This window comes from Callithrix jacchus, chromosome 21 (genome assembly GCF_049354715.1).
Source record: "Callithrix jacchus isolate 240 chromosome 21, calJac240_pri, whole genome shotgun sequence".
NCBI lineage: Eukaryota > Metazoa > Chordata > Mammalia > Primates > Cebidae > Callithrix > Callithrix jacchus.
In genome coordinates, this window is record NC_133522.1 from 47,090,024 (window position 1) to 47,368,319 (window position 278,296).

A 278,296-nucleotide genomic window follows, 5' to 3' on the forward strand; every position below is an offset into this window, starting at 1 on the left:
GTTTTTGCAGTGGCTGGTACTGGTTGTTCCTTTCCATGTTTAGTGCTTCCTTCAGGGGCTCTTGTAAGGCAGGCCTGGTGGTGACAAAGTTTCTCAGCAGTTGCATGCCTGTAAAGGATTTTATTTCTCCTTCACTTTTGAAGCTTAGTTTGGCTGGATATGAAATTCTGGGTTGAGAATTCCTTTTTTTTTTTTTTTTTAAGGATGTTGAATATTGGCCCCACTCTTTTCTGGCTTATAGGGTTTCTGCAGACAGATCTGCTGTGAGTCTGATGGGCTTCCCTTTGTGGGTAACCCGACCTTTTTCTCTGCCATTAGCATTTTTTCCTTCACTTCAACCCTAGTGAATCTGAGGATTACATGCCTTGGGGGTTGCTCTTCTCAAGGAATGTCTCTGTGGTGTTCTCTGTATTTCCTGAATTTGAATGTTGGCCTGCTTTTCTAGGTTGGGAAAGTTCTCCTGGATAATATCCTGAAGAGTGTTTTCCGACCTGGTTTCATTCTCCCTGTCACATTCAGGTATACCAATCAGACATAGATTTCATCTTTTCACATTATCTCATATTTCTTGGAGGCTTTGTTCATTTCTTTTCACTCTTTTTTCTCTAATCTTGCCTTCTCATTATCTTTCATTGAGTTGCTCTTCAATCTCTGATAGCCTTTCTTCCATTTGATCAAATTAGCCATTGAAACTTGTGTATGTTTCATGAAGTTCTCATGCTGTGTTTTTCAGCTCCATCAAGTCATTTATGTTCTTCTCTATGCTGGTTATTCTAGCTAGCATAACCTTTTTCAAGGTTCTTAGCTTCCTTGCATTGGGTTAGAAGATATTTCTTTAGCTCAGAGAAGTTTATTATTCCCCACTTTCTGAAGCCTGCTTCCATCAATTTGTCAAACCCATTCTCCATCCGGTTTTGTTCCCTTGCTGGTGAGGAATTTTGATCCTTTGGAGGAGAAGAGGTATTCTGGTTTTTGGCAATTTCAGCCTTTCTGTGCTGGTTTCTTCCCATCTTCCTGGATTTATCTACCTTTGGTCTTTGAAGTTGACTTTTGGATGGGGTCTCTGAACAAATGTCCTTTTTGTTGATGTTGAAGCTATTTCTTTCTGTTTTTTAGTTTGCCTTCTAACAGGGCAGCCCTTTGCTGCAGGTCTGCTGGAGTTTGCTGGATGTCCACTCCAGACCCTGCTTGCCTAGGAATCACACATCGGGGCTGCAGAACAGCAAAGACTGCTGCCTGTTCCTTGCTCTAGTAGCTTCGTTCTGCTACTAGAGGGCACCTGCCAGATGTCAGCCAGAGCCCTCCTCTCTCCTGTATGAGGTGCCTCCCAGTCAGGATAGACAGGGGTCAGGGAGCCACTTGAGGAGGCAGTCTGTCCCTTGTCAGAGCTCAAGTGCTGTGCTGGGAGATCCATTGCTCCCATCAGAGCTGCTGGGCAGGGACATTTAAGTCTGCTGAAGTGGAACACACAACCGTCCCTTTTCCCAGTTGCTCTGTCTCAGGAAGATGGGGGCTTTGTTTATAAGTCCCTGATGGGCTGCTGCATTTTTTCAGAGATGCCCTGCCCAGCTTGAAAGGAGTCTACTCACAGTCCACCTGCAGAGAGGCCTTGCTGAGCTCCTGTGGGCACCGCCCAGTTGCCTTGTAAATTTCCTGGCAACTTTGTTTACACAGGCAAGGTTAAAACTGCCTACCTGAGCCTCAGGAATCGTAGACGCCCTCCCCCACTGAGCTCAAACATTCCAGGTCGAGCTCAGACTGCTGTGCTGGCTGTGAGAATTTCAAGCCAGTGGGTCTTAGTTTTCCAGTCTTTGAGGGGGTGGGACCTGCCAAGCCAGATCACTTGGCTCCCTGGCTTCAGCCCCCTTTTTTTCAGGGGAATGAGTGGTCCTGTCTCCTGAGCATTCCAGGCACCACTAGGGTATGAGAGAAAAAGAAAAAAAAACTGCTACTGCTAAAACAGGCACTCAGTTTTGTGCTGGAAACCCAGGGCACTAGTGTTGTAGGCACCAGAGGGAATCTCCCAGTCTGCAGGTTGTGAAGACCATGGGAAAACACAGTATCTGAGCCCAAGTGTCAGGAAAAGTCCCTAATAGCTTCCCTTTGCTAGGAGAGCGAGTTCTCCAGCCCCTTGTGCTGCCAGGGCGAGGGGATGCCACACCCTGCTTCGGTGTTGCCCTCCTTGGGCTACACCCACTGTCAAGCCAGTCCCAGTGAGATGAACCTGGTACCTCGGTTGGAAACGTGGAGATCACCTGCCTTCTGGCTTGCTCTCGCTGGGAACTGCAGACCGGATCAGTTCCTATTCAGCCATTTCTAATCCTGAACAACTTTCTTTAAATTCTCCTGTTGAGATCTGTTTTGGAGTTTCACTAAATTTATAAATGAATTTAGAGAGAATTCACATCTTCACAATACTGAGCCTTCTAATTCAAAAGAATGGTATACCTCCATGTTTAAGTCATTATATGTCCCTCAGTAGAGTTTATTTTATGTGGCTCCAGCCTATTTCTTGAAACCTTAATTCCCGAGGATCTGGAATGTCCTGTTGTCATGAATGGGAGGTGTCCTTACATATTAGGCGTATGTTAGCTGTGTGACCTTAGCTAATTACTTAACCTCTCCTGCTTCAATTTCTCGGCTGTGAAATGGGATGAACATAAGTACTGCATCACAGTCTTGGTATACTAATTAGCTGAGCTAATTTGGTAAAATACTTGTGTTTGTCATATAGACACATCACGTGTAATGGTTAATTTTTTAAAAAATAGAGAGATTATAATTGGCAATTTTTTTTTCCAGTTTGTTATGTCTTTTGACTTTGCCTGTGTTTGGTTTTTTGTTTTGGCTTTTGAAAAACCTGTATGCATATACACATCCCAATTTGCTAAACATGTTTTAATCAGGACAATGAATTTGGGTCCACTGGAAAGGGCTGCCCAACTCCAAGTTTCTAAAGGAACCCTTTCCTGTTTTCTTTTAGTATATTTACAACTTGATTTTTGACACTTTAATCTGTTTAGAATATATGCTCATGCAAGATGTGAGGTACGATTTTATTCAACTGTTGGATTGTTTACCCTGTTGGATGGTTTACCCTGTTGTCATTAAGTAATTCATCCTTTCTGTTGGTTTGACATGAAACTTTATCACACACTTAATTGTTGTGTGTGTTTGGGCTTCTTTGTTGACTTTCTTTTCCCACTTCTCTTCCACGTGTCTGTCAGTCACTTACCGGTACTATGCTGTTTATAGTTTAAAAGTTAATATAAGCCATCTTAGCTACTTCATTTGTAGTACTCTTCTATTTCAAAATGTTCATGAATATTTTAATTTTTTCATATGAGCATTTAAATCAGCTGTTATAATGCTCCCCTAACAAATGTTTGTTGTAATTTTATTGGGATCACATACATTTATAATTTAACTTAGGGAGACTCAACATCTTTCTGATGTTGAATTATCCTGTCTAAAAAGGGGAAGTGTGTTTCCATTTGTTAGTTTTTCCCTTTATGTTTCTTAAGAGCATTTTAAAGTTTTCTTGATTGCTGTCTTGCCAATTTCTTGTTAAATTTATCTGTAGGTATTGATCTTTTTGGTTATTATTGCAAATGAGGCCTTTTCTTCCATGAAACCTCCTAACTGGTTGTTGTTTGTAAATATGAAAACTGGTCATTTCTATATATTAATTCTTATTATGCTTTCTTAGCAAATTATTTTGTTTGAGATTTTTCAGGTGTTTTGGCGTGTCCAGTTATACAATTGCATCATGTGCAAATACCCACCATATTTCTTCATTCTGCCTAATTTTAAGCCCATATTTTCTTTCTCCTGTCTAGTTATGTTGCCCAGCACCTCTAGCATTGTGTTTAATAGTAACGGGCATTTTTATTTCATTCCTAGCTTTTTAAACTGATGCAAGTGGCTGAGAGATATATAACTTACTATGTTGAGGAAATGTCCATTTATTTCTATTTCATTGAGGAAATGTCCATTTATTTCTATTTCATTGAGGAAATATCCATTTATTTCTATTTCATTGAGGAAATATCCATGTATTTCTATTTTATTGAGGAAATATCCATTTATTTCTATTTCATTGAGGAAATATCCATTTATTTCTATTTCATTGAGGAAATATCCATGTATTTCTATTTTATTGAGGAAATATCCATTTATTTCTATTTCATTGAGGAAATATCCATTTATTTCTATTTCATTGAGGAAATATCCATGTATTTCTATTTTATTGAGGAAATACCCATTTATTTCTATTTTGTTGAGGAAATACCCATTTATTTCTATTTTGTTGAGGAAATATCCATTTATTTCTATTTTATTGAGGAAATACCCATTTATTTCTATTTTGTTGAGGAAATATCCATTTATTTCTATTTTACTGAGGAAATATCCATTTATTTCTATTTTATTGAGGAAATGTCCATTTATTTCTATTTTGTTGAGGAAATACCCATTTATTTCTATTTTGTTGAGGAAATATCCATTTATTTCTATTTTATTGAGGAAATATCCATTTATTTCTATTTTACTGAGGAAATATCCATTTATTTCTATTTTGTTGAGGAAATATCCATTTATTTCTATTTTGTTGAGGAAATATCCATTTATTTCTATTTTGTTGAGGAAATATCCATTTATTTCTATTTTATTGAGGAAATATCCATTTATTTCTATTTTGTTGAGGAAATATCCATTTATTTCTATTTTGTTGAGAATTTTATTAAAAAGTTTACAATTTTGTTAGATGTCTTTCATCATCTATGGAGGATATATGATTTATTGACTAGATTTAAGAACATGGTGAATTATATTATTAGATATCCTAATATTGAATCGTGTGCATTTCTAGAATAACTTCTGTTTTGTCATGATGTCTTTAAATGTGTTTTGGATTATGTTTTATTTAGCATTTTTCTAACTATAATTGCAAATTTAGTTGGTCTGTAGTTTTTTTCTGTTGGTGTATGTCGAGTGTTGCTGTTTACTTCATAGAAATAATTTGGATGTTTATCCTTTTTTCTAGGCTCTAGATATGGAATTATCTAGTCTTTAAAAATGTGGCAGAATTCCCTTCAGAAAATCTCTGGTCCTGATGTTATTTTGAGAGGCAGTGCCTTGATGAGTTTTTCTGTCTTCTATGGAAATAAATGTGTTCATATTTTTTATCTCTACTATATCAGTTTTGATAAACTATATTTTCTTATAAAATCATTCATCTAAGTTTCCAAATTATATGAAAAGTTAAGCAGAACAGTGTTATGGTTTTTAAAATTTCTCCTGCTTTATAGTTGTTTTCCCTTATTTCCTATTTGTATATTTTTATGCACAGACATACAAACCCACACAAACTCTCTCAAATCCTTAGCTCATGACTTATCTATTTCATTAAGATTTTTTTCCAAAGGTTTAATTGATTAGTTCTACTGCTAAATTAATTAGTATTTACCGCTCTTATTAATTTGTTTTGTTTTTATTACTTTTGCCTTGTTTAGTTTTGATTGGTAATTCACTTGTTTTCATTCTGTTACATTGGCACAAGCATTTATGGCCATAAATATTCCTGTACGCACTGATGCAATTGTTTTTCCAATATTCTGACATGTCTTTATTTTCTAAAATGTCTACATTTCTTTAATGCTTATTTTCTTTTCACGAAAGAGAAGTTTAAGAGACACTTTTGAGATTTTTTGGTGGAAGTTGCTTTTTGTTTTCTGGTAATTTCCACTTGGGTTGCCCTGTGGTTGTAGGTGTGGTGTATAACAGCCGCCCCTAACCTTTTTGTCACTTGAGGCTGGTTCAGTGGAAGACAGTTTTTCCACGGGTGGAGGGTGGGGGATAGTTTTGAGAAGAGACTGTCCCACCTCCAATCATCAGGTGTTAGAGTCTCATAAGGAGTGTGTAATCCAGAGCCCTCACATGCGCAGTTCAGAATAGGGGTTGGGCTCCTATGAGAATCTAGTGCCGCCTCCGCTGATCTGACGGGAGGCGGAGCTCAGGCAGTGATGTTCCCTTGCTCACCTCGGGCTGTTAGGAACCAGGCTGCTCACCTCCTCCTGTGCAGCCTGGTTCCTAACACGCTGCAGACGGGTACCAGTTCTTGGCCCAGGGGTTGGGGACCTCTGGTCTATAGCATGTCCAGGTTGTGGAACTTGAGATTTTCTTTGTGGCTTAGCACAGGCCAATTTGCATGTTCTATGGGGTGCTTGAAAAGAAGGTGAATTCTTGCCTTGATGGTAGAGAATGTGAGCTCTATCCATGGATGCTCTTCTGTATGTCGCTAGCTTTGCCATAGCTTTACTCTTTCGTGTGATCTGACCTGGATGGAGAGAACTGACGCCTACTATCAACGTGTTTTCATCTGTTTCCGTTGCACTCAGCTAATCTCTGTTATGAATATTGCTGCTGTATTGCTTTGTTCTTACCTATTATATTACATGTTATAGACTTAGGAATCTCTCATTTTAAAAAAATAAAGCAAAATACTCCTCCTTGAAACATTTAATGCCTTTGGTGTGAACTCCTCCTTGACGGGTATGAAGGCCCCAGGCCTCTCAGTTGTTCTCAGTGATGTCCTAGGAAGTATCCATCCCTTTCTTTCTTTTCCTGTTCATTCCCCACTCACTGTGGAATGATGCTCCGGCTATTCACAGGAGGCTCCATTGGGGCAGAGGGTGTAGGTGGCCTTCCAGGTTCCACCCAACCTTCCAGGCGTCACAATGCCAATAGTCTCCGTGTCTCTGTGGCCAAGGGGACAGACTGTCTTCTGGGAACCCGGAGCACATGCATGTACGGCTGCAGAGCCTGACTCTTCTGACTCAGTGTTCACCAACTTGCTGCCCTGCAGCCCCGCTTGCCTGCATTTTCATTTCCACCGCGAGAAGGAGGAATATGGCTTCCTGGCGAGCTCCTCACTAGGGAATGTTTTTGGTGCCTTCGAGGCTGGGTGCTGCCGGACCCTCTGACCACTGGCACCCCTGTCTCCTTGTCCCCTTCCTGCGCCCTCCCCCCCGCCCCAGGATTGCAAAGCCTGCACATCCTTTGTGCTCTGTGCCTCCCTCTGTCTCCGAATTTCACTGAAAGTGCAGCTTTAGGGGATTTGTGGTTCATTTTGTTTCATCTCATTTTTCTTGTTGTTCCTTGGGGATTTCCAAAAGAAAAGAGAAGCTGCTAACTTATATATGATGTTTACACTGGAAGTTTTATTAGATGCATTTTGCCCTTCAGTATTTATTATATGCTTTTTGTATCATTTTAAGTGTTTTTTTTAAACTACAGAAATGTTTTAGTTTGGTTATTTAAGTGCTTTTAACTTTTTATTGAGACTCGGATAATACAGACACATTCACAGCTATGTTACTCAATGTGCAAAAAAACAAGTTATGTTTATTGCTGTATCATTCAAGATGGAAAAAAATTGAAGGGATCTAAATGTCTAACAGTAAGGAGATCGAGCAATTGTTACACACCCTTAGGGTGGAATATTCAGCAGCCACTAAAAAATAGATTTTAGCCATTTTAAGTTCAGGAAATCATATTATTAAAAGAAAAACTAATATAAAATGTCTATGCAGTGTGATGCACAATTTTAAATGGACACTTCCCATACACGCACACACACACACAGAGAGAGAGAGAGAGAGAGGACCAAAAACCAGAAATAAATGTACCAACAAGTTAAAGAAGTGAGCTTTAAAAAAGTCACAAGTGGGCCGGGCGCGGTGGCTCACGCTTGTAATCCCAGCACTTTGGGAGGCCAAGGTGGGTGGATCACGAGGTCAAGAGATCGAGACCATCCTGGTCAACATGGTGAAACCCCGTCTCTACTAAAAATATAAAAAATTAGCTGGGCATGGTGGCGCGTGCCTGTAATCCCAGCTACTCAGGAGGCTGAGGCAGGAGAATTGCCTGAGCCCAGGAGGCGGAGGTTGCGGTGAGCCGAGATTGCGCCATTGCACTCCAGCCTGGGTAACAAGAGCGAAACTCCATCTCAAAAAAAAAAAATCACAACTGATGTAAAATATTATTTTAAAAAGTCTGTATTTCCTAAAAGTATATTATTTTTCCAGTCAAAATATAAATCAGCCTATTGTCATCTTCCTGTCCCCATATTTGATCCTGTTCCCTGTCTTGGTGGATGGTGCCCCAGCTCCCACAGCCTGGGCTGGAAGCTTGAGTCATTATTGCCTCCTCCCTTACCTTCGCTACCCACACCTGACTGGTCAGGAATCCTTCTGGTTCTGCCCCCTAAACAGCTCCAGTCTTTGCCCCCTCACCAGGATTGTTCTAATGATCTGTCTGCTGACTCCTGAGTTGGTTATTTTGTTATTTATCTCCCAGCCTCCATCCTCTCCCACCTTGACACCACTTCCCATGGGCTGTGCCAGTACCAGCCTAAACACTTCCCATGGCTCCCTGCATTCTACAGGGGAGTATCTGAATTCAGCCACTCAAGGCCAGCCCCAGTCTGACTCAAATCTACTTCTCCCACCACATGCCTGCTGCACGCCAGTCTCTAGGTATTCTGAATTCTAGCACTGAACCTGGAGTCAAGAATGATCATCAAATTCTGTCAGCACTGGCCACACAACAGACTCTGAGCAACCAGCACAAATCTGGCCATGCCAGCTGCCGTGCGTGGCCGAATCTTCCCTGCCTAGAACTTAACAGGTGCTCAACAGACGTGGCTTGAACGCATGAGGCATGGAGGGAAGTGGTTCAGTCTGACCCCCCTTTCCAGACAGAACAAGTGTTAAGCCATGCCAAGAAAATGATGATGGACCAGCTTAGAGTTGTTAAAGAGTAGAGACCCCAGATTCTTGCATGGCTGATGCACAGCAGGCGAGCCCTACAATTGGGGCTTAGCCCAGGAGGGTTCTCGGCTTCACCCAGGAAAGAACTCAAGGGTGAGCTGGTGGTGTTAGGCAATGGCTTTTACTGAAGTGTCTGTGCACAGCAGCAGCAGAAGTGCTGCCCCTTGCAGAGCAGGGCCACCCAGTAGGCAGTGCGCCCAGAGGAGCAGCCCAGAGGCACTTCTGCGGTCATGTTTAGACCCCCTTTTAATTATATGCAAATTAAAAAGTGAATCATGCAAAAATTTCTAGAAATAGGGTGGTAACTTCCTGGTCATTGGGTCATGGCCATGGAAAGGGGTGGCAGCTTTCAGGTGTTGCTATGGCAATGGCAAGCTGACATGGCACTGGTGGGTGTATCTTAAGGAGAGGGCTTTTGTCTTTTCCCTGTTTCAGCTAGTCCTTAATCTAGCCCTTCATCTTGGTTTGGCGCTCAAGCCCCACCTTCAAGACCCACCTCCTACCTCACAGCCACTATCGCAGTTCCACTTCATGTTCTGACTGAGCAGTGTTAGGCCAGGGCACGCTCCTATGTTGTCTCCATATTGTCTTTGCACCTTCTCTTTTCCCTTTCATCCTTTCAGCGGCTTCACTGGGCAGCTAGAACAGAGAGTATCATGTGTCGTAGAAAACAGAGGCTCTGTCACTCAGTGCTTTGCTGGGGACCTTTCCAGTCAGGATGTCCAAATCGGTCACCTGACTTGTACGAATCTTATTGCTTGTCAAATCTTTGGTGATTTCAGGGGCATCTGCTTATTTCAGCTGTAAGATTAATTCTTTATTCTGTATTCACCGACTTTGTGCACTGTTGCTTCATTTCTTTGGCCCGTTTTTAATACGCTGTTTCGAGTCTGAGTCACTGTGCTCCAGTCTGAGTCGCTGTGTTCCTGTCTGAGTCGCTGTGTTCCGAGTCTGAGCCGCCGGGTTCCGAGGTGGAGTCACCGGGTTCCAAGGCGGAGTCGCCGTGTTCCATGGTGGACGTGTTCCAGATCTGACATGCTGTGTTCCAGGTCTGACATGCTGTGTTCCAAGTCTGACGTGCCGTGTTCCAGGTCTGACGTGCCGTGTTCCAGGTCTGACGTGCCGTGTTCCAGGTCTGACGTGCCGTGTTCCAGGTCTGACGTGCCGTGTTCCAGGTCTGACGTGCCGTGTTCCAGGTCTGACATGCTGTGTTCCAGGTCTGACATGCTGTGTTCCAAGTCTGACATGCTGTGTTCCAGGTCTGACGTGCCGTGTTCCAGGGCTGACCCGCTGGGTTCCACGTCTGAGTCGCCGGGTTCCAAGTCTGAGTCGCCGTGTCTGACTTGCCTGTTCCAGGGCTGACGTGCTGTGTTCCCTGGTGGACGTGCCGTGTTCCAGGGCTGACGTGCCGTGTTCCATGGTGGACGTGCCATGTTCCAGGTCTGACCCGCCGGGTTCCAGGTCTGAGTCGCCGGGTTCCAGGTCTAAGTCACCGGGTTCCGTGTCTGACTTGCCGTGTTCCAGGTCTGACGTGCCGTGTTCCAGGTCTGACCCGCAGGGTTCCAGGTCTGAGTCGCCGGGTTCCGTGTCTGACTTGCCTTGTTCCAGGGCTGACGTGCCGTGTTCCAGGGCTGACCCGCCGGGTTCCAGGTCTGAGTTGCCGGGTTCCGTGTCTGACGTGCCGTGTTCCAGGGCTGACGTGCCGTGTTCCCTGGTGGATGTGCCGTGTTCCAGGTCTGACGTGCCGTGTTCCATGGCGGACATGCCGTGTTCCCTGGTGGACGTGCCGTGTTCCATGGCGGACGTGCCGTGTTCCAGGGCTGACGTGCCATGTTCCCTGGTGGACGTGCTGTGTTCCAGGGCTGACGTGCCGTGTTCCATGGTGGACGTGCCGTGTTCCAGGTCTGACCCGCCGGATTCCAGGTCTGAGTCGCCGGGTTCCGTGTCTGACTTGCCGTGTTCCAGGTCTGACCCACTGGGTTCCAAGTCTGAGTCGCCAGGTTCCAAGTCTGAGTTACTGTGTTCCTTCTGCGAACTTTTATACATTAAGGGCATCCCTGTTTTCATTGGTCGGCTGAACTGTGTGTGGGGAAGGAGGAAACATTCAAATAGAAATTTGCGACTTGGCTCCGAACACTAAGCTACCCGCTGAAACAAGAGCCACGTTCTCTCCTGTGAGACTTTGAATCAGTGCCTTCTTTACGGATTGCATTGTCATTCACTTGAAACTTTCGGCATCAGTACACAGAGGAAAAAGAAGATAAAATGCTGAAATGCACGAGAGTCGGGAAACTGAAGTCCTAGTCTTGTTGACATGCTTCGGAAGAAGACGAGGGGCTAGAGCAATGGTCTGTCTGTAACTTCTCTCTCGGTTCTTGCTCGTGGACACTTTCCTCTACTGGCCCTGAATTCTCTCTTGCCTTTAAATCTCTTTAGATTTTCCCTGCACAGAATTCTCTAGGTCAGGGCTTCTCAGATTTGAAAGTGTATGTGAGTCACAGGAGATCTTCTTAAAAATGCACATTCTGATTCTGTAGGTCTGGGGTGGGCCTTCCTGACACGTTCTGGGGTGATGCTGCTGGTCCACGGGCACCCTGACCAAGATCTGGGTCACACTTCCTTCCCTAGCCCCACCTTCACTAAACTCTCTACCTGGTTACTGCCACTCATCCTTCAGGCCCCAGCCAGGCCTCACCTCCCCCTGGAAGCCCTCCTGGTCCTCCTGAGGTGGGATAAAAATCCCCACCCTAGTGATATTGATTAGTTTGGCCTATCTCTGAGCCTGCTGTTGAACAGGGTTCCACCAGGGGGCTGCACTGTGCCTGGCTTCTGATAGATACTCAGTGACTCTTTTCTGGATCAATGAATGAATGATTTCTTGCATGTTTTGTTATGTGCTTTCTACAGTCTCATTAAAATATTTTCAGTCCCCAGACAGTAAAAATGTAAAATGTGCTTGTGTGTGTGTGTTTGTGCATGCATGTGTGTGAAGATCCATTTCTGTACCATACACTCAGCAAAGACATACTGATTTCATTCTTGTGATTCTCCCCATCAATTCACCTGTGCCTTCCAGCCCCTCCGCTAAACTCCCACTCCCCACCCTTCCACCTGCACTTAGCAAGGAAGAGCTCCAGGAGGAGGAAGAGCCTACCTCCATTTGTACCCTTCCCCTGTGCAGAGGTGACCTCAGGTGACTCCTCTCCAGATTCCTGACATGTGCAGCCTTCCTTCAGTTGTCAATAGGCATTTGTTTCTCTCATTTTTTGAAACCAGCTCCAGTGCTGAGTCCCAGGCTTGCTCTTCCTGAGGCTTCTGTGAAGCAGCCGTCTACCAGGTATGAGAGGGGGCCACTCTGAAGATTTCTTCCCTGTAAGATGGGAATGCTAACACCCACCTTGCCAAGGTAGCCCAGGTGTGCATGGCTCAGATAATAGTTTTGCTCACCTTTCTGTCCCTGCATGTAGCACATTGCCTGGCAGATAGTAGGTACTCAGCAAGTATTCTTTCACTGAATATGTGGATGAAGGCATTCGGTAAGCTGAACTCTTAGAAGAAATCAAAGGCATTAATATAATACCTTTGAGAGAAGAGAATGAATCCAATCTATAGAACTGTCTCCCATGTGTAGAAAAAATGAGCTATTCCTCATGGTTCTTTACAAGTAGCTTTTTAAAAACGCAATGACTCAAGTTGTCAGAGGAAGAGGAAGAAGGAAGAGGTAGTTTCTCCCATCGTCATTAAATAAACCTGACTCTTATCAACCTATTTGCTCATTCATTTATTCTGTCAGTTCCCAAATATTTGTGGAATGCTGGTGTACTCCAGACCTTGTCCTCAACCTTGAGGGTGCAGCTGGGAACCAAAAACCCTGTCCTCATGGAACGTGAATTGAGCAGAGAAGGGGGGGGTCACACTCCAGGTAATAAATAAGTTAACAAGCGAATGGCTAAAATAATGGCAGGTGCCACAGGTGCTATGGAGGATGGAAAAAAGGCAGAGAAAGAGGAGAGTGATAGGAGGGAGAGGTGCTAATTTAGAGAAATGCCCCCATGCCCACCAGCCCATCCCACCCGTTATGGTTCCTTTCCACAGCATCCCTCGCAGCCTGCTCTTTTATGACTTTCCTGTCCTCAAGACTAACTTTGGTAGTGGCAGTCCGGCAGCCATCCTCTGCACAAACATCTGGGGGAGGTTGGAAACTCCAGGAACAGGTCTTTCAAAAGCCAAAGTGGATGCCAGTAGGCAGGCTTGCCCTCTGCCCCACCAGCCCTGCAGTGGGTATGGTGCCAGGCTGTGCCCTGCAGGCTGGGACGCACTTCGGAGTCCCCTCCTCACTCACGCTTCTGTGGTAACCCTTATCCCACCAAGAGGCAACCCTTGTTCATATACCAGGAAGCAAGAGTCTGGCAGGAATGCCATTTGGGAGGTGTCTAGAAGGGCGAGGTGCTTGAGAAGCACATTGTCTCCATAACAGCAGCCTGCTTACTCACCCTGCTCCCTGATTAGGATGTCGTTAAGGTCTCCTTTCATTCTGCTCTCCCCACCTCCACCCATTCTACTCAGCAAGGCCCACCTCTCACCTGCCTGCCTTGAACAAGCTCTGCTCCCTTGAACCAAATCACCATCAGCGTCTTCCTGTCTGGGAGGTTGGAATGCCCTTTCCAGGGTCCTTTTCACCTTGACATTCTGTTACTCTGATCTTATATATTTTTTTAAGATTCAGATGGTCAATTGCTCTTTTAATAAGTTAACCCTGTAAATAAGAATTTCCAGGAGGAAAAAAGTACCTGTGACCTGGCAGTCCTTCTCAAGCTTTTGCACATAAATCACAGAGGATCTTGACAAAATGAGGATTCCGAAGCGGGGAGGCGTTCTGCGGTTCTAACAAGCTCCCAGGGCTGCCGGTCTGGGGATTATACCTTGAGTTTCAGGAGTCCGCGTTGCCTCTCTCCTTTCATCCTTTATTATTAAACTCAGTGCTTCTTAACCAAGGGCAATTTTGCCTCCTAGGGAGACACTGTAGGTGGTCACAGCTGAGGCATTGCCACTGGCCATCTAGTGGACAGACACCAGGAATCTGCTCAGCCTCCTATCATGCGCAGGACAGACAACCACAGCAAAGAAGCATCCAGCCCAAAATATCGACAGTGCCAGGCTGAGGAATCCTACATACTAACTCAGCAGGTCTAATTCTGTCTATACAGTAGAGTCCCCTAGAGTTCTTTCAAGAAATAGAAACGCCCAGGGCCCCTCCTGGACAATGATGTTAGAATCTCTGGGGGTGGCACCTTTGTTCTGTGTTCTTTAGATGTTCCCCGTGATTCCAATGTGCAAACCCAGCTGAGACCCAGTGGCCTCAAGCATCATTGACTCCAATGGAGGACATTGTGAGCTGTGTAACAGGGTTGGTGTGTGTGGACTTTATATGCCCACATGACTGCAGAGCATTCACTCTGCTAACAGCAGCTGCCAGGATGTGGAGCAGCCTGAGGACAAAGAGCTGAGTCTGCTCAGTCAGGACCTGGGGAATCTGAGGCCTTTCCCTGTGTGCATGATGGTTCCCTGATGCAAAGGACAGGGCCAAGGGCCTCATGTGTCCCCCTTTCCCGGAGACCCACTGTACCTTACGGTAATCACTCTTGGTGTCAAGCAGCATGAAGACTACAGGATATTTTTTCATTTTATCTTTATTAAAACTATGAAGGTGGACAGTTAATCATCATCTCCATCATCTGATCATACAGATGAGAAAAGTCAGAGTCAGAAGAAATAGGTGAACTAGCCAGAAAAGTAGCAAAGCTGAGATTACAACCAGAATTTACAAATTCAAGGCAAAAGAGGCCACAGCCATTATAGAAAACAGTGTGGAGGTGTCTCAATAATTGACAAGTAGAACTACCATATGATTGCTGGCAATCCCACTAATGGATATACATCCAGAGGAGAAGAAACTAGTCCCCTAAAGAGACAGCTGCTCTCCCATGTCCACTGAAGCATAGTCACAGTAGCCAAGACTTGCAATCATCCTGTGTTCATTGACAGATGAATGGCTAAGAAAATGTAGTATATATAGGCCAGGCACAGTGGCTCATGCCTGTAATCCCAGCACTTTGGGAGGCCTAGGTGGGTGGATCACAAGGTCAGGAGATCGAGACCATCCTGGCAAACATGGTGAAACTCCATTTCTACCAAAAATACAAAAATTAGCTGGGTGTGGTGGCACATGCCTGTGATCCCAGCTACTCTGGAGGCTGAGGCAGGAGAATCATTTGAACCAGCAAGTTGGAGATTGCAGTGAGCCGAGATTGCGCCACTGTACTCCAGCCTGGTGACACTCAAGCCTGTAATCCCAGCACTTTGGGAGGCCGAGGCAGGTGGATCACGAGGTCAACAGATCGAGACCATCCTGGTCAACATGGTGAAACCCCGTCTCTACTAAAAATTACAAAAAATTAGCTGGGCATGGTGGCACGTGCCTGTAATCCCAGCTACTCAGGAGGCTGAGGCAGGAGAATTGCCTGAACCCAGGAGGCGGAGGTTGCGGTGAGCCAAGATCGTGCCATTGCACACCAGCCTGGGTAACAAGAGCGAAACTCCGTCTCAAAAAAAAAAAAAAAGACTCTACCTCAAAAAGAAAGAAAGAAGAAAGACAGAGAGAGAGAGAGAGAGAGGAAGAGGAAGAAGAAGAAAAGAAGAAGGAAGAGAAGAAGAAAGGGAGGGAGGGAGTGGGGAAGGAAGGAAGGAAGGAAGGAAAGAAAGAAAGAAAATGTAATATATGTACACAGTGGAATACTAGTCAGCATTTTCAAAAGGAAATCCTGAACCTAGAGGTCATATGGCAAGTGAAATAAGCCAGGCACAGAAGGACACACTCCACCTGATCTCACTGATACGTGGAATCTAAAAATCTTAAACTCATGGAAGCAGAGAGCGGAACAGTGGTTACTAGAGGCTGGGCATGTAATTGGGGGATGTTGGTCAAAGGACACAAAATTTCAGTTAGGAGGATGAAAATAGTAAGCATGAGAGGTCACACATCTGATAATTAACTCAATTTAGCCATTTCACAATGGGTGCGTGTTTCGAAACACCCATGTTGCACACCACAAATGTACAATTTCTATTCATCAATAACACCTTAGCAAAGCTGGGGAAAAAATTAAATGAGGTCCTCAGTTTATTCCGTTGCTTTCTGTAGAATTCATTTGTTCGTGTATTCATCCATTCACTCGAAATGCGTTGAAAGTCTGCTGTGTGCTGCTTTTTCTAGCTCCTACATTGAGTCAAGTTCACCTGGCCATTGCCCTCCATCCCACCTCCTTCCAATATCTTACCCAGGCAGATGAATAAATGAACAAGCAGTTACTTTAGACCTGTTACTTTGGGGACTCTCTCTTATAACCACAGCAGCCCAGGGATGGTTGCTATACCCATGGGGCAGGAGGAGAGCTGCTACAGCTGCAGTTTCTCCTGGGCAGTGAGGCTTCCAGCCAGGGCCAGCTTGGTGATCTGGAACTGATCTGCATGTGCCATTGCTAGATGCCCCACCTTGCTGGCCTGAAATTGTGGTGCAGCAGCGTCCTGTCTGCTCCCCTCTCCAGGCAGAGCTGCAGGCATTTGGAGCACTCATTCCCCTGGTTCAACAGCCTGGGCAGAGATCCTGGTGCAGAGCATCCCTCACTGCTCCATGCCCCAGCAGATCTTCAGACATTTAGAGCACCTGGTTAGCTGGTTCAGTAGTCTGAGTCACTACCACTTCTGGGCAGAGATCCTGGTGCAGAGCATCCCTCACTGCTCCATGCCCCAGCAGATCTTCAGACATTTAGAGCACCTGGTTAGCTGGTTCAGTAGTCTGAGTCACCCTACCACTTCTGGGCAGAGATCCTGGTGCAGAGATGCCCTCTCTGCTCCATGCCGAGGCATATCTCCTGGAGCACCCACTATCCTGGATTGAAATTTAGGCCATCGCTTATTCCTTTACAGAGAAACTGGAGCCTGGGTAGTTTCCCAGTCCCACACTTAAGCATACCTCTGGGCATTTGGTGGCTGCCCACTGGATTCTTCATCAGTACTGGTGCCTGTGCCTGCCACTGGGGCCCTGTAGGCAGACCTGCCTGTGGAGGAAAAGTTAAATATTAAATTTGAACTCAACTGAACGTGGACACAAACAATGGTCACCAAGTCCCGAAACAGGTTGTGTGACTCCTTGATGCATTCATCCAGCACTGTTTGGACAAATCTCTATTTCAATCTATTCCTATACGTGAGTTATTGAAAAAAAACAGACAATTCCAAAACCAAGTTGACCTTTCAGTGTTCCTTGATCCCAGTCACAAAGGGCCCTCGTGACTGGGCCTCATGCCAAATAACATGCTACAAAAAGAGCTGGGGTCCCAGGCTACACTGAAGCTGACAAGACCTCTCCTCGTCCATGTGTGGATGGGTGGCCGACTCTGGAGCCCAGGCTGTAGCTTCCTAGTCTGGTGATGATTCCTCCATAGTCTGCTACGTGTGTGTGTGTGTGTGTGTGTGTGTGTGTGTGTGTGTCTGTCCTCTCCTTTTCCCATTGTGATTTGCCTCTCCTCGTCCGTGCGTGGATGGGTGGCCGATTCTGGAGCCCAGGCTGTTGCTTCCTGGTCTGGTGTTGATTCCTCCATAGTCTGCTACGTGTGTGTGTGTGTGTGTGTGTGTGTGTGTGTGTGTGTGTCTGTCCTCTCCTTTTCCCATTGTGATTTGCCTCTCCTCGTCTGTGCGTGGATGGGTGGCCGACTCTGGAGCCCAGGCTGTTGCTTCCTGGTCTGGTGATGATTCCTCCATAGTCTGCTACGTGTGTGTGTGTGTGTGTGTCTGTCCTCTCCTTTTCCATTGTGATTTGCCTCTCCTCGTCTGTGCGTGGATGGGTGGCCGACTCTGGAGCCCAGGCTGTTGCTTCCTGGTCTGGTGATGATTCCTCTATAGTCTGCTACGTGTGTGTGTGTGTGTGTGTCTGTCCTCTCCTTTTCCCACTGTGATTTGCCTCTGCTCATCTGTGCATGAATGGGTGGCAGACTCTGGAGCCCAGGTTGTTGCTTCCTGGTCTAGTGATGAATCTTCCATTGCCTGGTGAGTGTGTATGTGTATATGTATTCACAGTATATATATTTACAAATATATATATGAGCTTATGACACCTGTATTAACATATACTTGGGATAAAGGCTCTTTACCCTTAAAGGTATAGTGTGTGTGTGTCTTTTCTTTGTGCATTTCACACACAGAACACTGCCCAGTCTGGCCCTGCCCTTTGTGGCTTCTGCCCCTCTAGGGCTGAACAGGGAGTTCAGACCACTATAATTTCCATGAATCAGCCCACTGCCTGAGGCAACAGAGAGCTTCTGCCAGTAAATAAATATTATGTATATGCCCAGCCACACTGGCTGCCGCTGGCTCTTGCATGTAACTGCCATCTGTGGACTTGCAGGCAGAACTCCACAAACCAATATAAAACCTGCTGACAGAGGTATAAAAGACCCTACCCAATGTTCTCTGCAGCCACTCGCCATCATGGGGGGTGGGGAAGAAAAAAAATGATACAGGAAAAGAAAGAAAAAAAATCCTATCTGAATAAAAATAATTACAAAAATTACAAGTGCCAGCATCTCCAGATGAGAAGAAACCAGTGAAAGAATTCTGGCGCTGTGAAAAATCTGATCACAGCAACATCACCAAGGGGTTATACTAGTTCTTCAGCAATGGTCGCTAACCAGAATGGAAACTCAGAAGTGACAGATAAAGAATTCAAAGCATGAATTGCCAGGAAGCTCGATGAAAGCCAAGACAAGACTGAAAATCAACAAAAAGGAAACTCTAAAGCAATTCAGGAAATGAAGGAAGAGATAAATATCTTAAAAAGAAATCAGCCACAGCCTCTGGAATGGAAAAACTCAAAGAATTTCAAAATACAATTGAAAGCTTTATCAACAGACTGGACCAAGCAGAAGAAAGAATTTCTGAGCTTGAAGGCTGGTCTTTTGAACCAATCTAGTCAGACAAAAACAAAGAAAAAAATATTTTTTTTTAAAAAAATGGACAGAGTCTTTAAGAAATACGAGATTATGGCTGGATGTGGTGGCTCATGCCTATAATCCCAGCACTTTGGGAGGCCAAGGCAGGTGGATCACCTGAGGTCAGGAGTTCGAGACCAGTCTGGCCAACATGGTGAAACCCCATCTCTACAAAACTTAGCCAGGTGTGGTGGTGGGCATCTGTAATCCTAGCTACTTGGGAGGTGAAGACAGGAGAATCCCTTGAATCTGGGAGGCAGAGGCTGCAGTGAACCAAAATTGCACCACTGCACTCCAGCCTGGGCAATGAAGAGTGAAAGTTCATCTAAAAAAAAAAAAAGATTATGTAAAGTGACCGAATGCACAAATTATTGGCATTCCTCAGGGAGAAGGAGAAAAAGTAAGCAACCTGGAAAATATCTTTGAGGGAATAATTCAAGAAAACCTCCTCAATCTTCCCAGGAAGATAGACATTCAAATATAAGAAATCCAGAGAACACTGTGAGACACTATAGAAAACAAACATCACCAAGGCATCACCAGACTGTTCAAGATCAATGCTAAAGAAAAAATTTTAAAGTCAGCTAGAGAAAAAGGGCAGCTAATATACAAAGGAAATGCCATCAGGCCAGCAACTGATCTCTTAGCAGAAATCTTACAATCAAGGAGAGATTGGGGCCCTGTTTTCAGCATTCTTAAAAAAAGAAATTCCAACCAACAATTTGGTATCCCACCAAACTAACCTTTGTAAGTGAAAGGGAAATAAAATATTTTTCAGACAAGAAAGGACTGAGGGTGTTTGTTACCACTAGACTAGCCTTAGAAGAGATCCTTAAGGGAGTTCTAAACAGAGAAGCAGAAAAATGATACCTGCTACCACAAAACACATGTTAGTACACAGCCTGCAGACCCTATGCAGCAACTACACAATAGAAACTACAAAGCAAACAGTTAACAACTTCACAATAGAGTCAAAACATAATAACATAGCAATATTAACCTCAAATACAAATGGCCTGAACACCCCCATTTAAAATGCACAGAAGGGCAAGCTGGATTTTTTAAATAGAGCCAATTATCTGCTGTCTTCAAGATACCCATCTCACACATAATGGCACCCATAGGCTCAAAGTCCTGGAGAGAAATCAACCATGCAAACAGAAAACACAAAAGAGCAGGAAGCGCTATTTTTATATCAGATAAAACAAACTTTTTTTTTTTTTTTTTTTTTTTTGAGACAGAGTCTTGCTGTCACCAGGCTAGAGTGCGGTGGCACAATCTCGGCTCACTGCAACCTCCGCCTCCTGGATTCAAGCTATTCTTCCACCTCAGCCTCCAGAGTAGCTGGGACCACAGGCACGTGCCATCATGCCCAGCTAATTTTTTTGTATTTTTAGTAGAGATGGGGTTTCACCATGTTGGCCAAGATGGTCTCTATCTCTTGACCTGGTGACCCACCCGCCTCGACCTCCCAAAGTGCTGGGATTACAGGTGTGAGCCACCATGCCTGACCAGGTAAAACAAACTTTACACCAACAGTAGAAAAGGGCAAAGGGGCCATCACATAATGATAAAGGGTTCAATTCAACAAAAAGACTAAACTGTCCTAAATATATACACACCCACTATTAGAGCACCCAGATTCATAAAGCAAGTACTTCTAGACCTATGGAAAACTTAAACAGCCACACAATAATAGTAAGGTACTTCAACACCCTTCTAACTACAATAGACAGATCGCTGAGGGAGAAAACCAGCAAAGACATTCTGCACTTAAACGTGACACTTGACCAATTGGCCCTAACATCATACTCTGCCCATCGACTAGAGAATATACATTCTTCTCATCTACACATGGAACATAGTCCAAGAAATTTTGTAATGTTGTCTCTGTTTCATTTATTTCAAAGATTTTGAAAATTTCTGCCTTGATTTTATTGACATCCAGAATGGGGTTTCCTAGGTTTTCCTCTAGGATTACTATTGTCTGAGGTCTAACATTTAAATCTTAAATCCATCTTTAGGCCATCTCTTATTCCTATACACAGAAATTGGAGCCAGGGTAGTTTGATTTTATTGATGTCCAGAATGGGGCTTCCTAGGTTTTCCTCTAGGATTGCTTGATTTTGTTTTTGCCTTCACATATGTATTTGAATGTTCATTGCAGCCCTATTCACAATAGCAAAGACAGAATTCACCTACGTGCTCATCACTGTTGGCCTGGATAAAGAAAATATTGTACATATAGATGATGGAATACTACATAGCCATAAAAAAGAATGAAATAGGCCAGGCACGGTGGCTCACGCCTGTAATCCCAGCACTTTGGGAGGCCGAGGCGGGTGGATCATGAGGTCAAGAGATTGAGACCATCCTGGTCAACATGGTGAAACCCTGTCTCTACTAAAAATACAGAAAATTAGCTGGGCATGGTGGTGCATGCCTGTAATCCCAGCTACTCGGGAGGCTGAGGCAGGAGAATTGCCTGAACCCAGGAGGCGGAGGTTGCGGTGAGCCGAGATCACGCCATTGCACTCCAGCCTGGGTAACAAGAGCGAAACTCCATCTCAAAAAAAAAAAAAAAAAGAATGAAATAATGTCCTTTTCAGCAACATGGATGCAGCTGGAGGCCATTATCCTAAGCAAATTAATCCAGGAACAGAAACCAAATATTGCATATTCTCACTTATATGTAGGAGCCAAACACTGGGTACTCATGGACATAAAGATGGTAACAACAGACACTGGAGACTACTAGAAGGGGGAGGGAAGGCAGGGGAAAAGGGTTAAAAAACTAATTGTCGGGCACTATGCTCAGTACCTGAGTGGTGGTATCATTCACACCTCAAGCCTCTGCATCACCCAATATACCTATGTAACAAGCCTGCACATGTACCCGCTGAGCCTAAAGTAAAGGTGGAAAAAACCCTGGAAATCTTGTTTTGTTTCCTCTTTGAAAAGATGACAAGCATTTTTATTGAGTAGGTTTTAGAAATTTTCTTGCCCTCTTTTTAAAAAGTGTGTAAAAGTGTGTGTGTGTGTGTGTGTGTATGTGATCACGCTGCTACTCCTTGCTTGGCTTCTTCAGAAAGAAAAAGGCATCTTTTGGCTCCATCTAAAAGGGATATTTCCATTGGAAGAACAAAACAAGGCAGGTTCATTGGCACAATTGTTGTAAGGTAACACAACCGAGGAGTTTTGGATTTGCATTACTAATTGGGTATTTGGGGTTTTGTTCTGCACAACAAGATGGAGAACAAACTATGAGAAGAGAATGAGTTTAGTGTTTTTATTTCTCTCAGAAAACCGCTTTTCTCCAGCCAAGTCCTGTGGTGACTGAATAACCCTATACTTTACTTGTCAGTGTTGATGGCCAGGATAATTTGAGGTTTGGCTTCAACGACTCTTTTTGATTCTTGTGATCTGAACTCAAATTCCAATTATTAGTAGGATCCAAGAGCATTGTTGTGTGTAACAAATGTTGTGTAAAAGAATGTTAGCTTATTATGACTCCCAGTCGAATCCAGTTTGAGGTCCTTGAAGACCAGACCTTCCAAAAGAGGACTTTGTATATAACACATAGGTATGGAAGCATCCACTCTGAGGAGCCATTGCAGCAAATCATTTCACTTGAGATTCTGTTTCCTCACTGCAAAACAAGGGCTTGAAGAGCAGACAGCATATAGGGCCTTCTTCCAGCACTGAGGGTTATGTTGTTCTAGATTTCTGTTATCACTGTAATGGAGGGGGGAAAAATGCCCCAAAGGACCTAAAGGAAGCCTAGACATTTTACCAGTTCTGCATTTCAGCAGGCGTTTATTGAACACATACAGGCATATCTGGGAGATATTCCTGATACCCTGAGATATCCAGTAGATATGCCTGATAGGGAATATTTTTTTCATATGTTCGTTGGTCATTTATATGTCTTCCTTAAAGAAGTGTCTGTTCATGTCTTTTGCCCATTTTTTTTAAACGGAGTTTTGCCCAGGTGCAGTAGCTCACACCTGTAATCCCAGCACTTTGAAAGGCTGAGGCGGGTGGATCACAAGGTCGGGAGTTCAAGACCAGCCCAACCAATAGGAATCCCATCTCTACTAAAAATACAAAAATTAGCTGAGCGTGCCTGTAGTCCCAGCTACTCAGGAGGCTGAGGCAGGAGAATTGAACCCTGAAGGCAGAGGTTGTAGTGAGCTGAGATCATGCCACTACACTTCAGCCTGAGCAACAGAGCAAGACTCCATCTCAAAAATAAATAAATAAATGGAGTTAAATTTCAGACTGCTGCAGTAAAGCAAATAACAAAAACAAAAAGGTTGTTTATGTTATATTTATACTCTACTGTGGTTTATTAAATGGACGATAGCATTATGTCTGGAAAAGTAATGCTAACAATCACGTGTCTTCAGTCATATCATCATTTTGCTGCTGGAAGTTCTTGCTTCAATACTGATGGCTGCTAACTAATCAGGGTGGCGGTTGTTGAAGGTTGGGGTGGGTTTGACAATTTCTAAAAATAGACAACAATAATGTTTGACTCTTCCTTTCAGAAAAATATTTCTCTGTAGCATGCAACATTGTTTGTTGGCATTTGACCCCCAGTACAAAGTCTTTCAAAATCGGAGACAATCCTCTCAAACCCTGCTCTTGCTGTAGTAACTAAGTTTATATAGTACTCTGCACCCTTTGCTGTCATTTCATCAGTGTTCACAGCATCTTCACAAGGAGTAAATTCCATCTCAGGAAACTACTTCCTTTGCTCATCCGTAAGAAATAACTCCTCGTCTGATCCAATTTTCTCATGAGACTGCAGCCATTTAGTCACATCTTCAGGCTCCATTTCTAATTCTAATTATCTTGCTGTTTCCACCACATCTTAACTTCCCACACTGGGATCTTAAACCTCTCAAAGTCATCCATGAGGATTGGAATGAACGTCTCCCAAATTCTTCTTAATGTTGGTATTTTAACCACGTTTCATGAATCATGGATGTTCTTAATGCCATCTTGAATGGTGAATCCTTTTCAGAAGATTTTCAATTGACTTTTCCCATATCCACCAGAGGAACCCCTCTCTATGGCAAATATGGCCTTTTGAGATGTATTTCTTACAATATAAGACTTGAAAGTCAAAATTACTCTTTTATTCATGGGCTGCAAAATGCATGTTATCTTAACAGGCATAAAAATATTAATCTCTTTCTACATCTCCATCAGAGCTTTAAGGCGACCAAATGCATTGTCAGTGAGTAGTAATAGTTTGAAAGGAATCTTTTTTTCCGGAGCAATAGGTCTCAACAGTGGGCTTGAAATATTCAGTAAACCATGTGCTATTAAGAGATATGCTGTCATTCGGGCTTTATTGTTCCACTTACAGAGCACAGGCAGAACAGATTTGGCATAATTCTCAAGGACCTTAGGATTTTTTGAATGATAAATAATTATTAGATGTAAGGTCACCAGCTGCATTAACCCCTAACAAGAAAGTCAGCCTGTCTTTGAAACTTTGAAGATTGTCATAGACTTCTCTCTAGCTATGAAAGTCCTGAAAGGCATATTCTTCTAATATAAAGCTGTTTCATTTACAATGAAAATCTGTTGCTTAATGTAGCCATCTTCACCAATGATCTTAGCTAGATCTTCTGGATAACTCGCTGCAGCTTCTCCATCAGGACTTGCTGCTCTACTTTGCACTTTTATGGTATAGAAATGGCTTCTTTTCTTAACCCTCATGAATCAACCTCTGCTAGCTTTTAACTTTTCTTCTGCAGCTCCCTCACCTGTCTCAAATCTTCATAAAATTGAAAAGAGTTAGTACCTTGCTCTGGATTAGACTTTGGCTTTTAAGGGAATGTTGCAGCTGCTTTGATCTTCTGTACATACCCCTCAGACTTTCCCTATGTCAGCAATAATGCCATTTCAGTTTCTTATTCTTATGTTTATTGGAGTAGCACTTTTAATTTCCTCCAAGAACCTTTCCTTTGCATTTACAGCTTGGCTGTTTGGCACAAGAGCCTAACTTTCAGCCTTTCTTGACACCCGTTCCTCACTAAACTCAATCATTTCTAGCTTTCAATTTAAAGTGAAAGATGTTATAACTCTTTCACTTGAACACTTAGAGGGCACTGCAGGGCTACTGATTGCCCTAATTATGATAGTATTGTGTCTCAAGGAATAGGGAGGCCCAAGGAGAGGGAGAGAGGTGGCACAGTAGTCAGAACACTGGCAACATTAATTGATCAGGTTTGCCACCTTATATACATGTGGTGGTTTCGTGACACCACAAAACAACTAGTAACGTCAAAGATCACTGATCACAGATCACCCTAACAGACAGAATCATAATGAAAAGTTTGAAATGTTGAGCGAATTACCAAAATGATGGCACAGAAAAAGCAAGTGAGCACGTGGTGCTGGAAAAATGGCATTCCTAGACTTGCCATATGCAGGCTTGAACAAACGTGAACTGCAAAGAGCCAATCCTTCAGGATGGCTCCCAAGTGACTAATGGGCCTAAATTGAAAACAGAGCCAAGCAGCCATTCGTGACTAGGAGCTACACATGTACTCTGAGTTCCTGGAAAACTGGCATGCTTTTATCTTTGGGATTGTTAGCGCTCACCTGAACCAACCAATCATAGCTCCCCTCCTTGGCCAATCAGGGCTCATTTGTATTAACCAAACAGAGTTCAGCCATATTGGCCAATCAGGATTCAGCTGTATTAACCAATCAGAACTAAATACATTTCAAGCTTTTATTTGCATAAACAGACCTGATTAGGAACTTGGGCAGGCACTTTTGCTATAAAACTTGGGCCTTTGCTCAGTTCTCTGGAAGGCACCTTCATTTTTACACTGGTGGTGGCCTTTCCCTAGTTTGCAAATTTTTCACTGGAATAAAGTCTCTTTTCTCCAATTTGTTTTTTTCCGAGAACCTGTACACACAGGCACAAACCTTCAGTTTGTAAAAACTACATCTGTAAAGCACAATAAATGGAAAGAAAGATTTTTAAAAAATGTGCCCGTATTTAATTCCTGAGTGTGGATAAAGAGAAATAAACATAGATCCTCATCTCCTGGAATCTACAGGCCAACAGATGCAGCTGGCACCTAAAGGAGTCTCCACGCCCACTTTGTGAGGAGTACATGAAAGTATTTTGGGGGTCATAGATAGGAGACAATGCTTGAAGCGTTTTCACAGAAACATTTTAACGTGGAAATTCATTTCACGGGACTTCAGGAAGAATGTAATGCTCCCAGGAACCCAGCAGGGAGACCCAGGAGTTGCACCAGGGACCAGAAGAGCGGGCAGAAGTCAGCAGACTGGACCTCGTGTGTGTGGGGGGGTGGGGAAGGAGTGGGGGGGAGTGGGGGGGCACAGCCAGAAAGGGGAGATGGACCCGAGGGGGGAACACATGGCAGGGGAGGGGAGCAGCAGGGAAAGGAAGATGGACACGAGGGGACACACCGCAGAAGAGGGGCGTGGTGGGAAAGGGGGATGGACAAGAGGCGGGGACACACCGCAGGAAAGGGGTGCGGTGGGAAAGGCGAGATGCACCCAGGGTCTGAAAGCTGGAGAGGCAGGTGTGTAGACCCGATCCACTTCCTCGGTCGCGTCCTCTGGCGGGAACTTCAGCGTAGACTCGACACGCGTCTGAGCTGCTCCCTTGACCCACCGCGCCTGCGCGGGCGTCTGACGCGGCTCGGAGGTCATGGAGGGGACGCGGTGGCGCCTGCTTCTCCTGGCGCGCGAAGGCAGGAGCCCGAGCCTGGGTGAGAGGACCCGGGGCGGGACACGGAGCTCGCGTGGGGGGGGGGGAAGGCTGGGCGGGGCGGGGCGCGGCCGCCCGCAGCTGGGACGCTCAGCGTCGCCCCGGAAGGACCCAACGTTGCCTGACGGCGGTTTCCCACGTGCTCATGCGCCTCGCCCTGGGGCTGCCCGTGCGGTGTCGGACACCCCGCAACTCCCCTCTAATTCTCAGCCCCTGGGAGACCCGAGCCTGGCGCCCCTCTGCACCCATTCCCAGACAGGATGGGGCTACCTGGGCATGGACGCCGGGCCCTGGCCCAGGGCACCCTGGCTTGTCTCCGCCTGTGGGAAGCTGGCTGGGCACTCGGGAGCCCCGGACCTCACGCGGAGATGAGGGATGGCGTTCCCAGCAGAGGATTGCAGAACCTGAGACAGAGCATGGGCGACGCCCGGGGGTGGGGTCCTCCTGCTTGTCCCTGGAAACGTTTGGAGGCTTGGAGGCTTTCATTTGGGGCCGGTTGGAAGGTTCCCTGGGGGCAGCTAGAGGACATCTGGAAAGAAATGACAGTGGGTATGGAGACCAGCTGGGTGAATGCTGTGGTCAACCAACAAGGTCAGGGGCTGCTGGGGTGGAGGAGCAGAATGTGAGATCCAAGAAGGAAGTGCCTTCGAAGCAAGGAAGCACACAGGTCCACGGAGATGGGAACTGAAAGGATGACGTGTGGAGCCTTGTGACCCCGAAGCACGTTTTCCTCCTTTATTTGACCTGTATCGTTTCATTGCTGCAACAACGCAGAAAGGCAATGTGTGCAAAATCATGAGTTTCCAGGCTTGAGCCTCCTCATCTCCTGGAAGCACACTCCAGGCAGGTAGAGGTCTGCGAGTGAGAGGGGAGTGACGTTTTCAAGCACTTTACAGGGAGATAGAAAAGGAAGTGCGGTTGATGCGGGTTCCATGCAGAGGTATGGGCAGTATGCCCCTGGCTTGAGGAGTGAGGACATGGGCATCGGTAAAGGGTAAGAGCAGTCCCATGAACGCCAGCCCAAACTACCAACACATGGCCACTCAGTCCCACTTAGGAATCACATGGAGTTCAAAAAATATGTTCTGTTTTCTTCCGTTTAGCAGTTTGGACTACTGCATACCTATACTGCTATGAGTTTTTGTTTGTTTTGCCTTCTTTCCCAAAGGATTTGCGCTTAAGAAAAAAAAACTGTTTTCCTTGGAATACCGGCATGTTTGGAGATATGGCAGATTTGGTTCCAAACCATTGCAATAAAGCCGATATCACAATAAAGTGTGTCATACAAACATTCTGGTTTCCCAGTGCATATAAAAGTAGTGTCTACACTACATTAAGTGTGCAATAGCATTATGTCCAAAAAACAATGTGCATACCTTCATTTAAAAATACTATATTGCTAAAAAAAAAGCCATCGTTTATCTGAGACTTCAGAGAATCATAATCTTTTTGCTTGTAGACAGTCTCGCCTCAGTGTGGATGGCTGCTGACTGATCAGGGTGGTGTTTGCTGAAGATTAGAATGGCTGTGGCAATTTGTTTTATTTTACTTTAGATGTATACTATATCCAGCATTTCTCCCCATGTTGTCCCTCCCCACCCCCCACTGTCCCTCCCCTACCCCCCCAACTGCCCCCAGTGTGTGATGCTCTTCTCCCTGAGTCCACGTGTTCTCATTGTTCAACACCCACCTATGAGTGAGAACATGCAGTGTTTGGTTTTCTGTTCTTGTGTCAGTTTGCTGAGAATGATGGCTTCCAGATTCATCCAAGTCTCCATAAAGGACATGAACTCATCGTTTTTTATGGCTGCATAGTATTCCATGGTGTATATGTACCACATTTTCCTTTTCTAGTCTATCATTGATGGGCATTTGGGTTGGTTCCAGGTCTTTGCTATTGTACACAGGGCTGCAATGAACATACCTGTGCATGTGTCTTGATAGTAGAAAGATTTATAGTTCTTTGGGTATATACTGAGTAATGGGATTGCTGGGTCAAATGGAATTTCTATTTCTAGATCCTTGAGAAATCGCCACACTGTCTTCCACAATGGTTGAACTAATTTACACTCCCAGCAACTGTGAAGTGTTCCTTTTTCTCCACAACCTGTCCAGCATCTGTTGTCTCCAGATTTTTACATGATTGCCATTCTAACTGGCATGAGATGGTATCTCAATGTGATTTTGATTTGCATTTCTCTAATGACCAGTGATGATGAGCATTTTTTCATGTTTGTTGGCCTTATATATGTCTTCTTTTGAAAAGTGTCTGTTCATATCCTTGGCCCACTTTTGAATGGGGTTGTTTGTTTTAGTTCTTTGTAAATTCTGGATATTTACCCTTTGTCAGATGGGTAGATTGCAAAAATTTTTTTCACATTCTGTTGGTAGCTGGTTCGCTCTAATGATTGTTTCTTTTGCTATATAGAAGCTCCAAATATTAATAGATCTCATTTGTCTATCTTGGTTTCTGTTGCCATTGCTTTTGGTGTTTTAGTCATGAAGTCCTTGCCTATGCTTATGTCCTGGATGGTTTTGCCTATGTTTTCTTCTAGTGTTTTTGTGGTGCTAGGTTTTATGTTTAAATCTTTAATCCATCTGGAGTTAATTTTAGTGTAAGGTGACAGGAAGGGATCCAGTTTCTGCTTTCTACACATTGCTAGCCAGTTTTCCCAACACCATTTATTAAACATGGAGTCCTTTCCCCATTGTCAGGTTTGTCAAAGATCAGATGGTTGTAGATGTGTGGTGTTGTTTCTGGAGCCTCTGTTCTGTTCCATTGGTCTATGTCTCTGTTTTGGTACCAGTACCATGCTGTTTTGATTACTGTGGTCTTGTAGTATAGTTTGAAGTCCAGAAGTGTGATGCCTCTGGCTTTGTTCTTTTTGCTTAGGATTGTCTTGGCTATGTGGGCTCTCTTGTGATAACATATGAAGTTTAAAGTGTTTTTTCCCCAGTTATGTGAAGAAGGTTATTGGTAGCTTGATGGGGATAGCATTGAATCTATAGATTACTTTTGACAGTATGTCCATTTTCACAATATTAATTCTTCCTAACCATGAGCATGGAATGTTTTTCCATCTGTTTGTGTCCTCCTTATTTTGTTGAGCAGTGGTTTGTAGTTCTCTTTGAAGAGGTCCTTTACATCCTTTGTTAGTTGTATTCCTAGGTATTTTATTCTCTTTTTAGCAATTGTGAATGCTAGTTTGCTCTTGATTTGGCTCTCTGTTTGTCTGTTATTGGTATATAGGAATGCTTGTGATTTCTGCACATTGATTTTGTATCCTGAGACTTTGCTGAAGTTGCTTATCAGTTTGAGAAGATTTTGGGCTGAGATGATGGGGTCTTTTAGATATACAATCATATCATCTGCAAATAGAAACAGTTGGACTTCCTCCTTTCCTATTTGAATACCCTTTATTTCTTTTCCTTGCCTGATTGCTCTGGCTAGAACTTCCACTTGAATAGGAGTGGTGAGAGAGGGCATCCTTGTCTAGTGCCTGATTTCAAAGGGAATTCTTCCAGCTTTTGCCCATTCAGTATGATATTGGCTGTAAATGTTTGTCATAAATGGCTTTTATCATTTTATGATACATTCCATTGCTACCTAGTTTATTGAGAGTTTTTAGCATGAAGGGGTGTTGAATTTTGTCAAAGGCCTTCTCTGCATCTATTGAGATAATCATGTGGTTTTTGTCTTTGGTTCCGTTTATGTGATGGATTATGTTTATGGATTTGCATATGTTGAACCAGCCTTGCATCCCTGGGATGAAGCCTACTTGATTGTGATGGTTAAGCTTTTTGATGTGCTGTTGCAATCAGTTTGCCAGTATTTTATTGAAGATTTTTGCATCGATGTTCATCATGGATATTGGCCTGAAGTTGAGTCTCTGCCGGGTTTTGGTATCAGGATGATGTTGGTCTCACAAAATGAGTTAGGGAGGATTTCCTCCTATTGTATTGTATGATGCAGTTTTAGAAGGAATGGAACCAGCTCCTCTTTGTATATCTGGTAGAATTCAGCTGTGAACCCGTCTAGACCTGGATTTTTTTTTGGTTAGTAGGCTATTGATTGCTGCCTCTACTTCAGCCCTTGTTATTGGTCTATTCAGGGTTTCAACTTCCTCCTGGTTTAGTCTTAGTAGAGTACAAGTGTCCAGGAATTTATCCATTTCTTCCTGGTTTACTGGTTTCTGTGAGTAGAGCTGTTTGTAGTAATCTCTGTGGTAGTTTGTATTTCTGTGGGATCAGTAGTGATATCCCCTTTATTGTTTTTTATTGCATCTATTTGATTCTTCTCTTTCTTTTCTTTTTTATTAGTCTGGCTAGTGGTCTATTTTCTTGATCTTTTCAAAAAATCAGCTCCTGGATTTATTGATTTTTTGAAGAGTTTTTTGTGTCTCTATGTCATTCAGATCTGCTTTGATCTTAGTTATTTCTTGTCTTCTGCTGGCTTTTGAGTTTTATTTGATCTTTCTCCTTTAGCTCTTTCAATTTTGATGATAGGGTATCAATTTTAAATCTTTCCTTGTTTCTAATGTGGGCATTTATTGCTATAAATTTCTCTCTCGACACTGCTTTAAAGGTGTTCCAGAGTTTCTGGTCAGTTGTGTCTTCATTCTGATTGATTTCAAAGAACATCTTTATTTCTGCCTTCATTTCATTGTTTGTTCAGTCGACACTCAGAAGCAAGTTGTTCAGTTTCCAAGTGTTTGTACGAGTTTGAGTGTGTTTCTTAATCCTGAGGTCTAGTCTGATTGTGCTTTGATGGACTGTTGTTATTTCCATTCTTTTTCATTTGCTGAGGAGCGATTTGCTTCCAATGATGTGGTCAATTTGGTGCTGAGAAAAATGTATGTTCTGTGGATTTGGGGAGAAGTGTTCTGTATATATCTGTTAGGTCCACTTGGTCCAGCTTTGCATTCAAGTCCTGGATGTCCTTGTTAATTTTCTGTCTCACTGATTTGTCTAATATTGACAGTGAAGTGTTGAAGTCTCCCACTATTATCGTGTGGGAGTCTAAACCTTGTTTGAGGTTGTTAAGAATTTGCTTTATGTATCTGGGTGCTCCTGTGTTGGGTGTGTATATATTGAGGAGCATTAGCTCTTGTTGGATTGATCCTTTTACCATTATGTAGTGTCCTTCTTTGTCTCTTTTGATCTTTGTTGAAGTGTGTTTTATCAGAGACTAGGATTGCAACCCCTGCTTTTTTTTTTTTTTTTTGCTCTCCATTTGCTTGGTAAATCTTCCATCCCTTTATTTTGAGTCTATGTGTATCTTTGTATGTGAGATGGGTTTCCTGAATACAGCACACCAATGGGTCTTGAATTTTTATCCAGTTTGCCAGTCTGTGTCTTTTGATTGGGGCATCTAGGCCTTTTACATTCAATGTTAATATTGTTATACGTGAATTTGATCCTGCCATTTTGTTACTGGCTGGCTTTGTTTCTCATTAGTTGACTCATTTTCTTCATTGCATTTTTGATCTTTGCCAACCAATTTGCTTTTGCAGTGGCTGGTACTTGTTCCTTTCTGTGCTTAGTGTTTCTTTCAGGAGCTCTTGTAGGGCAGGTCTGGTGGTGATGAAATCTCTCAATAATTGCTTATCCATAAAGGATTTTATTTCTCCTTCACTTACGAAGCTTAGTTTGGTTGGATATGAAATTCTGGGTTGAAAGTTCTTTTCTTTAAGGATGTGGAATATTGGCCCTCATTCTCTTCTGTCTTACAGCATTTCTGCCGAGAGATCTGCTGTGAGTCTGATTGGCTTCCCTTTGTGGGTAACCTGACCTTTGTCTCTGACTTCCCTTAGCATTTTTTCCTTCATTTCAACCCTGGTGAACCTGATGATTATGTGCCTTGGGGTTGCTCTTCTTGAGGAATATCTTTGTGGAGTTCTCTGTATTTCTTGAATTTGAATGTTGGACTGCCTTGCTAGGCTTGGGAAGTTCTCCTGGATAATATTCTGGAGTGTGTTTTCCAGCTTGGATTCATTCTTTCTGAGATATTCAGGTACACCAGTCAAGCACAGACTAGGTCTTTTCATATAATTCCATATTTCTTAGAGATTTTGTTCACTTCTTTTCACTCCTTTTTCTCTTGTCTTGCCTTCTCTTTTTATTTCATTGAGTTGATCTTCAATCTCTGATATCCTTTCTTCTGCTTGATCTATTCAGCTATTAAAACCTGCATTTGCTCCACAAAGTTCTCATGCTGTGTTTTTTCAATTCCATCAAGTTGTTTATGTTCTTCTCTAAGCTGGTTATTCTAGTTAGCATTTCATCTAATCTTTTATCAAGATTTTTGATTTCTTTGCATTGAGTTAGAACGTGTTCCTTTAGCTCAGAAAAGTTTGACATTATCCACCTTCTGAAGCCTGTTTCTGTCAATTTGTCACAGTCTTTCTTAGTCATGTTGTGTTCTGTGTTGTTGAGGAGTTGTGATCCCTTGAAGGAGAAGAGGTATTCTGGTTTTTGATGGTTTCATCTTTTTTGTGCTGTTTTTTTTCCCATCTCTGTGGGTTTACCTGGCTGTGTTGTCAGGGAGCTGCTTGATGAAGTTGCTTGTCGGCCTCTGGAGGCCTACTGGGTTTCTAGAGACTCCTTCAGGTTACTAGGGAAGCTTCCTGTGTCTTTTTTGTTTATACTGGAGATTAGGCTCTCCGCTTCAGCTGACCTGTAGGTGCTGCTGGGTGGTCAAGAATGCTGTCCTGTTGCTACGTGGGCTTCCTGTGGTGTTTGTTAAAACATGAAGCCTAGTCCCACCTCTCTAATGGTGGATTGTGCCCTTCCTCTACTGGGCTTGATCATTCAGGGTTCAGCTCAGACTGTGGCACTGGTTGCACAACCCACTAGAGTCAGAGCCTCAGCCCCCTGGAGTTTGTGTGGGAGGGTAGGGACCCACCCAGCCGCACCAGCCATCTCCCTCTTTCAGCTTCCTCACTCTCTGGTCATGGAGTAGGGGCCTACCGAGCTGCTCCATCCGTCCTCCTGCTTACAGCTCCCCATCTCTCTGGGAGTGATAGCTTGGTCCACAGGCTCTCCTGGCCAGCTTTTGGGCTTATGCATTTGTTTAGGTCTGTGCACCAATCCGGGACACCATCCTGGATTATTATTCAACTCCGCACTTGTAATTCCTGGCACTTGACTGGCAAAGATCCCCTGTTCTGTGTATTGCTGAGGCTTTGGGGGAAGTGCTGTAACTGGACTGGAGCACCAGAAGGGGAGCCTCCGACTCGTCAGTCAGATGCACTTTCTGGGCGAAGCAGCACCCCTCCCCACCTCACTCTGCCTTGCTTGGGCTTTGCTCCCCATGGAACCAGACCCACTGAAATGCCCCTGGTACCTTGGTTGGAGCTAGGAGATCTCTGGTTTTCTGCGTCTCTCTCGCTGGGTGTTGTGCACCAGAGTTGTGTCTATTTGGCCATCTTGGAGAGTCACTGGCAATTTCTTAAAAGAAGACAACAATGAAGTTTGCCAACTCGACCAAAGGTTTCTCTGCAGCATGCAATGCTGTTTGATAGCATTTGACTCAGAGTGCACGTTCTTTCAAACCTGAAGTCAGTCCTCTCAAACTCTGCCACTCCTCTATCAACGAAGTTTATGTAGCATTCTCAGTGCTCCGTGGTCATTTCGACAGTGTTCACAGCATCTTCACCAGGAGTAGATTCCGTCTCAAGAACACACCCATTTCGCTCAGTCATAAGAAGCAACTCCTCATCTGTTCAAATATTTTCATGAGATTGCAGAAATTCAGTCACATCCTCAGGCTCCATTTCTAAAGCTAGTTCTCTTGTTATTTCCATCACATCTGCTGTAACTGTGTAACTGAAGTGACACTGAAGCCTTGAAGCCATTAAACTTATCCATGAGGGTTGCAATCGATTTCTTCCAAACTCCTCTTAATGTTTTATTTTTACCTTCTCCCGTGAATCACACATGTTCTTAATGATGGCTTGAATGCAGAATTCTTTCCAGAAGATTTTCAATTGACTTTGCCGAGATCCATCAGATGAATCACCCTTTTTTGGTAGCTTGTACCTTTACAAATGTATTTCTTAAAATATAAGACTTGAAAGTCAAAATTACTCTTTGATCCAAGGGCTGCAGAGTGGATGTTGTGTTAGCAGATATGGAAACAACATTAATTTCCTTGTACATCTCCGTCAGAGCTGTTGGGTGACCAGGTGCATTGTATTAATAAATGAACTAATATATTCAAAGGAATCTTTTTCTTAGCTGTAGATCTCAACCGTGGGCTTGAAATATTCAGTAGACCATGCTGTAAACAGATGTGCTGCCATCTAGGCTTTGTTTTTCCATTTCTGGAGCACAGACTGTAGGTTTAGGGTACTTCTGTTTTAATTTTTATAGATTTAGGTGGTACAAGTGCAGTTGTGTTACCTGGATATTATATTGCATAGTGGGGAAGCCTGGACTTTTAGTGTATTCATCATCTGAATAGTATACATTGTATGCAATAGGTAGTATTTCATCCCTCACCCTCTTCCTCCTTCCCATTTGACACACTTCTTAAGGGCCCTAGGGTTTTTGGAAAAGTGAGCATTGGCATCAGCTTAAAGCGACCAGCTACCTTAGCCCCTAACAAAAGAGTTAGCCTGTCTTCAAAGCTTTGAACCAGTCATGGACTTCTCTCTAGCTATGGAAGTCCCAGATGGCATCTTCTTCCAATATAGGACTGTTTTGTCTACACTGAAAATTTGTTAGCATGGCACCTTTATCAATGATCTTAGCTAGATCTTCTGGAAGACTTTCTACAGCTTCTGCATCAGCACTTGCTGCTTTATGTTTCACTTTTATCTTGTAGAGATGGCTTCCTTTCTTTTGCCTCATAAACCAACCTCTCCCAGCTCCCAACTTTTCTTCTGCAGCTTCCTTACCTCTCAGCCTTCACAGAATTGAAGAAACTTAGTAACGTGCTCTGGATTAGGCTTTGGCTTGAGGGAATGCCGTGGTTCGTTTGATCTTCCACCCAGTGCAATGAAACTTTCTCCATATCAATAACAGGGCTATTTCACTTTCTTATCATTTATGTTTTCACTGGGCGGCACTTTTCATATCCTTTAAAAACTTTCCTTTGAATTTATATCTTAGCTAACTGTTTGGGACTGTTAAGAGGCCCGGCTCCTGGCCTCTGCTGGCTTTTAATATGCCTTCCTTACTAAGCTTAAGTATTTCTAGCTTTTGATTTAAAGAGAAATATGTGTGACTCTCACTAGAATGATTAGAGGCCATTGTAGTGTTGTTAATTGGTCTAATTCAATATCGTTGTATTCAGGGAACAGAGAGGCTCAAGGAGAGGGAGAGAGATGGTGAACAGCTGGTTAGTGGAGCGGCCAAAGGGTGCACAACGTGTGTGGATGAAATCCACTGTCTGATGATGCTGAAAAGGTCTGAAATATTGCCAGAATTACCAAAATGTGCCAGAGACAGGAAGTAAGCATGTGTTGTTGGAAAAAATGGTGCCGACAGACTTCCTGGAGGCAGGGTTTCCAGGAGCCTTCAATTTGTAAAAGATGCAATATCTGCAAATGAAGTAAAGCGACGTGAGCCTGTATTTCAGGATGTGTCTATAGTTCTTCTTCTTTTTTTTATAATCACTTCCATAACTTCTTCCTAAATCGGCACTGAAATTCAGCCAGTTTTTCTCTTGATTTCTTATGATGGTGAGAGATAAAATGACCCATTAATATAACAACCATAGTGACCATTTGTGGGGTGCCTCATTTGCATCCAGGATCATTCAAGGTATCTTCCCTCCATTTGCTCACTTAATCCCCACAAACACCCTATGAGATGGGTGTCACTGTCCCTGTTGTGTAGATGAAGAAGCCAGGCTCAGAGGGGTTAAATGGCATGCCCCAAACCACCCAGCCACTGAGGGCAAAAGTAGAGGTTCTAGGTTGGGCTCACCCAACTTCCATGCTCTTCCTCCACACAATCTGTGCAGCTGCCACCAGCAGAAATGGCTTCATCAAGAGTGGAAAGCAGCAGCAAGGGCAACAAGTTTGGATGCCAGTCTTTTGATTGTTAGTTTTTGTTTTTCACACATCTTGCAGTCAAGGTGAGGTGCAAATAAATGGTAAAATGGCTATCAGGTCACAGGAGAGTTGGGACAAGGAGGAAGAGAAGTGGCAGAAGGATCACAGACTCTGGGAGGTCAGCAGAAGACTGTGCATCTTCCCTTGCCTTTGACCTGGTGACCTCCCAGTTTGGATTCATCTTCACAAGAAGAGGCATGGGACATGTTACTGGGACCAAGAAGACTCTGACATAGGGTCTCAACTTAGAGACCCAGGCTCAAGCTGAGTGGCCTTGGGCTACTCACAGACTCCGTGCACTTCAGTTGCATAACTAGTAAAAGAAAGGGTGGCCAGGGATTTCCACACTGCTCAAGGGAGAGCACACAGCATCATCCACCCTCAGGACTAGCTAGTTAGATGATCCTGTAAACTGTAGTACTGAATTATATTCTATGTTTGGTCAAAACCTCTTTTCCCCTGGACTCTACCTGGAGTCTCCTGTTCTGACAAATGGACAATAATGGCTTCAGCCTTTCCTTGGAGCTGTTTTCTTACTTCTGTGTCACTCAAGTTCATGACAGTTGGGTGCTTTTCCTTCCCACCGTGGGTCATCATGTGCCAGGGTCTCTTCCTTTCCAGGCTTGGAAGTTTCCGCCTTTTCCTGTCCTCTCATGCTGGCCACAAGCATCACGATGATGCAGAAAACCCTTAAGGGACATGTGGATCTGTAGGATATACACATCTCCTGTCTCCGTTGCAGATGAAACCATCTAAAACTTTGGATTCTTCCCAAAACCTGCAATGTATGCTTCAGGGTGCACTGCTGCAGCTAAGAGGGCGAACCCACACCTTTCCAAATGAGAGCCATGGATTTTCTATGCAGACACATCTGGCACCTTCAGGAGACTCTCAGGGGAAACAGTCTGCAAGAAGCAGCTTGACCGGCAGAACCAACAAGACCAGTTTAGAAGCTTGGATGCACTGCCCTGGACACTTGATGTCACCCCAGTGTGAGGTACCATCAAGCTTGGGAACTTGACCCTTGCATTAATACCTGGTCCACCCAGGTTGTTCACCAGAATAAAAGGGGAACAACCCAAAAAGGTGGCCCTCCCTTTTTCAAGAGAGCTCAGTTTACCTCTGCCTGCCTCTTCTGGCCCCATTCAGACTCAGAAATTTTTATCTAGGCTAAGTCTGGGCCTCTGCTGAGCCAGAATTCACAGGTGTCTGGGTTTCTCATCCTTCCAACCTGGTGCTTCAGGGAAGCGACTGACAGGTTTATAATTCAGGAAGGAGGGTGGGAGTTACCACCCAAAGTCAGCATTGCTCAGCCTCAGCATCTTCCTTTCCTCTCGGTCCTCTTGCTGCAGGGGAAGCCTGTGGTCTCTCCACTGTCCTGCTGTCATCACCCGGCTCTCCATGGCTGTGTTCACAATGAGCCTCACCCCAGCCTGGCCCCACATCACCGGTGCCTCTTTGTGGCACCACGTGACCATGCATCCTCTCGTGGCTGTGCACAAGAGCCCGTGGAATCACTGGCTGTCCTCTGTTCCTTTGTGGATTTTCCACTCTTAGAGCTCCCATCTGCAGGTTGGTCCTCCCTAAGGATCTTGTGAGCTGCTGCCTCATTATCTGGATCTTTGCACTAGAACATGAATGGCACAAGTCCCACATCTGTGTCACTTTTGCTCACTGATGCATCTCTGAAGCTTACACATTGCCTGAGATCTAGTATATGCTTCATCTACATCTGGCTGATTGAATTGAATTGAACTCAGACCTCTACTTCCACTGAGGTGCTCTGTCTGGATTTCTGGCCCTTCCAAAATGAGCACGCCCTTCTCCCAGGTTGGAAGGGCTCTGAAGAGTCAGCCCTGCACTGTCCTTTGGCATTCCCGGGGCGCTAGCTGGGACACAGAGAGCCTCTTGCTTTCCACATAGTTGGTCAGCTGGCCCTAATTCTGGATAATGTCACCCCTGGTTCAGCAAGCCTGGCTGCTCCCAGCCCTGCAGGTGAAGGGTGGCTGCATAAGTAATGACATGTGTAAGCACCTGCTCGCATGTTTCATGTGCTATTCTATTTAGTCTCAACAGTTCCTAAAAGGATATTATTTTCCCCAGTTCACATGGGTTTTTTTTTTTAATCTGAGTTTAAAAAGTATTAAATACATTATTCCAAATCTGTTCGTTTGGTGTGGAACTGTGATTGACACCCAAGTCTGACTCTAAACCTGGGTTATTTGTCCCTTTAGTTTCTAATGTGTCTGCTGGTGTTTTGGCCAGGCAGTCTAAAGCAGTGGTTCTCAAATGTTTTGCTCTCAGGACCCCTTTATACACTTAAAAGTGACAGAGGAGCCCAAAGAGCTTTTGTTTATGAAGGTTCTGGCTACTGATGTTTACTGCATTCCAAATTAAAAGTGAGGGACAACATGACGAAACCCCGTCTCTACAAAAAAAAGAAATGCAAAATTTAGTTGGGCATGTGGTGGCACACACCTGTGATTCCTGCTGCTCAGGAGGCTGAGGTGGGAGGATCACATTGAGCCAGGGAGGTTGAGGCTGCATTGAGCTACGATCATGCTACTGTGCTCCAGCCTGGGCAACAGGATGAGACCTGTTTACAACTTTGTCTTAAAAAAGAAAAAGTTAAAAGTGAAAAATTTTTAATTTATTAATTCACTTAGAAATAAAAACGATACAACCATTGCATGTTAAATATTTTTATGAAGAATAGTTTTAGCTTCCAAAACAAGGTATCTAGTGAGAATGACATTTTTTACATTTTTGAAAGTCTCTTTAATGTCCTTAACTGAAGACAGCTCCTTCCGCATTCGATCTGTTGCAATATACTGTTTTCATTGTACGTGTGGAGAAAACCTAGTTTCACACAGATACGTAGTTGGAACAGTGAGGAGTATCTTAATACCTTTTTCAGATAATTGTATTAGTCCGTTTTCACACTGCTGATGAAGACATACCCGAGACTGGGCAATTTACAAAAGAAAGAGATTCATTGGACTTTACAGTCCACACGACTGGGGAGGCCTCACAATCATGGAAGAAGGCAAGGAGGAGCAGGTCACATGTTACGTACATGGCAGCAGGCAAAGAGAGAGCTTGTGCAGAGAGACTCCCGTTTTAAAAACCATCAGATCTCATGAGAACAGCACAGGAAAGACCCGTCCTCATGATTCAGTCATCTTTCACCAGGTCCCTCCCACAGCAGGTAAGAATGATGGGAGCTACGAGTTGACATTTGGGTGGAGACACAGCCAAACCATGTCATCGTGGATATTATGATTTGATACTGTACCAAAATTTGATGTGTGATAGTTTACACTGTTATGTTAAAATTCATTGCTCTATCTGGCACTTGGAATGACTTTTGCCTCTAATGATTGTGTATGTGTATATAATTCTGTAAATGATTCTTATACAGCCATCATTTGGAAAATGCTGGTTCACTGTCACACAGACCTTCCCAGTGCACAGCAGAAAGCTCCACTATTGCATCTGAGAGGATGAGAACACAAAGTGCAGCTAATGTCTTTGTATTAAACTTTGACCTTGCAAACTCCCTCCAGGGTCTCATGGATCCCAGGAGTCCCTGAGCTGCACCTTGAGACCTGCTGGGCTGTAGTATAAATTGAATGATCACTGAATGCAAAGCCCTATGAGAGGATACAAAAGAAATAAAACATTAAGGCCAGTATCTTGACATTTAAAAAGAAAAGCACGCACGGTTCGGTATGTGAGTCTGAGAAAAGGCAAATGAAGACATGAACATGTAAGTTACGAAGCAGAAAAAGCCATTCTGGGTCTCACCATGTGTGTGAGAGTGTATGTGTGTGTGTGATGTCTACATCTAACTGTGCTATGTCTACATTGCAATGACACAATGTTCCCAAGCCACAGAGGCACATTGTGCCAGCCTCTCATGAGCTGAGGGGTGGCTGGAGGGTTTGGAATGACCAGAGGCTTGTGTTGGCCAGTGGAAATGGGGCAGAGAAGCAGCAAGGCTTAGGGGAGGCCTTCAAGGAAGGGCAGGACAGAGTGTAGTGGGGAAGTGCAGACCCCCCCTGCTGGGACCGCAGATTGTTCTTTCCAACGCTGCTGAAGGAGGTGAGGACAGCCTGAAGTGTGCTCAGCAAATCAGAGCTGAAAGCAGACTTCCCGAGGCCACTCAAGCCCTGAAATCACACATGACCATGTTGACTAGACAGAGCTGTGAATGTACCTTCAAGGGACAATGGCCTGCAGGGGTCCACTCCCCTGACTGGCTCTGTCATCTTGAAACATTTGTTTTTTCTTTTTTAGATAACATGTTTTATTGAAGTGTAATTTATAGGTAGTAAAATACACAAATCTTAGATGTATATAGCTCTATAACTTGTTACATGTGATTCTAGAATATTTACCCAGATAAAGACAAAGAACCTTGTGTTGCTCCAGAAAGTTTCCCTTGCTCCTCCTTAGTCAACACCACTCTGCCCCTGCGCTCAGGGGAAGCCGCTGTTGTGACTGTGTCCGCAGGTGAATTCGATCCGCCTTGAACCTCATCACACAGTGTGTGCTGCTTTTAGAGTCATCGTGTTGTTAGCTTTGTCAGTGGGGCATTCTTTTTTGGTTGCTGAGTTGCATTCCACATAAATACACCAAAATGTGTTCCTCCATTTTCCTGGATGGAATGTTGAGTTTTATACGGTTTATGGCTATAATCATATGTGGAAACTGTGGACAGAGGGTATGTAGTTTGTTCTCTAGGATCTAGCTTCCATGTACTGAATTGTATCTACCACCACCAAAACAAAAACATTCATATGTTGAAACCGTAACCTACCAATTAGATGGCTTTGGGGTGGCTGGAGAGAGCGCCTTTGGGAGGTCATTAGGCTCAGATGAGGTCTTGAGGGTGGGCCCTCGAAATAGGATTCGAGCCCTTCTAAGAAGAAACACCAGAGCCATCACTTCCTCTCTGTTTCTCCCCCATGTGAAGACGCAGTCAGAAGACAGTGAGAAGTCTGCAAGCCAGGGAAAGACACACACCAGGAAGTGAATCAGCCGGTACCTTGGCCTTTCCAGCCTCCAGAACCGTGAGAAAGAAATGTCTGCTGTTTAAGTCCCCAAGTGTTGGTGTTTGTTACAGCAAACAGACTAAGTGTTGCCTAAGCAGACTAAGACACCAGGGCAGGTGCTCCGTAAACATTTGTTAATTTTTAATCGATGTCTATTTCAAGAGGCAATGTCAACCTCGAATGGCAATCTAGAGAGAAAATATACAATGAAAATCTTTTTAAAAGCAGTAGTTCTGGCTGTTTTGTTTTAAAGTTCACATTGTCAGTAAATTACTGACACATGTCCTGAAATGACTAAAATTTCATATTGTCAGTAAATTACACGTGTCCTGAAATGACTAAAATTTCATATTGTCAGTAATTTACTAATAATATGAATTTAGTAATTTCAGGACACATGTAATTTAAGTAATTTAAGGAAATATGACACACAATGGTCCATTGGGCAAAGGACTTAAGTGGACATTTCTCCAAAGATGACATGTAAATAGCAAACAAGAATGTGAAAAGATACCCAGCACTGCTAGCCATTCGGACAGTGCAAACCAAAACCACAATGAGATATCACTTCATACCCATCAGGAAAGCTGCCATGAAGAAAAAACGCAAACACAGAAAACAACACGCATTGGCAAGGACGTGTAGAGACTGCAGCCCTGCACACTGTGAGTGGGATTGTCGAACTGTGCAGCTATGGAGAACAGTGCAGTGGTTCCTCAAAAACTTAAGAATAGCATTACCACAGGATCCAGTAATTCCACTTCTGAGTATGTATCTAAAAGAATTGAAAGCAGGATCCATGAGAGAGATTTGCTTCCCCGTGTTCATAGCAGTATTATTCATAGTAGGTAAGAGGCAGAAGAAACCCAAGTGTCCATGGATGGATGAATGGATAAATGAAATGTGGTACAACGGAGTTTTATTCAGCCTTAAAAAGACAAGAAATGTTGACACACGCAATAGCATGGATGCACCTTGAGGACATGATGCTAAGTGAAATAAACCAGTCACAAAAAGACAAATACTGTATGATTCCGCTTATATAAAGTATCTAGAGTGCTGAGATTAGTAGAAAAAGTAGACTGGTGTTTCCAGGGGCGGGGGAGGGATAAATGGTGACTTGCGCAGTGGATACAGGATTTCTGTTTTGCAGATCAATAGTGTGAGGGCATTTGACTCCGTTGAACTGTACGCTTCAAGGTGGCGAAGATGTAATTCTGTGTTATGCATTTTTTAACCACAATTTCTAAAAAATCAAAATGAACTCCGAGGTAAAAATCCCACCTCTGAAATCAGGTGCACTAAAGATGGCAGTAAGTTGGCAGTCAGTTCATTCATTTAAAGGAATTGTTAGAACTAGCTGCAGAGTGGCTTCTTAGTATTTTTGCAGAGTACCTCTGAGTGCTCAAATGGGCCGCCCGCACCCAGGCCCAGCGCTGGCATGGTTCTTGAGTCATTAGGAAGGATTCCTTACTGTGGAGAGACCCCTGTCTTCTGGTCCCTCTGGTTTGAGGAGACTGCAGGTGGGGGCGAACTGGAGGAATAAAGCCACACTGTCCACAGGACGTGTGTCCCTAGATCTTCCCAGGTGCAAAGACTGTGGTGGAGGGAGAATCATGGCCAAGACTGCCAGGGTAACCCACAGGGTAGATGGATATCCCTGGGAAGGCAGGGCACCTTGAGCTTCTTGAGAGAGGAGCAGCAGGAGCAGAGTGGAGCTACCAAGAACCAGCCGGACCCTGGGGTGGGGACTGGGTCTTTTGCAGACCCTGCTTCCCTGGAGCTCTCTTCTGTAAAAGTGAACAACTGCCCTCAGAGTTTTAACTTGTCCTTGGTAGCCTGAGGCCACTGTGACTATCCTGGGTCGAAAGTGCTATGAGAAGCGGCTGGGTGTTTGCAGTGAAGGTAGCCACGGATGGGGGAGAAAGGAGCCATTCCTGTTTGGGGATCCTGCTGTCCACACACCTGCCTGGCCTCTGAAGTTACCTGGTCATCACATCATGTAAAGGAGGACCTGCAGACCTGTGCTGTGGCCAGAGGGACTGGGCATGGCCCTCCCTTCACTTTCCCAGAATGAATTCATCATCCTGGAAGTCAAAAGCGAAAGCAAGAGGTGGGGCGCCTGCTGGGCTGGGCTGGGCTGGGAAACAGCGAGCCTGGAGCTACAGTTCTGGCGGAAGCCAAGAAGACCGATGGCCTCAGACAGTGGACGGGGACTGCGAACTCGGACCGGGCTGGGCATCCGCTGTGTCGTTGGAAAGGCTTGAGTCATGCTTCCTCTTGTGAGACATTAAATTGGAGCCTAGGGAGCGAAGCATCAAGTGGCGCCGTTTCCTCCCTTCAGAGCCAACCCTGCTGGGCATCTCGGGTCAGATCAGCCCTGGGAACGCCTCCCCACTCCGCCCGCCACCTCGGAGCTCCGGGGCTCAGCCCCGCGCACCTGCCCCACCGACGCCTGCCCCGCGCACCTGCCCCACCCACGCCTGCCCCGCGCACCTGCCGGGTCCACACCTGCCATTTGTCCAACTGGCCACACACCCAGCAGTCCCGCCCCTGCCCGACCCGACCGGTACCCGCCCCTTGCCTTCCTGACCCCCGGGCTCCGCGGCAGTTGCCCGGGAGCTGCAGCCAGGGCCGGGAGGGGAGCAGCACCTGGAAGATGCGCCAGGTGGCCGGCGGTGAGTGCGCCCCCGCCTCGAGGCTGGGGTAGGGGCCGGGAAGGGGGGGGCAGCGGCGTCCTCTGGCCCTGCCTGGGACTCGCCACGCTGAGCAAAAGGGCGAGGGCTGGCGCCTGGCGCCTGGGCTGGCCTTAGATCTGGGATCAGGAATGGGGGATCGATTCCAGAGGTGGCGAACGGCTGGCGTTTCCAGCAGGGTTCCCAGACCCATTTCCCCGCTCTCGCCCGGCCTGTTCCTGCCGCCGCAGCACGAGTGCATGGGATGGGCGAGGATCCGGGAATGTGACACTGTGACATTTTACCTGGAAAGTATGTTAGGGGGAGCGCAGGCACAGCCCGCACCCCACTCAGGCTCCCCAAGCGGCTTCTTCCCTGACCTCATGCACCAGAGAGGGGCTGGCTGCTGCCAGTTGGTAAGGCTGTTTTTATTTTTTCCATTTTTCAAATGACTTGACACTGTAGACAATTTGGAACAATAGGAAAAAGGAAAGGAGAAACCTATTATTTTGACCAGTCGCCGCATTTCTGCAGCCTGTCTTAGCTGCACCTCTGTCCGCTGTCATTTTCCTGTCACCGGCTGTCTCGGGTCCTGGTGTCCACTGCCCTGGTCTCTGTCACACATCCCCTTTCTAATTGGTTTTGTGGGTCTCCTCCTATAATCTGAAAAATATGGATTCCTGCTGGAGGGTGGAAGTCTGGCTGTGTAAAATGTAAGGTTCAAAAGTGAGAAGTTCTATGGGCCTCTTCCATAGATCACTTCCTGGTCCGAGATCCCAGGTCCTCTGTGGCGAGGGTGTTGGACTAAAGCATCGCATTCCTGCCAACACCAGCATTCAGGCGGCGATCACGCTCCAGCACGTTCTAAGCGCTCTCTTTTCTGCACCATTCCCGAATGTGGGAAAGCCGCATTTTAAGATTTTTGCCTTGTGTAAAATATTCATATTTTCCTTAAGAACTATTTATGAATGCCAGTGTTTTTGATAACTTGTGTGGATTGTAGGAGAGAGATGTATCCCCTCCCTTAGGTCACTGACTTTCATTATAGCTGTTCTGGAAGAGTGTTTTCCATGATTTCTGTATGGTATAATTATTATTTCCTGGCCACTTATGGACAGTATTGAATATTAGATTGCGTTCCCTCAGCCAGGATGATTTCACATCCGGATCTCATTCACTCATGAGCTGTGGGGTCCTTTTATAGGAAGCTTCGAGATGACACCAGGTTTGTATTTATCCAGGCATGTGTGATTGTGGAGAAGCTGCCCACAGAACTCAGAGATGCGTCACTTCTGATTTTATAGCTAAAGATCTGGAGACATCCTTGGAGCGGGCCTTGTCCTGGACGCTTCTGTCCAGTGTTGGGTGTGTCCCAGGCAGATGTTCTCAGGAGGGACATTGGGACGAAATGGAAGTAGGAGCAAGTCGAGCTGCCACCATGCCTTCACCTGCAGGGCCTGGCAGCGGGCGTCCTAGTGCCTCGAAATGGACATTGGCAGGTGGACCGTAAGCTGCACACCTGCTGTGGTATTTCGGAGTGGCCCTTCCTATCCCTTCTGCCAAAAAGGCTCAGTGAACAGCATAGCGATGATGGGACACTGAGGCCAGCAGAGCCTGGGATCCCAAATGCAGAGTCCCAAAATATGGACCATCCACCCTCAGCTCTCCTGGCCTTTCAAGTGTAAGAGGCGTGGGTGTGGCCTTCATGGTGAGGTGATCTGAATACATGTTGGCAAGGCAGCGGTGACAGCAGCTTCCCTGTCCTCGTTCAGGTCGAAGGAAATTCCCTCAATAGAAGTGTGTTCTAGGACCTGAGATTACTCTGCGTAGGTGCCCTTGGATTGGAGGGAGGGAGAAAGCCCTTAGGTCCTCCTACCTGTAACCTAGTGTCATATCCATTTGGTTTCAGGATTACTTCCTTTCTGGCGCCTTTTAAATGTGTATTGTTTACAGGCAGAGACTTGCTCTCTAGCCCAGACTGGAGTGCCACGATGTGATCATAGCTCACTGCAGCCTTGAATACCTAGGTTCGAGGAATCCTCCTGCCTTAGCCTCCTGAGTAGCTGGGAGTACAGGCACATGCCACCATGCCCAGCTAATTAAAAAAAAAAGTTTTGTAAAGATGGGGTCTTGCTGTGTTGCCTAGGCTGGTCTTGAACTCCTGGCCTCCTCAGCTTTCCAAAATGCTGAGATAACGGGTGTGAGCCATTGCACCCAGCTTCTGGCTCTTAAGTGAAGCAGCCAGGATACTGAGACCCCTGTGGATCTGAGAGTGAGATTGGCTGAGACACATGCACATGCACTCACACACACGCACACGCGCACATGCACACACATGCATGCACAGGCAGACACATTGGAGGTGAGTCTCTTAGGAGAAAGTTCATTCACTGGCTCCCCTCCTGTGTAAGAATGGCCTTTTCTCTAACACTCATCCTGTCTGCTGGGCAGCAAGCACGGTGGAGGACATTTCTATGAGCTGATGATGACTTTATTACCTTACGAGGAAAGGCAAGATCCTGGTTACAGAATCACAGAAGTGTTCTGGACTCTGTTTACTTCCTCCCCCGCCTCTGAAGCTGCCAGGTCTCCTCCCACTGGGGCAGACCCACCTGGGGCTCCAGGAGTCATCTTAGTGGAGGCCCTGGGCACCCAAGCTTTATTCTTCCCAAGTGTGTCCCAGGTTAGGCACTAATTCTTCCTGGCTGCCCAGTGTCTGAGCCTCTGTCTTGACAGGCTGCTTTGGCTCCTGCCCATCCTGCTTTCACCCCCAGGGACTGAGCTCTGGTTGCTGACAACCAGCCCACAGAGAGTCTGTGCCACAGCTCTCCCAGTGCTGTGTTGAGGCTGAATTGTGCCTCCCCACCACACCCCATTTATATGTTGCAGTCCTAACCTCAGCCCAGTACCTCAGAGTGCGACTGGATCTGGAGATCAGGTCGTTAAAGAGGGATTTCAGGTATAATGAGGTCATTGGGGGTGAGCCACGATCCAATCTGACTGGTGTCCTTATAAGAAGAGGAGATGAGGACACAGACACATGGAGACCCTCTGAGGACACGGAGAAGATGCCATCTGCAAGCCAAGGAGAGAGGTTCAGAGGAATCTTGATCTTAGACTTTCAGCCTCCAGAATCTTGAGAAAATAGATTTCAATTTTTTTTTGGTAAGAGGTGGGGTCTCACTGTCTTCCAGGCTGGAGTACAATATTGCAATTGTAGTTCATGGCAGCCTCAAAGCTCTGGGCTCAGGCAATCCTCCTGCCTCAATCTCCTGAGTAGTTGGGACTACAGTTCTGCACCACCACACCTGACTATTCTTTTTAAAATTTTCTGTAGGCACGGGGTCTCATTATGTTGCCCAGGCTGGTCTCAAACTCTGGAGATCAAGCCACCTTGATCCCCCCACCTTGGCCTCCCAGAGTGCTGGGATTACAGGCGTGAGCCACTGAGCCCAGCCTGAGCTTCTGTTGTTGACGCCACTTTGTGTTAGTTTGTCGCAGCAGCCGGAGGAAATGATGCCTGCCTGGATTTTGTCTGTCACCTCCTGGCTCCTACCGTCCCTCTGGTGGCTGGGATACTTCCGTGACTTTGTGCGAGACCCGAGCACAGGCTGCCGGTCCAGCTCACCACCCATCTTCTGAAGATGCGCCAAGTCCAGTGCCAGTGGCTGGATCTGCCTCCCACCCTGGAAGTGGTTCCAGCTAGAAGCTCATGGCTTCTCCCAGTCAGCTGCATGCTGGAAACCAGACGGTCCCCAGCCTGGAGGTCATTGGCTGCACCCCTCACCCAAAGCACAGATACTCTCTAGGAGTCCTGAAAAGTGTCCCAGAACGGAGCTCACTGCCTCACTAGAAGGGCCTGGCATGGGTCACCCTTCTTCTAATAAAGACACTTGGCTTATTTATTCTCCATTTTCTTCTCTGTCATGTCCACCTGTTTGTTTTTGTTCAGCTGGGGACACAGTTACCTCTTCCTTCATGTAGCTGCTTGTTACACATTCAAAAGATAGATAATGTTCCTTTTCAGCCTTCTCCAAGCTAAGCAGCACCTTGTAGCTCAGGATCTCAGGTGTGATGTGTTGTCTGGAAGAGCCTCTGAGCGTTCTCTGCGTAGCCAGTTTTCCTCTTCAAACACAACACTTGGATGAAATAGTCCAGCTGCGACCCACACGCCCAGGACACGGGACTGCCGTTGCCTTTGAACATGTTCTGTGGCTGTTGTAGCCCTCTCTGCACTCCGTGTTCATCCAACAGAATTTTCTGGAATATCAGCACCACCCGGCATCCCAGGCACGCTGCCTGGCTCTGGAGGGAGGTGTCTGTATGGGCCCTGTGGCAGGACCGTGTGGGGGAGAGCATCCTCTAGGCAGAGACCACTCCTGCAGAGGAGTGAGCCTGGGAGGGCGGAAAAGTACCCGCAAGTGGCTGGGCACAGCCAGTGGCGCAGCTGCAGGAGAGGGGCCTGCAAGCCCGCACCTGTCTCATTTTGTTTTCTGTGGCGGGTTTATCTGCTTTGAGATGCCCCCCCAGCCCTAGAAGCTACACTGATCACACTGCTGCAGGCCTCTCCCCAGAGGAAACCACCTGCACCTACTAGTCTAACAATCTTAGCAGTTTGCAAATTTGAAATTTTTAAATGGTGTTGAAATATGCCCTTGAAAAAGCAGAACCAAACCAAACCCCAAGGCGACCCAGAAGCATCTCGTTCCATCCCCGTGGCTCCCTCTGCCGAAGCACTGGACCTACAAACACAAGCACACGTTGCCTTGCCACAGCATAGCCCGCGCATGGGCCCTGGACAGCTGCGCTCCTGAGAAGGGAAGGGCGATCTCTAGGTGCTAGAAGCAAAGCTGAGATCCAGAGCTGCACACCGGGTGGGTGGAGGGGTGGGGCCCATTGTCAGGCCCTTCAGGCTTGACCATTCCCTTCTCTTCCTTTTCTTTTTTCTCCTTTCCGGATTTCCCCATTCACTCCCTTCCTTCTTTTATCCCTTTCTCTCTCCCTCCCTCCCTCTTTCCTTCCTTCCTTCTTCTCTTCTTCTTAGGACTATACCTATTAGCACGTATTTAAGTGCATTGGGCACATCCCCCAGGACCCATCCTGTTCGGGACCCATGGTCACCCCTGCATGGTAGCTATTTGGGTAAGCAACCTGCTCCATGAGTTCTCATCTATGCTATATTTAGGGAGCAAAATCTGAAAGCCTTGGCCCTGGGCTCCCTGTGGAAAGACGGAACACTGTCTCCCAGGCCTCTTGTGACCCAAGAGAAGGCCAATACCTTTTCCTTGAGAATCTTGCTACTTAGGTAAGATATTGTTACCAGTTCACCAGAAAGGTATCTCCAGGGACTTCTGTCATTGGGGACCTTGGATGGCCCAGCAGGCACATCCATGATGACAGAACAGGTTTGGGGACTTTTCCCGGTGTTGCCTGGCCAGGCGTTGATCCAGCAGGAATCCGCTGCATGCTTGCTGGGCGTCAGCTACCATTCCCACTGCTGCTGATGTGGAAATAAACAAAACAGACAGAGCCTCACCCACTGAAGGTTTCAGTGTAATTGCAGGATTGTGTTTCACAAAGGGAATGAGCTGCTTTTGTTTCTTCAGGTCCCCGTTGGGCATGCTGGTTCACAAGGCGCTTGATTAGCTGTTTTGACATTCATGTTTGAGGAAGCTCTTAAGACCCAAACCAACAGCAAATACAGCCTGCCCTTGAAAGCATTCCTGTCTTGTTTATATTCGCTGATACTGTCTAATTAAAGGCCCTGACACCGCCTCTGACCCTGGGAGCCTCCTGCCCAGGAGCCCTGTGCCCATAGCGCAGTCCCCTGACACTGGGCTGGAATGAAAGGCCACAGCGGGGTCAGGAGAGCCAGGAGCTGGGGTCCACCAAGTCACCCACAGCAGCTGCCTGTTGTCCCCTCTGCAGGTGCCCTCAAGGTCGTGCTCCTGGTCTTCGCCTGCTTGTGTGCCTGGTATTCTGGGTACCTACTCGCAGAGCTCATCCCGGATGCGCCCCTGTCCAGTGCTGCCTATAGCATCCGCAACATTGGGGAGAGACCTGTCCTCAAAGGTGAGTGCCAGGCTTGGGACAGACGGCTGCCTTCATGGCTTGTGTACAGAGGGAGGAGCGGTGGGTCCTGCCCCAGCTGGGGGCTGGGGGGCCCTGACGGCTTTATATCAGGAAGGAGGAGGACAGAAGCATTTTGCTCTTACTCACTTAGGTCCCACGCCATTCCAAGGCGCGTACCACTGCTGACCCCCCTGTGAGGCGAGAACAGTGTGGCTTCTGGTTACCAGCACAAACCTGCAGCCTGACCTTGAACTGTGCTCTTTCGGCCCAGATCTTGGCCTCCTCCCACGGGAAGCACAGGAGGGTCCAGGTTCTGAGCTCCAGAGTCATTTTAAGGTTTCTATCAGACTGAACAGCGTTTGGAAAGTCTTCTGTAAAGTCTTGGGAAGCAAAAGCGAGTAATTGAATAGATGGGAAAGAAGCATCAGACATTGTATGTTGGTGAACAAGTGCCCTCAACCATCAGCTTAGGAAAGACCCAGCTCTCTGTAGAGCGGCCACTTTCTGTCCTTCCCTGCACTCAAGGCGGGTTTTTCAAGAGCCTGCTGTGTGCTGGGCACATCCAGGAGCTGAGGAGAGAGGGAGGACAAGCATACAAGGTCCCTGCCCCTTTGGCACTGAGCCTCTAGTGAGGGGAGGTGACAGCTTAACACATGAACAAATGTGATTTGAGAGAGGGTGGGCTGGGAAAGCCTCTGAGAAGGGGGTGACAGTGAGAAGCGATGTCAGTGAAGTGGGGGTGAGCTGCACTGGGTTCGGATGGCTGTGTGAGAAGGGGTGACAGTGACCTCAGTGAAGCGGGGAGTGAGCTGCACGGGTTCTGAGGGCTGTGTGAGAAGGGGTGACAGTGACCTCAGTGAAGCGGGGAGTGAGCCTCGCAGGTTCTGAGGGCTTTGTGCCACTTTGGTTGGGGGCATCTCGGCTTAGTCCGCCCAGGTTACTCTAAGAGAATACCATAGACTGGGGGGGCTTATAAACAAATTTGTATCTCACAGTGTTGGAGGCTGGAAAGTTCCAGATCAAAGCACCTGCAGATTTTGTGACTGGCGGGGACCTGCATTCTGGCTCGTAGATGGCTCCTTCTGGTAAAGGAGTTCTCTGGAGCTCCTTTCATAAGGGCACACTCCCATTCCTGAAGGCTTTACCTCCCAAAGGCCCCACCATCACACTGGGAGTTAGGTTCCAACATAGGAATTTCGGGGGGACACGTTCAGTCCATGGTACATGGATTGCACATTGGAGGCCCAGAGACAGATCTGTCATGCAGACAAGATTTGTCTAAAAGCAAAACAAAATATAGACAAATATTTTAAAATCAAGAGATTTCACATAAAACTCCCTGTTTATAGCATCTTTGAAACAGTAGAAACGTTGGTGCCCCGGGCCCTCATTTCTGCAAGGCCGCCATCAGCCGCAGCTGGGCAGGCTGTGGTTACACAGGGCCCAGAGTCTGGCCAAGACGAAAGGCATTCATCCAGTGGCCCAGGTCTAAAGTTGCAGGAACAGGGAAGGAACAAGGAAAACCAAGGTCCATATGCTTTATACCTAGAAAGATTATCTACAAATCACACTGATCACTGTCCTCTTTACTTCCTGGCTTCAATCTTATTTTACAATGCACATTCCAGGAAAGACTGAATTACTGCAGAAGGGTATGCCTACTGTCAAAGTCCATTTATGTGTAAATTCAGCAGGTACTTATTAATAACCTCTCTCTGGGCCACGGTTGGCCTCTGGGTTCTATAATCCAGCTTTCTGGCAAGCTGGAGACATTTGTTGCCATGCCCATGATGCCCTTGACCTCCATCATTCCCTGGAGATGAAGGATCGAGAGTCCTTGGATCCACATGGGAGCTCAGTCAATGCCAAGGTACCCCCACCTGAAAAATAAGAACTTGCCAACCTTCTTCTCAACAGCAAGCACCAGGATAGAGCTCCCGGCATCCACTTGCCGCTCTGAGCCCTTTATCATGTCACTGAACAATCACAGTAGCCCCGAACATCGCTGCTTACCTCCTGGAGAAACTGAGACACCAAGAACTTCACCAGCTCAGCCAAGGTCATAGGGAGTGAGACCCCCTGAATCTCAGGGCCTTACTGCCGTGCCACAACTGTAGTGTCTCTCCCCGGGGGCTTCAGGCTTTCCTTTATCCGTGTGCATCCTGTGTTGTCCACCTGCTTACCTGTCCTTCCCTAAGCGCAGCTGCAGAGGGCCTTTGGTCATGGTGTTGGACCCCATCCTCTGTACCCTTGCAGGTGTGCAGTCTCCTTGTGTTCACGCCATGGAGGTTGCCCCTCCCTCCCGTCATTTCTACGTGAGCTGAAGCTGAGCTCATCGGTGGGTCTCACTGAATCGGATTTCCTTTCTGGACACGGCTTCTTCTCCTCCTCATGCAATCCCTGCAGTTGCTGGAAATCTGTCTGAGCGCCAGCTGCCCCTGCTCGGGCCTCTGTCAGTGTTTCTCTAGTCCTCTTATTACTAGAGGGTTGAGGCTCACACTGGGTTCATCTGCAGTGTGAAAGACTGTGCTCACCCAGCAGGGCTCGGAGCCCTGGCTCTACCTGTCCCCAGAGAAGCCAAGGTCTGGCTCCTTCTCATCCTGCGGGGTCCAGCTGCCCAGATCCCCCGCCTCCTTTCCTCCCAACTCTGTCTTTCTTCCCCCTTCCGCATTTTCCTCTTAGCCTTTGGACGAGGATCCAGTTGAAGTGTTTATCACGCCCAGCAGGGCCTCCGTGGTTTTACACACTGATTCCCTTTTACTCCCACTTCCGACTCCAGTCGCCCACACCCCTGAGGTGTTTCGGGGTGCCTTCCTGTTTGAATACCTGACTGCAGAACGGGCTGCTGTGTTTTGTGGGCTTGCCCTTCACTGTCATGTTGTAGACTCCATTCTAGTTCTTCTTTCTCCTTCAGGACCAAGGCTTGGAGGCCTGTCTTGCCATGGAGACCTCTCCTCCAGGGCCATGCACATAGCATTCTGCCTAGGCAGGGCCTGCCCATTGCCCTCTTTGTACACTTGGGGTCTGGCTGGGCCGGCCTCCGGCTCACCTCCTGGCTGTTCTGCTGCAGGGAGCATCCCTGAGGGTGTCCTGATAGACCTGGCTGACATTTCCTTTGGGATATATCTACTCAGGTGTGGAACTATCTGGCCCACACGTGTCCAGAAGAAGCCGTGTCCAGAAAGGAAGCTGGGGACATTATGCCAATGAAGCCCTTAATTTGACTGAGCCAAACCCGAGGCTTTCCTCCCACACATGGTGCTCGGGGCTCCCTCACCCCCACATTCGCCTGCACGCTTCAGGACCCAGCCTTCTGGATTGACCCATCCTGAGAGGTGCTCCGGGCACCTGACTGTGCCAACAGGCAGCTCTCAGGTTACTAATGAGTGTGGGAACACCAGGCTGAGCCTGAGGCTACTATTTCATTCTGACAGGCAGGGGAAGAATCAGTAACAGCTTAGGAGAAAAACCCAAGCTCGTTAGAACCCTGGCGGGTGCACACCTGATGCAGAGTGCTGACACCGGGGGGTCTGTTCGAGAGGGTGCTGAGCCCTTCCCACGGCAGCCAGGGACCAAGGCTGCTCCGGGCAAGCTGTGACCATGTAGCACCTTTACAAAGCCTCTGTCCCCATGTCCCTCTTCTGTAAATTGCAAATTTGCACCTTGCTGGCTTTTTTATTGGGTTGTTCTCTTTCCCTACTTGACTTGCAGGGAGTTTCTTATCTATATTGAGTAATTAATGCCTTCTTTGTACATGGCACATATCATCGTCTGGAAAGATCTTCTTTGACTGTCCAGGCATGATGGCTCACGCCTGTAATCCCAGCACTTTGGGAGGCCGAGGCAGGTGGATCGCTTGATGTCAGTTGTTCAAGACCAGCCTGGCCAACATGGTGAAACCGTGTCTCTACCAAAAATGCAAAAATTAGCCCAGCGTGGGAGCATGCACCTATAGTCCCAGATACTTGGAATGTTGAGACAGGAGAATTGCTTGAACCCAGGATGCAGAGGTTGCAGGGAGCTGAGATCACGCCCCTGCACTCCAGCCTGGGTGACAGAGCGAGACTCTGGCTCAAAAAGATCTTTTTGGACTTTACTTTCTGCCCCTCTTCTTGTGTGTAAGTTATTCTATTCACTGCCCTACCTGTAGAATCTAGGCCAGTTTCTGGTGTTTAATAAAGTTTGTGAATGAGTAAAGGAGTGAATCTAGTGTAGACCCATGTATACCCCACACACAGCTCACAGCCGCAGGCTGCACAGGTGAGCTTCTGGGGAGAGCCACCAGAAACAGCACCTGTTGACTTTGTCTTGCATATACTTAGGACTTAGGGAGGGTCATCCCTGGCTCAGAAAGTCTTGTAAAACAGAACTAAACCAAACACATCAGCTGTGTTCAGTCAGCTGCCTGGACTCTTGACCAAGATGAAATGAACCGACAACTTTTAACTGATATGGTTGAGGTAGCACTGAACTTCGAGTCAGGAAAAGTAATGTTTAATGCTAATCTTGCCATTATCTAGCTGTTAACATCTTGGAGTTGTTCCTTATCTGTCAGTGAGGGTGCACAGCAGATGCCACCTATACCTAACGCTCCCTCTACCTCCTATGGTGCCATGTCCTCCGAAATATCGCTCTCCTTAGTAAAACCCAGGATTACCCTGGAAACACGTTGTGTATGATTCGCTGCTAAAGGCATGTAGGAGCAATGCTATTCTTATTTGGTGGCAAAGGCTTAAAGTTTAATAAAGGTGACACATTTAATAAATGGCCACCAACCCAGAGCGGGAGGAGTTCAGCAGCTTTGACAGTGGCTTCCCTTAGCCAAATGCACACCCAGTAATTCTGCCTTCACTGTACTCAGAGGCTCGTAATAAATAATTAGCACTGATTAGCAGAGAAACACTCTTTCACGCCTTCTGCTCTTTGGTTTTTGCAGACTGGACTTTTAATCTCCTGTAGAACAATGTGGTCATTGAAATGGGTGAAATGCTTCATGCCAACAGCCACCTTCGTTCTTGGCCTGGTCTGTACTGACAGGATCGTATTTCAGGACTCAATATTTCTAGTGACTTTGCATGGATCTTGTACCCTCTAGAATAATCTTCCTCATTTATGGGAGAAAAAATGAGATCATAGTTCCCAAATCAGGAAGTATTTTTAAAAGACAGATTCCTGGACCCCAGTCTGGGAAATTCAAAGCTTCGCAGGTCCAGGGCAGAAGCCAAGAACCTGCATTTATTTTAATTTGTTTTAGACTTGGCTTCATACGGAGGCAAATTTGATAATCCTGGAACTAACCAACCAGTCTCTCTGGTTTCTTTTAAATCTAAAGTTCTTTATGATTTGTATCTAAATTTCATAAAACCTCCTCTCCACCCTTCCAAGTCCCAGTCTGCACATTCCATGGTTCCATCACATCTGGGGAAAGCCACCAGGAGAGTCCACGCTCGAGGCTGCGCCAGCTCCATAACTAGGATCTCGGCGTTGCCGCTTTCAGAGCTGGGTAAAGCAGCTACTGTGTTATAAACCAGAAGTCGCACATAAGGATGAGGAGTAACGTGGATTTCCCTCGGCAGGAGAGTAATTGACAGCAGAAGGCCAACCACATCCTAAGGAATGGTGTCGCTGCTGGGGGCTTTCAGTCTTAAACAAACCAGTTTTTCAGGAGGCATAAAAAACGGGAGACTAAATAGAAGGCCACCGTCCCCCCTGGCTGGGACATTGGCTTCTACATAAACCATGGGAACTTTAGCTTTTCATTGTTTTGGGGAAGGAATTTGAGGAAAAGCACTGAAGACCTAGACATGGTTCCCTGGGCAGGGTTTGGAAAGAGCTGTGTCTTCCCAGGAGATGTGTCCACTCTCCAACCCCACAACCCTACCCCGCGAGTCAGGAACATGGTCCTCTTCATTCATGTGGTGACACTTTGTGCCTCTAGGAAATGGATGGAGGGCCTGGAAAGCCTGCTGAGTTTTTTTTAATGACACGTGGGTTCCCTGCCCATTCCCAGGTCCTCTGAGGAAACACAAGCACCCATCTGTGTGTCACCCTTAGTCGCTAAAGCCACATACTCCCTGGAGGATATGAGGAACATCAAACACCTCCCTTCTGGAAAATCTGCCCGCACATGTCCACACGAAACAGGACTCTCACTTGGAGAGTGCCAGGGGCTACAAGTCCGGAAGCTGTGGGGGAGGCCATGTTCCTGGCTGATGGACTACCAGGCCCCAGCGTGGGGACCTGCCCGTTCTGCTGAGCCTGTAGGAGGGTCCCTGGGGAGAGCATCCCTATGGGACCCCCATGATGACCCAGCTGGAGACTCCAGCACCGGCCCTTTGGGTGAGTGTCCTGGGTCTGAGGGTGAGAGTGCTAGGCAGGCCTGCTCGCGGGCCTGTGCACCCTGAGCCCCAGCCCCTGAGGCAAGAGGAAGAAGAACAGGACAAGTTAGGCTAGAACCCAGCTCACTGTTCTCCAGCCGGGCGTTTCTCACCCAGGCTCCTCCTTTCTCTCCCCCTAAGTTTAGAAGCTGCTGCCCTTGCTTTGGGAACCTGTCATGGGATTGAGGCCAGGCCTGGTGCCCTTTCATCACTGCGAGGGCTCCCAGTGCCTGCTGCTGCCAGAGTCACGGAAAGCAGGGAAGCAAGGAATGAAGATGTCAGGTGGGGGGAAGGCCCAGGTGCCCTGGGGTTCTTCAGCCTCACAGGGTGCTTTTAAAAGAAATATTTAATGCATCTAAAATAAACTTTACCTGGAAAGCATTTACTGCTATTTTTAGAATGAAAAATACATTTTTTTTTAGGTCAAAACTGTTATTCAGTATGTTTGCAGGCACAGCCCTTAGCTAAATGACAAAACACGGCTTACTTTATAAATCCTGGCAGCATTTCTGGAGCGCGATACTCCTCGGCTTTATTATCCTCTCCCCCTTCGTTGGTTAAAGGTTTAACTCTGAATTTAGGTTTAACATCTCTCTGGTTCCTACATTGCTTTTGAGGCTTACTGACCAGAGTGTGTGACTTGTGCAGGAGCCAGAATCATCCCAAGGTTGGTAGAGGCTGGAGAAGTATGAGAACCAGATATTTACACCAGTTTAGTTACAAAGAGTTGCCGCCTTATTCACCTTGTGTTCCCATTTCTATTTGTCTCAGGATATTTTTCATGTCCCTTTTAATTTCTCCTCTGATGCATTCGTTGTTGAGGATCATGTAAAATTTCTACATATTTGTGGATTTCCTGGAACTACTCTTATGATTAATTTCTGGTTTCATATTGTGGCGGGAATCTTCTCTTTGCCTCCTCTGTGGTGTCTATAGACCATTTGCCCACTTTGTAATGGTTCGACTGGCCTTACGCAAAGTAAAACGACCTTTTCAATCTTCCCTCGCCACCTCTTGGCTAAGCTGCTGCCATGCTGTCGTCCTAATGACTGTACCCTTCAAGATAAAGAGGTGGTCTTGTCTTTTAAGAACCATCAGGGCCATGGATGTGGCATGCCTTCCACCTCTGTGAGTAAGTGTAGCATACCGGTCAGCAGGCACAGCAGGTCTCTGTAGAGGTGCGAGTCCTCTTCGTCCTCCAGTTGAGAGGATTCTGTATCCAGTATACTCCCTGCAGCATCCTGATGATGACAAGGGGACCTGGAAGTGTCTCTGAGACACAATCCCTAAGTCTCTGAGGGCAGGGCCTGGTTCAACGAGCTGTGGAGCCGTCATGCTGAGAAAAGCACTGCCCATGGGAAAGCAAACAGGTCTCTGCGCTGGTGAAGGGAACAGGTCACTACCCTAAGAGGGAGCATGGGCTCCAGGGAGGATTTTCCTGTGTATTCCCATTTGTGTCTTTTCTCTGAATTGAGTATCCATACACAGGGTGTCTGCAACGTTGGGAGCCAGGACACACCTGCTTTTAAACTGTTACATTTTCAAATGCTATATTCAGTGTGTTTTCAGGCAAATACCTAAGTAATGGGCATAATTATTAAATTGAAGGAAAAAAAGAACTAAATACAGAGTGTCCAAAAATCTAGAAACACTGGAAAAATAGTGTATTTATAGCACATTTTCATAGGAGCAATTGGACACTTGCTTTAAAATTAGGTATCTAGAGGTTCACAAAAATTAAGTAAATTATTTGAAAATTTGAATAACATAACACATAGTTTAAATATGTTTATCTAGTGCTTTCTAACTTTGCAGATGCTTTATGCATGCATAGAAAACTCTGGAAGGAAATATACCAAAAAGTAAAACAGTGAAGATTCCTGAGAGTGAAAACATGTAGGTTTTTTTCCCCCCTTCTTTTCATTCATCTATTACTTTGAAAATTTGTTCTGCAGAAATTAAATAAGACAAAATCCCATGGTCCTTTCTTGCTTAGAAAACTGGGATCAGTAGGAAGGAAGTTGGCAGAAGTTGGCCAGAGCTGCAGCAGCACGTGCTCAGAAGGCATGGCCTGTGGTCCTCAGCTGCAGTAGCACGTGCTCAGAAGGCACGGCCGTGGTCCTCAGCTGCAGTAGCACGTGCTCAGAAGGCACGGCCCGTGGTCCTCAGCTGCAGTAGCACGTGCTCAGAAGGCACGGCCCGTGGTCCTCAGCTGCAGTAGCACGTGCTCAGAAGGCACGGCCCGTGGTCCTCAGCTGCAGTAGCACGTGCTCAGAAGGCACGGCCGGTGGTCCTCAGCTGCAGTAGCATCACATGCTCTCTTGGTGCTGAGGATACGGTGAAGACTAAACAGAAAAAAATCCCTTCTCTCATGGAGAATTTTTTTTTTTTTTTTGAGATGGAGTCTTGCTCTCTCACCCAGGCTGGAGTGCAATGGCATGATTCTGGCTTACTGCAACCTCTGCCTCCTGGGTTCAAGCAATTCTCCTGCCTCAGCCTCCCAGGTAGCTGGGATTACAGGTACCTGCCACCAAGCCCAGCTAATTTTTGTATTTTTAGTAGAGACAGGGTTTTGCCATTGTTGGCCCGGCTGGCCTCAAACTCCTGACCTCAGGTCATCTGCCTGCCTTGACCTCCCAAAGTGTTGAGATTACAGGCGTGAGTCACTGCACTCGGCCGGAAAGTGCTTTCTTTAGTGAAAAGGTGAAAGCTCTCAATTTCATAAGGAAAGAAAAAAAAATCATATGCTGAATTTGCTAATAACTTCAGTAAACAGAGTGAGATACTTTGAGAGAGACCACATTTACATAACTTTATTAGAGTATATTGTTCGTTGTTGTTAATCTTACTCTGTCTAATTTATAAATTAAACTTTATCATAGGTGTGTATGTATAGGAAAAAATATAATACAGATAGAGCATCCCAAATCTGAAAACACACAATCTGAAATGCTTCAGAATCCAAAACTTTTTGAGCAGCGAGCTGACACTGAAAGGAAATACTCATAGGAGGGGTTCGGATTTGGGATTTTCAGACTGGGGATGTTCAAAAATATAATGCAACGTTCCAAAATCCAAAAAATTCAAAACACTGCTGGTCTCAAGCATTTTGGATAGGGATACCCAACTTGTATATATAGAGTTCTGTACTGTTTGTGGCTTCCTGTATCCACTGAGGGTCTTAGAATGTACCCTTTGTGAATAAAAGGAGGACCAGTGTGTATTGTTATTAACGATAGTCCCATGGTGTGCAATAGATAACTTATTCCTTCTGTCTAGCTGAAACTTTGTACATTTCCATCAACATCTTCCCAAATCCCTGAACCTCTAGCCTCTGCTAAGTATCATCTACTCTCACCATCCTACTCTCTGCTTCTGTGAGTTCAACTTGTTTAGATTCCACATGTAGGTGAGATAACATGGTATTTGTCTTTCTGTGGGTGTCTTATTTCTCTGAACATAATGTCCTCCATGTTCATCTACATTGTCATTGTCATAAATGACAGGATTTCTTTCTCTTTTAAGGCTGAATGGTATTCCGTTGTGCGCTCTATTTTCCACATTTTCTTTATTTACTCATTTGTCAGTGGGCACGTAGTTTGATCCATATCTTGGCTCTGGTGAATAATGTTGCAGTAGACCTGGGAGTGGAGATCTCTCTTTGACATGATGATTTTCTGTCCTTTGGATATAGGCTCAGAAGTAAGATTGCTGCGTCACATATTCTTTGAATTATTTGAGGAATCTCCATACTGTTTCCTATGATGGCTATACTAACTTACATTCCCACAGTAGCATATAGGCTTTTCTCTGCTCTATGTCTTCACCAACATTTGTTATCCTTCCTGTTATAAGTAACAGCCATTCTTTTTTGCTTGTATTTCTTTTTCTTTTTTTGTTAATTACATTTTAGGTTTTGGGGCACATGTGAAGAACATGCAAGATAGTTGCATAGGTACACACGTGGCAGTGTGATTTGCTGCCTTCCTCCCCTTCACCTATATCTGGCATTTCTCCCCATGCTCTCTCTCCCCAACTCCCCACCCCCCGCTGTCCCTCCCCTATTCCCCCCAACAGACCTGTTTTTGATGGCTGCATAGTATTCCATTCTATCAGGTGTGAGCTGATATCTCATCATGCTTTTGTATTGCCCTGATGATTAATGATATTGAAGATGTTTTCATATACATTTTAGTTATTTGTATGTCTTCTTTGGAAAATCTTTATTCAAGTTTTTTAGCCATTTTTCAATCAGGTTTTAAATTTGTTCTCTTGTTATTGGTTGTTTGGATTCTTTATATGTTTTGGATAATCACCTGTCAGATTTACACTTTGCAAACATTTTCTTCCATTTCGTGGGTTCTGTCTTCACTCTGTTGTTTCCTTCGCTATGCTGGAGCTTTTAGCTTGAGGTCATTCCCCTTGCCTGTTTTTCCTTGTGTGGCCTGTGCCTTTAAGGGTATATTCCCCAAATCATTGCCCAAACCAACATCATGGAACTTTTCCCTTATATTTTATCTAGTATTTCATAGTTTTAGGTCTTATATGTAAGTCATTATTTTGAGTTGACATTTTTATGTGGTGTGAGATGAGGATCTAATTTCATTCTTCTGCATATGGATATCCAGTTTTTCTGATTCCATTTATTGAAGAGACTGTGCTTTCTCCGTCGACTTGAGCTGATGTGGTGACGTTAACTGTGGGATTTTCATATGTGGTCTTTATTGTGTTAAGAACATTCCTTTTATACCTAATCTGTTGAGAATTTTTATCAGGAAAGGATTTCACTTTTGTCAAATTCTTTTTTTGCTTCTATTTTCTGTCTAAACCCTGTGGCATCATCATACAGTTTTGTCCTTCGTTCTGTTGATATGGTATGTCACATTATTGACTTGCATGTGTTGAATCATCCTTGCATGTATCCTTCCAAGGATAGATCCCACTTGATCATGTTGATTCAGTTTGGATATTTGGCCCTATCCAAATCTCATTCGGAATTGTAATCCCCAGTGCTAGAGGTGGAGCCTGGTGGGAGGTGTTTGGATGATGAGGGTGGATCCCTCATGGCTTGGTGCTGCCTTTGTGATAGTGAGTTCTTGTGAGATGTGGTCATTTAAAAGTGTGCCCCCTGCCACTCTGTCTCACTTGCTCCTGCTTTCACCATTTGACATGCCTGCCCCCTTCACCTTCCACCATGATTGTGATTGTAAGCTTCCTGTGGCCTCCCTAGAAGCTAAGCAGATGCCAGCCCCAGGCTTTCTGTAAAGCCTGCAGGACCATGAACCAATTAAACCTCTTTTCTTTATAAATTACCCAGTCTTAGATATTTCTTTATAGCAATGAAAGAATGGACTAATATACATGATGAATGATTATTTTAATATCTTGGTGAATTAAATTTTCTGCTATTAATATTTTGTTGAGGATTTTGGCATCTATGTTCATCCAGGATATTGACCTACACTTTTCTTTCTTTCTTTTTTTTTTTTTTTGAGACAGAGTTTCGCTCTTGTTACCCAGGCTGGAGTGCAATGGTGCGATCTCGGCTCACCGCAACCTCCGCCTCCTGGGTTCAGGCAATTCTCCTGCCTCAGCCTCCTGAGTAGCTGGGATTACAGGCACGCACCACCGTGCCCAGCTAATTTTTTGTAATTTTTAGTAGAGACGGGGTTTCACCATGTTGACCAGGATGGTCTCGATCTGTTGACCTCGTGATCCACCCACCTCGGCCTCCCAAAGTGCTGGGATTACAGGCTTGAGCCACCACACCCGGCCCACTTTTCTTTCTTGTAGTGCCCTTATCTGTTTTTGGTATCAGGATAATGCTCACCTCATAAAGTGAGTTTGGAAGCATTCCCTCCTCTTCAGTTTTTTTGGAAGAGTTTGAAATTGATTAGTATTAGTTTTTTCATTGGTTGGCAAAAATTCAGCCGTGAAGCCGTCTGGTCCTAGATTTTCTTTGATGGAATACTTTTTACTACTGACTTAGTCTCCTTATATGTATTGGTCTGTTTCTTTTTTTGATGTATAATTGTTCACAATAGTCTCTTAAGATCCTTCAGTGTTTCTGTGGTATCAGCTGTAATGTCTCCTCTTTCATTACTGATTTTATTTAAGTCTTTCTTTCTTTTGTTTTTTTTAGTCTAGCTAAGAGTTGGTCAATTTTATCTCTTTTTAAAAAACGGATTCTGTTTTTTGACCCTTTCTATTGTTTTCTAGTCTCCGTCTCACATACTTCTACTATGGTCTTTGTTATTTTTTCCTTCTGCTAACTTTGGGCTTAGTTTGTTCTTCATTTTCTAGTTCCTTGATGTATACTTAGGTTGTTTACGTAATTTAATGTATACATTTATTACTATAAACTCTTCTCTTTGAACTGTTTTGCTGTATCTCATAAGTTTTGACATGTTGTGTTTCTGGATTTTGTTGTCTCAAGATATTTTTAAATCTCCCTTTTAATTTCTTCTTTGATCCGCTGGGTGTTCAGAAGCCAATGTTGTTTGATTTCTACATATTTGTGAATTTTCTGAAATTACTTTTTGATATGGCTTGAATCTGTGTTCCTACAAAATCTCATGTTGAATTATAAACTTCATTGTAGGAGGTGGGCACTGGTGAAATGTAATTGGATCATGGGAGTGGATTTCTTAGGGATGGTTTAGCACCATCTTCTTGGTGCTGTTTTCATGATAATGAGTGAGTTCTCACGAGATCTGGTTGTTCAAAAATGTGTGGTACCTCCCTCTTCTCTGTCTTGCTTCTGTTCTGGCCATGTGATAGGCTTGCTACCCCTGTGGCTTCTGCCATGATTGTAAGTTTCCTGAGTCCTCTCCAGAAGCTTAGCAGATGCCAGCATGATACTTCCTGTACAGCCCACAGAACCATAAGCCAATTAAAACTCTTTTCTTTCTAAATTACCCAGTCTTGGATATTTCTTTATAGTAGTGTAAAGATGGTCTAATACAGAAGATTGGTACATAGGAGTGGAGCATTGCTATAAGGTTATATGAAAATGTGAAGGCATTGGAACTGGGTAACAGACAGAGGTTGGAAGAGTTTGGAGGACTCAAGACAAGAAGATGAGGGAACGTTTGGAACTTTCTAGAGACTAGTTGAATGGTTGTGACAAATATGCTGATAATAGTATGGATGGTGAAGGCCAGGCTGACGAGGTCTCAGATGGAAATGAGGAACTTATTGGGAATTGGAGCAAAAGTCACTTTTATTACGCCCTAGCAAAGAACTTGGCTACATTGAGCCCTTGATCTAGGGATCTGTGGAACTCTGAACTTGAGAGTGATGCTTCAGGGTATCTAATAGAAGATATGGCCTGGCTGCTTCTAATAACTCATAATTGTGGGCAAAGAAATTACTTAAAGTTGGAACTTATGTTTAAAGGGGAAGCAGAGAATAAAAATTTGGAAAATTTGCAGCCTGGCCATGTGGTAGAAAAGTAAAGCCTATTTTCTGGGGAGGAATTCAAGCAGGCTGCAGAAATTTGCAAAAGTAAAAAGAAACCAAGTTCTATTAGTCAAGAGAATGGGGGAAAGGCCCCAAAGGCATTTCAAAAACCTTTGCAGCAGCTCCTTTCATCACAGTCCCAGAGGCCTGAGAGTATAGAATGGTTTCATGGGCCAGCCCCAGAGCCCCACTAACCTGTTCAGCTTCTAGACACTGTACCCTGCATCCCAGCAGCTCTAGTTTCAGCCATGGCTCAAAGGGGCCCAGGTATAGCTCAAGCCGTTGCTTCAGAGGGTGCAAGCCATAAGCCTTGGGGGCTTCCACTTGATACTAAGCCTGCAGATGCACAGAATGCAACAGTTAATGATTGGGAGCCTCCACCTAGATTTCAGAAAATATATATGGGAAATCCTGAGTGCTCAAGCAGAACCTGCTGAAGAGGCAGAACCTGTACTCTGACAGTGCAAAGGGGAAATGTGGGATTTGAGTCCCTGCACAGAGTCCCCACTGGAGTACTGCCTAGTGGAGCTGTGGGAAGTGGACCACCATCCTCCAGACCCCAGAGTGGTAGATCCTGGCAGCTTGTACCCTCTGCATGGAAAAGATGCAAAAACTTAATGCCAGTTTGTGAGAGCAGCCTTAGGGACTGAGCCTTGCAAAGCCACTGGGGTGGAGCTAGCTGCCCAAGCCCTTGAGTGTCTACCCCTCACACCAGTGTACCCTGGATGTGAGACATGGAGTTGAAGGAAATTTATTTTGGAGCTTTAAGATTTGCTGGGTTTTGGACTTGTGTGGGGCCTATAGTCTTTCTTTTGGCCGATTTTTTCCCTTTTGGGATGAGAATATTTACCCAATGCTTGTATCCCCATTTTATCCTGGAAGTAAATAAATTGTTTGTGATTTTACAGGCTTGTAGGTGGAAGATATTTGCCTTGTCTCTGATGAGACTTGGGACTCTGGGCTTTTGAGTGAATGCTGGAATGATTTTGGACTCTGGGGGACTATTGGGAAGGCATGATTGTATTTTACAATGTAAGAAGGACAAGATATTTGGGGGACCAAGGGCAAAATGACATGATTTGGATTTGTAGCCCCAAAAATTTCCACATCAAAATGTAATCCCCATTGTTGGAGGTGGAGCGTGATGAGAGGTGTTGGATCATGGGAGCAGATTTCCCATGAATGGTTTCTACCATCCATCCCTTTGATGGTGAGTTCTCATGAGGTCTGGTTTTTAAAAAATGTGTGACACCTCCTCTCACCCTCACTCTCTTTTGCTCCTGCTCTGGCCATGAACCCCCTTTGCCTTTCACCATGATTTTAAGTTTTCTGATGCCTCCCTAGAAACTAAGCAGATGCTAGCACCATGCTTCCTGTACAGCTTGCAGAACAATGAGCCAACCAACTCTCTTTTATTTATAAATTACTCTGTCTCAAGTATTTCTTTATAGCAATGGAATAATGGCCTAATATACCCTGATTATTAATTTCTAGTTTCATACCATGGTAGTAGGAAAAGATACTTGATGCAATTTCGGTCTTCTTACCTTTATTAAGTTTTGTTTTGTGGCCTAAAATAGAGAGCTAAGCCTGTCCTGGAAGACATTGTATGTGTGCTTCAGAAGAATGGATATTCTGTTGCTTCTGGATGGAATGATCTGTATATGTCTATTAGGTCCATTTGGTGTGAACTGCAATTCAAGTCTCCTGTGCCTTCTATGCTGAGTGTTGATATCCTAACAGTATTTGTATGTTGAAACCTCATTACTAATCTGATAGTATTAAGAAGTAGGACTTTGTGGAAATTAAGACATGCAGACTTATGAATGGGATTAGATCCCCTATGAATGGTATTAGCACCCTTATAAACGAGATTGAAGGGTGAATGTTTGCCCCTTTCCACCATGTCAGGACACAGCACCAAGGTGCAATCTATGAGAATGGGCCCTTATCAGACACTGCATCTGCTGGCACCTGACCTTAGATTTCCCAGCCTCTAGGAGTTTAAGAAATAGGTTGGGCATGGTGGCTCACAATTGTAATTACAGCACTTTGCAAGGCTGAGGTGGGTAGATCACCTGAGGTTAGGAGTTCAAAACCAGCCTGGCCAACATGGTGAAACCCCATCTCTTCTAAAAATACAAAAATTAGCCAGGCATGGTGGTGCATGCCTGTAGTCCCAGCTACTTGGGAGATTGAGGCAGGAGAATTCCTTGAACCTGGGAGGTAGAGGTTGCAGTGAGCTGAGTTTACACACTACACTCCAGTTGGGTGACAGAGTGAGACTTGGAGGAGGAGGAGGAGGAGGAGGAAGAGGAGGAGTTGTTGAAGTTGAAGTTGCTTAAGAAATAAATTTGTGTGATTTACAAATTATCCAGCCTAAGGTATTTTTTTAAAACAGCCTGAATAGACTAAGACAAAATTTAATTTTTAAAAAATGTTCTGCCTGACTGATCTGTTCAACATTGAAAGTGGGGTATTGGCATTCACTACTATTATTGTATTACAGTTTATTCCTGCCTTCAGATTTCTTAATTTTTGCTTTATGTATTTAGGTGCTCTGATGTTGGGTGCATATATATTTATAATTGTTATGTCTTCTTGATGAACTTCTTCCTTTATTATCATGTAGTTATCATCGTTGTAAAAGTTTGACTTAAAGTCTATTTAAACTGATGTAAATATAGCCGTCCCTGCTCTCTTTTGGTTTCCATTTGCATGGCATATTTTTTTCCATCCTTTTACTTTCAATCTATATGGTTTTTTAAAAGGTGAAGTGAGTCTCCTGTAGGCAACATATAGTTGGGTCTGGTTTTTTGTGTTTGTTTTTGAATCCATCTAGCTAATCTATGACTTTTGATTAGGGAATTTATTTCATTTACATCTACAGTAATTATTGATAGACAAGGCTTTACTACTTCCATTTTGTTAATTGTTTTCTGGTTGTCTTGTAGATCCTTTGTTCCTTTCTTCCTGTCTTTGTTTGTGATTATATGATTGTCTACAGTGGTAAGCCTTGATTCTTTACTTGTGATATTTATTGTAAAATCTACCAATTCGCTGACCATACTTCTTAGCTTAAGGTGCTAAGAGTACTATAATTCATAAAATAGAGAGCCAAGTTTCTACTCAAACCTAAGGCGAGAGAGTGCTTTCTGAATTCCTTTCTGTAGACTTAGGATTTAAATCTGAATTGAGCACAGCCCTGTGGGTTCTGTGGGTAATGATAGACAACTACTCTGGGGTCTGAGTAGGGATCGGTAGTGATGCAGTGAAAGATGTCGGGGGGATGTGGGCAGATGGGAGCCTCAGGAGTCTGCAGGGCCAGGTGGCTCCCCGCATTCCAGCCTCAATCTTCCCAAATTGATGAACCCTGTGAATAAGGATGCTGATGCTAGGAGAGACATCTCCAGGGTCTGACATCAGAGCATCCTGGGTTAAAAGCTCAGTTTCTCACACTCAAGTGAAAGGAGAGTGGGTCAACTGTGGTGGTCATGTGTATGTGATATAGAGTGTATGTGTTTGTGTGTGGTATGTTGTGTGTATGAGTGTGTGTGTGGGAGTGGTGTGGTCTGTGTGTGTGTACATCTGTGATGTGTGTATCTATATGGTATGGTGTGCGTGTGTGTGGTGAGCACATGATGTGTGTGTGAGGTGTATAGCATGTTGTATGATGTGTGTGAATGTGTGCTGTGTATGGTGTGTGTGTGTGTGTGTGTGAGAGAGATACATCATGTGGTGTATATGTCTGCATGTGTGGTGTGGGTGTCCATGTGTTGAGTATGTGGTGTGTGTATGATATGCATGGCGTGTGTGTTTATGGTGTATGTGGCATGTTGTGTGATGTGTATTTAAGGTAACAAAGGCTGTATAGATGCAGAAGCTTTATAGATGCTCCACAGAGGGCTCTGTTTGCTCACCAGCACTCTTAGACCCCTGTAATCTTTCTTTTATTGTAATGTAAATTACATTGCCCACCAAGAATGTCATAATGGGCTGCCATAGGCAGTGATTCCCAGCCCTTTTAAAATTGTTACACCTACTCAATATCCCTCTCCCCCTTTGCTTATTTGTCACTTTAAAATAGAATCAGATTGGACTTGGACTCCTGCACAATAATAGCAGGAGACTTTGACACCACATTGTTAATATTCGATGGATCAACGAGATAGAAAATTAACAGGGACTTTTATGATTTGATCTCAGACCTGTAACACATAAATTCAGTGAATATCTATAGAATTCTTCACCCCAGGTCCACAGAACATACAGTTTTCTCAGTATCACATTACACCTATTTTGAAAGTGACCACATAATTGGAAGTAAATCATTCTTCAGCATTTGCATAGCATTTCACAGACTTAAATGAAATATGACTTGGCTGTTTGTTTGTTATTTTCTTCCCTTATTTCCTTCCTAATAAAAAATAAATAAATAAAATAGACTTAGATTGAGTTAGCTTTGTGTCTTTAGGAGAATTCCCAGTGAAGTCTGGAAATCCTGCCCATCAGGTTTTCCCACCGCTGCTTGGAGTTTCTGGTATGAAGCACTGGTGCTCTCCGCCAAGCAGCAGTCGCATCCATAAATCACTGTGGGATGTTAACGGCTATATTCTTTCTTACTCATTACAGCCCCAGCTCCCAAAAGACAAAAATGTGACCACTGGACTCCCTGCCCATCTGACACCTATGCCTACCGGTTACTCAGTGGAGGTGGCAAAAACAAGTATGCCAAAATCTGCTTTGAGGACAACCTGTAAGTGCCAGCGTTCAGAAGGAAAACAAAGCTACCCCTTCCCTGAGGCTGACCAAGCAGCAGTTCTGCCCACAGGAGAGAAACATATATATGTCCTTGGTCTCAGGCAAAAGACTGAGAGCATCCAGGTGGAAATGAGAAAGCTCCGCTGTCTTCATCAGGGAAGGAGCTGATTGTCTCTGATGGCTGTATGTGTCCTGTCTTGAATGGTTTTATGTTTCATTTAACTGCAGTTACACTTAGGATTTAAATCTGAACTCAACACAGCCCTGTGGGTTCTCTGGGTGATGATAGGCAACTGCTCTGTGATCCAAGTAGGGATCAGTAGTGACGCAGTGAAGGTGTGTGGGGGACATGGGGGCACGGGACCCTCGGGTGTGCAGGGCCAGGTGGGCTCTGAACAAAGGCGGACTACTTTACTCTGAATATGTGGCCAAGCCCTTCAAAGTCATGGGAACATGAAAACTCCGCTGATAGTTTGTTAGTTTTGTTTTATGATCCTCACCCTCCTGCATTAAAGCAGGTGTTGTTCCTCTTTGCAGTCCGCACCTCATACTTTTTCAATATTTTGGGAAAATCCATAGGATTGATATGATTTCTTCTTTAAATATTTGGTGTGATTTCCCGACACAGCCGTTCTTTCCTGGAGGGGTTCATTTTGAGGTTTTTAACTGAAAATTTAACTAATGTAATAAGTGTAGCACCACTTATCTGTTTCTTCTTCAGTGACCCCCTTTGGTTTTTTAGTGCTTCCTGGATTTATAGCACAGCCAAGCTCAGCAGAGTCTTTTTGTTCCCACTGAAATCAGCCATTTCTCTAAAGAGACAGTTCTTTAATGGGACATGGTATTTGGAAACAGATCTAGACACTCACGGCCCCTGGATAGTGTTCCTCCTAAGCACCTTTAGTGGACAGAACCAAGCAATGCCTTTGTTTCTGAATCACAAATTTACATTACTATTTACAATTCAAATTGAACAGTGCAGGAGTCTCACCCCCTTAAGTTTTTTTATTTTACTTTTTAACTCTTCTCTTACACTGAGAATCTTGGTTCCTAGTACTGTTAACCTTTGCCTTCAAATTACAATACCAGGTTATAAAGAGGCAGATATCTATATTAATCAAAGTTCTCCAGAGAGACAGAGCCAATGGCGGTGGGAGGTAGGAAGAGAAAGGAAAGAGGGGATTTATTTATTAGGGAAATGGGCTCATCCAGTTATGGAGGCCAGGAAGCCCCATGCAAGCTGGAGACCCTGGGATGCTGGTAACATGACTCAGTCCAAATATTAAATCCTCAGAACCAGAGAGGCAGGTGGTATAATTCTCAGTTTGAGAATCAATAGGAGATGAGAGGTCTACTGGCATCACTCGTGGAGTCCAAAGGCTGAAGAGCCTGGAGTTCTCCTGTCCAAGGTAGGAGAAGTAGAAGGGTGTCCCAGCTCCAGCAGAAAGAGAGAGAGAGGCAAAAGGGGACTGAAGTTGTCCTTTTATAAGGAACTCACCCACTCCTGTGATAATGGCATTAATCCATTCATGAGGGAGAACCCTCATTGCCTGATCACCTCCTAAAGGTCCCACCTCTTAATACTGTTACAAAAGCAATTAAATTTCCACATGAATTTGAGAGGGGACAGACGTTCAACTCATAGCAATGAGCAAAGTCATATGAAATAATTATTTTCCCCGTAGTTATGTTACAGGTGGATTAATTTCCATTTGCTTTTAATTCTAGGTTTGTCTGTTTTTCTTTGGGTTTCATTTAATTTTTGAATATATATTTATGTGGTTCAGAAATCAACATTATGTTTGAACATTTTATGTCCCAAAAAAGAGACTCAGAGAAATCTTCCCTATATTCTCCACTTTTTCTCCCATGTCCTGTTCCCATCTTGATTTTTTAGTTTTTTATTTATTCTTCCAGTATTTTTTAATGGCAAAAATAAGCTATATCTATAATTAATACACACATACTTTGGAGTATATTTTTATATACATATGTATGCATGTATACATGTGAATATATGTATATGTGTGTATGAATATGTGTGCATACACACATATGTACACATACATATATATATGCTTTCTTACTTAAAAGGTGGTAAACTCTAAACACAGTTTCGCCCTTGGCTTTCTTCACTTAATGGTTAGTAGAGATTACTCCATATCAATCCATAAGCTTTTCCTCATTTCCTTTATTGATTTCCATAGCATGGATGTGTCATACTTTATTCAACTAGTTCTGCACTGACAGGCATTTCTGATGTTTGATATCTTTTGGTATTACCAATAATGCTGCAGTGAACGACCTTATGGATATATCATTTTGTAATTAATTATGATAAAGTGAACACTTGTGTAGCCAACATCCTTGCTAAGAAATAGACTATCTCTAGCACTCCATAAGCCCTCTGTGTGCCCCTTCCCAAATGCAACTTCCTCTTTCCTTCCTGCCCAATACACTGGTTTTTGGCTTTGATGGGTGATCATTTCCTTGCTTTTCTTGGTAGTTTTACTGCCCAAGCATGCATTGCAAAATACTGTTATTTAATTAAACACTTGTTTAATTTTGTCTGTTTCAGACTCTGTGTAAACAGAATCATAAACCAAGTACTCTTTTGTGTCTGGCATTTTTGCTTAAAGTTGTATGTGTGAGATTTATCCTTGATGTTGGACGTAGCTATTGTTCTGAGATGTTCATTGCTGTATCACATTGCATTGCATGAATATGCTACAGTTTATCCATTCCGTTGTTGAACGACAGCTGGGTCATTCCAGTTTGGAGTTATTAGGACCAGTGCTGTTTATATCTCTTGGTGCACATGTGCATACATTTCTATTGAGTTCTTTTTTTTAAAGAGGAGTTCTCACAACCAGCCTCAAATTTGGTGACACTCGAGAAAAACTCCTAAGATTCAGTGACAGGTTATGCTTATAGGTGAGATTTATTACAGCAGAAGATACAGAGCAAATGCTGCTACGTGGTCTGCTCGTGGTGAATTCTTCAGTTTATGTTTCTCCGAAATATCTTTATTCCATCTTCATTCCTGAAAAGTACTTCTGCAGGCTGTCTTGGCCATTATTTTCTCTCAGCACATTCAAGGTACTATTCCACTGTCTTCTAGGTTCTATTTTTTATTCTTTTGAGAAGTCAGCGGACAGTCTAATTGTTGCTCCTGGGAAAGTAACTGCCTATTCTCCCCACCCCCATGCCTTTGTAATTCCTTGTCTTTGATTTTTCAGCATTGGTATCCTGATGTGTCTTTTGTTGTTTTATCTTCTTTGCGGTTTCTTGAGTTTTTTAAAGATGTAGATATTGAAGTCCTTCATCAAATGTAACAAATTCTCTGCCCTTGTATCTTTGGCCCCATTCACTTTCTCCTCTTCCTCTGAGATTCTGCATGAAACATGTTAGACCTTATCACTACTATATTCTCCGTAGCCTACAGTCTAGTTTGTATTTTCCATCTGTTTGTCTCTGCTCTTTATTGTGGACAGAGCTGTTTTCCATTCACTGATTCTCTCTTCCACTGTACCTAATCTACTGTTAAACCCATCCAATGACTAGTGATTTTAGGTTACTATATTACCTTAGTTTTAGAACTTTATTCTGGTTCTTTTTTAAATCAGCATGTCAGCTTTGGTACTTTTCGGTTGTGACATTTTTAATTATCAACCATGTTCCGGAATACATTACAGTTAAAGTCTGGGTTGCATACCTGTAGCACGTGGAGGGCCTGGGAGTCTGCCGCTGCTACCTGCTGTTTTCTGCCGGTTCCGTTGGCTCTTGTGTGCACTGACTTCCCTCCTCACAGGTTATGTTTCATTTGATCCTGTACCTGTTTTTTAAAAAAATTGAGGCCTGGGATGATATCTTCTTCTGAGGAATTTTCTTTGCTTCTCCCAGGGACCTGGAACCTTCAGCAGAACTGGATGACCTGAATAAATGTTAAAGATTTTCTGGGCCACCTAGTTGACTAAAAACTAGGCTGAAGTCTATACAAGCTCTGATTTATTTCTGGTTTCCTCTCACTTTCAGGATTCAACCCTCTGTGACCCCAGCCCAAATAAGATGTGGGAGATTCAACACGGCTCTAACCCTAGCTTCCAGCTTCTGTTCCCCTGGCTCACGTGGTTGTCAGAAGTGCTGTTCCCTTCCTTACATACTTTTTCTGGAATTAGAAAATTGTCCTTGGTTAAAAGTAGCTTTAAATGCTGGACTTCCCACCCCGAAATTTAGTCTTCTAGATCTTGGCCTGGGAAATTCTTGACTATCTTATTTTGTCTCTACTCTGTACAAGCAGATCTTTAACAACAACAGTAGCTACAAAACTTGCCTCATCTTTTCTGCTTTTCTCTATGAGGGAATAGGTTCAGATGACCAGAAATTTCTTTATGCTTCTTTTCAAGTTCTTATGGAATATTCTCTAAAACTGTCAAAAAGCACTAAGCTTAGAAAACTCATGGGGGGAGTTAGGTAAAGTTGTCAAAAGCAGAATATTAAAGTTCTATACTTGCTATTCCAAAGCATGGAAAAAGGAAGAAGACTTCCAGATTCTTTTCATAAAACTAACATGTCATTGATTCTGAAACTTGACCAAGGGAACCTGCACACACACCATTTCTGTGATCTTCAGTCATAATTACCATCTCCAGAAAGTCATTTCCTCTCTCTTGTTTTAGGACACAATCCTCTGAATTTGACATTTCATGTTCTCTAATTTAAATGATTAAAATTAAGTGACATAGCTGGGCACAGTGGCTCATGTCTGTAATCCCAGCACTTTGGGAGGCTGAGGCAGGCAGATTGCTTGAGCCCAAGAGTTCCAGACCAGCCTGAGCAGCATGCCAAAATTCTATCTCTCCAAAAAAATTTTAAAAATTAGTCAGGTGTCGTGGCGCACACTCGTAGTTCCAGCTACTTGGGAGGCTACGATGGGAGGATTGCTTGAGCCTGGGAGGCAGAGGTTGCAGTGAGCCAAGATCGCACCACTGCACTCTAGCCTGGATGACAGAGCGAGACCCTGTCTCAGTGAATAAATAAATAATAAATTAAAATTAAAGTACATCAGTGAAGAGCCTCAGCTAAATAAATGTCAGTTTCTCTTCCCCCTAGCCATCTGTCTACATTTTAAGATTGAATGCAGTGTCCAGGTCCCCTGAGATTCCAGGTCCCCCAAGGGACTGAGTCTGTAGACACTGGGAATAGATGTGTGTGGGTGGGCACGGGGGTGGTGTTCTCGGGAGCCGCACCAAGGCTGGTGTGGACCTTCAGGGAAATAGTCGGGACAGCAGATGAGCCTGACATTTGGCCAGGCGGAGACTTCGTGGAGCAGGGACTGCTGCAGGCTTCTTGGTACTTGACTAACGCTTAGTTACATTTCAGGCTCATGGGAGAAAAGCTGGGGAACGTCGCCAGAGGAATAAACATTGCCATTGTCAACTGTAAGTTCCTTAACGTTCTCTTTAAACTTCTCTAAAAGCTCTCTGAAAGACAGCTTGGGTTTTCAAGATTTTTGCACATGGTTTAGTCTAGCTTTATATTTTAATGCATTTTAAGATTATATATTCAATTATTTTTACAAGTCTCACTTCACAGATTATTTGTGGTTCTAACAACAAATAAACAACTGAAAACTAAATATAGACTCAAACACAGAGGGCCAGGCCACAGGCAGGGTTAAAACCGGAAGCGCCACCAAGGGGGTGCAGCCTGTGGTCTGGACTGAGCCTCATTTGCCCCCAGAGTCCCAGAGTCTGCTCAGGCGCTGACGCCACAGGCCAGCTCATACTTCTGTGTGATAAAAGCCACAGCAGCCTCGTGGGCAACAAAACTTGGCCTTTGTCTTAGGCCCCATATAAAGCTCTGTCGCAGTTGCTGTTGAGGGGCCCAAAGGAGAAGGAAAGGGTTTCCCACAACGTCCCTCAGAGTGAGTGGACAGCACAGCCCCAGGACGCCAGGGCTGTGGAAGTGGAGATCAAATGCTCCTGGTCGGCCAGCCCTGAAGGAGACTGGAAAGTAGGAAGTGAATGAGCTGAGGGGCTCTCCTGTTTCTGTGAGATGTGGCACGTGGGCCTGACTGAGGGGGCTGTGGCGTTTCTGTGGAAAGAGAAGGGTGGGCCTGAGTGAGGGGGCTCTGGTGTTTGTGGAAAGAGGCGGGTGGGCCTGGCTGAGGGGTTCCAGTGTTTCTGTGGGAAGAGGGGGGTGGGCTTGGGTGGGGGGCTCTGGTGTTTCTGTGGAAAGACGGGGGTGAACCTGGCTGAGGGCCATCTGGTGTTTCTGTGGGATGAGGTGGGTATGCCTGGGTGAGGGGGCTCTGGTGTTTCTGTGGGAAGAAGGCCTGGGTGAAGAGTCTGGTGTTTCTGTGGGAAGAAGGCCTGGGTGAAGAGTCTGGTGTTTCTGTGGGATGAGGTGGGTATGCCTGGGTGAAGAGTCTGGTGTTTCTGTGGGAAGAAGGCCTGGGTGAAGAGTCTGGTGTTTCTGTGGGAAGAAGGCCTGGGTGAAGAGTCTGGTGTTTCTGTGGGATGAGGTGGGTATGCCTGGGTGAGGGGGCTCTGGTGTTTCTGTGGGAAGAAGGCCTGGGTGAAGAGTCTGGTGTTTCTGTGGGAAGAAGGCCTGGGTGAAGAGTCTGGTGTTTCTGTGGGAAGAAGGCCTGGGTGAAGAGTCTGGTGTTTCTGTGGGAAGAAGGCCTGGGTGAAGAGTCTGGTGTTTCTGTGGGATGAGGTGGGTATGCCTGGGTGAGGGGGCTCTGGTGTTTCTGTGGGAAGAAGGCCTGGGTGAAGAGTCTGGTGTTTCTGTGGGAAGAAGGCCTGGGTGAAGAGTCTGGTGTTTCTGTGGGAAGAAGGCCTGGGTGAAGAGTCTGGTGTTTCTGTGGGATGAGGTGGGTATGCCTGGGTGAGGGGGCTCTGGTGTTTCTGTGGGAAGAAGGCCTGGGTGAAGAGTCTGGTGTTTCTGTGGGAAGAAGGCCTGGGTGAGGGGGCTCTGGTGTTTCTGTGGGAAGAAGGCCTGGGTGAAGAGTCTGGTGTTTCTGTGGGAAGAAGGCCTGGGTGAGGGGGCTCTGGTGTTTCTGTGGGAAGAAGGCCTGGGTGAAGAGTCTGGTGTTTCTGTGGGAAGAAGGCCTGGGTGAAGAGTCTGGTGTTTCTGTGGGAAGAAGGCCTGGGTGAAGAGTCTGGTGTTTCTGTGGGAAGAAGGCCTGGGTGAAGAGTCTGGTGTTTCTGTGGGATGAGGTGGGTATGCCTGGGTGAGGGGGCTCTGGTGTTTCTGTGGGAAGAAGGCCTGGGTGAAGAGTCTGGTGTTTCTGTGGGAAGAAGGCCTGGGTGAAGAGTCTGGTGTTTCTGTGGGATGAGGTGGGTATGCCTGGGTGAGGGGGCTCTGGTGTTTCTGTGGGAAGAAGGCCTGGGTGAAGAGTCTGGTGTTTCTGTGGGAAGAAGGCCTGGGTGAAGAGTCTGGTGTTTCTGTGGGAAGAAGGCCTGGGTGAAGAGTCTGGTGTTTCTGTGGGATGAGGTGGGTATGCCTGGGTGAGGGGGCTCTGGTGTTTCTGTGGGAAGAAGGCCTGGGTGAAGAGTCTGGTGTTTCTGTGGGAAGAAGGCCTGGGTGAAGAGTCTGGTGTTTCTGTGGGAAGAAGGCCTGGGTGAGGGGGCTCTGGTGTTTCTGTGGGAAGAAGGCCTGGGTGAGGGGGCTCTGGTGTTTCTGTGGGAAGAAGGCCTGGGTGAAGAGTCTGGTGTTTCTGTGGGAAGAAGGCCTGGGTGAAGAGTCTGGTGTTTCTGTGGGAAGAAGGCCTGGGTGAAGAGTCTGGTGTTTCTGTGGGAAGAAGGCCTGGGTGAAGAGTCTGGTGTTTCTGTGGGATGAGGTGGGTATGCCTGGGTGAGGGGGCTCTGGTGTTTCTGTGGGAAGAAGGCCTGGGTGAAGAGTCTGGTGTTTCTGTGGGAAGAAGGCCTGGGTGAAGAGTCTGGTGTTTCTGTGGGAAGAAGGCCTGGGTGAAGAGTCTGGTGTTTCTGTGGGAAGAAGGCCTGGGTGAAGAGTCTGGTGTTTCTGTGGGAAGAAGGCCTGGGTGAAGAGTCTGGTGTTTCTGTGGGAAGAAGGCCTGGGTGAAGAGTCTGGTGTTTCTGTGGGATGAGGTGGGTATGCCTGGGTGAGGGGGCTCTGGTGTTTCTGTGGGAAGAAGGCCTGGGTGAAGAGTCTGGTGTTTCTGTGGGATGAGGTGGGTATGCCTGGGTGAGGGGGCTCTGGTGTTTCTGTGGGAAGAAGGCCTGGGTGAAGAGTCTGGTGTTTCTGTGGGAAGAAGGCCTGGGTGAGGGGGCTCTGGTGTTTCTGTGGGAAGAAGGCCTGGGTGAAGAGTCTGGTGTTTCTGTGGGATGAGGTGGGTATGCCTGGGTGAGGGGGCTCTGGTGTTTCTGTGGGAAGAAGGCCTGGGTGAAGAGTCTGGTGTTTCTGTGGGAAGAAGGCCTGGGTGAAGAGTCTGGTGTTTCTGTGGGAAGAAGGCCTGGGTGAAGAGTCTGGTGTTTCTGTGGGAAGAAGGCCTGGGTGAAGAGTCTGGTGTTTCTGTGGGAAGAAGGCCTGGGTGAAGAGTCTGGTGTTTCTGTGGGAAGAAGGCCTGGGTGAAGAGTCTGGTGTTTCTGTGGGATGAGGTGGGTATGCCTGGGTGAGGGGGCTCTGGTGTTTCTGTGGGAAGAAGGCCTGGGTGAAGAGTCTGGTGTTTCTGTGGGATGAGGTGGGTATGCCTGGGTGAAGAGTCTGGTGTTTCTGTGGGAAGAAGGCCTGGGTGAAGAGTCTGGTGTTTCTGTGGGAAGAAGGCCTGGGTGAAGAGTCTGGTGTTTCTGTGGGAAGAAGGCCTGGGTGAGGGGGCTCTGGTGTTTCTGTGGGAAGAAGGCCTGGGTGAAGAGTCTGGTGTTTCTGTGGGAAGAAGGCCTGGGTGAAGAGTCTGGTGTTTCTGTGGGAAGAAGGCCTGGGTGAAGAGTCTGGTGTTTCTGTGGGAAGAAGGCCTGGGTGAAGAGTCTGGTGTTTCTGTGGGATGAGGTGGGTATGCCTGGGTGAGGGGGCTCTGGTGTTTCTGTGGGAAGAAGGCCTGGGTGAAGAGTCTGGTGTTTCTGTGGGAAGAAGGCCTGGGTGAAGAGTCTGGTGTTTCTGTGGGAAGAAGGCCTGGGTGAAGAGTCTGGTGTTTCTGTGGGATGAGGTGGGTATGCCTGGGTGAGGGGGCTCTGGTGTTTCTGTGGGAAGAAGGCCTGGGTGAAGAGTCTGGTGTTTCTGTGGGAAGAAGGCCTGGGTGAAGAGTCTGGTGTTTCTGTGGGAAGAAGGCCTGGGTGAAGAGTCTGGTGTTTCTGTGGGAAGAAGGCCTGGGTGAAGAGTCTGGTGTTTCTGTGGGAAGAAGGCCTGGGTGAAGAGTCTGGTGTTTCTGTGGGAAGAAGGCCTGGGTGAGGGGGCTCTGGTGTTTCTGTGGGAAGAAGGCCTGGGTGAAGAGTCTGGTGTTTCTGTGGGAAGAAGGCCTGGGTGAAGAGTCTGGTGTTTCTGTGGGAAGAAGGCCTGGGTGAAGAGTCTGGTGTTTCTGTGGGAAGAAGGCCTGGGTGAGGGGGCTCTGGTGTTTCTGTGGGAAGAAGGCCTGGGTGAAGAGTCTGGTGTTTCTGTGGGAAGAAGGCCTGGGTGAGGGGGCTCTGGTGTTTCTGTGGGAAGAAGGCCTGGGTGAAGAGTCTGGTGTTTCTGTGGGAAGAAGGCCTGGGTGAAGAGTCTGGTGTTTCTGTGGGAAGAAGGCCTGGGTGAAGAGTCTGGTGTTTCTGTGGGAAGAAGGCCTGGGTGAAGAGTCTGGTGTTTCTGTGGGATGAGGTGGGTATGCCTGGGTGAGGGGGCTCTGGTGTTTCTGTGGGAAGAAGGCCTGGGTGAAGAGTCTGGTGTTTCTGTGGGAAGAAGGCCTGGGTGAAGAGTCTGGTGTTTCTGTGGGAAGAAGGCCTGGGTGAAGAGTCTGGTGTTTCTGTGGGAAGAAGGCCTGGGTGAAGAGTCTGGTGTTTCTGTGGGATGAGGTGGGTATGCCTGGGTGAGGGGGCTCTGGTGTTTCTGTGGGAAGAAGGCCTGGGTGAAGAGTCTGGTGTTTCTGTGGGAAGAAGGCCTGGGTGAAGAGTCTGGTGTTTCTGTGGGATGAGGTGGGTATGCCTGGGTGAAGAGTCTGGTGTTTCTGTGGGAAGAAGGCCTGGGTGAAGAGTCTGGTGTTTCTGTGGGAAGAAGGCCTGGGTGAAGAGTCTGGTGTTTCTGTGGGATGAGGTGGGTATGCCTGGGTGAAGAGTCTGGTGTTTCTGTGGGAAGAAGGCCTGGGTGAAGAGTCTGGTGTTTCTGTGGGAAGAAGGCCTGGGTGAAGAGTCTGGTGTTTCTGTGGGATGAGGTGGGTATGCCTGGGTGAGGGGGCTCTGGTGTTTCTGTGGGAAGAAGGCCTGGGTGAAGAGTCTGGTGTTTCTGTGGGAAGAAGGCCTGGGTGAAGAGTCTGGTGTTTCTGTGGGAAGAAGGCCTGGGTGAAGAGTCTGGTGTTTCTGTGGGAAGAAGGCCTGGGTGAAGAGTCTGGTGTTTCTGTGGGATGAGGTGGGTATGCCTGGGTGAGGGGGCTCTGGTGTTTCTGTGGGAAGAAGGCCTGGGTGAAGAGTCTGGTGTTTCTGTGGGAAGAAGGCCTGGGTGAAGAGTCTGGTGTTTCTGTGGGAAGAAGGCCTGGGTGAAGAGTCTGGTGTTTCTGTGGGATGAGGTGGGTATGCCTGGGTGAAGAGTCTGGTGTTTCTGTGGGAAGAAGGCCTGGGTGAAGAGTCTGGTGTTTCTGTGGGAAGAAGGCCTGGGTGAAGAGTCTGGTGTTTTTGTGGGAAGAAGGCCTGGGTGAAGAGTCTGGTGTTTCTGTGGGAAGAAGGCCTGGGTGAGGGGGCTCTGGTGTTTCTGTGGGAAGAAGGCCTGGGTGAAGAGTCTGGTGTTTCTGTGGGAAGAAGGCCTGGGTGAAGAGTCTGGTGTTTCTGTGGGAAGAAGGCCTGGGTGAAGAGTCTGGTGTTTCTGTGGGAAGAAGGCCTGGGTGAAGAGTCTGGTGTTTCTGTGGGAAGAAGGCCTGGGTGAAGAGTCTGGTGTTTCTGTGGGAAGAAGGCCTGGGTGAGGGGGCTCTGGTGTTTCTGTGGGAAGAAGGCCTGGGTGAAGAGTCTGGTGTTTCTGTGGGAAGAAGGCCTGGGTGAAGAGTCTGGTGTTTCTGTGGGAAGAAGGCCTGGGTGAAGAGTCTGGTGTTTCTGTGGGAAGAAGGCCTGGGTGAAGAGTCTGGTGTTTCTGTGGGAAGAAGGCCTGGGTGAAGAGTCTGGTGTTTCTGTGGGAAGAAGGCCTGGGTGAAGAGTCTGGTGTTTCTGTGGGAAGAAGGCCTGGGTGAAGAGTCTGGTGTTTCTGTGGGAAGAAGGCCTGGGTGAAGAGTCTGGTGTTTCTGTGGGATGAGGTGGGTATGCCTGGGTGAGGGGGCTCTGGTGTTTCTGTGGGAAGAAGGCCTGGGTGAAGAGTCTGGTGTTTCTGTGGGATGAGGTGGGTATGCCTGGGTGAGGGGGCTCTGGTGTTTCTGTGGGAAGAAGGCCTGGGTGAAGAGTCTGGTGTTTCTGTGGGAAGAAGGCCTGGGTGAAGAGTCTGGTGTTTCTGTGGGAAGAAGGCCTGGGTGAGGGGGCTCTGGTGTTTCTGTGGGAAGAAGGCCTGGGTGAAGAGTCTGGTGTTTCTGTGGGAAGAAGGCCTGGGTGAAGAGTCTGGTGTTTCTGTGGGAAGAAGGCCTGGGTGAAGAGTCTGGTGTTTCTGTGGGAAGAAGGCCTGGGTGAAGAGTCTGGTGTTTCTGTGGGATGAGGTGGGTATGCCTGGGTGAGGGGGCTCTGGTGTTTCTGTGGGAAGAAGGCCTGGGTGAAGAGTCTGGTGTTTCTGTGGGAAGAAGGCCTGGGTGAAGAGTCTGGTGTTTCTGTGGGAAGAAGGCCTGGGTGAGGGGGCTCTGGTGTTTCTGTGGGAAGAAGGCCTGGGTGAAGAGTCTGGTGTTTCTGTGGGAAGAAGGCCTGGGTGAAGAGTCTGGTGTTTCTGTGGGAAGAAGGCCTGGGTGAGGGGGCTCTGGTGTTTCTGTGGGAAGAAGGCCTGGGTGAAGAGTCTGGTGTTTCTGTGGGAAGAAGTCCTGGGTGAAGAGTCTGGTGTTTCTGTGGGAAGAAGGCCTGGGTGAAGAGTCTGGTGTTTCTGTGGGAAGAAGGCCTGGGTGAAGAGTCTGGTGTTTCTGTGGGAAGAAGGCCTGGGTGAAGAGTCTGGTGTTTCTGTGGGATGAGGTGGGTATGCCTGGGTGAGGGGGCTCTGGTGTTTCTGTGGGAAGAAGGCCTGGGTGAAGAGTCTGGTGTTTCTGTGGGAAGAAGGCCTGGGTGAAGAGTCTGGTGTTTCTGTGGGAAGAAGGCCTGGGTGAAGAGTCTGGTGTTTCTGTGGGATGAGGTGGGTATGCCTGGGTGAGGGGGCTCTGGTGTTTCTGTGGGAAGAAGGCCTGGGTGAAGAGTCTGGTGTTTCTGTGGGAAGAAGGCCTGGGTGAAGAGTCTGGTGTTTCTGTGGGAAGAAGGCCTGGGTGAGGGGGCTCTGGTGTTTCTGTGGGAAGAAGGCCTGGGTGAAGAGTCTGGTGTTTCTGTGGGAAGAAGGCCTGGGTGAAGAGTCTGGTGTTTCTGTGGGATGAGGTGGGTATGCCTGGGTGAAGAGTCTGGTGTTTCTGTGGGAAGAAGGCCTGGGTGAAGAGTCTGGTGTTTCTGTGGGAAGAAGGCCTGGGTGAAGAGTCTGGTGTTTCTGTGGGAAGAAGGCCTGGGTGAGGGGGCTCTGGTGTTTCTGTGGGAAGAAGGCCTGGGTGAAGAGTCTGGTGTTTCTGTGGGAAGAAGGCCTGGGTGAAGAGTCTGGTGTTTCTGTGGGATGAGGTGGGTATGCCTGGGTGAAGAGTCTGGTGTTTCTGTGGGAAGAAGGCCTGGGTGAAGAGTCTGGTGTTTCTGTGGGAAGAAGGCCTGGGTGAAGAGTCTGGTGTTTCTGTGGGATGAGGTGGGTATGCCTGGGTGAGGGGGCTCTGGTGTTTCTGTGGGAAGAAGGCCTGGGTGAAGAGTCTGGTGTTTCTGTGGGAAGAAGGCCTGGGTGAAGAGTCTGGTGTTTCTGTGGGAAGAAGGCCTGGGTGAAGAGTCTGGTGTTTCTGTGGGAAGAAGGCCTGGGTGAAGAGTCTGGTGTTTCTGTGGGAAGAAGGCCTGGGTGAAGAGTCTGGTGTTTCTGTGGGATGAGGTGGGTATGCCTGGGTGAGGGGGCTCTGGTGTTTCTGTGGGAAGAAGGCCTGGGTGAAGAGTCTGGTGTTTCTGTGGGATGAGGTGGGTGGGGGAGGTGTTAGTGTTCCATCAGGTGTAACCCAAAGCAAACTGGAAGGAAGTTCTAGCACAACTTCCCACACTTTCCTCTGGCCTGGTTTCGGGGACTCTCCTCAAAGGGCCAGCCCTGTCTCTGCAGGCTGGGTCATCACATGAGGGGTGCTTCCTGGAGACAGACAGGGAAGAAATATGTTCTTCCCCAGGCCCTAGTGCCACCAGTGTGCCCCGGTTCTGTGAACTTTCCTTTAAAATTCTGTTTATTTTATTTTCAGATGTAACCGGGAATGTGACAGCAGCAAGGTGTTTTGATATGTATGAAGGTGGTAAGGAAAGTTTTTCTGTTAAAATTCAAATGAATTTGAAACATAAAATTAAGATTAAAAAGCACAAAGAAGAAATGCCAACCATCTTTTATTCTGTCTACTAGAAAATTGCCAGCACTCCCCTGAGTAATCCAGAGTGGTCTCTAGACCCTCCTGAGCTCTGATTAAATTCATAGGCCATTTGAAGGCATTACCCAGAAATGTCTTTTCTTCTATTACAGTTTTCCTCTTTTTAGTCTTCGTGATATAATAAGAAAGAGAAAAAAGCCTTTTTTAGAAAATGCCAAATACATTATATGTAAAATAAGGCCACCAGCATCCCGCCCTCAATATCATCATCCTTTAAAAGCTGCCGCAATGACTTCTGGCGACTCGGTCCTCTGCTGGGCCCAGGGCGAGCATTTCTGGAACCCACGCGTCCCCAGTCTTTCTCAATGGTCTCCCCCTTCCTGGGCACTGAATCTTGACTACAGTAGTTGGTCAGGATATACTATCCTCTCTTATTTTTATTTGTACTGAGAGTTTCAAAAGCAAGTTTTTTTTTTAAGATAGTGAAGATGAGGAATAGAAAATGCCTGTATCCACCGAACAGAAGGGTGCAGTTGTGCTCTGCAGATAACCCAAGCAGAACTGGAAACAATGAGCCACATGGCGAGCTTTACCTTTACTTTATAAGGCACAGGTGGGTCTCAGCACAGACCTGCCCCTAGTCCACAACTCTTGTATTTAAGTTCTATGGCAGTCTCTCTCCTGCACACATCGGTGTGATTGCAAGGTCACTCTGCTCCACAGTCACGGTGTGGATGTGGCTCTTTGTGAGTTAACACAGAGAACACTCCACCTGTTCTGCACAGCCTGCTGCTTGTTGAGAGTTCAGTTAATAGAATCTTTATGATCTAATTTCTAAGGAGGTTCCTCGCCCCCCACCAGGGGCTCCACTTCTCTTGTTTGTTGGTCATAACAGCTCCTTATCTTGACCCCCTTTCACTACCACCCTGAATACCTATTGCAAGTGTTCTGCATAGTTGTATTCCTTCTACGCTGTGCCACTCACCCCAGATAGTCCCCATGGTACCCCTGTGAATGTTTACACATCCAGTGCTCAACCCTAGAACACCATCTGCAGGGTTGAGGGGTAAGTGCTAGAAGTCCGAGGATTCAGAGTGGGCACAGAAGGCAGGTGCAAGAGGAAGCCCAGAGCCCAAGGTTCAATGAACAGCAAAGACCCTAAAACCGACTTGCATCACCCAACAGATAACTCCGGACCGATGACAGAGTTTATTCAGAGTGCTCCTTCAAAATCTCTGCTCTTCATGGTGACATATGACGACGGAAGCACAAGGTGAGCGGGTGTGGATTTGTCACAGCGGTGGGCAAGAGAAGCCAGCTGGGGCAGGGAATGCCAGGGTCCCTCAGTGACATCCTCTGGGGTCAACCAGAAAGTCCAGGAGTAAAGTACTTCTCTAAGGAAAAACAATAAAAATCATGACAAAATAGATTGCATTTCTTTAAAAATAAAATAAAATAAAATCACTGACCAGTGGAGCACAGCAGTACTAGAATCTAAATCAAAGGAGTATTTCCAGGAATGAAGACAAAGCCACTGCTGACCATAATTAGGACAGAAAAACGAACCTCTGGGCAGAAATCCTAAACCCAGGGTGGCATTAGTACTTACAGCAATGTGAAAGGAAATGGGAATAATTTCCCTAGAGAAAGAGGAAAATAATAAAGAAATACGAGAGGTAGGTGTAGCTCAGTGCTTCTCAGAGTGTGTCTGATTAAGTGAACTTGTGTCTTCGCTGCAGAGTTTCTAAGAAGCTTCAAAGTGCTTGTTGCTGTTGTGAATTTCCCAGATAGGGCTGCTGACCACAACATTCCCCAACTTCTCTGACCTCAGGTTCCTTTCTTTATGGAGCGTCTTACCAAACCCAGGTTCCTTGGAACATACTTTGAAGTGACTCACTCAGAACAATCCAAACTTCCTTGTTTCCTTTCCTCTCTCCCTCCTGTCACTTCCTGTAGATCTCACTGTTTGCAGTGGCAGTGCTGTTTGACGTTTCTTTCTCCTTTATGGTGCTGACTTTCTGGTTATGAAAAGGAGGTGGTTTGACATTTGCTTCTGTCTTTCAGCAACTCCTCTCCACTTTATTCTGTGGTCAGTAAACAAGGGGCAGAGCAGTAGCCAAAAACTGTGTTGGCTGAGTGCGAGCCTGTGATTCAGCCCAAAGCACAAGGGCTTTCCAGAATTGAAAAGTAGAATTCCCAAAATTGAGGTCTGAAGTGGCTCTGGATGTCCTGTGGTTAACTAGAAATGTGACATCTTCAACAAGCCTGTGTGCCTCTTGGCCGCCACTGCGTGTCATGCACTGCAGCAGGAGATAGCTGTGTTTAGAAACCTCTGTCCAAGGACGCAGGGCGTAACACACCCAGAGCAGAGCTCCCCTCCCATCCACGGCTCCCTGAAGTGTTCACAAACATCTCCCTGAGATGTTCACATGCTTTCCCCTTTGTCCCACAGACTGAAGGATGATGCCAAGAATGCCATAGAAGCACTTGGAAGTAGAGAAATCAGGAACATGAAATTCAGGTCTTCCTGGGTATTTCTCGCAGCAAAAGGCTTTGAACTCCCATCAGAAATTGAGAGAGAAAAGGTGAGTGGTTTTTAAGTGTCCTTTCCCACCAATGGTGTGTATAGTAAGTGGTAGTAAGTGCTGTGACTTGAAAATGTTCCTGATGGGTTATAAATCCCTGTCTTTAAACATAAGAGTTTTGTCGGTGGCTGGCAAGATGGCCGAATAGGAACAGCTCTGGTCTGCAGCTCCCAGTGAGATCAATGCAGAAGGTGGGTGATTTCTGCATTTCCAACTGAAGTACCTGACTCATCTCACTGGGACTGGCTAGACAATGGGTAAAGTCCATGGAGGGTGAGCTGAAGCAGGGTAGGGCATTGCCTCACCTGGAAAGTGCAAAAGGTTGGGGAACTCCCTCCCCTAGCCAAGGGAAGATGTGAGGGACTGAGCCACAAGTAATGGTGCACTCTGGCCCAAATCCTATGCTTTTCCACAGTCTTTGGAACCCACAGACCAGGAGATTCCCTCAGCTGTCTATGCTACTGGGTTTCAAGCACAAAACTGGGCGGACATTTGGGCAGACACTGAGTTAATTGCAGGAGTTGTCTTGTTTTACACACACACACACACACACACACACACATATATAATTGCATTTTAGGTTCTGGGGTACATGTGAAGAACATGCAGGATTGTTGCAGAGGTACATATATGGCAATGTGGTTTGTTGCCTCATTCCCCGTCACCTGTATCTGGCATTTCTCCCCATGTTATCCCTCCCCAATTTCCTACTCTTCTCTGTCCCTCCCTTAGTCCCCCCTGACAGACCTCAGTATGTGATGCTCCCCTCCCTGTGTCCATGTATTCTCATTGTTCAACACCCACCTTTGAGTGAGAACATGTGTTGTTTGATTTTCTGTTCTTGTGTCAGTTTTCTGAGAATGATGGTTTCCAGGTTCATCCATGTCCCTACGAAGGACGTGAACTAATTGTTTTTTTTATGGCTGCATAATATTCCATGGTGTATATGTGCCACATTTTCCCTGTCCAGTCTATCATCAATGGGCATTTGGGTTGGTTCCAGGTCTTTGCTATTGTAAACAGTGCTGCAATGAACATTCGTGTGCATGTGTCCTTATAGTAGAACGATTTATAGTCCTTTGGATATATACCCAGTAAAGGGATTGCTGGGTCAAATGGAATTTCTATTTCTAAGGCCTTGCGGAATCGCCACATTGTCTTCCACAATGGTTGAACTAATTTACACTCCCACCAACAGTGTAAAAGTGTTCCTATTTCTCCACATCCTCTCCAGCATCTATTGTCTCCAGATTTTTTAATGATCGCCATTCTAACTGTCGTGAGATGGTATCTCAATGTGGTTTTGATTTGCATTTCTCTAATGATCAGTGATGATGAGCATTTTTTCATATGTTTGTTGGACTCATACATGTCTTCTTTTGAAAAGTGTTTATATCTTTTGCCCACGTTTGAATGGGTTTGTTTGTTTGTTTGTTTGTTTTCTTGTAAATCTGTTTTAGTTCTTTGTAGATTCTGGATATGAGTCCTTTGTCAGATAGGTAGACTGCAAAAATGTTTTCCCATTCTGTTGGTTGCCGGTTCACTCTAATGATTGTTTCTTTTGCTGTGCAGAAGCTCTGGAGTTTAATTAGATCCCATTTGTCTATTTTGGCTTTTGTTGCCAATGCTTTTGGTATTTTAGTCATGAAGTCCTTGCCTAGGCCTATGTCCTGAATGGTTTTGCCTAGGTTTTCTTCTAAGGTTTTTATGGTGTTAGGTCTTAAGTTTAAGTCTTTAATCCAGCTGGAGTTAATTTTAGTGTAAGGTGTCAGGAAGGGGTCCAGTTTCTGTTTTCTGCACATGGCTAGCCAGTTTTCCCAACACCATTTATTCAACGGAATCCTTTCCCCATTGCTTGTTTTTGTTAGATTTGTCAAAGATCAAATAGTTGTAGATGTGTGGTGTTGCCTTCAAGGCCTCTGTTCTGTTCCATTGGTCTATATTTCTGTTTTGGTACCAGAACCATGCAGTTTTGATTACTGTAGTCTTGTAGCATAGTTTCAAGTCTGGTATTGTGATGCCTCCAGCTTTGTTCTTTTTGCTTAGAATTGACTTGGCTATGTGGGCTCTCTTGTGATTCCATATGAAGTTTAAAATGTTTTTTTCCAGTTCTATGAAGAAGGTCATTGGTAGCTTGATGGGAATAGTGTTGAATCTATAAATTACTTTGTGCAGTATGGCCTTTTTCACAATATTGATTCTTTCTAACTATGAGCATGGGATGTTTCTCCATCTGTTTGTGTCCTCTCTTGTTTCCTTGAGCAGTGGTTTGTAGTTCTCCTTGAAGAGGTCCTTCACATCCTTTGTTAGTTGTATTCCTAGGTATTTTATTCTCTTTGTAGCAATTGTGAAAGGCAGTTCGTTCTTCATTTGGCTCTCTTTAACTCTGTTGTTGGTGTATAGGAATGCTTGTGACTTTTGCACGTTGATTTTGTATCCTGAGACTTTGCTGAATTTGCTTATCAGTTTAAGGAGATTTTGGGCGGAGACAATAGGTCTTCTAAATATACAATCATGTCGTCTGCAAATAGAGACAATTTGACTTCCTCCTTTCCTAATTGAATACCCTTTATTTCTTTCTTGCCTGATTGCTCTGGCTAGAACTTCCAATACTACATTGAATAGGAGTGGTGAGAGAGGGTATCCTTGTCTTGTGCCAGATTTCAGAGGGAATGCTTCCAGTTTTTGCCCATTCAGTATGATATTGGCTGTGGGTTTATCATAAATAGCTTTTATTATTTTGAGATGCATTCCATCAATACGTAGTTTATTAAGGGTTTTTAGCATGAAGGGCTGTTGAATTTTGTCAAAGGCCTTCTCTGCATCTATTGAGATAATCATGTGGTTTTTGTCTTTGGTTCTGTTTATGTGGTGAATCACATTTATAGACTAGCATATGTTGAACCAGCCTTGCATCCCCAGGATGAAGCCTACTTGATCGTGATGGATAAGCTTTTTGATGTGCTATTGCAATCAGTTTGCCAGTATTTTATTGAAGATTTTTACATCTATGTTCATTATGGATATTGGCCTGAAGTTTTCTTTTCTTGTTGAGTCTCTGCAGGGTTTTGGTATCAGGATGATGTTGGCTCCTCAAAATGATTTGGAGAGGATTCCTTTTTGGATTGTTTGGAATAGTTTTAGAAGGAGTGGTGCAGCTCCTCTTTGTGTGTCTGGTAGAATTCAACTGTGATCCCATCAGGACCTGGGCTTTTTTTGGTTCCTAAGCTATTAATTGCTGCCTCAACTTCAGCCCTTCTTATTGGTCTATTCAGGGTTTCAACTTCTTCCTGGTTTAGGCTTGGGAGGGTGTAAGTGTCCAGGAATTTATTCATTTCTTCCAGGTTTACTGGTTTATGTGCATAGAGTTGTTTGTAGTAATCTCTGAAGGTGGTTTGTATTTCTGCGGAATCTGTGGTGATATCCCCTTTATCTTTTTTTATTACATCTATTTGATTATTCTCTTTTTTCTTTTTTATTAATCCAGCTAGTGGTATATTTTGTTGATATTTTCAAAAAACCAGCTCCTGGATTATTGATTTTTTGAAGGGTTTTTTGTGTCTCTATCTCCTTTAGTTCTGCTCTGATCTTAGTTATTTCTTGTCTTCTGCTAGCTTTTTTTTTAATCTTGCGCCTCTAGCTCTTTCAATTTTTACGATAGGATGTCAATTTTAGATCTTTCCTTGCTTCTCATGTGGGCATTTATCACTATAAATTTTCCTCTAGATACTGCTTTAAATGTGTCTCAGAGATTCTGGTACGTTGTGTCTTCATTCTCGTTGGTTTCAAAGAACATCTTTATTTCTGCCTTCATTTCATTGTTTATCCAGTCATCATTCAAGAGCCAGTTGTTCAGTTTCCATGAAGTTGTGCAGTTCTGAGTTAGTTTCTGAATTCTGAGTTCTAATTTGATTGTACTGTGGTCTGAGAGACTATTTGTTATGATTTCCATTCTTTTGCATTTGCTGAGGAGTGATTTACTTCCAATTATGTGGTCAATTTTAGAGTAGGTGTGATGTGGTGCTGAGAAGTATGTATATTATGTGGATTTGGGGTGGAGGGTTCTGTAAATGTCTTTTAGGTTTGCTTGGCCCAGGTCTGAGTTCAAGTCCTGGATATTCTTTTTAATTTTCTGTCTCACTGATCTGTCTAATATTGACAGTGGAGTGTTAAAGTCTCCCACTATTATTGTATGGGAGTCTAAGTCTCTTTGTAAGTCATTAAGAACTTGCTTTATGTATCTGGGTGCTCCTGTATTGGGTGTGTATATATTTAGGATCGTTAGCTTTTCTTGTTGCATTGATCCTTTTACCATTATGTAATGCCCTTCTTTGTCTCTTTTAATCTTTGTTGGTTTAAAGTCTATTTTATCAGAGACTAGGATTGCAAAGTCTGCTTTTTTTTTCTCTCCATTTGCCTGGTAGATCTTCCTCCATCCCTTTATTTTGAGCCTGTGTGTATCCTTGCATGTGAGATGGGTTTTCTGGATACAGCACACCAATGGGTTTTGACTTTTTATCCAATCTGCCAGTCTGTGTCTTTTGACTGGGGCATTTAGCCCATTTACATTTAAGGTAAATATTGTTACGTGTGAATTTGATCCTGCCATTTTGATGCTAGCTGGTTGTTTTGCCCATTAGTTAACGCAGTTTTTTCATTGTGTTGATGCTCTTTACCATTTGGTACATTTTTGGAGTGGCTGGTACTGGTTGTTCCTTTCTATGTTTAGTGCTTCTTCTAGGAGCTCTTGTAAAGCAGGCCTGATGGTGATGAAATTTCTGAGCAATTGCTTGTTCATAAAGGATTTTATTTTTCCTTCACTTATAAAGTTTAGTTTGGCTGGATATGAAATTCTGGGTTGAAAGTTCTTTTCTTTAAGGATGTTGAATATTGGCCCCCACTCTCTTCTGGCTTGTAGGGTTTCTGCTGAGAGATTCGCTGTGAGTCTGATGTGCTTCCTTTTGTGGGTAACCCAACCTTTCTCTCTGGCCGCCCTTAGCATTTTTTCTTTCATTTCAACCCTGGTGAATCTGATGATTATGCGCCTTGGGGTTGCTCTTCTTGAGGAATATCTTTGCGGTGTTCTCTGTATTTCCTGGACTTGAATGTTGGCCTGCCTTGCTAGATTGGGGAAGTTCTCCTGGATAACATCCTCAAGAGTATTTTCCAGTTTGGATTCATTCTCTCCATCACATTCAGGTACACCTGTCAAACGTAGGTTGGGTCTTTTCACATAATCCCATGTTTCTTGGAGGCTTTGTTAATTTCTTTTCACTCTTTTTTCTCTAATCTTGCCTTCTTATTTTATTTCATTGCTCTGATCTTCAATCTCTGATATCTTTTCTTCTGCTTGGTCAGTTTGGCTGTTGAAACTTGTGTATGCTTTGCAACGTTCTTGGGTTGTGTTTTTCAGCTCCATCAGTTCATTTATATTCCTTTCTAAGCTGTTTATTCTCATTAGCATTTCATCAAACCTTTTCTCAAGGTTCTTAGTTTCTTTGCATGGGGTTAGAACATGATCTTTTAGCTCAGAGAAGTTTGTTATTACCCACCTTCTGAAGCCTGTTTCTGTCAGTTCATCACACTTATTCTCCATCCAGCCTTGTCCCCTTGCTGATGAGGAGTTGTGATCCCTTGGAGGAGGAGAGGCATTCTGGTTTTGGGTGTTTTCATCCTTTTTGTGCTGATTTCTTCCCATCTTTGTGGATTTACCTACCTTGGTTTTTGCAGTTGGTAACTTTTGGATGGGGTTTCGGAGTGGTTATCCTTTTTGTTGATGATGAAGTTATTTCTTTCTGTTTCTTAGTTTTCCTTCTAACAGTCAGGCCCCTCTGCTGCAGGACTGCTGAGGTCCACTCCAGACCCTGCTTGCCTGGGATCACCTGCAGTGGCTGCAGAACATTAGGGGTTGCTGCCAGTTTCTTCTTCTGTTATGTTTGTCCCAGAAGGATACCTGCCAGATGTCAGCCTGAGCTCTCCTTTATGAGGTGCCTCTTTGGTTATTCAGGGGTCAGGGAGCTGCTTGAGGAGACAGTCTGTCCCTTATAGTAGTGCACATGCTGAGCTGTGAGCTCCGTTGTTCTGTTCAGAGCTGCTGGGCAGGTACTTTTAAGTCTGTTGCAGTAGAACTCTTAACCGCCTTTTTTCCCCAGGTGTTCTGTCCCGGGAAGGTGGGGCTTTATTTATAAGTTCTGTCATTCTGCTGCCTTTTTTCAGAGATGCCCTGCCCAGCGAGGAGGTAGCCTAGTCACAGTCTGACAGCAGAGGTGTTGCTGAGCTGCCGTGGGCTCTGCCCAGCTGCCCTGTGAACTTCCTTGCAGTTTTATTTAAAGGGGTGTAGTTAGAACTGCCTCAGTAATAATGGTCTGCCTCAGTAATGGCAGACTGCCTCAGTAGTGGTAGACTGCCTCAGTAATTTTTGACACCCTTCACCCCACAGAGTGGGACCATCCCGGCTCCAGCTGTGCTTGCTGTGAAACTCTCAGTCCAGAGTGTTTCAGCTTGCTGGTCTTTGTTGGAATGGGACCAGCCAAGCCAGATCACCTGGCTCCCTGTTTCAGCCCCCTTTTTTTCAGTTGAATGGGTGACTCTGTCTCCCAGGCGTTCCAGTTGCCAGTTGAAATGGAGCCCAGATTTGTGTGAGGTTTTGTGCGGAGACCCACTGCACCAGCTGAAACAGCTGTGCTGGAGACTTATGGCACTTTTCCACCTGGGAATCTCCTGGTCTGTGGGCAGTAAAAATTCTTTTGGAAATGAGGTGATCACTCTCCCTCTAAATTTTCACTAGGAATTGCACTCCATGGCTCTTCCATTTTGGCCATCTTGGATCCTCTCCAGGAGTTTTTTTCCATATCCCAGTGGTGCCTGGAATGCCAACAAGACAGACTTGTTCACTCCCCTGGAAAAGGGGCTGAAGCCAGGGAACTAAGTGGTCTAGCTCAGTGAATCCCACCCCATGGAGCCTAGCAAGCTAAGAGCCACTGGCTTGAAACTATTGCTGCCAGCACAGCAGTCTGAAGTTGACCTGGGACACTTGAGCTTGGTGAGGGGGAGGGGCATCCACAATTACTAAGGCTTGAGTAGGCGGTTTTCCCCTCACAGTATAAACAAAGCCACTGGAATGTTTGAACTGGGTGGAGCCCACCACAGCTTGGCAAAGCCCTTGTAGCCAGACTATCTAGATTTCTCATCTCTGGGCAGGGCATCTCTGAAAGAAAGGCACCAGCCCAGTCAGGGACTTATAGATAAAACTTCCTTCTCCCTGGGACAGAGGATCTGGGGAAAAGGGCAGCAGTGGGTGCAGATTCAGCAGACTTAAACATTCCTGCCTGCCAGCTCTGAAGAGAGTAGTGGATCTCCCAGCACAGCGCTTGAGCTCTGCTAAGGGACAGACTGCTTCCTCAAGTGGGTCCCTGACTCCCGTGTCTCCTGACTGGGAGACACCTCCCAGCAGGGTTCGACAGACACCTCATACAGGAGAGCTCAGGCCAGCCTCTGCCAGGTGACCTTTGGGATGAAGTTTCCAGAGGAAGGAACGGGAAGCAGTCTTCGCTGTTCTGCAGCCTCCACTGGTGATGCCCAGGCAAACAGGGTCTGGAGTGGACCTCCAGCAAACTCTAGCAGACCTGCAGCAGAGGGGCCTGACTGTTAGAAGGAAAACTAACAAATAGAAAGGAATAGCATCAACGTAGACAAAAAGAACATCCACACAGAAACACCATCCGAAGGTCACCAACATCAAAGACCAAAAGTAGATAAATCCATGAAGATGAGAAAAACCAGCCAAAAGTCTGAAAATTTTAAAAGCCAAAACATCTCTTCTCCTACAAAGGATCACAACTGCTCACCAGCAAGGGAACAAAACTGGATGGAGAATCAGTTTGACAAATTGACAGAAGTAGGCTTCAGAAAATGGGTAATAACAAACTCCTCTGAGCTAAAGGAACATGTTCTAACCCAATGCAAGGAAGCTATGAACCTTTAAAAAAGGTTAGAGGAACTGCTGACTAGAATAACCAGTGTAGAGAAGAACATAAATGACCTGATGGAGCTGAAAAACACAGAAAACTTCATGAAGCATGCACAAGTATCAATAGCCAAGTCAATAAAGTGGAAGAAAGGATATCAGAGATTGAAAGTCAACTTAATGAAATAAAGTGTGAAGACAAGATTAGAGAAAAAAGAATGAAAGGAAATAAAGCCTCCAGGTAATATGGGACTGTGTGAAAAGACTAAACCTACGTTTGATTGGAGTACCTGAAAATGAGGGGGAGAATGGAATCAAGTTGGAAAACACTCTTCAGGATATTATCCAGGAGAACTTCACAACCTAGCAAGACAGGCCAACATTCAAATTCAGGAAATACAGCAAACACCACTAAGATATTCCTCAAGAAGAACAACCCCAAGACACATCATCATCAGATTCACCAACATTGAAATGAAGGAAAAATGTCAACAGCAGCCAGAGAGAAAGGTCAGGTTACCCACAAAAAGGAAGTCTATCAGACTAACAGCAGATCTCTCTGTGGAAACCCTACAAGCCAGAAGAGATTGGAGACTAATATTCAACATTCTTAAAGAAAAGAAGTTTCAACCCAGAGTTTCATATGCAGCAAAACTAAGCTTCATAAGTGAAGGAGAAATAAAATCCTTTACAGACAAGCAAATGCTGAGAGATTTTTGTTACCACCAGGCCTGCCTCATAAGAGCTCCTGAAGGAAGCCTAAATGTGGAAAGGAAAAACCAGTACCAGCCACTGCAAAAACATACCAAATTGTAAAGACTATCAGCACTATGAAGAAACTGCATCAACTAATGGACAAGGTAACCAGCTAGCATCATAATGACAGGATCATACTCACACATAACAATATTAACCTTAAGTGTAAACGGGCTAAGTGCCTCAATTAAAAGACACAGACTGGTAAATTGGATAAAGAGTCAAGACCCATTGGCGTTCTGTATTCAGGAGACCCATCTCACATGCAAAGACACACATAGACTCAAAATAAAGGGATGGGATAATATTTACCAAGCAAATGGAAAGAAGAAAAAGCAGGGTTGCAATCCTAGTCTCTGATAAAACAGAGTATAAACCAACAAAAATCAAAAAAGACAAAGAAGGGCATTACATAATAGTAAAGGGATTAATACAACAAGAGCTAACTATCCTAAAGATATATGCTCCCAATACAGGAGCACCCAGATTCATAAAGCAAATTCTTAGAGATGTACAAAGAGGCTTAGACTCCTACACATGAATAGTGGGAGACTTTAACACCACACTGTCAATATTAGACAGATCAACAAGAAGAAAATTAACAAGGATATTCAGGACAGAACTCAGCTGTGGACCAAGTGGACCTAATAGACATCTGCAGAGCTTTCCATGCCAAATCAACAGAAGATACATTCTTCTCAGCACCGCATTGCACTTATTATAAAATTGACCACATAACGGAAATAAAACACTCCTCAGGAAGTCCAAAAGAATGGAAATCATGACAAACAGTGTCTCAGACCACAGTACAATCAAATTAGAGCTCAGGATTAAGAAACTCACTCAGACCCACAAAACTACATGGAAACTGAACAATGTGCTCCTGAATGACTATTGGGTAAATAACGAAATTAAGGTAGAAATAAGTAAGTTATATGAAACCAATGAGAACTAAGATACAACATACCAGAATCTCTGGGACACATCTAAAGCAGTCTTTAGAGGGAAAATTATAGCACTAAATGCCCACAGGAGAAGACAGGAAAGATCTAAAAATCAACACCCTAACATTACAATTAAGAGAACTAGAGAAGCAAGAGCAAACAAATTCAGAAGATTGCAGAAGACAAAATTAACTAAGATCAGAGCAGAATTGAAGGAGATAGAGACACAAAAATCCCCTCAATAAAATAGATGAATCCAGGAGCTGGCTTTTTGCAAAGATTAACCAAATAGATAGACTGCTAGCCAGACTAATAAAGAAGGAAAGAGCGAAGAATCTAATAGACACAATAAAAAATGATAAAGGGGATTATCACCACTGATCCCACAGAAATATGAACTACCACTTGAGAATACTATAAAGACTTCTACCCAAATAAACTAGAAAATCTAGAAGAAATGGATAAATTCCTGGACACATACTCCCTCCCAAGACTAAACCAAGAAGGAATTGAATCCCTGAATAGACCAGTAACAAGTTCTGAAGTTGAGGCAGCAATTAATAGCCTATCAACCAAAAAAAAAAAAAAAACCCAGAACCAGACAGATTCACAGTCAAATTCTACCAGAAGTGCAAAGAAGAGCTGGTATCATTCCTTCTGAAATGATTCCAAACAATAAAAAAACCGGTACTGCTCTCTAACTTATTTTATGAGGCCAGCATCATCCTAATACCTAAATCTGGCAGAGACACAACAAGAAAAGAAAATTTCAGGCCAATATCCCTAAGGAACTTCGATGCGAAAATCCTCGATAAAATACTGGCAAACTGAATCCAACAGCACATCAAAAAGCTTACTCACCACGATCAAGTCGGCTCCATCTCTGGGAAGCAAGGCTGGTTCAACGTACACAAATGAATAAATGTAATCCGTCACTTAAACAACGAATGACAAAAACCACATTATTACCTCAGTAGATGCGGAAAAGGCCTTCGATAAAATTCAACACCGCTTTATGCTAAAAACTCTCAATAAACTAGATATTGATGGAACATATCTCAAAATAATAAGGACTATTTATGACAGACCCACAGCCAATATCATACCGAATGGGCAAAAGCTGGAAGCATTCCCTTTGAAAACTGACACAAGACAAGGATGCCCTCTCTCACCACTAGTATTTAACATAGTATTGGAAGTTCTGGTCAAGGCAATCATGCAACAGAAATAAATAAAGAGTATTCAAGTAGGAAGAGAGGAAGTCAAATTGTCTGTTTGCAGATGACATGATTATATATTTAGAAAACCCTATCATCTCATCCCAAAATCTTCTTAAGCTGATAAGAAACTTCAGCAAAGTCTCAGGATACAAAATAAATGTGCAAAAATCACAAGCATTCCTATACTTCAATAATAGAGAGCCAAATCATGAGTGAACTCCCATTCACAATTGCTACAAAGAGAATTAAATACCTAGAAATACAACTTACAAGGGATGTAAAGGACCTCTTCAAGGAGAACTACAAACCACTGCTCAAGGAAATAAGAGAGGACACGAACAAATGGAAAAATATTTCAGGCTCATGGATAGGAAGAATCAATATTGTGAAAATGGCTATACTGCCCAAAGTAATTTATAGATTCAATGCTATCTCCATCAAGCTACCATTGACTTTCTTTACAGAATTAGAAAAAAACTACTTTAAATTTCCTATGGAACCAAAAAAGAGCTTGTATAGCTAAGACAGTCCTAAACAAAAAGAACAAAACTAAAGGCATCACACTACCTGACTTCAAACTATACTACAAGGCTACGGTAACCAAAACAGCATGGCACTGATGCCAAAACAGATATATAGACCAATGGAATAGAACAGAGGACTCAGAAATAATGCCACACATCTACAACTATCTGATCTTTGACAAACTTGATAAAAACAAGCAATGGGGAAAGAATTTCCTGTTTAGTAAATGGTGTTGGGAAAACTGGTTTGCCATGTGCAGAAAACTGAAACTGGATCCCTTTGTTAATCTTATACAAAAATTAACTCAAGATGGATTAAAGACTTAAATGTAAGACCTAAAACCATAAAAATCCTAGAAGAAAACCTAGGCAATACCATTCAGGACATAAGCATGGGTAAAGACTTCATAACCGAAACGCAAAAGCAATGGCAACAAAAGCCAAAATTGACAAATGGCATTGAATTAAACTAAAGAGCTTCTGCGCAGCAAAAGAAACTGTCATCAGAGCAAACAAGCAACCTACAGAATTGGAGAAATGTTTTGCAGTCTATCCATCTGACAAAGGGCTAATATCCAGAATCTACAAAGAATTTAAACAAATTTACAAGAAAAAAACAACCCCATCAAAAAGTGGGCAAAGGATACAGACACTTTTCAAAAGAAGACATTTATGTGGCCAATCAATATATGAAAAAAAACCTCAGTCAACCCAAATGCCCCTTAATGATAAACTGGATAAAGAAAATGTGATACATATACACCATGGAATAATATACAGCCATACAAAAGAATGAGATAATGTTCTTTGCAGGAACATGTATGGAGCTGGAGGCCATTATCCTTAGCAAATTAATGCAGGAACAGGAAACCGAGTGTCACACATTCCCCTGAGAAGTAGGAGCTAAATGATGAGAACACATGGTCACTTAGAGGGGAACAACACGTGATAAAGGGCCCTATTAGAGACTGGAAGGTGGGAGGAGGGAGAAAATCAGGAAAAGTAACTAATGGATACTAGGTTTAATACCTGGGTGATGAGATAATACAACAAGCCCCCATGGCACATGCTTACCTATGTAACAAACCTGCACATTCTGCACATGTATCCCTTAACTTAAAAGTTAAAAAGTAACAACTTTTGTGCTTCAAAGGACACCTTACAGAAAGTGAAAGATAAACCACAGAATGGGAGAAAATATTTGCAAATAAGGGACCTGAATCTAGAATACATAAAGAACTCTTAGAACTCAATAATAAAAAGACAAGTAACTCCAATTTAAAATGGACAAAGATCTGAATAGGTGTTACTTCAGAGAAAATATACGGTTGGTCAATAAGCACGTGAAAAGGCACTAAACATCATTAGTTTTCAGAAAAATACAAATCAAAACCATAATGAGATAACCCCTAACACTTACTAGGTTGGCTATAATTTTTAAAAAGACATAATAAGAAGTGCTGATGAGAAGATTGAGAAATTAGAACCCTTATGCACTAGTGGAGGAAATGGAAATGTAAAATGTTACAGCTACTTTGGGAAACATTCTGGGCATTCCTCAAAAAGTTAAACATTCAGTGACCCTATGACTCAACAATTCCACTTGTAGGTATATACCCAAGAGAATGAAAACATAGGTTCCCACAAAAACCTCTGCATAAATGTGCATAACAACTGCTTTGTAATAGCCAAAAAATGGAATCAACCCAAATGTCTGATTAATGGGTAAGAAATGCATATATAAAACAAGGTATAGCTATACAATGGATATACTCAAATACGTAAAGAAATAAAATTCTGACACATGCTACAATATGATGAACCTTCAAAACAGGCTAAGTGAAACAAACGAACACAAAAGGTCACATATTGTGTGATTCTATTCATATGAAATTTCCAGAATGAGAAAATCCACAGAGCCAGAAAGTAGATTAGTGGCTGCCTAGAGCTGGGGAAAAGCAGAGTTGGCTGCTAAGGGGTACATGGTTTCCTGTTTGGGTGATGAAAGTGTTTTAAAATTGACCATGGTGATGGTTGCACAGCTTCGTGACCACACTAAAACCATTTAATTGTACACTTTTTACTGTGTGAATTATATCCCAGTAAATCTGTTATGTAGAAAGGGATATATTACCAGAATTCCAAGGTTTTTAATAAAATGCACCTGGCTTTATTTAAGCATCACGTTAAGGGGCTCTGTTACCTGTGAAAGAGCTGACGATATGGAGGACTAAACCTACTTTGGGATAAATACACATTTGCTGAGCAAGGAATTCTACAAGAACTCTGGGGGAAAAATATTACATAGTTTTATTCCCAGAGTTGAAAACTAAACATTAGAGCTACACTGTCCAATATGGTGGCTACTAGCTAAATTTACATTTTATACTTAAATTTACTAAAATTAAATAGAATTCAAAATTTGGTTTATCAGTTGTACTATCCACATTTCAAGTACAGATGCTCTTCAGCTTACAGCACAATAAAAGCATTGTATTTGAAAATACCGTAAATTGAAAATGCATTTAGCACATCTTCTGCGTGGATCTCTGCTGGCCAGCCAGAATACCTGTTGTTCTTAGTATCAGAGCGGTTGATCTGTGCAAGGGAAAGAAGAGACACTACTTTTCTCCTCCGAAGTTCTTTAAAATGTGTGATTATTAAATGTAACCTTGTCTGGGAGGGCTCAGTGTATGTACATAAACAACCATAATATCAAGGATTGTAAGGCTTCTTCTACGTTTCATTTTTATTTATAGGTAAAAATTAACTCGAAATAGCCTGTAAAGAGTTAGGTATGCTCAGCTTACTTTCAACGTGCTAAGAACACTTACAGTACCCTCCATTTGGGCAAAATCACCTAACACGAAGCCTATTTTACAACAAAGTGTTGAGTGTTTCATGGAATTTATTGAACACTGGACTGAAAGTGAAACACGGAATGGTTGTGTGGGTCCCAGGAGTATAATTTCTACTGAATGTATTGTCTCCTTTGCACCACTGTAAAGTCAAACCACTGAGTCAGGACCATGTGTACTCCATAACCAAGTGTGGCTGGGGCTACTCCACTTGACAGGTGGATTATGGAACATTTCCATCATTGCAGAAAGTTCTAGAGTTGCATTAACACCTACTTCAAATATTATTAAGAAACGGGTATAAATATATAATTAGAAGAAATAAGACCTAGTGTTCAATAGATCATTAGGGCAACTATAGTTAAATATCATCTATTGTACATTGCAAAATAGAGGAGAATAATTTGAATGTTCCTCTCATAAAGAAAAGGTAATTTAAGGTGACGGATATCCCAGTTAACCTGATTCGATATTTACACATGATATGGATATATCACATTATCACATATATCCCCAAAATATGTACATTTTTATATACTGGGGCCAGCAATCGCTGCCTGTTATATATCAATTTTAAAATATATTATTAAGAAATGTATCTTAAATCAAACACCCAGCTTAGGCTGGAGCAAATCCAAATCTAGGAAGTGGTTGTGTTTGCATGATTCCTCACAGCTCACACTGATTAAATACTTTATCATGAGATTAATGAATAAATAAAATTCTTCTTTCCCTTGCACAGATCAACCACTCTGATACTAAAAACAACAGATATTCTGGCTGGCCAGCAGAGATCCAGATAGAAGGCTGCATACCCAGAGAACCAAGCTGACACTCCAGGGCCCTTAATAAATGTATTCTGTATAAACAAGTGCAGCTGGAATCACTCAATAATCTTATTTTTCTAAATCCAACAGTCCAGATGTGATGACAATTTTGGGTTTGTAAACCAATGGACATTTGCTGGTTGTATCAACTCTTGACATGCAGTATTTTCATCCCAGTATTTTGTATAGTGAAGATGTCAATTAGCAGGAAATGAAAATGAATGGAAATTCTTAAAGGGAAGGATGCGATTCCAGCTGGACAGAGGGTCAGGAGAAACGGCTTCTTCAGGTGAAGCCTGTTGTGGTCAGATCTAGGTGTGACCCCTGTGTGGTCCAGACAGCTCTGCAAAGAGAAAACCTTTATTCCATTATCACCAAGGACATCCTGGTTTCCGGCAGTCATCTCCTTCTGCTGGGAGAATTAGCGGCCGCTCTGAGGGCTTAGGTAATGTGCTTGTTCAAGTCGAGCTCTTGAACTGGTCCTGCCTGTGAGTGTATTCATTCATTCCATGACCCTGGGTGCCGCCCACCTCTGACAGCAGGGGTACGTGAGTGAACCAGACACAGTCTCTGCCTTCGTGCCAGGCTGTTGAGCAGGGTCAGGAGGGAGGCGCTGCTCTCGGGAGGAAAACTGAACACCTCACTCTCTAGAAGACGCAGTAATAGATCCACAAGTCCACACGTGCTGAAATGGGGGGTCAGACGCAAACCTCGGGTAACTGGAGAGAGGCCTGGAACAGGGTGTCCCCTAGAGACTTCCGAGGCAGCACAGCCCTCCTGACACCTCGATTTGGATTTCCAGCCTCCAGAGCTGCAGGAGCACAGACCTCTGCTGTTTAGGCTACTCAGGTGTGGTTCTTTGTGATGGCAGCCCCACAAAAACGAATATAGGCCCTTATTATAAGTGCTAAGCTCCTAGGAATGCAGACATTTTTGTGTATATATTTTTTAAAAAAAGGAGGAAAGCACGTTTTTATTCAGGCTGAAACTGCTATATTTTTGTAGCATCGCTGATCTTAATTCACTATCATGGAATAGGCCTCAGGGGCACTCCTGGCCAGGCATCGCCCAGGGATCCGGCTTTGGGCGGTGAAGTTCTTGTGACAGTGGCCCCTCCTACCCAGTGGTGGCCCCTCGGCTCTCTGCTGCCCCTGCAGCTCACTGCTGTGTCCCCACCCAGGGCACGGAACTATGAATTGCCATTCACATCCGCGTCCCGCTGATGTTTCCCCACAATGTGGTCTTCAGTGTGGAGACTGTCATTCCATCTCTGAAGGCACTGGGCACTGCCAGCCCCCAGCCCAGTCCCCCACTGGTGGACACCAGGCAAGGGGACTGTCCACATAAGAATCACATTCCCTTCCCAATGTGGACCCTGCTGGTCACCCCTCACATCCGCCCTGTGACAGGGTCATGATGATTTAAGCCACTGGAGCTGATGTGGCACAAAGAGGTAAACACCAAAGAGCCAGGCCAGGCGCAGTGGCTCACACCCGCATTCCCGGCACTTTGGGACGCCAAGGTGGGTGGATCACTTGAAGTCAGGAGTTCACGACCAGCCTGGCCAACATGATGAAACCCCATCTCTACTAAAAATACAGAAAGAAAATAAGAGCTGGGCGTGGTACCGCATGCCTGTAATCCCAGCTACTTGGAAGGCTGAGGAGGGAGGATCCCTTGAACCCGGGAGACGGAAGTTGCAGTGAGCCAAGATCTCACCACAGCACTCCAGCCTGCACAGCAGAGCAGGACTCCATCTCAAAAAAACCAAACCAAGGTCACATGGACGATGAGAGGGTGGAGTTCCACTCCAAGGTGCACCCCCTGCTCCTGTGCTCTGCGGGGAGGGACGCACCCCAGGTGAGAACTCTGCCTGTAGCATTTTACTGTTTCCTTTGTCCTGTTAATCCAGGGAAGCATTTGCTTGATCTCCTGGGATTGGAGAGGCCGTGGGAGAGTGGGTGCACGGCGGCTCTAGACGGCTCCAGGTGCTTCCAGGTGGCCAGGGACTTCATCCACACACAGGGTCTGGCTGCCATACAGTCAGTGTGGCAGGGCAGACGGTGGGCACTGGGGCTTCTGGACCTCACCTCTTTATCACGCTGCACACTGTAAAGCTCCCTGATGTGGAGCTGAGGGAAGAGCCCTGCCTGGCAGCTGTGACAGAGGCCTGCGCGGCGGCATCTTTTCCCTCCTCGGCCCCTGCTCTTGGATACTGTGTAGGACATTCCTTCATCCTCAGCACTTAGTGCTCAGAACACAAGGAACCCTGGCCCTGAGGTTTGCGTGTGCAGGCACCTCTGGTTCTTCCCGGGGCTGCCGGTGAGGGGCGTGCAGGAGAGGAATGCTGCCTTGACAGAGGGAGGACGGTCCCCTCAGCTGGCCTGAGCTGCTCGTGTCCCTCTGTCCGGCTTCTCTGAGGCCTTTCTTCCTTGAAGCAGTAGACTGGCCCAGGCCCTGTTGTGAAAGACATTCCTAGAGAAACCAAATGCCATATCACCCTGCCAAGTCTGATATTGAAATTCCTCCCCTCACTTCTCAGCCTCTGTCCTGGGCTCTCAGCAGGAAAACTGGTTTGGGGACAGGTGACCCTGACGGTATCAGTATTGCTAATGCCAAGGTTTTGAAAACCATTTTTGAGTCTCTACACATGTTCTTTAAAGCTAAGCCCTCAAGGGACGTCACTACAATGAATTAGCAAAGAGGTGCTCAGGATTATTTTTTAAAATGTGTAGTGTTGATTTTTGCTTGGGAGATGATCGTGGGTAGAAAGGAGAGCTGAGAGCCTGCTTCCTCCCTCCCAGCATCCTGGAGGGGCTTGGCCCCCTCCCCGGGGTCTGGAGGGCCCCTCCTGGAGGTTCCCAGACCTCTTGGCTCTGGTGGTGGCAGTGCCTGGCCATCCTTGACTTTGGTCACAGAGCAGGAAGCCTTAGGGACCATGCGGTTGTGCACTTTCACTTTTACAGGTGAAGTAGCTGAGGACGTGCAGCCAGCTGGGGCCTAGGTCCGGAGCCTGTGTTTGTCCTGGGGCCTCCTTATCACCAATGGCAAGAAAGCCATCTTGTTTATGAGCCAGGGATCTCTAGCACGGGAGCTTGCAGAAAGCTGTGGACCCCCCTTCTTTGAGTTTTCCACACCTAACGAGGAGAGAGGTGACATTTGTTAGGTGTGGCTCAGGCATGAAGCTAAAGGACAGCTCAGCCCATTCAGATCATGCACCTGAGACCACGTCCTCTGGCTGTAATGGCACTGCCTCAGTGAGGTCCTACATGTGAGCCACACACAGGGATTCATTCAAATCACATGGAGTTCGAAGTCCAGTTCCTTGATCGCAGTACTCACATTTCAGAGCACACAGGTAGTACTGGTCACTGGTCGCTGCTACGGCAGAGCCTTCCAGTGATGGAGCCACTCTGAGCTGCCCCGATGCCAGCCTCCCCCAGAATCTGTTAGCAATGCTGATTCTCAGGCCCCATCCAGACCTGGTGGATCAGACTCTCAGGGTGACGGGGGAGCCGGGGGCAGCCACCCCTCTCCACAGCTCTCCCAGGATTTGGATGGAGCTCGAGTATGAGAACCACGGTCTGAGTCATCTGGAGAGCACACATTGAAAATTCAGTTTCATTTCCGTGGCCAGATCAAGTAGTTTCATTTCTCTCCCTGTTAGTCTGTGACGGAGCAGGGGAGGGAGTGGTTCACATGCCACATAAAAATGAGGCAGAGGAAAGGGAAGAGATGATTTGCCGGGTCTCTGTCGTGAGCCTGCAGCGGTAAGAGCGGGGCCAGTGCAGGGAGGGCTGCTTTGTGTTTAATGCATGGCAGATGCACCTTTAAAACCTTTCCTGAGTGACATGACATCAGCCAGGTGAACGTGGCTTGTGCTGGGAGGCAGGAGCAGTCAAGATAAGATTCTGACGCTGCCTCTGGTGTGAGACGCAGAAAGGGCCCATGCTGGCTTCAGTCCACAGCAGCCCTGTGCACAGAGAGAGGCTCTGGAGGGGAAGTGGCTGGCCCTGGGGGCAGGGTGGCCTCTATCCTGATCTGGCCAAAGGTGGTGGTTTTAGGACAGCTTTGCTCAGTGTCCTACAAAGTCTGCGGGTTAAGGAGCTTCAGGTATTCCTTCTCTTGTGGTATTTGTGATGCTCTGACATGACTTTGGTGATGGTGATATGCTGGGAAGTTGGCTGTCATGGGGCAGGGAGGGGCAGGGCAGGGGGTGGTGCCTGATTTCCAGCATTTGCGGATTCTCTGTTCTCATGGTGTGATTGCCCCACTGTGGCCAGTTCCCAGCAGTAAGGGCCAACTCCAGCACTCTAGCCCACTGCACCCTGGATCACCCATACTCTGGGGGCTGAAATTCATTTAATAATTGATGCAGACCAGAAAGGAGACATGGTGGTATCGATGACGCCTTTTTTTTTTTTTTTTTTGAGACAAGTTTTCGTTCTGTTCCCCAGGCTGGAGTGCAGTGGCGTGATCATGGCTCACTGCAGTCTCAAACTCTCAGGCTCAAGGGATCCTCCCACCTTAGCCTCCCGAGTAGCTGGGACTACAGGTGTGTACCACCACACCTGCTTCAATTTTTTCTGTAGAAAAAAAGCACCCAAAGCCTTGGGATTACAGGCGTGAGCCATCTGCTTGGCTCTGTTGACACCTTTTAAACACTGTTTTTTCTTGTTTTGTGTTTAGAATTTTGTCTCTAGCAGTTTACAACGAGCTCTCTGTCCTCACACCTCTTCCCTTTCACTCTGCCCTACCTCCCACCCCCACCCACCCCCGAAGCACTTTTGACTCCCTTCCCACGTGCAGTCTTCTTTTCTTCTGTTGTCATCGTTTTCTTTTTTGAGACAGAGTCTTCCTGCTCTTTTTCCCAGGCTGAGAGCAGTGGTACCGTCATAGCTCACTTCAGTCTTAAACCTCTGGGCTCCAGTGATCCTCCTGCCTCTGCCTCCCATAGCGCTGGGATTATAGGTGTGAGCCTCCACCCACGGCCAGGATGTATGTGAGCTTTATTCGGGTTTGGCCCCTGCCCTAGAATGCAAGCCCCCACAAGGATCTGTCTGCTTGCCTCAGTATGTGTCCCAAGGACTTAGTGCTCAATAAATATCTTTGAGTGGGTGAAAAACAAGTGGTCCTGAAAAGGAGGTGAGCCCTGGGAGGTAAGGTCGCGTTCAGTGCCTGCGCTTGGGCAGCCAAGACCATGCATTGTGTGAGTGAAGCTGGGGCTGGAACAGAGGGGCACAGCAGAGCGGCCCCCAGTGCCCAGGACCCTGCACTGTGTGAGTGAAGCTGGGGCTGGAGCAGAGGGGCACAGCAGAGCGGCCCCCAGTGCCCAGGACCGTGCACTGTGTGAGTGAAGCTGGGGCTGGAGCAGAGGGGCACAGCAGAGTGGCCCTCAGTGCCCAGGACCCTGCACTGTGTGAGTGAAGCTGGGGCTGGAGCAGAGGGGCACAGCAGAGCGGCCCCCAGTGCCCAGGACCGTGCACTGTGAGTGAAGCTGGGGCTGGAGCAGAGGGGCACAGCAGAGCAGCCCCCAGTGCCCAGGACCGTGCACTGTGTGAGTGAAGCTGGGGCTGGAGCAGAGGGGCACAGCAGAGTGGCCCTCAGTGCCCAGGACCCTGCACTGTGTGAGTGAAGCTGGGGCTGGAGCAGAGGGGCACAGCAGAGCGGCCCCCAGTGCCCAGGACCGTGCACTGTGTGAGTGAAGCTGGGGCTGGAGCAGAGGGGCACAGCAGAGCGGCCCCCAGTGCCCAGGACCGTGCACTGTGTGAGTGAAGCTGGAGCTGGAGCAGAGGGGCACAGCAGAGCGGCCCCCAGTGCCCAGGACCATGCAGAGCTCTTGGACTGGTTGTATACCAGCAATAGTGGCTGTGCCCATGTGGAGGACACAGCTTGTTAGGCTTCAGCAGGCTCCACCACATCTGGCACAGCCCTTTCCATCTTTCCCAGTGATGGTGCTTACACGATCCTGGCAGTCTCAGTCCAGCTTCCAAACTCAGCAGGGAATGTATGCGCTTGTCTTCAACTCTCAGCTGTCTGGGATGCAGTGTCAGGTGCTGCTCAGAGAGAGCACTCGAGACCCGATTCCCAGCCCCAGGCTGGGGCCCCCACGAGGCCCCCAGCATCTCCCCATGGCCCGGTTTCCTCATCTGCAGGACAGGCTCCCTTGAGAATTTGGGGAGATGGACCCCAAAGCATCCTGGAGCCAAAGGCTGCTGCCCTTGTTAGGGGTGTCAGGGAGTGTCAGTCGTGAATCCACCATGACTTCTGACCACCTCTGCCTGGACCCCCTCACCTCAGCGCTGCCTGGATGCGTTAACCGCCAGCTTCCTGGGCCTTCACCCCCCAGGGCCTTCCTCCCCAGTGATGGACCTAGAGAGAGAGGTTTCTCTTTGCAAAGCGCTCCATAGGGAAATGGCCTTGCCTTTGTAGTTTTAGAGTTTTTCCCACCCCTCAATAGAGATCAGTATAGTGGCCAGGCTGCCCTTTCCACCATCCTCCTAGGGCCCCTGCAGACCCTGGTGGAAGATGGGCTAAGTGCATCCCAGGCATTGCGGAGGCACTGGCTCCGCAAACGTGGACGGGGACAGTGGGGTCGGGGCAGCTCTGCCAGAGGCTGGGCCTCGGGCTCATTTTCTTCTGTGCTTCCTTCAGTCACTACCCACGTTATGGATTGAACTAGACCCCCTATTAGGGTTCTCTAGAGGGCTAGAACTAATGGAATGTGTGTGTGGGGGGGTGTGTATGTGTGCGTGGGTGTGTAGGTGTATGTGTGCATGTGTGTGTATGTGTAGGTGTATGTGTGTAGGTGTGTATATGTTTGTGTGCATCTATGTGTATGTGTGTGTGCATGTATGTGTGAATGTGTGCATGTGTGTATGCGTGTATAGGTGTGTGTAGGTGTCTGTGCATGTGTATGTGTGTGTGTGTATATGTTTGTGTGCATCTATGTGTATGTGTGTGCATGTATGTGTGAATGTGTGCATGTGTGTATGTGTGTATAGGTGTGTGTAGGTGTCTGTGCATGTGTATGTGTGCGTGTGTGTGTGTGTGTGTGTAAAGGGAAGTTGGTTAAGTATTAACTTAAAGAATCACAAGGTCCCACAAGAAGCCATCTCCAGGCTGATGAGCAAGGAGAGCCCGTCTGAGTCCCAAAACTGGAAAACCTTGGAGTCTGATGTTCGAGGGCAGGAAGCATCTAGCATAGGAGACAGATGTAGGCTGGGAGGCTAGGCCAGCCTCTCTTTTCACATTATCCTGCCTGCTTTATATCCTAGCTGTGCTGGCAGCTGGTTAGATGGTGCTACCCAGATTAAGGGCGGGTCCACCTCCCCAGCCCTGACTCAGACGTTCATCTCCCTTGGCAGCACCCTCACAGACACACCCAGGATCAGTGCTTCGCATCCCTCAGCCCAGTCAAGCTGACACTCTGTACCAGCCATCCCACTCCCCAAATGTCATGTTCACATCCTGACCTCAGGACCTATGAGTGTGACCTTACTTGGAAGCAGGGTCTCTGTGGGTGTGATTAACCATTCTGCAGAAGGCTGAGCTCTAGTCCAGCATGACTGGTGTCCTCAGAAAAAGGATAGTGTGTTTGTTGGTTGGTCGCTCTGTTTAACGTCTATTTGAAGTTCAGGGGTACATGTGCAGGCTTGTTACACGGACAGATTGTGCCGTGGGAGTCTGGTGTGCACATTATTCAGCACTCAGGTAATAAGCGCAGTACCCAATGGGGAGGTTTTTGCTCCTCTCCCTCCTTCCACCCTCTACCTTCAAGCAGCCCAGGTGTCTACTGTTCTCTTCTTTGTGTCCATGTGTATTTAATGTTTAGCTCCCACTAATGATGGCGAACATGTGGGGTTTGGTTTTCTGTTACCAGGTTAGTTTGCTGAGGATCACGGCCTCCAGCTCCATCCACGTTCCTGCAAAGGACATGATCTCATTCTTTTTTACGGTTGCATAGTATTCCATGGTGTATATGGACCACATTTTTTATTCCAGCCTACCACTGATGGCCATTTAGGTGGATTCCATGTCTTTGCTCTCGTGAATGGTGCTGCCATGAACATTGACACGTGTGTGTCTTTATGGTAGAACGATTTCTATTATTTTGGGCATATAACACTGGGTCAATGATAATTCTGTTTAAGTTCTTTGAGGAATCACCACACAGCTTTCTGCATAAGTGACTAATTTACACTCTCACCAGCAGTGCAAAAGTGTTCCCCAAAAAGAGACATTTGGATGAAGACACGCAGAAGCCCACTCCCTACTCCTCACACAGCTGGGGCTTGTCTTAGTCACCCCTGCTCACCTCTCACACACACACCCTCACTCTGCTTCAGGATCACTCACCCCACTCACCCCTCAGACACACACCCTCACTCTGCTTCAGGATCACTCACCGCACTCACCTCACACGCACACCCTCACTCTGCTTCAGGATCACTCACCCCACTCACCTCACACGCACCCTCACTCTGCTTCAGGATCACTCACCCCACTCACTTCACACGCACACCCTCACTCTGCTTCAGGATCACTCACCCCACTCACCCCTCACACGCACACCCTCACTCTGCTTCAGGATCACTCACCCCACTCACCTCACACGCACACCCTCACTCTGCTTCAGGATCACTCACCCCACTCACCTCACACGCACACCCTCACTCTGCTTCAGGATCACTCACCCCACTCACCTCACACACACCCTCACTCTGCTTCAGGATCACTCACCCCACTCACCTCACACGCACACCCTCACTCTGCTTCAGGATCACTCACCCCACTCACCTCACACGCACACCCTCACTCTGCTTCAGGATCACTCACCCCACTCACCTCACACACACCCTCACTCTGCTTCAGGATCACTCACCCCACTCACCTCTCACACGCACACCCTCACTCTGCTTCAGGATCACTCACCCCTGCTCACCCCTCACACACACCCTCACTCTGCTTCAGGATCACTCACACCTGCTCACCCCTCACACGCACACCCTCACTCTGCTTCAGGATCACTCACCCCTGCTCACCCCTCACACGCACACCCTCACTCTGCTTCAGGATCACTCACCCCTGCTCACCCCTCACACGCACACCCTCACTCTGCTTCAGGATCACTCACCCCTGCTCACCCCTCACACGCACACCCTCACTCTGCTTCAGGATCACTCACCCCTGCTCACCCCTCACACGCACACCCTCACTCTGCTTCAGGATCACTCACCCCACTCACCCCTCACACGCACACCCTCACTCTGCTTCAGGATCACTCACCCCTGCTCACCCCTCACACACACCCTCACTCTGCTTCAGGATCACTCACCCCACTCACCTCTCACACGCACACCCTCACTCCGCTTCAGGATCACTCACCCCTGCTCACCCCTCACACGCACACCCTCACTCTGCTTCAGGATCACTCACCCCACTCACCCCTCACACACACACCCTCACTCTGCTTCAGGATCACTCACCCCTGCTCACCTCTCACACGCACACCCTCACTCTGCTTCAGGATCACTCACCCCTGCTCACCTCTCACACGCACACCCTCACTCTGCTTCAGGATCACTCACCCCACTCACCTCACAGAGACACACCCTCACTCTGCTTCAGGATCACTCACCCCACTCACCTCACACGCACACCCTCACTCTGCTTCAGGATCACTCACCCCTGCTCACCCCTCACACGCACACCCTCACTCTGCTTCAGGATCACTCACCCCTGCTCACCCCTCACACGCACACCCTCACTCTGCTTCAGGATCAGTCACCCCTGCTCACCCCTCACACGCACACCTTCACTCTGCTTCAGGATCACTCACCCCACTCACCTCACACACGCACACCCTCACTCTGCTTCAGGATCAGTCACCCCACTCACCTCACACACACACACACCCTCACTCTGCTTCAGGATCAGTCACCCCTGCTCACCCCTCACACGCACACCCTCACTCTGCTTCAGGATCAGTCACCCCTGCTCACCCCTCACACGCACACCCTCACTCTGCTTCAGGATCACTCACCCCTGCTCACCTCTCACGCACACCCTCACTCTGCTTCAGAATCACTTACCCTGCTCACCCCTCACACACACACCCTCACTCTGCTTCAGGATCGGTCACCCTGCTTGCCTCACAGGCACATGTGAGAGGGACCATGATGTCATGTGATAGCTAAGGGCCACTGTGATTGACCATAGCATTTGGTGCTCAGCCTCCCATGGCCAAGGCTAAGGGAGGATAGGACAGTTGTCTCTCTCACTCTTGAACAAGAGGGAGCTCCTGGATTCACCAGGAGAGCAGATTTGACCAGCTGGGGCTTCTGCAAGGTAATCTGTTGTGAATGCATATTAACGAGATTAATACAATCTTAATACAATTTCTTTATGTTAAGGAGATTAAATAAATTCATGGATATATTCTTGAGTGCAATTAACAACAAAAAAAGGCAGATACCTTTTCCGGAGGGTCATACTTTCTGTTGACAATACTGGGAGGCAGGCAGGAGCAGGTTAAGTGGCTGTTTTGCAGGGAATGATTCCACCGGGGAACCAGAATCAGATGGAAATGTCGTAGGAGAGTGTCTCATGCAGAACCCACCACCAGCTACACGTGGACGGTGCAGCGCAGCCTGCTAGTGTGGGGGCTGCAATAAACCGGGTCCCTTTTCGTTTCTCGATCAGAGGGAGGAACTGGACAAGCTTCATCCTCTGAGAAGAAAGGATCCCCTCCTATTTTCTTACTGATTTTCGATTTATCCTGAATGCATCCTCCTTAATCTTCAGACTCCTGGCCTGTTCGCCCCTTGAAAAGATTTGGCAGTCCCTGGTTTACCAGCTGCCTTGAAGTTGGCAACAACTCCAAATTGTGCAGCTCAGCAGTACAGAGTCATTCGTCACACGAAGAGCTGGCCATCCTGCTCAGCCGGCCTCACCTCCTTTCCGGGTCCCCGGCATCTGGTCAAGGCCTTGCTGTCCTTCCCGACCCATCACCCCCAGCCTGGCTCGCGGCCGCTCTGTCCTGGGTTCTGGCCTCACTTTTTTCCTCATCTTTGTCTGAACTCTTAACTTCAGTGTTCCCTGCACCCTGACAGCTGCCTCGGCTTCTCCTTTCTCCTCTTCTCTCACCAGCTGTCTTCTTGGTTATTCAGTTCCTCTCCCTCAAGACCTGCACTTTCTCTTCAAGTTAAGGTCCACGGCTCTCGTGCTCTGCATTTGCACAGGGCTCCAGAATCTCCCAGGTGGGGTCAGAGCCCTGGAGAAGAAACCACAGTGCAGTGCAGTGACTGCTGAAAGCAGAGGCCTGCGTCCCCAAGCCTCCTGAGCCCACCACTTCCATTCCCTCCTGCCTGTGTGCACAGCGTGAGTCCCCCCGTCCATGTGTCACCCGGCTCTTCCGTGTGGTCTCCATCAGCCTCCAGGGGCACACAGCCAGCCCGCAGGCTCCCGAGACAGTCGACTCATGCACAGGCGCTGTAGCCATTTCTGAAGATTGTGTAGGGAGATAGATGGTTCACCAGGCACACACCATACAACCCAAACCCTGCACTCCTTACTCAACAGGCCTGTGTCTGGAAATCCTCCCTAAACTGCAATGGGGAGGGGGCCTGAGGGGCCTCTTATCCCCTACATGTCAGCCCTCCGCTCACTCCCGCCTCTGCCCTGCAGCTCTCACCCCTTTGCTCTGTAGAGCAGTCTGTGTGCAGCTCCTGTCCTCCCACACTTGCACAATCAACTGGTGGTGTGCTTAGCAAGGCCCACCCTTCCTGAAAATGAGGGTGAGGGTGGAGACTGTCTTACATATGTTTAAAAAAGAACGTGAAAGGAAGAATACTGGGCTTCACAAAAGGACGCTCCTTTCCCTTGTTCTCTCTGCCATGGAGGGGAGGATGTCGAGGCTGAGCTACCACCTCCCATCAGCACTCGGCTTTGTTCCTGGACCCCTGGCTTTGTCACCAAGGGTATCTGGCTCTAACTCTCAGCCTCTGAAGGATGTAGTGGCTGGGGGTTCATAGCCCCAGGCTCCCTCCCAGACACCGGTGGAATGAGGCCGCCTGAGACCTCTGCCACCAGGCCCACGGGGGTGCTGGGTCCCGGCCAAGCGGAGCTGTTCGTGCCAACTGTAGAGGAACTCACCTCTCAGTGATCCCATAAAATTTTTGCCCAGCCCTTCTCCTTTAATGGACTGAACATCAGATAACTTTTTATGAACCCAGTGCTATTCTGAAAACAGGAAGTGCTTTCAGCCCCGATGGGAGGAGTAGGGTGTAGAAGGCCTGTGGAGCTGGACCTCTGGGACCGAGGCTCAAGGACAGGAGCTGAAGGCTGAGCGGCCACGGGGCTGTTGACACATCCCTGATCTTTCCTCCAAGTGAGTGGCGGCCCCGGGTGGGGCTGTGAGCCCAGGAGCCGCTGGCTCTGCTGGAAGATTCGCCCACCTGAGGCTGCAATGGGAGGATATAAGACTGGGCGGGAGCTCATTGGGAAAGGTTGAGACAGAGGGTCCAAGTGAAGACTCCACTGCAGAGAGGGGAGTCCAGGTCAGCACAGGGGTGACATCTGGGGATGAGGCTGGGCAGGGCAGGTTTTTGAGCCCGGCAGAGTAAGCAGTCTCTGTCCAAGGGAGGAAAGCTGCTGAGAGCCGCTGGGCCAGCAGGTGGGAGTGCTGTGCTGTCCTCAGAGTTTCTGAAAAACGGGTCTTCCTGAGAGGTGGGGTGCTGCTCTGGGGCTGCGGCACCCCAAGGGCCTTCCCTGCAGGTGCTGGCTCCCAGCAGTGTTCAGTAGAAAGCAGGGCCACCCTGCATGGGGCATGATGCCGCTCCCAGCACGGAGCCTTCCAACCAGTCACGCTTCTCTCCACAACAGCATGTACCTCCCCCCACACCAACCACCCCTCCCCGACTCCCCCACCTCCCGCCCCTTGGCTGTGCAGCAAGCAGGGAGAGTCCCATCAGCACTTCTGGGAACTTCCAGGGAGCCTGCGACCCCTCTGCTGGCCTTTAGCCAGAAAAGATCCCAAGCTCTGCTCTCGAATTTGGAAAGCCAATGTTCGTATTCGGGGATTGCCTCGCTAGACTCGGTAAAGGTAAAAAAGCAGAAGTGTTCTCCAGAGCTGGGGCGCCAACTCGCGTGGCCAAAGCTGGGTGGCCGTCCATCCCACCATGGCAGGGGGATAGAGGTTCTTTTCCTGGGCCATGTCATTCCAGCCAGAGCAAGGAAGAAGCCTGTGATAGCCCTAAGTCAGGAACCACCAACCAAGGTCAGAGACTCTCAAGTTCATTGTTGGAACTGTGGATCTAACTTCCAGCAAAGCTACCTCTGTGAAAGCTGTGAAGAGCAGAGGAAATGGGACAGGAGAGGATCTAAATCCTGCTATTGTATCGCTAGGAGCCCCCAAAGTACGGTGATGGTCCTCAGGCCAGCATGGAGGTTCATCGGCACCGTGGAAGGAAAAGAGCACTCACATGGGACTGTTGGCATGGGGCAGCATGGGGGTGTTGGTAAAGTTTCTCATGAGCTCTGTTGCAACAGACAGCGATGACCGCTTTTGTGGGAGCCTAACAATCTTGCCTTCGTGCACATGCATTTTTCTTCATGTTTGTTTCTCTTGCAAATGGTTCATGTTTGTATAATGGTATTATGTGAGTAGAGAAGAGCTGGAAGCCACAATCATGACTGTTCATGAGAAATTTAAGTATGGGGTAATATTCCCTTTAGTGAAACTGAGAGCAGGTCTGAAGGGATGCGAAGAGCATCAGGGTGCTCATATAGGAGGCAGGTTTGTTCCCCTCAGGCCCCCGGCCCTGCTGGTTGTGTTTTATGGTAAGAGTGATTTTGGCAGCCTGTGTGTGTCTGGGCATAAGAATACTTACTCTGTGGATCTTAAGGTAATTATGTGTTGGAAAACATATGGCCTGGAATTCAGTAAGGGAGTGCTCATGATTTGTGTGGTTCCTGGGGCTGGAAATGGGTGGCAAATCCAGCAAGAGGCTAGACTTCCAAATGGGCTGAGTCATTAGGGTGAGTTGGGAGAAAATGTGTTTTGGTCTGCAGGAGGGAGGAAGAAGACAAAAGCAAATTCATAGAACATGGTTGCAGGATTGAGATCTGATCCTGAAAAAAAGAGAATAGCCACGAGTATAATGCTTAAAAATACAAAGAAATTCACTGTAGTGGAAGTCACAGTAAGTTCAATTGCTGTCTGCTCTCATCATCTCGAGTGGAAGCTGTCCACTCCCGAAGCCATCTGCTTGGTCCATAGCTCTTGGTTTTTGCATCTGGAGGCTTTGTAGTTAGTCTTGGTTTGAGGGCATTTGTGGGAGCTGACGCTTTGCTTGAGGGTTTGTTCCCTGTTTCTACCAACTCATGAGTACTTGGGTCAACGCTTTGGATCTTGACTGCCCTGGCATTTGTTAGGAGGACCTGAAATGATTCCTTCCAGAAAGGACTGAAGAGTTTGTGCCTTGAGGTCTCTTCCAGTGGACCGAGACCAGGCTGGAGGTCAGAACAAGTTTGGATGGCATTTTCTCTTGCTGGCATCTCCTCTGGGCACAAGACTTGGTGTGTGAGGTGAATCCTTGACAGTGCTTCATGGTGTGCATGCAACGGAGCAGTCAGGGCTTGCTGGAGTTGCTCCTGGTCGCGTACGGGATCCTGTTATGATCTTGTGGGATGCTGGACTAAGTGAGCCCTCGGAGATGGTCGCACCAATAGCCTGTTATATCCTCAACCTAGGCATTAAGGAGTAATCTTCTGCCTACAGGTAAAGGCCAAGACTGCATGGCCAGTAAAGCTGTGGCAAAGCTCAAAGCTCAGAGATTGAGGGCGTTTCATAGTCAGGCAAGCTCAGCTTCAGCATGGGATTGATTCTGTGTTTTTCCAATACTAAGGGTGATTCAGACAGTGAAGTGTCCCTGTTGGAAGAAGGACCCCCCAGGACAGTAAGTCCCACAATCTTTTTACAGGAAAGTAGGTATTGTCTGTGCTGAGAATAGAAAGTCTAGCAAGAGGTAGACTCGAATTCGTGAGCCCCTGGCTCTGGACCGCCTCGCCTTCACCGTCTTACCTGGGTTATAGTGGTTGCAGATAGGACTCTACCACTTTCTGAGCCAATTCTAGAAAATGTCCTGACCTATATGCATTGCATGTAAAACTCATTTACCTTTTCCACGATCCAAACAATTCTGGAGTAATGTAGCTAGGAAGGATTGTGGCACTCAGAAGCGGGTGTCCTGACACGACCGGATTCCACCTTTACTGAGAAAGCATTTTTGAGATTGCCAGTATTACTTGTCAGAAGTTGGCGTTGATGATTATGAGTCAGTTATGAATGGATCCAGTTTTCTCTCTGAAAGTTTGGTGGACAGATGTCGATTACTATTTTAGAACCACAATATAGTGTTTAAAGCACTTTTTTAGCATGAAGTCGGTGAAGACATTGCCCTCGACTTCTGGGACGGCCTCTGAACTATAAGCTTCTACGTTAGAATCTGATATCCCCTCTGGATGTTGAGTAGCTTCTAATAAGTTATTGATCCCTCACTAATTTTTGATGGGGACAATCACAGATGTCATAAACCCTCTGTGCTTCTGTAGAATCCCCAAATCATGAGCAACTGCAAACGCCCATCTTATCTACTCTCTGCATCAATGTTTCCTTTTTTGTCTCTTAATGCAGCTGGCAGTCAGGACTTCAGCTTAGCCACTGGGTTGCATCTCACGTTAGGAGACAAGACACTTTAATGGGTGCATGGCAGTTTCCAGTACAGGAAATGCTTTCACCATTTTTATTGGTTTTTTCCTCCACAGCCTTTATTAAGCTCCTACTGTATGCCAGGTACTCTGAGCTGCAGGTACAGCTGTGAAAAAAACGGGTAAAAATCCCCGCCCTGCCCCACCTGGGGGCCTTATGGCAGCTGGGGAGACAAGAAACAGGCAGAATCCATCAGGAAAGGTATCATGCAGATGGTGGGAATGCAGCTTTTGACTGTTGCCTCCCCCATCAGATTGTCAGAGCCAAAAGAGGTGGCAATGTGTCCTGGCTGGGTGTCCAGAGCCCGACACACAGAAGGCGCTCAATAAATGCTTATGGAGTGAATGAAGACTCACATTGACTCAGGAACTGTGGCTCAGAGAGGGGGAGGAACCCAGTTGGGGAGCCGTGGAGCTCAGGCAGATAAATTTGTGGTGGCAAGAAGGGTGTCTGCCAGGCCCAGGAGCCCCAGCTGTCACCAATGCACTGTGTGACTTTGGGTGAACCGCACCCTCTCTGTGCCTTATTGGGAGTAGGCACTGGAGAGCAGTGGTGGGATTGGTCATTAGGATGAGGGTGTCCTGGAGGCCAAAGCCCACACCCGCCATGCACTGTGTGACTTTGGGTGAACCGCACCCTCTCTGTGCCTTATTGGGAGTAGGCACTGGAGAGAAGTGGCGGGATTGGTCATTAGGATGAGGGTGTCCTGGAGGCCGAAGCCCACACCCGCCATGGCTCCAGGCAGTCACCAGCCCAAGGCCCTACGGAACTGTGCGGCTCCTCCTCCAGCAGCTCTGGCCACAAATCTTCCTGCTCTCCCCAACTCCTCTCTGCCCTCAGCCCCACAGCCGTGATTAGCACACTTGTTGACCATGGCTTCAAAGCATCCAGAATCCAGCTGGCTCTCACCACCGCATGCAAACAGCCATTGTTTCTGAAAGGGCATTGCCCCTGGACTTGTCTTTTAGAGCCCCCCAGGAAAAAAGGAGGACTTTAAAGGGGTCCTCCTAAGAAGGGGTGTCTGCAGGCCCAGCAGCCCTGCCCTTCCAAGAAAGTGGGTGGTAAGAAGCCTGGCGTCCCCTCTGCAGAGACCAGCGCCACATGACAGCATTGGCACCAGCGTCCAGCCTTTGTACCACACATGCCTGGCTTGCTGCTGAGCCTTTCTATAAGTAATTGCACTAAACCCTCCCACATCCGCAGGGGGAATGGTCAGCCCCATTTTCTAGATGTGGAAATGGACACACAAAGAGATTTCAGCACATGCCCTGGGTCCCATGGACAGCCCTTGTGCTGGACGGCCCCAACCCTGCTTTCTAAATCTTTATCCTGAACCCAGATTGTGGGCCTTATCTGAGGGAGATGGAGCTGCCACCCTGTGGAGGATGCGCTGCCTTGGTGTAGCCCAGCCCTGCTTCTCACTGAGTGGAGCCTCCACACAGGCTTGTGATCCCAGGCAGCTGGAGGAGGGTCCTGCTTGTGAGCAGGGATGGGGAAGGCCCCTACAGCAGACCCCATGAGGATGCCTGGACTCCATCCTACGTGGACCTTCTAATGAGCTACATGGAAACATGGGAGAAGGGGGAGAGGTGGGAGAAGGGGGAGGTGGTCCACAGGTCCCTGAGGTGGGAGGTAGCCCCAGGGGCTGGCTCCCCACTCCTCCAGGCTGCCATGCTGAAAGCTGGCAGGTGCCACAGGTAGCAGATGTGGCAGGTTGCTTGAAGGAGAAACTCTGGACACATGAGATCCAGTCATACAGAGCCTGAGCCTGTGCCCTGGCCTAACTGTCCCAAAGCCCCAGGACTCTGGCTGTGTGTAAACCTTCCCTCTTCATGCCCTCCCTGGCCCATGGCTTTGTCCTTTATTGTACCTGGTCTCCTTACCCACATGAATGCCCAGCTCAGAACCCTCCAAAGGCCTTCCACACACCCACACAGAATGCAAGGCCTTTGCCCACATCTCGCAAGCCTTTGTCCTCCCTCTTTTTCCTGTCACCACATCTTCCCATTCCCTGGGCTCATTCTGACCTCAGGACCTTTGCACATGCATTTCCTCTGCAGGGGAAGCTGCTCCCAATTCCTCCAAGCCTTGATCCTCTGCCCATCCCCAGGCACACCCTCCAGTGGGCACCTAAGTTACCCTTACCCCAGAATCTCAAACCCACCGCCTGTCTTTCCCTAGACACTCCATCATCGCTTGGAGTTCCTTGTTGGTTAGTGTATTTGTCTGGGCGTTTCCCTGCTAGGACAGTGTGCCAGGAGTGAGGGCTTGGCATGGTCACCACGACATCCATTTGGTGGAAAGTGCCTGGCACATACAGATTCGTACCCTTGTATGAGTCTGCTCAGGCTGCCATGGTATAAGACCACAGACTGGGTGGCTTAGACAGCACACATTGGTTCTCCCACAGCCCTAGAGACTGGAAGTCCCAGATCAAGGCATCTGCAGAGCTGGTTTCTTCTGGAGGCCCCAAGGGGAACTGTCCTCTCCTCCCAGCTCCTGGTGGCTGTGGCAGGCCTTGGCATTCCCTGGCCTGGGCTGCAGCACTGCAGTCACTGCCTCTGTCCTCACAGGCTCTTCTCCCTGTGTGTCTCTGTGTCCCAAACGTTGCAGCTGGGGAGACAGAATCCATCCGGAAATGTACTGTGCAGATGCTGGGATGCAGCTTTGGACTCTTGCCTCCACCATCAGATTGTCAGCACCAAAAGTGGCAGAGTGTCCTGGTTGGGTGTCCAGAGCCCAGCACACAGCAGGTGCTCAATAAATGCCTCTGCCTGTCTCTGATAAAGACACCTGGGATGAGATCGAGGGCCCACTCTAAATCCAGGGTGATCTCATCTCCAAATCTTCACCGTAATTATATCTGCAAAGAGCGTTTTTCCTACAGCAAGTCATGTTCCCAGGTTCCAGGTGAACATAAATTTCATGGGGGCTGTGGGGACACCATTCAGCCTCCTAGATCCACCTCACTACTAGAGGAAAGGGGGATACAGTGCAAGGCAGAGTGTGGGGGCTCCTGCCTGGAGCACAGGCCCGGCTCTGAGTCCTGGTTTAGGCGTCACTGGCCCTCCGGGATGTCAGTTTCTTGGCCCTGAAAATACATATAAGGCGCAAATGTGTAGGCTTGCTGTGAAAGTTAATGTATGTCTCGGCACGATGCTGCCTTTAGCCGAGTGCAGGCCACAGCCTGAGAACTGGGCCCAACACGTGCTTTTCCCACATTTCCCCAGTGCCCGGCCAAGCCTGATGTGGGACCAGGTCTGGCTTCCAGCAGGCCCAGGAGGTGCTGCCTCTCATCTCTGCACCTAATGGTTCTCCTGCCTGTCCTGAGCCCCAGAGGCCCGATGCCATATATGGCACAGACCATCCGAGGTGACAAAGGAGACTGGGTGTGGTGGCTTGTGGCAGTATCCCCAGCACTTAAGATGCTGAGGCGGACGGATTGCTTGAGCCCAGGAGTTTTGAGACCAGCCTGAGCAACATGGCAAAATCCCATCTCTACCAAACAAACAAACACTAACTGGGTCATGGTGGTACACGCCTCTAGTCCCAAATACTCGGTAAGCTAAGGTAGGAGGATTGCTTGAGTCCGGGGAGGTTGAGGCTGCAGTGAGCCCTGATTCCACCACTGCACTCTCCACTGGGTGACAGAGTGAGACCCTGTCTCAGGAAAAAAAGAAGAAGAAGAAAAAGAAGTAACAAAGGAGGAACATTGGGACTCTCCACTGGGAATGTGGAGTCCACTGCCCCTGTTCCCCAGTGCCAGGCCGGTAGAAATCCTGCTCATGCTCTGTGGCTGCCAAGAGCCCCTCCTGTAGTCAGGGGCCCTGCACTGGACCCCTGGACTCTGCATCTGTGTGTAGGGGGTAGGTTGTAGATGGAGCGAGGAGGGATTGGCAAAAGTGCTACCTCAGGCAGGATTTCCTGGTGACGTGTGGGCCACTCTCCCTCTTGTGTCTTTGCAGAGCTTGTCAGGAAGATTGGACGTGCCAAGTAGCAGAGAAAACATCCCCCAGCTCTGACGGGGAGACAGCACATGTCTAAGGCCCACATGTCTTGGCCCTACCGGAAGAGAAATCAATTTTCTCCCCAACACTACCTGAAAAAAGAAATGAATTACTTCCAGCAACAACCACCGGCATTCAGCATGGGGCCACGACAAACAATGTCTGTCCCGAACTGGCAGCAGGTAGAAAAGGACGCTGCTTTCCTCGCCAAGGACTTCAACTTACTCAATTTGAACAATCAGCCACCACCAGGCAACAGGAGCCAACTGAGGGCAAAGGTAAGCCCAGAGAAGAGACTTTCGGAAAGGGGGCATTCTGGCTGCCGGTGCAGAGGGCTGTCACATAAGCCCACCACAGTCATAGAACTTGCCAGCCTGCTCCTCCGGCACAGCTGGTGTCCCCAGCGCCCCTGGTCACATCCAAGAATTATCAGGAATGTACACAGACTCTCCTGCTGTGATGTGGGTCTGGGGGTTCTGCATGCAGGGGTCCCCTTCCTGGGGCTTTTCTTCTAGCCTCCTCCACAGCCATCATACCGCCAGCCCACCCACTTGCCACCCTCCCCAGCTCTGCAGCGCCCAGCCCAGCCCCTCTCCTCCCTCTGGCTGGGAGCCTCTGCCTCATGGAACTTCTTCCCGGCTCAGGGCTCCCAGCCCCTCCCCGGGAGGGATACCCTGCACACCCGCAGCCAAATCCTCCCAGCAGCTGCCCCAGGGAGGCCTCAACAGGAGGAGAACAGAAGGGCCTCTGCTAACAGCAGTGCCCCCAGCCACCTTCTCACCTCCTGTCTGCACCCCAACCCAACATCAGAGCTGCACAAATGCTGCCACATTCCCCATGACACCAGGAACCCTATCAGGGTCAAGGCAGTGGCATCTGTTCTGCCCTCCCCAGGGGCCCGAGGACAACCTGTACAGCCAGTACGAGGAGAAGGTGCGCCCCTTCATCGACCTCATCGACTCCCTGCGGGCTCTGGGTGTGGAGCAGGACCTGGCCCTGCCAGCCATCGCGGTCATCGGGGACCAGAGCTCGGGCAAGAGCTCTGTGCTCGAGGCACTGTCAGGAGTCGCCCTTCCCAGAGGCAGCGGTAAGTTCCAATGGCCCGTCTTCCCTCTAGAGCAAGCAGTGCCACCTGTAAGCCACGAAGGTTCCCTGAGCACCAAGTGGTTTCAGAGACAAGTTTCTAGGAGAGACACGCCTCTGGGACAGACATCCCTCTGGGAGAGACAGGCCACTGGGAGACAGGCCACTGGGAGAGACAAGTCACTTAGAGACAGGCCTCTGGGAGAGACAGGCCTCTGGGAGAGACAGGCCACTGCGAGAGCCCCAGCAGGGCAGCTCCTCAGGCTTGGTGGCAGAGGGCCAGATTCCCTATACACATTTAAATAGCTCTCACTGCCCTGTGCCAGTCAGGGTGCGGGGGCCTTGCCGTCTCTTCCTAGTGGTCTCTGTAAGAATGTAGAAGCATTTCTTTGATCGGGTTAAATCGGTAAGTTTTAGGTGACAGGCGAAGCTTCTTAAAGAATTCTCTCAATGTTTTGAAAACCTCTTATCTAGGATCATGATATAATAGGATACCTTCTCCTTGGAGAAACAAACTTTCACACATCTATGTAGAATGTAGAAGCCATTGTATGTTTATAATTTAACAAAATATTTATAAAGAAAAATTATAAAGGCGGTACCCTCAGAGTGGGTACTGGAGAATGTTTAGAAAGGGGTTTTTACAGTGGGGAAAGCAAGGCACGGGGAAGCCTCCAGGAAGTGGGTGGGACAGGAAGGGGAGCAGCTTCCAGAACCTGGAGAAAGAGCGGTGTGCAGGGGCGGGGTGGGGGGGGGTGGTGGTGGGGTGGGCACTGCAGCAGTGGAGAGCGCCTAGCTCCTTCTCTTCCTCCCTGGCTCCCTCTCCTGCCTCTGCTACTCATTTCTCAACCCAACCCGAACCCGAGGGCACAGAGCCAGCTGCCACAACCTCAAAGCCACAGTGCCCGCTGCCTGCAGCCCGGTCCTTTACCCAGTGTGTCCTGTAAGCTGCCCGTCAGCACTGGGCATGAGGCAGGAGAGAGTAACAGTGGGTGTGTGACAGCCAGTCCTCCTCTGTGCTCTGGGATCAGCATTTGGGGCAGGGAGACTTCAGGGTAGAGAGTCTAAATGCCAGAGGGCAGGCATGGGACCCCGGGTGAGTCCCCTAGTTGGAAGATGGGGCAATACCTCCCTATAGGCCACGGGACAAAGTGTGCGGGTTCTCTGGGCTTCACAGCAGGAGCGTGAGGGCACCCACCCCAATGAGCTCAGCACTGCTCCCACCTTTCCTGGGTTCAGTGGCATTGGAGGATGCTGCCTCAAAGGGACCGTCAGGATTCCTGTTACCCTTCCATCCAGATGTCCAGCTTCTCCTCCAGGCTCCCACTCCTTGAGAGGGGTTCCATGGCCCTGGGGTGGGTCTCACTGGTCCACATTCTGGCTGGCCCCCATACCGCACCCGAACCAGGGCTCCCCACCAGGACAATTGCAGGGCCTAGGGCAGACACCTGCCATGCTGACTCCAGCCACAGGAAGACAGGGGAGCCTGGATACTGCCCAAGTTCCAGCACCCGCTTCCTCACTTACAGGGCAGCATGCTGAGGGCTGCAGCTGTGACAGGGGACTGCGGCTGTGGCCACTTGCTCATGTCCACTGGAGCTCAGGGCGCTCACTCAGGCAGCGAACACTTCCCAAGGACAGCAGCACCCCCGGGGACCTGTGCCTCTTTGCACGTGCTCAATCCAACCCCCTCACTTACTACCAGGTGCCAGGGAGAGCCAGAAAGCTCAGACGAGGTCCTCATGGGGCAGGTCCTAGGAGGGAAGGGCCCAGCGCCCCCTCTTTGAAAGGAAACTGAGGGTGTTGGGGAACCTCTTGTTCAGGAATCGTAACCAGATGTCCGCTGGTGCTGAAACTGAAAAAGCAGCCCCATGAGGAGTGGGCCGGAAGGATCAGCTACCGGAACACTGAACTGAAGCTGCAGGAGCCCAGCCAGGTGGAGAAGGAGATACACAAAGGTAGGCTACGTTGTCCTGAGGCTCAGATCTGACAGTCGCTCCTCTCTCTTCCTCGCTTCCTTCTCCTCTTTCTCAAGTCACTCCCACAGTGACCACTCACCTCCCAGAGAGCATGGAGCTGACCACTCACCTCCACCATCCCTCCAGGTCCTTGTCCAGGTCCTCTCTCATCGAGCCATCTCATGCTGGTGGCTTTCCTTAGCAGCCCACAGCCCACGTGGCTGGTCTTGCCCGTCCTCTCCTGCTCCTCCCCCAGCCCCAGCTTTCTCCACTCCATGGGGAACTCACCCTCTCTTCCTTCCAGGATTCTCCTCTTCACCTGCCCAATCCCCACTCCATTTTTGGATCACTGGTCACCTGTGCCCCCTTTAGAAGTGCCGCTGCAGGACCCCTGCCTCCCCCCCACACAGCTGCCACAACCATGACTTGTCTTCCTGAGGCCCAATCATAGCCAGCTACCTTTCCACTCAGCACCCCTCCAAACAGAGAACCCGCTCACCCAGATGTGAAGCAGGTTTCCCGATGCTTTTTCTTGGCCGTGGCTGATCAGAAAAGGCTCAGTTGCTCCTGGAGTCCACAGCCTTGTCCCCAGAGGGGCCCTGGTGGCCAAGTCCCTTGGAGTGCACTGGAGCCTCTCACACTCCCTAAAGGCTTCTCCCCTGTCCCGCCTGCATGACCCATCCTGGACTCAGCCAGGATAGATGGAAAAACTACCCTGAATGTACCAAGACTCCCCACAGGGAGGAACTCAGTCCAAGGAAGGCCTTTTGTGTTACTGAATAGCAAACGCAGTGTCTGAGTGGGAGGCCTTTAGACGACCTCATGGGCTCGGCCCTTTCCCAGAGAACCCCTGTCTGCCTGGATCAAACGGCTTTCTGGAAGGATCCCTTCCCAAATAGAGAGTCCTGACCCCAATGTCAGTGTTCACCACTGTAAAACAGGAACTGCTGGATATCCTCAATAAGCAAATTTCTTAACTTCAAATTGCAGAGGTCTGCACCCCCACTGTGCCCACCACAGCCACGCCAGTGCTCCCGGTACATCCTGCAATGTTTGTTGACATCCTTCTGGAGTCTGTCCAGCCATGAGTTCTGTGGGGCAGGGCCAGGAGAGCTGTCTCTAGCAGACCAACAGCATACCATGTGTGCAGGCTTGGTAAAGGTTTTGGGTGAGAATGAGTAGTGAGCAAACCCAAGCCAAGAGATCTTTAGAATAGCATCTTGGACCCCCCTCCACTGCTAGTGGGAATGTAAGTTGGTGCAACCACTTTGGAAAACCACCTGATAATCTCCACTAAAGCAGTTGGCAGGAGGCCACACTTCCTTACCTTGGGGCTTCTCCGTAGCTACTTAGTGTCCCTGTGACATGGCAGCCAGCTTCCCCAAGGGCTGGCTATCCAAAGGAATCAAGAGGGAAGCCATGATCCATTTAGGAACTGGTCATACACGGTGACCTCCACTGCATGTATTCATTAGAAACAAGCCCCTATGTCTAGCCCATGCTCATGCCTCCACCTTTCGAAGGGAGGGATGTTGAAGTATTGGTGGACATGTTTTAAAACTACCGCAGCACTCACTGGAAAATGCTGAAAAGCAGGAAGAAAGAGAACAGAACCCATCCACAGTCCCATTGCTAATATGCCAGTATGTTTTCTTCTCGTCTTTTGGGAAATGTAGGTCTGTGCACCTACATATTGAACAGCCATCTCAGTGGCTTCTGAGATCCCTATGCAGGCTTCTCTGAAATGTTTTCTAAACACCAGGGACCCACCGAAGCTCTCAGACCCTGGAAAGAAGCAATTGTTCCCTTCAGTAACTGCTTCGTCTCAGGGATCATTAAAGAGGGCTCAGGGTTTCTCCCCTCCTGACCTCCATAGCCCAGAACATCATGGCCGGGAATGGCCTGGGCATCAGCCATGAGCTCATCACCCTGGAGATCACCTCCCCTGAGGTCGCAGATCTGACCATCATCGACCTTCCCGGCATTGCCAGGGTGGCTGTGGGCAACCAGCCCCAAGACATCGGACTGCAGGTAAGCCCTTCTGGAATTTGGGACTGGGCTCAGCTGAAGTGGGGGAGGGGTCAGAGGTCCCCAGGGTACTGGTGCACCTCCCGGAGTGAAGCTTTATATTGAGGGATAAGGAAGGAGTCTCAGGTAGGACCCGCCCAGGTGGGGCCTCATGCCCAGGTTCTGACTTGGACTTGACAAGTCACATTAAAAAGAGAAGTGGACTCCGTGGGACTGGCAGGCTCATGGAGTGCACATCCTGCCCAGTCACGCAGGACTGTGAGCCCAGTGTGAACAGCTGTGCTGATAGTCAGAAAGAGGACAGACATTTGGATTCTTCGTGAAATCTGTCCTTTTTGGCAGTATTTTAAAAAATGAATGTTATGTAAATCAGAATATGGACTGTGGTCCTCTGGTAGGGGCAGGAGAGGCACAGAGGAGAGGGAGGATGGCCAGGCAACAGGGACACACGTAAGCCAACAACCTACCCACCTAAACATGAGGCCAGGCACGGTGGCTCACCCTATAATCCCAACACTTTGGGAGGCCAAGGCAGCAGGATCACTTGAGGCCAGGAGTTCTAGACCAGCCTAGGCAACATAGTGAGACCCTATCTCTGCAAAATATAAACAAAATTAGCTGGGTGCAATGGTGCATGCCTATGGTTCCAGCTACTTGGGAGGCTAAGGTGGGAGGATCACCTGAGCCCAGGAGGTCGAGGCTGGAGTGAGCCATGGTTGTGCCACTGCACTCCAGCCTGAGTGACAGAGAGACTCTGTCTCAAAAATAAATAAATGAACATGAGTTTGCCTGAAAACATAGTCCTCGCTCAGGTGTCTGAATCAAATGTTGTCCAAAAAAACCTGTGCACAGCCTCTGTTTGGGCTGGGCCGGTCCCCAGACCAGCCCTGTCATGCTTTGCCAAGCCAGCTCATGTGGAATTCAAGGAAACAGAGTGGACGCCAGGGCAGGGGAAGGCTGGGAAGACAAGGCCCTCCTATACTCAACCTGAGGCCACTTTCCTGGCTCCTTCCATTTTATGGGAGACACTGGCAGTGTTGAGAGCCCAACCACAGCCAAATTAAGGGATGGTAGGTCCAAGAGCCTTCTGGGTGTGGCCTCCTCTAGCCCTGCTGTTCTGGGCAGAATCTTGGTTAGTGAGCTTATCCTTTCTTTTTCAACATCCAAATCACCATTCTCTGTCTCTCTGAGAGCAGGGTAATTAGCTCATATCCCTTGCTGAGTTAAGTGACTAATTCCATATTTCTTAGCCCTCTAGGAGGGTGGCTGATTCATCCATCAAATTGTGGGATTTCTTAGAGACTGCAACAGATCCTTGGGTGGTGATATGGTTTGGCTCTGTGTCCCCACCCAAATATCATCTCAAACTGTAATCCCCAAATGACAGGGGAGGGGCCAGGTGGGAGGAGATAAGGATCACAGGGGAGTTTTTCCCCATGCCATTCTCGTGATAGTGAGGGAGTTCTCATGAGAGCTGATTTTTTGTTTGTTTGTTTGTTTTTGAGATGGAGTTTTGTTCTTGTTGCTCAAACTGAACTGTAATTGCATGATCTCAGCTCACTGAAATCTCTGCCTCCCAGGTTCAAGCAATTCTCTTGCCTCAGCCTCCTGAGTAACTGCAATTACAGGCACCCACCACCAGGGCTGGCTAATTTTTGTATTTTTAGTAGAGACAGTGTTTCAACACCTTTGCCAGGCTGGTCTCAAACTCCTGATCTCAGGTGATCAGCCTCCCAGGGTGCTGGGATTACAGGCATGAGCCACTGCGCCTGGCCTAGCTGATGGTGTAAGAGTGTGGCACTCCCTTATTCTCACACGCATCCCCTCCTGCCGCCTTGTGAAGAAGGTGCCTGCTCCCGCTTTGCCCTTCCCCGTGATTGTAAGTTTCCTGAGGCCTGCGAGCCATACTTCCTGTTAAGACTGTGGAACTGCGAGTCAGTTAAGCCTTTTTCCTTTATACTTACCCAGTCTCAGGTAGTGTTCTTTACAGCAGTGTGAGAGCAGACTAATAGAGGTGGGGTCAGAACACACAGCTTCCTCCTGCCACTTCATCCTCTCCTCTGCAGGGGATCCATGTGATTTGGTCTGAGACAGTTTGATCTCAATTTCATCAAAAGCAAATTGGTTGAGATGGCAAAAGTTTTCCATTGTTTTAAATATTGGGGGAAAATGTGTGCAGTCTCTCTCAGCTTTTCATTTACGTTTCAGATTTCTAAAGGGCTTTGTTCCTCTATATTCTTTTATTTCTAATTTTCAGCTCCTAATTACAGCCATACACCCTATGGGGCTGGTCCATCTGTAACAGTGAGCTATGATGCACGTTGGACAGTGTGCTTGGTTACCAAGTCTTGCCCTGGTGACCAAAAAGATCTGAAAGGGTGGCAGTATATAAAAACACTGCCAAGTGAACAAGAGAAGTCTTTTATAAAAATTAATTAGGTCCCAGCTACTCGGGAGGCTGAGGCACAAGAATTGCTTGAGCCTGGGAGGCAGAGGTTGCAGTGAGCAAAGATCGTGCCACTGGACTCCAGCCTGGGCCACAGAGTGAGACTCTGTCTCAAAAAAAAAAAAAAAAAAAGAATTAAAAAAAAAACTAGGAATAAAATGTCCTACCTTAAGTTTCTTTTGTTTAATTCTTGCTTAAATCATTACAAAGGAAGGGATTTTGTTATTGAAATTGTCAAAGTAGAACATGAAGAATGTAGTTATTTTGTGCCCCATCCTTGTTAACATGGAGTATATAAACCTGCAAGTTGTGTTCTGTGTGTGTGTGTGCATGTGTGTGAGCGAGTGTGTGTGCATCAGTGAGTGTGTGTCTGTGTGTGCGTGCATAAGTGTGAGTGTGTGTGAGTGTGAGTGTGTGCATGTATGAGTGTGTGTGTGCAAGTGTGTGTGCGACTGATTGTGTGCACGTGCATGAGTGTGTGTATGTGAGTCTGCGTATGTGTGTGAGCGAGTGTGTCTGTGTGCGTGAGTGTGAGTGTCTGTGTGTGAGTGAGTGTGTGTGCGTGTGAGCAAGTGTGAGAGTGTGCGTGTGAGTCTGTGTGAGCGAGTGTGTGCGTGCTTGTGTGAGAGTGTGTGTGTGCATGCGTGTGAGTGTGTGAGTTTGTGCATGAGTCTGTGTGTGCATGCATGAGTGTGAGCGTGTGCAAGTCTCTGTGTGAGCGAATGTGAGTGTGTGCAAGTGTGTGCATGTGAGTCTGTGTGTGTGAGCGTGCGTGAGTGACAGTGAGTGTGTGTGAGCGAGTGTGAATGTAAGAGTGTGTGTGTGAATGTGTGAGCGAGCGTGAGTGTGTCTGTGTGTGCATGTGAGTCTGTGTGTGTGAGTGAGTTTGTGCGTGTGTCTGTGTGAGTGTGTGTGCACGTGCGTGAGTGTGTGAGTGTGCATGTGAGAGTCTGTGTGTGTGAGCGAGTGTGTGCGTGTGAGAGTCTGTGTGAGAGTGTGTGTCCCTCCCTGTCTCACTGTCTTATCATCTTACGTTTACTGGAGTAGCATTTCTAATTTCTTTCAAGAATTTTTCCTTTATACTCAGCACTTAGCTGACTGGTTGGCACAAGACGCTTAGCATTTGGCCTCCACATCCCTTCCTCACTAAACTTAATCATTTCTAGCTTTTGATTTAAAGTAAGAGACATGCAACTTTTCCTTTGAGTTGAAGGAAGGTCACAGATTTTTTGGCTGTGTCCCCACCCAAATCTCATCTTGAATTGTAGCTGCCATAATCCCCACGTGTCATGGGAGGGACCTGGTGGGAGGTAATTGAATCATGGGGGCAGGTTTTTCCTGTGCTGTTCTCATAATAGTCACTAAGTCTCACAAGATCTGATGGTTTTATGAAGGGCAGTTCCCCTGCACATGCTCTCTTTCTGCCGCCATGTGAGATGTGCCTTTGCACCTCGTTGGCCTTCCACCATGCTTGTGAGGCATCCCCAGCCATGTGGAACTGTGAGTCCATTAGACTTCTTTTTCTTTATAAATTTCACTGTCTCTGGTATGTCTTTATGAGTAGTGTGAGAACAGACTAATACAGCCACTCTACTAAGAGGCCACTATAGAGCTATTAATTGGCCTAATTTCAATATTGTAGTGTCTCGGGGAATAGAGAGAGGGAGAGAGACCAGATGACTGTCAGAACATTTATTAAGCTCTCCGTATTATATGGGCATGGTCCAGGCACCCCAAAACAGATATAATAAAAACATCCAAAATTGATGATCTCATATCACCATAACAGATATAATAATGAAAAAGTTGGAAATAGCACAAAAATTGCCAGACACAGAGGCAGAAAGTGAATATATGCTGTTGAGAAAAGTGGCACCAATAGGCTTGGTCAACTCAGAGTTGCCACAAACCTTTGATTTGTTTAAAAAAAAAAAAATCTGCAAAGCACAATAAAAGGATATCTGCCCATGCATGCTCCCTCCCCATCTGAGCCTTCCCAGGTATCCGTGCTGCCTTCAAGAGAGAAAGAAAATTATGTTTTCTTAGAGCAAACTGCATGGGAGAACAGGGTCACAGGAGTTTAGAGGGAACAATGAAAATGGTCACTGTGGCTGTGAGAGGCTAGGAGGGTGAAGGAGCAGGGGGTAAGAACTGTATGGCAGGCGGAGAATTCGGGTCAAGACCAGCCTGGAAATCCATTCCCAAACATTTCCATCACCTTCCCACCCTCCTTGGACCCCTCTAGTCTGTCCTAGACCTCTCTCCCGTAGATCGGGCCATCCAGGTCCCACAATCTCCCTGGAGCCCCAGGGCCCTGTCCTACCCAACCTGGCTGAGGCCTCCAGGTGGCCTCTCTGAGCACCAGGAAGCCACTGTTGGGAATTCCTTGATTCTTCGACATTGTCCTCCTGTAGGGAACATCCTCCTCCGTGTTCCTGGAACTTCAGCTCTCCTGTGGCTCAGGAGCCTGACCTCCTTGGGACATCCAGGGTGTCCAAAGGAGAGAGTACAGTCATGGGTGCTAGTTTCTGTTTCTGATTGGGCCAGTAAAGCCCCTTCCTCATCCCTCTTTTCCACGTATTACTACAGACAGAAACCAAAAACCACGGCTTCAGGCTGCTAAAAACCTAAAACAAAACAGAGCAAGAACAAAATGAGGCAAGTTGGACGAGCTCGGTCGTAGTCAGAGCTTCCTGCACAATCGTGTTCCTTTCTGGAGTCCTGCCCTTTCCCATCACATTTTTTTGTCTCTTCTCAAACTCTTCATTGTCTTTGATTTCCAGAGGCACTGCCAACGTCGTACTGCTGGTCATGTGTGCCCTGCCTTCTCCACCATTTTCCTGAGAACTCATGGAAATCTTAGCTCCCCCAACAAGAACACATGTGTCTTTCATCTCATTGCTGCTACTCATGCCTCTCTTCCATGTGAAAGCTGATTAATGCTCACAAGGAATAAGGCAGGTTCTGTTACGGGCCTGATTTGTCTCCCCAGACTCCTTGTGAAAGGCCTTTCTGTATTCACAGCCTTAGTGTACAGCTCCACTTTCCCAGCAATGGGCGCTTGGCAGAGTTCACCCACCAGATGTGTTGGTTTTCAAAATGCATTTGATCACTCTCTCTTTGAAAGTCTTCTTCACTGGCATCTGGGCACACTGACTGTTCTCTCTCTCCCTCCCACTGGTCTCTCCCTGGCGAATTCTTACACACTTCCCTGACCTTCAAATGGGGCCGTGCCCTAGAGATCCCCTCTTCCCATTGCAAACTCTACCTGGTCTCTCCCTGGACTACAGTCCAGTCTCGTGACTGTAAATACCACTTCAGCAATTCCTCAATCGGTATTTCAAGCCCAACTCTCTCCCCTGAAATCAAGGCTCCTATCTCCAGCTGCTGATTCACCACCTCCCCTTGAGCATCTAATCAGCACAGAAACTCAGTGGGTCCCAGCAACACCTGATCTTCCCCCCACATCTGCCTACCCCACAGACATCCCCATCTCAGGCAGTAGTACGTCCACCCTCACAGTGGCCCAGGCCATGACCCCTGGGGTCAGCCTTCCCTTCTCTTTTCCTCTCACACAGCATGCAGCATGTCCAGTACACCGGCAAAGCCTCCTGGCTCTGCTTCAAGTAACATGCCAAGGCCCATATCTCTTCCCACTTCCACCAACACCCTCACCCAAGCTGCTGCCATCGTGGACCTGGGTCACCACCTCTGCAGGCCTCCCGCTGGGTTTCTCTGCGTCTGCCCGCCTCCCGCTGGGTTTCTCTGCCTCGGCCGCCTTCCACTGGGTTTCTCTGCCTCTGCCCACCTCCCGCTGGGTTTCTCTGCCTCTGCCCGCCTCCCGCTGGGTTTCTCTGCCTCTGCCCACCTCCCGCTGGGTTTCTCTGCCTCTGCCCGCCTCCTGCTGGGTTTCTTTGCCTCTGCCCTTCTCAGCAGCACCCATCCCAAGTGTGTTCCCAACACAACTCTTGTGTTTTAAGGCACAAGTCAGATGCTGTCACTCCTTAAAGTTCCCCAGTGATTCCCATGTCAATGAGTGTAAAACTTCCAGGATCCCATGCGATCCAACCCCCTACTTCAGGGACCACATTTCCTGTCACTGCGCAGTGGCCCCTCACTCCACAGGGAGTCTTGAACTCCTGGCCTCAAGCAATCTGCCCACCTTGGCCTCCCAAAGTGCTGGGGTTACAGGTGTGAGCCACAGTACTTGGCCTTAAGCAGTCTTTCTAAACAAGTTTTAATGTTGATCATCCTTAAGTTGAAACTCTCTTGCTTGTGTGCTTATTCCCTTGGCAGCACCCACGGGCTCTTCTGCTGACGTCTGCAGGGGAACAGACCACACAGCGCAGGGAGTTTTACACTGATTGACAAGGGCTGTAGAACCCATCACATCCGAGTTCTACACCCCTTGGTCTCTTCGGCTCACTCTTGCCTGGACTCTTTCATGTGCACACACTGCCCAGTGCTCTGGTGCACACACTTCCATTCCCACTGCCCAGTGCTCTGCCCACCTGGCTCTCCACAGAGGGCACCCCTCATTCCTTGCAGGTTTCTGCTGCGGGGCCACCCCACCAGGGCCGTCTTTCCTGATGCACTGTGCCCCATGCCTGGCCCTTTCCATTCCACTTGCTCTCCCGGACAGGTCTCCACTGTGAGTGTTTATTACCTGTCTCCCCTCCTGGGCTGTGAGGCCCTGAGGGTGTATGCTCAGCGCTGAGTCTCTGAACCCCAGGAGAGCCCCGCACCTGGCGGGCACCGCTAATGTTTGCTGCATGCACCTAACATGCCCCTTATGGCATGCCCTTCTCTAAACAGACTATTTTGGGGAGCGTTTTCACTCTCTGAGATCCTACACAAATGCACACGAGTGAGTGTGCACTAAATACGGTGATTCCCAGCCCAAAGCTGTTGCACCCCCAGGGGACACTGGCAACGTCGGGACATCTTTTTGCTTGTCACAACTCAGGTAAGGGATAGGGCTTGCTAGTGATTTGGATGCTCCAGGCATCCAGTGGGTAAAGGCCACAGAGGCTGCTGGATAGCTTATAATGCCTAGGACGGCTCCCATGGCAGAGTCATCCTTCTGAATTGTCAACAGTGCTGGAAGGAGAGAGCTGGAGAACCCTGTCTGCTCACCTGCAGACATCAGCCGGAGAGCCTCACGACACAAGAGAGTTTTCAATTTAAGAATGATTAGCATTAAAACTTGTTTAGAAAGGTTGCTTAAGACCAGGTGCTGTGACTCACGCCTGTAATCCCAGCACTTCAGGAGGCCAAGGTGGGCAGATCGCTTGAGGCCAGGAGTTCAAGACTAACCTGGTCAACATAGCAAGACCCTGTCACTACAAAAATTAAAAATTAAAAAATTAACCAGGCATGGTGGTGCATGTCTATAGTCCCAGCTACTCGGGAGGCCGAAGCAGGAGAAACACTTGAATCCAGGAGTTTAAGACTGGGGTGAGCTGTGATTGCACCACTGCACTCCAGCCTGGGCAACAGAGCAAGACACTGTCTCAATAAATAAATATTAAGATTGCTTATAACTTTAGCCAGTGAGATGTTCTCACGGCCAGGGTCTCATTGGGCCTGCCTGTATTTCACGACTTTATTTGACTCCTCTGCTCAATTTTTTCAGTATCATCAGCTCAGGCTAATGTGACACATAAGGGCTCGTTTTTGGCTGTGCAGCTTTTTGTCTTCTGTGTGCAACTTAAAATAATTCTATGGAGTACTGTCTAAGGCACTGTGTCCCCAGGTGTCAGCTTTTTCCTTGTCTGACTGCATTGCTGGAGGGAAAAATCATATTAAAAGTCGGCATGTTAAGGTGTCTGTTGCCTACATCTCCTTTGTGCCTGTGCATTCTGAGAAATGTTATTAGATTACTGTAATCTGATTGGACTAGACGAATTACAGGTAAAAAAGCACGAATGTTAGGAATAAACGTGAAGATATTCTCCACAGGAAACATCTGAGTGCCCTGCCTCTGGGGAACTTGTGGGGAGCAGGCATTGCTCACTGAGCACCTGCTGCCTGGGGCTCCACGCTGGACTCTGCATGGGGACACCGGGACAGATAAGATGTCACTGATGGCCACAAAGGCATCTCTGGGCTTCTGAGTCAGATATACCATACACACAAGTCACTCTAATAGAAGGCAGGATCTCCAAGGTGTCTCGGGCGAGATGTAGAGAGGAGACAGGGGTTGCCCCTGGTCGCAGGACTCAGAGGTCAGGAAAGAAGACATAGCAGCCATGGGCTTTGAAGGATAAGTGGAAGATCACCAGAAAGCAGGGCAGGGCCACAAGGGCAGGCATTCCGAGGACGGGATGCGGCCCAGCAAAGCCCCGAGTCCCTCTCTGGGACAAGGTTGCCTTTGCGCCATCATGCCCATCTGCCTGGCCGTGTTGCTGGCTGAGCAGAAGTGAGACACATGCTCTTTCTCTGTGTGATTCTTTGGCATCAGATCAAGGCTCTCATCAAGAAGTACATCCAGAGGCAGCAGACGATCAACCTGGTGGTGGTTCCCTGTAATGTGGACATTGCCACCACGGAGGCGCTGAGCATGGCCCACGAGGTGGACCCCGAGGGCGACAGGACCATCGGTAAGAAGAAAGAACCAAGCTTCCAGGGGACGGGAAGGGAGGGAGGGACCCATGGCTTTGGGAGGTCCTGGAACGTGTCATATTAGAGACGCCCTGCATCTGTGCTGAACACGAGTGCTGTTGTTTGTTCCTCGGGATTGGCTTCCTGAGGGCTGAAGGAGGTAATGTTATCGCCTGGTGGATGGATCTGAGCATGTCAGCAAAGTTAGCACTAAAGAAAATAGAAGTAAAAAAGTAAAAAATAAAAGATCTGTTTGAATATTAACATCTCCAAGGAAATTGAGTACTACTTATTAATAGTTTTCTGGTCCTCTCACTGTCACAAACTCAGATAATCAACAGTTATCAATAAATATTTGCTATTATTTCTTTTTTTTTTTTTTGAGACAGAGTTTTGCTCTGTCCCCCAGGCTAGAGTGCAGTGGCATGATCTAGGCTCACTGTAACCTCTGCCTCCTGGGTTCAAGCGATTCTTCTGCCTCAGCCTCCCAAGTAGCTGGGACTACAGGCACCTGCTACCACGCCTGGCTAATTTTTGTATTTTAAGTAGAGACGGGGTTTCACCATGTTGACTGGGCTGGTCTCAAACTCCTGACCTCAGGTGATCCACCCGCCTCGTGAGCCACAGCGCCCAGCCAGCTGTTATCATTATAAATTCAGTCAATCACTATAGTCATAGGATATACATGATCTGCTCTTAGTACAGCCCCAAACAATATAAAATAAATGTACATCTTCTGTTTTTTAACTTGGGATATTTTACTTTATTGTTAACTTTGTTTTAGGTTCAGGGGTACATGTGCAGGAGGTACAGGTTCGTTATATAGGTAAACATGTGTCATGGGGTTTGTTGCATAGACTATTTCATGAGCCAGGTGTGAAGCCTAGGACCCAGAAGTTATTTTTGCTGACCCTCTCCCTCCTCCACCCTCTGATAGGCCCTGGTGTCTGTTGCTGCCCTCTATGTGTTCATAAGTTCTCATCGTTTAGCTCTTACTTCAAGTGAGAACATGTGGCATTTGGTTTTCTTTTCCTGGGTTAGTTTGCTAAGGATAATGGCCTCTAGCTTCATCCCACAGAAATACAAATTTTGTGTGCATTCTAGGTCAAGTAGAGAAATAGGGAAAAGTGTGCTGGGCTTAAAAGAGAAGCAGACCCATGTTCATAGCAGCATTATTCACAATAGCCCAAAGCGGGGAGGAACCCAAGTGTTCACAGATAAATGGATGGATAGATGGATGGAAGGCTGGATGGATGGATGGATGGCTAGATGGATAGATGGATGGCTGGCTGAATGGATGGCTGGCTGGCTGGATGGATGGATGGTTAGAGGGATGGATGGCTGAATGGATGGCTGAATGGATGGATGAATGGATGGATGGATGGATAGATGGATAGATGGATGGCTGGCTGAATGGCTGGCTGGCTGGATGGATGGATGGTTAGAGTGATGGATGGCTGAATGGATGGCTGCCTGGCTGGATAGATGGATAGATGGATGGCTGGATGGATGGATGGATGGCTGAATGGATGGCTGGATGGATGGATGAATGGATGGATGGATGGCTAGATGGAAAGATGGATAGATGGATGGATAAAACGTGGCATATATGTAAAACAGAATACTATTTAACTTTAAAAAGGAGGGAAATTCTGAAACACACCACAACATCCTTTCGAACTTGAAGGACATTATGCTAAGTGAAATTCCAGTAAGAAAAGGACAAACACGGGATGGTTCTACCTTATTTGACATCCCCAGTGCAGTAGGGCACATGCCGATGGAAAATAGAATGGTGGCTGCCAAAGCCTGGAGGGAGGGGAAGTGGGTGGTTGTTTAATGGGTGAAGAGCTTTAGTTTGGGAAGAAGAAAAAGTTCTGGAGATGGATGGTGGTGATGGTCACACAACAATGTAAATGTCCTTAATGGCACTGAACTCTAAGCTGGCTAAAATGGGAAAATACGCATTGTGTATACTTTATTACCATTTTAAAAGAAATACTTTAAAAAAAAAACAAGGTAACTGAAGACAGTAGGGGGAACATCCTATTTTTATGAGTTGAATTATTCCCTTGCAGACTTGAGTTATGTGTATTTTACAATTCTTTTAAAAAGGAAATTGAGGCCGGGTGTGGTGGCTCCCACACCACCACACTGTAATCCCAGCACTTTGGGAGGCTAAGGCGGGCATATCCCCTGAGGTCAACAGTTTGAGATTAGCCTGGCCAATGTGGTGAAACCTCATCTCTACTAAAAATACAAAAAATTAGCTGGGTGTGGTGGCAGGTGCCTGTAGTCCCAGCTACTCAGGAAGCGGAGGCTTGAGAATTGCTCGAACTCGAGAGACGGAGGTTGCCCTGAGCCAAGATTGAACCACTGCACTGCAGCCTGAGCAACAGAGCGAAACTCAGTCTCTTAAAAAAAAAAAAAAAAAGGAAATTGAATGACTACACAATACTTCCAAAGGATGAGAATAGAGCAAATTTGATGAAAATATAACAGTGTTTAGAGAATATCAAGTGTCAAAAAGAACAGTGGGTCACTATTTTCCGGCCATCACTAAGCTGCTTTCCCACCAGCCATCGCTAAATGCACATCGCCTATTCACTCAGCTCCAGCTGAGCTCCTGGACCCACTCGAGACAGAGACTGCTCCTGTCAAGGTCACCCACACCCTCTGCACTGAGGAGCACATGGCCACGTCTCCATCCTCACCTTTCCTTTCTCAGCAGCAGTCACCCTGCTTGCCCACTCCCTCCTTTCTGAACTTCCCCCGTTCCTTCACACTCTCACACACACACACACACACACACACACACTCTATCACACACACACACTATCACACACACTCTCTTCTCTCTCCTCTCTCTCTCACTCTCTCACACATACACTCTCTCTCTCCTCTCTCTCTCTCTCTCTCTCTCCTCTCTCTCTCTCTCTCTCTCTCTCTCTCTCCTCTCTCTCTCTCTCTCTCTCGGGTTGCCTCTGTCACTGGCCAACTGGAGGTCACATTCTTAGACCCCTTGTCTTCTTGCCTCTTCAATTCTCAGGCTTCTAAGTATGGTCTGGGCTCTCCTATGAACACATCATCACATTTAGTGATCTTATCTGGTTATGGTTTGGGATCCCATCTACATGCCAGTGACTCCCCGCTCGGTACCTGTAACCCTCGCCTTGCTACACTGGACAACTCCATTTGGCTGTCTGGCCAATGTCTCCAGTTAAACATGACCAAAACAGAATTCTTGGTTTCTACTCCATTCCAATTCTCCTCCTCCCCAAGCCTTCCCCACTTCATTCATAGAACCCATAGGCCCACCCAGTTCTAAAGCCAAATCCAACAATCCCTCTTGAGTCCTCCCTCCCCTGCCTCCAAGTCTAATGTATCTGAAGTCCTGGTGACTCTGCCTCCAAGTTGGGTGCCAAATCCATCCACTCCTCTCCATCCCCACTGTCACCACCTAGGCCAAGCCACATGGTCTCCTGCCTGGCCAGCTCCAACATGCTCCTGCTGTTCTAGCTCTCACCTTGCCCACGGCAGTGCCCTCTCCACTGGCCTTCAAACATGTCAGTCGGATCATGCCCCTCCCTTGTTTACATTCTCTCCTGCTGCCAGCTCACATGCATATAAACCCCCGACTCCTTTATCTAGAAAGCACCGTCCTGGGTGACCTGGCCCCACCTGCCTCTCTGATCTCATTCCCATCGCTCTCTGTCTTGCTCACAGCCCTCCAGTATGGTTCTGCTGTCCCTGCTCCCTCTCACCCAGGATCAGGAGTGCTCCTTCTCCATTCCCACTAGGCTCACTCCTCCCTTCATTCAGCTCTCAGCCCAAATGTTGCCTTCTGAGAGAGGCCCTCCCTGTCCAACCAATCTGAGACTGTACCACCCACCTCTGCCCACAGTCATTCGCCAGCACATCACTGTATGTTAACTCTCTGCAGAGCTCTTATAACTATCCATTCTTCTTCTTTATTTCTTGTATATTACTAGATTCATTTATCTGGAGAGAGAGGTTCAGGAATAGTAGTGCAGAGAGCCAGATTTACCCATAAATTAAAATGAAGGACAAAATAGCAGAAGATAAACTGGGCACCGTGGCTCATGCCTGTAATCCCAGCACTTTGGGAGGATGAGGTGGGTGGATCATGAGGTCAGGAGTTTAAGATCAGCCTGGCCAACATGGTGAAACCCTGTCTCTGCTAAAAGTACAAAAATTAGCAGGGTGTGGTGGCGTGCGCCCGTAGTCCCAACTACTCAGAAGGCTGAGGCAGGAGAAACACTTGAACTGGAGAGGTGGAGGTTGCAGTGACTCACTGCACTCCAGCCTGGGCGACAGGCAAGACTCAATCTCAGAAAAAAAAAATAATAACAGAAGGTGACATTCACCTTTTCAACACACACAAACAAGAAATGCAGCGGCAATTTGACCCTCAAGCAACATAAACAAAAGCACTCGAAATTCGAAGTTTTCAATCCAATGCAAGCAGGAAGGAGTGGGGGCAGGTTGGGGGGAGGAAAGCGGGGAGGAGATCAGAGGAGGTGCCACAAGAGTGGGCAGAGTGAGTCTATGTAGGAAACACTTAGTAGGGAATGAGGCATTGTTGGAAACATGGCACATGGAGCAGTTCATTCCAACCATGCCTGCTGCCCTGGTGCTGGGCACCCAGTGGGCACCCAAGAAACATGTGTTAAGTCAGCTGTCCAGGAGACTGAATGAACTAGGTGAGAGGGTGAGGAGGTGAGCCAACAGAAATGCAAAGAAGAGGGCGATGAGGGAATGAGGGTGGAATGAGGCACCGGAGGACCAAGGCTGCAGGAGACCTTTTTAGCCAAAAAAGGAGCACAGAGTGCGGTAGGAGTGAAACCTATTTGAGGGGATCATTGACCTTTTCATTTCCCTTGTTTAACCATCTCACAGGGATCCTGACCAAACCAGATCTAATGGACAGGGGCACCGAAAAAGGTGTCATAAATGTGGTTCGGAACCTCACATACCCCCTCAAGAAGGGCTACATGATCGTGAAGTGCCGGGGCCAGCAGGAGATCACCAATAACCTCAGCTTGGCAGAGGCAACCAAGAAAGAAATGACATTCTTTCAAACACATCCGCATTTCAGGTGAGACTCTTCTGGAAAGCCCTAGAATTAGACTCCATGGAAGCCAGCCCCCCTGCCAGAGTTGGCCAAGATGAATACACAAATTACACAGGTAGCAGAACCTATGCTCACCTGATTTGTGTGTTAAATTTCTTGACTTATTTAGACAAATTATCGTGCCTTAGATTCTGATGGTGATGCTGATTTGACACTGGAATGTGTCATGCCATGAAGCATGGAACACTTTGGTGTCCCAAAATCTTTCCACTTGCTTTCTGATTTGAGCCCTTATATTAAGAGGTACATAAGGCAGGGGAAGCTTTCCCCATTTTCATAGATGAGCATAATGGGGTCCAACAAATAATGAATGGGAACAGGACTGAAAACAGAGCTCCTAACTTCCAGAAACCCGTGTTTACCTTTGTAAAGGGCACACAGGGAAAGCTGCACTGAGGAGCTCTCCACGGGTTTAGAGTCTGCACACTAACTGGTTGTTAAATAGAAAGCGTCCTGTGGAGACCCTAGTTTGTAGGACGCTGGGATTTTCCCACTGAATGGAGCCCTTTTCCCCTTCATTCAGAAACTTGCTATTCCTGAAGGGTCACTCGTGCTGGAAGGAGAGCTCATGGGAAAACAGTGATTTTGAGCAGAGCAGGTCTGCTGCTTGCTAACTATGTGACCTGCAACATGGGTCCCCCCTTCTCTGCATTTTGGCTTTCCCGTCTTCTCCAGGGGATCCTACTACTGCCCTGCAAGATTGTGGTTAGGATTAAATAACACGACTTGCACAAAGGTCTGGAGTGCCAACAGGCAGACTCAGTAACCATCACCCGGTTCCTTAGTTCTTTCTCTCTGCTCCTGCTCTGAGTGGATGAAACATACTGGTTTCATCCAGTGCTATTGGAAGTCAGGAGGAGAAAACTCTCCTCCCTGAGCTAGAGGAAGATTTCAAAACAATTAGGGCCATGGTTCTCCGTGCTGAGTGAGCAGCAGACTCTCTGGAGAGTTCCTTCAAATAGTGCTAGCTCTGCCCTGCCCTGAGGTCTGGGGTGGGGCCCGAGACTTGATGCTTCTAACAGGTTCCTTCTGGTTGAGGCTGATGTTGCCAGTCCAGGGTTCTCTCCCTTTGCAAATCACTTCTCAAGGTCTTTGGGAAATCTGAAATCCTTGCATGCCACTTGCTGGGAGCCAGCCCTTGCAGTGAGAGGCACTGGCGGTGCTGGGGAATAATCCTGTGTGCCTCTTCCTGAATTCCTGCTATTGGCAAGCACGCTGCATCCACGCTGCATCCACGCTGCCTGCTGTGTGGCTGCACCAAGGAAATGCAGCCAGCTGCTTCACCTCTCTGCACCTCAGCCTTTCTTGCTCTAAAGTGGTTTGTTAAATGACTATATGTTAATATTTATAAAGCCCTTCCATTGGTGCCTGGCACTTAGTAAGCACCGTATAATAAAACTCTAATCTGGGCAAGTCACTTAATCTCCATGAGACTGGGCTTGTTTTCCTGCAGCTAAGATGACCTAACTCGTGAGTTTGCGGGGATAATAGAAAGGGAGAAGGGAAGGAAGCTTCCTGGCTCATGCTTCCCTGGGTTCAGGCTGCTGGCAGGTGTCTTTCTCACGAACCACCTGGCTTTTCTGATGGCACGTGTTGCCCCAGGGAGCTGCTCACCTATCACGTACAAAGTCTGGTACTAGAAAGATGGTCACACAGGTGCTTCCTGAATGCATGAGTGATCTGTCTCGTTTCAGAGTTCTCCTGGAGGAAGGGTCAGCCACGGTTCCCCGACTGGCAGAAAGACTTACCACTGAACTCATCCTGCACATCCAAGTGAGCCACATGGGTGGGGTGGCAAATACAGCATGCCCAAGGCACTCTCTTGGTCTGGAGTTGGCCAAGATGCCCCACAGATCTGTCCAAACAAGCAAACAAGCACCCTCTGAAAACTGTCTCGCTCACCATCACGGACTCACAGGAAGAATTTCCAAACTGGGGAAGCAACAAGTCCATAGTGTTCAAACAAAGGGTTGAACTGGTCAATGGGGGGAAAGAAAAAGAGAAGGAAATAAACTGCAATACCAGTTTAGCAATGTCAAAAGGAGGGACACTGAGAGAACACATTTTTGTTTTTCTATATGTTGTTAACACTTCCTGGTATAAAAAAATTTTCTTGCCAGGCTCAGTGGCTCATGCCTGTAATCCCAGCACTTTGGGAGGCCAAGGTGAGCGGGTCACCTGAGGTCGAGAGTTTAAAACCAGCTGACCAACATGGAGAAACCCCCATCTCTACTAAAAATAAGCTGGGCTTGGTGTATGCCTGTAATCACAGCTACTCAGGAGGCTAAGGCAGGAGGCTTGCTTGAACCCAGGGAGGGGGAGGTTGCAGTGAGCCAAGATCATGCCACTGCACTTCAGCTTGGGCAATGAGAATAAAACTCTGTCTCAAAAAAAAAAAAAAGTTGTCTTTTAGCCTCAAACTTGAAAGAAATAATCAGTTTGTAAGAAATAAAACCCTTTTCACAGATTCTCTAAAGCAGACAACGACAGACAAGGGCCTTGTGACATCATCAATTATAGAAAAACTTTGGTTTACTGAGAAATGGGATATTTTTGTGCTTGCCTAAACCTTCACTAATGAGGCTAAGCAACATGGGAAGCTTTCAGTTTGTCCTTAGAGCAAAGATGACCCTAGATCCCAGGACTTGGCTGGTGCTAAACTGTGTATCGGACAAAAGCAATGACTTACTTGAGCCAGGAAGCACTTACTCAAAGAATATTTGGTTGGAAGGAGCCAGTGGTTCTCCAACTTTAAGGCACACAAGACTTACCTGGAAGGTTTGTTACAATGTGAGACATGGTGGCTCACATTTGTAATCCCAGCATTTTGAGAGGCTGAAGCAGGCAGATCACCTGAGGTCAGGAGTTTGAGACTAGCCTGGCTAACATGGTGAAACTTTGTCTCTACTAAAAATACAAAAAGCCAGGCATGGTGGTCTGCACCTGCAATCTCACCTACTCAGGAGGCTGAGGCAGGAGAATTGCTTGAACCTGGAAAGTGGAGGTTGCAGTGAGCTAAGATTGTATCACTGCATTCCAGCCTGGGTGACAGAGCAAGACTCCATCTGAAAAAAAAAAAAAAAAATTAGATTCCTGGGTTCCAGCCCCAGAGTTTCTGACTTAGAAAGTCTCAGGTAAGACCCATGGATTTGCATGTCTCAGTTCCCAGGTGTTCCTGGGAACATACTTTGAGGATCACTGATTCCAGTGGGATTCACTAAGTTTGAAAAAGAGGGTTTTGAAACATATATCCCTGTCTAATTGAAAAAAAATCTTTTTTTGCAAAAATAAAAACCTTGCATTTTTATAACTTTTTCAACACAAATGCTTTAATTTAAAATTTATAATTTTTTTAAAAATCAACTCAATTATTACAATGATAATCTGAAATACCAAAATTTAATACATTTTACCTACAGGTACAAACCATCTCCCATAAAAGAACCTAGGAGACCTTAACAATTTCCTGGCATGAACCTGTCTTGCATTGACATGCTGACTGACTAACCACCTCCGAGTCCCAGGGAGCTCCCCCTGCCCAGGGGCTGCAGCATCCTCGTCCACCAGGGCAGGAGCTGGGGCCACTGCTCCCCGACATGTCTTCACCTCAGCGTTACAAGCAGGACTTGGGAGTTGGTGGGCAGGGCGTGGTTCGACACTGCTGCTCACTGGGTCTGCAAAGATAGCAAGTAATGGGATTCTCTGAGCCTTAGTTTCCTCTGTGGTAAGAAAGAGACAGTGTACCACAGTGTGGGGATTAAACGAGGTGTGGAGTGTGACATCAACCACAAGACACGGGGTTTTCCAATTTATAACACTCAAATTGCCACCAAAAACCCATTTTGCTAAAGCCATTGCACATTATATTCAGGTGTCCTTGTTCTTGAAATACAAGGCACCACACCAAATCAAAAACAACCAAAAAACAAAAGTGAAAACTCCACCACCGGATTCCTCACCGCTCCAATTGCACAACAGAATGCGAAATTCCAAGCCTGGCCGTCCAGGCTGCGGGCTGTGCCTGTTGCATGCAAAACTCTCTTAGGGCTCCTCGGTCAGTTTCTATCTCACTGAAACTCGCAAATCAACAATTCCAGATCCTCCTGAATGCTTTAAAAGGCTCCCATCCATATACCGAAGGAATCTGTTGGCCAATCTCATTAAGCCGTAGTTTGATTGTTTGCAATTCTCTTGTTCAGAAATCGCTCCCATTGTTGGAAGAGCAAATAAGGGAGAGCCACCAGAAGGCGACGGAGGAGCTGCGGCACTGCGGGGCCGACATCCCCATCCAGGAGGCCGACAAGATGTTCTTTCTGATTGAGGTGAGGATTTCCGCGGGACTCCACGTGGCACTTCCTGCTTCCCTGGTGGCCCCGCAGCAGCCATTCCCCTTCATCACCCATGAGATGAGGTGGGCGGGCGGACGTCTCCTTGCAGCACCGGTCCCAGTTCTTTCAGATGATTTCAGCACTGACTATTGACTTTCTATCATTTTCAGAAAATCAAGATGTTTAATCAGGACATCGAAAAGTTAGTAGAAGGAGAAGAAGTTGTAAGGGAGAATGAGACCCGTTTATACAACAAAATCAGAGAGGAGTTTAAAAACTGGGTGTGCATACTTGCAGCCAATACCCAAAAAGGTGAGTTCTGGGCACGGCTCCCCACAAAACAGGGTGGTGTTTACCCAGACCAGAGGCTACTTCCAGCACATGACCGTGTGCCAAGAGCTGAACGTGCCCATCCAAGACCATGGGACCCTTGGTAATTAGCAACTACCTCTCAACAACCAAGACCCGGAAATATGGGGCATTGACCTCACCAACTCAACACAGTGCAGTTCTACTGCCTCTGGGCATTGACCTCACCAACTCAACACAGTGCAGTTCTACTGCCTCTGGGCATTGACCTCACCAACTCAACACAGTGCAGTTCTACTGCCTCTGGGCATTGACCTCACCAACTCAACACAGTGCAGTTCTACTGCCTCTGAGGTCCTCTTGCTTCTTGGCTTTGTTTTGTTATGTTGAGACAGGGTCTCCCTGTGTTGTCGAGACTGGAGTGCAGTGGCGCAGTCATGGCTCACTGTAGCCTCAACCTCCTGGGCTCAAGTGATCCTCCCACCTCAGCCTCCTGAGTAGTTGGGACTACAGGCATGCACCACCACACCCAGCTGATTTTTGTACTCTTTTGTAGAGACAGGTTTTTACCACCATTGTTCAGGTTGGTCTGGAACTCCTGGGCTCAAGCAATCCACCAGCCTCAGCCTCCCAAAGTGCTGGGATTATAGTTGTGAACCACTGTGCCTGGACTTGCTTCTCAGTATTGAGGCTAAACGGCACTCAATATCCACCTAAGGAATTCTCAGAGCAGCTCAAGGTACCTCAGGGCCGCTATCCTGAGTGCCTTGAGGAAGCCTGTGCCCAAAGCAGGTGTCCAGATGACCCTGGGGGCCAGCCCCCCATGAAGGCTCTCCAGCCACTGTTGAGTTGAGTGCACACCTGCCGGCTGGCCATGGTGCCTGTTGCGGACACAGTAGACATGCGGCCTTCATTAGTGGCAGCTAAACATCAGCCTGGTAGAAAAAAATGATGTGGATGCTTATTCATTTTGGTAATATTGAATCAGAGCTTGGCATGGGTGCTAGGGGACCAGGGTAGAGGGGAATTCACGTGAAATTATTTACCGTCCCCCCCCCCGCCCCGGAAGGTCTGGGATGTGATGACCTAGTTTTAGCAGTAAGTGAAGACTAGGTGAGGTGGCAGTTTTTAACTGCTAAAATGTGCCCGTCACCCAAACAATTCCACTCATCCCAATCGCCTTTCTCTTTGCCCTAATTCAAGACCAGAGAGATAGATTCCTGGTTTGATAAGAGCCTCGTGGCTTCATCTGGAAAAGTTCTAATCCCCATGTGCTCCAGCCCAGGTGCCCGTAGGGGTGTGTGTGTGTGTGTGTGTGTGTGTGTGTGTGTGTGTGTCCATTTTCATACTGCTATAAAAAAACTACCTGAGACTGGGTAATTTATAAAGAAAGGAAGTTAAATGGACTCACAGTTCCACATGGCTGGGGAGGCCTCAGAAAACTTACGATCTGAGCAGAAAGCAAAGGAGAAGCAAGCACGTTCTTCACAAGGCAGCAGGAGAGAGAGCAAGGGGACAGCTGCCAAACTATTTAGAGACAGAGTTTCACTCTTGTTGCCCAGATCTCAGCTCACTGCAGTCTCAGCCTCCCAGGTTCAAGCAATTCTCCTGGCTTAGCCTCCCGAGTAGCTGGGATTACAGTTGTGTACCACCATGCCCAGCTAATTTCACCACATCTTTACTAAAAATACATCAAGACCAGGCCTGTCTCCTGAACTCAGGTGATCTGCCCGCCTCCCAAAATGCTGCAAATACAGATGTGAGTCACTATCAGATCCTGTGAGAACTCACTCACTATCATGAGAGCAGCAGGGGAAAACCACCCCCATGATCCAGTCCCTTGATACATGGGGTTACAATTCGAGATGAGATTTGGGTGGGGACACGGTGAGTGTGCTGCTGTGTTTTTGTTCTGGCACTTAAGAAAACAGCACTGTTTACCTCCGTGGTAAGATCCCTCCCACTTTAATCTGCAGCTGTATGCTTGGCAGGTGAGTAGTACACGATTGTTTCCATATTCCTTTAACTGATCAGATTGTTGTTTTTATTTTTGTTTTATTTTTCAGAAACAGGCTCTCACTGTCTCCCAGGCTGGAGTGCAATGGTGTGATCATGGCTCAGTGCAGCCTCGAACTCCTGGATTCAAGGGATCCTCTTGCCTCAGCCTCCACCATGCCTGGCTAATCTTGTTTGTTTTTGTAGAGATGGGGTCTTGCTATGTTGCCCAGGTTGGTCTCGAACTCCTGGCCCCAAGTGATTCTCCCACCTCCACATCCCAAAGAGATGAGATTATAGGCATGAGCCACCACACCTGGCCTCTGAGCAGATTTTTCCTCCCAGTTATAAACAGTAACTTCTCTCTTGGGGTCATGACTTTCAACTGAAACACATTTTATTTATTATTTAAATCTTTTCATAGAATAAGATTTTTGTTTCCAAAAAGTCAATATTTCTCAAACTCCGGTTATTAGACCATGAATATTTTTCTCATTGTGAACAAAACTCCACTTTGCAACACTGACTCTGCGTACAGTGGGGAGCAAGCCTTCAAAAAACTGTTGCCAGCTTTAGGACGTCTTCAGAGCTATTAGAATTTACCACGGTGGTCTGTTTGATGTTGCAGTTAAAAATATTATTCATGAAGAGGTTGAAAAGTATGAAAAGCAGTATCGAGGCAGGGAGCTTCTGGGATTTGTCAACTACAGGACGTTTGAGACCGTCGTGCACCAGTACATCCAGCAGCTGGTGGAGCCCGCCCTCAGCATGCTCCAGAAAGCCGTGGGTGAGGACTTCCCTGCAGGACTCCCAAACCATCACTCTCGTACCTTCCATAGACCCCAATACCCTGCAGGGAGAGCTTGGAGTGGACTTACCAAACACAGCCTGCAGGCCCTGTCAGTGGTGTGCTAGATTGCTACTCAGAGTGGTCTTCGAGCCAGCAGCACTGGCAAGACCTGGGAGCTGGTCAGAGCTGCAGATTCTGACCTCCTGCCTGAGAACTTGTACTGGGGTTTCCAGGAGATGGGAAAGCACACTGAGTGCCAGAGGTACTTTCCATCGCTGTCCTTCAAACACATAGAGGAAGTGGCAAGGATGGCTTCTCGTCTTTGCAGGGAAGGCCTGGGGTACAGTGCACTTCATCTGTATCATACACAGCTCCCGATACAGCTGTGTAAGTCAGCGGTCCCCAACCTTTTTAGCACCAGAGACTGGTTTCATGAAGGACAATTTTTCCACAGACTGGTCAAGGGTAAGAGGGATGGTTTGGGGACGATCCATTGCATGACATGCGTTGTGCACTTTATTTCTATTATTATGACATTGTAATATATAATAATACAATCCTACGACTCACCGTCATGTAGAATCACTGGGAGCCCTCAGCTTGTTTTCCTACAACTCAGCGGTCCCACCCGAGGGTGATGGAGACAGTGACAGACGGTCAGGCATGAGATTCTCATAAGGAGCGCACAGCCCAGATGCCTCGCGTGCGCAGTTCACAGTAGGGTTTGTGCTCCTATGAGACTGACGCCACCACAGATCTGACAGGAGGGGAGCTCAGGAAGCAATGCTCCCTAGCTCACTGCACACTCCTGCTGCTCGTCCCAATTCCTAGCAGGCCATGGACTGGTACTGATCCAGCCCAGGGGTTGGGGGCCCCTGATGAAAGGAATAGTCAGATGCTAACATGGTGAGAACACAGGCATGGGAACTGGACAGGACCTGCCCAGGCTGCATGGGGGCTGGACTGTCTTTGTCCCTGGAATGATGTCCCCCTCTCCTGACTTGGTCTGCAGCTCTAGGGAACTCAGTCTCCTGGAATGGGTCAGTGTATCATCAGTTACCCTCCCTGTGTCTTTAACCAGTTTTATTTCTGCTTGCATTTTACTGATGTTTTCTTCTTTTTCTTTCTTTTTTTTTTTTTTTGGTCAGAAATTGTCCAGCAAGCTTTCATTAACATAGCCAAAAAGCATTTTAGCGAATTCCTCAACCTTAACCAAACAGCTCAGGTAGGTGCTCAGAGCTCACTTGCCGGTCGCCTGGACCACTGGCTGTTCAACCTTTGAGAGATGTTGAATATTCACTGTGGTTTAGAACCATGAGGCGAAGGATGCAATGGCTGGCTGGCAGGGCTGGGGGCGGTGGGGACTGGCGGGGTTTGGGGGTCTGGTGGGGCTGGCGACTCTGGGAGCACCTGCCTGCTCGGCTTCTGCTCAGGAGTAGGCTTCACTCCCCAGAAGTGAGAGGAGGCCTGTGCCCTGCCATCCGTTCTGCATGACCTCACGCAGGACGTGGCGCTCCACTGAGGACTGGCTGGTAGGCTGAATCTTTTTCAAGCACAAAGCACAGCAGTGTCTACTATTCCTGCTCCCATATGTGTACGTTTGACTCGAAGATGTTGCCATAGCTCTGTGGGTTTCTACTTAATAACTCTGTCTCCTTCACCCTGAGTTACCCCTCAGCAAAGCCAAGAGAGGGGACGTGCCTCGTGGGCTGCAGATAAAATTTCTCTTCCTCCCAGGCCTGGGCTGTTGGACTAAAACCTCATTCCATAGTGCAGGCAAGCGAGAAAGACAGTTTCCATCACTTTTCTGTAACGTAAATTAATTTCTTCTGTCACCCTTTTTGCCTGTTGGTGAAAATTAAATCTCAGTTCTGACTCACCCACTTTCTCAGGGGCTGTGTCTGGGTCCCGGCTGCCTACTCATGAGGTGGGTGACCTGCCTGGTCCCCAACCACCAAGATGTTCATTGTCCTTCCCGGGCCTTGGACCCCTTGGTCCCTGAGCTCCTGCCCAGCCCTGCCAGGACACAGGAAGCGCTCCGGCCAGCCCGACTGCTCTAGGCCACAGGAATTCGGGCGTCCACCAAGGGCCTTTGCGTCTTTCATGCCACCCTTGGGTACACACAGCCTTGCAGCAGCTTCTGGCTCCAGGCCGGAACCTGCGGGGCTCCCCAAAGCCATGGCCCGCACAGCCACATCAGAGCCTGGGGTCTTGTTGCCCCCTGTGTCACAAATCTTGAGGAGGGAGGCACAGGCCAATTCTGCTCCTAGAGGGTCCATTGTCTATGGTTGTATAAACCGAAAAGTGACTGAGGCAGATCCATCTCCATCTGATGTTTATTTCACCCAGGCCAAGGACACACCTGGGAAAAAGAAACGCAAGTCCCAGTGTGATCTGAAACCTGTGCCTTTCCTAAAGAGGGTGTAGGGGAACTTCAGTATTTAAAGGTATAGAGCGAGCAGGTGGGGAAGTAAAAAGGAAGGAGAGTAGGCAATGAGGCAGAGGTCACACTCCTGTGAGGCTCTGACCAGCACTCAGTGAATCTACATTTATATGCAGAAGGAAAGGTGTGGAGGGAAAGTCAATCATGCGTTCATCTCAAGCTCAGTAAATCTACATTTTACATGGGATAAAGTGCTCATGTGAAATCACAGCTGCTGTTTGGGAACAAAAGGAACGCAGTTATTGTGTGACCCAGTCCCCAACCTTCCCTTTCCCTTTGGCGTAGTAAGTATTGGGTCCCAAGATTCTATTTTTTTTTTCACAGTTGCCACATACACTAAAAAAAAAAAAAAAAAAAAAAAGAAAGAAAAAAACCAGCACCCATGAAACTTCACCTCTGAAACTCACCCTCTCACTCTCAAGCCACCACTTCTGCTTTCACTTTTAAAAAGTCTGTTTGAAACTCAAAAGCCTGGGCCGGGCACGGGGGCTCACACCTATAATCCTAGCACTTAGGGAGGCCAAGCGGGCAGAGTTTGAGACAAGCCTGGCCAAAATGGTGAAACCCTGTATTTAATAAAGATATAAAAATTAGCCAGAAATCACTTGAACCCAGGAGGCAGAGGTTGCAGTGAGCCAAGATCGTGCCACTGCACTCCAGCCTGGGCAACAGAGTGAGACTCCATCTCAAGAAAAACAAAAAGAAAAAGGAAACTTAAAGCCAAGACATGACCGTTTTAGTTCAAGCTTCTATCAGAGTCCCGCAGATTGGGGGTGGCTTATTAACAATAGAAATTTGTTTCTCATGGTCCTGGAGGCTGAGAGATCAGTGTGTGGGCCTGGTCAGGTTGTGGACAGACACCACCACCTTGTGTACTCTCACATGGTGGAAAGAGCTCTCTGGGGTTCCTTTATAAGGAAGGGCCTCAGTCCCATTCATGAGGCTTCCCTTCATGACTAACTGCCTCCCACCTCCTAATACCGGTACCTTTCTGCTTTAGTTTCAACATGTAAATTGGGGGGTGGGGGATACAAACATTCAGTCCGTGGCAGTGACTCTTCTCTGCTACATCACCTCTTTCTTTCCTTTTTTTTTTTTTTTTTGAAATGGAATCTCGCTCTGTCACCCAGGCTGGAGTGCAGTGGTTCCATCTTGGCTCACTGCAACCTCCATCTCCTGGGTTCAAGCAATTTTCCTGCCTCAGCCTCCCGAGTAGCTGGGATTACAAGTGCCTGCCACTACACCTGGCCAATTTTTGTATTTTTAGTAGAGACAGGGTTTCACCATTCTGGCCAGGCTGGTCTCCAACTCCTGACTTCAGGTAATCCACTGCCTCAGCCTCCCAAAGTGTCAGGATTACAGGCATGAGCCACCATGTCCAGCCTTTTTGAGATGGAGTTTCACTCTTGTTGCCCAGGCTGGAGTGCAATGGTGTGATCTTGGCTCACTGCAACCTCCACCTCCAGGTTTCAAGCCATTCTCCTGCCTCAGCCTCCCAAGTAGCTGGGATTACAGGTGTACACCACCACGCCTGGCTAATTTTTCTATTTTTTAGTAGAGAAGGGGTTTCACATTGGTCAGGCTAATCTCAAACTCCTGACCTCAAGTAATCCACATGCTTGGCCTCCCAAAGTGCTGAGATTACAGGCATGAGCCACTGCACCCGGCCAACCTCTTTCTTCCTTGACTGCATGGGTGATTCCTGGGAAACACACATATCACACTATTCCCCAGTGTTCGTCAGCACTGGAACCATTCCAGCAGAAGCAGAGCCCCAGGAATGACTGACACCGTCCCCACAGTATGGACTAAGCCTGATCCTGCTGAGGGAGCAGAAAGCTGGTGGTGTGCGAGGGACTAGGGATGGGCAGAGAGAAAGGAAGGGCAGGAGAGAAGGCATGTTGCAGGGGAGTGAGGAGACTGGGTTGCTAAGGACAGAAAGGGCGAAGTGGCACTTTCTAAAAAGTATGGTTTCGAGTCTAAGCACTTCTTTGAGCTTGGATGAGTTTTAATTCTGAGTTCAGCATAATAGTACTTCTGAATCTGTGTAAGCCAACAGGAAAGAGGAAAAAGAAGTGATGTGCTTGTCCTTCTCATCTAACCAGAGCAAGATTGAAGATATAAAAATGAAACACGCAGAAAAGGCAGAGAGCATGGTCCGCCTGCAGTTCCGAATGGAGCAGATGGTGTTTTGTCAAGATCAGATTTACAGCGTTGTTCTGAAGAAAGTCCGAGAAGAGATTTTTAACCCAGTGGGGAAGCCTTTACAGAATACAAAGGGGGACTCTCATTTCTCCAGCAATGGGTCTTCTGTTTCCTCCATTACCGAAATAGGTGTCCACCTGAACGCCTACTTCTTGGTGAGTTTCTGGGGAAGGGGCAGGAGCAGTGCTCTCTGGCATGTGCAGAGCTGAGCAAGGGCTATTCTAACCTAGAGAGGCTTTACTGAGGGGTGGAGGGAGGGCCCACTTCAGTGCGTTAAGCCCTTTTGTACAATGATAAACTACTCATATATCTTCTCATTTATAATTTTACGTGAACCCTGTGAAGGTACCTTTAATTAATTTGCCCACAATCAATTTTTAAAGTGGCAGAGCATGTACTCAAAATTAATTCTGACCCCAAAATTCTTCATATTTCACATGCAGTACATGAATTACAAAATTGCTATGATCAGAATACAGCAAAAGACAGCAAACGTCAACAATAATGGCTCTAAGTCGGCTTTCCTTGGTGTGCAGAAGGCACTAACATGTTACACTCGCCAGCCCCACAAGATAGGAATGAAATTTCCTTTCCCTAGATTTTGTGACCCAGTGAACTTTTTGGCTTCTGGCCCTCCATCCAACATGCAAGTGTCAGGGTGCCCAGGAAGGAAAAATAGCTTTAAAACTGCACAGACCCCTCTCTCCCGAAGCCCTTTCTCCATCAGGATAGAGAGTGGTTTTCCAGCCATGGGCATCTGGCTGCCAGGACTGGCTGTGCTGACGAAGATGGAATGAGGGGAGGATTTGAAACGGCCCTGATGCACCCCAGAAGGGAGCCAAGGGAGTCCTGGGCTGGGGGTCTCTCTAGCAGGGAGGAGCTCTGGGGATGCCCAGAGGTGGTATGGGCTTGCTAGCCTACCAGGGGGGTTCTCAGTGCTAGAGGGGGTACCTGGAAGTAAAGAGGGGTCAGTGCAGATACAGCCTTCATGGGGTTTGATGCTGACCACTGGAGTGGAGGTGGGCAGGACCACCAAGAGTTAGCAAGGCAACCACATGTGCACTCGAGAACACCACGCCTTCCTTCCCTCCCCAACCACAGACCTTGGACTGAGACCACTCCAACAAACCCTTCTTCCTCCCTCTTCCAGGAGACCAGCAAACGTCTCGCCAACCAGATCCCATTCATAATTCAGTATTTTATGCTCCGAGAGAATGGTGACTGGCTGCAGAAAGCCATGATGCAGATACTGCAGGAAAAAGATCGCTATTCCTGGTTGCTTCAAGAGCAGAGTGAGACGGCCACCAGGAGAAGAATCCTTAAGGAGAGAATTTACCGGCTTGCTCAGGCGCGGCACATGCTCTGTAAATTCTCCGGTGAAGGGATCCACTGAAGCGTGGTGAAGCCTGTGGTTGTCTTCCTGTGCGTACTCGTTCATTGCAAGGGGAGACGGTGCAGGATGCTGCTTCTGCTTTGGGGCCAGACTGCTGCTGCTGTCTGTGTCCGACTTTACTGTCCTCCCCCAGCACCAGAGCATATATCCGAGGTCCACACAGGCTCAGCTCTCTCCACACCCAGCTCTGCCCTGACTTCCATGAAAAGGTGTTTCTCCAGTCCTTGGGGCTGGAGCACACAGTTACAGTATCCTAAGATACTGCTACCATTCTTTGCTGAGTTGTATTTGTATTCCCTCCCCCTACACGATTATGAGACCCCAGAGGGTCCAATACTACTTTTGTATGTCCAGACTCTTGTACAGCACGTGCAGCGTTGTAACCACTTAATAAATGACATCTCACGAAAGGAATGAGTGCTGTGGAGCGATGGAGATACCTGAGGCGATTGCTCTTAATTAATCTCTTGAGGTCAAGAGATTGAGACTGTTGTGGCCAACGTGGTGAAACCCCTTCTCTACTAAAAATACACAAAATTAGCTGGGTGTGGTGGAACATACCTGTAGTCCCAGCTACTCAGGAGGCTGAGGCAGGAGAATCGCTTGAATCTGAAAGGCAGAGGTTGCAGTGAGCTGAGACTGCACCACTGCAGTCCACCCTGGTGACAGCGAGACTCCGTCTCAGAAAAAAAAAAAAAAAAAATGTAGCCAGGTTCAGTGACTCACACCTGTAATCCTACTGACTCCGGAGACTGAAGCAGAAGGATGGCTTGAGGCCAGGAGTTCAAGACCAGCCTAGGTAACATAGCAAGACCCTGTCTCTAAAAAACTTTGTAAATATCCAGACATGGTGTTGCACACCTGGAGTCAGCTACTTAGGTGGCTGAAGCAGGAGGAACCCTTGAACCCAGGAGTTTGAGGCTGCAGTGAGACATGACTGCACCACTGCACCACAGCCTGGGTGACAGAGAGCAAGACTCCGTCTCCAAATACATACAAGCGTGCGTGTGCATGCACACACACACACACACACACACAGAGAACTTCATACCAGTGATCATAATCACAGGTAATTTTACTTTCTTCTTCTTTTCCATTTTTTCCAAACCATGAACCTATAGATTCCTTAATAAGAAGACAATAGAATAAATATTACTTATTTGGTTTAAAACCCAAGTTTGAGATGGAAAGAGTGACTCAGAAACATTCAGCCTTGTTCAGGGGTACAGTCAACAAAGATTACATGAATTTCTTTCTTCGTTTGCTGTAAAAGATGTTGGAAAAGGAAGTTCAAGCCAAAAATCACAGCCTGAGCAGCAGCCCCAAGAGGGCTCTTGCAGAGGTCTCTTTGATTTGTGCTCAAATGCTAGTGTATTCGTCTGCTATAGCTGCCATAACAACTATCACATGCTGAGTGGCCTAAGCCACAGAATTTCGTGTCCTCCCATCTCCAGAGGCTGGAAGCCTGAGGTCCAGGTGGTGTTGCCAGGTTTGGTTTCTCCAGAAGTTTCTCTCCTTGGCTTGCAGACAGACATCTTCTCACCAGGCCTACGCTTGGCCTCTCTCTTTTCTCTTAAAAGGACGCCAGTCCTCTTGAGTCAGGGCCCCACCCTTAGGACTCCATTTAACCTTGATCACCTCTTTAAAGACCCTACCTCTAAATGCAGTCACATTGGGAGTTAAGGCCCCGACATATGAATCCGACGGGGGCGCAGAGGAGGGAGGCATAATCTGGTCCATAATGGCAAGTAAGAAAATAGGCGTGTGTACTCTGAACACAAAACTCGAGCGATGACCAAAAATTTGGAAAAATTTATCTCCTGTTCAAAAGGCAGCAGGTCTGGCCTGAATCAAACCAAATGATCCTGGAAAGGCTGACACTGACCGATGCCTGCAATCCTTCAAACGTGGAATCTGGAGATATGTTTCAGTTATCTACCATCACCCCAAAACTCAGTGGCTGAAAACAGCAGACGTGTTCTTTCTCTGGATTCCGTGGGAAATCTGTATTATTCCTCTGCTTGTCTCACCTGGGCTCACCCGTGGATCACAGTCACACAGAAGCTAGACAAGGCTGGGAGGACCAAGGGAGCCTCACTCTCCAAACCACCTTTCCATAAGGAACTCTTGGACTTCATCAGCATTGATTTCCAGAATTAAGAATGTCAGCCTAAAGAGAAGAAGCTGACTTTTATTTTTTCCAGAGGGAAAATGGCAAGTAGGAGGCAGGACGAACATTCCCACGTGGGTGGACACGACAGCATGTGGAGACTTACATCATGAACTTTTGCCAGGAAAACCAAAAGAATTCACAGACCCTTTGAAAGAAGTGGCTTGTCACTGCAAACATTTTGAGACAGCCAAAAAAACCGTCCAAAGTATAAGAGGGGGAAAGCACTTCCAAACCCTCATCCCCACTGGGGAACCCAAAAATCCTGATCATGGGGGAAGGATTTAACCGCACCTAGAGCTGAAATAAATTTAGAGAGCCAAGTGAAATATGAAAGTAATAGAAGCAGTGGGAAGAGCCCCGCAGGTACTCCCAGGCCCCAGGGAAACCCAGGGTAGCCACTTCTGACTGTATTTCACAGGGTCTTGGGGGAGGGCAGGCAGTGGAACCAGAGGAGGGCCAGCCACAGGGAGAAGGAGACTTCCAGCTGAACTTTGTAATAATCTGACTGATGGTGAATTTTCCTGGGCAGAATCCAGGGCAGGGGGGCAGGGGAAATGGGAAGCGCAGATAGGAGCATAGAAGCCGTTACAGGCCTGCAAGGTCTGAAAGTCCTGTTCCGTTTCTCAGCAGGGAGGCTTGTAGCCTGAGGCCGGATCTCAGTCCTGCCCACTAGAGGCCTGGATATAAATTTAGCTCTGTTGGACGCTGGGGGAGCACGGTGGGAGTGAGACTGGCCTTGTTACCTGCGTGGAAGCTGGGTGAGGTCTGTGACTGCCAGCTTTGCCCCACCTTCCTGGTGTCCTGTATGATACAGCAGAGGCAGCCATAATCCCTCTGGGAATGTAGCTTCATAAGCCTGAGAACCACACCCCCATCACCCACAGCAGCCATAACAAGCTCTGAGCTCAGACGCACCTAACCCTGCCTCCACCTGATGGTCTTCCTCTACCTGCCCTGGTATTCAAAGTCAAAAGCCATAATCTCATGGGAGCTCTACGGCCCTAAGAAACAGGAATACTTATCCAGGCAACCTTAGGGCAAGCTGGTATCCTCTCTATTCTACGGCAGCTGTTGCTCTCTTCGTAGTGCCACCTCCAGGCTGGAGGCCAACCAACTCAAAGCATTACAGCAACACATAACAGAACAACCCTGCCCCGAGAAGAAAAGAAAACAACAGCTACTTCCGCTGCCTATAATATCCTGGCTAGCCAGAGGTCCCGAGTCTGTCCACATGACAACTTCACTGCTAGCATACCCAGCATTTGAGAAAACCAGCACACTAAACAAAACCGCAAGCCAGGACACTCAGAGTCCACTTCACTCCCCTGCTGCCTCCACCAGGGCAGGTGCTAGTATCCCTGGCTGAGAGACTCAAAGAAAATCACATCACAGGACTCTTTTCAGACACTCCCCAGAACCAGCCCAGAGCCTGGTAGCTCTGCTGGGTGGGTGGCTAGACCCTGAAGAACAGTAACAATCACTGTTTTCCAGGTTTCAGGAAGTCCCGTTCTGAGGGGAAGGAGGAGAGCACCATATCAAAGGATCTCCCCTTGGGACAAAAGAATCTGAACAGCAGTCCTTAAGTCCCAGATTTTCCCTCTGACATGGTCTGCTCAAATGAGAAGGAACCAGGAAAACAATTCTGGTAATATGACAAAACAAGGTTATTTAACAACCTTAAAAGATCACACAAGCTCACCAGCAGTGAATACAAACCAAGAATAAATCTCTGAATTTCTAGAAAAAAAATTCAGAAGGTTGATGATTAAGCTACTCGAGGAGGCACAAGAAAGGTAAATACCAATTAAAAGAAATTTATAAAATAATACAGGATATGAATGAAAAAAATCTCCAGATAATTAGCATAAGTAAAAGACAATCACAACTTCTGGAAATTAAAGATGCACTTAGAGAAATGGAAAATACACTGGAAAGTTTCAACGACTGAATGAAACAAGCAGAAGAACTTCAGACCTGAAGACAAGGCTTTCAAGTTAACCCAATCTGACAAAGACAAAGGAAAAAAATTGTAATGAACAAAGCCTCAGAGAAGTTTGGGATTATGTTAAACAGCCAAACTCAAGAATAATGGGTGCTCCTGAGCAAGAGGAAAAATATAAAAGTTTAAAAAACTTATTTTTGAAAATAATTGAGAAAAAATTACCTGACATTGCTAGAGATCTAAATATCTAAAAACAAGAAGCTCAAAGAACACCTGGGAAATTTAATGCAAAAAGATCATCATCTGGGCACATAGTTACCAGGTTATCTAAAGTTAGGACAATGGAAAGAATCTTAAGAGCTAGGGGCAAAAGCATCAGGTAACCTATAAAGGAAAACCTATCAGATTAACAGCAGATTTCTCAGTGGAAATAATATAAACTAGAAGGGAATGGGGTCCTATCTTTAGCCTCCTTAAACAAAATAATTATCAGCCAAGAATTTTGTATCCAGCAAAACTAAGCTTCACAAATGAAGGAGAAATAGTCTCTTTCAGACAGACAAATGCTGAGAGAATTCACCACTACCAAGCCTGCACTACAAGAATTGCTAAAAGGAATTCTAAATCTTGAAACAAAACATGGAAATATACCAAAATAGAACCTCCTTAAATCATAAATCTCACATGGCCTATAAAACAGTAACACAATGAGAAAAAAAGGCATTCAGACAACAACCAACCACAATAAATAGAATAGTACCTTATATCTTAACACTAATGCTGAATGTAAATGGCCTAAATGCTCCACTTAAAAGATACAGAATGGCAGAATGGATAAGAATTCACCAACCAAGTTTCTGCTGACTTCAAGAGAAACACCTAACTCAAAAGGACTCACATAAACTTAAGATAAAGGGGTGGAAAAAAGATATTGCATGGAAACAGACACCAAAAGCAAGCAGGGGTAGCTATTTTTATATTAGACAAAACAGACTGTAAAGCAACAACAGTTTTAGAAAAGACAAAGAGGTAATTATATACTGATAAAAGTACTAGTCCAACAGGAAAATATCATTACCCTAAAAATGTATGCACCTAACACTGGTGCTCCCAAACTTATAAAACCATTGCTACTAGACCTAAGGAAGGAGACAGACAGCAACAGACAGTAGTGGGGGGTTTCAGTGCTCTGCTGACAGCACTAGCCAGGTCAACAAGACAGAAAGTCAGCAAAGAAACAATGGACTTAATCTATGCCCTAGAACAAATGGATTTCACAGATATTTACAGAATATTCTAGCCAAAAACTGCAGAATATACATTCTACTCAGCATATAAAACATTCTCCAAGGTGGACCAAATGATAGTCACAAAACAAGTTTCAATAAATGTAAGAAAATTGAAGTCATATCACATACTCTTTCAGACCACAGTGGAATAAAATTGGAAATCAACTCCAAAAGGAACCCTTAAAACCACGTAAACGCATGTAAATTAAATAATCTGCTCCTGAGTAATTGCTAAGTCAAGCATGAAACCAAGATGGAAATTAAAAGATTCTTTGAACTGAATGATAATAATAGTGACACAACTTATCAAAACCTCTGGGATACAGCAAAAGTGGTACTAAGATTAAAGTCCATAGCATTAAACGCCTACATCAAAAATAGACAAGCACAAATAGACAACCCTAAGTCACACCTTAAGGAACTAGAGAAGCAAGAACAAACAAACCCAAACCCAGCAGAAGAAAAGAAATAACAAAGATCAGAGCAGAACAAAGAAAATTGCAACAAAAATATACAAAAGATAAATGAAACAAAACGCTGGTTCTTTGAAAAGATAAATATTGATAGACCATTAGCAAGATTGACCAAGAAAAGAAGAGAGAAGATCCAAATAAGCTCAATCAGAAACGAAATAGGAGATATTACGACCTATAGCACAGAAATACAAAAGATCACTTAAGGCTACTCTGAACACCTTATGCACACAAACGAGAAAATTTAGAGGAGATGGTACATTCCTGGAAATATACAAGCCTCCTAGATTCAACCAGGAAGCAATGGAAACTCTGAACCGACCAGTAACAAACAGTGAGATTGAATTGTTGGCAATTTAAAAAATTGAAACTATTCCAAAAGACAAAGAGAGAATCTCTGTAAATCATTCTATGACGCAGTATCACCCTAATACCAAAACCAAGGAAAGGACATAACAACAACAACAAAAAAACTATAGAGCAGTATCTTTGATGAACATAGATGTAAAAATCCTCAACAAAATATTAGCTAACAAAAACCAACAGCATATCAAAAAGATAATCCACCATGGTCAAGTGGGTGTTATGCCATGGCTGCACGGACGTTTTAACATGTGCCAGTCAATAAATGTGATACATCACATAAAATTAAAAACAAAAATCACATACATATCTCAATAGATGAAGAAAAAGCATTTGACAATATCCAGTATTCCTTTATGATTAAAAACCTCTGCAAAAATCAACATAGAAAGGACATACCTTAAGGTAATAAAAGCTATCCATGACACATCCACAGTCAACATTATACTGAATGGGGGAAAATGGAGCAAGATAAGGATGCCCACTTTCACTGCTTCTATTCAACATCATACTGGCAGTCCTAGCCAGAGAAATCAGACAAGAGAAAGAAAGGAAGGGCATCCAAATCAGCAAAGAGTAAGTCAAATTGTCACTGTTTACCAGTGATATGATTGTATACCTAGAAAACCTTAAATATTCATCCAAAAAACTCTTAGATCTGATAAACGAATTCAGTAAAGTTTCAGGATACAAAATCAATGTACATAAATCAGTAGCACTTCTGTACATCAACATGACCAAGCTGAGAGTCAAATCAAGAACTTTACAATCGCTGCAAGAAACAAACAAAACCTTAAGAATATACTTAACCAAGGAAGTGAAAGACTTCTACAAGGAAAACTACAAAATCCTGCTGAAAGAAATCACAGATGTCACAAACAGATGGAAACATATCCCATGCTCATGGATGGACGAATCAATATTGTGAACATGACCACACTGTCAACGGCAAGCTACAAATTTAATGCAACTCCCATGAAAATACCACCATCATTCTTCACATAACTGGAAAAAACAATCCTAATAACATTCATATGGAACCAAAAAAGAGCCCACAAAGCCAAAGCAAGACTAAGCAAAAACCATAAATCTGGAGACATCATATTACCCAACTTCAAACTATACTACAAGGCAATAGTCCCCAAAACAGCATGGCACTGGTATAAAAATAGGCACATAGACCAATGGAACAGAATAGAGAACCCCGAAATAAAGCCAAAGACTTACAGCCAACTGATCTTTGACAAAGCAAACAAAAACATAAAGCGAGGAAAGGACACCCTATTCAACACATGGTGCTGGGATAATTGCAAGCTACATGTAGAAGAATGAAACTGGATCCTCATCTCTTGCCTTATACAAACATCAACTCAAAATGGATCAAAGACTTAAATCTATGGCCTAAAAGCTAAACATTCTAGAAGGTAACATTGGAAAACCCTTCTCGACATTGGCTTAGGCAAAGCCCTCATGACCAAGAACCCAAAAGCAAATGCAACAAAAACAAAGACAAATAGATGAGACTTAATTAAGCTAAAAAGCTTCTGCACAGCAAAAGAAACAATCAGCGGAGTAAACAGGCAACCCACAGAGCGGGAGACAATTTTCACAAAATATGCAGCCAACAAAGGCCTAGTATCCAGAATCCACAAGGAACTCAAACAAATCAGCAAGACGAACACAGACACTGCCATCACAAAGTGGGCTAAGGACATGAATAGACAATTGTCCAAAGACACACAAATGACCAACCAACATTAAAAAAAATACTCAACATCACTGACTATCAGGAAAACGCAAATCAGGACTGCAATGGGATACCGCCTTACTCCTGTAAGAACGGCCATGATACAAAATCAAAAACTAAGATTTTGGCACTGATGTGGTTAAGGGAACACTTGGACACTGCTGGAAGGAATGGAAACCAGTACAACCAGTGCAAACAGCAGCAATTCCTGAAATAACTAAAAGTAGATCTACCATTTGATCCAACAATCCCACTAGTGGGTTTAGTCAGTGGAAAATAAGACATTATATGAAAAATACACTTGTACACACATGTTTATAGCAGCACAATTCCCCCAAATGCCCACCAGTCAATGAGTGAATAAAGAAAGTGTGGTATATATATATATACCATGGAATACTACTCAACCATGAAAAATGAAATCATGGCATTCACAGCAACCTGGATGGAGCTGGAGACCATTAGTCTAAGTGAGTAACTCAGGGATAAAGAAACCAACATTGTACGTTCTCACTCATAAGTGGGAACTAAGCTATGAGGATGTAAAGGCATAAGAATGATACAATGGACCGGGGGGACTCAGGGGGAAGGGTGAGGGTGGGTGAGGGATAAAAGACTAGACATTGAGTACAGTATGAAGTGCTTGGGTAAGAACTTTTCAGGCTAGGCACGGTGGCTCGCGTCTGTAATCCCAACACTTTGGGAGGCCGAGGTGGGTGGATCACCTGAGGTGAGGAGTTCGAGACCAGCCTGACCAACATGGAGAAACCCCATCTCTACTAAAAATACAAAAATTAGCCAAGTGTGGTCGCAGACACCTGTAATCCCAGCTACTTGAGAGGCTGAGGAGAATCCCTTGAACCCAGGAGGTGGAGATTGCAGTGAGCCAAGATTTCACCATTGCACTCCAGCCTGGGTGACAGAACGAGACTCTGTCTCAAAAACAAAAAATTAAAAAACTTTTCAATGTAACCAAAAACCACCTGTTCCCCAAAGACTATTTTAAAAAAATAAATAAAAGGAAGAGCTGAGGTTAAATTGATCTCAATAGGGAGTGCGTTTGGGCCAAGCTGGAGGATTGCAACCTTGGAGCACAGATTTAAGCTGCCCTGAATCTACACTGTAATGAGTGGCCTTTATAAGTGGATTTTTAAAAGCAAAAAAGGGACACAGGGAGAGGGCTGATACAAAGCTATTTGTCAAGAATTCTCACTGGCTTACAGAAATAACATTGAAGAGTGCCTATTAGTCCACTTTCACGCTGCCGATAAAGACACACCTGAGACTGGGCAATTTACAAAAGAAAGAGGTTTACTGGACTCACAGTCCACATGGCTGTGGAGGCCTCACAATCATAGTGGAAGGTCAGAAGGAGGACGTCACATCTTACCTGGATGGCAGCAGGCAAAGAGAGAAAGCTTATACAGAGATGGGTTCTAAAACGATCAGATCTTGAGAGACCCATTCACGATCATGAGAACAATAGAGCAAAGACCGGGCCCCATGATTCAATCGTCTCCCACCAGGTCCCTGCCACAACACAAGGGGATTATAGGAGCTACAAGATAAGATTCGGGTGGGAACACAAAGCCAGACCGTATCAGAGTGACTGACTATACATTATTAAGCTACAGGATGTGGGTTACGGTGTCCAGAGTGTGGCATTATTAGGTTAATCAATAGCTATTAATACCTGTTATCAAGAGATGAACGCACAGCTGAAGGCAGGGATTAGGGAGAAGTACTCTCTTATTTTAAGGTCTCTCTGGGCCTGATAATTTAAAAGTCTTGCATTCTTCCGAAACACTTCTTTTCTTTTTCTTTTTTTTGAGATGGAGTCTTGCTCTGTCACCAGGCTAGAGTGGCGCAATCCTGGCTCACTGTAACCTCCACCTCCCAGGTTCAAGCAATTCTCCTGCCTCAGCCTCCTAGGTGGGACTACAGGCACATGCCACCACGCCCAGCTAACTTTTGTATTTTTAGAAGAGATGGGGTTTCACCATGTTGGCCAGGACGGTCTTGATCTCTTGACCTTGTGATCTGCTCTCCTCATCTTCCCAAAGTGCTGGGATTACAGCGTGAGCCACCGTGCCCAGCCTCTTTTCTTTTTTTCAAGAACAATGGAGACAGGCTACCTGGCTACCTGTACCTGCAGCGCCTCTATCCTGGCTGCTTGGAAGCTGCCTAGGTAGACCCAATCTCTGTTGGATAAACTTCAGGGACATTCACCCACGTTAGTACTGGGGAATGATCTGACAGCAAACTTGTCCATACAGTTCCTTCGCTGCTCCAGGGGTCTGGAGAGCAATAGCAGAGGCCCGGCCCCAAATACTTCCTGCACCTGTAGGCACTTACCTTTCAGCTAGAAGGAGCAGGAATAAAGAAGAGATGGCCAGTCTGAAATATCAGTTCTGGATCTCCCTGGGCTCAAGGCCCCACCCTTAGCTGAGCTATTCTCTCACCCTGTGAGCCCTCATGCTCTACCTCATCTGAGAGGCCCCTGACCCCGAAACATGAGCTGGGTGCCTTGCATGCACCTGGGACTGTCGGGTACAGAAATCGAGAGCACAGAGCTGAGCTTTTCGGGGCTTAGCTGTCTTCACATCTGTGATACAAACAAGGATCAGGAAAGTTGTCTTCGTTTTTGTTATTTTACAAGTTGGGGACTTACTCCGTAGGCCAAGCTAGACTGCAGCAACATAGCTGTCTGCACCCTCCAACTCCCAGGCCCAGGGAATCCCCCACCTTGGCCTCCAGGGTGGCTGGGAGCCCAGCTCAAGAGAGGCATTAATGTGCTCTACTTTTCACCGTAACTCCTGCGTATCTGGAAATGGAAAACGAGCTTTCGAAGTGGCTGTTCCTCTGTGAGTCCTTCCTGAACCCTTTCCTCTCAGCCACTGCTCCCGCGACCCCCTCAAGGTCCCTGTCCAGGGCCACCAGCTTCCGGAATAAGCCCCAAGAGTGGCACTTAGCTCCAGCTCCTAGCAGTTCCATCCTTCTATGCTCAGTCTCCTTATGGGCAGCGGCTCTGTGTTACTCACTCGCATGTCCCACGTATCCAGCATAGAAGCCAGCATGGGGCCCAATAAAAGTTTGCAGAGAAAGAAAGGGAAGAGATGGAGGTGAGAGGAGAGAGAGGGAGGAATGGAGGGTGAGAGGGGGGATGCTTTGTTCTGTGAACCCTTTTGTTTCCGAAAAGACGGGTGGGATTTACCACAATGCACCACGTCTTTCCTGTGTGTGAATGCCAGTGGACAGCTGGCCCTATCTGGGAAAAAATGATTTGGGAAGGGTCACCAGACCTATCCCAGTATTGTAAATGCCAGTGTTGATGGGTAGAGGCCAAGGGAAAACTCCCCCTTCACCCTCTGAAGAGTCATGAAAACTCAACACGGAGAAGGCAGATGAATTGGAGAAGAGGCACAGGGGAGAACCACGGATTGATGACCTCCACCCTCCCCCGCCACTCCCCCCATTGCCCCCCCACCCCTCCAGCCACGAGGTGCAGAAGCTTACACACCATCTTGAAGTTACAGGAAGAATGGTAGCTTGAAAGCAACTTAGGAACAGACAACCAAATACTACACATTCTCACTTAGAAGTGGGAGCTAAATGAGAACTCAAGAACACAAGGAAGGGAGCAGCAGACACTGGGTGTTCCTCCTCCACCTGAAGGTGGAGGGTGGAGGGTGGAGGGTGGGAGCGGGGAGGGGAGCAGGAAACGTAACTATTAGGTACTGAGATTTATACCTGCTTGATGAAACAATCTGTACCACGAACCCCCGTGACACAAGTTTACCAATGTAACAAACCTTCATGTGCCCTTGAACCTAAAATACGTTTTTAAAAAATTATTTAAAAAAAAAGAATGTGGGCTTGGATTGTGGCAAAACAGGCTATGCGACGGGAAGAAGAGGAGGCCTGGCTGACAAAGGTGTTCTTGTTACCTAGGAGAAACCTCCCAGGGAGCAGGAAGCAGCCCTCAGAGGGAATAGATGGTGACTGTTTCTATCAGACCTTTTTTTTTTTTCTGGGATGGAGTTACACACTGTCATTTGGGCTCAAGGACAATGATAATGATCTCAGCTCACCGCAACCTCTGCCTCCCAGGTTCACGGGACTCTCCTGCCTCAGCCTCCAGTGTAGCTGGAATTACAGACACACACCCAGCTAATTTTTTGCATTTTTAGTAGAATTGGGGTTTCACTATGTTGGCCAGACTGGTCTGGAACTCCTGACCTCATGATCCACCTGCCTCAGCCTTCTAAAGTGTTGGGATTACAGGCGTGAGCCACCGCACCTGGCCTCTACCAGAACTTTAAATGTGTTAGGCTTTCAATTCTCCTTTCCTACATCCAGACAAGGGAGTCTCCAGAAAGCCTGGCCACCTCAGTGCAGACCCCCTAAGATGCAAATCTTCCCCAAGCAAGACAGTTCTGCAGGGGTGCTTCTGTGTGCTGGCTCTCTGAGCAACCATCTCGAAATATGCAAAAGAAATAGATATGGGGACAAGCACAGTGGCTCACACCTGTAATCCCAGCACTTTGGGAGCTAAGGCAGGTTGATCACCTGAGGTCAGGAGTTCGAGACCAGCCTGGCCAACATGGTGAAACGCTGTCTCTACTAAAAATACAAAAATTAGCTGGGCATGGTGGCGCATGCCTGTAATATCAGCTACTCAGGAGACTGAGGCAGGAGAATCACTTGAACCTGGGAGGCAGAGGTTGCAGTGAGCCAAGACTGTGCCACTGCACTCCAGCCTGGGCGACAGACCAACATTGCATCTAAAAAAAAAAAGAAAATAGATTTTGGGGTAAAATATTTTGCTTTTCTTCAGCGGTTGGGCCACCTGAACAAAGCCTGAACCCAGGTCCTGCAGGCCCCCCGGTCGTCTTTCCAAAGCTCACCCGTATAAAAGGATTTCAGCCTCTGCCCCTCCTGGCAAGGGTCTCTGGTGGGCCCCGGACAGACATGAAGGAAAAGTCTGGCCTTGACCTTGAGGACCAAGAGCAACCACGCCAGAGGCCAGGGCTCTCATGCCCAGTTACCAAGTGATCACCTGAGGAAAGCCCTTAAAATGCAGGTGCAATGCAGGGGTCCTGGGGTGGCCTGGGACCCTGCACTGCTCACAAGCTCCAGGTGAAGCCGATGCTGCTCCCGGAACCATCCTTCGAGAAGCAGGGGTCTAGAACACACACTGTAGAACCCAGGCAGAGAAGGGAAAACGAAACCAGGCAGAGGAAACCAGTTCCTGGACTCGCGCCCGGGCAGGCCAAAGGGGGCGGGGGCGTGGGTGAGTGGGGAGAGGCGGGGACGCGGGCAGGCGGATGGACTTGCAGGCATTGCGGCCGGGAGGAAGGGGAGGTAACGAATGCTCCCCCCGTTCTGCGACCGCCCCCCTCCTCTGCCCAGCAGAAACCGGTCCAGGCTGGGGGAGGTGAAGGTGGTGTTTGGGAGGAACACCGCCCCCTCCTCTTGGCACCACCCCCTTCGTCCCCGCCCCTTGGATTCTGAAGCCTGACGTCATGCTATTTGACTTTTCCTTTCTGAAAACCAGGGAGCAGAAATGAAACCTAAACGGAGTTGTCTGGGAAATTTGCGATGGGGGCGGGGAGCGCAGGGAGAAAGCCCAGTGGAGAACCCTGAGGCCCGCGTTTGCAGGACCTGGCCGGCCTTCTGATTCCCCATTCATTCATTCCAGAAGCACGGAAGCTCGCTGTGCCCGGATCCCAAGTGCAGCGGCGCACAGTGTGGGCCTGAGGCTGCCGGTGCACCCGGTCCTCAGCCTGGTAGCAGAAGCCAGGCCAGTGCCACGAGGCCAGGCTCTACCCTGCGCGGCCGCCCAGGGGCTGTGGTGACAGGCAGGTAAGTCCACTGGACCTGGAGGACAGGTGTGCAAAAGAAAATGACATCTCAGGACCCCCAAACTCTTTCTGTCCAGGGAAACGTCAAGCCTGGGAGCTGAGTCATGCAACCCTGCCACTCTTTTCCCCAAACAGAGCTCTGTTGTCAGAGGCCCACCCAGAGCAACTCCATACCAGGCACATACCAAGCAAGTCCATCTTAAGCAGGAGCTGGGTAAATCCAGGCTGATACCTACTGGCCTGCATTCACAGACAATTAAGACATTCCAAATCACAGGGTGAGCTAGGAGATCAGCACAGGGTCATAACGGTCCTAAAGACCTTGCTGAGAAAACAGGTTGCAGGAAAGAAGCTGGCCAAAACCCACCAAAACCAAGATGCCACGAGAATGACCACCAGCGCCATGACAGCTTACAAATGCCACAGCAATGGCAGGAAGTTACCCTACGTGGTCTAAAAATGGGAGGCATGAATCCACTCCTTCTTCAATAATCCACTTCCATCAAGAAATAACCGTACAAATGGGCAACCAGCAGCCCATTTTTTCCCCTATGGAGTTGTCGTTCTTTTATTCCTTTATTTTCCTAATAAATTTGCTTTTCCTTTATGGACTTGTCATGAAATTCTTTCTTATGCAAGACCCAAAACCGTCTCTTGGGGTCTAGATCCAGATCCCTTTCCTGTAACATTGTGACATCACAACCCCATGCCCCAGCGTTCTACATAATCCAGGCTCTCGCCTCTGGGACAGCTGCCCTCACAAATTGCTCACAAAGAAGTTCCTTGCCGGCCCCAAGCCTTTCAGGATTCATATCCCCCCATAAAACAAGCAGGTGCCCATTGTAACCCTAGGGCTGCAACTTACATGTGACTCCTAAAACAGTTCTGCTAAGCCTCTCGCTGACAGTGCTTACAAGATTACCTTCCAGGTGCAGAACAAGGACAAGCTGAGATCAGTCACTCTTCCACCTGGAGTTTACAGGCACTCCCTAGCACCTCACAAGAATATACCCACGTGCCTCACTGCTTACCTCCTCTCTTTCTTCGAGTGCACACCCTCCACCTTTAAATAGTGACTTCTCTGTTGGGCGTGATGGCTCATGCCTGTAATCTCAGTACTTTGGGAGGCCAAGGCAGGTGGATCACCTGAGGTCAGGAGTTTGAGACCAGCTTGGCCAACATGGTGAAACCCCATCCCTACTAAAAATACAAAAATTAGCTGGGTATGGAGTTTATATATATATATAAATTCCCCTTTATATATATAACATATATAAAAGCATTTATATATAACATATATAAAGGGGATATAATATGTGTGTGTGTGTGTGTGTGTATATATATATATATATATATATATCTAAAGAGGAGTTTATTAATTATTAACTTACATGATCACAAGGTCCCACAATAGGCTGTCTGCAAGCTTGAGCAACAAGGAGAGCCGGTCCGAGCCTCAAAACTGAAGAACTGGGAGTCTGATCATTGAAGGCAGGAAGCATCCAGCAGGGAAGAAAGATGTGGGCTGAGAGGCTGGGCCAGTCTCGCCTTTTCACATTCACTGGCAGCTGATTAGATGGTCCCCACCACCTTAAGGGTGGGTCTTAATCTTCATCCTTCCCCAGCCCGGACCCAAACGTCCATCTCCCTTGGCGGCAGCCTCACAGACACACCCGGGATCATACTTCGCATCCTTCAACCCCATCAAGTTGACACTCAGTATTAACCATCACACCCTGTGACTGTCATCTCTCTACAGCGGAATCTCAAGCAATCCTTTAGAATAGCTAACGGTAACCAACCGAATCTCTATAAACTATATGCCAGCCTTGCATGGAGACTGCTGTAATGCTGTTCCCTCTGATTTTGCCTGTATAGACAACCCCTACTTCCCCACACCTCAGAGAACTGACCCCATTTTCTGGAGTCCGCATTTCCAGGCAGCTGCCCTTAAATGTTGCGCTTGAATACTCTCTTTAAATTCTGACCCCAGCACTTTGGGAGGCTGAGGCGGGTGGATCACGAGGTCAAGAGATCGAGACCATCCTGGTCAAACAAGGTGAAACCCTGTCTCTAATAAAAATACAAAAATTAGCTGGGCATGGTGGCGCCTGCCTGTAATCCCACCTACTCAGGAGGCTGAGGCAGGAGAATTGCCTGAACCCAGGAGGCGGAGGTTGCGGTGAGCCGAGATCGCGCCATTGCACTCCAGCCTGGGTAACAAGAGCGAAACTCCGTCAAAAAAAAAAAAAATTCTGACTCCTCTGAAATTTTTTATAGCCCGATACAGTTTAGTAGAGGGAGGAAAACGCAGGACGGAGCTGTGCCGGGTGGGGGCTCCAGAGGCAGAGATAACTGGGCATTTCGACACGATTAAATTCTGCCCACACATACTGAGCAACTGTGGGCATGCTGGACCCCGTGGCAAGCACTGGGAAAAGCCAAACTCCAGGGAGGCTTAGAAGTGGGTAAAGAGAAACGGGAAAGGAGGAAGATGGTGTGGGTGTGCCCTGGACAGTGTTCGGGACAAGAGGGGCGCTGCAGCCATTGGCACACATGCCTGGGAGTCCCTGCTGGCGCTGGGATCAGCTCAGGGCGCCCTGGGCGGTAATTGCGTAGACCCCCAATTGCCAATGCATCTGTTTTGAAAACCCACCGTGGGGAAGGGCATGTCCAGGAGGTCCAAGGCTATGAGCAGGCTCGGATGACTCCGGGCCTTTAGGGAGCCGCTGGAGCACCTGGATCCTAAGAAGGGCTTGATGAGGCCGGGCGCGGTGGCTCAAGCCTGTAATCCCAGCACTTTGGGAGGCCAAGGCGGGTGGATCACGAGGTCAAGACATCGAGATCATCCTGGTCAACATGGTGAAACCCGGTCTGTACTAAAAATAAAAAATACAAAAAATTAGCTGGGCATGGTGGCGCGTGCCTGTAATCCCAGCTACTCAGGAGGCTGAGGCAGGAGAATTGCCTGAACCCAGGAGGCGGAGGTTGCGGTGAGCCGAGATCGCGCCATTGCACTCCAGCCTGGGTAACAAGAGCGAAACTCCGTCTCAAAAAAAAAAAAAAAAAAAAAAAAAGAAGAAGAAGGGCTTGGTGAAACGAGGTCCTGATTCAGCAGGCCTGGGTTCGGCCCAAGAACCTGCGTTTCCCGCGATCTCGCGGGAAGCAGCCGCTGCTGGTGCGGGGCCGCGGAGTTAGGTTTCGTTTCTGCACCAGGAGCCGGTCTGCGAGTTTCGTTTCTTCGCGTTGCGGGGCGGGGCCGGCCGGGCGCGGGGTAAAAGCGGCGGAGCGAAAGGGGAGCCCGCACTCCAGCGCCGCGCAGGGACCGGTGAGTGTCGCGTCTGGGGTCCGCGCCCCGTACCCGCGCTGGAGCGCGCGAGAAGAGCACTGGGAAGGCGGCGTTCGCGGCGGATACGAGCGCTCGGGCGCACGGGCGCACGGGCGCGGCGGGGCCCTCCTGGGCCGCTAGTAACCACAACGATTAAAACGACTACAAGGCGCGCTGACGCGCGGGCTCGGAGCGCGCCTGATTCTCATTCCCACCGGGCTGCGCAGGCTCCTCATTGATGACTCACCCGAAACACCCGCCGCGCCCGCGGCCACGCTGCTGGAGAGGTCGTGAAGGGGCGGGGCAGGTCTCCGAGGGAGGTCTGCGGGGACTCGGGTGGGGGGACAGTTTCACATCCAGGGCTGCGCGGGCCGGAAGCCACCCGGACGCCGACCGCCGCTTTCAGTGGACTTCGATTTCCTGCCATCGCGCGAAAGCAAACCCAAGTCAGAATGCGGAGGTCGCTGGGGAGGGCGGGTTCAAGGAGTCCTCGCCGGTCCTGCTGAGTAAAGCGGGTTCCGAGCTGGGCTGAGGCGGGACGTGCGCGGAAAGACCCCTGCCCGCTGCTCTTTCTTCACCCTCCCGGGGGATGCGATGCCTGGGACCTCCCCGGCTGGGCGCGTGGGGCGGACGCACCCTCGGGGGCCAGCGTTGTTGGCCGGGACCGTGGAGTGGGTGCGGGGGACGAAGGGAGGCAGGACAGTCCGGGGGTGACAGAAGGAGCCCCGGCACAGCTGAGACCTGCGCCCCACCCCACCAATACTCCCAGCGGTGACTGCCCAGCTGGGCAATTCGGATGACCCCAGTTATTTGGTCAAATTTTAAATCATGTTTGTTATTGGAGGCAGGGTCTAGTGATGCTCACCACCCCGATACCCCCGGCCCGGTGTCAATCCCTAATAGCTCCTAAAATGCTGCGTCATCTTTCAGCCTTGGACCAGAGTTGCGGGCCAGGAATCGCCCCAGCGCCGCGGCGGACACGCCTCCCGCCGCCTTCCTCGCCCCCTGCCGCCCACCTGCTCGCCCAGCTCAGGGGCTTTGGTAGGTAGCAGTGCATTTGCGCTAAAGTGCAAGATCTTCTCTCTTTTATTCCTAAAACATTTAAATACTAGTGGGGTTTGGGGGGAAAAACGCTTTCAGAAGAGGTGAGTGTGAGTCCTGCAAGAGTTAGTTTGAAAACTAGGCTGGGTCAGGCTGGGGATGTTGGGCGCTGCTGCATCTTAGGCATTTCCTAGAAGTAGGTAGTGGGTGGTCCTCATTAGGGGTTCTGGGAGAGGAAGGGGGCTGTATCCTCCCTCCCGTCCCGGCTCCTCTATGGGGTCTGAGCTGAGGTACAAGTCCTGGTCTCAATGATGCTACTTGTCTGGGTGCAGAAAGGCCAACTGAGGCAGCCATAGCCCAAAAGACTGGCACTTCTGAGAGGCAGATGCAGTGATGGTCTTTGACATTGAGCCCAGGATGCCCTGGGCATGTGAGGTCTTTCCAAAGACATGGGAGTGTTAGGGCATAAATCCCAGACTGTCAGGCTCCGTGTAAGTACCTTTTATAACCATCCCACTCCTACCTTACAAAAGGAATACATCCCTCTCTCTCTTTCCAAATCAAACAAGGATGCCTGCCCTGGAAGAGTATAAACCTGGGGAAGGGAAACAAAAAAGATAGTTTTAAGTATTGGTGGTTTTTTTTTTTTTTTTTTTTTTGAGACAGAGTCTCGCTCTGTTGCCCAGGCTGGAGTACAGTGGCATGATCACAGATATCAGCTCACTGCAGCCTCCGCCTCCCAATTCAAGCGATTCTCCTGCCTTAGCCTCCCAAGTAGCTGGGACTACAGGCATGTGCCACCACACTCGGCTAATATTTTGTAGTTTTAGTAGAGACGAGGTTTCACCATGTTAGCCAGGATGGTCTCAATCTTCTGACCTTGTGATCTGCTCACCTTGACCTCCTAGAGTGCTGGGATTACAGGCGTGAGCCACTGTGCCCAGCTGGGGTATGTGTTCTTTAGCCAAGGCAGCATGAACTCCAGGCAGGGCTTCCCGACCTTCCTGACTTAGGTGCTTCTGTGAACTCCAGTGTGACAGGAGAAATGGCATTGGCTCAGGTTGGGATGTGTGCAGCTAGATATGTCACAGAGCAGGGTGACAGGCCGGGGTGATGAGGGGTTTTGTTTTAACAGCCTGTCCCTTCAACCCCCACAGTAATGACAAAGATCAGGCGGCTCTTGGGGGGTGCGGGGGGCACGAGTCCTGCGAGGAGAAGCAGGAAGAGCATCCTCACAGATTATTGATCCAGGCAGCAGATTGGCAGCAAAGCCCTGTACTCTGTTCAGAGTTAAAATAGTCAAACCTTGGGGAAAGGATTCTGGGAAATCAGAATCAGCTTCAAAGCACACCCCTCCTGCACCTGCACCTGCACCATTCTCAGCCATGGGACTGGGTACTCTGGGTGGGTGGGTTCTCTCGGGTGTTCAGCGGATTTGGGTCTTACTTGTACACTTTTGCATGATTTCAAGGTGCAGGAGAACAGCTCTGCGATTCCATCTAACTTGTTGATATTACTTTTATTTGAAGGAACCTATATTGGAGGTAAGTTGGTCCATGCTATTTTCTATAACATTTGAGTCATAAAAGAAAAGATTTTCAGTTACTTTTATCCAAAATCATTAGACACCATAAAATTTCATATTTAGGCACTTGTGGTCCTAGAACATTTTAAAAATGAGTTTCAAATATATACATGTGTATTTGTAATGCAGACGAGTATAGGATAGTTAAATGCTTTCAAGAGTAAAATGAATGACATTTTATTTCCCACACTTGTTGGAGGAAAAGAATGAAAATATGAAATTGATGATCGAAAGAAAAAACATAAAAGATTTAGAGCTCACACGTTTTTTTAAACTAAAGGTTTGGGTATCAAAGTTCCATAATATTTGGATTCCTTTGGCTGTACTGGAAACAGTTCATAACAATTTTATTTTTAAATGTAAAGTTTTTGTTTCCATTTATTGTTCTTTTTGAGATGGAGTCTCACCCTGTTGCTCAGGCTAGAATGCAATGGTGCGATCTTGGCTCACTGCAACGTCCACCTCCTGGGTTCAAATGATTATCCTGCCTCAGCTTCCCAAGTAGCAGGGACTACAGGCGCGCACCACCATGCCCAGCTAATTTTTGTATTTTTATTAGAGGCAGGGTTTCACCATGTTGGCCAGGATAAGCTTCAAACTCCTGACCTCAGATGATCCACCTGCCTCGGCCTCCAAAGTGCTGGCATTACAGGCGTGAGCCACCTTGCCTGGCCTTTAAATGTAAAGTTGGTGTCACAGTTGCACCAGACATTGTATCCTTTGCAACTATTCAAATTTATACTGAAAACATTTTTTGTTAAGTTTAACCTAAAATGATGACAGGAGATACCTAGTTTTAGAAACTCTTTTGGGGACAGAGGCCTATTCTTGAAGCACCTTGAGTAGGGAGGCTTCTCTTTCCTTGAGTAGAGTCAGTGAGCACACACTGTCCCAGGCATTCTGCTACGCTCTGGGGACATCACCATGAACAACTAGTCAGAGTCCCTGCCTCCATGGGCCTTCCCTTGTGGTGGTGAGTTTGGTTCTGTGGCTGAATGCACCAGCTTCTTATCTGTTCAATGTGCATCTGCTTCATCTTAAGCTTAACTTACAAAGAAGGAAGATGGTTCTTTCCGAAGTGGGAGTCGGAAAAGCTGATCCAGCTGTGGAATCACACCATCAGTTACTCAATGGAGATGCTAATGTGGCCAAGAAAAATCCGGCCTCAGTAAGTTGCTCTCTGAAATTCGTTATCCATGTGATGTGAGCTGCGCCGGTTCGAGGCTGCCCTTTTCTACAGTGGTGCTGCTGCCCAGAGATGCCTGCTCTCTCGCCTCTCCTGTGCCAGGACACAGATCCTGACCCTCTACTTGCCAACTTAAGCCAAGTGTAGACTCGTTGCCTTCGCTGACCATGGGTGCAGGTGCTGCTGGGTTTGGGGACGCCAGCTGAGCTGTTGATGGGTTCATGCAAGAATTGGCCCAGGCCCTGGGTTCAGGGAGCACTAGGTTTGTTTCTCCTGCCCACATCAAGATTCGGTCTTAAACTATAAACCCTGGGGTATCATTAGGATAATATCTCTGCAGGGAAGCCACATGGTGCAGTTTTTGCCCAGAATCAACGCATATTTTTGGTGGGAACCAACAGTGGCCCCTGGGAATCAGTTCAGAGTTTAGCCCGACCCTGACCCTCTCAGCTGTGTGATCGTGGGTAGTTATTCCTCCTGTTATAAGCCTGGCCGTCCATCTCTAAAATGAGAGTAATAGTCTTTGCTTTATATGGCTGTTGCGAGGATTAAGTGCAGGGAGTGTCCAGGCACCCAGAGTGCTCAGTTTTTTATTCCAGGGATCATTGGTCTGTTTCAGGCTGGCTCTGTTTTCCTAGGCAGCATTAAACATTTTTTCAAACAATATTTTAAAAAGTTGAAGCATGTAGAAAATAGAGAGGACCCAACCTTCCCACCACCCGGGTACACTGTACGTTGTTCTGCGTTTCCCTCCCTTGTGCGTCTCTTGCCTGGCTGGAAGAGATGTAATTATGTCAGGGTGTGGGGCAGGAGGAACTCTCACCCACTCATACTCGTCTGCTTTGGAAGCAGCTTGGCCTTTTCCAGTCAAGGAGAACAGTGTGTGTCTTGTGATCCGGCAGTTCCACTTCTGGGGATAGACTGTGGTTCTCAAAGTATGGCCCCCAGACCAGCCCATCAGCATCACTTGAGAAGTTGATTGAAATGCAAATCATCAGCCCCTCCTCCCACTCTCAGGCCTTGTGAATTGGACACTCTAGGGCAGGGCCCACCACCTGTTCTTTACCAGGCTCTCCAGGTGATTCTACTGCATGCTAGAGTTTGAGAACCATTTGTAAACTCTTGCACACACCCCGCCCCCAGGAGCCACGTGCATAGCAGCACTGTTTATGACAGCAAAACCCAGACTCTGTCCACGTGCCCGTCATGGTGGAATGGATACTGGTGTGTGATACGTTCATGCAGCAGAATTCTATACAGTAGTAAAAATAAATGAACTAGAGTTCCAGGCATCAAAATGTCTGCATCAAATGAGCAATGTTGAACCAAAAAATCAAGTCACACAAAAAATATACACAATAATTCCACTTATATAAAATTCCTAAACAGGCAGCAATAAGTAATATACTGTTGTGGGAAAAACATGTGAGTGGCAAAACTGTAAAGAAAAGTGAGGACATGATGACTGCAAGCCTCAGGTTGGAGCGACCCTCTGGAGGTGACGAGTAACAGGAGGGAGGGGTCTAGGGAGGTGTGTGCAATGTCCTAAGTACTGGAAGTGTTTGCATTCTTAACCCAAGTGGTTGGCTCATGCATATTTGCTTCATTTATGATTTATACACTCTTGTAAATGGATAGTATAAAGAAATGAAAACACTTTTAAGGTGAACTAAGGCCAAAGCTACCGATTGTATTCGTGCATGCTGTAAGGCTGTGGTTCTTTCTCGGTCAAAGAGCCATTTTGCTCCCTGGAACTTGTGGCCAGGTCTGGAGACATCTTGGTTGTCACAACTCAGGGTGAATAGCGAACAGAGGCCAGGTATTTGGCTAAACTTCCTACAATGCATAGGGCAGCCCCAACAACAAAAATCATCTGGCCCCAAGTACGAATAGCTTCTTGTCCTGACAGAAAGAAACTGTTCTAGTAAAAATGTGTGTCTACGATGAAGCATGCACAAAAACGGGCATTAAAAATAAAAAGGTAAAACATAAAGTGATTTTCTTGTATTTTCTTACTGGATCCCAGTCAGCCCCCATTTGGAAAATTACACCCAGCTGCTGTTGGAGGGTGGAACGAGTGTGAACTCTTCTGCTTCCTCTGTTTTTATGCGAGTACTTCACTGTGCTGATTACTTAGCTTTATGGTAATTACGGTAGTCAGAGAATGCTAGTCCTCTGACTTTGTGCTCCTTTTGAAAGTCATTTTGACTATTAATAATATTCAGATTATTTATATTTAATGTGACTGGTAATGTAATTAGGTTGAGAATATCATCTTGTTATTGGTTTGCTATTTGTCCCATCTGTTCTTCATTCCCCCTTTCCTCTTTTTCTGCCTTCTTTTGGATTAATCAAGTATTTTTTAATGATTCTATCTTGTCTCTTTTGTTGTCTTATTAAGTATAACTTAGTGTTTATAGTATGTATCTTCAACTTAGTAAGTCAGCCTTGAAGTGATATCTGCCACTTCATGTACAGTGTAAGAACCTTCGAACAGTGTACTTTCATCTCTCTGCTCCCAACCTTCATACTATTTCTGTCATGCATCTTTTACACACATTACAACCCCCACAATACATTGCTATTATTTATGCTCAAACATCCAATTATCTTTTAAATAAAGATAGTAAAGTAATAGGAAAAGGTATAGCAGTTCCCCCTTCTAGTATAGACTCTTTGTGTGTAGATCCAGATTTCCATTCAGTTTCATTTTCCTTATGCAAGAAGAACTTCTTTAGCATTTCCTGTAGTGCAGGTCTGCTGGTAATGAATTAGTTAAGCTTCTGAATAGCTAAAAACTTTGCTTTGCCTTCATTTTTAAAAGACGTTTTTGCTGGATATAGAATTCTAGGTTGATGGTGTTTTTCAGTAATTTAAAAATACTGCTTCATTGTTTTCTCACTTACATTGTTTCTGAAAAGATTGACAGCAGATTTCTCATCTGTGTTCCTTGCTCATACTGTATCATTCTCTGAATACTCCTGACATTTTGTCTTTATTACTGGTTTTGAGCAATTTGACGCTCTTATGGCTTGATGAGGTTTATGTCTGCTGTGCTTGATGTTTGTTGAGTTTCTGGGGTCTTTGGGTTTATGGTTTGATTTTTTTAGACTTATTGAAGTTGGTTGTCTTTAATGGAGTACATTGGTCCTTTCTCACATTGCTGTAAAGAACTGCCCGAAACTGGGTAATTTATAAAGAAAAGAGGTTTAATTGATAAGGCCTCAGGAAATTTACAATCATGGTAGAAGCCATCTCTTCACAGGGCAGCAGGTGAGAGAATGACTGAAGGCGGAACTTGCCAAACATTTATGAAATCATCAGATCTCATGAAAACTCACTATCATGAGAGCAGCATGGGGGAACCTCCCCGACGATCCAATTACCTCCACCTGGTCTCTCCTTTGACATGTAGGGATTATGGGGATTACAATCCAAGATGAGATTTGGGTGGGGACACAAAGCATAACCATACCATGAGCATGATCTGCAGGATATGAAGAATCCTCCATTTTCGCTTCCTCCAGGTGGCTGAGAACAACCTGTACAGCCAGTACGAGGAGAAGGTGCGCCCCTGCATCGACCTCATCGACTCCCTGCGGGCTCTGGGTGTGGAGCAGGACCTGGCCCTGCCAGCCATCGCCGTCATCGGGGACCAGAGCTCGGGCAAGAGCTCCGTGCTGGAGGCGCTGTCGGGAGTCGCCCTTCCCAGAGGCAGCGGTAAGAACCTATGTTCTATATTAGTCTGCTCAGACTGCCATAACAAAATACCACAGACAGGGTGGCTTACACAACAAAAGTTTATTTTCTCACAGTTCTGGAGACTGGAAGTCCGACATCAGGGTTTAGTTTCTCCTGAGGCTGTTCTCCATGGCTTGCAGGTGGCCGCCTCCTCACTGCTCCCCCCACGACCTTCTGCACACAAGCATCTCTGCTGTCTCTTCCTGCTCTTCATACGGGCATCAGTCATATGGGATTGGGGCCCAACCTAGTGACCTCATTTAACCTTAATTTCCTCTTTAAAGCCCTTATCTTCAAATACAGCCCCATTAGGGGTTAGGGATTCGACATAAGAATTTGGAGAGAACACCATTTTATAATAGTATCTCATTACACTTTTTTTTTTTTTTACATAAGTTGTATGTAATCTACAGTTTGTGGAGGATCTGAATAAATGCATTCGGGTTCCCCAGTTCAGAACTATATCCGTGAGGGCTCAAAGAAAGAGTTCAGGCCTGGGATGGGTCTTGCATGGTCTACACGTCAGGCATGGTAGGTAGGATTTGGAAGGAGTTTGTATTAGGAGGACAGTGGTAAGTGGCCTGGTGGCAGCCAGATGCCTTCCTAAAGGGGGGTAGAGTATGTATGTTAGGGGGATAGAGGAAGATGTTTGGATGAGTTTGGGGGGTTTCCCAACGTAGCTTGCCACCTGAGCTGATGGCAGAACACTGGGACGAGGCATTAAGCCAAAAGTGGTGGCTTTCAAGCATTAGTGAGCAAAAACTCACCTGGGTTACCTATTCAGAATGCATGTTCTTGAGGTCACCCAGACACAGTGTGAGGTCCCCATATATCAGGATAAGACCAGAAAGTTTTTTTTTTCCTTTCTACCATGCTATTATTCTTTAGTTTAAAAAGTAAAAAAGCAAAAACATGCTGTTGTCACCACCCCCACCCCACAATGTGCATGCACCCTCATCCTTCTTTGTCTTTCTTTGTGTATAGGGAGATAACTGGAATGGGAACCCCACAGAGGTACAAGATAGGAAGAAATGCTCAGTTGGGGAGATTTAATTGGCTAGCTTATCAGAAGGCCTTGCTGGCAGTAAAGCAGTCATCTTGGATCCATCTCTGGCATTAAGCAGTGAGAAATGTACTTTGAGCTCCTCCAATCTCCTCCCCGTTTTTTCCTACTGTGCTCACAGTCTCTGGTTGGCTGTGACTTCCAAATGGATGGGGCTGATTTGCACTGGTATCCTATTGGCCAACTCTGTTTCCTCCTAACCAGGAACTGCTGAGAGAGGAAAATGGCTGGTTGGCCTTTGGTTTTGTTTGGTTTTTTTTTTCTGCATTCTGCAGAGAGAAGAAGGGAGGAAGATGTGAAATTGGAAGGTCCAAGGCTGAGAATCTTGCCTCAGCAAAAATATGCAAGTGACTTTGGGAATCATTGGCTCCCACATTGCTAAATTCTGTACAGAGATTGTCCTGGATGGATTAAGTTGACAACACTTACCCGCTCTCCTTTTATTTTATTTATTTATTTATTTATTTATTTATTTATTTATTTATTTATTTTAAGGGAGAAAGAGAAAAAGAGGGAAAAAGAGGAAAAAAAGAGGGAAAAAGAGAAAAAGAGGGAAAAAGAAATATTACTTCATTCCTAAAATGGGTATCCAGTTTTAAATGCCTCCCCAGATGATTGTATAAAAGTTTGAGAAACACGGACCTAAGACCCTATGCAGGTCTCTTAAGAGCACAGTGGAGCACTGATGTGGGCATGGCCTCCTAGGGATTGTGACCAGATGCCCGCTGGTGCTGAAACTGAAGAAACTCGTGAATGAAGAAGAGTGGAAAGGCAAGGTCAGTTACCAGGACTTCGAGATTGAGATTTCAGATGCTTCAGAGGTAGAAAAGGAAGTTAATAAAGGTGAGTACCCGTTTGGATGCCTGGTCCAGCCTTTTGACGTGCATGGGGTCTGCTTGTAACTGTTCCTCCTCCCACCTTCCTGGGCCTGTGCCGTTCCCTTAGCACCTCCCTGGCCCTGTGATGTTCCCTTAGCACCTCCCTGGGCCTGTGATGTTCCCTTAGCACCTCCCTGGGCCTGTGCCGTTCCCTTAGCACCTCCCTGGCCCTGTGATGTTCCCTTAACACCTCCCTGGCCCTGTGATGTTCCCTTAGCACCTCCCTGGCCCTGTGATGTTCCCTTAGCACCTCCCTGGGCCTGTGCCGTTCCCTTAGCACCTCCCTGGGCCTGTGATGTTCCCTTAGCACCTCCCTGGGCCTGTGCCGTTCCCTTAGCACCTCCCTGGGCCTGTGCCGTTCCCTTAGCACCTCCCTGGGCCTGTGCCGTTCCCTTAGCACCTCCCTGGGTCTGTGCCGTTCCCTTAGCACCTCCCTGGGCCTGTGCCGTTCCCTTAGCACCTCCCTGGGCCTGTGCCGTTCCCTTAGCACCTCCCTGGGCCTGTGCCGTTCCCTTAGCACCTCCCTGGGCTGATGCTGTTCCCTTAGTACCCTTTTCTCCTGCACATCAGGCCCCAGTTCCTTGTACTTCTTCCTTAATCTCATTATGACCAACAATCTCATTATACCAGCATCCAATGGCAATGATTTATTTCTGGCCAGGCATAGTGGCTTGTGCCTGTAATGCCAGGTCTTTGGGAGGCTGATGCAGGAGGATTGCTTGAGCCCAGGAGTTCGAGACCAGCCAGGGCAACATAGTGAGATCCCAACTCTTAAAAAAAAAATTGAAAAATAGCCGGGCATGGTGGCATGTGGGCCCAGCTATTCGGTACTGAGACTGAGGTGGGAGAGCTGCTTGAGCCTGGGAAGTCGAGGCTGCAGTGAGCCATGATCTTGCCACTGCACTCTAGCCTGGCAACAGAGTGAGACCCTGTCAAACCAACCAACCATGTATTGCTTATTATGTAAGTATCTAGAACCATGTGATTTTTAAAATATAAAACTTGTCTCCAAATAGGGATGAGCTGTCCCTTATTCAAGGACTTCCCTGCTTAGATCTGGCGGAAGAGGAGCCAGCTGTGGGGGTGAGGGAGCTCCTCTCCCTGTTCCTTTGCACAGTGCATTTCACATCGTGGACTGGATCATCACTGAACCCCGCTTAGAACCAACACCCTTTTCCTAAGAAAGGGGAGTGCCTGTGATTGCGTAATCCCAGCTTAGGCTAACTCATGGCAGGCCTCCATAAATGCAAACCACAAGGTCAATTTGAAGTGTCCACAAGGGGAAATAACATGGCAGCGTAGACAGCGCAGAGTAGCTGACAGAGCAGCCACTGTGAGAACCATGGTTAACATCTTCCTATTGACTTACATTTTCTTCTAGCATGTCACATGGTTAAATTTCATTCACACTGGGAGGGTACTGGAGTGCCATGAACTGACGCCCAGCAATAGGAAGGGACGGGTTTAGCTTTTGTAAAGATGGAGGATTAATCACATTTGTTGACTGTTTATAGAAAGATAAATAATGTTATTGACAAACCATGATTTTATATTAGTTGGGGTGATGTTGGCTGCCTGCAACAGAAAACTCAAAATAACTGTGTGTGTTAGTCGGCCCTTGCTGTGTAACAAAATAACTGTGTGTGTTAGTCAGCCCTTGCTGTGTAACAAACCCGTCTTAAAACTAATGGCTTCACCGTTTTCATTTCTCATGATTCAGTGGACTGGCTGGGCAGTTCTTCTCTGGGCTGGCTGGGGTGGGGCTGATGGTCCAGGGTGGCCCTTGGCTGGAATGACCAGCCCTTCTCTCTGTGTGGTCTCTCACCCTCTGGAAGGCTAAGCTAGACTTCTTAATGTGGTGGGTGGAGGGGTTCCCAGCAGCAAGAGAGGGCATGACACAACCTCTAACACCTTTCAGTCTCTCCTGGCATTGCATTTTGTAACACCCCCTTAGAGAAAGTCACGTAGCCAAGCCCAATTTCAAGGGACAGATTCTCTGTCAGTGGAAGTGACAAGGCTACCCTCCAAAGCAGCATGTGTACAGGGAGGAAGGGAATGTGGATGCCACTTGTGCAAGCAAGTTGCTAACGCAGTGCTCTAAACAATGTAGACGCTGTCCGTCCCTCTCACATAAGTCTGGAGCAGGGCAGACCAGAGCTGACTGGGGGTCCCAGTGTCAGGAACCAAGACTTATGCTTATCCTATGTCTTCACTGGGTGTGGCCTCGGTTTCCAAGGCCCCCTGTGACTCAGTCAGCAAGTCCACCTTTCAAGCCAGCCGGACCATGTCTCTGCATGTAAACGCACTTTCTGGAAGTTGCACATGACATTTTCACATGGCTGATTGGCCAGAGCCCGATCTCATGACCGCGTGTCAGGTACATGGATATCGGGGGAACGGTTGGTAGACCATGTCACATGTTCCACTGTTACTTCCTCAGTTCTAAATTGATAGCAAACATCCCCAAAAGGCATTCCTGCTGTTAGCCAAGAATGTGATGAAACAAAATTCATATCCTAAACTTTTCATTTTTAAGGAGAAAGAAGCCAAATAAAATCTCTCGATGGGATGTTAACAGCCAGTGCTTAGCTAAAATAAGCACATTTTCCATGTCATTTTCCAGTGTAAAAGCTTCCATGTATTTGTGTTTGTTTTTATTTTGCTTGGTTGCTAATTTCCTGCTGACAGCGATGAGAAGGATGTAGGAATGCTCCCAGGAAGAACTCCTTGCCTCCGCCCAGCTTTAGACTGGTCTAAGTGGGTGCCACCCAAGGTGATGTTCTCACAAGGTCTCTCTACACACAGTTCTGGCCACCAGCAGGGACAATACTGAGTTATCCTTTGAGATCCCTTTAGTCTCAATCACAGAAAATTGAATCTGCTCCAAATACGCTTTTATCCATGACTCGCAGAGTAGAAGAGGCTTTCAGAGTATTCACTGCCATGAGATCCTTTAATCCTAAGCTCTGTTTGTGCTTGATTCTCCCCCTCTCTCTAGCCCAGAACACCATCGCCGGGGAAGGAATGGGAATCAGTCATGAGCTAATCACCTTGGAGATCAGCTCCCGAGATGTCCCGGACCTGACTCTCATAGACCTTCCTGGAATAACCAGAGTGGCTGTGGGCAATCAGCCTGCTGACATCGGGCGTAAGGTCAGATTTCAGACTCTAATACCCTTACTGTATTAGAGTAGTGGTGAGTCCAGGGCTGAGTTGTGGAGAGTTGATATTTGGAGGTAAGAGTGAGGAATTCAGAGAGCCCATTGGTCACAGTCTTTTCTGACGAGTTGGATGGAAGCTTCCTTGGAGACGGTGAAGTGAACAGGCACAGCTGGAAACAAGTTCTATGTATTTGTTTTGTGTTTCACGCAGTGACTCATTTTTGGTTAGAGTTACATTCTGCAGCGGATCTAAAATGCGGTGTATTAGGAAGGAGTTTTATGTGGGAAAAGAGAACATTAAAAATAAGTATAGCCAGGCACAGTGGCTCACGCCTGTAATCCCAGCACTTTGGGAGGCCAAGGCAGGTAGATCACAAGGTCAAGAGATCAAGCCCATCTTGGCCAACATGGGGAAACCCCATCTCTACTAAATATTTTAAAACTTAGCCAGGCGTGGGTGCGTGCCTGTGGTCCCACCTACTCGGGAGGCTGAGGCAGGACAATTGCTTGAAACCAGAAAACAGAAGTTGCAGTGAGCCGGGATCACACCACTGCACTCCAGCCTGGCAATAGAGCGAGACTCAGTCTCAAAAAGTAAAAAAAAAAATTTTTTAAATAAGTATAATGGGCCACACACAGTGGCTCATTCCTATAATCCCAGCACTTTGGGAGGCTAAGGCAGGAGGATTGCTTGAGCCCAAGAGTTTGACACAAGCCGGAGCAACATAGTGAGAACCCCTTCTCTATAAAAGAAAGGTTAAAAAAATTAGCCCTGTATGGTGGTGTGCACCTGCAGTCTCAGCTACTGGGAGGATTGCTTGAGCCAGAGAGGCTGTGATGAGCCATGATTGTGCCACTGCACTCCAGCCTGGACAGCAGAGGAAGAACCTGAAAAAAAGAAAAGAAAGAAAGAGGACTGATATTTGAGTAGCAGTGATCTCACTTTACAGATTAACGATCTAGGGTCAGGCAGGTTTTGTTGGCCATTGTTTTTCATTGTGACCATCAGACCTGAGGTCTTAGCGGGTAATTAACTGAAACCTCATAGTTTTCCCTGAGCCTAGAGCTCCGTTTCTGCTGCAGATACTTATTTTCTCATAATTCCAGCTTGGGAGGTACCTCCAAGGTAGGGTTTATTGGTTCACTTCTCCAAAGTTACTTCTTTTGGGGGAAATACCCCTGGGCCTCTTAGGGCCTAAAGCAAGCACAAGGTCAGAACCTGTCTCACCTGTCACTTGCTTTTGCCGTTTTCACAAGTCACCTTCCATTTCCTTACAGATCAAGGCACTCATCAGGAAGTACATCCAGAGACAGGAGACGATCAGCCTGGTGGTGGTGCCCAGTAACGTGGACATCGCCACCACAGAGGCGCTGAGCATGGCCCAGGAGGTGGACCCCGAGGGGGACAGGACCATCGGTGAGAATGTGGGAGCCTACATGTGGTGGGCGGTCTGCCAGTGGGGAAGTGTCTCTCAAGTCTCCGTGGGCATTGCTGCATTGCTTGGTGGGGACCTGCTTCCACTAAGACCTGCTAAGGGGCAGGTTTGGTGCCCACCGAGGCCAAGTGAAATGAACTACTTTTGACTCTCGTTGACTTGGTTGCCTTGTAACCCTTATCTATGTGCTCAGAAAGGCACAGCAGGCTCAGAAGCAGGGCAAACTAAGGAAGCAAATGGTATTCATAAAGAATGCATTTGAAGTAGGAGCAGCACAAATGTCCATGACTAAAAGGACAAACAAAATGTGGTGAAGGAGGTGGGAAGGGAAGGAAAGAAGGAAAGGGAAGGAAAGAGGGGAAGGAAAGAAAGAAGGGAAGGAAGGAAAGAAGGGAAGGAACGAAAGAATGGAAGGAAGGAAAGAAGGGAAGAAAGGAAAGAAGGGAAGGAAGGAAAGGGAGGAAGGAAGATATTTGAGTATCAGTGAATCTGACTTTACAGATTCAAGATTTAGGGATCAAGTGTGTTTTCACAGGGCAGAGGAGCCTGGGGAGAGCCACATGCTGTTCTGAGGGGCACCCCTGCCTCCTTGCAGCTTGCCCTGGAGTTCTTTCTTGGAGTGGGACTCCACTGGCCCCATGGATCTGCGGAGGCCATGGGCTACCCTCTAGCAAAGGGGGAGGAAACACTGGGAGGCTGGGGCATAAACAGTTGTTCATTCACCGCTGCCTTGTGACTGGGCACGTTCTCTCACCAAAAACATCTGGCTTGCAGGAATCTTGACGAAGCCTGATCTGGTGGACAAAGGAACTGAAGACAAGGTTGTGGACGTGGTGCGGAACCTGGTGTTCCACCTGAAGAAGGGCTACATGATCGTCAAGTGCCGGGGCCAGCAGGAGATCCAGGACCAGCTGAGCCTGTCCGAAGCCCTGGAGAGAGAGAAGCTCTTCTTTGAGGACCACCCATATTTCAGGTGCACTCACCTGGGTTTCATCACGGATCAGTGCAAGCCCTGGAAGTCAGTTCTTCCTGGGGAAAGTGGCGGCCACCCCACAGATGCACGGAGTGTGTGTGTGACTATGCTTGTTCCCCAGCAAGGACTCTGGAAGAATAGAAAGGGGATTACAAAATATTGGGGGAAAAAAAACCTAAAAACCAATCAAAACAGGGAGAGAACAATGTACAATAATTTAAATAGCATGGTGTTGGAACCATATTTTATAAAAACGTAAATAGAAGAGAACAGAAAAAAAGTAGAATGCCCAGAAATAGATTCCGATATGTATGTTTGACACATGATGAACACGGCATTTCAAACAAAATGATGAGCTGTATCAGCTTGATTATCAATTAATAGCATTGGGATAATTATGATTATTTTATTATTTTTGAGATACAGTTTTGCTCGTTGCCCAGGCTGGAGTGCAATGACATGATCTTGGCTCACCGCAACCTCCACCTCCTGGGGTTTAACTGATTCTCCTGCCTCAGCCTCCCAAGTAGCTGGGATTACAGGCATGCAGCACCATGCCTAGCTAATTTTGTATTTTTAGTAGAGATGGGGGTTTCTCCATGTTGGTCAGACTGGTCTCCAACTCCCAACCTCAGGTGATCCACCCACCTCAGCCTCACAAAGTGCTGGGATTACAGTCGTCAGCCACCACCCCTGGCAGGATAATTATTTAATATTTGGGGAAAAGTTCAAATACTGTTCTAACTTACCTCATTATACCACAATAGTTGAAGTTTAAAGTTAAATCTTACCCCATTATGCCAAAGTAGTTGAAATTTAAAGTTAAATGTTAAAAAACAAAGCAATAAGCATCTCAGAAGAAAATGTTGGTGAATAGTTTATAAGACCTTTCTATCCCTCCTGCCCAAAGTGAATTTTTTTAAACGAAAATATTGATAAATTGGTAAGATTTAAAATAATGAGACTATGTAGAATTGTAAACATTCTTGCACTCAATTCTCCCAGAAGCCTACAGAAGGGCATTGCTCAGAGTTCTATGAATATCAAACAGAAATTTCCATGCCCCTCTGCACATTCACAATAGCCAGAAGAGAAGGTGACTCGGTGTCCATGGACAGATGGGTGCAGAAAGCAATGCACCATAAGATGGAATACCATTCAGCCTCAGAGAGGAGGGACATCACAGCACAGACCACGATGCCGATGTAGCTTGAGAACATCAGACTCGGGGAAAGAGCCCAGTCGTAAGAGGACGGAGACTGTCTGATTCCACTTGTCTGAGGTCCTTGGAGTGGTCAGATTCGTATAGACAGAAAGAATGGTGGGTGCCAGGGCCTGGGGGAGAGAGAATGGGGAGGTAGTGTTTACCGGGCCATTGTTTCAGTTTGGGAATATGAAAAGCTCTGAAGATGGACGGTGGTGATGGTTTCAGAATAGCGTGACTGTAGTTAAGGCCACTGAAGTGTACATTTAAAAATGGCTCAAATGGTCAATTTTATGCTATATGTATTTTACCACACGACTTTTAAAAATGGACATAGAAACTGAAGCTTAGGTATGAGTATACTCTCACAACAAGGCACAGAAACTTATGCTTCTCTGCTGCCCATATCCTAAAATGTCCTGTAAAGCGTGGGCAACCTTGTAATAACTCGCCCTATGAGCACAAATTTGGATCGAGTGACAAGATGTTTGGCTTCCACCCTCCAGGCAGCCCATGGTCTAAGTTCTTATCTCAGGCGAGGTTGCATCTCCTCTGTTCCGTGATCCTCCACCCACGTATGTAAATATGCTTCAGTGTATTCGTATGAAGACCACGCCTGTGTTCATTATGATCACTCACACGTATTACAAATGGAAGGGGGTATGTGTTATGAAAACCTATCTATACATGTCTGTGTATTTCTGTGACGACCAGTTCTGTAGCCAGATATTATGAGACACATTTATTATATCAGCTGGAAGGGCTCATTCCATATCATTGTTGAAATATCCTAGGTTGCTAAAGCTCAGCCACAGTCCTGTTCGGTCCAACTCTGAGTATTTGTTGGGTACCGATCACAAGATATTCCATCCGGTGGTAAGCGACTGAAATTTGCCTGGACTTTCCCCAACAGCAGAAGGCAGACGTGCGTGTTCTGGCTACATCAAGGTGGAAATCGATCTTGTGTTCTCTTCTAGGGATCTGCTGGAGGAAGGAAAGGCCACGGTTCCCTGCCTGGCAGAAAAGCTCACCAGCGAGCTCATCACACACATCTGTGTAAGCACAGACAGAGCTGTGGGTCCTCTAAAAAGAACACTACGAACACGGAGCTGAACCTTGCTGGCTTCTTAAACATGACTACACACAGGCCTTCTGAGGATCTTAAGATGCAGATCAGATTCTGTGGGTCTGGAGTAGGGCCTAAAATTCTGCATTTCCAGCAAGTCCCCAGGTGACACGGATATTGCTTTTCAGGGAACCACAGTCTGGGGGCTGCTGATAGACTATACCTACTGGGCCAAAACAAAAAATTAAAATCTTACGCACATGCTACAACTCTTCCTATCTGGTTGCCAGCCACTGTTGGAGCGTCTTAGTCATTGTAATGGACGTATTTTTCAACTTCTAAAAGATTGTAAAAGCTCTCCGTAGTGGTTCTTTTTAAAATCTGCCTGAATATAGTCTCTTCCTATTTCAATTTTTTTTGAGACAGAGTCTCACTCTGTTGCCCCAGCTGCAGTACAGTGACGTGATGTCAGCTCACTGCAACCTCCACCTCCTGGGTTCAAGCAATTCTCCTACCTTGGCCTCCTGAGTACCTGGGATAAAAGGCACACGCCACCACTCCTGGATAATTTTTGTGTTTTTAGTAGAGACGGGGTTTCGCCATATTGGCTAGGCCGGCCTTTTTCAAATGTTCAACTCAGCACCAGAGTGCGAGGTCTTCCACGCAGTCCCCAGGAATGCAGATGCAGAACGGGGTTGTTTCCAGTTGACGGTGATGAGCGCAGAGCTCTATGGGGTCCCACTTTATGCAGAAAGAGGGTGCATCTTTATTAGATTCTCCATGTCCAGCAAGCCCATGGGGGTCGATTTTCTGCCTCTGCACCAGGTCAGCCTCATAGGTTCACGTTCGCGTTCTCTTACCTTACGGCCGGGCCAGGCTCCACTGCTGCCTTCTTCTTGAGCCCCTGCGTGGCCACCGTTACTGGGGTTGGCCTCTGAGTGCCCCTCACTATCTTGTCAGCCCACCGATAACATTTAAAGGTGTGGCTTTCGCATGTCAGCCGGCATTTTTAGATGTTTGCCGTGGAAGGGCGAGCCAGCATGTGGCGTCAGCCGTGTTGTTAGAAACCGAAGTCTCTGATCACCTTTTATTGATTGCAAACAACATAAAAGTTGTGGATTCTCAAATTGCTCCAGAAGCCGCTTTTTCAGAACTTACTAAACAAGTGAATCTCTCCAGCCTCCCTACGGAGAGTTTACCTAATACGACCACAGGAGGAACTGCCCCTGGGGTCACCCCTCCAGGGCCCGGGACCCACGCACAGCGGGTGCCTCAGTGCTGCTCATGAGGCTGTGGTCACAGGAGTGGGAAAAGGGGGAAGACTTGGGCAGAAAACAGTGCCCCTAGCATGTGCCCCCTCCCCACCCCCCAGGTCTGGAAAAGCTTCCTTTCAGAGGAAGCCAGGAAGTGAAATGGCCCAGCAGCTCCTCTGCAGAGGGAGGCCCGGGACCTCCCTTTCATTCCCTGTTGATCTTTACACATTCCCATTATTTTCTCTCCCTTTTCCTCAGAAATCTCTGCCCCTGTTAGAAAATCAAATCAAGGAGAGTCACCAGAAAATAACAGAGGAGCTGCAGAAGTATGGTGTGGACATACCAGAAGATGAAAATGAAAAAATGTTCTTCCTGATAGACGTGAGTGTTGCCAGCGGCATCGAGCCGGAGAAGCAGATGTCAGGGTCGAAAAAGGGGCCCTGGGCCTTCCTTCTTTACTCCCCAAGGCCCATCCAAAGCCGTCCCATCCATCAGCAGCACTCGGGGAGGACAGGGCTGAGGGAGGCAGGGCAGGGAGTGGGGTGTGGGGTGGAGTCAGCGGCATCGTCCCGATCCCTAAGGCACCGACGAATGGGATGGGACTTTCTGGTGCCAAAAGCTCTTCTTCCCCCCGGTCGTCTACAGTGGCCCATAAGGAAGCAAAGAATGACTCCCCACCCTCCGCACAGGCACGGCCTCCAAAGCACCTTGACACTTGTGTCGAAGTCTCTCCGCTTACACTGATGCTTTTCCTCTTGACAGAAAATCAATGCCTTTAATCAGGACATCGCCGCTTTCCTTCATGGGGAGGAAACTGTAGGGGAGGAAGACGTGCGGCTGTTCACGAAACTCCGAAACGAGTTCCGCAAATGGAGTGTAGTCATCGAAAACAATTTTCAAGAAAGTGAGTATCTTATTCCCCTCTTCGGGCTGCTGCAACGAAAGCCCGACACGGGGTCATTTATAAACAGTAGAAACTGATGGCTCACGGCTCCAGAGGAGGGAATATCCATTCTTAAGGAGTCAGGAGATTTGGTGTCTGTGAGAGCCTGTTCTCTGCTTCAAAGATGGCTCTAGCTGTGACTTCTCTTGGGATAAGGGATGAACAAGCTTCCTCACACCCCCTTTTTACAGGGGCACCACAGGCATACCTCAGAGATACTGTGGTTCAGTTCCAGACCATCAAAACTAATATCACAATAATGCAAGTCACATACAGTTTTTGGTTTCTGGTGCATAGAACAGTTTGTTTGTACAATAGCGTTAGGCCTAAAAAAAAAGTATGCACTTTATTCTAAAACACTTTATTGCTAAAAACTTGCTGATACAGAAACATGAAGTGAGCATGCACTGCTGGAAAAAATGATGCTGGTAGATTTGCTCGACATGGGGCTGCCACACCTACAATTTGTAAAAAAAAAATCTATGAAGTGCAATGAAACAGGGTGTGCCTGGAATTCCATTCGTAGGGGCAGTGCTCAGAACACAGTCCTCCCTAAGGTTAATGTCTGGAGAAGCCTGTAGACTAGCTTTTTTAGGGCCTCTGAAGTACCTTCAGATTAATCTGACAGACTTTTCTGGATGATAGTTTGAACCAGGTGTTAAAGTGACTTTCTGAGCAGTCTGTACAGCAGCAGACATGAAGGCTGTTTACATGTAAGTTGGTGTGCATTCTCCTGAAGCTCATCTACGTTTAGCTTCTGTTTTCTGGGCTTTAAGAAAAGCACAGGTTTAATTTCTAGTGATTTGAAGTTAGAAGAAATGGAGGAAAAATTTGAAAATGTGAGTTTGGAGACTTGTCACGTCTTCATACCATCACACTGGAGATTAAGTTTCAACGTAGGAACTTTTAGGGGACACCAGCATTTAGACCATAGCAATGAGTCAAGTAGTGTGGTGAGCCTGAGACAGATGAGGGCGGGGCAGCTGGGAAGGGTGGCCAGGATAAGGAGTTAGTGACACTAAAGCCACATTTGCTCCCTTTCATGTCACTGAACCCAAACGACCATCTACTGATGAATTGACCAACCAACTGGCGTGTGTGTGTGTGTGTGTGTGTGTGTGCGGCGTGTCTCTGTGTGTGTCTGCGTGTGTGTGGTGTGTGTGTGTGTGTAGTTGTGTCTGTGTGTGTGGCTGTGTCTGTGTGGTTGTGTGTGTGGTGTGTGTGTGTGTGTGGTGTGTGTGTGGTGTGTCTCTGTGTCTGCATGGTGTGTGTCTGTGTGCATGCGGTGCGTGTGTGTGGCATGTGTGTTTGTGTGGTGTGTGTCTGTGTGTGTGCACGGTGCGTGTGTGTGGTGTGTGTGTGCGTGTGTGTGGGGTGTGTGTGGGGGGTGTGTGTTTGTGTGTGTGGTGTGTGTCTGTGTGTGTGTGTGCATGCGTGGTACATGTGTGTGTGGTGTGTGTCTGTGTGTGTGTGTGCATGGTGCATGTGTGTGTGTGTGGTGTGTGTGTGTGTGTATATAGCAGTTGGCTCCAGCTGCTGTAACAAAGTACCACAGACTTGGGGAGGAGCTTAAACAGTAGAAATTTATTTTCTTACAACTCTGGAAGCCGGAAGTCCAAGATCAAGGTGCTGGTGGAGTTGGTTCCTTCTAAGGCCCCTCTCCTGGCCTTGCAGATGGCATCTTCTTGCTGGGTCCTCACGTGGTGGCCCCTCTGTGTGTTGCTGTGTTCTCATCTCCTCTAGAAGGACACAGAGGGTGGGATGAGGGCCCACCCTAGTGACCTGATTTCAATGGAATTACCTCTGCCTATCTCCAAACACAGATTCTGAGTTCTTGGGGGCTAGGACTTCATCATAGGCATTTAAAGAGGGCACAGCTCACTCAACCCATAACAGCGAGCTCTGGAATATTTCCAGCCACAGAAAGGCACAGAGTGCTGGCCCGTGGCAATCCATGCATGAACCTTGAACATGCCACGCTGAGTGAAAGAAGCCAGTCACAAAGGCCACATCCTGCATGATTCCACTGATAGAAAATGGCTGGAACGGGCAAACCCAGACAGGCAGACAGCAGAATAGTGGCTGCCAGTGGCTGGGGACAGAAAAGTGGGACATGGCTGCTGATGAGTGTGGGGTTTGGGAGTTACGTCTGCAGATGGTTGCACAACTTTGTGGATATAAGAATGGATCTTATTTGAAGTTTCTGCACGTACAGATGTGTGGCATCATACCTGGCTCTACAGTCTCCTTGAGATGACTAAGGAAAATTATCTTGAGGTCTGGTGTGTGCGTATGTGTGTCTGTGTCTGTGTCTGTGTGTGTGCGTGTGTGTGTGTGCACGTGATTCCTGAATATTTTCAGTTTCCCAGTTAAATTTGATTTCGTATCACTTTTTCTTGCCATTTATATTTTCAGATTATCTAGAATGGTATTGTGTTTAGAAAAATTATTTTTGTAAAATAATTTGAAGTCATTTTTTTTTTCCTGCTGTAGGCCATGAAATTATGAGTAGAAAAATCCAGAAATTTGAAAATCAGTATCGTGGTAGAGAGCTGCCAGGATTTGTGAATTACAGAACGTTTGAGACCATCGTAAAACAGCAGATCAAGGCGCTGGAAGAGCCGGCTGTGGATATGCTGCACACCGTGACGGGTGAGTGCTCAGTCCGCTTCTGGGCATTGATTTCTAAGGAAGGGAAACGCTGGAACCAAAGCAGCAGCCAGCACCAGACCTCAGCACTCTCCTCCTGGGGCGGGGTGCATCCCACACCAACAAGCAAGTCTCTGGTTCTCCAGGTGCCAACTTGGTGTTTGGCAATTCAATTGCGACACTAACTACCCCGAGTCAGTGCGGACCCCATAGCTTAAGGGCTCAGTCCCATAAGACTGTCCCCAGCTACAGGTGCCAGTCACTAGTTCCAGACCTCCCGTACTTCTGACGGACTGTCTATAAATCAAGGTTCTTACGACCCATTCCTTAGGCCAACCAAGAACTCTGCAATACACTTTACTGACATTTACTGGTCTATTTTTATTAAATATTTTTTAACCTAAATAAGAGCTTGTTCTTGGATTTTTTTTATATGGATAATGTAGACATTCAAATTCCATTGATATATTTAAGCGATTTGACTTATATTGAGTTGTATTATAAAATATTGATATTTATAATTTAACGGAAATTACATTCTTTGCAACTACTTAGGATAAAAAGTTTAAATATCAAATAAATGCATGCCCGGGGTAATTTGCTTTTAAGATTCTTCCATCAAGTCATTAAGCGTGAAGAGCATGCCTTCCTTTTTCATGGTAAAGAGAAGAAGGAAGGGAAGGGGGAGAGGGGAAAATTTATTTTATATCAGTTTTCCTCATAGTTTTTGCATCTTAGGAAGAGCACAAACAATCCTACTAGTACTGAACTATTTTTCTCTCTCTGATTAGATATGGTCCGGCTCGCTTTCACAGACGTTTCGATAAAGAATTTTGATGAATTTTTTAACCTCCACAGAACTGCCAAGGTAAAACCGACCATGAGTCATTTAAAATAATAATAATAAGCTTGACACTAGAAAACATATTTCTCGGATTAGAATGATTCAGCTTCATTGTATAAATTTAGAGCAGCAAATACCACCACTCACTAGTGCGTCTTCCCATGTTACCAGTGATCTGGTTAAAAGCACTAAGGGAGAGAGTGCTTAAACATAGAACAAGAGATCCACAGTTCGCAGAGAAGACTATCACATCTGAGGGCAATGCCTCCAAATCCAGAAACGCACTGAGGAAGCTGTGTGTAAAAATAGAATCTGTCTGGCCCAGGTGGGCACGGAAGCCTGTAATCCCAGCACTTTGGGAGTCTGAGGCCAGTGGATCACTTAAAGCCAGGAGTCTGAGACCAGCCTGGCCAACATGGCAAAACCCCGTCTCTACTAAAAATACAAAAATTAGCTGGGTGTGGTGGCGCATGCCTGTAGTCCCAGCTACTTGGAAGGCTGACACTTGCAAATCAGTTGAGCCCAGGAGGCAGAGGTTGCCGTGAGCCGAGATTGCACCACTGCACTCTAGCCTAGGTGACAGAGTGAGACTTTGTCTCAAAAAAAAAAAAATGAATTTTTCTATCCAGAGTGAAGAAAGAGCCTACAGGAAATAAGCCTGGAGGACAGTCTGGGCCAAGAGACCAGACTTAGCTGCTCTTAGAAAGAGGGCCCCCAGCCCAGATGGGGAGCCTGGCCCCATCGTTCACCAACTGGAGGCTTTGGGATGTGCTGCTTCCAGCCTGTGCCTCTGGCTTCTCATTCATAAGATGAGACTAATAAGGCCTTCCTCAGAAGGTCCAGATGGATGTGGAGAAGGATGTTTAGGATGCACCTGCCACTGTGCACCGCAGCCCTCATCAGGGCCTGGAGGGTCCAAGGGTGAAGTTTCTCCTCCCGGGTTTTGTCACCCAGTTTCTCTAAACCCCAGGAACATAAAACAGAATTTGTCTGACTTAAATCTGGCCCTCCTGCTCATTCCTGTGGATTTTCTGATGGTTATGACAATCCTTGCCATCAGGTATAAAAGCCCCTAAAAGAGAAAAGAAAGAAGCTGAGTTATGGGGCCTGAAAACAGAGCTCATGCAAGTCCCCAGGCCCCAGGATGGGGGTCCGGCCCATCTGTGACTCAAGCTTCCCCAGAAGTTCTGACCCTCAGCCAGGGCTAGAAACCCACCTTAGATACACCAGGGCATGGCCCAGAAGGCTACCACTGGGCAGTGGATAAATAAATATCAGGTGAGTAGTCTGGTATTTACAGACTTCTTACCTGCTTTCCTGTGACGTGGGAATTTGTGTCTGGGGGAAACTGAGCTGTGTCTTTCTTTTCCATAGTCCAAAATCGAAGACATTAGAGCAGAACAAGAGAGAGAAGGTGAGAAGCAGATTCGCCTCCAATTCCAGATGGAGCAGATTGTCTACTGCCAGGACCAGGTGTACAGGAGTGCATTGCAGAAGGTCAGAGAGAAGGAGCTGGAAGAAGAAAAGAGGTCCAAGAAATCCTGCTTTGCCATGGTTGTCGAGCCCTCCTCATCAGAGTCTTCCATGGAGGAGATCTTTCAGCACCTGATGGCCTATCACCAGGTACGCCTCCTCGGGGCTCAAGATGGCAGCTTCCATTCCATGCCTTTTCTTCAGTCTTGCTGTCTCTGTAGATGGCATGGTCAGCTCTGTCGTTCCCTTCTTATTAGCCTCCTGTATTAGTCCATTTTCACACTGCTGATAAAGACATACCCGAGACTGGGCAATTTACAAAAAAAGAGGTTTAACGGACTCACACTTCCATGTGGCTGAGGAGGCCTCACCACTGTGGCAGAGGCAAAAGGCGCTTTTCACATGGCGGCAGTGGCAAGAGAGAGAATGAGAGCCAAGCGAAATGTGTTTCCCCTTATCAGACCACCAGATCTTATGAGACTTATTCACTGCCACAAGAACGGTATGGGAGAAACTGCCCCCATAATCCAATTACCGCCCATGGGGTTCCTCTCACAACATGTGGGCATTATGGGAGTGCAATTCAAGATGAGATTTGGGTGGGGACACAGAGACAAACCATATCACCTCCATAGAAGTAGTTCAACCTCAGACAGACAGGTGGTGGCTTAGGGCCACTGACATCTGGGTCTGAGCCTCAGCTTTCTCTGCAAAATGATGTCTCCTCATAGATTCGAATGCATGTTCCAGGAGATGAGTGTGGATGATATTGATGGATTGCTAATGGGAAACCAACCTCTGCTAAAATAGTTTCAAGAGTTTTATTCTGAACCAAATATGGGGGACTGTGGCTCCAAGAACAGTCTCAAGAGGTCCTGAAGAAGTGTGCCTGAGGCTGGCAGGATGCAGTTTGGTTGTATACACTTCAGGGAGGCAGGAATTGTAGGTAAAATCATAAATCAATACAAGGGAGGGGTGAGTGTCCTCCGTAAAGAGGCAGGACACCTTGAACGAGGGGAGCTTCCCAGCCATCGGTGGGTCAGAAACTTTTCTGGCCACTGGTTGAAAGAGCTCAGCTTTGTCTACAGACTTGACATCAGTAGAAAGAAATACCTGAGTTAAGGGCAGTTTTAGAGGCCAAAGTCACATAGTTGACGACTCCAGGTAGCAGCCTTCAGAGAGAATGGATGGGAGATCTTTCTTCTCAGGCCTTAGAGGCAGCAGGCTCTCACTGAATCTCACCTAGTTTCAGGGACGCTCTAGCAGGGGAGAGGTCTGACTGCATTCGTGCAGAGTCTCTACAGGTGCAGACTTCCCCCAACAGCACATGGCAGGGCCATTTCAATCTGTTGGTCCTGTAACAGCCATTTGAAAATATGTCCAAAAGACATATTTTTAGGTAAAATATTTTTATTTCCTTTAGGGTCTGCTATTTGTCTTGTGATGCTATTGTTATAAGTAAAATGTTAATGCCACAAAAGAAATAGCACTTGAACATAAGTCCTCTCGGCAAGGCAGTTTCCTTCTATAGAAGGTGTGGCTCGTGGAGGGAGCAGCGGTGGCCACACGCTTGGACAAGGAGGGAGGGCTGCTTATGCCTGACGGGGGTCGCCCCTACTGCTGTGTCCTTCCCCTATTGGCTAGGGTTAGTCTGCACAAGCTAGACTAATCCGGACGGGCTATTTTAAAGAGAGCAGGGGTCCAAGCTGGAGGGGCAGGGTGGGTATTTCGGTGGGAGGGACTGTTATGGGCGGGTCAGAACAGGTAGCCAGGGATGACCTAGGTCAAAGCAGGTGACCGGAGCAGGTGACCAGGATGAGGCAGGATGGAGCTGGGGACCGGGAGAACAAATGTTAGCTACTGATTAGAACAGGTGGAGAAGTTTGTTTACCAGAAGTACAAGGCAGTTAAACTTTAAAATAGAGAATTAAAGGATAACAGCTGAACACACTGACACAGTGATTCTCTGAAGAGAAACTTGGGGTTCACTCTAACACTGTTTCAGAGCCGGCTTGGAAAATAAGCCACTTTATTCTGAGTTCATGAAATCCCACCTAAGGAGATGGTTTGTAGGGCATGCATGCCTTAACACCTGCATTGCATGACTTTATAATGTGGTATCTTACTGCCAGAGTCTTTTTTTTTTGCCAGTCTTGTGATCTCAATTTCAGCCTAAACTCCAAAAGGGCCTGAAGGGCCTGGCTTCTCATCCTATGTTGGCCAGGAATTCAGATTTTCAGGTTTCTCTGAGGTCCACTTGGCCTCAGGGGGGTCTGTTGAGTTGGTTGGGAAGCAGAGGTTTTTATTTTTGGTTTACAAGTTCCTTAGTGCAGCATTGGAATGCAGTGGTAGCTGACTACACAGAAGCTATCTCAGACACACATTTGATGCTGCACGTTTCAGATAACATGAAGTGCCACCTAATTCGTCCTGGGGAAGGAGGCAGTGAACACAGCACAGCTGAGGGAGAGCCCTGGGGATGTGTGGAGACCTGAGGAGGCAAAGCAGATTGGAAGCTCCTGGTTCATCAGATGTCTGCATTGCGCCACTCCTGGGATGCTTGAAAGCAGTGCTTCTCAGACTCCACGCAGCGCAGGGTCTCCTGGGGATCTTGTTGAAATGCAGATGCTGAGTGCACGTGAGGCTGAGATAATGCTTTTTATTTATTTATTTATTTTTGAGACTGAGTCTCACTCTATTGCCCTGTACTTCTCAGCAGTTCTCAGGCTGAAGTACAGTGGCACAATCTCAGCTCACTGCAACATCCGCCTCCTGGGTTCAAAACCTCGGCCTCCCAGGTTCAAGCAATTCCCTGCCTCAGCCTCCCAAGTAGCTGGGATTACAGGAGCCCACCACCACGCCCAGCTAATTTTTGTATTTTTAGTAGAGATGGGGTTTTGCCATGTTGGCCAGGCTGGTCTGGAAATGCAGTTTTTGCACTATCTGCCCACTCACGTTTGTAGAGCATATGTTGCCTCTCACCTTCCATTGGAGGTACCCATTTAACGGTCAGGAAACGCTAGTGGGGATATGACTCGCAGCCGGGATATTCTCTGCACGGTGCCTAGTTCCTCTCTGCCCCAGCATGGAGGACATTGATGAGTTTGAAACCCTTGCCCTGTGAGGGTCCCCTCATTGAGAATCTGAATCCCCTGACGAGCACGTGTGAGGTCCGAGAGCCCTCCTCATGCGGCCCCTCCACCCTCCCGTGAACTGTTCTCTCCTTCCAGGAGTGCAGCAAGCGCATCTCCAGCCACATCCCTTTGATCATCCAGTTCTTTGTGCTCCAGACATACGGCCAGCAGCTTCAGAAGGCCATGCTGCAGCTCCTGCAGGACAAGGACACCTACAGCTGGCTCCTAAAGGAGCGGAGCGACACCAGCGACAAGCGCAAGTTCCTAAAGGAACGGCTCGCACGGCTGACACAGGCTCGGCGCCGGCTTGCCCAGTTCCCCGGCTAACCGAGCTCTCGGTCCAGCCTGTAGACAGGCACTCACACCGTCGGCCCCTGTGCGCAGGTAGCCGCAGGACACCAAACCTGAGTGCTCAGTAGCCAGAGTTGATAGTCACAGTCGCCGCTTACCTCCTAGCCCATGGTGATTTAGCAAGAAGCTGTGAAAGCAGTTCAGTTTCCAGCATGAAGTCAAAGCCCCGCCCTCAGATGCACCTGAGCTGGACGGGGTGAAGGAAGCTGTCTTCGCACTGGGAAAGGGATTTGCACCCTCAGAATCACTCTGCCTTGCAGCTCTCCCCTTCTCTGTATTCTTTGCAAACTTCTGCGTGCTGAGCATCACAGAAGCTTATTTCCTGTTATTTGTAATGTCCCTTCACAAAGCCAGTGTTTTAGGAGCAGGAGTGTCATGTGCGTGAGTCCTGTCGAAGCCCTGCCTCCTCCGTCTGTAATAAACTCATTTCTAGTGGACACTGCTCTGCCGTGTTTTGTATTTTGGGAAGAAGCAGGTAGGACTCAGTGGAGCAGTCACTGCTAAAGCTGCCCTCTGTGGCAGGGCAGGTAGGAATGAGCAAAAGAACAGGGTCTGGTGATTTCCTAGAGACTGGAGGGAAATAGGGGAACAAGCTTTAAAAAATAAACCAAATGTGAAGCCAATGGTGCCAACTCTTAATGTGCCCTGGTCAAGTGTCCAATGTGTCGAGTCACTGGGTGGGTACCTGGCATGGAGTTGAAAAACACAAGACCCAGTCAACAAGAGGTTGCCAGCCTGGGCATGGTGGCTCACACTGTACTCCCAGCACTTTGGGAGGCTGAGGTGGGTAGATCACCTGAGGTCAGGATTTCAGAACTAGCCAGCCTGACCAATATGGTGAAACCCCATCTCTACTAAAAATACAAAAAATTAGCTGGGTGTGGTGGTGCGTGCCTGTAGTCCCAGCTACTCACGAGGCTGAGACACAAGAATCGCTTGAACCGAGCAGGTGTAGGTTGCAGTAAGCCCAGATCACACCACTGCACTCCAGCCTGGGTGACAGAGCAAGACTACATCTCAAAAAAAAAAAAAAACCAAAAATTTCCCCAGTGGGACTTTACATGCAGAGGTTGTGGCTAGAGGAGTGGTATATGAAGCAGAGAAGGCAGAATACTAACCACGGAGACTGGAGGGCCCTCACTGAAGGTCTTTGGTCTAGCCTGGGGTGGGGAGACTCGAGCCACACCCTTACATCCTGACTCTGAGAACCACAGCTCCTAATCAGTGCTGGGGCTGACCTCCCTCACCATGTGACCAAGGCAGGCTCAAGGGCAGGAGATTGCTGGACTGGATGGATGGGGCAGGAGAGGACCGGACACTGTGTCCCTTAAAGGGAGGGTTGAAGCATCAGGATTGCCCAAGCCTGGGCAAGAGAAGGCCAACAGGCAATGAGAGAGATGAGGTGTGAGCACCAAGGTGTGACATCCTCTGGGGAGGCACATTCTAGATGAGTGTGGGGAATGGGGGTACTTTCTACAGAGGGGCCCCCAGGTGCCATGGCTGCCCTGCCAGCTGTGAGCTCCCAGGCAGTGGAGGCGGCAGGCCAGGCTGCACAGCTGCTTGTTTGGTGGGGTTGGGGGCTGGACCAGCAGCACCACCCCCTCCCCTCGGGACTCCCTCATCCTGTATCTCTTCTGACTCTCAGGACTCTATAATCAATTCTTTGGGAAGTTGAAGGATTTATTTCGAAGAGAGGGTGTCTGGAGAGCAGCAGGCATTTCCCAAGCCCAGGTCAGCAGCTGCGGCTGGGCAGTTCCTTCACAGCTCTCCCAGGTGCTGACGGGCACCTGCAGGTCGCCATGGAGCTACTAAGTTAGCAGAGGCAGATCAGTTTCACTCACGCTTAAAGGAGGGACTCCAGCAACACACAGAGTTTTGTAAGAACAGGGCTGGGCGGGTGCAAGCATTCCTAATTCAGTACTGGGCACTCGTTCTCGAAGTGGACACGGTGCAGGTCCTCTGGCTGCGCTGGTGCGTCAGACAGGCCGGCCCTTCCGTGAGGCGGGTGCCCTCTCGTGGCAGGCCTGGGAAACTTCTCCACTACCAGCTGTCGCTTCCTTCCACCACCACCCAAGTCAGTCTTCCACCTCCCTTAAGGTTCTGCTGACCTGGAAACAGAGGCGTCAAAATGTTGCACAGGATTCTATTTTGCCACTGTTGCAATTTTGCTAGTGATAACCAGGGAGGATGGAGGAAGAAAGTTGATGGTATGTGTCCCAGAGAACAGGAATTTCCCCAGGGCAGGGAACCTTCTGGGGACACCCCAAGATGCCCTCAAGGACTTTCCTTTCAGCCAAAATGAGCATGTGTGGTTATCCCTCAGGCCTGTCCTCACTGGTCATTGAGAGGGGAGAGGAGAGTGATCCTAGTGGTCAGAACTCAGAGACAGCCCTGGGGACCACCTCGTGTGACTCCTTCTGCACTTAGAGGGCCCCTGGGCTCAGGAAAGCGATGAAACTGCCCCTCCCTTCCCATCCCTCCATTTCCACCCATGACGGGCAGCACTGGGATCAGAGCCTGCTCTCTGGCTTCTGTGGCCTGCTCTGTAAGTGAGGCAGGAAAATAAGGTCTGGAGGCAGGGATCGTAAGGCTCATTCACACCTCAGCTGTAACAGGCACTATCCTCTCCACAGGGGTATGCCGAGTAAACAAGTTTGTAACTCTACTATCTTCTTTGTTTACACAGGGCAGGCCTCAGGTAACCAGTGGAAACCTCCAGAGAATATTTAAACTCCCGAAATTCTGTAATGGGGCTCTTGAGCCCCTAGGCTTGGGCCCACTCTCACCCTGCGGCATGTACTTTCATTCTCAATAAATCTCTGCTTTTCTTGCTTCCTTCTTTTCTTGTTTTGTTTGTGCATTTTGCCTAATTCTTTGTTCAAGACACCGAGAACCTGGACACCCACCACCAGTGATGTAAGCACCGCCTCGACGGTCCATTGGCCTGTGCAGAACAGATGGGAATATAGCAGTGTCTGCTCAGGGACCTTCACTCCAGGCACGTCTGGGGCTCAGGGGACCCCAGAGGATGGGGTTGGGTTTGGAGCAGAGCAATGGGAGGGCCAGGACAAATTATACAAACGGAAGTAGAAAGCCTCCGTTTTCCAGAACCCAGGATCTGTCATGCTGCAGGTGCTTAATAAATGCTGTGGGAGGAGTGGAGACGTGGGGGTGCTGGGTGTGAGCCTTGTTTGAATGACATTCAGGATTCATGTATTAGTTTTCATGCTACTGATCAACACATAACCAAGACTGCATTAATTTATAAAGATAAACAGATAAAGAGTTTTAAGGGACTCACAGTTCCACGTGGCTGGGAGGCCTCATAATCATGGTGGACGGCAAAGGCACATCTTTCTCGGTGGCAGGGAAGAGAGAATGAGAGCCAAGTGAAAGGAGAAACTCTTTGTAAAGCCATCAGATCTCATGAGACTTATGCACTACCATGAGAACAGTATGGGGTATACGACCCCCATGGTTCAATTACCTCCCATGGGGTCCTTCCCACAACATGTGGGAATTATGGGAGCTACAATTCAAGACGAGATTTAAGTGGGGACACATCTTGTCCTATCGAGTCGTGACTGTGTGGGGACACATCTTGTCCTATCGAGTCGTGACTGTGTGGGGACACATCTTGTCCTATCGAGTCGTGACTGTGTGGGGACACATCTTGCCCTATCGAGTCGTGACTGTGTGGGGACACATCTTGCCCTATCGAGTCGTGACTGTGTGGGGACACATCTTGCCCTATCGAGTCGTGACTGTGTGGGGACACATCTTGCCCTATCGAGTCGTGACTGTGTGGGGACACATCTTGCCCTATCGAGTCGTGACTGTGTGGGGACACATCTTGCCCTATCGAGTCGTGACTGTGTGGGGACACATCTTGCCCTATCGAGTCGTGACTGTGTGGGGACACATCTTGCCCTATCGAGTCGTGACTGTGTGGGGACACATCTTGCCCTATCGAGTCGTGACTGTGTGGGGACACATCTTGCCCTATCGAGTCGTGACTGTGTGGGGACACATCTTGCCCTATCGAGTCGTGACTGTGTGGGGACACATCTTGCCCTATCGAGTCGTGACTGTGTGGGGACACATCTTGCCCTATCGAGTCGTGACTGTGTGGGGACACATCTTGCCCTATCGAGTCGTGACTGTGTGGGGACACATCTTGCCCTATCGAGTCGTGACTGTGTGGGGACACATCTTGCCCTATCGAGTCGTGACTGTGTGGGGACACATCTTGCCCTATCGAGTCGTGACTGTGTGGGGACACATCTTGCCCTATCGAGTCGTGACTGTGTGGGGACACATCTTGCCCTATCGAGTCGTGACTGTGTGGGGACACATCTTGCCCTATCGAGTCGTGACTGTGTGGGGACACATCTTGCCCTATCGAGTCGTGACTGTGTGGGGACACATCTTGCCCTATCGAGTCGTGACTGTGTGGGGACACATCTTGCCCTATCGAGTCGTGACTGTGTGGGGACACATCTTGCCCTATCGAGTCGTGACTGTGTGGGGACACATCTTGTCCTATCGAGTCGTGACTGTGTGGGGACACATCTTGTCCTATCGAGTCGTGACTATGTGGGGACACATCTTGTCCTATCGAGTCGTGACTGTCTTCTAAGATGCTCAGGAGCACATGCCTTTCTCACTACCCTTCTCAAGCAAAAAGCAAAGACAAAAGCAGCCAGTCAACTAGAAAGGTCTCCCAAACAACAGTTTTTGTTTCGGGGGAAGAGAATCCAATCTGAGTGGCAAATCCTCCTCTCGGTAGCACTAAAAGCAACAAAAGGGACACAGTTCTTGGTTTCACATGGTCAGATCCCACTTTCATTTTCATCCAAGGGAAAAAAAATATCTGGCTATTCGAGTAGTTCAGTGGGCTTTTTAGGAGGTTATAAAATCAGCCTCTTAGTTCCAGCAAAGATGACTCCAACAAGCCATTTAGCCAAATATATCCCAACAAGCATCTAGCTTATTTGTGGGGCAAACACATTGAAAAGGAGTTAGCTGCTGCATTAGTGAATTTTTCCAATGTTGCTTTAGAAGTAGCGTTTGTCTTAAAACACCAGACGCAACAGGAATGTAAGCTGTGGCTCGTGCCGGGCTACTCTGATACACACCATGCTCCCTTTGTGTTCATAGCAGCAGACGGCTGTGCCTGAAGTTGAACTCCAATCAGGGGTGGGTGTGGCTCTTTACAGAGTCAGGCTCTGGGGTGATAGTCTTGGCCTGAAGGGAAAATGGGACTGGAGCTGGATCAGGTGGCCATGGGAGAACCAGAAGAAAGAGCGGGAACACATGGGGCACCTGAGTTTAAGGTAAGACTATCCCCAACACTTCAACCCCAGACAACGCCCACTCAGGAGTCATTCAAGGGGCTGGGTGCAGTGGCTCACACATGTAATCCCAGCACTTTGGGAGGCCAAGACTACTTAAGGCCAGGAGTTAAGAAACCAAACTGGCCAACATGGGGAAGCCCCATCTCTACTAAAAATACAAAAATTAGCTGGGCATGGTGGTATGTGCCTGTAATCCCAGCTACTTGGGAGGTTGAGACATGAGACTAGCTTCAACCCAGGACATGTAGGTTGCAGTGAGCTGAGATTGCATCACTACACTCCAGCCTGGGCAACAGAGTGAGAATCTCTCTCAAAAAATAATAATAATTGATAAGGTTTGGCTCTGTGTCCCCACCAAAATCTCCTCTTGTAGCTCCCATAATTCCCATGTGTTGTGGGAGGGACCTGGTGGGAGATGACTGAATCATGGGAGCAGGTCTTCCCTGTGCTGTTCTCATGACAGTGAATGAGTCTCACAAGATCTTGCGGTGTTGAGCCTGCCAGTGCACAGAAGTCAAGGATTGAGGTTTAGGAACCTCTGCCTAGATTTCAGATGTATGGAAACACGTGGATGCCCAGGCAGAAGTTTGCTGCAGGGTTGGGGCCCTCATAGAGAACTTCTGCTATGGCAGTGCAAGTTTTAAAAACAGGTTTTTTTTGTGCATGAGCTCTCTCTTTGCCTGCTGTCATCCATGTGAAATGTGATTTGCTCCTCCTTGCCTTCCACCATGATTGTGAGGCCTCCCTAGCCATGTGGAACTGTAAGTCCAATAAACCTCTTTCTTTAGTAAATTGCCCAGTGTCAAGTATGTGTTTATCAGCAGCGCAGAAACAGACTAATACAGTAAATTGGTACCAGTAGAGTGGGTACCAAGTATCTTCTGTGAAGATACTGGAAAATGTGGAAGCAATTTTGGAACTGGGTCACAGGAAGAGGTTGGAACAGTTTGGAGGGCTCAGAAGAAAACAGGAAAATATGGGAAAGTTTGGAAGTCCCTAGAGACTTGTTGAATGGCTTTTTAAAATTATTATTATTTTTTTTTTGAGATGGAGTCTCACTCCATTGCCCAGGCTAGAGTGCACTGGCAGGATCCGAGTTCAGTGGAACCTCCACCTACTGGGTTCAAGCGATTCTCCTGCCTCAGCCTCCCAAGTAGCTAGGATTACAGGCACCTGCCATCATGTCTGGCTAATTTTTGTATTTTTGTAGAGATGGAGTGTCACCCTGTTGACCACTCTGGTCTTGAACTCTTGACCTTAGGTGATCCACATGCCTTGGCCTCCCAAAATGCTGGGATTACAGGCATAAATCACCACAATCAGACTTTTGAATGGCTTTGACAAAAATGCTAATGATATGGACAATAAAATCCAGGCTGTGAGAAGAAAGAGATGAGAAACTTGTAGGGAACTGGAGCAAAGGTGACTCTTGTTATGTTTTAGCAAAGAGACTGATGGCATTTTGCCCTTGCCCTAGACATTTGTGGAGCCTTGAACTTGAGATAGATGATTTAGGGTATCTGGCATAAGAAATTTCCAAGCAGCAAAGCATTCAAGAGGTGAGTGGGGTGCTGTTAAAGCCAGTTTCAAAAGGGAAACAGAGCATAAAAGTTTGAAAAATTTGCAGCCTGACAATGCAATATAAAAGAAAATTCCATTTTCTGAAGAGAAATTCAAGTCAGCTGCAGAAATTTGCGTAATTAATAAGGAGCTGAATGTTAACTTACAAGACAGTGGGGAAAGTCTCCAGAACATGTCAGAGGACTTCACAGAAGCCCCTCCCATCACAGGCCCAGAGACCTAGGAGGAAAAAGTGGTTTTATGGGCCAGGCCCAGGGTCCCCATGCTGTGTGCAGCCTAGGGACTTGGTGCCCTGCATCCCAGCCATTGCAGCCATGGCTAAAAGGGGCCAACATAGGGCTTGGGCTGTGGCTTCAGAGGGTGCGAGCCCCAAGCCTTGGCAGCTTCCACATGGTGTTGAGCCTGCCACTCCACAGAAGTCAAAAATTGAGATCTGGGAACCTCTGCCTAGATTTCAGAAGATGTATGGAAACACATGGATGCCCAAGCAGAAGATTGCTCATGGAGAACCTCTGCTAGGGCAGTGCAGAAGGAAATGTGGGATTCGAGTCCCTACACAGAGTCCCTACTGGGCACTGCCTACTGGAGCTGTGAGAAGAGGGCCACCATCCTCCAGACCCCAGAATGGTAGACTCACTGACTGCTTACACCAAGCGTCTGGAAAACCCACAGACACTCAATGCCAGCTCATGAGGCAGGCAGGAGGGAGACTATACCCTGCAAAGCCACAGAGGTGGAAATGCCCAAGACCATGAGAACCCACCTTTTCCATCAGCATGACCTGGATGTGGGAGATGGAGTTAAAGGAGATCATTTTCGTGCTTTAAGATTTGACTGCCCTGCTGGATTTTGTGCAAGGGGACTGCAGCCCTTTGTTGTGGTCAATTTCTCTCATTTGGAATGGCTGTATTTATCCAATGCCTGTACCCTCATTGTATCTAGGAAGTGACTAGCTTGTTTTTGATTTCACAGGCTCATAGGCAGAAGGGACTTGCCTTGTGTTGGATGAGACTTTGGACTGTGGACTTTTGAGTTAATGCTGAAATGAGTTGAGACTTTGGGGGACTGTTGGAAAAGCCTGATTTGTTTTGAAAAGTAAAGATCTGAGATTTGGGGGCGTGTAGAGGCAGAATGATATGGTTTGGCTCTGTGTCCCCACTGAAATCTCATCTTGTAGCTCCCATAATTCCCATGAGTTATGAGAGGGACCTGATAGGAGATGATTGAATCACGGGTGCCTTTCCCGTGCTGTTTTTATGATAGTGAATGGGTCTCATGATATCTGATGGTTTTAAAAATGGGAATTTCTAGCCCAGTGCAGTGACTCAAGCCTGTAATCCCAGCACTCTGGGAGGCCGAGGTGGTCGGATCACCTCAGGCTGGGAGTTTGAGACCAGTCTGGGCACATGGCAAAACCCTGTCTCTACTAAATATACAAAATTATCCAGGGTGTGGTGGTGCATGCCCGTGATCTCAGCTACTCTGGAGGCTGAGGCAGAAGAATGGCTTGATCCCAGGAGGTGGAGATTGTGGTGAGCCGAGATTGTGCCATTGCACTCCAGCCTGGGCAACAAGAGTGCAACTCTGTCTCAAAAAAAGGTAGGGTGGGGATTTTCTGTGCACAAGCCCTCTCTTTGTCTGCTGCCATTCAAGTAACATGTGACTTGCTCCTCCTTGCCCTCTACCATGATTGTGAGGTCTCCCAGCCATGTGGACTATAATCACTGCCATGATTGTGAGGTCTCCCCAGCCATGTGGACTATAATCACTGCCATGATTGTGAGGTCTCCCCGGCCATGTGGACTATAATCACTGCCATGATTGTGAGGTCTCCCTGGCCATGTGGACTATAATCACTGCCATGATTGTGAGGTCTCCCCAGCCATGTGGACTATAATCACTGCCATGATTGTGAGGTCTCCCAGCCATGTGGACTATAATCACTGCCATGATTGTGAGGTCTCCCCAGCCATGTGGAGTATAAGTCCAATAAATCTCTTTCTTTTGTAAATTACACAATCTCAGGTATGTCTTTATTAGGAGCATGGAAACAGACTAATACAATAGTAAAGAGTAATTCGAGGGACCTCTCCAACAGGACAGGCTGCAGGAACTGAGGGCACCGCCAGAGGTGGGTCAAGCCCGGCTTTGCCTCACCTTGATCCTTTGACCAGCAGCCTCAACATCGCCCCCTTCCAAGAAAACACAGGCTGGTCCTGCTTGCCTGGCAGAACCCCAAGTAATTATTTGAAAAAAATTGCATAATTTATTTGCATGATATTCATTTTCATAATTGAACTTTACAGTTTAAAAAAGATACAAAAAAGACAAACAGTTGGTCACATAAATAAAAAGGGGCAATAAAGAAAGAAGACATTTTTACTATTATAATTCTTTTTAGGATGTGTCTTGGGGAGCAGGCACCTACGATGCCACCTGTTTCCAAGGTCCCTGGGAATGCTGCCCTCTGCACAGGCATGTGCACAGATGGATCCTGAGGCTGGACCTGCATGACCTTCCATGTCAAGGTTAAGTCCTAGCAGTAGAATCATTCATTTCATTCTTGCAAACCAGCCTGCTTGGCCAAGAGGCCGAACCATGGTAGAGTCATGCTCATGGTTACAGCACCTGGCAATGCAGGAGGAACACTTCCCCTGGCTGGAAACTCATGGCATTGGAAGGGACCACAGAGAGTCCAAAACAAAACGCATGTTTCTCTTCTTCACTGCCGCCACGGGCACTTTCCTTCAGCGCAGTCATTGATAGAACATTGAGTCAGGAGCCAGTCATTTTGTCAAAGTAGCTCAAATAGGCCACTGCTCATACTTGGCAAGGATGACACAGTTTCAAAGAGTTTAATGGAGGTGAACTGATTGGAGACATCAAACGCTAAGGTTCCAGGAGCACTGAGGTAGCAATGTGTAGAAACATAGCATTGAAACAGTGTACCTTAAACTGAACATCTTGGATTTCCCCCATGGACCTCAATTTCCAGTGACCAGCAGGCCTAAAGAGGCCAAACAAGGTGCCAGACTTAGCATCCTGCCAGGACCAAGGGGCATGTGCAATCTCCAGGGCGGTGGGAGCAGGGTTGGGGAGGATGAGGAGGTGCCCCACTAGATGTGCAGGTGGAGACCTGCACCAGGAGTGCTCAGGGCAAGTACCTTTGCAATTGCTTCCCTTGCACCAAGGGAAGCCACTGCCTACACTGTCACCCAGTAAGAACAGAGAGGTTTCTGTTCCCCTTACAAGTGACTGCCACGTCACCACCCATGAAGGGCTGGTCCCTTTTTTTCGGGCCACCATCTGGGGCTGCTAAGGCACTAAGAACCAATCAGCAAAAGTCCCTTGTGGAGAGCTACGCTGGGGGGCGCTACCCAAGTGGCCCCAGAGGGCAGCCGCTGCAGGTGCCACCTGGCTGTTTCCCTTCCCATGTCTTTCCCTTTCCATCTCAAGCCATCCAGCAGCTGAGAGGCAACAGCCCCTAGAAAGGATTCCAAAGGAAGATCCCGACAGGGCAGACTCCACCCTCCCCTCCACACTTGGCTGCCATGCCCACAAGCAGCTGGCCATCACCCCTTGTGGACAAGGAGTTAGGGAGAGCAGGCCGGGCAGGGGAGCCCCTGAAGCCTGCACAGAACGGCAGAGAGTGCCAAAGCCAGACACGCTGACTGATTAATAAAAACGAAGCCACCTCTGAATCATCTCGAAGAGTAAATCATGCATGGGGAAGCCAAACCAGCCCCTTTGTGTTCTTGCAGAGCCACGCCGGGGACGAACACGATGCGGATTAGCCGTCTGCCTGTTCAAATAGGGGGAAAAAGTGTTATTTTCTTAAGGCAAACAAAGGTAGAAAAAAAATTTTTTTCCCTTTAGATTCACATGAAGTGCTTAGAAACCAAATAAGCAAGTTCGATAGCACAAAGGGATCATGTTTCTCTCCAGCACGGAGGTCAGAGTGAGGCTGAGCATGGCGGGGCAGGAGCTGTGGGAGGAGCGGGCAGTGCATGCAGAGGTGGTGTGAGGGGCATCTCTTCAGCAGAGTCTGGGCTTCCCCGTCTGCTCTCCTGCCACACAGCCCTCCCCTCCCCGCACAGCCATGGGACTTACCCGCATTTGCCAAACACACCCACTCATTTTCTAGCTCCAACCTGACATGAGTCCACCCCTCAGCCTGGCTGACTGTCTCAGCCCTACCAGCTTCCCGCCTGCCCTGCCGCCCCCTGGGGTCATCTGTTTCCAGCACTGGGTCCTGTGCCCGGCGAGGGCCAGCTGGGTCCCTGGTCATGGGAAGGCCCTGAGTCCCACGTGTCATCTGAAGGAGACACAGGTCGGGCCCTAGCGGGAAGTGCTCCCTGGCTCTGCTCGTCCTTCAACAGACCAGGCGTCTTGGGAGACTTGAGAGGAGACAGAATAGAGCGTTTTCTTCCACTAGTAGCCCAGCCCTGGAGAGCATAGAAATCTGAGAAAACCACAGGTCCTCAGGCCCCTCAGATGAGAGGATCTTGTTTTCACCCGCTATCTGGGCAATGCCCAAGGCCAGGGGCTCTGCTAAGCAGAGATGTCCATGAGGCGCAAACAGAACCCCTGAGACCCTCCCTCGTGCTCGAGTCTGGAGCACCGGAGAACTCTGGGTGCTCCTGACATTGGGGGCTGCCCAGGGGCCACTCAGTAGCCCCAGAAAAGGATGGGCATAGTGAGCTCTTTCCTCTGCTCTCTATAAATCAAAGGTTTTATGTGAGGCCAAGGGCGGTGGCTCACACCTGTAATCCTAGCACTTTAGGAGGCTGAGGCAGGTGAATCACCTGAGGTCAGGGCTTCGAGGCCAGCCTGGCCAGTATGGAGAAACACCGTCTCTACTAAAAATACAAAAACTATCTGGGCGTGGTGGCTCGTGCCTGTAATCCCAGCTATTCAGGAGGCTTCGGAAGGAGAATAACTTGAAACCAGGAGGTGAAGGCTGCAGTGAGCCAAGATCGTGCCACTGCATTCCAGCCTGGGCAACAGAGTGAGACTCCATCTCAAAAAAAAGAAAAAGTTTGATGTGAGGTGGTCTGGGTGGAATAACGGAGTCAGCTGAGCCAGCAGTAAGTGTGGTCGGCAGAGCATGAAGGCGTTTCACACGAGCCGATCCCAGTGCTTTTCACCCAAGCACCAGGAGAAATATGCAAGTGAAGCTGGTGAGCGGCCACGGGCGATGGGTATGTACAGGGTGGGGCGGGGCTGTGGCTGGAGGAAGCAGGATTTGGTTCATGCCACCCAGTGGTCAGCAGTCAGCTTCTGGCGGCAGAACCGCGCCTAATTTGGCTCAAGGAACTGGAGAACACAGTCAGAAGGAGGACGGGATAGTTACCCTCATTTGTTGGTAAATCCAGTCTGTGAACACCGTCACATTCCCGTACACTCCTGGTCTGTAAGCCTTGGCACAGCCGGATCCCCAGCTTGTATCCCCGATCAGCCACCAGACGCTGTTCTTCAAAGTGACCAGAGGCCCTCCACTGTCACCCTGGGGGACACAGCAAGGTACGGAGAGCAGAAAATCAAGTCACAATCCACTGGCACCACTGACCAGGCCTAGAGGAGGTGGGGGCGTGGGTCGCAGTGTGAGTTACGAGTGATCGTGTGGGCTTCGAATCCCCACCAACAAGGGGTGATGGTAACCCCCAAAGACACAACCCCGGCCGTGAATTTTAATCTGTACGCGCTAATGGTTACTAAATAAATTGCTGTTCGTAATTTAAAATGGCCTAAATACTTGTTTCTGTTCCACTGACACTTGCTAACTCCGTTTTTCAGAAGGCACGTGGCGTGCAGGCTTTGTTGGCTGTACTTGCTTCTGTTACCGAAGCGTTTGCCCTGTTCATGGCCATCGCTTCCCATGGCTGCCCCAAGCTGGCCCCATGTCCCCGAGGAGGCTCTGCTGACCCCAAGAATGCCCTGTCTCTCGGCGGTTTCAGTAGGATCTGGCAAGGCGCAAAGTAGAATGAAAACGTTGAATGACCTGGCAGGAATCGACGGTCCCCTTCAGGAAGCCGGCACAGATCATGGCGGGCGTGATCAGGTTGTTGTAGACATATCTGCTGTTGCATCTCTGCGGGTCAATGAGAGGCACCATGGCAGCATTCAGCATATCTGAGGTCTTCCCTAAGGACAGGGGGACTTGGTGAGCTCCCAGTGTTGCCAGCAGCTCTCTCAGGGAGAGTACGCTTCCCTCCCTGAGACCTCCATACACACTATGCAGGTGGCCACACCACTCTCTCCAGCCCTGCCCTGCGATGGTCACACCCCTCTATCCAGCCCTGCCCCCCTGTCAGCCCATCCTAGCACCAAGCCCTCTCCTGGGGAACCTGGATTCTCCTTACCGCTGGCAGTGCCTGTCTTGAATGCAGCTCTGGAGTTTAGCTGCAGGGAAAGAACTTCCCAGCTCTGAAGCTACAGGGCTCCCTCAGTGCCATGCAATCCTCTTCTCATTCACCTGATGGCTTGGTTCTACTGAACCACTTTCCTGCTCCTCACAGAACCCTGCCCAGGACACAGGGGCTCCTGTTTCTCCTCTGCCACACACCCGTTTGGAGCGCACATGACCCTCCCTACACCACCTGCTTCTCAGCTCCTCTGCATGTTAGAACTTCTCAAGACGTGGTGTGCGCCTGCTGCCTCTGCATCTACTACTCTCGCTTTGCTGCTCCCCCCGTGGGTATCTCCTGGGCAATGTGGGCCTAACGTGCCAAACCAGAACCACCCATTGCACCCTCTCCCACCGCAAATTCTCACCAACCCATATTCTGTGGCTTGGAAAAGGGCACCACCCGCCACTCTGGGGCTTCAGTCACAGAGTGGAAAGCCACGTTCCCTGACTTCTCACTCCCTGTCCCACAGACATGCAACCCATCAGCAAGTCTGGTGGCTCTACCCCAAATGCACCGTCATGTCTCCACGTCCACGCCTGCACCTGCCTTCCTGCCTCAGGAAATCACAGCAATGGCCTCGTCACCGTCATCATCTCATCCATTCATTCTCACCCTTCCTGTGACTCCCTGCACAGCTGCCAGATCACAGCGCTCCCCTGCTCACGACCTCCCTACCTCAAGCAGATGAGAAGTTGACGACTTCACCATAATCCATAAGCCATGCAGTCTGGCCCCAGCCCACCTCCTTGGCCCTTTCATCACCACGCCTTAAGATACATGTGCTAGCCTTTTCGTACACATTTCTGCCATTTGAGTCTCAACTCAAATGCCACCTCTTCTGAGAAGCCTTCCTTGACCACCCCTTTAAAGTAGCCAGGTCCATGCAATCCTCACTCTCAGATATTTGGAAGTACCTCACTCAGTTGTTTGTCTCCTGTCTGTCTGACCACACCTGCCCCTCCCCACATCCACAAGGGACTTGAAGCTCTTGAGAGCAGAGATGTCTGTCTTGCTCTGTTCACTTCTGCATTCCTGGCACCTGAGTAGCACCCAGCCCACGCTAGGCACAGGTGCACACAAATGTTTGTTGATATTCCTTCATCTTGGGTTCCATGAGGCCTCGCCCAGCCTGGGCTCCACTGCAGTAAGTTTCTGCTGATGAGGTGCCAGGATGCCCCCCACCACCTCCCCTGACACTCCCTCCAAGTCACCCAATCTTTGTACTTTTCCCCTTGTTTGAAAGGATTTGTTGTCTGTCTGGTCCGGACGCTTTTGAGAAGGATATAAACAATACGTAGAATGGACCTAAGCACTCCCAGCCCTCCATAAAAATGAAGCACCTGGGCTCCCTTCATTTGAAAGACTGTCAGAGAGAAACGCAGATTGCAACTGAAAGGCGCCGAGTGGGCCCCTCTCTGTGGTTATCAGGGCAGAAGACAAGGCTTAGATGTGGCCACCAGAGGTCCAGGAAGCCCATCCTCACCAAGCCCACGGCCACTCAGCCATGAAGGCTTCGGTGGGATTTCCAGGGCAGCTCTTAACTCACAACAGGTGCAACGCGGGAGACCTTGCACCTCTAACCTCGTGTGACCTAGATACTTCAAAAGCCGTTCCGCATGCTGCTGCATTTGGTCGTAATAAGAACACCGTGTACTAGGTAGGCTGGGCAGGATTTCTGCATTTAGCATATGGAGAAACTGAGGCACAAGGAGTGGGTCGGGGGGAATCACCCAAAGTCATCCAATCATTGAGTAGTAAAACTGGGATTCAAACCTGGACCTCCCACTCCCGAACCCAATGCTCCATCTGTGGGCCCTGCAGACCTGCATGCCCGGGAGCCTCACCTTTCTCCTCAGTGGCCCCCCACCCGGAAATCCAGCAGGGCTGCTCCGGATCCAGATTCATGCCTGGGTTGGGCAGACACACAGGTTTTACTGCGTCTGTTTCAAGAAGAGAAAACAGTGAGCCAGGACGGTCTCACCCAAGGCCTCAGCCTATGTCTCCACCTGGACTTCCCACATGCAGCTGCTGGGCCTGGCACCCTGACCACCCTGCCCAGAGGACCCTGAATCCCAACAAGCCCCACACTCTCACTTTCTGCCCCTGCCAGACCCCTCCTTCTGGCAGGCAAGAAGTTATGCTACTTATAAGTGAAATTATTTTCTAGTTCTGCCTATAAGTGGAATTATTTGCTAGCTCTGCTCCTAAAAGTACACATCTCCAGGTCACCAAGACGCAGAAGACTCACAGGAGACAGTAGCCAAAAGGACGATGGAGCCGCTTTCTCCCCCGAGGCCCGTACAGGACATCGCACCACTGCTCATGCGTTTGCTTTTCTATATGGGAACCATTTCCCAACGTGAATGCAGGCATGTTATAGGGAGGGGTGAGGTTTTGCTGTTTCTGCATCCAAATGGGTCTAGAACATTCCAGACCCTTGGATGGACCAGAGTTGGACTAAATAAGCTAAGAGAAAGCATGTTTGTTCTAAATTAAGCATCTTGCTTTAAGAATGTATCTTTAAAAATCAAGGATCTTTACACATTTTAGGCCAGTCGTTCTCAACTGGAAGTGACTTTGCCTCAAGGGTGAAGTTTGGCAATGCCAGCAGACAACATTGGTTGTCACAACTTGGGAGCCGCTGGCCTCCAGTGGGTAGGGGCTGGGGACACTGCTAAACATCCTATGAGGTACAAAACAGCCCCACAGCAGAGCCGCCCCCGATGCCACGAGTGCTACAGTGGGAAAGCCCTGCTCCAGCCTTTTCTGTGTCTGGCTTGAGTCACTGCCACTCAGTACAGCACAGAACAGATGTAGCGGCTGCTGCCTCCCCCAGAAGGTGGCAGGTGCTCTCAGCGTCTTCGAGCCTCTCCCATGTGTCACCCGCTGCACGCCACCCTCACTGCTTCTCTCCCATTTAGCACAGCACGAGTGTCATTTCCAATGACACCTCCTTAAATTCGGCCAACTTGCTTGCCAAGCCCGACCCACGCGTACCGCTGAAAGTCAGAGGCGTCTGCAGCTTCATCAGCGCAATGTCATTGTTCTTGGTCTGGGAGTCGTAACTTGGGTGAGAAATCACTTTTTCTACTCGGTGTCCACTTCCATAGAACATGAGAGATTGGCTGAGAATCCCCACAAATGCCGTCCAATGCCGCGGGTTGTTCAGAGGTCTGGAAGAGGGGAAGGCTCAGTATCTCAGAGCCACAAACAGGGAGCCCTCGGCGGTGAACTTCCAACCTCAGAAGCTGGAGGCAAGACACCCAGAGGCAGGATGACTCACCAAAAGCCACACAGGGGGACGGTGGAGGGGGGGCTCGGCCTCCCCTGCTCCCCGACACTCCCCCCACCCGGAGTCCCTGCCTCAGCCCCCAACCTCGTCCCTCTTTCTGGCTCTTGTGTCACCTTCGAGGAACCTGCAGCACTCACAACGGGGCCCACATCCTTCCCCGGGCTTTCATGGCCATCTCCAGCAGGACTGGCCCTTATCTTCCTTTATATGTCAAAGCATTTTTTGGCACAGGGTATGTGTTTAATAAATGGGTACTGATGAACAGACTTGAACTTCAATATCAACCAAACCATTTCCTTTATCTAGGTGTTTTCCTCTTAAGAGAATCCCAGCTCCTAGAGGGCCCAGCACACCCGGGGTGTGAAGAGGGGAGAGAAGGGAGCACCCTTGGGTAACAGCCCTTTCTTCCTTCACAACAGCCCGAGAGGAGAGGAGCAGGGCACGCCCACCTCATGGGGCAGACGCCATGGATCAGAGACATTGAGTGACTGGCCTAAGGCCTTGCAGCCAGAAAGTACTGGGCCAAGAGTCAAACCCAGTTCAGCCTCTCTTTAAGGCAGAAAAATACATCCTCCGAGTGAGGCCTCCTCCAAAGCAGCATGTGACCAAAATCATTATGTGTTTAAGAAAAAGGGGAGGGGGTGGTAGCTTCCACAAATGCAAGGTAGTCTCACCCCTGCCCAACCCTCAGCATGAGCTGTGCTGTGAGCCAGAGCACTTCACCCCAGGGACTTTCCAGCAGGGCAGCCTGAGGCCCCCGCACCGGTCTGAGTGTGCTGTCTCCTGCGACTAGCGTTTTGGAGAGAGGAGACCTCGGGGGCAGGGACTTTGCTCAAGGGCAGGACAGTGGCTGGAAGGAAAGCGGGTCACAGCAACCTGGTGGAGAATGTCCCACCTGCACCTTCACCCCGCCTGCAAGGGACACACAGTGCATACATGCTGAAGGATGACACAGCCGTGCACTGCCCAGCACGAGCGCACCTGGTGCCCCAGAACTACAGTACTCCCCCCATTTAAACACAAGGACCCCGGGCTGCAAGGATGGAGACCCCACTCAAGGTCACAGGGCTGTAGGAGGCCAGCCTGGAGCCCCACGCAGCCCGCACCGCCCGGGAGCCTGGAGCCCCCACCTGGCCCACATCGCCCTGGCATACTTTTCCACGCAGTGGGCGGCTGTCACAATCCACTCGGGGGTGATGATGGAGCCTCCACACACGTGGACGTTCTGGACGTGCAGGCTGACCTGCCAGGGCCACGCCCCCTCGGATGCTGTCACACCACCCACGATCCTGCTCTGGCGGCTTGAGTTCAAGGTGACCCCACAGGCTGAGGGTGACAAACAGGAGGCCAGTGGGGTGAGACCAGAAGAAGCTACCCAGTCACCCAGCACCCTCCCCCATAAGGGTCTCCCCTGGTGCAAGGACAGGACAGGAGGCAGGGGCACCACTGCTGGTGTCGGACACAGGGGTCTCCTGGGAGGGGTCTCTTCTTGCTTGGGGAAGGGAGGACGCACCTCCAGCCCACCCAGACCCAGGAGCACACATCCCTGAACACTCTTGTGACCCAACAGAGTCTCCTCCTGGGAGCCAGGTGGGGGTGTCCTGGGTAACGAGGTCTTGGCTCCTAGGGTCTTGGAGGCACTGACACCACCCAGGGGCCCCAGATTCCCACACAAAGAAAAGGAAGATGGGAGGGACAGGGCTGGGAGTGAGTGCGGAGGTGAGGGGTGAGGGGATTACAGGGTGGGTGAGAGGATGAAGGGGTGAATGAGGAGGTGAATGAGGGGGTGAGAGGGTGAGTGAGGGGGTGAGGTGGTGAGTTGAGGGGGTGAGGGGGTGGATGAGGAGGTAAAGGGGTGAATGAGGGGTCCAGGGTCTGAGTAAGGAGGTGAGTGAGAAGGTGAGTGAGGGGGTGAGTGAGGAGGTGAGTGAGGGGGTGAGTGAGGAGGTGAGTGAGGGGGTGAGTGAGGGGGTGGGTGAGAAGGTGAGTGAGGAGGTGGGTGAGGGGGTGGGTGAGGGGTGAGTGAGGGAGTGGATGAGGGGTGAGGAGGTGAGTGAGAGGTGAGCGAGGGGGTGAGTGAGGGGGTGAGTGAGGGGGTGAGTGAGGGGTGAGTGAGGGGATGAGTGAGGGGGTGAGTGAGGGGGTGAGTGAGGTGGTGAGTGAGGGGGTGAGTGAGGGGATGAGTGAGGGGGTGAGTGAGGGGGTGAGTGATGAGATGAGTGAGGGGGTGAGTGAGGGGGTGAGTGAGGAGATGAGTGAGGGGATGAGTGGGGGGTGAATGAGGGGGTGGGTGAGGGGCTGAGTGAGGGGGTGGGTGAGGGGGTGGGTGAGGAGCTGAATGACGTGATGAGTGAGGGAATGAATGAGGGGGTGAGTGAGGGGATGAGTGAGGGGGTAAGTGAGGAGATGAGTGAGGGGGTGAGTGAGGAGATGAGTGAGGGGGTGAGTGGGGGGTGGGTGAGGGCGTGGGTGAGGAGGTGAGTGAGGGGTGAGTGAGGGGGGAGTGAGGGAGTGACTGAGGGGGTGAATGAGGGATGAGTGAGGGGGTAGGTCAGGGGGTAGGTCAGGGGATGGGTGAGTGAGGGGGTGAGTGAGGAGGTGAGGGGTGAGTGAGGCCTGCCGCCTTCCCTGCTTCCTCTGTGTGAGTGCCTTCTCCACCGTGAGTTGGGTGAACGGGCAGAGGGCAGGGCAGGGCAGGTGCCATTCACCCTTGGGGCTGTGCTGGACCCCCACTCAGGACCTAAAGAAGGCCTGAGCCCAGGCCTGCAGGGAAGTGACTGTCAGCACCTTCCACCTCTTCGAATGAAAAGCTGAGCCCAGGACCACCACCCCAGCACTGGCCACCCCCGAGGATGTGAGGGACGGCGGCTCCCGGACTTGCACATGGTTTAGAAACTGTAAGCACTCCAAACAGAGATGCAGACACCCAAATCTAAGCCTGTGTCCAAAATTCAGCAGTGAAGACACAAGAGCGTGTTTGATCTCCGGGCTCGTCCCTCCTCCCGGGTCCCACTGGCTGCTGAATGCCTGGTGGCCACACCACGGTGCTGGACCACAGCCCTGCAGATGCTCCAAGTCCACATTCCGCGGCTGCCAGGGCTCACTAACGGCACCCCCTTCACTCTCACCTGCCGAGTCTCCAGCTCACAGGTGGCACAAAGCATAGGGCCTTGTCAGCTTCCTGAGCATGCCTGACCTCAGGGGGTGTCCCTTGGACCCAAGACTGAAGGTGTCTACAAGCCACCAAAATCCAAACCAGGAGCTCCTTGGAGAGAGCTAGAGGCTGCTGGGCACATCCCAACCCCCGACCCCACCTCCTTCCCTCTCCATTCCCCAGAGACACAGGGAGTCCCGTTCTGAAGGTGGAGAGTGTGTCCTAGTTAGAAGGATCAAGGGAGGGAATCCAGACGCACTTACCTACGCAGCGCAGAGAGACCACTGCTTTTGAAGAACAGGTACCACTACAAAAGAACAGGGGAAATTCAGGTCACCATAGTGAGTGAGGGGTCACCTGCCTCTCACAGGCTTAGAAATCAGTCATTTCTTCCAAATTCCCTCTCCTCTGCTACTTACAACTCCAACAAGGTAAGTAAATCCACAAAGGGACAGTGGGAAAGACCAGACACTGAGCCAAGGTACGTGGCTCACATCCCCGCTGTGTGACCTCGGGCAAGTTACTTAACCTCTCTTAAAACTATACCAACTCCTAGGGCAGTTCTGAGGGTCAGCATACAATAACACTAGTTTTCATTCTTCCTCTTAGAACTGAAAATCATCTTCTAATTCTGTAAGGAAGTCGCTTGGAAACTTCTGGGCTCATATGACTGCTTTACATTTGGAGTGCTGAAAGCAATATAACCAATAATTTGCCTGGGATTAGAAGAAACGTTAAGTCACTCATTTGGGAGTCAAATATCCCAGGTCATGGACGAAGAGGAAGTAACAGATGCATTTCATCCTGCTGTGACTTTCCAGGGATCTGCTGAGAAGGAAAGAAGCAGCCCCCGACACGCAGAGCTGGCCCGGCCCTGACAGCGGGACCGTGTGCTCTGCGGAACGTGAACAGTTTCACTGAGCACTGCATGGCCCAGATGGGGCGAGACACCAGGAGCCTCCTTTGAAAGGATGTCTGCACAGACGGAACAGGAACCTTGTCAGAACCACAAAACCACGACCTGACATCCATCTCCTCCCTTCCTGGCTAACTGGAGCAACAGACCTGTCTTTACCAATCACAGCTTTAGCCCAGCCTCATTCCAACCTCCTCCTAGAAAAAACATCATAAAGCAGCCATCACAGAATGACCCCTGCTTCCCGAGAGCATCCAATCCAAGAGCAAAGCGCTGCCTCCTCCAACTGCCCCAAACCACCTCACAGGAGCCCCAGCCTGGCACTAAGAGGTCCTTCCTCACACCCTCTTACTGAGGCTCACCCCCCAGGTTCCCAGTGACAGCAGGTGCATTCCAGGTGGACTCTGGCTCTGGGGCACTGACATGGCCAAGCAGAGACATGTTCCCTTTAAGAGAAGACATTTTCTAAGAATCCTAAGGTCAGTAGAGACAGCCCTGTGTGGTCACAGCACCAGGGCACATGTGGTTATTCACAGAAGCCTGACAGAAAGCAAGCCAAGAACTCAGGCATCAAAGGGCAACTCCTGCCCATAGAAAGGAAAAGAAGTGGCCCCGCCCCCACCGCCACCACGGAGACAGAAGAGAATCCAGCAGACAATGGCCTTCTCTTCTTTCTTCCAAGCCCTCCAGCTACCTTGTGAGTTCCCAGTGCTCTTGCCAAGGGATGGTGGCACCTCCTCTCCTCCCCCCGCCCCTGCCTGGCTGGACTTGGCGCCCTGCCTCCGTGTGTAACCCAGGAAGACAAAGAACCACTCAGCATTTACAGAGTGCCCAGGCAGCTGTGTTTAGCTTCTCCACAGAGACAAACCGCAGCCCTGCCGTTGTCACGGGTACACCTGGCCGTGCACGGCCCTCCCCACTGGGCTTGCCACGCCACATTCCCCAGGACAGCAGGCTGCAGTGGAAGTCAGGCCCCCAGACACCTCTGCCAGTGGCCCCCAGGAATGCAAACCTGCCCCAGCCTCCCACTCAGAGGAAAGGTGGTATGGGGTGATTAGTGCGTCCTCCCTGAAATGCAGCACCTGGCACCTGGAGGGCAGGGAGGTGACACCTAGATGCCAGGGATGAGCCCTGTGGACCTAGGAGGCAAGGAGAACCCATGGGCAAAGGACATTGTGTATCTTTCACATCAGAAAACCCTCATAACAGCAGCAATCATAGCCAGACTGCAAATGTCTTACCCATGTGCAAAGAGAAAGGAATAGCCTAGGTCCAACTCTTCTTCGTCATCCATCACGTGACCTGAGGCTTGTGCCCACTTACACCCCCTGGACACACCATGACTCATTCCCAGGTCACCAGAATGCTGCCCGCCCCTGGCAGAGCACCCTCTAACACTGCTATCCCAGGGCTGGGGCCAAGGGGACCAGCCACCCCGCTGCCCGGAACAGAGCAGGACTTTCCTTGCTGAAGCCCGTGAAGTCCCTGGCAAACGGGGATGAGTAGTCACCCTAGCTAGGACACTGAGATATCATCTTGGATTCCTAGAACCACGCCCTGGGACACTGGGATATCATCTTGGATTCCCAGAACCACGCCCTGGGACACTGGGGTATCACCTTGGATTCCTAGAACCACGCCCTGGGACACTGGGGTATCATCTTGGATTCCTAGAACCACGCCCTGGGACACTGGGATATCACCTTGGATTCCTAGAACCATGCCCTGGGACACTGGGGTATCATCTTGGATTCCTAGAACCAGGCCCTGGGACACGGGGGTATCACCTTGGATTCCTAGAACCACGCCCTGGGACACTGAGATATCATCTTGGATTCCTAGAACCAGGCCCTGGGACACTGGGATATCACCTTGGATTCCTAGAACCACGCCCTGGGACACTGGGGTATCACCTTGGATTCCTAGAACCACGCCCTGGGACACTGGGATATCACCTTGGATTCCTAGAACCACGCCCTGGGACACTGGGGTATCACCTTGGATTCCTAGAACCACGCCCTGGGACACTGGGATATCACCTTGGATTCCTAGAACCATGCCCTGGGACACTGGGGTATCATCTTGGATTCCTAGAACCAGGCCCTGGGACACGGGGGTATCACCTTGGATTCCTAGAACCACGCCCTGGGACACTGAGATATCATCTTGGATTCCTAGAACCAGGCCCTGGGACACTGGGATATCACCTTGGATTCCTAGAACCACGCCCTGGGACACTGGGGTATCACCTTGGATTCCTAGAACCACGCCCTGGGACACTGGGATATCACCTTGGATTCCTAGAACCATGCCCTGGGACACTGGGATATCACCTTGGACTCCTAGAACCACGCCCTGACATAATAGGCACAGCTCTAAATGTCTGAACAGCAGAGGGGAATAGAGTTGAATGTCAATGTGGCCATGTTATCCGCTACCAACGATGGCAGACCATAGAGGCTGAGCAGAGAAACCTCAGCCACTTTCTACCAGTCCTGATCAGACTTGAATCTCCTCCCCATGCAAAACCCATCCAGACAGAGGACTGCAGCTTAGAGAAATCAGACTCAGCACAGTGGTTCCCCATGGTGCCTCCTAGTCGATTTCATTCCAAAATTTTTCAAAGAGATCACCCAATACCTGTGGTAGAGTTTTTTGTAGATATCAACATTGCCGGCACTCAGGTTCAGTTTCATGAAGCTCGTGGCCCCGCTGTCATCCACTATTCCTTGGCTAGAGTAAAAACTATTCCTACAAGAGACAGAAAACCTTATCTATGGTAATGGTTAAGGCATAAACAAATGCAAATCCTATGCTATGTCATAATTCCTCTCCTATACCCCTCAGAATAAGGGAAAAACCTTAGCATTTTGGGGGAAAAAAAATCACAAGTTCTAACCAAGTGCTACAATATTGTAACAATTTTCCGATTTAATAACCCTAGAGCTCCAGGTAGGATTCCTCTACCAATTGTGTTTCTAATCCAGGTGAGGATCAAGAAACAATGAGAAGGTCACAGGAATGTGTAGTCCTACATACATTTAATATAATACAAGGTACTGATGTTAATATGTCTCCAACTACCAATTCCACAGGTTCCTAGGCCATGATAGGGACTTTGCTGTGTCATTCACCCCTGCTGTTTCGGGATAGCATAGCTAAGACACCAACTTTCTCATCAAGTGGTAATTCATTCTGAAAACTGGCATGTTGCATACCCTAAAATGGCATGGAAATCACCTGGGGACCTTCCCGTAGAAAACAAAGTGGCAGTAGAATCCTGCCAGCCTGTCCCCCAATGCCTGAGGCCTCCCCAGGCAGTGCTGATAAGTGATAACCTCCACCCTCCGCCCCAGCTAGGAACCACTGACAGGGGGCACACGTCCCCTTAAGCCTTCCCACTTTCCCTCAGGGCTACAAGCAGGAATGACACTTTTAAAGTATACATCTGATTGATCGATTCTCTCCCCAGCTCAAAAGCCTTCCATGGATCCCAAATGCAGTGAAACTGGCACAGGATTCGTCTCTGCTGCTCTCCCCAGCCCAACCCTGCTTGCCAGCTGCGCTGGCCCAACCTCTACCCAGGGAGGTGAATGGACCCTGGCTGAGAGGCACCTTGGAAAAAGAGGCACCTCATACCCTCAGCCTGCACCCCTGACCCAGTGACCACAGCACGGGGCACTCCCAAACAACCAGAGGCCAAGGAGGAGGCAGGGCAGGGTGGCAGTGAGCCGAGGGCCCTGTGCTGGGCACAGTCCCAGCTCAGTAAGTTCCACCTGCTGGTTACAGGGCTCAGCTTTTGGAAGGTGACAACTGTCCCCAGCACTCATGTGCCGGCGCTTCCACAGGGAGGCAGAGAGAGGGTGTGCTCGTGTTTCTGCTGTCTGTCCCTGTCACTGGCGATGCTGCCCCATACTCACTTGTAGCCCATGTCCCTGCAGGCCACCCGCCCGTAGTTCTCGTTCCAGTCGTCTTGGCACACAGGGTGCCAGGACCTCCTCTGAGATGAGTACACCTGAAGGATGAAGTTTGGTCCGTAGAGGCGAACTGCATGAGAAGGAGGAGCCTGCATGAGTTTCAAACGGTTGTCCCAACTCGGTCCAACTGCCGCCCAAGCCCCGCGCTCCCCCACGGCTCTGGGGGTGGCAGCACAGAGTTTGCTCCTCTCAAGGTACTGACCGCACACAAAGGGCGACCATGGATCTATTCTTTTTCTGCTAAAAAGTGCTCTCTACACAAAAGAATTGAAAGCAGTCATTGGGTTAAAAACTTGTACAAATGTTCACTGCAGGCCTCTTAAAACAGCTTAAGAAGGCAAAAATACTCCAAGCACCCACCAACGGCTGGGTGAGCAGAATAGGATATGTCCAAGTATATGATGGAATACGATCCAGCCAGAGGAGGGAATGACATTCACACACAGGCTGCCCATGAGTCCTGAAGCCACTACGCTCAATGAAAGGAGCCAGACATATTGCATGGTCCCGGCCACCCGGAATCCCGCTCATGTTGCAGGAGTCCACATCATGCACGATCCCAGAGCGAGCAGGAAATGGAATGCCTAGAGTAGGAAATCTATAGACACAAAGTAGATGAGTAGATGCTTAGGAGGGACGGGCTGGGAGGAGGGATATGGGTGATAGTTCAAGGGTCTGGGGTTTCTTTATGAGCTGATAAAAATATCCTAAAATTGGCTGTGGTGATAGTTGCACGTATTTGTGACTATATAAAAGCCAGTGAATTATATATTTAAATTTTATGATACACAAATTACTCAATAAGCTGTTTTATATGAAAAATTGTATCACAATAAGCTATTATATATATGTTTTATATATAAAAAGCACTGAATTATATACTTGAATTGTATGGCACATAAATTATATCTCAATAAACTGTTTTTAAAAATAAATAAGATAGGTAAGGTGTGGTGGCTCACACCTGTAATCCCAACACTTTGGGAGGCCGAGGTGGGTGGATCACCTGAAGCCAGGAGTAGGCAAATCACCAGCCTGCTCAACATGGTGAAACCCCATCTCTACTAAAATGCAAAAATTACCCCCGTGTGGTGGCACACACCTGTAATCCCAGCTACTCAAGAGGCTGAGGCAGGAGAATTGCTTGAACCTGGGAGGTAGAGGTTGCAGTGAGCTGAGATTGCATCACTGCACTCCAGCCTGGGTGACAGAGCAAAACTCTGTCTCAACAAATGAATGACTAAATAAATAATCAAAAGATAAAAAGGTTTTTTTAAAGTGTTCTTTAAGAGACCACTTTGAGCAACAAATTGTCCAGGAGACTCGAAATTAATCAATATTCTGCTAAAATGATCTCGGCTCTTTTATTTCAAGAGACAAAACATTATAAACACCATTGAAGCCACTCCCTATTCCCAATCCCTTCTCTTCCTCCCTAGAAGTAACCACCACCCAGAGTTTTAGGGAACTTCTGGCTGGGCAGGATAATACATGGGGTGGATGTATCCACAGAACAGAATCCCATGCAGCTCAGGCATCATGAACAGGAAGACGCTTGGAAACGTGCTGCAGGAAAGAGAGCGAGTGCTCGATGATGCGTTCCGTGTGACGTTATTCATGCAAAGCAGAAAAGCATGGAAACAAGGCTGTGTGGTGTGGCAGAAATCTACAAGGGCTTAAAGTATAAAGTGAGGATGTGGCTATGCTCGGGCCTCTCTTCTTACTTCCTGCTGGCAGTCTGACTCACTGGACAGTCTGGTACCTGTGGGCTTGTTCCCCCATGAAATGACTTGGGTCTGATTATTTTTCTACTTCCTCAGTGTTGAATGATTCCGCATCCTACCTGTGAGTTGGTCACAGGTTACGCGAATGGATAAACATGATGCTACATCTGGACAATGGAATATTATTCAGTGCTAAAAAGAAAGGAGCTATTGGCCAGGCATGGTGGCTCACACCTGTAATCCCAGCACTTTAAGAAGCCTAGGCAGGAGGATTACAAGGTCAGGAGTTCGAGACCAGCCTGGCCAATATGATGAAACTCAGTCTCTACTAAGAATACAAAAAAAAAAAAAAATTAGCTGGGCATGGTGGCATATGCTTGTAATCCCAGCTACTCAGGAGGCTGAGGCAGGAGAATGGCTTGAACCCAGGAAGTGGAGGTTGCAGTGAGCCGAGATCACGCCACTGCACTCCAGCCTGGGTGACAAAGCGAGACTCCATCTCAAAAAAATAAAAGAAAAAAGAAATGAGCTATCAAGCCATGAAAAGCCATGGAGGAAGCTTGAGTGCATATTATTAAGTGAAGGAACGTGTGTGCAGTGAGGCTACATACTCCATGGTTCCAACATGACAACCTTCCGAGGAGGCCAGAACTCTGGAGGCACTAACAAGATCAGTGATAGCAGGGGTGAGTGGGGAGAGAGAAACAGGTGCAATGCAAGAGCCTTGAGGGCAGGAGAACTACTCTGGATGTTACTATCATGGTGGCTGTACAGCATCATGCATTTGTGGAATCCCACAGAATGGTGCAAGAGAAAGGGTGAAGTCCTTGACTGTGGTTCATCATGGTGTACGTCTGGCTCATCAGTGTTAATGAACGCTCTGCGCTGTTGTGAGATGTCAATCACAGGGCAACTGTGTGCTGGGGAGGAGCACAGTGTGCGGAGCTCGCCACACAGTCTGCTTCATTTCCTGTCAACCTAAAACTGCCCCAAAAATAGTCTGTTCACTTTTTTAAAAGTAACTGAGATGAAATACACTTCTATGCTTAAAAACAAAACTGCCACCGTGGCTCAGTAAAGAGTGAGGGAGACACTTCCTTCTTGGTTTGTGGGTAATTTTAGGGACTGTCTTTCCCTTCCAGCTATCTGCATTCAAATGCTATCAGGAAGAGATGGCAGTGGGTAAGCCAGAGAGCCGGAAAATGTCTCAAGCTGGTCCTTTCCTGGTGTCGTGGCCCATGCCTGTCATCTCAGCATTTTGGAAAGGGGAGGCAGGAGGATCACCTGAGCTCAGAGTTCGAGACCAGCCTTGGCAACATGGCAAAACCCCATCTCTACCAAAAAAATAAAAAAATTAGCCTGGCATGGTGGTACACGCCTGTAAGCCCCAGCTTTTCAGGAGGCTGAGGGTAAAGGATGGATTGAGCCCAGGAGGGTGAGGCTGCAGTGAGCCATGATTGAGCCACTGCACTCCAGACTGGGCAACAGGAGATCTTGTCTCAGACAAAACCTATTGTTCATGTTTTAGGCGTACAGTGTGATGATTGATATCTGCTGTGAAATGCTCACCGTAATAAAGCTCATTAACATATCCAACACCTCACCTAATTATAATTTTCTTTTCTCTTTTATGGTGAGAATGATTAAAATCTGCCCTTCTAGCAATTTCCAAGTATATAGGGCAGTATTGTTAACTAGAGTGAACAAAACTTAGTTCTTCTTCTGAGATTTTGAGAAAAATTCACAGAAAGGATAGTAGAAAGTGAATTAATGTAAAAATGTGCACACACCCCCTCGGGAAGAAAGCGCTACACAACTTTGAATGTTTCCACGGAATGGGTAGTATTCTTCAGTCTCCTAAGGTGCTCATCTCAGCAAAAACAATATCTACTGTACGAAATGGGCAAATTAAAAGCACACCGTACGCCTGTTCTGTTCTAAGACAGAATACATGCACAACGTTATGTTTGTCTGTTTCACTGTGTGTGACTAATCGACATGGAAACTGGTAAAAGCAAACTGAAGAGGGTCCCGGCCTGGCAAGTCACAGATCCACACACCCTCTGACCCAGCAATTCTACTCCTGGAAGCGTCTCCTACTGCTAAGCTCACACCGTTGGAGCAGCGCGTGTTGTAGCAAAAGGTGGAAAAAGACATAAAGTCCAAAAGAAGAGACTGGGGCCATAACGGCGCATCCGTGCAGAGGACCAACTGGGCCACGGTGGGAAAACACAGGGGCTCCTTTCCCTAAGAACTGCTGTCCAGGATGGTATGCAGTGCAGGAGAGTGAGCTGGCTAGGAAGCACTAGGGAGTAGAACCATGACAACGCAGACGTACGTGTGCTTCTTTATGCAAAAACTCTGGGAAGAAGCAACTCATATGAGTTATGATAGGAGTCACCCCAAGAAACGTGATTGGCTGGTAAACAGGTGGGCATGTGTGTGTGCATGTGTGTGTGTGTGTGCGCGTGCGTGCATATCTGGGTGTCTGTGTGTGTGTCTGTGTGTGCACGTGTGTGTGTATCTGGAGTGTGTATATGCGTGCGTGTGTGTCTGTGTGTGCATGTGTGTATGTGTGTGTGTGTGTATGTGTGCCTGTGTGTGTATGTGTGTGTGCGTGTGTATGTGTGCCTGTGTGTGTCTGTGTGTATGTGTGTGTGTATCTGGGTTGTGTGTGTGTGTCTGTGTATCTGTGTGTGTGTATCTGTGTGTGTGTGTCTGGGGTGTGTGTGTATGTGTGTGTGTATCTGTGTGTGTGTATCTGTGTGTGTGTGTGTGTGTGTGTGTCGGGTGTGTGGCAGGAGTGGGGGGATAGGTAAGTAAGCAGAGCAAGGAAGATGAGATTTTTCACCACATACCCTTTTGTATTTCCTTGATTTTGACCTATCTGGGTGTATAACTATTGAAGTATTTAAATAAATACAACTTAAATATTAACAAGAGAGAGACAGTTCAGGTAACATAAGGACTTTGCTGGTGTTTATTCACCCACATGTGCACATAGGAGAACATCAAAAGCCATTCCAGGCCAGGCGTAGTGGCTCATGCCTGTAATCCCAGCAGTTTGGGAGGCCGAGGTAGGAGGATTGCTTGAGGTCAGGAGTTCAAGACCAGCCTGGGCAATACTAAAGAAACCCCATTTCTACAAAAAATACAAAAATTAGCCAGGCATGGTGGTGAGCACCTGTAGTCCCAGCTACCTGGGGGACTGAGGCTGGGAGGTTGCTTGAGCCCAGGAGGTTGAAGTTTCAGTGAGCCATGATCATACCACTGCCCTCCAGCCTAAGCAAGAGTGAAACTCTGTGTCCCCTCCCCCTGCCAAAAAAAAGGAAGCCATGCATGTGCTATCTTAACCAGGCACTGCTCAACCTCAAAAACTTCCCACTTTATTTAAGAAACTAAATAAAGCACAAGAACTGTTTAATCAGCAAATGCGTCATTTTCAAGTGCAGACCCTCTCCTGGGAGGCAAGGCCGTGCTTAAAGGCATCAAGAACACGGAACACTGGAGCCAGCTCAAAGAGGGCACAAGGGCCGAGCTCCACGGGCCAAGTGCTCCTCACCAGGAAATTCCACAGCCGGGACCAGGCAGCCAGGACTGACAGTGAGGGCCTAACAGGAAACCCGTCCCCACCAAGGATGGCCCTTAGGAGAGGGGAATTACTTTAACATGGAAAACTCTTTTTCTAGAATTCTCGGCCAGCTCTGAGGCTCGTGGTTTCTACAGAAAACCCCAGGAGGTTAGGAGGTCACTTGAGGGAGGGAAGAACTGTCTCCGATTTCTGGTGAGTCCTCTGACTCTACAGTTCTGAAATTTCCATTCCTAGAAAAATAAAAAAACAGTTCTAGTGTAAACATGTCAGAGTGTGCTGAGCGGGAAGTGACATGTGAGAGGGCACAGCACCACTGCTGATCTGCTGGCCTGGAGCACATGGCTGTGGTTGGGAAATAAGGTTTGTCATTGTTGTTGTTTTTCTGTTTATGTTTTCTTTTTGCTTTTTTTTGAGATGGAGTCTCATTCTGTTTCCCAGGCTGGAGCGCAGTGGCTCAATCTCGGCTCACTGCAACCTCCGTCTCCTGGGTTCAAGCAATTCTCCTGTCTCAGCCTCCTGAGTAGGTGGGATTACAGGTGCGTGCCACCACACCCAGCTAATTTTTGTATTTTTAGTAGATATGGGGTTTTGCCATGTTGGTCAGGCTGGTCTCGAACACCTGACCTTGTGATCCCAAAGTGCTGGGATTACAGAAGTGAGTCACTGCGCCCCCCTGTGTATCTGTGTGTGTGTGTATCTGTGTGTGTGTGTGTGTCTGGGGTGTGTGGCAGGAGTGGGGGATAGGTAAGTAAGCAGAGCAAGGAAGATGAGATTTTTCACCACATACCCTTTTGTACTTCCTTGATTTTGACCTATCTGGTTGTATAACTATTAAAGTATTTAAATAAATACAACTTAAATATTAAAGAGAGAGACTCACCGTAATAGAGAGAGGGAAATAAGTCTTAAAGGAAAAAGAAAAAAGTAAAAGGCAGCTCTTACGGAGAAACAAGCCAGCTCCATGCCAACTGTGGAGCCCAGTTCCATATGGAGCGGGTGGGATGGGGATGATCGGCACAACCCTTATCCTCAGCCACCGTTTCCCTGTTACAGCCACAAACTACCCTTGAAATCACCCTCAAATATTAATGAAAAATAGAAACAAAAATGCCAATGAAAACCACAATGAGGTATCCTCTCACACTTCTTAGGATGGCTACCATCAAAAAGATGGAAACTAACAGGTGTTGGTGAGGAGGTAGATGGAGCAATGGAACCCTTGCGCCCTCGGGGTAGGAGTGGACATTGGTCTGGCCATTATGGAAAACAGTATGGAGTTTCCTCTGAAAATTAGAAACAGAACTGTCAGATGATCCAGCAATCCCACTTCTGGGTTTATATCCAAAGGAAAGGAAATCCGCGTTGAAGAGAGGCCCGCACTCCCATGCTCACTGCAGCACTGTTCACAACAGCCGAGAAATGACATCGACCTCAGGGTCCGTTAGTGAACGAAAGGAGAAAGAAAACGTGGTGTATGCGTACAACGCGATACTCTTCAGCCAGAAGAAAGAAGGAAATCCTGACATTTGATGACAAATGAAACTGAGGACATGGCTCTAAGTGAACAAGCCAGAGACAGAGACAGGAACACTGCATGAGGTCACTAACACGTGGAATGTGAAAACATTAAAGTCACAGAAGCAGAGAGCTGGGGGGTGACAACATGGTTTAATTAAGAGGTCACAAACCCTTAATTAAACAGGAGGGATACGTTTGAGAGATCTATTGTACATCACAGTGGCTACAGTTAATAACTCTGTATTTCGTATTTGAAAATCACTACAAGAGCAGGTTTTATGTGTTCTCAATAAGACGTGTATATGAGCTAATGCCCATGTTCTAGTTTGACGTAGCCACGCCACAGGCATACGCATATCCAAACATGTGGTACGCCATAAATATGTGCAATGCTTCCCTGATCGTTAAAATAAACAGATAAACCACAGAAAATAAAATAGGCGAGCCCATTCTGTAACAAGAGATGGACCTTATTTTGAAAACAACATAGCGCATCTCCAACTCTACTTTTATTTTGTTTATTTATTTTTGAGACAGAGTATGGCTCTGTCGCCCAGGCTGGAGTGCAGTGGCACCATCTCAGCTCACTGAAACCTTCATCTCCCAGGATCAAGTGATTCTCCTGCCTCAGCCTCCAGAGTAGGCTGGGATTACCACCACCTGGCTAATCTTTTTTTTTTTTTGTAATTTTAGTAGAGATGGGGTTTCACCATGTTGGCCAGGCTGGTCAGGTGATCCACCTGCCTTGGCCTCTCAAAGTGCCGGGATTACAGGCGTGAGCCACCATGCCCGGCCTGCACCTTCAACTTTATAAACAGTTTGCTCATCTTAACTGACATCCTGTGGCAGTTCAGAGTACACATGGCTCCAATGACACAGTCCTCAGGGACCCTGTTCTCTCCCTCCCACCTGCTGTGTGAGGTTGGGCTGGAAACACAACCTCTCTGAGCCTCAGGATTCAGCCTGGAACAGGGATTCAATGACATCATGTGTCAGCATGCTGGACGCAGGCCAGGCCCAGTCACCCACAGGGCCCCAGACCGGGCTGCTGTCTCTAAGGTAGGCAGAGCAGTTCCTTCCCAAGACCAAGACTGACTCACCACACCGGTTCTCGTCCTCCCCGCTGGGGCAGTGTGACACGCCATCGCACCAGTTAGAGGGGCTGACGCAGGTGCCTGAGGAGCCGCACTCTATCCCAGAGACGGAGCACTTGCTCTCCACTTGCAGAGAAAACAGAAGGGAGGTGGCCGTCAGGCTGAGGAACAAAATCAGCCTCACGGAGTGAGCAGCACGGTGGCATGATTGCAGCTCTCTGCCACCTCCAACTTCTGGCCCACTTTTTTTTTTTGTTTTGAGACAACGTCTCACTCTTTCACCCAGGCTGGAGTACAGGGGCACGATCTTGGCTCACTGCAACCTCTGCCTCCTGAGTTCAGGTGATTCTCCTGCCTCAGCCTCCCAAGTAGCTGGGATTACAGGCGTGCACCACCATGCCTGGCTAAGTTTTTGTATTTTTAGTAGAGATGGAGTTTTGACATGTTGGCCAGGCTGATCTTGAACTCCTGACCTCAGGTGGTCTACCTGCCTTGGCCTCTTAAAATGCTGGGATTACAGGCATGAGCCACCGTACCCAGCCAATACCCTACTTTAATCAGGAGGAGAAGTGACCTCGCCACCAGCAAGTATAAGCAAACTTAGCAGTGGGGCACCTTAGTTTCATGGGGCCAGTGGGAAAGACCCTCTCTGTGTGTGGGTTTGGACGGCACTCACACGTCCTCTCTGCCACACTTCAAGGTAACTTCAAGGATCCACAGTGATGCATGTGTCTTCACCACCCCAGGCTGATGGGAAAGGCTCGGGCTGCCGCTGCAGGAGGTGGGACAGGGAGGGGCGGGCCTGGCCCTCAACAGCCACTGCTATGCAGTGTGATACAGGTAACCTTGGGTGTGGCCCCAAGGTAGAAGAACCTGTGCTCACAGTGCTGGGAGGTACCAAGCACCCCAAAGCACTGGGCACATTCTACATGCTTCTCCCATGATGTGTCAAGACCATCGCTAAACAAGAGAAGGGAAGAGAGACAGCCTCATTTTGTAAGAGAGAAACCTCACGGAGGGCCTCGGGAGGTCTCAATGGCCCAGAGAGCAGGGTCTGGCTCAGCACACCGGGGACTGACAGAGCACATGGTGGAATCGAGGCTCCTTGCACTTACTGAACTTCCAGACCAGGCCAGCGGCCAGCGCAGCTCCTGTGAGGACGGTCCCCAGGGCCAAGGTGATACACAGTGCTTTCTTAGTCTCTGGAAGAAGGAGGAGAGTGCACCATTCAGACCAGAGTTGTTTAGAAGTCATGCTTTCAAATGTTTTCCATTATTTTTATAGAACATCATATTAAGAAATAATTATTTCAGGCCGGGTGCGGTGGCTCACACCTGTAATCCCAGCACTTTGGGAGGCCGAGGCGGGTGGATCACGAGGTCAAGAGATCGAGACCATCCTGGTCAACATGGTGAAACCCCATCTCTACTAAAAATACAAAAAATTAGCTGGGCATGGTGGCGCGTGCCTGTAATTCCAGCTACTCAGGAGGCTGAGGCAGGAGAATTGCCTGAACCCGGGAGGCGGAGGTTGCAGTGAGCCGAGATCGCCCCATTGCACACCAGCCTGGGTGACAAGAGTGAAACTCCGTCTCAAAAAAAAAAAAAAGAAAAGAAATAATTATTTCATATGCACTTAGAAATGTGACTTTTAATTTTAAGAAATATCATCAGCGATCCTACTTCTCCCGTAACACTAAACCTTACCTTATGCTTTCTGAAGACCAACAGGAGGAAGCTGTGATCTTCAGCACAGTACACGGAGGTTAGCCCTTTCAAAAAGTATGGTATGCTTGCCAGGCGTGGTGACTCACGTCTGTAACCCTAACACTTTGGGAGGCCTAGGTGGGTGGATCACCTGATGTCAAGAGTTCGAGACCAGCCTGGTCAACATGGTGAAACCCCGTCTCTACTAAAAATACAAAAATTAGCCAGGCGTAGTGATGGGTGCCTATAATCCCAGCTACTTGGGAGGCTGAGGTAGGAGAATCACTTGAACCAAGGAGAAAGAGGTCGCAGTGAGCCGAGATCACACCATTGCACTCCAGCCTGGGCGACAGAGCAAAAACTCTGTCTCAAAAAAAGAAAAAGTATGTTATGCTAAGAGAGGGTCTTAAAATAGGCAGATGATTAGTGTTAAAAAGGTGGGGGGACTAAGACATCATCTTGGTAATTACAGGCATAAGCAAAATAATAATACTGTCGCCAAAACCATCATCACTGTGTCAGTGGTACTCCAAGCAGAATAAATTGTCTTGCCCAAGGCTGTTTAGTGAATAGATGCTATAAACAAGCCCGCAGTGTCCCATTCAGACAGCCGCCAGCTGCGTGTGGCTATTTAATTAACGTTCCATGAAATTAAGTAAAATGACGTAAATTCAAGTGCTCAGCCATCACATGTGGCCAGTGGTTACCATGTCGGAGAGGGCAGCTGCAAAACCATCCCATGGCTGCCCTAAGTCCTGCTGGACAGCGCCAGCTCAGCCCTCTGGTCCAAGGGCAGAAATATCAAACTCAGAGGAAAGGCACATTTCAGAAAAAAATTAAGGAATTTGGAAAAGGTCACCGATTGTCTCTAGCCAGACATAGCATTGTCGGTCCAAGGGCAAGCCAGAAGTCACACAGAGTTCAGAAGACAGCTACAGGCAACACAGAGGCAGGGCAGAGTCAGAGCTGCGCTCAGCCAGCTCACGGGCTAGGAGCAAGGGCGTCCATCCCTATCACCCCAGTGATGCCCAGCAGCCCCAGGTCCAGGAGCTCCCAGGAGCTTTCCCTGAAGAAAGGCGGAGAGGTGGAGGACAGGGAGAGGAAGGGGTTTGAACAGGCTGGAGAGGTGGCGTGACAGCCGGGAACTCCCTACCTGGCCACACCTGTGCCTCTGGAGGTCGACCAGGTTGAGAAGCTCAGAGCTGACCCATCTGCTGAGGGCGCGATGCCGCACCTCTCACTTGGTGACAACATTCTGATAATTCTACAATCACTCTCAAACCGTTACAGGCTTAAAAATTACCTGGGGAATGTGGTGGTTCACATCACCAGAGATTCTATTTCAGCTGGGGTCAGGCAGGAATCTGCATTGCTCCTGTTTTCTTTCTTTCTTTTCTTTTCTTTCTTTTTTTGAGACAGTGTTGCTTGTTGCCCAGGCTGGAGTGCAGTGGCACAATCATGGCTCACTGTGGCCTCCGACTCCTACACTCAAGCCATCCTCCCACTTCAGCCTCTCGAGTAGCTGGGACCACAAATGTGCACCACTATGCCTGGCTGATTTTTGGTAGAGAAGTTTCACCATGTTGTCCAGGCTGGTCTCAAACTCCTAGGCTCAAGTGATCCACTCGCCTCAGCCCCTGGGATTATAGGTGTGAGCCACCATGCCTGACCTGAATCTGAATTTCCAACAGGCTCACAGATGAGGCCAGCACCACTGGTCTGAGGGCCGTGCCCAGGCACGCAGTGCTCTCATAACTCGGATTATATGCAATGATTATATGTGATAAAGGCAGGCTGCAGCCATTTCTCCATGGGAGAAATTCCAGATGGCCTCTCTGAGGCCAAGGACACTTTCCTCCATAGATGACTTCCCAAGTGCCATTTTATCCAAGATAAAATAACTGGTCTGCTGAGTTGAGGGCTATTCCATTAGGTATCCTGAACCTCACACGGAGCATGTGGTGATCCCAAGTTTATTTTGCTGGACATGCATTTGGAGCCAGTGCAGGGTCAGTACAGACATCACTGGGTCCTGGCTGATCACGGCTGCTGCTGCAGAGTTTAATTACAACTCACCGGCCAGGCATGGTGGCTGTCTGTAATCCCAGCACTTTGGGAGGCCAAGGAGGATGGATCACCTGAGGTCAGGAGTTCAAGACCAGCCTGGCCAACATGACAAAAGCCCCATCTCTACTAAAAATACAAAAATTTGCTGGACATGGCGGTGCACCTGTAGTTCCAACTATTTGGGATACTGAGGCAGGAGAATCGCTTGAAACAGAGAGGCAGAGGTTACAGTGAGCCAAGATAGTGCCACTGCACTCCAGCCTGGGTGACAGAGCAAGACTCCATATCAAATACACATGCACACATGCACACACAACTCACTACTATTTCCCTCCATCATGACCAACTTACAGCAGTCAACTCAGCCCTGTGGTCACCCTTGTCCACTGTTTGCTTCACGTGCATATTTGAAGGACTATTGACCTTCGATCCTCCAAAGCCTAAGCTCTCAGCTGTGTATTCGCTCCTATTCAATCAATAACCGTCTATGGCTGTTGCTAAAGCAGGTAAATACATCAGGTCTAGAGAGAGTTCCTTGTGCTCCTGATGGGCGCCTCCTAATCTGTGCTACTGAATAACTGGTAGAAGAGCTTCAAAGCCAAACATTACACTCCAAATGTATACGCTTCTGTATATTAGATGCCAAATGTGTTCTTAAAAATAATACCAAGCTAAGTTCAATTAAATTACTAAACTGTTTTGAGCTTATGAGTTTTATAATGCAAAATCATACATGCAGGTTCATATCCTTCCCTTAGAAAAGTAACTGAGAAGGGACTCATCTATCCCTGTCCGACGCTCTGTTATCATCTAGTCTTTCCCAGGAGAAGTGGAAATGTGGCCTTCAGGTGGGCCGGGGGTTCCTTCGCCCTCCTGGGTTTGGCCGTCACCAGCAGGAGCACCCCCATCTAGAGGTGCTGGCTTCCGGAGAGGACTTTCACTGCCGTTTCTTTGGGAGGTAGCTCACACACAGGTCCTTAACCCTTTCACCCCGCCTTCCTTCCACCCCCACAATGGGCAAAGACCAGGAGTTTGCAATCTTGACACTAAGCGGTATTTTGCCTGGAGGATTCTTTGCTGTCGGGGGGTGAGGAAGCTGTCTTGTGCACTGCAGGAGGTTGGGCAGTATCCCTGGTGCCTACCTGGGAGCAGCACCCCCTCCCCACCTGCAACCACCCACACTGTCTCCAGATACTGCCGATCGTCGCTGGGGGTCCAAATCGTCCTGACTGAGAACCACTGGCCTTGACCTACCCAACTGCCTCCAGAAGAACATCAATGCAAGCACAAGTACCTGTTTGGTGGGGAACATTGGAAGGAGGGAAAGAGAGAAACAGAGAAGGGAGAGGAGGAGGCATGATTAGGAAGGAAGGCTCATGAAGGGGTAGAAAACTCAGAGGAAGTGGCAGGAGAGGAACAGGGCAGAAGAGCCATTCGTGAAGGACGAGGGGGTGAGAGGAGGGACAGAAACTTAAGAGCAACAGCACTTTCCCTGAGTGGAAGAGAGGTGGGGGCAGACAGACAGGGCTTCACAGAGCACTGGCATTAACCACGTCAGTGACTGACTATGTGACGTGGACACATGGAAATTCACATTCTGACGAATCTCTAACTGTACGAGTTGTATAGATAGAATACACAGTTTGCAAAATAAGATAAAAACACTATCAATTAAAGGATCAATTTAAAAGACCTTTGGCATAGCCACTGCTGTGTGAGTCCCACCTGGGCGATTCTCAGCAATGAAACCAGCCTGAATTCAAAGCGGGGAGGCAGTGCAAGAGGGAGCAGTCTGGAAAGACAGGAGACCACATGAAATGGCAAAGAAAGGAGATGAATGGGAGGGTGAGGAAGAGGAAGGACTGAAGTGACAGCAGAGAAAATGTAACCTGTAGTCCTCCCAGGCTCACTCCGGCCACCCGCAGGATCGTGAAGCCCGATGGGACAGCACAGACACAACACACCAGCCAGGGCACTCACTGAACACAAAGCAACACGGAGCACCTTAAACATGACCTGTCACATTCAGGGGTCGAAGAAAGGCAAGGTCGTTGATTTCTGCTCTTGGAAGCTTACCATTTATTCAAGAGGATACATCCATAAACCACACAACCAAGAAGCCCAGAAAAGGTGATCACGAGAGCCTACGCCGAGTGGAACAGGCAGAGCTGTACAGGAGAGTTACGGAAGACAAAGGTCTCTGCAGGCCCTGGGCAAGAGGACAGACCTGGCAGCAACAGCTTTGCCCAGCAGGAAGAGAGTGGAAAGGTGTGAAGACAGACTGGCTCCGGCAGATGGAGGAGCAGGGTCAGACCAGGAGAGCTGGCGACAGAGCTGGTGGGAGCAGAGGGCCCACTGGGGAGGCACACCCAGGACCTCGGGTTTATTATAGGAAATAAACACAAAGAGAATCCTACTTGAGGTGCACAGCCTCCCCGATGGGGATTTGGGCTGCGTGCTGACGACAGGGTTGGAAGCGTGCGTCGGGACCCTCGGGGCGTACTGGGGTAGCGGGGACGGGTAGTACTGAGCCGGATACACCATGTAGCCATTGGGAGCCACAGTGGGCTGTGCGGAATAGGGGTTTTCCGGTTGGTATCCATGGTTTTCATAGTAAGGTCCAACGCCTGGCGGTGACCCCTAAACAATTGAAAAGAAGACGAATAAGATAAAACGCCTATTTGCACTAAATGGTTAAATATAAAATATCACATCACCTCACAGCCATACCAATGACCTTTTAAATTGATAATGTTTTTATTTTATTTTGTGAAATATGCATCCTCTCTGTATAGCTGATACAGTTAGAGATTAATAAGAAAGTGACAAGACACTGAAAAGGCACCATAGATCCTCTCCAGGTGCCTACAACTGTGTCACACATTGACCTTATTTAGAATAAAAACTAACCAGAACTTCAATTACCAAAGTTTTTTGTTTCGTTTTGTTTTTTACTATTCATTCTTTTTTCTTACATGTCCATTTATTAAACAGGAGTTCCTTCATGACAATTTAATACAATATTTATTAACAATTAAAGCCGATATATACAAAACTACAGATTTGTCTGGGTGCAGTGGCTCATGCCTGCAATCCCAGCACTTTGGGAGGCTGAGGCGGGTGGATCACCCGAGGTCAGGAGTTCGAGATCAGCCTGGCCAACATGGTGAAGCCCCATCTCTACTAAAAATACAAAAATAACCAGGCATGGTGGCACCTGCCTGTAGTTCCAGCTATTTGGGAGGCTGAGGTGGGAGAATCACTTGAGCCCAGGATGCAGAGATTGCAGTGAGCAGAGATCATGCCACTACACCCCAGCCTGGGCGACAAGAGAGAAACTCCTTCTCAAAAAAAAAAATAAAATACAGATTTGAATACTATAAAAACAATCAGGACAAGTACCATGAAAAATCTGCCCTTAAAAGAAAGAGGGAAAACTGAGGTCAATGAGAGGCTTGTCTGCTGTGGGGACAAATCAACAGCAGGAAAGCTCTGGGGCCCCTGACCCACTCCAGATGTACAGACCCAAATCCAAGAGCCACCCAAGCCAGGGAGACCCACCCTAGGGCTTCTGTGTCCGCTGAAAAGCCAAACACACAAACTCAAGTTTGCACAATGGGCTATTTATTCTTTGAAATAATTTTTAAAAAGTGGCTGACATTAGGATTTAGTAAAAGGTAGTAATAATTTTAAAAAGTTGTGTAGAGGTCTGGGGTTAGAATCCATTAAGCCAATATCCTCTACTTGTCATTCCTCCCTTCTTCTCCTTGAAGACTGATATACAAAATTATGAACTAGCAATATCAGAATGAGAAGAATAATAGCTTAACATTGGAAAACTCACCAGCCGCCAGGCCCCTGTACTTATTATAATCTCCTTCGACACTGACCAACCCCTCCCCCTGCCAGCAAGACTGGCACAGGCACGAATTAACACAACCACCGCCAGGAAAAGACTGTTAAGAAATCTGCCTAAAGGAGCATACTCTCCGTGCTCCCTGCCAATATCTCTTCTACGTCCTCTTCTCCTATGTAAGGAATGTATCATCACTCACCACCTCCTATTAATGGACATTTAAGTAGCTCACAACGTGGGCTATTAGCAGCTCTCCTGCAATAAACATCTTTGCACAGCGCATGCATTTTTGTGCAGAGGATGGAAACGTGTAGCTACATCCCCCTAAATGAAATTTCTGGGTCAGAGTGTGGCCATTATCAATGTGAAAGGAACTGCCTGGACGTAGCATTTTATTCTCTGCTCTACCCTTCAGCTGGTGCCTCCTCTTAGAACGCCCATCTCTCCTTCCTCAGCCGACTTCAAAATTGCCTTCCCAAGTCCTGCCCTGTCGAGACCCGCCCTGAACAGGCCGCTCTGGGCCCCACCAGCTCTTATCTTCCCCTTCTTCCAGCTCTGCCCAGTTGCCTGTTGGCTCGGCCACTCTGGGAGGCCACATTTTCCCTCCTATCTGTATCTAAGGACCCCCATGCAACACTTTTTCCCATTCATTCATTTCTGCCCCTTGTCTCTTATTGACCTCAGAGAACAGCAGCGAGTGCTCATCGGACAGGTGTTCTGAGCAGAGGCAGCACAGCCCTTAGAACTGCAAAGGGGGCCTCCCGGGAAGTTGATTATAACCGATGAGCCAAACAGGGCTCCCAGGGTTCCCCTCCACTTACTGACTCACTAATGCTCCCTTCAAAAGTCTGAAGACTGCAACTCTGAACCAGAACAGCGCACAGAGGGAAAACACAAGGTAATCTCTCATCTAAATGGGGGAGCCAGAGGCTACAACCTCAGTCATCTAAGACCTTACCGTCCACCAGCCAGGCTGCAGTAGCAAGGCGGTTTGTCCCTGAAAATTCCTGAGCAGTGGACTTGAAATTAAACCCAGACCGGTAAAACATGAATTTCAGTAACAAATCAAGGGGAAACACGGTCTATTTTCCAGATATAGAATCTAAGAAGTGTTTAAAACTCTTTACTAAATGCGTTTATATTAGGTACAAGGCAAGTTGATCAGTTACAATGGGAAGCAGAGATTAACCACATTTGTCTCCAAAGGGAGCAGGCTCCAGGGAGAGGGCGGCCCCCCAATGCTTCATGCAGTTGTGACTTTTCCCAGTTTCTCAGCTGGGCCCCAATGGGACACCACAGGGGTCTCTTCCCTGGGACATACCCCTGTTATCGCCATCCTGCCTCACCTGTTCCCACACCTCATCCCTGCCCCCGTCCCGCAAAGCAGAAAGGGACGGGGTCAAGGTGAAGATGTACATCAGCCACATCTACCTGACAGCCATGGCGTGTGCGACTCACCTGGACAGCTGTGTGGCTGCACCCCTGACTCACTCTTTCTAGAGGATGCCTTGAACACCATCAGCCTGGCCCGCCCTTCCCTACAAATAGCCCCTGCAATTACTGACCCACAAACACTGTTGGGAATGACAGAAGGGACACGGGAACAAAGAAAAGGCCAAGAAGGTAATAATTAACCACTTACTGAGTTCAAAGCCATCCTGATTTTATCAACGGCATAGAGCAATGATAGGGATCTGGAATGTTCAATCTGACCTAGAAGAAAGAATCACAGGACTGTAATATCTCCATACCAGTTAGTTTTGAGAAGATAAATCTGGAAAGAACTAGAAGAATCTCTGGGTGAAGGTTACCTAGAACAAGCAGTAGCATTTCCTGCTGACCCTTGGCCTGCATCTTCACCACCACTTCCCCACATCCTTCCATATTTAAGGACTTTGGGACCCACTCATCCCTCAGAGGTTAGAGCAGAAGCACTCTCCTCTGGTATCATAGTGGGCAGGAGGATGGGGTGCAATTGTAAGTGCTGTGGCCAGGACAGCCTGACCAGAGAGGAGAAGGAACAGACTCCATGGCTCAGACATCCATCGGGAAGCGCTCTCAGGGGACTGCCTGGGGCTTATAGCCACTCACACCTCCACTGCTATCAAGCCCAGGCATCCTGCTGGACTTAACCTGGTTCTCACCAGGCAGCTGGGATCTCCTCTTTACAGAACATCTCCCCAAGGGAGACTCCATGGGATAACAACACTGAAGAAATGACAAGATAACTAAACCCATCAAGGTAGGCAGAGGTTAAGGACAGGATGGGCCCAGGAGGCAAAGACCTGGGCCAGTTCCTGGCAGGACAGCTCCCTGGAAGTGTCAATGGGTGAGTTACTGAGCCTTGCTGAAATATCAGGGTCCGCATGGGAAAACGGATAGAGCAATCAACGCCGTTGTGTTAAGCTGAGGTTCCAGGAGAGTGCAGAAGGAGTGCCTCGAGGGGCCAGGAACTGAGAAACAGCAGGTGCAATCAATCAGACCTTCTCTCCCCAAACGTCCACAGGTGCTGCCAGGAGCCCCACACTGCCCAGCAGGTGGTCCAGAGCTCAGCGCCAGAAATATATAGTTCACAGGTGACTTTTTTAAGTAGGCCATGTGGGCCCTCCCCATTTTTAATAGATACATATATTTAAAAATTCATAAAACACATCGATGACCACTCGGTTTGTGACCCCAAACCCAAAAGAGAAAGAAATTCAGAGCCAACCAATTTGACCATTTGTAAGATTAGCGGTAATAAAAAGAAGGCTGTGGGCCATTTCCTTTGTTGCCACTTGTGAACAGTTAACAGTAATAGCTAGATGCCAACAACGTGAAATGCTTTATAGTAAAGCCACATTCTGACATCACTCCCCATGGACAAAAGTTCTTTGCTTAATAAAACTTAGGCTCCTGGAGCTTCTAGCTCATCTGTGCATTTCCCTGTAAAATCCAGTTTTAACAGAAAACCTTGCTCAGCAGTTTAGCCAGAACCCCCCACCCTCGGTATCTGATTTCTTCCAATACCTGATCGGGTTCCTCAGCCTCCACTGTGCCACAGGTGATGCCTGATCGCCCACCCAGCCTGTCTTCAGCAAGAATCGTTCGGTTGGTTTAGGCAGAATCCCCCTTACCCTCGATGTTTTCTCTTGGTGATTTTTCCACCCACACCAACCCCACCCTGAGCCTTGGTTATAAATTAACTCCCACTTGCCCATGCTGTACTCAAGTGGATCCCAATCTCTCTCTCCAACTACAAAATCTGCTGGCTTTGGTCCCTGTATCTGTCTCCATGGTACTGAGTAAACTCTGCCTCACCATCTTTAACAAGTGTCATTGAATGATTTTTTTTCTTTGACATGCACTTTGTGAGCTAATAAAGGGCTTTTTTCCACCCCTTCTCGCTTGGCTTTAAATGACCAAAGAATATTCTAAGAAACAGTGTTCAAGATTATCCATCCACGAGACCACATTCCTAATGAGGAAACAAGAGCTTAGAGGAGGCTCTGGGCTTTGGGGCTGGCCAGACCAGGATCCGCTGCCTGTGACACGCCCAGAGAAGAATATTTCCCATCTGCTGCTACACAGCAGATGCTCAAAGCGCAGCAGGCAGCGCTGGGCAGGGGTTCAGCCCCCGACCTCTGCGAATAGACTCTGGATCCAAACTCAGGCTCAGCCACTCACTATCCATGACCTGGAGGAAGCTATCCACTCTTCTGTGCCTCAGTTTCCCCATCTGTAAATGCAGAAAATAGGAACACCTACCTCCAGGGCATTAAATGAGTTAATCCTAATGAAGTGCTTTGTGCTTAGCATAAAATGAGTGCTACATACATTTTCATTAAATAAGGGGAATTATAAAGCTGATGAACATTTAACAACCTGCTGAAGGAAAAGAGGGCTGTCCTGTGACATTTGCAGATTTGCATTCGGTAAGTACTCCCGGGCGACCAGCATGAAGCCCACCACGGAGCCACGTACAGTGGGGCCAGCATCAGCACACCATTGCTTTCCCATGTCCTCAGCAGAACTAGTTCCTGAACCACTAAACTGAAGAACCCCAGCAACCTGCCATGAATGAAAAGGAGGATGCTTGTTAGTCCCCAGAAACCTCAAACAGGTTGCAACAAACACGCACATCATTTACTTACTCTTCACGTACAGATAAAACTATAAGAACCAGGTCATGTCGTAGCTTTGAGACTTTTTTTAGGATTAAAACTAAAGTTCACACCTTCCTGGGTATGAGGAAAGAAAAGTGACTAATATACAGGTGGGAAAGATCACCGTTTAAAACACACCGAAAACACGTAAGCCTTTGAGTCACATCACATAATAGACCTTGCCGACGTCCGCTTTGTGAAGACAGAGGATCCTCAGGCCTGCCCAACAGAATAAATCCCGCATTCTTGTCTCATAAGCAGGAAGGAACTCAGTACCGTCCTAAGATTGCTTTCAAAGAGTTCTGCCTAACCAAACACATTCTCACGCCTCTGGTTTCTCGGCTCTCCTATCTCCCCAGTTATAGGTTTGGTTGAAGTTTCAGGAAGTGAAAATTCGATCCCATTGGCGGCTCTCCCAGCTCAGAAGCCCTCTGAAAGGAATAATGAATCATTGCTCAAAACCCACATTTGCTATTCATTCACGGTCCCTAACAAGGAACCACATTTGCTATTCATTCACGGTCCCTAACAAGGAAGCCCGGGAAGAAACACCGGGAGCCACTGCTGTGAATTGTCAAATAAAAGCCATGGGACCCAGAGGCAGTCCCAGGATAATCCTATCTCTTCCAGCAACCCCGCGACCCGCAGAACATGATAAACAAAAATATTAAGTGTGCCCAAATCAGTTACCATGGACTTTGGAATGGAAGACCAATCACATTCTCCAGCTGAGCCAGGTACGCTGGCTCACGCCTGTAATCCCAGCACTTTGGGAGGCCAAGGCAAGCAGATCACCTGAGGTCAGGAGTTCAAGACCAGCCTGACAAACATGGTGAAACCTTGTCTGTACTAAAAACACAAAAATTAGCCAGGTGTGGTGGCGGGTGCCTGTAGTCCCAGCTACTTGGGAGACTGAGGCAGGAGAATCACTTGAGCCCTGGAGGCAGAGGTTGCAGTGAGCCGAGAGCAGGCCACTGCACTCCAGCCTGGGTGACAGAGAGAGACTCCGTCTCAAAAAAGAAAGAAAGAAAAAAACTATTCTCTAGCTGAGAAGAAAAGAAGGCAGGAAATACCCCTCCCTAGCATTAGATCTGAAAGGGGAAACACAACTGTCCCCAAAAGACCAGGACATGTTCTGGTCAGTCCTGTTCATCTTCAAAACAGGCCTTTCCTCGCCCTCCCAAGCTGGTACATCTGGTTAACTGGTCTCTGAAAGGAGCAAGAGGAGGAGATGAGGAGCGACCAGGCTGTGTAGCAAATGTTCTCCTGTCATTCAAACCAGGACGATGGTTCTCAGTTCCGGAAAGCCAGCCACCATGAGCACTTCGGGAGATTGTCCTTTCAGTGCAGAAGCGCAACAGTGGGTGGCACTCGGGCCCCACTCCTGGCTGTCAGGGAGCGCTTTCTTCAATACAGTGTCAGCCACTTGAATCTCACAATGGCACGCAGCTGTTCTCGTGCTGCTTTGGTCCCTCCTGGACTGAGAGCTGAGTGAGCCCGTGAGTCACCTGCCTGGCCACCACACAGCAGGACAATGCTGTGGCATGGTAACAGCATCTCCTGTTAGGACGAATCATTTCTCCGAGCTCCTCTCCTCTGGAGATCTCAGGACACGTTAGCCGGAGACTTACTTTTCGAACAACCAAGCCAAGGAGAATGAGGTCAGGTGCATAGACACTGACTCCCACCCAAGAGCCAGGGGATTCTCTTCAATGAAGAGAATACACTGACTCCACCGCCCAGCACCGTGCACGGACCTGCTCCTCAAAGCCCCCACGTGTGACCAGTACTGTTCGAGGTGCTGGAGGTGTGCGAGGAAACAGGCCAGGCTCAGACCCAGCACCGCTTCTTCAAACACCTGACAACACTACCACCCGCCACCGTCACTCCCAGTCAATGACCACATGGTCAAAGAGAGCCCCTTACACCAACATAACTGCATCTCATCACATTACACGACGAGATGTTCTGTCCTCTGAAGGGAGGAAGCGCGGCTAAATGAACGTAACCCGACGGTGGATTTCCGTGGCCGTTCAGCAGACACTCGTTGACGTACAATCAGGTAAACTGCACACACAGTGATTAGCACAAGGGTTCTGCTGAGAGAGAGACGTTGAGGGAGAAGCAGAGAGATTACCTCGGGAGGGGATTGCCTGCATCATCCAAGTTTCCTTTTCTGTGAATGACTCATTGTCCCCAAGAGATTACAGACTTTTTAGGGCAGAAATCAGGTCTGATTCCCTCTCTCTCTCACTCTCTCTCTCTCTCTCTGTTTTTCTAAATCTAGCTTTGTAGCTTACAAATACAGTATTTAAACGTTTTTCAAGTTCCTACCACCCGCCCAAATCTACTGTGTTTTTATATACCAACAGCAGATCATTGGAAATGTAAATTTGAAATACAATTCACAGAAAAAAAATTTTTTTTAGTTCCACAGGCCAAATGAGTAAGATGAAATTTAGCAGAGAGAGATCAGATTCCCATACCTGGATAACACCAGCACCCCAAGTCAGAACAGTGGGTGACCTCCCGGGGTCCAAGTGCACAGAGCTGAGTGCGGCCTGTCGTGACAGGCAGGGAGCAGCAGAGGCCCCCAGGTCACTCCAGGAGGAGACTTCAACACCACACACAAGACACTGGTTAAGCTATAAAGAACTTGTCCAAGTCAATCTGTAAAATGGGGAAGAAACAGAAGCAGGGTTGTCGCAGGGACCCTGAGTGAGAAAACAAGCCCCCAGCTCAGTGCCCAACCCATGACGAGCACTTGATAATATAATGATATCTTAAAGATAAAGATAAGATTTATCTTCCAACACCTAAGAGCTGGCTACATGGAAAGGGAATTCAATTTATTCTGCATACATTCAAGGGACAATACCAGGGTCACGATCAGAATTGTCAGAAGGGCAGGCTTGGATTCCATCTGGGGAAACCAAGGTTCCAACAATGAAAAAGTTCAAACACGGCCTGGAGCTACCTTAGAAAGCACCAAATCCTCAAACCTGAAAACATGTGTTTCAAGACTGGAAGATCGTTTCCCCAACACATTCCCAAACAGAATCAGGCTTGAGCATCGAGATCAGACATGGTGACCTTTCAACACTGCACCCAACTTCTTATAAACGCATCATCAACAGTGAACTTGAAAACGTCAGTGAATTCTGTGTCATCAGAATCTCGCAGAAAGAACTCCAAACTCATCGTCCCCAGAAAGCATGGTCTCCCGTGCCCCCTGGGCTGTGCTGCAGTGGGGTCAGGCTGAGTGCCCTGCCAGCACAGCCCCTTGGAAACCCATGGCCTTAAAGGGAACTTGACACTGCCCTGTGCACCTTGTACAAACCAGCAATCGTAAAAAGCCTCAGCTTAGCTCCAGCTGCCAAGTCAGACCTCGCTTGAAAGCACTTTTCTAACAAATCCAATCATCACAGCCTCCCTTCTGAGTTCCACTTGAGAGCCCCAATTTTTTCGCCTAGTCTGCCCTTGAGCAAACTTCCAGACTTCAGCTGCCACAACCACAAACCAAGGTGCCCTTCAAACACTTCCTGCTTTCTTATCACAAGTCTGTGCTCTCAGCCCCTCCTTCTATGGATGCCCAATGGCTCAGCGTTGTCCACATACAGATGTCCACGTCCTCACCTCCTTCTCCCGACCTCACCTCCAGGAGGATGAAAAGCATGTCTTGGAGTTGCCTGCCTTCTAAACTCCACTCTGTTTACAGCAAAAGGAACTACCCGCACCCTGGCGGAAAATCAGCCTTGACTCCCAACCAGCACATCTTCCATGCATTCAGTTCTTCTCTCCTGAGCACTGCTCAGCCACCAGTAATAATCAAGTCCCAGGTCAGGCTCTGCCTTCTCCTGGAGCCCAGCCTCTGTTCTAGGTCATCCTGAATAGCTGCCTGTGTGCTCAACCAAGCTGCTGCCCTGCCGCAGGTCCCCCTTTTGCTCCTCCCTGGGTGTCCACAGGCTAGGTGGGGCCAGGATGGTCAATGGCCATGGGGACATCATAAGCCTCTCCTTCACACCCAGGCCCATACCCCATACAGACCTCAGCTCTCAGGTACATAATGCTCCTACACCCCAATCCTGAGGCCACCCAAGGCATCCAGTATTGGGGGATCCCCTGGCAGGTGTCCTGTAAAGTAGAGAGGGGCCAGGAAGAGCAGCAAAGGCCTGGCGACTGTGGGATGAGGGATACCCAGGAAGTGCAGAGCAGGAGGGACCAGAGAGCACAAATGCACCCGTGCCTTCAACGCCCCTGGACTCTCTGGCTCCCTGCAGAGAGCTTTCTCTGGCCTCACTCTCCCCACCAGCAAGGCCACTTTCCAAATCTTCAGCAAGCAAAACTGAACATCCACTCCACTGAGCACTCACCTTTCCTTTCTGCCTCAGTGGCCAAGGCTTAGTTCTGATGAGTGCTTCCCAAACCCAGAATTTTCAAGAGGGCTTGGAAAATAATCATAGTAATAAGATGCCTGGGCCGCATTCTCAGAGTCGGATGCAGCAATTGGAACCAAGGCAACGACCCATATTATTACAAAGCTCCCCTAGGGAATCCTGCCACAGATTCGGGTGGAAAAGAGTAAGACTTTTACCAGCCAGACTTCTGGTTTACACTTCCTGGTAGGGCCCAGAGTAGGGGACAACACACTCATATGATGGTGGTGGTGGTGGTGGTTACTGGCATGATGTCCTGCCTGCATCTACCTTTTCACCTACAGGACATTTGCACCAGCGTCGTCACTCAACGCCCCCATGGCCAAGGAGGTCAGCCCTCCACAGTCCCCCTTTTGGAGTTCCATGCCCTCTGGCCTTGTCATACTGCTAGGGGGGAGCCCAGGTGGGGCTGTGGGCAGGGGCTGGGCTCTATCAGGTCGGGGAGAATCAGAGCCTGGCCCAGGAACAAGCCCTTTCCAGTCAGGTTCCAGGCACCTGGTTTTCAGCTTCCTTCCCTTGCTGGTAACATTCCGACCTCCCGAAGGGAGGACCCAGGGAAGGAGCAAAAGGAATCGATACTGTGCCGATGGTCACCAAAGTCCCTTCTAAGCATCCTGTGTCTCCAGCTCAGAACCCAACACTGGAAGCACTGACCTCTGGAGCCAGACAGGCCGTGTTTATCCCCAGTTCTGCCCCTTAGAGGTTACGAGAGCTTAGACAAGCTGCCCGACCCCTCTTCCCCAATGTCCTTACAATTGAGTTACGCATGTTATAAAGGGTTTGCAATGATGCCTGGCTGAGAAAAGAAAGTGCCACATGAACGTCTGTGGTCATTACTATAACAAAAGTGCAGCCAGATGCACTCCTGTGATCAAGGTGACTAAGGTGAAGATAGAGTGGCCGACGGGGATTCGTGGACCACAGCAACCTGGGAGGCTCTGCCTGCAGCTCCAGCAACAGCACGAGCTTGCTGTTAGAAGGTCTTTCTTGGTGGATGCGAATAAGGGCAGTTGCTGGGGACCCAGCAAATGTCCAAGCAGGGAACAAAGGCCCAGCCAGCTCACCAGCTGATAATTGAAAATAAGCAGAGGCCAAGGTAGACGACTGTCTCCAGGCAGAGGTCTCCGCCCACGGGAGGCACCGCCCCCCCCCCACCCCGGAACTCTCCAGCCTAGTGCATTCTTACTCCAGGATGCTACTAGGTTTCATTCTAAGCTCATCTGTCCAGTAGTTCTGCAGGGGAGTGGGGCAGATCCCACTTCTTCAAAAGAACTCAGTAAAGGTGAAGAAGTCGTGAGCAACCTCCAGTGACTTCCTGGGGGAGCTCCTGACTACCTGACCCACCAGGCCCTCCCTTCAGAGCAGCAGCTAAGGACCCAGGACTGACTTAGCTCCCGGTGTCCCCAAGTCCCTTTACCCTGGAAAAGTCTCCTTGCCACACTCCCAGCCCCCAGCCTTCCTGCAGGGGAGGCTGGCTCCATTCCCACTTCCTGGAGTACCTTCCCAGACCTCCCAGAGCAGGTCAACAGCCCTAGTCTCACTTTAGGTTTTCCAAACACCTTGTAACTGGGCTGCCTAGTTTTGGTAATTTTCCATTATTTGGGGGGTTCTTGTGGCTGGAAGCTCCATGAGGTCAGGCATCACCTAGAGCGCGATGTGCTCATCTTTCCCACGGGACCACCGCACAGGTTCGTACTGAGGGGAGGGCTGCGCAACCTCAAAGCCGAACCCTGGGTGCCCCCTGCCCACCAGGCGCATCTCGGGCCGCCCTGCTATCCTTTCTTTCCCAAACAAGCCACCAGGATTCCTCGTGACCAGGCCTGCCACCTGGGCGTTCTGAACAGGATTCGGGGCCACCGCGCTGTGCCCTGAGGCGGTGGGGCTGGCAGGGCTCTTGACGCACAAACTTTCTGGCCATCGGGCAGTTTTTCAGTTGGGCCCATCTCGAGCAGAGCGCCCACTGCCAGGCTGGAGCACTTGACCACTCAGGATGCCACTGTCCCGAGCCCGGTTGGACAGGATGAGGTGGACCGAAGCGCCCAGGTGCCGGGCTTTTCCCGCAACCCGACAAGGAGCGCGAGCCCAGCGGCCAGACCCGGATAGGTTCCTGCGGGTGCCGGGTGCCCAGGCGGCCCTGGCCCTGATCGCCGCCAGCGGGTCGCCGCCACGGGGCCTGAGTAGCGAGCAGTCCCTCCCCGGGACTGACGGGCCATTCGCGCCTCGCCCGGGGGCCCTCTCGTAGCCTGGCCCCGCGGTCCCCGCCGCGCCGGCAGTATCGTTCCCGGCATCTCAGAGAGTTTCCAGTTTCTTCCTACCTCAGTAGGGAACTAAGAAGCAGAAGGAGTTCAGGTAACACTGCGGGACTGCAGAGATTTCCCCCAAACAAAGAAGCCGACCGACAGTGCTCCGGGTCCTCGCCCCAAAGAGCAAAGACGTGCCGGTGCTCCCAGGTGGGGGCCGCAGAGGGCAGGCGGACCAGGAGCACGCTCCGGACGACCCCGCCCCGAGGGACCCCGGGGGCCCTCTTCCACCAACAGGGGCGCCCAGGGGTGCCGGCCGCGTGCCAGCGGTCCCAGGCGCCCAGAACTCTCCCAGCACCCCCGGAGGCACCCTGCCCAGCTTGCCCCAGCGCTCGGCCCTCGGGCGCACTCACCTGCGGCGCCGCGCTCCCCACAGCCGCTTTCACCTCTGGGCGGGGGCGGGGGCAGGGGCCCCGGCGGGTCCCAGGCTCCCGGGTTCCCCTGCCCAGCCCGACCCCGCGCAGGGACCCCGGCACACGCGCCGCTCACCTGCCGCGCTCCCCGCCCCTCGCCTTCCTCCTCCGCCTCCTGCTTGGCTCGCGCCTTCTCGGCCCGGCGCCCGGTACCCGACCTGCCCTGGCTCTCGCTTAAATCTCAGGAGGCGGCGTCCCAGGGCCCAGGGCGACACCCCCAAGCGCGGGTCCCGGGTCACCCCGGGAGGGCGGGGGCGGGTGCGGCGGGAGGAGGCGTTTCCCGGGGGAAGCCCGGGACTCGCTCCAGGCCCGGCCCAAACCCGACTGCGGCGGGACCCAGGTGCGACTCTGGGGCACTTCCCGGGCCAGCCCAGCCGCCAGCCGGCTCCTCTCAGGTCCAGGGCGCAGCTCTGCCCGAGGGCTCGAGTTTGGGTTAAGGAGGAGGATTCCTGGGAGCGCTCTTCCAGTCCTGGGTGAGCCCCCAGAGTTGCCACTTCCCGAGCTCCTGCAGGCTGCCGGTCCTGGCCTCAGGGGAACCACTGTGGCCTCTGGGCAAGGACCCAGGAGTCGGCCTTTTGGAGCCGCTGACCGGACCACGAGTGGTGGGGACGCAGCGCCGGGCGCCAAAGACCCTCCCGAGACCTCCTAGAATGTCCTTTCTTGGTCCCGCCAGCGTCCCTTGGAAAGGGGTCCCCAGGAGGTCCCAGGTCTCCCTGCACGACTGGCCAGGGCGGGAATGAGGAATAGTGGGATACACCTCAGGCCAAGGACGTGGCTGTTTGCGGGCGCTTCAGACGTTCTTTCCAGTGTCTGCAACTGTGCGGGCTCGGAATTCACCGGAATTTAATAGGACCAGAGGAGACCAGAATCCGCCACCTCCAAACAGCCCTCTCCGGCATATTGATGATTTGGAACTGGTTATGTTGAGAAACTGCAGGCACAGGGTACCTCTGAGAAACCACTTTTGTAAAGGAAATTTGCACCTATAAAAGAAATGGTCATTAGTCAACATATCTGAACCAGGAAGAGAGCTGTTCCTGGACACTTTTATCACTTGGGAAACTTTTATCTGCCTCCCACGGCAACCTGTGTCACCAGGCATCTCCTCCCCTCACTCTCCCCTCACTCCTCCATAGCTCCCCAGAAGCCTCAAACCCCCATTCCTTTCTGTCGCTCGAAGTAACACATAAGCCTCAATCATCTGGCTGCTGTTTCTTTTCTTTTTTCAGGAGTCTCACTGTCTTGTCCAGGCTGGAGTGCAGTGGCTCAGTCATGTCTTATCGCAGCTTTGCCCACCTCGCTCTCCCCAGCAGCTGGGACTAGAGGCATGTGCTACCATGCCCAGTTAATTTAATTTTTTGTAGAGATGGGGGTCTCCCTGTGTTGCCCAGGCTGGTCTCAAACCTCTGGGCTCAAGCAATCCACCTGCCTTGGCCTCTCAAAGTGCTGGGGTTACAGGTGTAAGCCCCCTCACTAGACACGTCACTCATCTGAGTCTCATATTCTTGTGGGATTCCCATCTGTGAGTACATACATTAAAACAGCTTTTCTCCTGTTCATCTATCTGTTTGATGTCGATTTAATTTGCAACTGAAGAATCTAGAAGGGTAGGGGGACAGCATGTTTTCTCCTCCCCTGCATAATATACAAATCAACAGATTTGCTTTAAAATTAGGCGGAAGCAGAAGAAAGCCCCGTTAGGTTCCATCCCAGGCTGCCTCGGCGCAGTGCTCCCTTCCTGGGAAGCTCTCCCAGAGCTTCCTGACTGATAGCACTTTCCTAGTAAGGCCTTCCCTCCCACCCCTTGGCTCCTTTTGAGGTGTGCTGGTAGTCCCGGCGCTCCTCAACCCCTACACTGCCCTCCAGCCCCAGTGGGGGACCCTGAAAGACCCTCCCAGCACACAGGTCGGGTGTAGCCTTTCTCTGTGGCAACCTGCTTATTTCTGCTTTGGCAGTGTTTGATGCCTAGTAATTCCACCCAGAAACCAGGGAGTATGTGCGGCCGTGGACTCAGCCCTCTTGTCGTAGTTGTTCATTCACCATTTATTTTCCCTTTTATATTAATAATCAGGGTTCTCCAGAGAAACAGAAACAATAGGAGATATGCAAATATATACACACACACATATATATATGTATATACACACATCTAGATTTCTATGTATTATTTATAAATACTATAAGCATATTAGATATCATAAATATTTATACATAAATAATATATACATAAACATGCATATATATATATACATAATATGATACAGATAGGATATCTATTATATATAATTTATACTAATAAACAATATTTATCATATATATAAAGATTTATTATGAAAAATTGGCTCATACAATTATGGAGACTGAGAAGCTCTATAATCTGTCATCTACAGACTAGAGACCCGGGAAAGCTGGTGTTGTAGCTTTCAAAGCCCTGAGAACCAGAGAGCTAGAGAATCGATGGAACAGATTCCAGTCCAGGTCTGAAGGCCTGAGAACCGGGAGTGCTGAGGGCGGGAGAGGATCGAAGTCCAGCTCACACAGTCAGGCGGAGAGCAAATTCAACCTTCCTCCTCTTCTTTGTTACATTCAGGCTTTCAACAGATTGCCCAAATTGAGGGCAATCAGTGTTACACAGTCCATCTATTCAAACATTAATCTCTTCCAAAAAACACCCTCACGCACACCCAGAAATAATGTTTAACCAGTTACCTGGGCATTCCCTGGCCAAGTCAGCTTGACACATAAAATTAACCAAGGCTGGGTGCATTGGCTCCCACCTGTAATCCCAGCACTTAGAAGACTGAGGTGGGAGGATCTCTTGAGCCCAGGAGTTTGAGACTAGACTGGAGAATATAACAAGATCTTGTCTCTACAAAAAATTTTTTAAAAATTAGCCAAGTGTGGTGGTGCGCACCTGTAGCCCCAGTTACTTGGGAGGCTCAAGTGAGAGGATCAGTTGAGTGCAGGAGTTTGAGGCTGTAGTGAGCTTTGATTGTGCCACCGCACTCCAGCCCAGAAGACAGAATGAGACCTTAATTTTATCTAAGTGTGAAAAAATATATATATATATGTATATACACATAGCCATAAATTGGCCCCTTGTCAACTTTGCACCCACACATCTCCTTATACCATACTTCATCTCTAAAGACACTAGCAACGTAATAACCTGCCCATTGTGATACGACTCTTCTGCTACCACCAAAAAATGCACTCAGCCCTTCCCCAAAAGTGGATGTAAAATTCTCAAGTGTTTTCACTTGTCCTTGGTCTTTCGTAACCTCAGTACTGGAATGTAAAATTAACAATACTTAATACAATGATATAAAGTCAATACACCTTAAATTACGTCATCGTGGATGTAAGAGAAAATTAAACAAATATATATACTGTATATACAAACACGTGCACAAAGGTATTCGGAAAAAGGGATGAGAAGATGCTTGTGACTACTGAAGCCTTTCTAACAAGCTGCAGGGGCATCGCTGGTGTGTATAACCGTCTTCTTCCACTGCCCACTCTGCACTCCCTCTGCCTTCGGCGAGCATGGCAGCTGGTCATGGTTCTTCGCCCGATGGACTGACCCTTCATTCCTCAAGGGTCTGAGCCACTAGTAACCCTGCCTGGATCGTGCTGTAGTTTTCCACTGACCTTCAACAAAAGCATGGTAACACTAAAAGACGCCCGAAAGAATTGCTGTATTCCAGACACACTTCCTTACCTTCCTGGTGGAGGAGTAGTCTAGTTTCTCCTTGGTAGTCCAGATCGGTCTCCCCAGACAATACCATAACTCTCTCTTTGCCTGTTGATTCAGAGGCATGTGGAGCCCGAAGTGGCCAGGTGGCAGTCGTAAATTCTAGTTTAATGGATCACTGTTGTGTCTCCTGGTAGCAGCATTCCTCCCTCTGGAACTAAGACCTCTAGGTCAGCAGAGCGTAAAGTCACAGAAACAGGAAGCAAAATTGTTGCGAGTGGGTCACTGGGAGGAATAGTGCCTAGTGCCACTCCCATTTCTACCCCTTGATTCCTGCACCTGTGGATTCTGGCTGTGGGAGAAACAGCACCACATATTGGTGCTGATTCAAAGTATACACAGCCTTCTGGAGAATCTTGCCCCAGCCTGCAAAGCGCTATCACCTAGCTGGCACTATCGCTGCATCTTCAAAAGGCTACTCCACCGTTCTATCAAATCAACTGCTTCAGGGTGGTGGGGAACACGGGAAGATCAGTCGACTCCATGAACATAAGCCGACTGCCATGCTTCCTTTGGAAGTCAAAAGCAACGCTGTGTGGAATGGGATTGGAATCCACTGTGATGGTGGATAAGGATAAAGCATTCTGTGAGTTCCAGCAGAAGCACTAAGTGCAGAGAAGACAGATCTGTATCCAGATTCTCTATTCCAGTAAGGACAAAATGCTGCCCCTTCCATGATGAGAGTGGTCCAATGCAAGGTTCCTGCCTGATCACCCTGGAGAACTGTGCCATATCAGAGCCTTGGTGCTGGTCTCTGCTGCTGGCAGATGGGCACTCAGTTGTGGCTATACCAGTTCGGCCTCGGTCAGTGGGAGTCCATGTTGCTGAGCCCATGCACAATCTCCATCCCTGCCACGAGGCCACGTTGCCCATGAGCCCATTGGGTGATAAGACGAGTGGCTGGGGAAAGGGTGACTGGGTATCTACTGAACGGGTCATCCTATCCGCTTGATTTTTTTTTTCACATGGAGTCTCACTTTGTTGCCCAGGCTGGAGTGCAATGGCACATCTTGGCTCACTCACAAGCAGGTGCACTGCCCTAAGTTCTACACTGGGAAGATTTCCCTTTGCCACGATCCTTCAGGGGTGTCCCAGAAAGAGGCTGTCAAGCTGCAGCCGTGCCCTGCTGGGTGATGCCTGCATGTGGTGCAGAATCATCTGTAAACCAGGCCTGGGTTATCTCTTCCTCTGCAACCTGATCGTAGAGAACTTCCCATGTGGCGAGGGTGCAAATGGGGAGAGAAGGCAGTGTAGCAGGAGTGGAGACCTGAGCACTGGGTCACTATTTTACACAGTCTACTGAAGCTTTCAGGACCTGACCAGGCCTGACCACATATAGACCACTTCCATTTGATGATGCAGCGCGGATGTGCATCCTCAGATGTATGGTGTGGTGGGGCAAATAACATCCAGTCCGTGACGGGAGCTCAGGTAACTTGGTAACTTGTGGGCCCGTGGTCAAGTCTTCGGCCTCTACTAAGGCTGGGTAGCTGTGAAAGAGCTGTTTCTCAAAAGGCAAGGATTTATCTGTGGAGGATGGCAGGGCTTTGCTTCAAATCCTAAGGGCCTGTGCTGCAATGACCCCCAGGGCCAGCCAACAGCTCCATATCACATCGCTCTCTGTCACTGAAACTTCAAACACCACTGGATCCGCTGAGTCCTGTGGCCCAGGTGTCAGAGCAGCTTGCACAGGAGCCTGGCCTTCTCCTGTTCTGGGGCCCGCTCAAAACTAGCATCTTTTCAGGTGACTCAGCAAGTAGGCCAGAGGAAAACATGCAACTGTGCTGCCTCCAAAATCCAAAGACACCCACTAAGCGCTGTGCCTCTGTTTCAGTGGTGGGAGGGGCCAGATTCGGCACCTTTTCCTTCACCTTAGAGAAGGCAACTCAATAGGCCCCACACCACTGGACTCCTAGAAATTTCACTCAGGGGTAGAAGGCCCCTAAAATCTTTCAGATTTGCTTCCCACCCTCTGACATGCAAACATCTCACCAATAAATCTAGAGCAGTCGCTACTTCTCTCGAGTGCCAATCAGCCTAATGTCATCAGTGTAATGCACCATTGCAATATCTGGTGGAAAAGAAATGCAATCAAGTTTCCTGCGAACAAAATCATGGCATAGGACTGGAGAGAGGAGGGACCCCTGAGGTAGGACAGTGAAGGCGTATTGCCAGCCTTGCCAGCTGAAAGCAAACTGCTTCTGGTGTGTCTCCTGGTATTGGCCAGGTGAGCAGCTGCATGCCAGGTACCAGGGGATGAGTTAATTGGCTGAAGCTGACGCAAGAGCTGCAACTGGAGTTGGCACCTGGTCAAGCCTGCAATATCCTCTATCCTTTTCCAGCATCTGTCTATCTTCTGCGCAGGCTAAACAGGAGAGTTGAGTGGGGATGTGGTGGGAATCACCACGCCTGTGTCTTTCAAGTTCTTGATGGTGGCACTAATCTCTGAAATCCCTGCAGGGGTGCAATATTGGTTTTGATTTACTATTTTTCTAGGTAGAGGCAATTTTAGTGACTTCTACTTGGTGTTTCCCTCATTCCATGAGTCAAGGACCCAAGCAGGGATTCTGTCAGCTGCTGTGTATGTCTATTCCAACTAGGCATCTGAACCAGGAAATCACCATAGGATGAGTTTGGGAACCAATGGACCCGCTGTAAGTTGGAGATGAGCTGAGACTCCATGAATCACCTGCTGTCCATAAGACCCTACTCTGATTGAAGGGCCACACGGACATTGTTAGTCTCCTGGAAGTAATGCCAGTTCAGAGGCAATGTCCAGCAGTCCCCAGAAGGTCTGATTATTTCCTTTTCCATGATGCACAGTCACTCTGGTAAAAGGCCAGAGATCCCTCTGGGAGAGGATGCGAGAAAGACTAACAGTACACATGTTCAGTCGTCGTGGGATCCTTTCTCAAGGGGGCTCAGTCTGCCCTTCACTCAAAGGGTTCTGGGTTGTAAACTGGCTCAAGCCTGGGGATTAATTGAGAGGCATGAATGTCTGCTTTCATGGTTCAGGTTAGGCTTGTTCATTTGCTCTAGAACTTTCTTCTTATGCAAATCAAGTAAAGGTTTAGTAGGCTTTGCTCTTATAGCTCAAGAGCAAAGGGTGGTAGGATGGGTCCTCGGGGGAATCAGGATTGTTTGAAATTACCTGGCAGAACTGCAGAGAAAAAAAACTAAAGAGAACTTCTAGAAATAGAAAGCAGAAAGTTTTCAATAGCTGAAGAGGGAATCAGTGGCATGGAATATAGACCGGAAGAAATTATTCAAAATTTACCTAGGAAGGTAAAATTTGTTTCCTTTTGTTTTGTTTTTTATATGAGAAAGAGCTAAGTGGTGTGGAAAACAGAGTAAAAAGATCTAAAATGTGTCTGATTAGTTTTTTTGGAAAGTAATCATTGAGAGAATAAGGAGAATCAACATTTAAAATAACAAATGATCAGACATTTTCCAAAACTGATAAAAGTCAGAAAGTCTTAGATTACTGAAGCACAGCAAATCTCAAGCAGAAGAGGAACCCGTAGAAATACATCCTAGTGAAATCACAGAATCCCTGAAGTGAAGAAAAGAACTAAAAAGCATTATGGGCCCAGTGCAGTGGCACACACCTGTAATCCCAGCTACTCAGGAGTCTGAGGAACGAGAATCCCTCAAACCCTGGAGGCAGAGGCTGCAGGGAGCTGAGATCACGCCATTGCACTCCAACTTGGGCAGCAGGGTGAGACTCCAACTCAAAAAATAAATAAATAAATAGAAATAAAAAGCATTATAAAACAAAAAACTTGACAATATTTAAATGAAAGCTAGAATATAGTGGAATAAAATATTTAAAGTCAGGGAAAAGTGGCTGTCAACATACTTTTTTTTTTTTTTTTTGAGACAATCTCACTCTGTCACTCAGGCTCCAGTGCAGTGTCTCAATCTTGGCTCACTGCAGCTTCTGCCTCCCAGGTTCAAGGGATTCTCCTGCCTCCGCCTCCTGAGTAGCTGGGGCTATAGGTGCCTGCCACCAAGCCCAGCTAATTTTGTATTTTTAGTAGCAGGGTTTCACCATATTGGCCAGGGTGGTCACAAACTCCTGACCTCTAGTGATGTGCCCGCCTCCGCCTCCCAAAGTGCTGGGTTTACAGGCGTGAGCCTCCACACCCGGCTACAGAGTATTTTATACCCTGCAAAATGTCCTTCAAGCTAGGGAAAAGACATTCCTAGGCAAAACGAAACAGTGTTGACCACATCAAAAACACGTCTAAAGGACATAGCTCAAGAAGAAGGAAAATAATCCCAGGAGAAAGTCTGACGTGCAAGAGAAAACGGTAAACCATGAAACTCCTGCAAACGTGGGTAAATCTAAGCTAATATTTATGGTGTAGAGCAACTCCAGCAATAATGGTTAATTCATAAGGGCAACAGCACAAAGATAGAATGGAAGTGTTAGAAAATCATGCACGAAAGCCAGCAGTGAAATGAGCGCCATTAAAGGGAATGCAATTGAAGCCTTTTAACGATTGTATTCTTCTGGTGGAAAAAAAGATGTACTTGTTATCTTTAGGCTGTGTGGAGGATGCTTTCTAAAAGCGCAATTACAAAAGAACAAAAATAGGCAGGCGTGGTGACTCTCACCAGTAATTCCAGCTACTGGGGAGGCTGAGGTAGGATCACTTGAGGCCAGGAGTTTGAGATCAGCCTGAGCAACAGAGCAAAACCTTGTCTCTAAAATAATAAATCATCATCATCATCATATGATTAGTATCCAAACCCAAATAATTAAGAAAGGGGATGAGAGGAGCAGGGAGGAGATGACTCAGTGAAACCAAGCAAAATAAAGCAAAGAATGCCTGAACCTACAACTGCTCTACCTTCCCCAGATCTTCCCTCAGCTTGTTGATTCCAGGGCCAGGTGTGTATGTTCAAGATGGTGAGCCCCCGCCCTGCCCAAGAGGACAGCTTGACCCTCTTATCACTGTCATGGGCAATGGTCTGGCCTTGTGGGCTCCAGCTTTCCTTCCTGAACGCTTGCCTCGTGGACTTCAAGTCCCAGCATCAGACGCAAAGACGAGCCATTGAGAGATGGCTTAGGCATACTCAACAAAGCTTAAAGGTAACGAGCAAGTCTTTCTTCCACCAGAAGAATGCAGTCATTAAGAGGTTTTATTTTATTTATTTATTTTTGAGACGGAGTTTCGCTCTTGTTACCCAGGCTGGAGTGCAATGGCGCGATCTTGGCTCACCGCAACCTCCGCCTCCTGGGTTCAGGCAATTCTCCTGCCTCAGCCTCCTGAGTAGCTGGGATTACAGGCACGCACCACCATGCCCGGTTAATTTTTTGTATCTTTAGTAGAGCCGGGGTTTCACCATTTCGACCAGGATGGTCTCGATCTCTTGACCTCGTGATCCAGTTCATCACACTATTGGCTTTCATGGTATGATTTTCCGATACTTCGGTTCCATCTTTGTGTCGTTGTTGTGGCTGCTCTTTTGCATGCTGTAATGTTGAAGATCCCACAGTTTGACCAGAAGGCCAAATCCTCTAGGCAATCCCTTTTAAACACACACACACACACACACACACACACTCTCACACTGACACACACCACATCCTTCTAGCAAGTGGAACACAAAACCAAATGAATGCTCAGCATGGATGAACCTTGAGGACACTATGCTCATTGAAATATGCCAGCCACAGAAAGACAAGTACTGTATGATCCCACTGATAGGAGGTCCCTAGAGGAGTCCAAGGTAGTCATAAAGACAGAAAGTAGAATGACAGGGGCCAGGGGCTAAGGTGTGGAGGTGGAAGGTTCGGAGTTAGTGCTTAATGGGGAGAGAATTTCAGTTTGGGAAGATGAGAGAGTTCTGAGAATAGATGGTAAGTAGTCATAAAGACAGAAAGTAGAATGGCAGGTGCCAGGGGCTAAGGTGTGGGGGTGCAAGGTTGGGAGTTAGTGCTTAATGGGGAGAGAATTTCAGTTAGGGAAGATGAGACAGTTCTGAGAATAGATGGTGGTAATGATTGCACGACAGTGTTACGTCAGTTAATGCCACTGACCTGTATACTGAAAAATGATTATAGCACAAATTTTATCTTATGTATATATAGTGCAACAATTTTAGAATGAGTTACCATTTTATACACACAAGACTGGCAAAAATTAAAACTGCTCAATATTATGTATGGCCAAAACTGAGACTCTGAGGGGGACAGAGGGAATGAGAGGAGCATGTAAACTGGTATGACCACTTTGAAAACCTTTTCGGCATCATGCTGTAATGTTGAAGATATGACAACCTTTCACCCGGAAATTCTGCTGCTAAGTATGTGCCCTCAAGAAACTCTTGCAACATACCACAAACCTTCACATGTTCAAGAAGCACTATTTCTACTGTGAAACCTGGAGAAGAAGAAAACAAACACGGATAGGAAATTCTGTCGGTTTCCACTGATAGGAAGAAAGATAAATGTGCGGGGTGTATGTGCGATGCAATGCCATGCAACAGTAGACGGTGAACTGCCATTGTATCTGTACGGATAACTCTCAGAAGCAAACACCAGGCAAGAAAACCAGTTGCAGATCTCATTTTCATAAAGTTCATAAACAACCAAAGCTACATTTGGTACAGTTAGAAATATACATCTACATACTAAATCTGTGAAAAAGGGAAAGAAGTTGGTAAACTCAAAATTCAGTAGGGTGATTTCCCCTAGTGGGAATGAATGGTTATTCAATGGGCATAGGGGTTAAGGGTACAAACTGGGGAACTTGTCAAGGTAGTACTGGCAATAACCTGCTTCTTAACTAGGTGAGAAACTAGGTAAATACATGGGTGTTCACCTCCTTTTTTCTATATTCCTTTTTTTGCATTATATCTATCTTCTTGTATGTATGAAATATTTCCTAATTTGGAAAAGTGACATTTGATTCATCATTAATGGCTTTTAAAATGTGTATACTTGAAAAGAAATAATGCAGCTATTCATGATCTCTTAGCAATAAAACAATATTTGTCCCAGTTTTGATGATATGGAGATGCTAATTCTGTACTTTAGTTTTGATGTGAACTAGCTCTAAGATTCCTGCAGGTACTTATAGTCAGAAGGTGACACAGAGAATTAATGAGTTCCTTATAAAGGCAGGATGTGTAGAATGCTATAGCTGGGGTGAACAGAACTTTTAAGAGCCAGGTGAAGTAAATCTCTGGTGCTCTGAGGACCTTTGGCCATGTTCTCAAGGGATGAATGAGGTCCCTTGTTTAGAAAAAAATAAAGACTGTCTTAGTCTGTTTTGTGCTGCTGTTACAGAATACCACAGACTGGGTGATTTATAAACAATAGAAGTTTGTTTGGCTCGTGGTTCTCAAGGCTGGGAAGTCCAAGGGGCTGCATCTGGCGAGGGTCCTCATGCTGCATCCTAACATGGCAGAAGGCATCCCATGGGAGACAGCAAGAGCTGGAACACAGACTGAAACCCTCAAACCTTCTAAATGATCATTAATCCATTCCTAACAGTTAAGCCCCATGACCTAAACACCTCCCATTAGGCCCCATCCCCCAATACTGTTGCATCAGGGATTGAGTTTCCAACACATGCTTTTGAGGGGACACATTTATACCACAGCAGAGACCTTCATGGCTCTCTTCATACAACCACCATGCTTTCAGCAGATTCTTCAGATGAATTCCCGATGCCAGTTGTTCAAACAAGAAAAAGGTTGTTTAATATTTGTTTGTCATGGTTGAAGCAAGTCATAGGCTCCGCTCCAAGGCTCACTGTGTATGCTGTAAAAACAGCAATTACCTTTTACTGAATATTTGCTGTGCCAGTCACCACACACAAGTTTACATTACCTCAGTGCAAGATGGGTACACTGATTTCCCCATTTGATAGCTGAGAATGCAGGGGTTCAGAGAGGGCACATGACTTGGCTGCACCACTCAGCCCCTAGGAGATGGACAGCTGAGTTGGAATCAGGGGCTGGGGTTCCTGGGGACAGGGTTTGGGAAGGGACCCCTGTTGGTGGGGCTGTTCTGCTCCCATCTGTCCCCAGGGGCCCCAAGTCCTGTAGGCTGCCTTAGCTCCAGAACCCAAAGGGAGGCAGTTACAGGGAGAAGGGTGTTTGGGAGAGTGTGGGGAGGGTGGCAGCAGCAGCTGAGGGTGAGAAGACACCTGGTCTGCTCCCCTTTCCTCTCGTCTCCTGCCTTCCTCTTTGTGGGTCTCCTTCTCCTCCTACCCCACTGCTGTCACCTCCAAGGGGAAACCCCTGTGTCCAGGATGGCTCACCAGCTGCTGAGAAGCCCTCTCACTGGGTAAGCAGGTCTTTATCGGGCAGCTCTGTAGCCTCGGTCATAACTCTAACTGGTCCCAACTCAGCCTGTTTACAATGATGGGGGGACACAGGATCATTGCGACGAGAACTTCCCCCATGAAAAAGGTGACGAGGCTTATATGTCACTCTGAGTGACAGAAAGGAATGGGGGTTTGAGGCCTCTGGGGAGACCCTTCTGGTCTCCTGCAATCCTATTAAATCCTGGAAAATTCTGAGCCCTCACAATCGCAAACATTGAAAAGAGCCTGTGAAGTGTTTGGGAAAAGCCATGTCTTCTGGGCCAAGGTGGTCTCACCACTTCCTCACCCTCACCCTAATCAGTGATGCAGGGAGACCTGGGCCCCAAACGGAGTGCACTATTCTTCCACTGCGTGAAAAACGTTTTCATCATCCATGACCAACATCTTCATTACAATGTTCAATGTCAACATTTTTAAAAAACAAATGGCAGCCTGGTGGAGTGCAGATGCTAATCAGATAAGAGTACCTTTAATAAAAGCCTTTAATAGATGCAGCACTAGCTCCAACAATAAGGGTTTACGATTAAAGCAACGTCATTAAAGGTCAGCTTCCAGATTACATTTCAAGCTCACATGCTGGGCTTTCTGAAAAGCACCCCTTTGGATGAGAGGCTATATATGTCAAGGATGGGGGAAGTATTACAATGATTTTTTTTTAAAAGGGCCTACAAGGTAAAATCACTATCCCAAATCCTTTCCAGAAAGGCAGCACCTGCTTTCTGCAGTTTAATAAGATTCAAAGACCCTTGTTAAAGACGGGAAGATGGACTATCCAGGACCATGGCAATAGGATTTTGCAGGCTGGGAGAGATTGGGCTTCACTCTGAATACAGCACAGGCAATTGGGACTTGAGAGCCCAGGAGTGGAGTGAAGTTTGTGGATGGAAAAATCACTGTGAGGAAACATCAGGGGTGAGGGAAATCCTGGCTAAACTGACCTTGCTGAGGACAGGTCAGGGTGATCAGACATCACCTGGGGGACGGTAGAGAATGAGGAACCTCATCAGGTACCGAGGGTGGAGTTCTCACCACACGGACTCAGCAGGGTTCTTTGCTGGAGCTGGATTTTAGAAGGAAGTGCACATATGGGTCCTAAGAAAGCTCAGGAGCTTGACTAAGTTCCATCAAGCAGAGATCTTTTATTTTGATGTTTAAGTTCCGGGGTACCTTGCAGGATGTGCAGGTGTGTTACACAGGCAAACGTGTGCCACGGTGGTTTGCTGCCGCTGTCACCCATCACCTAGGTATGATGGATGGAGCATGCATTAGCTGTTTATCCTGATGCTCTCTCTCCCCACACTCCACCCCACAACAGGCCCCAGCCGGTGTTGTTTCCCTGCCTGTGTCCATGTGTTCTCATTGTTCAGCCCCCATTGATAAGTGGGAATATGCAGCATTTGGTTTTCTGTTCCTGCATTAGTTTGCTAAGGATAATGGCTTCTAGCTCCATCCACGTCCCTGCAGAGAACATGATCTCGTTTCTTTGTATAACTGCATAGTTTCAATGGTGTGTATGTACCACATTTTCTTTATCCAGTCTATCCCTGATGAGCATTTGGGTTGATTCCATGTCTTTGCTATGTGAATAGTGCTGCAGTGAACATACACGTGCATATATCTTTGTAAAAGAATGACTGACAATCCTTTGGGTGTATACCCAGTAATGGGATTGCTGGGTCAAATCAAGTACAGCATCTTTGGCATCATCTTGTCCCTTGGGAATTGTCCCCAATCTGGGAGTTCCTTGAGCTAGGAAGGGGTGAGGGAAGGCAGCCCGGGGCTCCAGTGTGGGGCAGAGGGAGCTTGGAGGAGCTGCTTCTCCCTTCCCAGGACAGGAACCCTGGTACCTAGCTCAGCCTGCAGCAAGGGGCAAGGCAGTCCCACAGCAGTGAGGAGGGGATGCCTGGGGTGGATGCCAAGGGAGGGCAGGCACCAGCACTCTGAACACCCTCTCTTATCCACCTCAGCTGGAGCCCATTTTGCAGAGGGTGTGCAAGATTTTGTCTACAGAATGGAGGCTGCTGCTTTCAAAGGTCTGAAACTCGCTGCTGTTGGAGGAGGAGGCAGGGATTCGTGAGACGCTGGTGGCATCACAGACTCATCCAAAGAGCTGAGTTCCACCTCAGTGCGAGGGCATCCTTCAAGGGTTCAAGAGGGAAGTGACAAGTGACTTCTTTCGTCAGTGTATGGACGCTGAACGTGCACCTCTGATTTCCCCCGCACCCTCCCACCTGCTGCCCACCCCAGACAGGTCCCGAGTAGGCAGGGGCACCTGCCTGTGTTCTGGGGGCCAAGATGTCAGTGTGCTTGGAAGCCCAGGAAACAAGTTTTAAAGCTTCATTTGCATAGAAAATAGCCTACTTTTCCTATATTTTTAACATTTTACTAAAACTCGTTTCTAAATGCGTAGTACACTTTTTATTATCTGTTTCAGAGCACGTTGCCTGTGGTCTGTCCAGAGAAAATAAAGTGTATTCATTGCCAAATGCAATTTTATTTCTGGAAAGGTCGCTCTGATAGAATGGACTTCACTGAACGCTCCCCTAAGCCCCAGCCTTTGCCCTCCTCCACTTCCACCCAATGAGGAGGAGTCTCTTCAGGGGTGTCAATAATATGGGTCGTCATTTTTTTCATTTCTTTGAAAGGAAGAAAAATGAAAAAATACTATTCCACTTGTAATACGTTTTTAAAGACCTAAAATTCATGATTTTTTTTCTCAAGTCTTTATCCTCATAAAATATGCTTTTTGATCCTTGTACATTTCTGTTTTCTAGCTAAAATACCTGTGAGTAACTTTTTAAAAATAAGTTAAGCCGACCGGGCAATCCTGCGGATGCTCCCGGGGTGCTTACTCTTAAACGCCTTTGAGGCTCCGGGTTGCTCTGGGGCTCGCAAAGACGGCCAGGCACTGCTCCCGCTGCTGCTCTCACCCCCGCCCCACCCATCTCCTCCCAGTCCCAAAACTCCGCTGCCCAGTCAGGGAGTCCACTTAGGGAACTGCACCTGTTCCGTTTTGCTTTTTCCTAAACATAGCTGGCCCACAGGAAGGTTTATAGAACCCTTGAATCTCTATGTTTGCAGAGAAACAAATACAAAATGTAGCTAAAGAGAGACTGAGCAGTGTCCGTGGACCCACAGATCCATAGGGATGGGGACGACGGGCTTCCTCGCTGGACAGGAGCGACCCTAGGTCACTCCTCTTTCATTTCTACAGCGACAAAGAAGCCCTGCACTGTGAGCGTGCTGGGGTCACTACTCCCAACGTCTGTCATGAATCAGACCAACCGACAAATGAGCAACATACTTCATCCTACCTGAGCACCTCCAGTTCCAGATTTGGGGTTATATAACATGCCGAGAACAACTTAATTATCTGTGTACATACATGTGTATGTGTGTGTACATGTGTATACACATATGTGTACAAACAGCATATAAACAGTGTGTATATGTAAATATAAATATATATAGTTAAATATCTAAAGATTCAAATGCACAAGTGCCCATTTTTCCAACTGGTTTTTAGAAGCCATTGCTACTATAGAGAATCTATTATTTAAGAAACAGGAACCTTTGCCAGCCGCAGTGGCTCACGCCTATAATCCCAGCACTTAGGGAGGCCAAAGTGGATGGTCGACTTGAGGTCAGGAGCTTGAAACCAGCCTGGCCAATACGGTGAAACCCTGTTTCTACTAAAAATACAAAAATTAATCAAGCATGGTGGTGGTACACACCTGTAATCCCAGCTACTTGGGAGGCTGAAAGCGGAGAATCTTTAAACCCTGGAGGCGGAGGTTGCAGTGAGCCAAGATTGCGTCACTGCACTCCAGCCTGGGCGACAGAGTGAGACTCCATCTCAAAAAAAAAAAAAAAAGAGAGAACTTAAACCACCTGTGCCCCACGCCCCAAACGGCTCCCTGTGTAATTAAGGGGAGACTTTGCTCTTCCACTGTTTCCATTCATGTGACCGGCAGTCATTCCAGGAGGCAAATTGCTCGTGGAACCCTCTGGAAAGACATCAGCTCCTCAATGCAAAGCAGCAACTGTGTGCCCGAAGAGTCTTTGAATCTCTCACCTTAAACCCCTTGCCTGGTTGTTCCCACCAAGCCTGGGCTGGTGTAACACGGTCCACACCCACTCCTCATCGACCCATCAACTCCCTGTCTGGGGAGACAGGAAAGTCCCACCTTATCCCAGCTCCAGCCTTCAGGGGGTTCCAGCCTTGCCCTCCTGCCTCCCAGGCACTGTGGGGTTCCGTACCACCGTAATAAACTGGGTTTGCCTTGTTAGGGATCTGGAAACCCTGTGTCTGACAATAACCAATGTCATATGTAAATATGCAGTGATAAGCTACTCAGTGAAACTAACAAAGAAAATACAACAGCGGCTGTGTTCCTGGTTGTGAAAGTCTTCCAGTCATGGGAACAAAATGTCTGCTGTAAAACAGTAAAGAATTCTGCTATAAAAAGAAAGGTGGCGGGGCGGGGGAAGCTACTTCTTTCTTTACCAACTACGTCCTTCAAAAATCACCTGCAATCCCTTAAACTAATGGCAGTTTGAAAAGTGTTGTTTTAATATCTGAGATCCTAAAAAAAAAAAAAAAGGTCAGGAATTTTTAGGTTTCTGCACAAGGTGAGTTAGACCCTTTAGGTGATAAGGTTGTCACAGGTGACAAGAGGTCACAGGCGTGTGACTATGTCCTCCTCCTAGGTGTCACCCAGCCCTGTGTGTGAGATGCTTGTGGGTGGCGAAAGCATCTGTGCCCAGCGCCTGTGAGCCAGCTCAGCCAGACATTTAACTGCTCCTAGTCACCCCAGGCAGCACACTGGGAGGGAGTGGAGCTCACCTCCAGGGTGACCTCTGGGTGCTGGGGGGTGAGGATACCTACCTACCCACCCACCCAAAGGATCAGGAAGATGCACCAAGTCCTGCAGGGTGGAGCATCTCAGCTTCAGCGACCCCTTAGGTCAGAGCGCAGACTTGCCCTTCACTGTACCTGGAATTCCTCCTGTAATCTCAAAGAAAAATTGCTCAGCTTCCCTGAGAATTACTTCCTTTATCCATAAACTAGGCATAATAACCTATTTCTGAGTCGTGGGGGATTCAATTAACCAAAGAATAGGGAGAGACTTGTGAACTACAAAGAGCTAGGCAAATGCAAGGTGTATTTTCCCAGAAGCAGAGAATTGAGACAACTTGCAAAGCAGTCTAGGGTTGGAATGGGCTGGACAGAGACATCCATACCTAGGGTTGCCATGTGTGGTTGTTCAGGTTGTATACTGTACAAATGCAGAGACAGCTATCACATTTGCAGTCATGAGGCATATGTGTATTTAACATGATGTCTTTCCTGCAGATGCATTAAAATGTCTTATGGAGAGGATAATGGATTCTAATTCATAAGAAAATGCCGAACGAGTTCATGGTGAGGTGATCAGTCCGTGCCCTGTTTTGTAAGATGAAAGAAATTTAACCTTAAGGCTGAACCCTCATCTACATGGATTGTAACACTGAATCACAGTCTTGTATCTTATTTGTTTTTGACTTACCTATGTGGTTGGAGGCCAGATATAAAGGTATCAACTTTTTAAAATGTGTCAATCAACTTTAGAGTGATCCAGCAAAGCTGTCAGTTGATTGTACTGAGCCAAACCAGGTACGACGTGTCTTACTAGAAACACAAACGTTTACAAACATTCAAACTGACGTTTTAAAACTAGGAGACTTCACATAAAATTCAGCTTTCTGGCTTCTCTTGAAAACATGGAAGACCTGGCTCACTGGGCCACATTTTAAAGGAGTGGGGAGGAGCTCCCCAGCCCTGCTGGCACCTGAGTGGCAGCCCTGCAGGGAACTGAAATTCCGCTATTCTAAGCTGTTCCAGGAGGTGCTGGGGTCTTGTCAACCCCTGATGCCCAGCAGTGAGTTCCAGAGACCCCGTCTCCCTGCAGGATGGAGGTCAGAAGCTGCCGTCAAGCAAAAGAAACATCCTGGCTTCCCCCTGTGCACCCTCTTCACTTCCTAACTTCCCTAGCTGAGAAACAGTGAGGAAAACGATGGGGGCCCCCACACCTGCACCCCGCATCTGCTCTGAGGGCGATTGCAAACACTGCCCACCTGTGCCCGGAAGTTCAAAGGGCAGAACATGCAGCTCCTGTCCCACCAGGAAAGGCAGAAGCAAATAATGAATGTGTAGTGTCAGCCCTAAAAAATCATGAAAAAGTAAAGGGACCTGCCTGACCATCAGAGGGGCTCCATCTCTGGCAGGAGTCGGGGAAGGTGCCCGCGTGGCAGGAGAAGCAGCAGGTGCCTCTACTTGGGGAAAGAGCTTCCAGGAGGGTGGTGAGTGCTTTATGGAAGGCCCGGAAGACTGCAGGAAGGATTTGGAATTGTACTAGGGATAACTGGGACCAGAGACATTACATACCCTGGTTGACGCTTCAGAAGAAACGGCCTGCTATCTGCTGTGTTACAAAAGAAGTACCGTACTGGCAGCAGTGCCAAGGCGGGGAGGTCCCAGCAGAAGGCCCGTTCAATAATGCCCAAGACATCCCAGAGCCGGGATGGGAGTGGAGGATAGCAAACGGAGCGTGGGGGAACTGGGCAGTCAGAGGCGACCCCGGGGAGTGGGGAGTTTAGTCTGAACAGCTGGAGGGATGGAGCCGTCACTGACGGAGACGGGGAAAGCGGATGTGCAGGATGAAACCAAGAACTTGGCCCTGGACATGTTCGACCTGAGGTGCCAGTTAAACCTTGAAGGGCAGGTGGTGGCAGGCAGTCAGAGCTCAGGGGACGGAGACGTGAAGTTGGGGGCTGCCAGCAGGGAGGTGCTACTTAGAGCCAGGGAGGGAGGTTTGGCCCAAGGACAGAGCTCCGGGGCTGTCTGTGAGCGGCAGAATGGGGATTCAAGGAAGGATATGAATGAGCAGGAAGCCGTGAAAAAGATTTACGTCCGCCTGAGAAAAGTGTGCAGCACAGACACGAAAGGAAGGGAACGAGATCGGTATTAAAGTATCAAAATCTCGCGTACTTACGACAGTTACAATAAACAGAAACAAGCCCAGTGTTGCCAGGGCTGTGAGAAATAGAACATTATTTCTTTTGCAGAAGGGGCACTAAAAACAGATTTGATCTTGTTGGGGAGCAGTGACAAACGTGCGGCAAGCGTCACCACATTCTATCCCCAGAAACGTTCTCTAAGGGGAGGTGGAAACCTCTAAAAGAAACGAATGGCAGCAGCCTTCTCAAAGCTCTGAAGCAGTGCCTTCACACCGGGCAGGGGCGGGCCTCCCCTCAGTGCCCTGCAGCAGGGGACCCTGAGCAGGCAGAGGCTGGCTCTCGCCAGGTGGGCATCTCAGTCTACAGGTGCAGGGGAGCCGGTGGCCTTCTGTCCCACAGCTCAACACAACTCTGACTCCAAGTTTCCGTGCCACCCAGCTGGCCAAGGAAAAGCCAGAAAGACCCACGGGTCACTGTCTCCTGCTGCCGCCTCCTTCTCCTGAGAAATAAAGTCAGCAGCCAGCTCCAGTCTGCCTGAGGGAGAGAAAAGGGAAAAATAAAAGAAAAAGATGTAAATTAATATCCAAAAATAACTGGGCACATACAAAACCATGAATAATGTCATAGCATAGGACAGGATGTGATTACAGGACATGATCTTGCCTATAGAGTGATTAAGCAAAATAAAAGAATGTTAATAATAGTGGATGGGTGCGGTGGCTCACGCCTGGAATCCCAGCACTTTGGGAGGCCAAGGCAGGTGGATCACCTGAGGTCAGGAGTCCAAGACCAGCCTGACCAACATGGAGAAACCCCCTCTCTACTAAAAATACAAAATTAGCCAGATGTGGTGGTGCATGCCCGTTATCTCAGCTCCTCAGGAGGCTGAAGCAGGAGAATCTCTTGAACCCAGGAGGCAGAGGTTGTGGTGAGCTTAGATCATGCCATTGCCACTGCACTCCAGCCTGGGCAACAAGAGTGAAACTCCATCTCAATTAAAAAAAAAGAATTAGTAATAATAGTATTTGTTGTTCTAGATGAAGTGACACGGATGTCGCCCCGAAAGCTGAAAGTCGGCTTTCGCAAAGGAACTCACCCAGGATCAGAGCTCAGGTATTCAAGGTCACGTTTAAGGAAAAAAATAGCTTCATGCCAGAGAGATCTTATCTTCATGGATCGAAAGTACACATACAACTGAACACACAAACAACCCAGAAGAATGTGCCACTGACAAGCAGGCTTGGCTGCCCAGGGAAGGTTAGAAAATGCCATCACGGAGGTCACTGCTGGCCCAGCCAGCTGTCAGTGAGGGAGAAGAGGAGACCCAGATGGGAAGCAGGGGTCCTCTGGCCAGGGCAGCTGTGACTGGAGACAGAAGCACCTCATGTAAAAGACAGAATGCTCAACGTTCTGGTCAGAACATTCACGTGTGTGTGTATGTGCGTATGTGTGCACCCGTGTGTGTGTGTGCCCGCGCGTGTGTACGTGCGCGTGCACACGCACGTGTGTCAGGGTGTATATGTAATATCTCCAGTGATTCTCAAATTTAATTTAATTCCATATAAGAGTTATTGAGAAAGCCAAACTATTAAAAAACACAAGTTTCCAGGCCTCACCTTTAGCAAGGCAGGTGTTACTGGGGATTAAGGTGAAGCTAAGTCCAGTGGTCCAGACCCCACTTGCTCCCCCTCCCAGTGGCCTCCAGGCTTGGGGACACTGAGGCTGTCCTCTTTTTGCCTCCGGTGGGCTGAGAAGTCAGACCTAGGCCTGAAGGGTGAGGACCAGCTCTGCCCTGTGATTTCTGAGGGGGTCCCCCTGTCCTCTAGGAAAGCCTCACCTGGGCAGTGGGCCCAGGCCACCCCTCCCCGTGCACCCAGCCCTAGGTGCCTCTGCCTGCAGGTCACCCAGTGTGAGATGGCCTGTGAGCCCCCTGCACCTACTTCTTTTGCTTCTATGGTTGATCAATACCTAAAAACATGACCATGTGTCAATGAAAAGAGTGAAACATAAAATATTTGAAGAGATTTATTCTAAGCCAAATCTGAGAGATCCTGGCTGGTGACACAACCCTCGGGAGGTCCTGAGAATAGGTGCCCAGTGTGGTTGAGGTGCAGCTTGGTTTTATGTAGCCATGAGACATCAATCAAGTACATTTATGAAATACATTAGTTTGGTCCAGAAAGGTGGGACAACTCAAAGCTGGAAGGAGGGGGGAAGTGGTGCTTCCGGGCTACAGGTGAATTTAAACATTTTCCAGTTGACAATTGGCTGTTTCTCTAAAGACCTGGGATCCATAGAGAGGAAATGTTCAAATTAAGATTAAAAGATTGTGGCGGCCAAGTTTCTTTTGCGATCTTATATTGGCTGCCCTTAGGGACAATCGATGACAAACGTTTCCTATTCAGACTTTTAACGGTGCTAGACTCTTAGTTAATCTCTTCAGGATTGTGAGGGCCTGGAAAAAATAAGATCCAGTCATGCAAATTTTCTCCCACAAAGGACATCTTTGCAGGGCATTTCAAATATGGCGAAGAAACATGTTTTGGGGTAAAATATTTTTATTTTCTTCTTTGTCACATAGCGTTATGCCAGAGTCAGATTGGAGAGTAAGTCATGATATACACGGTTAATTAAACCCACAGTCGTGATATACAGGGTTAATCAAACCCATAGTCGTGATATACAGGGTTAATCAAACCCATAGTCGTGATATACAGGGTTAATCAACCCCATAGTCATGATATACAGGGTTAATCAAACCCATCGTCGTGATATACAGGGTTAATCCAACCCACAGTCATGATATACGGGGTTAATTAAACCCACAGTCATGATATACAGGGTTAAATAAAACCCATCTAATGAAAATTTATGGTTTGTAGGAAGTGACTTCCCAGACCCCTTAGATAGGAATTTGGGCAAGATAAAAAATTAGAGTTCAGTCCTCAGCTCACCAAAGATGAAGAGTTTATAACCTAATGTTACCTTTGTTTTTAAAGTCGTCTGAGTTAATCGGATGTAAAAGTAACCTTACACCACTGGCTATTGGCTCCTTCTTAGACTGGACACAGTGTCCCATGTCCAAGGCTGAAATGGGTTAGAAACACGACTTTAAGGAAAGACAGGGACTCCAGTCACAGCTACTGAGTCCACAGAAAGGCAGGGAGGGGTCCTGGGTGAGGGAGAATGGAACCAGCTGGAAGAATTAAAATGCCGAGGGCGAGGACTCGGGAGAGAAGCCTGTGGCTCGATCCTGAACATTTTCTATTTTTTTCCCCTAAACTTTTGTGGGTTTTTTTGTTGGTTTGTTTTGTTTGCGTGTTTGTTTGTTTTGAGATGGAGTTTTGCTCTTGTTGCCCTGGCTGGAGAACAATGGCACAATCTCGGCTCACTGCAACCTCTGCCTCCCAGATTCTCCTGCCTCAGCCTCTCGTGTAGCTGGGATGACAGGCACCTGCTGCCACATCCTGCTAGTTTTTTGTATTTCTAGTAGAGACAGGGTTTCACCATGTTGGCCAGGCTGGTCTCGAACTCCTTACCTCAGGTGATCCTCCCGCCTCAGCCTCCTGAGTAGCTGGGACTATAGGCATGTGCCACCACACCCAGCTAGGTTTTTCCAAATTATTTTTTGTAGACAGGATCTTGATATGTTACTCAGGCTGGTCTTGAACTCCTGGGCTCAAGTCATCCTCCTGCCTTGGCTTCCCAAAGGGCTGGGATTACAGGTGTGAGCCACTGTGCCCAGCCCTGTTTCTAAATTCTAAATTCATTGGCTGGACACGGTGGCTCATGCCTGTAATCCCAGCACTTTGGTAGGCCAAGGTGGGTGGATCACTTGAGATCAGAAGTTCAAGACAAGCCTGGCCAACATTATAAAACCCTGTCTCTACTAAAAATACAAGAATTAGCCAGGCGTAGTGGTGCATGCCTGTAATCCCCGCTATTCTAGAGGCTGAAGCAGAAGAATCACTTGAGCCTGGAATGCGGGGCTTTCAGTGAGCTGAGATCAGGCCACTGCACTCCAGCCTGGGTGACAGAGACTCTTTCAAAAATAAATAAATAAATAAATTCTAAGCTCATAATTTCACCCATAGCATCAATGATGGAGACATGGAGCTGGACCCCCACCCAGCGATAGCTTGATCTCTGTATGGAAAATGCCTTCCACATCCTGAAATTCAACAAAGAGAAAATGACGGAACCACATACATCTATTGTTTCTACAAATCTTAGACTAATATAATTTCTTCAAGAAAGGTATTATTAGCTGAGTGCCATTTATCAGGGAGGAGTTGGGAGGATGAGTAGATTTCATGGTGACATGTCTGTTCCGGTTTTGTGGCAATCAATAAAAGACACCCAGAGCAACAGGAATGATGCCACAGAAGCGAGAGCTTACGGTCAATACTTTTGATATGTATAACCTATGATACCTACTACATAGAGTAATTATAATAAATATTCAAATTCAAAATTTTAATCATTCATAATAGAACCGTAGTCAAATAGGTTTGACTTTTAAGTGATATGTCATGGGTCCAGTATTGTGACAAATGCTCCCTGAATATTCTTCATTCCATCCTTGGAATAACACTAGGAGGTGCAGTTGGCAGCCCTGTTTTCCAGGTGAAGCACAGGGTCTGAGCGTGTTGTTCAATGCTGCCTGGTATTCGGGGGCTGGGCTGGATTTGGAAATGGGAGGGGACGGGGTTGTGTCTACCTTCAATGTAGTCAGGCTGGATGCTGTGGAGCCAGGGACTGCAAAGTGGGTAGGATGCGGAGAAGGCACCAGCCAGGCCAGTGCCACCCTGAGTGGGTGCCAGCAGACTTGTGTCCCAGCATGAGCCCTAGGGAAAATCCACCTGCACCCAGACAACCCAGCATGGTGGGACGGGGGTCCCCAAAACTCCAGCTTTATTTTTGTGTCCAGGAGGAAGCACTGGCCAGGGGTAAGGCTATTGGAAGAGCACCCCCCTCACATGTGGGAGTTGTCTTGGTGGCCAGGGGCGAGCTGAGAAGCTGGGAAAGCTGGCAGGAACAGGGGACTCAGTGAGGAAGTGGCAGAACAGCCCTGCCCCATCCTCTGCCCGCGCCTGCGTGCTGTGCATCCACTGCCCTGGGGATCCAGGTGATCGCCCTGTACCAGCCCCAGGATCAGCTTCTGTCATTCCACCAGCGGGGACTGCAGGGTTTGCCCACTTGTTGAGAGATTTAGCATTGTTTTCTTCTTCCTTTCTCACTACCTGCCTGAAAACACTTCTCTTCCGCGGTCAGCCTGCGGTCACTCGGGCTTGGCTTGCTGGTTTTTCCAGTTGGGCCGGATGCACCTACGGGAGCTACATCAGCCACTGGGCCTAGAGGAGGGAATGTTTCCTTAGGCACATCTTGGCTGCCACTGGAAACGCCAGCCTGGCCAGGAGTTACATGGACACATGTGCACATCCAGGCAAGGACAAGAACCCAGGACATTTGCATTCAGGCTCCAGGCCCCTAGTTTCCAGATGGCTGTATGTCAGGCACCAAGCCCTGGGCCTCAGCCTCCACCTCTGTAACGTGGGGATTTGGTGACCTGCCCAGCCAGTGTCCACATGAAATAATAGATCTGAGAATGCTTTGAAGAGAGAAGAGCGCACCAAACCAGTCCACAGCTGACTGGGAGGCCTGGGTTTTCTCTGGTCTTGGCTCATTCAGGCTCATTCTCTGTGTCAACACTGGCAAAACACATCCCCTCTGCACAAACTCTGGGCGCTCAGAGCTGCTGGAGGGAGGATGAAGCATATTTGCAAGAAGCCTACAAGGGGCCCAGCCAGGTTTTGTAAGGGATGAAGTTTAAACGATGTGGGGGACCTTCCCTAAGAAATAGTATACAAAATTACAAGTACAACAGCCCATCCAAAGCATATCATAGTTGTTTAAAATGAGAAAAGAAAATACAATAAATTAACAGTTCTCTAAAGCAACACTATCACAATATCACAAATACACAATAATATAATCATTTTATTAATTCTATAATTCCTTTTAAACTACAGTTTTGAGGTGCATGCTCTTTGTTTACTTCTTATGACAATAGTTATAAAAGCAGCAGCCCTGCTGAGTGCTTGGAAGGATCCTTCAGCCTTTCCTTGACATGGGAGCCTTGGCTCTGTCATTCTAAAACCCTCTTCTCCACTCCACTTCCCAAAAGCTTAAAGTGCGGGGCACTGTGGGGAATACTGCGCCTCTGGTGGGGAGACGCCTACCACCCAGCAGACACTGTGTGTTACGTGTATCCTGGAAGCCCTTCCCACGGCTCAGAGTTATCCACAAATTCCTGCACATGACTGCAGACAACACAAGAACCTCACTGGTCCCAATTTCAGTGCACCCCCACTCCCTTAGCACCGTTCCAGTGTGCCTGAGGCCACTGCACTATGTCCAGGACACCCAGGGAGGAGAGACAGCATCAACAGAAGCAGACAGCCGTCCTCGGGATCGCAGTGAAAATAGCTTCTATTGGGCAGTGCTTATCTAGGCAATGGAAGTAAAACTAATTAAAGTTTAACGAAGGGTTAGTAAGATGTTCCCAGTGGATGGATCACTAGCAGGGTGGCAGACAGAAAACCCAGTGAGGAATTCTCTATTATGTTCACAGCAGACGAGAAACTGCGTGCTAAGTGCCTAGGTAACATCCAGATCTGTTTCGAGCCTGTATCTTCTTGTCTTCTCTTTATATAGTTTATCTATCATTCCTGTGTGTTTTGAGACAAAGAAAAAATGAAGCACCAGCCACTGTACCAGGTTTTAAACTATTTCCAAACATATCTGCTCCATTATCATCAGAAAACAATTCAGAACGCTCGTGGGGAGGAAGGGACATTCCCAAGGGACTTGGCCCCTAACAGCAGTGGCCACCTGGACACAGCCCCCCTCCTCTTCCACCTCCTGACCTCGCCCAGCCCGCCTTTTCCAAAGTGGGATGGGTGATTGGGGTGTGGAGACAGTGAGCACCCCCATGACTGGGTATTGACCCTGCAAACCAGCAAGTTTCCAGTTCTTGGCTTTAAGCAGGGAAGATGAAAGCCCTAAGTTAGTTTCCCCCTGAGAGACCATTAAAATCACACTGATCACTACTGACCGTGGGACCCAGGAATCCTCCCAATCCCATAAGGCAGACATGGCTGGATGACAGATAGGGAAACTGAGGCACAGAAGGCTGTAATAGCCTGCCTGAGGTTGCACACCTAGTAAGTGATGAAGTAAGGCTGGCTGGGAACCTAGACGTGTGGCTTTCATCATGAATTCTGGAGTGTAAACTGGGAGGACTTCACAGAGTGAGCGGGATGACTGCAAAGCCCCATGCTCCCATCCACTTGTCCAAGGCAAGCTGTTTACTCAGCACTTCCATTGATACATCAAAGAACAGAGGCCAAATCGGCACTGAGCTGTCTCGTTCACCCACAGACGCACAACAAAATGGAAACCTTAGAGCAGCCTGTCCAGTGGATTTCTACACCTGCAGGTGGGTAAGTAGCTGCCCATGCTCAGGCTGAGCCCAGCCAGCACCCAGCCCTATGGAGCTCGTGGAGTATTTCCGAAGGGGGAAGAGAAGGTCGGAATCTATGATCAATGTGAAGGGTGGCCTGAGGCAGGACATTCACCGCCTGGCAGGGGAAGGCGGACGTGATTAGCATCTGGCTCGGGTCTTCAGAGGATTGGTGGGAACAGCCAGAAGAGGATTTTGAAGTGAGGCGTTTGGAAGAACCTTAGCATTGTCCATTGACACCTTCCATGGCAGCGTTGACGGCTCTTTCAGGGAGTCACTGTAATCAAACCATTTGTCAGGGCACAGCTCAGGCACCTGGAATCATCAAGGAAATGTGACAAGGGCAACAGGATGGTGAAGTCGCCTCAGACTGAGAGCTGTGTCTGTCCATGCCTGTGTCTGTTTGTGTCTGTGTGGAGGGGTGCGAGCTCTCAAATCCTGCCACCTCACGAACAGATCCTTTTCTAGTAAATGCTGTTAAACACAGAAGATACAATTGTAACAATATTTATGCCGTACTTAGTGTTGTCACAAACTGCGAGTTAGTCATTGAGATGATCAGGCCAGTCCAGGAGTTATCAGTGCCCTGTGTCTCAGATACATTTACATTTACATGTTCTTCTAGGGGAGTATGACAAGTTAATCCAAAAAAAGACATAAATATATATTGTTGAATAAATCTGGACTTAGGAGAAACTTTATTGGATAAGATACTCAAACAGAAAGGGACTATGTCAATGGGGGGAGGGGGACTATTGCAATGGGAGAGGAGGACTATTTCAATGGGAGAGGAGGACTATTGCAATGGGGGAGAGGACTATTGCAATGGGGTAGGAGGACTATTTCAATGGGAGAGGAGGACTATTTCAATGGGGGAGGAGGACTATTGCAATGGGGGAGAGGACTATTGCAATGGGAGAGGAGGACTATTTCAATGGGAGATGAGGACTATTTCAATGGGGGAGGAGGACTATTGCAATGGGGTAGGAGGACTATTTCAATGGGAGAGGAGGACTATTTCAATGGGGGAGGAGGACTATTTCAATGGGAGAGGAGGACTATTGCAATGGGGGAGAGGACTATTGCAATGGGAGAGGAGGACTATTTCAATGGGAGATGAGGACTATTTCAATGGGGGAGGAGGACTATTGCAATGGGGTAGGAGGACTATTTCAATGGGAGAGGAGGACTATTTCAATGGGGGAGGAGGACTATTGCAATGGGGGAGGAGGACTATTTTAATGGGAGAAGAGGACTATTGCAATGGGAGAGGAAGACTATTGCAGTGGGGGAGGAGGGCCCATTGCAATGGGGGAGGGAAGTTATTGCAATTGGGTAGGGTACTGTTACAAAGAGGGAAGGAAACTATTATAATTGAGAATTGCAGTTGGGAACTGGAGTCGAGAGACCTGCAAGCATCTGAAGCGGTAGGCAGAAAGGGATTATGTTTTGTAGAGAGGAGTAATCAAAACCAGGAAGAGCAGAGTCTGGGGCAGTGGGCTGGATGGGAGGCGAGTGGTCAATGCGGGTTTGACCCAAGGCCAGCCTCTTCTCAGGAGGCGCTGGCTGCAGGCTCAGGCTGAGGGCAGTCAAGTTCAGGAGCCCAGGGAAGGAAAGAAGCTTCACTGAAGTTCAGTTAATGAGGCTGTTTTTCCGATTGATCAGTGGGCAGAGCAACTCAGCTAATCACTGATGACCAAAGAATGGCAACCTGGAAGGCCTGGCACTGGCCTCGTCCTAAGTCAACATGGAACATGGTGGTGCATCTGCATCACATGGGAAGGCCGTTCCCTGCAGTCGGCCATTTTCCGGAACCCAAAAGGGTAAGAGGATTTCTTAACCTTCAGCTGAAGTTTAACATTGTCAGTATTTAATGTATTCCATTGAGATAAAATCAGTAGAGGCCATAGACTAGAAATGCAGGTTCAGGGGGAGAAGCATTCACATAAAT

At 47.9% G+C, this 278,296-nt stretch overlaps 4 protein-coding genes, 1 long non-coding RNA gene and 1 other non-coding gene across 16 annotated transcripts; 3 read left to right on the forward strand and 3 right to left on the reverse strand.

The window, feature by feature from the left end:
• Positions 1-26,567: 26,567 nt before the first annotated feature.
• On the forward strand, positions 26,568-100,553 carry FAM3B (FAM3 metabolism regulating signaling molecule B). Of its 2 annotated transcripts, none has more exons than XM_035283247.3 (8): positions 26,568-26,649; positions 50,370-50,513; positions 68,984-69,107; positions 74,495-74,553; positions 82,710-82,760; positions 84,015-84,102; positions 85,282-85,414; positions 100,425-100,553. In XM_035283247.3, the coding sequence occupies exons 1-8, from the start codon at positions 26,589-26,591 to the stop codon at positions 100,512-100,514; spliced, it is 750 nt and encodes a 249-aa protein (XP_035139138.3). In that variant the 5' UTR covers positions 26,568-26,588; the 3' UTR covers positions 100,515-100,553. The 2 variants fall into 2 exon arrangements, with proteins under 2 accessions (XP_035139138.3, XP_035139139.1); XM_035283248.3 differs by lacking the exon at positions 26,568-26,649 and adding an exon at positions 44,373-44,444.
• On the forward strand, positions 85,280-153,434 carry MX2 (MX dynamin like GTPase 2). Of its 3 annotated transcripts, none has more exons than XM_054249068.2 (14): positions 85,280-85,414; positions 120,247-120,566; positions 121,183-121,375; positions 123,195-123,329; positions 125,206-125,360; positions 134,267-134,405; positions 139,327-139,525; positions 141,256-141,334; positions 143,761-143,883; positions 144,060-144,201; positions 146,822-146,980; positions 148,132-148,208; positions 151,532-151,786; positions 152,782-153,434. In XM_054249068.2, the coding sequence occupies exons 2-14, from the start codon at positions 120,318-120,320 to the stop codon at positions 153,022-153,024; spliced, it is 2,148 nt and encodes a 715-aa protein (XP_054105043.1). In that variant the 5' UTR covers positions 85,280-85,414; positions 120,247-120,317; the 3' UTR covers positions 153,025-153,434. The 3 variants fall into 3 exon arrangements, with proteins under 3 accessions (XP_054105043.1, XP_078214710.1, XP_035139142.1); XM_078358584.1 differs by lacking the exon at positions 85,280-85,414 and adding an exon at positions 104,244-104,279; XM_035283251.3 differs by lacking the exon at positions 85,280-85,414 and adding an exon at positions 112,762-112,900.
• Positions 153,435-167,890: 14,456 nt separating this feature from the next.
• On the reverse strand, positions 167,891-169,754 carry LOC118149956 (uncharacterized). The gene is made up of 3 exons (XR_013530584.1): positions 169,532-169,754; positions 168,267-168,353; positions 167,891-168,072 (listed from the first exon to the last, which is right to left on the reverse strand). It is a non-coding gene; the product is annotated as an uncharacterized LOC118149956 (long non-coding RNA).
• Positions 169,755-170,078: 324 nt separating this feature from the next.
• MX1 (MX dynamin like GTPase 1) lies at positions 170,079-201,019 on the forward strand. 6 transcript variants are annotated; one of them, XM_017967162.4, is made up of 16 exons: positions 170,079-170,203; positions 171,134-171,244; positions 172,716-172,788; positions 173,872-173,997; positions 177,543-177,735; positions 179,525-179,662; positions 182,696-182,850; positions 184,137-184,275; positions 185,069-185,267; positions 187,449-187,527; positions 189,049-189,171; positions 189,553-189,694; positions 192,227-192,385; positions 193,174-193,250; positions 194,601-194,849; positions 200,871-201,019. In XM_017967162.4, exons 4-16 carry the CDS (start codon positions 173,893-173,895, stop codon positions 200,997-200,999), a joined length of 1,887 nt encoding a protein of 628 aa, XP_017822651.1. In that variant the 5' UTR covers positions 170,079-170,203; positions 171,134-171,244; positions 172,716-172,788; positions 173,872-173,892; the 3' UTR covers positions 201,000-201,019. The 6 variants fall into 6 exon arrangements, with proteins under 6 accessions (XP_017822651.1, XP_008984967.1, XP_035139150.1 ...); XM_008986719.5 differs by lacking the exon at positions 200,871-201,019 and adding an exon at positions 197,930-198,621; XM_035283259.3 differs by having other exon boundaries at positions 170,179-170,649.
• Positions 201,020-207,365: 6,346 nt separating this feature from the next.
• On the reverse strand, positions 207,366-249,873 carry TMPRSS2 (transmembrane serine protease 2). Of its 3 annotated transcripts, none has more exons than XM_008986722.5 (14): positions 249,799-249,873; positions 240,071-240,141; positions 236,990-237,212; positions 231,915-232,001; positions 230,806-230,925; positions 222,815-222,941; positions 221,535-221,645; positions 218,242-218,285; positions 215,979-216,150; positions 214,530-214,705; positions 213,377-213,472; positions 211,124-211,266; positions 210,476-210,628; positions 207,366-208,924 (listed from the first exon to the last, which is right to left on the reverse strand). In XM_008986722.5, the coding sequence occupies exons 2-14, from the start codon at positions 240,083-240,085 to the stop codon at positions 208,913-208,915; spliced, it is 1,479 nt and encodes a 492-aa protein (XP_008984970.1). In that variant the 5' UTR covers positions 240,086-240,141; positions 249,799-249,873; the 3' UTR covers positions 207,366-208,912. The 3 variants fall into 3 exon arrangements, with proteins under 3 accessions (XP_008984970.1, XP_035138832.1, XP_035138831.1); XM_035282941.3 differs by having other exon boundaries at positions 249,663-249,873; XM_035282940.3 differs by lacking the exon at positions 230,806-230,925.
• A 25,504-nt stretch (positions 249,874-275,377) lies between these two features.
• On the reverse strand, positions 275,378-275,494 carry LOC118150003 (small nucleolar RNA SNORA32). The gene has a single exon (XR_004737772.1). It is a non-coding gene; the product is annotated as a small nucleolar RNA SNORA32 (small nucleolar RNA).
• Between the last annotated feature and the right edge of the window lie 2,802 nt (positions 275,495-278,296).

Bases quoted from the DNA above. Each gene is read 5' to 3' on its own strand.
- FAM3B (XM_035283247.3), top strand. From the start codon at position 26,589: ATGGAGGGGACGCGGTGGCGCCTGCTTCTCCTGGCGCGCGAAGGCAGG. The intron at 50,514-68,983 runs GTGAGTGCCAGG...TACTCATTACAG, and splicing joins GGAGAGACCTGTCCTCAAAG to CCCCAGCTCCCAAAAGACAA. The intron at 82,761-84,014 runs GTAAGGAAAGTT...ATCACCCAACAG, and splicing joins TTTTGATATGTATGAAGGTG to ATAACTCCGGACCGATGACA.
- MX2 (XM_054249068.2), top strand. From the start codon at position 120,318: ATGTCTAAGGCCCACATGTCTTGGCCCTACCGGAAGAGAAATCAATTT. The intron at 125,361-134,266 runs GTAAGCCCTTCT...CTTTGGCATCAG, and splicing joins CCCAAGACATCGGACTGCAG to ATCAAGGCTCTCATCAAGAA. The intron at 143,884-144,059 runs GTGAGGATTTCC...TATCATTTTCAG, and splicing joins AGATGTTCTTTCTGATTGAG to AAAATCAAGATGTTTAATCA.
- MX1 (XM_008986719.5), top strand. From the start codon at position 173,893: ATGGTTCTTTCCGAAGTGGGAGTCGGAAAAGCTGATCCAGCTGTGGAA. The intron at 179,663-182,695 runs GTGAGTACCCGT...CCCTCTCTCTAG, and splicing joins AGAAAAGGAAGTTAATAAAG to CCCAGAACACCATCGCCGGG. The intron at 194,850-197,929 runs GTACGCCTCCTC...CTCTCCTTCCAG, and splicing joins ACCTGATGGCCTATCACCAG to GAGTGCAGCAAGCGCATCTC.
- TMPRSS2 (XM_008986722.5), bottom strand. The intron at 230,926-231,914 runs GTAAGTGCAAGG...TTTCTCTGCAAG, and splicing joins TGGCCTGGTCTGGAAGTTCA to TGGAGAGCAAGTGCTCCGTC. The intron at 213,473-214,529 runs GTACGCGTGGGT...TTCTTGAAACAG, and splicing joins GACGCCTCTGACTTTCAGCG to ACGCAGTAAAACCTGTGTGT.